This window comes from Miniopterus natalensis, chromosome 14 (genome assembly GCF_054644295.1).
Source record: "Miniopterus natalensis isolate mMinNat1 chromosome 14, mMinNat1.hap1, whole genome shotgun sequence".
Classification (NCBI taxonomy): Eukaryota; Metazoa; Chordata; class Mammalia; order Chiroptera; family Miniopteridae; genus Miniopterus; species Miniopterus natalensis.
This window is the reverse complement of record NC_142094.1, coordinates 37,426,305-37,714,662: the sequence shown is the minus strand read 5'-3', so window position 1 is coordinate 37,714,662 and position 288,358 is coordinate 37,426,305. Positions and strand designations below refer to the sequence as shown.

Here is a 288,358-nt window from a genome sequence, read left to right as displayed (position 1 = left end):
TGTTCTAATTGGGTATTTTCTGCTTCCTCGTCTTCCAAATTGCTGATTTGATTCTCGGCTTCATCTACTCAACTCTTGATTCCCTGTCACTTACTCTTCATTTCAGTTAGTGTGTCCTGCATTTCTGACTGGTTCTTTTTGATTGTTTCCAGTCCTCTTTCATGCTCTTGAAGTTCTCTGTACATTCAATGGTTCTTTCCCTAAGTTCACGGAGCATCCTTATAAATAGTGTTTTGAACTTTGCATCTAATGGATTGCTTTTCTCCATTTTGGTTGGTTCTCTTTCTGGAGTTTTGTTCTGTTCTTTCATTTGGGGCATATTTGTTTCTTCATTTTGGCTGCCTCCCTCTGTTTGTTTCTATGTATCAGGTAGAGCTGCTACGTCTCCTGGGCTTAGTAAAGTGGCCTAATGTAGTAGGTGTCCTGTAGTGGCACAACCTCTCTGATCACCCAAGCTGGGCACTCCAGGTGTGCGCCACCCGTGTGGGCTGTGTACACCCTCCTGTTATAGTTGAGCTTTAATTGCTGTTGGTTTGTCAATGGGAGAGATTTACCCCCATGCCAATCGACTGCAAGGACAGGCTGTGATCACTGACCAATGTGAAGAATCAGCTGTGTAGGGGCCCACCCCACAGAGCAGGACTCACTTCAGTGGGGCTCCAGTGCCCACTGATCCCACCCCTTGAGTGTGTCACTTGTTGAGGTGGTTAGGTGGTGCTTCAACGTGGTCTGAAGCTGTCTACTGGGGTGCACTGGCTCTGGGGCCTCTTGGGAGGTGCAGGCCAAGGTGAGCCACCTCCTATGTTCTGTCCAGGGCCACCCAGCATGAGCTACAAAGTAATCTGCAGATGGCTGCTACTTGTGCTGGGCTTGGAGGTGTCTAGGCGAGGCCAAGCTGAGGACCAAGGCGAGGTGCTGCTAGTGCTGGGCCTGGGGCCACTTATCGAGAGGTACAGGGCATGCTGAGGCCAGATGCTGCTTCTTTGAGGGATTTTAGGAAAGTCTGAATCATGAGCCAAGACAAGCCATTTCTGTGGAAAAAACACAGGAAACAGCTTGGGTGGGCATACTAGTTGGTGGGGCAGGGTCTCAGGGAATCACCAGGGCAGGGTCAACAGTGTTAGCCAGGGTGACGGAGACTCAGATATGGTGCCCACTTTCTGGCTTTGTAGGGGGAGGGTTCATCAAATGAATAATGGCCTCGGCCAGCATTTTTATCTGGTAGAAAGCTGCCCCCACACCTCCCAGCTCTTTCCCTGACACCAGACAATATAGTTTCTCTCCAGATGTCCCCCATACCTTTTGGGCTGCTATCCCAGCGCTAGAGCTCAGAGGGAGTGGATCTGAGTAAGTCCATGTCGGGGCCCTTTAAGAGGAACTGCCTAGGACTTCAGCCACCCTCTGTTTCCCGCAGCCTCAATCCCTGCTGGTTTTCACAGCCAGAAGTTATGAGCCTCTCTTCCCAACACTGGGACCCTGGGCTTGGGGCCTGCTGTGGAGCTAGCACCCCTCGCTTCTCAGGGGGGACTTCTACAGCCAATATATCCCTCTTGATTTTTATCTGCCACGCATAGGTGTGTAACCTGCCCTTTAGCCTCTCTGCCCCTCCTATCAGGCTCTATGTGGCTTCTTCTTTAAATCCCTAGTTGTACAACTTCTATTCAGCTATATTTTAGGCAATCCTGAATGATGATGCCTCTGCAGTTTAGTTGTCATTTTGATACGGTTTTGGAAGAAATGTGAGTATCATGTTTACTTATGCTGCCGTTTTGACTCGAAGTCCAGACAAGTTTTTTATTGTTTGAGGCAACCAAGGCAAAGGGCGAGCAGATCTGAAATCTCATTAAGCTTGCTGCTTGCAGGGTCACATCCTCCTGGGGCCTTTCCATCAGATCAGAAAGGAAGAAGTAAAACTATCTTTATTCACAGACAGCATGAGCATATATGTAGAGAAGCCTAAGGAATAACCCCCAAATCTAGTAAAACTAACAGCGAGGTCACAGGATACAAAGTCAACAGGCAAAAATCAATTGTATTTCTATATACAAGCAATAAAATATTGGAAAAGAAAATTTTTAATTCCATGTACAATAGCATCCAAAACCATAAAATAACTAGGGATAAATTTAAATCATAGTTGTCCAGGATTCCCTATGGTCAGAAATGGAAGTGAATTCTTCCTTTAGCCTAATAAACATTCAGCTGAGATATCACTATGACTCTTGTGTTTGTCACGAGGGAAGGAATAGGAGAAGGGGGGGAAAAGAGGGGACTGACATTTATTTGAACATTCATTTGGGGGTTATCAAGTTAGAGAAAATTAGAATAGAGCAAGGGAGAGAGGTGAACATCAGCTCAATGACTCTGGAACTCAGCCTTCTATGTCCATAGATTAGTTTTATAAAAATTCAGAGCCTTGATACCCAGAAGATGCCAGTGAGACTCTGAGAGTACAGAAGGTGAGCTTGAGGGGGTCTCTTAGTCTGATTGAAAGGTAATTTTCTAGTGACAAATGTGTAGCTATAGATCAGATTTCTCTGAGACTGCTGACTCACAGAAATAAATAAACATAAGCTGTAACTGTTACCTCCCAATCTCTCTGTGCCCAGTAGGGAGAAGGAGGGATATCCCTACCCCAAAAAGAGTAAAGAAGGTTATAATTTTTCATTGCTTCAGTCAGATCCATCTTGAAAAGTAGGCATTATTATATCCACTCATGGGCCACTAAGAAACCAGTCTCCCTCCTCTCATCTGGGGAGGGCCAGGAAATCTGCAAGCAGATCCCAACTGGCCTGAGAGTGGCTACACAGACCAGATGTGGTCCTACTATCTCTGGCTGCCCAGAGAAGAAAGCCATGGGTTTATCCTGTTTTAGGGAGCTAAGCAGAATATTATGACTTACTGAGTATGGTCAGATATTAAGAGGCTGTACTGTCCATGCTCAAGTCGTACATCGAGCCTTTGAAGATATGTCATTAAAAGCCAAGGACAGGCTTATATTTCAGGTTTAGCACTTGCCCCTAAATTCAGATTGTTGCATTATAATCAAGTTGTTTCAATGAACTCAGAGACAACATGGAGACTAACAGGGAAAATCTCATTGACGTTGGCAGCTGTGTGGGCATCTCAGCCTGGACAAGGACATGTGACCCAATTCTGGACATTGGGCCCTGAGTCGGGGAGATGTCTGCAGCCGAGCTACTAGGAGCCGTTTCCCTCCATGATCGAAAGAGAAGCTTGAGCCTGGCTGGTGTGGCTCAGTGGTTGAGCATCGACCTAGGATCCAGGAGAACGTGGTTCGATTCCCAGTCAGGGCACACGCCCGGGTTGTGGGCTCGATCCCCTTCAGGGGGCGTGCAGGAGGCAGTCAATCAGTGACTCTCTCATCACTGATGTTTCTGTCTCTCTCTCTCCCTCTCCCTTCTTCTCTCTGAAGCCAATAAAAATATATTTTTAAAAAAAAGAGAACTTGAAGATTTGGGCTTGGGGAGCTTTTGGGGGGCTTTGAAGATAGTTGTCTAGAATGTGATGCCTGGAACTATGGCACCATCTTGCAACCACAAGAGGACAGCAGGAAAAGAGTTCATGCCAAGATTCCTAAGCCACTGTCCAACCCTGGAATACCCTGCCTCCAGATTGTATTATAGAATACAATAAATAATAAATGTAAGCCACATTTTACTAAGCAATCTGTAATTATAGCCAAAAACATCCTAACTGATACACAGGTCAGTAAGAAAAAGATAACTCAACAGAAAACTGAATAAAGGATATAAACAGAAAACATATAGAAGGAAATACAGCTAGCCAAAAACAAAAGCCATCTTAAAAGATGCTCAACTTCACTAATAATAAGAAAACACAAATGGGTAAGATTTCTTTTGCCCATTAGATTTATAAAATTTGGTAATACTACAGTTGATAAGTATTTAAGGAAACAGGACTTCTCAGGTCTGGGGTAGATTGCAAACTGGTACAGTGGTAACCAATTTAGTAATGTTTATTAAAATTTTAAATGTGCATATCCTTTAACCCAAAAATTCTAAACAAATTCTCACACATGATCACAAAGATGTTTACAGAAGGATGTTCAGTACTACGCTGTTAAGCCAAAAAACAAAAATAATATAAAATAGTCCAAGGTCCATCAGTAAGGAATTGAGTAAATAAACTATAGTCCACTCTCCTTGGAATAGCCACAGTCATACAAAATAATGGGGTGAGTTTGTACATACTGACATTAGTGTTAAAAGGTAGCGTGCAAGTTTCAGAAGAGTAGTCATGCATTCTATTCCCTTTTGTTTTTTTAAGGAAAATCATTTTATATGCACTGAAACAACTCCAGAATACTATATAACAAAGAATTATCACAAGGAAGTTGCTATGAGGGCCTTCAATTTTAAATTTTATACATTTCCATGTTTAGGAGTATGTGTGTGCACATTTATTGTTTTTGCAATTAGAAAAAAAAAATTTATTTTTAATCTCATCAGTCTACGGAAAGAGCTGGTCTTCCCTTAGCCTTCACAACTCTCCTAAGAGGGTTGTAGCCAAATGTCTTAACTCTCTGCCCAGATAACACGGAGTCCGAGCTGCTGGATCTAGTCTGAGGCCTGTTTCCTGTGTGTGGCTTGAAGGTAAGGTGAGACTGGCCCGTGGCCATTAAGGGGAGTTCTGAGACACAGCATCCAGGGGCAAAAGCTAAAGAGATAGGCAGAGAACTCAACGCAGGGGCTCGGCAGAGGCAAAACTCACTGGGTAGGAGACTCCGACGCCACCCCAAAGCCAGGTGGCACTGGATGGAAGGCGGCGGGTGGCTCTGAAGTGATTCTCTGAACAGCTGAGGCAAAGTGTGGCCCACAGGACACCAGCCACCTCAGAGACTAGAAAGGAGGAAGCAATGAAGACGGGGAACCATCAGTGAATAGCCCGAGTATGAAGAAGCAATAAAGCACTAGGCTTGTTTCAATTTCCTATTTAAGATGGTTTCAGATTTTAAAAAAGAAAAAGAAAAAACATTTACCTTCTTAAAGTGTACAGTTTTTTTAGGTGTAACTTAATTTCTTTCCGGTTATAGGCCTGTGAAAATTTACATAATTCCTTAATGCAAATTTTTTTTTTTTAAAGTGCCTCATTATATTCCATTGGCCCAAAGGGATTTTATACAACCAGGCCCCATCCCTCTTCCTTTGACATCTGATTTTGGTAAATGAGCATCATCTTGGAGAGCTGCTGCAAGGTGGTACCCCAACTCCTGAAGCACTGAGCTAGAAGGAAGTCCCTTCGCCATTTCAATCCCCCGAAAGCTGTTTTTCTGAAGCCTCTGGGGCAGTCAGCCATTTCCCCCGGGGAAGTAGAGCTGGGTGAGAAGTCCTTTTTAGGCAAGGCATTAAAAGGAGTTGGCTGAGCAGATTGAAGAAAAAAAAAAACCTTGGTCAACAGGGAGGAGTCAGGCCTAGGGCAGAAGTATTACTTCACAGTTGCATTGGCTTCCTGTGGCTGCCAATAGAGGCACCATCTGGCTGCCAGCCCACCACAGAGAAGAGGGAACTCCAGGGGGAAGAAAATAGCCAGCCACGAGGCCTGGGAGGTGGAAGTGCCGCCTGAGAAGCTTCAGCCAGGCTAGGACCCTGCCAGCTCATCTGGCCACTGTGCAGAGCGTCGCTACGGTGCCCCTCCAGCTCTGCAGCACTGATCACCTTCCCATGGGGAGCACAGCACGTTCCATAAGCACTTTTCACATATTATTTAATTCACACCATTTATTCCATATCATAAGCCTACAAGGCAAGTGTCATTATTTTCTCTATTTAGCAGATGGGGGAAGTGAAGTCCAGAGAGGTGAAATAACTTGCCCAAGGACACACAACCAGGGAACAGAGGAGTAGGTCAAAACCCCTGCATGGCCAGTTCCAGGCCAGACTATCAACAGCAGCGACTGCGGTTCTCAAGTGAACATCAAGATGATGAGGTGAAGGGCAGGGATGCCTCCGACTGATACCATGGATTAGAGCAATCCTGTCTTTTCCCTTGTAGGTAATATTTGGGGTTTTCCTTCCTTGCACACAACCAGGCAAATGACTGCAATTCTAAAAAGAGATAAATATAAAAACAAGAAGTGAAACACTGCAGACACCTGAAACCGGACCATTTCTGCAAGCTCGAGCTAGCAGAGCTGCCACACAACAGAAATAGTTCTGTCCTGTTTAGATAGGCTTTGTTTTGCTACATGGCTGCATATGCAGTGAAGTGATATCGAGTCCTGAGGGTCCACTCCTTTGATGAGTTAAACACACAAAGGCCTGCATTTTGATGTAATCTGATAGCATGTAGTTAAGTCCTAGACAAACTGCGACTGTGAGGAAGTGATAAACCCAACTTCCTGCATAAAGCTGCCTGAGATAACACTTTCCATGGACTGGAAGAAAAAAAAAAAAGACATGACTGCTATAGAATTGAAAAGGAACTATTCCGTTCTTAATAAATAACCCGTTTTTCATGTGGTCCCAGCAACAGCTAAGCAAATCTGATTGCAGTCAGCTGACTGGGTAGTATCGTAATCCCACACAGGACTTAATTCTGACTTTTTTTCATGGACAAAATCAATCACTTGAGATTCCCTTGATTTTCTCTCTTGAGGACATTTCAGTTCAAACTCAAAATCTCAGGTATCTTATTGGCCAGGAGAACTTTCCAGCAGTTTACCAAGAACTCAGATTGAGAGCATTGAGGTTGCATTAACTGGCTCAATGGTGTTCCCACTGAGTCATTCAAGAGGTCAATTCCGTCTGAATAAACACACATTGGAACAGTTGCCAACTTACAGAAGGACCAACAGCGATCTCCACAGTACCAAAAACAGGGTCAAAGTGACATTTTCACTAAGTGTTCTTATAAGTTGTGTCATAAACCAATAAGAGCTGACTGTGCTGGGAATTTTCTGGGAATGCATTCATTCATTCACTAATTTGGCAAGTATTTATTGAGTGCCTACTATGTGCTAGGAAATACAATAGAGAACAAAGAAAAAGATAGCCCCTGCTTTCTCTTTCCAGTCTAGCTCAAGAGGCAAATATTGAAGAAAATGTGCAAATATATGTAAATCACAAATTATATTGGGTGCTGTGAGGAGAAAAGGAAGGGTGGGCTGACTTCAGTTTAGATGGGGTGCTCAGCAGAGACTTCCCTGATGATGCGATGTATAGACCAGGATGATCCAAGCAGACCAAGAGTAAGGGAAGGGAGCTCCAACAGAGAAAACAGCCTAGATCAAGGTCTTGAGTTGGGAAAGAGCTTGGTGCATTCAAGGAACTAAAGCAAGGCCTGTGTGTCCAGAATAAATTAACTAAGAGAGAGGGCATGATATAAGCCTGGAAAGTACAGAGGAGCCAGATCAGGTGAGACCTTGAGTTTGGATTTATTTGAGTACATTGGGGAATATTCTACTAATCCTGCTGACCTCTAATAGTGTTCTGCTTCCAGGTTGTTTGCTAGAAAGAATCTCAAAGAGAATGTAGCAGCCCTAAGATTCTTTGGGGAAAATGATGAGATAAAATTCTTACAAGTAGTTTGGAGCATAAAGTATTCCCCTATGTTCAGCCAGGTCGGTGAAGCCACGAAATGGGGTGGGAAAAATCAAGGTGATAAAAAATTAACAAGCAATTGAATCACATATTTTATTTTTGTAATATGCTTATAGAGTCACATGGTTCTTACATATAGATAGGTTGACGAATTCTCTTGATTTACAAGAGAAGAAACTAAGGCCCAGAAATGGACTTTGGAAGTTACTTTGCTGCAGTCACTGGGATGGTAAAGTCAATGCCCAGGTGTTGAGAACCTCGCCAGCCTGTCACTGAGAACCGTGGGTCTGGAAACGCGGGCTTCCGAAGTACTAAACCAGTTTCAAGTTTTCCCTCTTTAAGTCTTATTAATGTCTTGGTCTTATTCCAAAATCAAGTGACTTAAAGAGCTTTAAGGCACAGGTTAATAAAGTTCTGTTTCCTTCTCTTGTACTTATGTCCAGGTCCTGACCCCTTGTGTCTTTAACAACCTAGTCTGTATAAGCCCCCCGGCTGCCTGGCCCTCAACTCTAGGGATTTGGTATGATTATAGATTTGCTTTCCATTCTGAGGCTCCTGGCAACGGATCCTGGCCTCCTTCAAGTGAAGCTGGAGAGCTTGCTGGCCTCTGATTGAATTAAGTTATTTAAAAAAGGATGGCACCTCTAGAGCCATTCAGACAATGCCTTTGCTGTTCTCACGGCCTGGCACTTGGAGTTGATTGCGCTCCTGCTATGTGGTAGCCTTCTGACCTGAGTGTAATTTCACTTAGCTGACCGCAGATAAAATCCTCAACTTCCCTGGGCCTCCACTTCCTATGAGATGATGCCTAAGGCCCTTGAATTTTCAACATTCTACATGTCCAAGACAAACCAAAAGAATTTGGGATCTTGGCAGAAAATGGCTTTAACACCTGACTTTCTAGAATAGGAAGGTAGGAAAGGGGAAGAGAATGGGGAGGGGAGGGGAGGGGAGGGGGGGGGAGGGGAGGGGAGGGGAGGGGAGGGGAGGGGAGGGGAGGGGGGAAGGGGGGAGAAGGTGGGGAAGAAGTCATTAGTGAATAAACTAAGGAAGGAAAATAGGGGAAAAGCTATGCTTTTGAAACCCCCCTGCAACCTTAAGAGAAATGTATTGGGATGGAGCTGTGAATAAGTTATTGCTTATTTAACTTTCCAAACACAGCCCAATGGCGCATACCTAGGTGTCCTTTGCAGACTTGACTCTGGAGGTGGAGGACGGCTTGTACGTCAGCAACTTCTGTTTAAGAAAGCAAATAGAAGCTTCAAGAAAAAAAATTGTTAGAGAAGAGTGATGATTTTTTTGTTTTAAATTTGAAATACTTTTTATCGCAAGGATTTTGTGATTCGTTGACGTTTATGAAAAGCACTTAGCCCAGGGCCTAGCACTTAGCAAGGGCTCAGTAAGTGATAATGCTGTAATTCATTCTAAGGAGAAATATTGGCCCAGGCATCGGGAAGCCTGAAATCTAGACCTCTGAATAGCTGTGATTTAAGCAAGTGTCTCTGCCTCTCTGAGTCGATTTTTTAATTTGTAAGAGGAATGGATTGGATTGAATTAGGTGGCATATAGGGCTGTCCCAGCTAGCATTCTCCAATTCCATTTCTAATGTGTTAGTGCCCCCAGGTTTGAACAGAACATTAATATCATTATAATGAAAAGAATTTCTTTCTCACATCATATTATAAAGCACTTACATAACTTCACAGAACACTTCTCTTTCCTTCCATAATTTGATAAATTTTGGAGCATTAAATTTAAAGAGAAGTAAATGGAATTAACAATTACCTAAAGGGTCAATTGTGGGGGCAAATTTTGAGCAAATAATTAAAATGTAAATGCTCTTTGTAAATGTCAAGTTAGGGATTTGGGTCCTAGTACTGCATTGTGATATTTGGAGGACTGTCAGAGTTTGCCCAAGCTTTGCTGGCTCTTAATCCAATCACAAAGTCCACATGATTTCCTAAAACTGGATTTCAAACACCCCTGGGAGACTGTCAGTTCTCTGAGGGCTTCTCTTCAAGTAAAACTGTTTTTACCTTCCCAAACTGAGTCAACACATCTGTTCTTACCTATCTTAAAAGCTTCATCAACTCAACAATTGTCCAAAAGGAAGAGGGGGGAAAAAGCTATTGTGTAATGAAAAATTTTGGCAAATCTTATGAAAACACATTCTTAAAACATCCCTCATTTCTGAGAAACAAAGTAAAATGTATGAATTGTTTTTTGTCTCATGACTAACAAAATGATTCATTTCTACAATGAGGTATTTTGACCATATCTATATAAAACAAGTACAAACATTCAATTGAAAAAATAAAAATAACTCAATTAGAAAAATAAACTTTGAGTACCTTCTCTCTAAGAGGCATTGAACTTCACCTCCAAAAATTAGACAAGCTGTCATGTGCAATTTTAAGCTATTTGGGTGTTAACTGTAGCTTCTATGCGCTGGGAAGTTTCTTTACAAACTGATCTGTGCTGTCCAATACAGTAGCTACTAGTCACATGTAGCAATTGAGAGCTGGAAATGTGGCTACTCAAATTGAGATGTGCTGTGAGTATAAAATACACACTGGATTTAGAAGACTTAGAACAAAAAGAGAATATAAAGTGTCTCAATAATTTTATTTTGATGATACATTGAAATGATACTGTTTCAACTCTATTGAGTTAAAAGATTATTGAATCAAATTTATTTCTTTTTCACTTTCTTAAAGTGACTGTTAGAAAGTCTAAAATTATATATATAGCTTGCATTTGTGGTTCACATTATATTTCTTTGGGGCAGAGCTGACTTAGACTCTTGGCTTATTGTTTATTCTAAGGCTTAGAATCACCTAAGAATTCTTTGTCAGAAACATCTTACTTTTATTTACAAAAGATTCCATTGAGTGTGGTATTATAGGTTTGTAACTAGATATAAACTTCCCAAAAGTACATCTGGAGTGATGAATATTTACTTAAATGAAAAGATGTTCATGTTAAATTCAATGGGGGAAAAAGTTTAAAAGTACAATTAAGACAAAATAGAGCAAATTCTTAAAAGTTTTATAATACTATTGGTGTCATGAGGAGAAACAGCCATTTTTATATTTGTGGGAGTATAAATTGGCACAGGCTCTTTGGAGGGTAACTTAGCAATAGCTATAAAAATATAAAATGTACATACTCTTTGATTCCAGATTTCCATTTCAAGGATTTACCCAAAGCTGTATCACAAAGATTTTGTAATAGCAAAAGATTGCAAGTGATCTAAAGTTTCATAAATAGGGAACTGGCTAAAAGATGTGATACATTCAGATATTGGAATACTATGCTGCCAAGAAAAATGTGATGGTCTCAATAATAGTAGTAGTAGTAGCAGCAGCAGCAGCAGCAATAGTATTAAAATATCAAGAGATTATAAATTAAAAAGCACAGTGCAAGAATTACTTATGTACTCAATTATCTGAGATTATGTTTTCTGCCATCAAATGAAAGTTTCAAATAATCATTAAGTTGAATTATAGGGAGAAAAATTATATTTTTCTTGCTCATCTGAATTTTGGGACTAAATATTTATACCTGCTACATTTGTGTTTATAAAAGCTGTTCTGGAATCAGGATGGATTAAAGAGTGATAAGACTAGAAAGCATCTTATGTAAGGGCCTGGCACACAGTAAGCACTTAATAAATGCTTGTTATTGTCATTATTTATTTATTTATTTTGGATTTTTAATGACTGAGACAAAAACAAACAAAAAAAAGATTTAAAACTGCAGCTTCTAGAAGAACCATTTATTCTTGCTGGTCTTGTACCTCTCTTTGAACTTGACCTTGGCCTCACATCAGGCCCTATATTTCAGAGCAGAATCTCTGAAGGTGCCCTTGTTGATCACGGTTTTGTCCAAGGGGGAATCCACAGAGTACCTTGTGGGCACGAGGTGATTATAGTTATAGACTTTTGCAAAATACTTGATCTTTGGCCTCTGGGCAGTTTTCTTCTTGCCCATGGCCATTTAAGTCACCAGAGTCAATTTAAGTCACCAGAGTGTGGCTGTCGGGGCGGCCTGAGGTGCCATCACCAATATTTTTCATGCTGACCACTTTGTATCAGGAGTAGCATCCAGCCAGGACCAGGAGCATCTTCCTGGGTTTCATAAACTTGTCCATTTCGACGGCAGAAAGGTTATTGTCGTTATTAATCATAGTAATCAAGTTAAAACAAGTGTAGACTAAACCAAGGAGGTGGTAGCGGGAGGGAAAAAGAGAAAACGAGCTATGCAATAGCTAGGGGAGTAGAACTGACAGGGCTTGGTGATTGAAAGGGGGTAGGTGAGGGTAAGCTAGAGCGAGCCTCCGCGATAATTTCCAGGGTGGGCTGGAGGAGCCAGGTGGATGACGGAGCCCGTCTCTGAGACGGGAAACTCAGGAGAAGGAGCAGCTTTGAGGAAGAGATAAATTCAGTTTGGGACACTATACATTTAACAAGACCTGTGAATCTCCAAATATGTCCACTGGGTAACTGGAGCCACCCCTCCAGAATTCAATAGGAGAGGGTTGGATGAGAGCAGTGATTTTCAACCCTTTTCATCTCACAGCACACACAAACTAATTACTAAAATTCAGCAGCACACCAAAAAATATATATTTTGCCCATCTGACAAAAAAAGGTATAATTTTGATTCATTCACACTGGACAGTTATCGTAGAGTTGGCTGTCGTCATTGTTTTTATTTGGCAATCTAAGGGAAAAGGGGTCAGTGCCCCTGACCAAACAGGCAGGTGTCGCATGTTTTAAAAATTCTTGGGGCACACCAGTTGAAAATCACTGGCTTAGAGAAAAGCCTTTGGTATTTATTCCCACTGCAGAGGTGGTGTGGTAAAGTCATGGATTTGGAAGAAACTTCTCAGGGGGAGCTAAGGATGAGACCACGGGAACACAACGCTTAGAGGTGTTATGGGTTGAATTGTTTGCTCCCCCAAATCATATGTTGACTTCCTTACCCTGCCCCTCCCCACAACCTCAGGATACGAATTTATTTGGAACTAGAGTCATTACAGATATAAGTAGTTAAGATGATCTGACTAGTGTCCTTACAGAAAGGGGAAAATTGGATGCAGAGGCATGGACACAGGGAGATGCCGCAAGACAATAAAGGCAGAGATCAAGGTGATGCTTTCACAGGCCAAGGAGCCAACTTTGCCAGCGCCTTGATCTTCAACTTCACGCCCCTGGAACCATGAGACAATGCATTGCTGTTGTGTAGGCCACCCAGTTTGTACTACTTTGCTGTGTAGTACTTTATATGACAGTTTGCAGCACTTTGTTATGACAGCCCCAGAGAACAAATACAGAAGGTAAACACAATAAAAATCTCCAAGGAACACCACTAAGGTGAGGTCCAAGAAAGGAGGAAAAGTCTATGGCATTGGCAGGACAAGAACAGGAAAGAATTTCAAAGGAGGTCATGGTCAACAAAATCAAATGTCCCCATGAGGTCGAGAAGGGGGACAGAGCGGCCTCACAGAGAAAGCTGGTCTGCAGAGAGCGCAGGAGTGCAGAGAGAAGCAAGGGCAAGAGATCCTGTGTCTCCAGGGAGATGCCCAGACAGGCTCTGACTACTTCCATCTCCTGCAAGCCAACTGGACCTCCAGAACTGCATTCCATGAGGCTTTCTTATTTTTTCAATAACTCTCCTTTTCACTTGAGCTAACCAGCTGAGGGGTTCAGTAATTTTATTTAAGTCATCTCTGAGCTTCTCCACTCCAGCCCCTTCCTGGCCTCATGTCATCTGGCTCGTTTACCTCTCAGCCTAAATTTGTGCTAGTCTTTACTCTCACTGTTTCCGACACCGGTGAGGACTTTCGGTTCCTCAAGAGCGCATGCTCTCTACAGCGCTGTGGCCTTCACACAGGCTGCCTCGTCCTCTCACTCCATCTACCCCCTTTGCTAGTAAATTCCTGCTCACCCTTCTAGGCTCAGCTCAGAACTCAGCTCCTCAGAGAAGCCACCCCAGACCAGACCTGGTTTTTTCATCTTTTAGGTTCACATTTCTTTTCATTGTATTTATATTGTTTTATCATGATGTATTTGCATGGTTATTTGAGGGCAGAAATCATGCCTGTTTTGCTCACCATTTTATGGTGTTGGGAAAATTGGACAGGTACATGCAAAAAAATGAAACTGGACCACCCACTTACACCATACACAAAAGTAAATTCAAAATGGACAAAAGACTTAAATGTAAGACATGAAACCATAAAAATGCTAGAGGAAAACACAGGCAGCAAAATCTCAGACATCTCTCATAGCAATTTGTTTGCTGATACATCTCCTAGGGCAAGAGAAACTAAGGAGAAAATAAATAAATGGGACTACATCAAAATAAAAAGCTTCTGCATGGCAAAAGAAACCATCAACAAAACGAAAAGGGAGCCCGCTGTATGGGAGAACATATTTGCCAACAACACATCGGATAAAGGGTTAATATTCAAAATATAAAAGGAACTCATACAACTTAACAAACGAAAGACAAACAATCCAATGAAAAAATGAGCAAAGGACCTAAATAGACACTTCTCCAGAGGACATACAGATGGCTAAGAGACATATGAAAAAATGCTCAATGTGGCTAATCATCAGAGAGATGCAAATTAAAACCACAATGAGGTATCACTTCACACCTGTCAGAATGGCTCCATCAACAAATCAATGAACTACAAGTGCTGGGAGGGTGTGGGGAAAAGGGCACCTAGTGCACTGCTGGTGGGAACGCACTGCTGGTGGTGCAGCCACTATGGAAAACACTATGGAGTTTCCTCAAAAGATTAATAAAAATTGACCTGCCATCTGACTCAGTGATCCCACTTCTAGGAATATATCCTAAGGAACCCCAAATACCAATCACAAAGAGCTTATGCACCCCTATGTTCATAGCAGTGCAATTCACAATAGCTAAGATCTGGGAACAGCCCAAGCGCCCATCAGTAGATGAGTGGATAAAAAGCTGTGGGACATTTACACCGTGGAATACTATGCAGCTGTCAAGAGGAAGGACCTTTTGGCCTTTGGCACAGCATGGAGGGAACTAGAGAGTATTATGCTAAGTGAAATAAGCCAGTCAGAGAAAGACAAGTACCACATGATCTCACTTATCTGTGGAATATAATAAAATAAACTGATGAACAAAATGAATCCAGAGACATAGAAGCATGGAACAGACTGAGGGATCTCAGAGGGAAGGCGGGGAGGGGAGAGTGGGTGGGGAGAGATTAATCACAGAACTTATATGTTTACAAGCATAACCCATGGACACAGACATTGGTAGGGGGAAAGCCTGGGGTGGGATGGATGCGAGGTGGAGATCAGTGGGGATAAAAAGGAGACATCTGTAATATTTTCAACAATAAAGATAAAGAAACTTAAAAAAACAACAACACACAACCTTAAGGACTTTGAGTGATAATGATGTGCTAATGTAGGTTCATCAGTTGTAATGAATGTGCCACTTTCCTGGGATGCTGACAATGGGGGAGGCCACGGGTTTGTGGGGGAAGGGGGTAGACGGGAAATCTCTGTACCATTGAATGCATAAATAAGTGGAACAACAAATCCATGTGGGAGGGGATTCTCTCTCTCTCCCTTCCCCTCTCTCTCTCTCAAAAAATCAATCAATCAATTTTAAAAAATAATGTCTACTAAAACACACACACACACCTTAAGGCAGTTCCAATTCCATCAACCAGAGTCAATGGGAGACGCGAAAAGCACAAATGGTAAATTCACAGCTCCAGCTTGCCGCAGCAGTTTCAACTGTCTGTCCTTCCACTCTTTTTTCAGCGTTAGCAAGAGGGCCACCTCGAGCCTCTATGATGCCTTCATGGGCCTGCAGCGGGGAGCTTGGGGAAGGAAGGGGGCCCCTTCCTCGGGGCCGTGCGGCCTCGGCCAGGCCTCAGCTCGGCAAGTGGGGCCGCAGCTGGACCCAGCTCCTCTGCCTCCTCACGCAGCGGCCCTGCTCAGCTGTCCCAGCGATTTGCAGCCGTGTGTCTTTACCCTTCCTCTGACCAGTCGGAGATGAAAGCAGTATTGCTTCACTGAAGCAGAGGGAAGGGAAAAATTAGAAGAGGGTCTAGGAGAAGAAACCTCTGAACACAGGCATACCTGGAAGATGCTGCGGGCTGGGTTCCACGCCGCCGTAATAAAGCGGCTTTCACAGAGAGTCATCTCTTTGCTGGTGGAGGGTCTTGCCTTCAACCTTAAAAACACACCACCTGTGCACGCAATAAAACGAAGCACAATAAAGCCGGGTCTGCCTGGAGTAGAGTTCACTCTTGAACCCTTAGCAGCAGGTTTTCATCTGACTTCTCTCATTCTAAAGCCTCAGCCTCTGCTAAAAAGCCAGAAGTATATTTACGTAAGATAGATTCAACCAGAAACTATCTGAATTAATGTCGGAGGACCTGACCCCACTCTGCTCCATGACAGCCGGGACAGCATCTAGTTTTTCTCACTGTTGTTTCCTCCTCTCTTAACGCGGAGCTTGGTAGATAAAAAAGGGTTCAATAAATATTTACTGGCCAAATTGGTGTGTTTTTTTATAGGAAATAATAAAGCCAATTGCTGCACTCCTTTCACAGGCATGCAAGAATTTCCCTTAGAGCTTAGGCACCATAGAAATGCTTCAAACATTTGAAAATCACTATGTATGAGGAAGAAGGGCAGGTGGGAGAGAAACGCACTGATGAAGTCTGCAACAAGCAGTTTGGTAGTCGAGAACCTGGGTTTTGGAGTCAGAGAGACCTGGGTTAGGATCCCAGCTTTTCCGTCCGCTGACTTGGGGGCACCACAAAAGGTGACTTAAACTGTCTCAGTTTTCTCATCTCTAAAGTGGGGTAATAATGCCCACCTAGCAGGGTGGTTGAGAGGATTAAATGACAATATATGTAAGAAATGTTTAGCACAGTTACCAGCACATAGTAAATAATAAATAGTAGCTATCAACATGCCTGTGCCTTCAGAAAGCGAGAAAAAAAATAAAAGAGTGGAAAACCATGCAAATACGGCAAAATCTTGACAACTGGTGAATCTAGGTGATGTGTATATAGGGGTTCGATGTATCGTTCTTCCTACTTTTACGTATTGAAATTTTCCATAAAAAATGTCAAGTTATAAAGCAGAAAATACAAAATAACACAATTGCCGTCAAACCAACCAAATATTCCATCAAGACTTCACTAATTCCCTCAATCAATCAAGCACTGTGTGCCATCTCCATATGGGATGCTGGAGTCCCTGCCCTCAGGGAGCTTATAGTCCAGCTGGAGACAGACATTAATTATATAATCACACAAATAAATATATAACCACGGGTTAAGAAAATGCTCCAAGGGGAATGATCTGGCTGTGCCGGGAGGGGAGGGAAGGACTCAGTTTAGAGAAGGGAGCCAGGGAGGCCCCCGTGAGGAACTGGCGTGTGAATGAACACCCGAAGGAGCTTAGCTGGGCAAAGGGAGAGGAGATCGCACCCAGGGGGAGTGGCCAGCGTGGGCAAAGGTCCTGAGGCAGGGTTGGAGGGAGGGCCAGTGCGACTGGAGCACCATGCCGGGAGAAGGCGGCTCAAGAGGAGACTGGAGAGCGGAGCAGGGTTTGGAGGCCCTGTAGAGCTTTGGGTCTTAGTCCTCTGTGCATTGGAAAAACCTCCAAAGGGAGTGACAGGTACAGTTATCCATTAAAAAAGTTTTACTCTGGATGCAAGAAACAGATTGAAGAGGCCATATTTGTGTATGCATGGAATCTATAGGAGAATACACAAAAGGTCAGTAGCAGTAGCTGCCTCCGGGGAAGGCAACTGGAAGATGAAATAAGAGGGGTTGGAGGGAGACTTAATTTTCACTATAGATGCTCTTTTGTATTGTTGGTGGCTTTTCAGTTAAAAAGAAAGCAAACCATCATTTTAAAAGAAAAGCATCCCCTATCCTCAAAGGAAAAAAATATCTAAATCACACACCACGAGCACATGTGTGGATGTGTGCACGTACACATTGGGTTACGTAGCTATAGAGCAGAAGACAGGCCGACAACAGATCTCAGCCCAAACCAAAGCCCCCAGTGACTGACTTCGGTGTCCGTGCCTTGCAGTGGTGCAGCCTTCCAGCGGTGCAGCCCTCCCGAAGGCCCAGCAGGGGTGGTTTCCAGAAAGAGCGCTGGAGTTTTGAGAGACTTTTAAGGCAGTGGCTCTTGGAGCACCACCCAGGACACAGTGCCAGGAGAGCATGTTCAGGTGCACACAGGTGACTAGCTCCTGAAGGGTTCTCTAGGGGGGTGCAGGGCTTTTAAAGGTCCTCTCGAGAAGCCTTGCTCCAGGCATGGGAAGGGCATTTACAGCAAAGTAGAGATGATGCCTCTGGTCAGTGGTGAAGCAGGGGCCTCATCGATGCCCCATCTTTAGGAAGTGACATCTGCTCCCTGCAAAGTGTACACGGCGTCTTACAGCAGGCAGGTGACAGCTGATGCAAAGGGGCCGATTTTGTTAACTCTGGCCTCCACTACGGCCTCTCCCTTCCTCCCTCCTTCCCGTCTTATTCTACCATCATTTGATTACAATTTACTTGAGCACTTTCTTTGTGGCCTGCAGTAAGTAAATAGCGGGTTTTGTTATGTGATAGGACCGTCAGTTATATTTTTATTCTTTCTCGTTTCTAATTCTTCCCCAGGAAACACGTTTATGTTTATGGTATAGAAGGGCATGGGGAAATGTTTCTCAGCGCTTGCATACAATTTTGCCACCAAGAGATTAGAAACTGCAACTACCTCTTTGTGCTTTGCCATCAGAAATGCACTATGAAAAAAAATTAGGGTGTTTTTTGGGGGGAGATAGGTGTTGCCTGAACTTTGACCCTAATGTTCATACTTTTCCCCCCTCTCACATTCTTCAAAGGCCAAAGTTTCGCTTTATGTCTCGATTCTCCACCCCACCTTCAGTGCCCCCGGCCTGTTCCCCCAGCACCTGCTAGCTGGGCACCCTCCTGAACCGTATTGTTCACTTCGGCTGCCTTTATAAATTAACTTTCTAAACTGGGAAAGCAATACTCCACACCGCTAAGCAGAGTCAGTTTCACTAAGACAGATGGAGACAAAGAAGTGGGACCACATTCACTTGAAGATTTGCATAGGCCCAGACACTGAAAGCTGGGGCATCTAGAATTCAGCAAGTTTGTTCTCACAGCTCCTGAAAAGCCACCAGCCTCTTGGTCCCCAGCCTCACTCAGCGAACCTCCACCCCTCAGGACCACAGCTGTATAAATAGGGGCCGAGTGCCTGCCCCAGGGTCACGCTGCTGCCTTCAAATCCACAGGCTGCCAGTCCAGCTCCGGGGACAGGAAGAAAGCGCTTCACTTCACTAAATCTCTGTTTCCTCATCTGTGAAATGGGGATAACACCTGAATTAAATCAGATACTGTGTGTGGTACCTAGTAAGCATTTAATAGATGTGAACTATTTTTACTTTCAGTAATTCTGCCACGTCTTCCTGCCTCCTCTCACCCCATTTAAAGATTTCTTTTTTTTTTTTTTTTTTTTTAATTTCAGAGAGGAAGGGAGAGGGAGAGGGAGAGAAACATCAAGGATGAGAGCAAGTCATTGATCCGCTGCCTCCCACATGTCCCCTGCGGGGGACCAAGCCCACAGCCAGGGCATGTGCCCTGACTGGGAATGGAACCTCCATCTCCTGGATCATAGGTCGATGCTCAACCGCTGAGCCACACCGGCCAGGTGCTGTCACCCCATTTAAATGGCTATCATTTAGATGTCTATTTTGAATTAAAGAATCTTCATTTTATCTCTGGATAACTTGGGGGATTTTTGTCTGGACAGCCTGTGAAGTGTCACAAACCTAAGCAAAAAAGAATTCCCTGGTTAGAAAAATAGATAGATAGATAAATAAGTAGATAAATAAGAATGCAGTGTTATTGAAACCAGCTTAGAACAGGGTTCTGTGCACGGAAAGAGGAGGCGGGAGAGAGGGGGGAGCGGGAGCAGGAGACAGTGCAGACTGAAGGCCGCCGTGGAGAGCAGATGCAGAAGCAGTCCCGGTGGGAAGCTCCCAGAAGAATTAAACGTTTAGATTCGTCTTCAATAATGTTATGGAGCGGGATCAGCAGAGAATCTTAATAAGTTATTTGAGATTTTAGAATATTACATCTAGAAGAATGGTCTCAACTGAGGACAATTTTGTTCCCCAGGGGACATTGGGCAAAGTCTGAAGATCTTTCTGGTTGCCACGAAGGGGTACGGGGAAGGCTATTGGCATCTACTGAGTAGAGGCTAACCATCCTACAAGATACAACAAAGAGCTGTCCGACCAAAAATGCCAATCGTGGCAAGGTTGAGAAACCCTGATCTGAATTTTCACATTTTGAGAGAAATGCATACTTGTCTCCCTTTGCCTTTAAAAGATGAGTGTTCCCTGAAGTTATCGATAGTGTTTTCAAATATGTTCATTCCTGACAATAAGACCGTGTTTTCAGATGCAGCTAATAACAGCATCTCCCTTTTCTTTCACGTTTCTGGGGATCACCCTCCCTTGCCTTATGCCTTCACCCTAAAAACACTTTTTTCATTTCAAGAAAGGAATTAAAATGCAGGAAAGCAGTAGCCACATACGTTAATGATTATGTGCTATCGCAATCAAGTTCCAGGCCCAGTAGCCTTCTCATCAATGCTTCTTTAGATAAGTCAAGACACTTCACTAGAATGGGCTGCTGTCCAAGCAGGTTAAACTGAAAGAGCTGGTAGCGCCCTACAGAAAAAAAACTTATCAACACGATTAATCAGAGTTTCACTGGCTGTTTGTTAATGCATTTCACCAATCAAACAACTAAGGAATGCGACTGCTGGCTGTTGACCTTGTAACCCAACACCACTATGCTGTGTTAAATTGATAAATTAGTTGAAAAGAATGTTTACCTCCCTTTACTGTATGACTCTGCTGGGCTTCCTTTAGAGGCAGATGAGCCTGGCTTCCAAGAGTCCAGGGTGTAAAGCAAAGAAAGACTCAAAGAACCCGAACTCACCATGAATGTATTGCCTATTACTCTGGATGACGCGGCTACTCCAAAGCCCCTTGAGGGCTAAAGGCCATATCCCGTCTTAGAAGCTGCCCCTCTATTCATATCCATTCATATCCACTAAGGGAGAAAATCAAAGGTCTCCCCAGGAAGCTATGAGCCTCTCAGGTGGGAACACTGGGTCGTGCCCTCCAATCACACTCCTTTTCCGAGCTACTTGACTCTGGTGGCTAATTCAGATCTGAGATGTACCATGCAAACACAAATGGCATTCCAGACAATCGCCCATCACTGACCAGGAATTTCAGTAAACCAATTGCCTGTTGGCATTTGCAAGAGCCAATGAATGCATGTGTCAAGGGCTAAGGGGGTGGCTTAAAGGCTAAGTGTTTGAAAGTGGGTGGCCCTGGGGTCAGACTTAATGTCTGAATGGCTAACCTGATTGCTACTGCTTATTGAGCACATATTACAGCCCTTGTGCAAGGCACATTCTCTTCACTGGATCATTTAATCCTTACCACAGTCTGTGAGGCCACTAGGGTTATACTTCCTCAATTTGCAGATGAGAAAATGGAGATTACGAGCGGCGACACTGGCAGCCTTCTTTGGAATTATTTGAAGACAGGGGTTAGGAACACAGCTCCCTGGGCAAAATTTGCCTCTGTGCAGACTGGAATAAGTGGTGGGTGAGGCAAGATACGAAGGCCCAAGAGACTTGTAGAACAGCCCTGGGACTGCTAAGACACTCACAGCTCACAAGGGAGGGGGTGGCTTGGGCACTGGAGTTCAGGCCAGGAAAGAATCAGGAAGTCAGTCAGAAGGCCATCTGCAGGCACCCGGAGCTCCTAGGCGTGGGATGCGACTCCTGTGGGGTACAGGAGTATTGTAGGCGTTCACAGGTGTTCCCTGAAATAAAAGGATATTAGCTTTTCAGTTCAAGACCCCTTGTTTGAATTTAAATCAAGGGGGGGAAATCTGAATATGGTGCTAATATGTTTTTAAAGTTGCTACTTCCTTTTTTTTAACAAAGAGAAACAAGTCTTAGACTGAGATTCTTACTAGGGATTCAGCTAGAATTTAGAAACCTTGTTTCGTTTTCCATTGTATTTATTTTTATAGTTGCTTTCCATTTACTGCGTAACACTGGTTTTCCACTTAGGGTAATAAGTTCAAGTTCTCTTTAAAGATGATTTTATTTTGTAAGTGAGCTGATATAAAGAAAACTGGTTAGCCCTAGCTGGTTTGGCTCAGTGGTTAGAGCATCGGCCCAAGGACTGAAGGGTCCTGGGTTTGATTCCAACCAAGGGCACGGCACGTACCTTGGTTGAAGGCTTGATCCCAGGCCCGGGTTGGGGAGAGTGCTGGAGGCAACCTATCGATGTGTCTCCATCACATCGATGTTTCTCTCTCTCTCTCTCCCTCCCTCTCTCTCTCCTTCCCTTCCACTCTCTCTGAAAAGCAATGGAAAAAATATCAAGAAAGAGAAAGAGAGAGAAAGAAAACTGGTTAAATGATTGGAAAATCTCTTTCAATAAACTAGTGTGTTTACAGAAAGTCAACTCATCATTTTTTTATCCACTGATTAACAGGCCACACACACACACACACACACACACACACACACACACACACACAGATTCCTGAAGTGAGCAGTAGTTTTGGCGTCATTCCGAAACTGCTCTGGGCACGGCAGAACATCATGACGAGGAGACAGGACTGACCTTTTCCCTGCAACAAGGGAGCAGCTTTGTACCTGGGGCAGTTTCAGGAGCAGTGTGTCACCTTCATCTTCCAGTAAAATGCCCTCGCCGGCCTCTGCACGCACAGGCTCGAGTCTGGCACGCATGCCTTTGGTTTATGGGTAGAAGCAGGAATTGAAATTAAGCCACCATCAGCAGTTCACACCTCAGGCCCAACCGGTCTCACGATGAGCTCAGCAGCCCTAGAAAAGGAAGCCCTTGGAGAGAGGACCTGGATGGCTGAAGAACTTGAGAGTGGGGGGCATTGCAAAGGGAAGGGGGGGTGCAGTCACACAGCTGGAAGGCTACCAGAGGCCATTTTGCCTGCTTCCCCATTTCGATCGGGGTCATGCCAGCTGAGATTAGCATACACCGAACAGCTGGCATTAGCTTGTTGCTGTTAAAGATGTCAAAAGTACAGGAAATTGAAGAAATATTCTAACAGCCATTTCTGTGTTTATCGCCCAGACTGAATACGTATTAACATTTTTTTAGCCGAATTCTATGAGCCATCTTTGTAAAAAGTGCTGGAAGTGTGATTCCTCAGGGGGCTGGGGTGAATCATCCAGTGAACAGAGCTTCGGTGTCATCCAGGGCAACCCCGCTCTACGCATGGAGGACAGAAAGCCAAGAGTGGCCAAGTGACTTACCCAAGGTCTGGCACGCACAGAGCCAGCTCTTGCCTGGGCCTCCCTCTGCCTTTTTAGAACCCCCAGGCCCAACCCAAAATCTAGCTGCACTTTCTTTTTTCTTTTCTTTCCTTTTCTAAGTCAGAATGAGATTTCCTGGCCTCCCCGAGAGAGGCTCTGTGGAATAGGGCTAGTTCCTGACACACCAGTCGGAGAGCCTTCAAGCTTCTTCCCAAGTCTTACCACTGATAACAAGAGTGACAGTAGCATTTATTAAATGCTCACTCTATGCCCAGCCCTCTGCCAAGTGCTCCGTGGGCATTGCCTATTTAACCTTCACAGTCACGTTCCAAGGTCGTCCCCATGAGTCCCACTTTGGAGATGAGGTCACTGAGGCTTCAAGATGTTAAGACTCACCCGTGGGCACAACTAGAAGGAGCTGGGATAGCAGGCACTGCCGCCTCCAGTGGAACACGGGGGAGCTGACGTGATTCACCAACCAGGCTCTTCTAACCCCTTCTCTCTCCCCATGACCTAAGCCATCAGGATTCCCACACCCTGCTGTGCACAAGAACCCCCTGGGGAGATGCTCAGGCCCACTGTTCGCCTACCTACTGAGTCAGAGTGTTCTAGTCGACAGCCCACAAATCTGTCTTAAACAAGCTCCCCAAGTGCTGCTGGTTACAATGGGCTTGGGAACCCCTGTTGAAGGCTGTTGACTTTTCTGGCTGGCTGGAGCCAAAGAGTCTCAGCTGCAAGACCTCCTGCCCTTCTTTCCCCTTCGCAGCGGGCTGCTTGTGTGGTTCCATGAGAACCAGGGTGCTGTGTCCGGGCAAGGGTCCCGTCAGGTGCCTGGTCGCCTAAACAAAGTTCACACACCTGGGCTCCCCCGCCACTTGCCTGCTGCCCAGAGGGAGAGCTGTTACATGCAAGCAGAGCCAGGTGGCCAGGAGAGGGGGGGAGACAATGTCACCTTCAGTTGCCCTGCCCTCTCCTTTCTCAGGAGTCACTCAGGAGAAACCCCTGTCACGCAGCTGTCCCCCTGCAGGGAGAGAGACGGTCCTTCCCTGTGTGTCTATCATCTCTTCTAGTCAGTTGGCGTCCCGCAGAGCCTGGGGTCAGGGAGTCCCCAGCAGCTTAGTCAATATTACTGAATGGACTTCACCGAAGCCCAGGCAAGGTGGAGCCACAAAAGGTTGGCCAGCCTGGTCATCGGATAGGTAGGAATCTGAGGCTCACAGAGGGAAACAGAGGAGGGGTGTTTGTATTTTGACCCATATTTTTTGCATGGGAAGACTCAAGCTCAAAGAAAAGTTGAGAGGCTCCCCCTGAGTCAAATAGTGTTGAACAGGTAAGTAGGCTAGTTAGCCATCCAGAACAAGGGCCCCCCTGGTTTACCAAATTAGCTCTCTGCACTCTGTGAACAGCTCTCTCTCTGTGTCTGTTCCTGGTACATATTGATGAGGTACGTTTGGAAAATATGACACCTGTGTCAGTGAGTACAGAATTATTTGGAAATTTAGTCTTAGAAAGCATTACACATATTGCCTGCACTTTTTCCTTTACATAAATCTCATGCCCACATCCAGGACTGGAACTGAAGAGCACTCGGTTTTGTCCAAGCACGTGATGAATCCAGGCCTTGCCAAAACTGGGGCCTTTCACTCACTTCTCCTTCCATAATCTTATCTGATTAGTCATCATTAAATGGTTCTCCAGCTTTGTGAGTTTGGCTATTACTCAATCCAATTTCCCTCTCTTTTATTTATTTTTGTTGTTAACCCTCACCGAGGATACTTTTTTCCATTGATTTTTTTAGAGAGAGTGGAAGGGAGAGAGAAAGAGAGAGAAAGAGAAACATAGATGTGAGAGACCCATTGACTGGTTGCCTCCCACACCGAGCCCCACCAGGGGCCAGGGATGGAATCCACAACCCAGGTATGTGCCCTTGACCAGGAATCGAACCTACGACCCTTCAGTGTGTGGGCCCACGCTCTAACCACTTGAGCCACACCTGCCAGGGTAATCCCCCTTTCTTTTAGATTTTAAAATTGTAGACAAATCAAGCACTACATAGTTTCTTGCCAAGGCTGTAAAATCTCCAGTTTGCAGGAAAACAATAGTCAATGTTTAGTGAGCATTTTCTATGTACCAGGCACTATTCCAAGCACTATACATACCTTGCCTTATTGAACTTTTGCAACACCTTTTTGAAGTCGGAACTATTATTATCCCCATTTTATACAGTAAGGAATTGGAATCTCAGAGAAGCTTGCTAAGGTGGTACAGCTGGGATTCAAACCCAGGTAGACTTACAGCAGGACCTGCCCCTTCACCATAGTGTTCCTCATAATTCTGGAAATAGAGTTTGAGATATTGAGAACCATCTATTTTATCAAGATATCAACCAATATTTAGTATACCTTTGATAGGGAAGGTCCTACAGTGTTTACAAAGGTGATTTAAGAGATAGCCCTTCCTCTCACAGGGAGTCAGATAGGTTTTCAATTAATATAATAAAAAGCAGAATGTCCTAAGGGCTATATTGGAGGCACAGATAAAGTGTGATAAAAACACATAAGAAGGATAGTCAACAAGCAAGAAATCAACAATGACTTCTTGGAGGAGGTGGCTTATGTAATCTCCTTGAGTGACAAATCATGCCCTACTGGTAGAGACGGGGGAGTGAACTCCCTCACTGGCAGTGTGGTGTAATGAGTGGGCTCACCTCCAGGTACCATCACTTGCTAGCTGAGCCCTGGTTTCCTCATCTGGCCAAGTGGACCTCTCAGGGCTGTGACGATTGCTGTGTGAATAATGCATATGAAAATCTAGAATAAGACACAGGAGGGGCTCACTGATGCCCTGTCCCTTTTGGGTTCACTGAGTCACTTCAGAACCCATTGTTCTGGGGCCGCCGTCCAACAAAGCCTAGTCAGTGTTGACAAGAGTGGCTCTGAGAAAGCACTCTTGTCAAGGCTTGACTTGAGTGAAATATTCAAAACCAGGCCACTTCAACTCACAGCAGAGCTCGTAAAGGAAATGAGCAGTGAGGCTTGACTTCAGCGGTGTGGCGAGGAGCTACTGTAAGAGAACAAATGGATTGTTTATCAGCTCTCTATCTGTCCCTAACAAAACCATGTGAAATGAGGCATTAAACTCCTAGTTTTTTAAAAAGATGACAAACACTGACTAATTTACTGGAGTAGAACATATTGAGCCAAATGTTTAGTTTTGCATTAAATCTATATCTAGCATTTTCATTAAAAGGGGCCAAATGTAGACTTTACTGATGCTTCAGTGCCCATTTCAGATTAATGCTTAGCATTTAAAACTGTGCGTGAAATTGCAAATGTATCAGCAAACACAGAAGAAGGACCAGACTAAGTGCTATGTGCTTCTTCATAGCCAGCCATTTCCGAGGCTGCCAGTGTGTTATTGCCGGGTTGTTTGCCCACACTTGCTTAGGCTGTGAGTAGTTAATATCCCTGATTGCTTAGTTAAATATCTCTTTAGACTGAGAGAGAGAGGGGGCATGGGAGAAATAGGGGAATCATATCATTGTTGTGCAATGACCAATTAAATCATGATACTTCTTGATTCCTATTTCCAGGTAATTAAGCTAGTACCTTTCCGAAAGAAAAAAAAAAGCTGCTAACTTCCTTAATGGTCATTCATGGCCACAATTTAGCTGATGTAGGTAAGGAATAAAAAGAAGTAAAGACCTTAGAGTAAAAATAATTATTTTTCAGACAGAACCTAATTTGTGCTACCGCCAAAACTAGCAAGATGAAAATTTTCCTCATTATGAGATGAGAACTTTTATTTATTTTTTAATAATCTCAAACCTCCACTCAGATATGTGGTTATCCAAATGGCTGGGGAGGAACTCTGGAATGTAAGACACAGCAGGTCCTCAAATAGCATCATTTTGTTCAAGGTGATTTCGTTATAGCATGACCGAGGGGAAAATCAATTTCTGGCGGGGGCCACTGTCTGTGTGGAGTTTGCAGGTTCTCCCCAGGTCTGCTTGGGTTTTCTCTGGGGACTCTGGTTCTCCTGCATCCCAAAGACGTGCATGCGAGGTGAACCGGCGTGTCCGCGTTGTCCCAGTCTGAGTGGGTGTGGGTGTGGGTGTGGGTGTGGGTGTGGGTGCGGGTGTGGGTGTGAGTGTGCCCTGCAGTGGAAGGGTGTCCTGTCCAGGGTGCATTCCCACCTTGCAACCTAAGCTGCTGGGACACGCTCCAGCCACTGCCACCCTGAACTGGAATAAGCAGGTTGGAAAATAAAGATGACTTGTTTGTATTCATTCTTCTTAAGTGTCTGGATAGCTCACTTTTATTTCAATGTTTAATATTAGAAGTGTTTGGGGTCTTCATTTAGAAGTTTGGTGATGTTTTTGTGACCAGATAGGAAATAACTCTTGTTTATACCCATTAGCCTATGGTAAAGTGGTTTCCTTACATGCTGTTTCGCTGAAAGTCGAGTTTCCAAGAACCTATCAACACCGTTGGGCAAGGACTCAGAGTAATGAAATGCCATGTAAGTGAAAAGTGATGCAATTCAGAATAGGAAACGGGCTCGCGTCATTTTTACAGAAGCAGGTTTTGGTGTCAGGCTCTTGGGTTCTAACTCCAGCTTTGGTCCTTGCCAGCACTTACCAACTGGCAGATGCACCGAAATATGGACTGGAAAAGAGTTAGTTCTTCAAAGGGACGGAGGTGGTGTTCCAAGAGAGGAAACACAGGGATACAAGGAGATGGAAACAACAGGTGTCCAGGCCACTTCAAAGAATGATAATGTAACTGAAGGGTGGAGGGCAGGGACCAAAGGCCCCTCTCAAACCCACAGCACAGATCAGGGCCCAGAAGCGAAAGAATTTAAAGCCGAGACTGACAATTCATTTCAAACTAGCTTGAGGGCCCACAAAATAGATTCACATCCAGCCTACCATATACAATAGCAGCTCCATATCAGGGTGTGCCCCAAGCACAGCCCAGATGGTGCCCGCGAGCCATCTGAGCAAGCGGTATAAGCATAGCGTCCAGAAGGAAGTTTATGATTGGTTTTCAAGTAAGGAATTGGAATCTCAGAGAATCATCGACTGGCTGTCTCCTGCATGCCCCCACCAGGGATCAAACCCACAACCCGGACATGTGCCCTGATCAGGAGTTGAACCGTGACCGCCTGGTCCATAGGTTGACACTCAGCCGCTGAGCCAACACCAGCAGGGCTAGAATGGCTTTTTAAAAACTAACAAGCCCTAGCTGGTTTGGCTCAGTGGTTAGAGCATCAGTCTGCGGACTGAAGGGTTCCGGTTCGATTCTGGCAGAGGGCACATACCTCTGTTGCAGGCTTGATCCCTGGCTCCAGTCGGGGCTTATGCGGGAGGCAACCAGTCGATGTGTCTCTCTCACATCAGTCTTTCCCTCTCTCTCTCTCTCTGAAAAGCAGTGGAAAAAATATCCTCGGGTAAGGATAAAATAAAAACACCAAAAAAACCTGAAAATAATAAGTGCTGATGAGGATTGGGAGCAATGGAACTCTCTTATACTGCAGGTGGAAATGCAACACGGTGCAGCCACTACGGGGAATTGAAAAGTGTCCTCCAAAAATGCATATCCATTCTGAACCTCAGAATGTGACCTTATTTGGAACTAATGTTTTACAGATATAATTAATTAAGATGAGGTCATAATTTATTAGGGTGGGTCCTAAATCCTATAAATGATGCCCTTAAAAGAAAAGAACACAGAGAAGCACCTGAGAGAAGAAGACCACTGAAGATTGAGACAGAGATTGAAGAGTTGCAGCTGCAAGTCAAGGAGTGCCAAGGAATTCCAGGAGCCATCAAAGCAAGGGGGAGGCAAAGAAGGATTCTCCCCTAGAGCCTTTAGAGTGAGCATGGCCCTGCCAACACCTTGATTTCAGGCATCCAGCCTTGAGAGAACAGATTTATGTTGTTTTAAGACATCAAGTTTGTGGTAATTTGTTACAGCAGTTCTAAGAAACTGAAAAACAGTTTGTCAGTTTCTCATTAAGTTAAATCTGCATTTATCATGTAACTAGGGAATCCCATTCCTAGAAATCTGCCCAAGAGAAATGAAAACTTACATTTACACAAAAACCTTTAAGGTGAGCTGTTTATAGCAGCTTTATTTGTAATCACCAAAAACTGGAAACAATCCAAATGTCTTTCAAGTGGAAAAGGGATGAACAAACATTGATACTATGGTATAAGACTCAACAATAAGAGGAACTGTTACTAAATGTAACAACGTAGATGCATCATCAATGCATTCTGCTAAGTGAAAAAAGCCACACTCAAAAGGCTACGCATTGTATGATTCTATTTGTATGGCAGTCTAGAAAAAGCAAAACTATAGGGACAAAGAACAGTTGAGTGGTTACCAGGGATTGGTGGTGAGAAAAGGGGTTGACTACAAAGGGACAGCAGGAGGAGGAGGGAATTTGGGGGGTGATGGAACTGTTCTCTGTCCTGACTGTGATCGTGATTATACAACTCTTTGCACTTGTCAAAACTCATAGAAGTATACAGCCAAGAGTAACTTTTACTGATTGTAAATTATAAATAACTAGATAGATAATAGACTAATCGATAGAAACTACATCAAAGATATGGAAACAGCTTGACACGGTAATATGCATTGTGTATTTGTTTTTCATGTCATACACATCTATGATAGCAAAATATTCATTGATATATTTGCACTGATACATCTAAGAAGGTTAGCATTTCTTTCTACAACAATTTAGTTCAAAACACATGATTGAGCATCACCCATATTCAGTAGTTTCCTGCCTAGTGAAGGAGACCGGCAGGAGATTACAGTATTGACGGTGTAGATGGGCTTCAACAGGAACCACTTTTGAGCTGTTGTGAAAATAAATCAGATTTGTGTAATTTTCTCAAAATAAAAAATGACTTCAAAGCATCCATCTGAGAAAATAAGAACACAAAAAGAGGAAGGCAGAGAAGGATGCAAAGCTGTCTGAGCAGCCACAAACCTTAGAAAAATTAAGTACTCAATGTGAAAGGAAAAAATGGGTTTCAGTATATCTATTACCAGGTTAGCCTGGTCATGGGTTACCAACTGAGAAATGTTCCCTAGTACAAACAGATTTCTAAACTTTTACCTAAAGAAAGAAATGCTAGTAAGATCCAGTGGTCCCTAATCTTTGACAGAGGCAGTAACATATAATTCTTAAGAAAGTAGTTTCTAGAGTTAGATAACCTTAGTTTGTGGGTTTTTTTATTTTTATTTTTTAATGTATCTTTATTGATTTCAGAGAGAGGAAAGGAGAGGGAGAGAGAGAAACATCAATGATGAGAGAGTCATTGATGGGCTGCCTCCTGCACGCCCCCGACTGGGGATCAAGCCCGCAACCCGGGCATGTGCCCTGACCAGGAATCGAACCCTGATCGCCTGGATCCTAGGTCGACGCTCAACTGCTGAGCCACGCCCGGCCGGGTGATAACTTAGTTTTAATCTTTGATCTGCTACTAGATTTGTAGTCTTGGCCAAATCACCTAACCTGTAAAATGTGGATATTAAAATCTATATTACAGAGTTGCTGCACGAATTATATAACACAATGACTGCTAAAGTTTATAGTAGTATCTGGAATATGATAAACCCTCAGCCAAAACAATCTTGAAAAAGAAAAAAGTCGGAAGACTCACACATCTGAATTTCAAAACATACTACAAAGCTACAGTAACCAAAACATTGCAGTACTAGCATAAATATAGGCATACAGACCACTGGGATAGAATTGGGAGTCCAGAAATGAACGCTCTGGGTATTTGATCTTTGGCACTGGTGCCAGACCATTCAATGGGGAAAGAAAAATCTCTTCAACAAGTGCTGTTGAGACAACTGGATATCTGTCTGCAAAAAGTGGACACAACCCAATATCTATCAACTGACAGATGAATAAACAAACTGCAAATATATACAATGGAATATTATTCAGCTCCAAAAGGACTGACGTATTGATACATCCTACAACATGGATAAACCTCCAAGGCATTGTGCTAATGTTTTAGAAGCTAGACAGAAAAGATCACATATTGTATTATTCCATTTATGTGAAATATCCACAATAGGTTAACCCATAGAGACAGAAAGCAGATTGGTGGTTGCCAGGGGCTGGAGGGAAGAGAGAGGATGGGAAATCCTCCCTCTGAATAAGTACAGGATTTTATTTTGGAGTGGTGGAAATGTTTTGGAACAAAATAAAGGTAGTAATTGCACAATATTGTGAATAGATTCAATGTCATTGAATTGTTTACTTTAAAATGATTAACTTCATGTTATGTGCATTTCACCTCAATAAATTAAAATTTTGTTAATGATTATGAATTATATCTAGGAAATATTTAACTTTACTGAGAACATTAATGAAGGCTTGAAAAAAATAAAATATATATAAGCCTCAGTGTTAGCTTTTTTTTAATCTAAGGCTTTGCCTAATAAGCCCTGAAGTAGTGTAATTTTAAAAATGAATGGACTGCAGAGCAGAGCACCTGCTCCTCAGACAGTGAGACACATAATGCTTCCTAAGTTCTGTGTTTCTCAAGTTCAGTGTTATAATATACTTTTTAAATTTTATTGGGGGTGACATTGGTTAATAAAATTATATAGATTTTATGTGTACAATCTACAATACACCATCTGTATACTGTATTGTATGTTCACCATCCAAAGTCTCTTTCTGTCACCATTTATCCCCCTTAACATAAAAAAACTCATGCCCTGCCGGGCGTGGCTCAGCAGTTGACATTCGACCCAGGATCCAGGAGATGGGAGTTCGATCCCGGGTCAGGACACATGCGAGAGGCGGCCAATTGATGTTTCTCTCTCTCTCTCCCTCCCTTCCTCTCTCTCTAAAAATCAATGGAGGCATATCCTTGGGTGAGAATTAAAGGGAAAAAAGAAAAGAAAGAGAAAAGCCAGAGACAAAAGAGGGCACACTGTAGGATTCTATTTATATAAAGTTCAAAAACAGCAAATGAATCTGTGCTGTTTGGAGTCAGGAGAGTGGTTCCCCTGGGGAAGCAACGGGGACAGTGACCCAGAGGAGGAATAAGGGGGCTTCTAGGGTCCCGTAGTTCTACGTCATTTTATGAATTCCAGTTACATGATGTATACTTATTTTGTGAGTCACACACCTATAATTTGTGAACTCTTTTATAAGTTATACTTAACAAGAAGTTTTCTTAAAAATTAAACTGACATTTTAAAACCAATTTAGTTTGTGTAAAAATACACATTTTGCAACCACAATACTTTGAAAAATTCTTTGAAAAGTAAAACACTGTACAAATGTCAATATATTGTAGTGTCCCATTTTCAGACAAGACAGATAATACTGAATAATGGTAAGATTCAGAACAATATACTCCAGAAATTGCAGGCTTGAATTCCCTGGTTGCCATCAGCATTGTGTTTTTCTTAATGCCTGAAATGACATCTAAACAAGGGGAAGCTGCTTCAGGCAGAATGGTATAAAGGGGATTTTAAAAACCTTAATGAGATCAGGTAATTGCTTGGTGAAGCTAAAAATGGTGCCTTCAATTAACTAATCAACAGCTTCATACATCATCGTAGCCATCTCACTCCCATCCACCTACATACCATCAAGTCGACATATGGGAGGCGAGTGTCTAAGAAACCACTTCCTCTGGACCTCTGAACCTGCACTCAGGAGCCATTTTTTAAACATTTATCGAATGAGTCTGTTCTAACTTACAATTAATGGAAAGTCTGTAGTAATGCAGGTTCCACAAGCCACTAAGGAAAGCTAAAACTCTGAACCAGGGTGTGAAGCAAACACATTTCATGCTCCACCTACATTTGTTTCTTTGCCACTCATGAAATACTTCCAGAAATCATTGAAAAATAATTGGATTTCCTGCTTCCATTTGCTAAGTGGATGATGCTAATAAAAATAGTAATAATAACAGGCTACCCTAAACAGTGTCATTTTTTTCAGTAGACTAGGTATATTTTAAAGAAAACTCTTGACTGAAATTGAGAAGTGTGAATTGGAAATGGAATGAAATTGCCAAATCTGGAGGGAAAGGCGGCCAATATAAACCCACAGAAGCACTTCCTCTTAAAATTCATGTTGGTAAAAAGGGGGGGAGGAACACCTTCTTTTAGTGCCTGCAGGTGTAAGTAGAACTAACCTGCCCTCCCGGCACCTATGCACCGCCCAGCAAAGACTCTCCGCCCGGACTTTGCAACCCCTACTGTGCTTTCTGCTGTGCTCCTAGAGCCACCCAGGGAAGCTGTGTTTCCAGTGGCCACGAAATAGGAACCAGAATGACAGTGCGAGGCTCGGAGAGGGAGAGAAATGTCTCTCCTCTCTGTTGGGGAGGGCACATGGTTTTCACTTTCATTCTGTAGTACAGTATTTATTAAAGGTTTACTGCATGCCAAGCACAGCGCTAGATGCCAGGAACCGAGAGTAAGCCATTGCGTGGCTGAGCGTTCATAGGCCCCGTGGAACATGCATCGATGGGTCAGACGAAGAAGAAATCTACTAAGCGGTTTATATAATAGAAACACCAAATAACATGGACCAGAGACAGACTTTTTTTTAACACTTTGAAAGATATAAAGCATATTATGTAATGCTCATTTCCCCAGAAAACTGGAAATGGTACCCCAGTCAGTTTATTAGTTTCCTAGGGTAGAATAAAGTGCTACATACACAGAAATTGCATATCCCCTATATTATATTGTAATCCCTTCCAGACTTAAAGCTACACTTGAATTCAGGCAACAACAACAACAAAAAAAGACCAAAAAAATGAACAAAAGCCCTGAACTCTCTTCTTGTAGTTAGAATTTGACCTGGCTTGATACCTTCTCAAGGGTACAGATTAAATCAGGAAGTTCACTTTACAACATTGGTTTAGTAATTGAGGTCTTGGGCTTAACTTCTTGGTGACAGTTCCCTTATCTGGAAAACAGGGCTGATAACAGTATCTACTTCAGAGGATTTTTATGAGAATTACATGATATAAAGTATGTGAAGTATTTATATAATATTTAATATGTAGCAAATGCTCAATATATGTTCATTCATTTATTTAACACATATTTATGGAGCACCTAGTATGTGTCAAGCTAGAGATATATAGCAGTAGACAAAACAGACAAAAATCCCTACCTTCATGGCATTAACATGTCAATGTGGAGAGATCAGTAATAAATAGGTGAAAATATATCCAATTGTAATAAGGGGAATGGGGAAAAGTAAATTGTGGGAGGGGAATAAAGAAGACAGGGGACTGCAATATTAAATAGGATGGCTAGGGAAGGCCAAGCCTGAGGGAAGCGAGGGAGCCAGCCAGGAGGCCAGCCAGGGGAAGAAAATTTCAGAGAGGAGAAACAGCAAACGCACAGGCGAAGAGCTCTGTGTGAATAAAGGGTAAGAACAGCAGTCCCTAACCCTTTCCCCAAATTCTGAAACGCAGAAACCTCTGAAGATGCTAATTATATTTATCCCCTGCCCTCTTTCACCTCCAGGTCTGCGAACCCGAGCAGTCCCCTCCCTGGAACAGCATTCGTTCTGTTTCCTTTCTCCTGAAGAAGCCCCTCCGGAGGCTCTGCAGGGCATGCTGGGCCGCACCTCGCTGCAGCAGCTCTCCGCCAGCTCCGCCGCACTGCAGAGCGACCTACTAAGGGCTTCACCCCAAAGCAGACAAATATTATTACTCTTCTGTTGTTATTGTCACTATTATTGCTTATCCTGCTCCGAAGGGGTGGGGGCTAAACTAAAGAACTGCTCTTGGAAATCTGGGGGCAGTGTATCAGGACTCCAACAACATCTCCCTCAAACTTAGACTTTCCACCTGAAAGCTGAAAGTTTCTATGTATTTGAAGAAAATCTTGGCCCTAATTGGTGTATCTGAAAAGTTAAAATTAGTCATTTTCTATTATTATTTTATTTATTATTTATTGATTGATTTTTAGAGAGAGAGGAAGGGAGAGGAAGAGGGAGAGAGAGAGGAGAGAGAGAAACACCAATGTGAGAGTGAAACATCCAATTGGTAGGTTGTCTCCTGCACACCCTGCATGTGCCCTGACTGGGAATCCAAAGGGCAGCCTTTCCATGCAGGGGCCATGTCTCTCCAACCAACTGAGCCACACTGGCCAGGTCCATTTTTTATTCTTAATGGGTAAGTAACCTAAATTTGGAAGAGGAATCCTAAGATGGGGAGAGAAGGGGAATCAATAAAAAGAAGCAGAGCCGGCCAGGCGTGGCTCAGCAGATGAGCACCAACCTCAGATCAAGGAGATCCCGGTTCAATTCCCAGTCAGGGCATATGCCCGGTTGCAGATGCAATGCCTAGTGGGGGGCGTGCAGGAGGCAGCCAATCAATGACTCTCATCATTGATGTTTTTCTCTCTCCCTCTCCCTCTCCCTTCCTCTCTCTGAAATCAATAAAGATATATTTAAAAAAAAAAAAAAAAAAGGCGGAGAGGTGAGGAAGGATGAAGGGCATAATTCAACTACAAAAGAAAAATATAAACAAGATTCATGGAAACTAACTGGATTGGAATTTCTCCTCCAGAAAGTATCTGTGAATGGGGGGATGGGGTTATCTTTAACCCATTCTTATAGTAGTCTTTAGAAAGTGTTGAGATTTTTTAATATTTAAGAATTTGAATGCTACCAAACTCCCCTTCCAAATTAGGAAAGACTCTAATGGTTAGAAAATAGGCTTAATTTTTTTTAAGTGAGAGGTTGTCTTACTGGCTTTCATCTGGAAAATTGCTTGAAATTGGCAGTGACTTTTTTCTATTTTTTAAGTAGCTACACAGGATAGGGTTCATTTTGTGGTGACCGCCGGATGCTCCAAAGTCAAGATCCTCTACAGACAGGAAATGCCTTTGCCAGCTCCAAGGTCTCCTCCCTACAGCCCTGTCTATTGTCTGCAGAGATTTGTGTACATCTGACTGAGGAGGTTTCCCGCCTGCAACTGCAAATCAAAGAGCTGCCTAAAAAGAAGGGAATCAGTGGGGGCTTTCTAGCTTTTCTGGCTCACACTTGGTGCCTACTGTGTGCCAGATATTGATACTTCCTCTCAGTTGAGCTGCCCAAGGAACTGAGGAACTGAGACTGAGAATTCATGTTTCCCAAAGTACCTAACCGGCAAGGGAGGTGTATTCCAGCCCTGAGGTGAAATTCCTGAAGGAGGGTTCCCCACGGCCCCACCCGCAGGGGTAGCTGCTGTTCTGTAGACCTTGGGCCCAGGTATTTTGGTGAGTGGAAGGAATCTCCAAAATGTTTCTCATCTGAATTCAACTACAATACCAAAAACAAAAACAAAAAATGTATCAAGGACCAAAATTATATTAGCCAAGTACGGAGTCCAGCTGGAATATCATGAAACCCAAAGGAATGAAAAGTAAATGTTAAGATACTGAACTCCTAACCATTTAGAAGCATCCTGATGATGGCTTGGTTTTCTATACTCGGTCTCATGTTGTCAGTAGTAGCATAAATATCATCTCCAATCACAGATTTAAAGGATCATTATTAGATTTTAAAGAAAAATAAAAAAGGTGAGCTTTCGGGTTTGTGTCACCTTCCACAAGGCAGTAAAACTAAAATGGAAATTTTGGTAAGTGCGGTCTGTCCCCAGCAATATGCATTTCCTCCTAAATCCAAATACATTTTCTTGAATCCCTGCCCTCCCCCCCCCAACTAAAATGAATATTCACAGCAAGGAAACCACACACACACAGAGGGCTGTCAGAAGTGTTGAAAGAGAGTAGGTACTTTCACTATCAGAGATGGTTTCCTCTTTTCCCACAAGATGTCTTATCAGCTTTCACCCTGAGAAAACCATAAAAACTGAGAAAAAGAAAACTTATGCAATAGTTCTCTAAATAAAATACTACACAACAGGCTAGTCATCCCTAAAAAACGATGTTGTTTAAAGAGTCAAAGTACATCATCCAACAAAATCAATATCCTATTAAGTTAGAAAGGGTTCTGAATATCAAAGACCAAAGAACTGAATAACTTAAAATATAAGTACATGACCCAGGGGATTAATCACACACTGTCATGGTGAAATTAGGGCAATTCTTCCAATCATTAACGTTCTGCTTACAAAAATGTGCTTCTCTGTTTGTCTTTCTGCTAAATGATAACCGTTTTCAAGTTGAATCTCCTGATAAAATGAGTTAAAAACAAGACAGGAGTTGTGCTGTAAAGGTCATACATGCCGCTTCAACATGAAATCGCCAAAAGACAAACAAATGAAAAATGCCTGGATTGTAGGAAGAATTTGTAAATATTCATTGGCAATCTGCAACGGGGCACTTCAGAGAACAGTTAATGCCAACCTGTGTCCTAAGAACACTGTACTTCCTTCAGTTAACATGCTCTTGATTCTTAAGGACATGTTTACATTCAGAATATGAGCAACTTGAAGAGAGTTAGGAATAGCTTTAAATTGGAAAACTGCCTGATTTCAGGGGTTGTCTACTTTAAAGCAAGATTTCACCCCTCAACTTCTCTAGTGTCCATCAATACATAAACCTGCATTTCCCTGCTTGATAGTCATGATACAGTTATTCTCAAGAATAAATATTAACCAGAGGTTATCTCCAGGAGCGACACACACACACTGATTTCAGGATTGCTTTAATTCAATATTAGGCCCACAAGCCTCCCATTCTCTCAGACTCTGATACAGACAGCCCCATTTTCAAAGGAGACTGATTACGACCTTTGAAACCCTGATGTAACCTGTCAGGCAGGGTCAGGGAGCTTGGAGCCTGCAGCTGATGGGAAAGGAGACCCTCCCACTGCATGTCTCCTTTGGGCTCCGGCATGAGGAGGCACAGAGAACAGGAGAAACTAGAAAGAGCTTGAACTAAGCTAGGAATCTGGGGGCTGGAAGGGGTCATGCAGATCGACTAGACCATGTTCATGCTAGAGAGGGAGAATGGGGCCAAGAGCTAAAACTTCCACTCAGACCTATAAACTTCCAGGCCTATGCACACCTCCCTGCCTAAGAACTCAATACCAACCTAAACTCACAGGCAATGCCAGGCAACGCCAGGCAACGCCAAGAAGGCAGGATAGACAGCCCCCTAAGAGCAATGACTTTTTCACTCTGTCTTCACCTGGGGGCCCACGTCTGTGGAGCCACAGCCCTCGTCAGCCCCCTTCACAGAGCCTCTGCCAGGAGGCACCCAGCTGCACAACATCTGGAGGCCTCCATGGAGGCAGAGGCTAGGGAAAGAGATCCTGGGCTTCTCTGCTCACAGGTCTCTGTCATTTTCCTGGACCATCGGGGACCTGATGGCTCAGCCAGGCAAGCAGGTAGATGCAGAACAGCAACACCTGGGCCCATGGGAAGCCTCAGCCCACCTTCTGTCTGGGCCCCACACCCACCCTCAGCACTTTCATCTCACAGCCCCGCTTTCTTGACCCTGCTCCCTCCCTTCAACCATCAAATTCCACAGATGGGGTGGAGAGTGACGGGGAATTCTGGCCCAGGACGCACAGTGGTTCTCAAAGCTTGGTCCCCCCACCCCACCCCCAGCAACTTTGACACCACCTGAGCCCTTGTTAGGAATGCGAATTCCCTGTCCCACCGCAGCCCGACCCAATCAGGACCGCGGCCGGGGCGGGGCGGGGGCGGCCCAGGAGGGCCCCCGAGCGCCGCGGGGGATTCTCAAGATCCCGGAGGCGTGAGAACCGCGATCTTGGCGCGAACTCCCTCCCGGCCCTCCCGCCAGGGTCCCCATCCCGCTGGGCGGACCCCAACCCCGGCGGGGCCCCGGGGGATGGATGACTCGGTGTTGACTCACGCGGGTCAAGGACAGCGGCCGGCCCCGCGCCCGCGAATCGATGGGACTCGGGCGGCCGCGCGCTTCTGTGGAGCCGCCACCGCCAGGCGAGCGCGGCTCCACCCGCCAGGCGCGGGTCCGCGGGCGGGAGCCGCCCCGCAGCCCCAGACACTCACGCCCAGCACACGGCCAACACCTTGGAAAAAGCCCAAACCCACCTTCCAGGTGCCGACCCGCTCGCCCAGGCCCAGAGCCGCGCCCTCGGGCGCCCGGGGCTACAGGGGACCCAGCGAAACGCACCCCCGGAGGCCCCGGGGCTGGCGGGGGGCGCCCCGCCCCACAGCAGACCCCGAGGCAGGTGGAAGAAGGGGTGTGGGCGCGCTCTAACCAAAGAAGTCTGACGGAGCCAGTCGTCCCACCGACAGGTTTATTTTATAGGCAGGTTACTCGTTTAAAAACACATTTTGGCAATGTTTTTTACAGTGAACAATTTTATATATATATATATATATATACACACACACACATTATAAACACTGTTTGATATAAAACACTGTATCTACAATCTACTTACATTTAATTAACCTGCTCCTTCTTCTAGTTCACTGGGCTTAATTTTAGTCCCCAGTGAGTCAGTTTCTCTCCTTGAATTGGAAAGTACTATCTTTAACACCTTAGAAAAGCAGGTGCTAAGGGATAGTGCAAAACAAGCCTTTAAGATTATCGGCTCTGTCTAACAAAAGGCACACCACACACCCCAGAGACAAGAGCTCTGAGCTGCTTTTGGATTTAAGGCAGCGGGGTAAGGATGTCATGTAAGAGGAAAGAATGTTTCCTTTTGAAGGCTGCCTGAAATGTGGGCCCCTTTCCGAGGCACACCTCTGGATTTAAGGTACCCTTTGGTTTTCCATTAAGTGGGATGAAGATAGAAATTACAGAAAAGTTATTCAAGAAGATCCGTTAAAATCTTTAAAGTCATAACTTAAAATTTTAACCAAAAACTTCAAAATTACTTTTCATAAATAGGAGGGGGGAAAATGGTTTCTTAAAAAGGGGGTAAAGGTAATCAGTGAAAAGTCCCCTTATCGTACAATCTAAAATCAATATACAAACTGTTTAAGTAAAAAATTAAGGTTTAAGTGTGAGTCGGTTATTTAGCCAGTGCACCAAATATTTCAGGTTTCCAGAACACCAGAAAACTGGTTCCCTTTCACATAGAGTTTTCCAGTTGTCTTAGAGATTTTCTGTTGCAAACATCATTCCCAAGTCCAGTTTTCAGAATGTGCCAATGTCAGTGAGCATTAAAATAGCCTTTATCACCCTCAATGTCCACTTCCTGATCGGAATCCTCGGAAATCTCTGATTCAAGGTCTTCCTGGGAGGCAGGGGAAGGTGAACACTGAGAGCTATCCAAAGCACCTTTATTCTGTTCAGTGGGCAGGTCTTGCCTCTGATCACAGGGATGGTCCAAACTTTCCACATCGTCTTTTTTACTGCTTTGAGGGTTTTCCTGAATGAGGAGGGTGAAAATGGAGGGTGGCAGATCATGAAATATGGAAGAAGTGGGACATAAATCAAAGCGTCTTTTCACCCTCTATCATTTTTTAACTTTTAGTTCACCAGTTGCTTTCCACTATGCTCTTTACATATATAATACATACTTTTTCTCACTCTGGAAGAAGTTCTTTTCATATCAGAGAAAGATTATACTCTTGCCAAATAAGAGCAACCAATCACAAATATATCTGTAAATGTATTATGTCAAATGAACACTAATTCCAGCCCAAACCCACGATCTGAAGATTCATAGAAGTTTAGAGGGAAAAAGAAATCAGATCATTGCAGATACACATGATCAGCATTCTTCGAATAGTTAAACCCTGCCGATTAACAGGGCCTTCTAGACATTTTTAAAAATGAATGCTAAATAGTGATTAAAGATAAAAGTTTCCAAATTATTAGACTGACTCCTTTTCATCCACTTTCTGGAGCATATTTATAAACATACATAAATATGTGCAACAGGTTACAAAATCATGGCAAATACATAAATGAAGAACTGGAAGAATGTTGCCAACTGAAAAGGGAAACAACTACAACTTAAAATCTGAAGGAAATTTCTGGAAAATATTCCCATATTACACAGGTATCTCTATTTTAAAAGTCCCTGGTAAACTGCAGTCACACTTCTGACCAGGAACTAAATGAGTTAATAAATATTTAATCCTATGTTTGTCTAAAATGGACATAAACACTATATGGAAATATTATAAGGTGGTGGGTTTTTTTTAAAGCAAGATTACAGAATAGTAGATTCACCAGGCTTGCATGTATGTAATAAATATACGCACAAGGTCAGAAATTGAGAGGGAACCTGAAAATATTTACATCATGTTAGAATAATGAAATTATGGGAATTTTATTTCCTGCTTCAAAATGTTCTTTGTGACACTATCTTGCTTTTAATGAAAAAGTTTTATAATCACTGTATTTAAAAATGCACACTGCTTTCAATTTCCCCACTCGTACTATTGTTTCAAAAATATTTTTACAATAAACTATACATATACAGGCACATGAACAATTCATCAATTTTCAGATTATTTTGGAAAAGACATCCAGATTAGGACATCATAAACAAATCTTTAGCCTTAAGTTAACAGAGCTCCTTTAAAAACTGAATTAGTTTTTACTCTTTATCACATATTGCGTAACAAGGTCATTGGAAGAAAGACTGTTAGAAAGTTTAAGCTACTTCCCAAACAGGCTTGGATAGTCTCTTACATGTTTTTATATTCATTTTAAGAGCTGGCATTAGATGGGAAATAATTTTTAAACTCTTTGATATTTAATTCTTCTAAAAAAACAGTGCAAACAAGACTTAAAGGTGTTTATTTCCTTATATTTACCCTTGAGCTCTGCCTGGTTTTATTATGGCTGTGTAAATAAAAGAAACAATTTTCTCCCAAAGATAACTGCTTAAGTCATTTACTGTCAATTACTTTATCTTTCCTGCGTTAATTAGATAAACAACATATGGGGTTTATAAAACAATTAGCCAGGAGTTTTACTAGCCAGTGTGTGAAAACCCAAGCATAATTGATATAGGAACTGCATTAGGTGCTTTTAGCATTACTGCCACCTGAGCAACTCATCCTGAATTTCAGCAAGACTATTTGCCTTTTTAATCAAGGTGAAGAGGTTAAATAGTCTCTCAAATGACTTTTGCATACAACCTATAACAGGCCTCGCATTGAGATAACCTGATAAAAATATTTATTTCCATAGAAACAGAACCATGTCCCTACCTGTTTTAGTCTTCGCCATTTAGCACGTCGATTCTGAAACCAGGTTTTGACCTACAGGAAAAAGAGAAAAAGCTTGCCACCAGCCCAGAATCCCGAGGGGCCGGTGGGGAGGAGGCAGACTGCGGGCTGCAGAGCAGACCAGCGCATCAGAAGTTGGGCAGCAAGGCTGACAAGCAACAGCGCAGGCTGGCCGCGCATCTCTCCACGGCCCCTCCACCCTGGCCCCAGGAAGCCGGGCGCTCACCTGTCTCTCGCTAAGCTGCAACATCTTGGCCAGGCGCTTCCTCTCAGGCGGGGAGAGGTATTTCTGGGTCTCAAACTTCTTCTCCAACTCGATAGTCTGGTCGTTGGAGAACCTCACCTGGCCGCCTTTCCTTTTATGCAGAGGCCTCTGCAAGAAAGGGCTCCAAAGCAGAGGTTTGCCTGGGGGCAGCAAGAGTGGTGATTAGTGACAGCCCTGGAGCAGCTTGGCCACCCCAGACCTACCTGGCCCTGGGGGTGACAAAGGGGGTAAGGGGACTCAGGAGGACACCCAACCAGACACGGACCAAACATACTGCCACCGATACAGGTACATACCCAGAGACACAGAAACAGCTAAAGTCACACGCATACGCTGCATATAAACAGAGACCGCCTTGCACAATCACAGACGCATACACACAAACTTCACACCCGGAGCTAAATACCAACATCCAAATCTTTTGAACCCCCAAAGAATACCCATCATAGGTTGGGCTTAAAATACCATGACCCTCTTTAACCAGTCCCTCTCCAATTTATCTACAACGCTTTGCACCTGTAGGCCCTTTCCCTTGGTGAACCGCACTTTCCAAATACCGAGGGGTCTGCTGGAGAGAAGCGGCGCCGTGACATTACCCGAGGCGTTGGAGCCGAGGCCGACCGCGGGAGCCTCACCAGGGGCCACGCGCCAGGCTGCGCGGGAAGCCCTCGGCCGCGCGTGGCGCTCCCAATCCCGAGCCCAGGGCGCCGCGGCCTCCTCTGATTTCACACCCGGCCCGCGGGGGCGGCCAGTTAAAGCCACCCCGTGGGCTATGGCAACATTTCCGTCAATGTGTTTCCTGTTGGTCTATCTCGAAAACCCTTTGCTTCCTCCTGCTCGGTCCCAGCAGTAACCCAAGGAAACCCAGGGCGCGCTCGGTGAAACGTTCGCCCCCAAACCCTGCCCGGCCGCGCGACCCCTCCCACCCCCAGCACCAAACCCTCGAGGCCGGAATAAAAAACACAATATAACAACTTTTTTAAAAAGAGCGGTAAAATATAATCCTCCACCCCCATCTCTCTAACAATGAGCCGGTGGAGAACTGAGTTACAGGCCGTACCGCCGTAACATTAGAATGTTAATGAACTAAAATGATACTTGTCTCCGGGGTCTCTACAGAAGCTGCCAATAACAAAGAGTAGATTTAAAACCCTGGTGGCCCGAGGCGAGAAGCCCGGGTTCCTTATTTACTCAGGGGCTTCGGACGCCGGAGGCGCCAGGGGCCCCCCGGCGCGCGGACCGCGGGTGCCCGACGTGCCTCAGGCCGCGCTCCGCGGGGACAGGCCCGCAGAGGCCACGCGCCGGCGCGCCCGCAACGCCGCTCCCGTCCCAAGACGTGCCCCGCAGCCCGCCCCCGTGGGCCTGCGCCTCAACGCTTGGGAAGCTGGCATTGTTTTTTCTGCGTGTTATTTTCGAGATTTTGCTTACGTCAGGCTTCTGACTGGTGCAAAACAGCCTCAAAAAAAAAAAAAAAAAAGGAAGCAACTGGTTATTTTAGCTGCCATAAAGTCACATCCCACACAGAGGAAATGAACAATATCAGAAAAACGGATCCCGGCTATCAGAAGTCGAGTGTTTCCTGAATTTGTCTGTATTGAGGATGTCGATAAAATAATCAGCAGCGCGCACTGCTCCGGGGGAAGGGTCTGCTTCGCGCAGCCAGGAAAACACTTAACAGCTTCTGAAACCAGATTTACTCCTATCGAGAGCTCAAGATTTCCTGTATGAACGGAAAGGGTCAGGCTCTTGCTCTGCACAAGCTTGTTGAACCAGGTCCAGCCCCGTCTCCCCCCGCGCCCGGCGACTACCCCTGCCCCGCGCGCCCCGGCGCTCCCCGCCCGGCCCCTCCAACGAAGGGGACCCCTCCCAAGACGACACGCGCGCCCACAACCGCCTCCGCCCACCAGCCCGGGCGGCCGCGCTCCAGGTCTCGCCCGGGCCGGCGCCCCGACGCCCGCGGGGTTCAGGAAAACCAATCTGAGTCCCGCCGCGGCCGCTCCCGCCGCGCGCCGCCGCCCGCGCCTCCCGGCCCCGCGCGCGCCCGGGCGCCGCGTCTCGGGCGCTTCTGCCACAACTTTCTATTGCCTCCCCCGCCGCCCCCGCCGCCTCCTGGGCGCTGCCACCTGCCGGGTGGCGCCTTCCTCGCGCCGCCGCGGCTCGGCCCCGCCATGACCCCGGCCGCCTTACCCAGGGGGTCGTGGCGGAGCAGGGCGTGCGTGTAGTCGTTCACCGTCCGCGAAAAGGGGTACAGAGGGCCCCCGAAACCGCCGGGTCCGTAGGCGGCGGCCAGCGCGGCGGCGGAGTGGTGCGAGAAGGCGGGGTGGATCGGCGTGGGCTCGTACACCGGGGTCCGGTAGGAGGACACGAGGCTGGTGAAGGAGGAGTTGGGGGACGGCAGCGTGGGGGCGGGGGTGGGCGCGGCGGGCCCGCGGCCCAGGATGTCCTCGATGTAGAACGGCGTCGGGTGCGCGGGCTGCAGCAGCGGCGTGGGAGCGTACAGCGGCACCCCCACGGCGCCCGCCGCCGGCCCGGGGTGCGGGTACTGCATGGCTGCGCTGCGCTCCGGCCCCTCGCAGAGCTGGCGGCCCGCGCCGCGGCGCTACATTTATCCGCGCTGCGCGCTCCCGGCGATAGGCTCCGCTGGCCGCGGGGTGGGGCCGCGCTCTCTGGCCCCTTCCTGCCGCCGGGCCCTGCGGCCAATGGCGCGGAGCCCCGGGAGCCACCTCCCGCCCCCACCCTTGGCCCGCCCCCGCCGGCCGAGCTCCCCGCCCCCGGGGCGCGCGAGCTCCCGGGCCCCGAGGACCCTGCGCCCCGGTGCCCTGGCCTGGGACGCCCTCGAAGAAAGCCCAGGGTCGTGTCCGTCGTGGGAGACGAGAGGAAACAGCTGCGGGGGACGCGGACTCGAGCCGTTTTAGCACAGCCGGGGGGGCATCTCTGTCCAAACTCGGGGGCACTGATCCAGGCCCGAGCCCAGGGTGGCGGCACCGGGCCCCTGGCCAGGGGTAACTGGACTCGGGCCCCGCAGCTGGGGGCCACCGGCAGGGCCGCGCCCTCGCAGGTCTGGAAGTGCCCTCCCTGGGCGGCGCGCTCCCCGGAGCAGCGGCGGCGCCGGCGTCCCCGGAGCTCCTGGCGGGGGTGAGCGCCGCGGGGTCCCGGGGCAGCCCCGAGGAGAGGGATCCCCGGCCCTTAGCTGTGTCCCAGTGAAGTGAGGCTCACTGCACTTCAGGCGCGCCGGACCCTTGGCCGCTGCAGCCCGTTTCATTTTGTGGGCCCCCGGACCCGGCCACTTCCCTGGGGGCGCAGGCAGAGAAGCCCCTTCGGGCAGGAATCAAGGGAAAGCCGGGCGATATGGCTCCAGGTGGAAACTACAGTCTTCTCCGCCCCAGTGGGGGGATGCTCCGTGTCCCCTCTCCCCGGGCGCTGGGGGGTCGCAGCTGCGCGCAGCCCCACTTTTGCGTCTGCACGTGTTTTCTATTGAAGCTGTGATGCTGCCCGGTGTGGCCTCGGCTCTGTGCGGCTCCCCTCGCCTGCGGGGCAAGGGGGCATTTTTCTTGATTGACGCCCTCCTGCGGTCGTCACACCTCGCGGTGAGCGGCTTCGGCTAAGGTCCTCCATTAATCGTAGAAATGAAAAGACTTACCAGCCTTTTCTATTGAGATTTTTTTTTATTTCCATCTTGGAACGATTTCTCCAACTGCAGCCGGACCGCAGCAGGAAGAAGCGTGGACTGGAAGCCAGGCGGACCGAGTTCGAGTTTCACTCCTCACATTTTGGTTGAGTAACTACTCTGCACCAGCAGTGAACAAAACAGATGTAGTTTCCTGTCCTCGCCAAGGCAGGAAACAAATTTTAATACAGTGACTTGTGTATGTGCCATGAAGTAGAAGTATGTAATGATCTGAAACGTTATAACAAGGGGACATCAGCTAATTGGGGAAGGGGGCATGTTAAGGAAGAGAAAGCGGTCCCCAAGGAAGTGATGTTTGAAGACCCAGTAATTATCAAAGAGCCTAGAGAGGGAGGAATAGTCCAAGTCCGTGCAACAGCATGTGAGTGTTACCAATGCACCTGGTCAAGTCACCCTCCCTGAGCTTTTCTCATCTGAAACATTTAAGACTTAGCCTAAAGACTTCTAATCTTTTTGAGGTGGGATCATAGACACCTTTCAGAATCTAAGGACAGACAAGAGCTACAAGTATAGACAAACAGAGTGAACGTGAAATGCAACATTGGAGTTAAAACGTTGGGAGAGGGTATGAATATTTATCTGTGCCTTTGCTCTATTACATAAACTATCTCTGGAAGGATATACAAAAAACTAATAACATTGTCTATGAAGAGAGAGGTGAAGTTGGGAACTGTGCCTTATACTTCATGAATATTTGGAGACTTGAACAATGTGGATGTGTGATGTATTCGTAGTAAAAGTAGGTCCTTGCAAAAGTGGCTGATTCTAAGTCTGGGGCAGGAAAAGTAAAAGATGCGCTGGAGGCATCTCCTGCCAGAAACCACAAAGAGAAAAACAAACCTCCTTGATGGGTCTTCATTGGCCGAACTTGGGGTGATTGATGCATCAAAGTCACATTCTGGATTCTAACACATAGACTATAACAATTCATGGTACCTGAGTATCTTGTGATTCTCAGAGAAAGGGATGGTGGATGGTAAAGCTGGAAGAATGCCAGCTAACAAATGTAGAAAGATTGGAAAAAATCAGAAAAATGTAATTCATTCAAGGAAAAATCGTCCTTGATCACCAAAACCATTGAGTGAGACATTGTTGAGGATGAAGGTTTTCACAAGGTATCACCCCAATTGATTGGCTTCTGGATTAAAAAAGAAAAAATCTACAAAGGCCTTTTGGGAGAAAATAGGCAAAAACTGAACATGAATTGTATGTTAGATGACGTTATTAATATTCACTGTGTTCGTAGTAATATTGATATTGTGGGTAAATGTTTTTATTTTGGGAGGTGACAGCATACTATTTAGGGGTGAAAGATTATGATATCTGCAACTTCTTTTCAAATAGTTCAGTATACACACACACATATGCACACAGAAATGTGTATATAAAGAGGGAAATAATGTTAGAAATGAAAGCACTGTCTCATTTTCTTAAGGTAAAAATTATTTGAATTATTTGTTAAGTCTGCTTACAGGTTCAGGTGGTGTATTGCTCCTGGGAACCACCTGTGGAGGGCTGGCTGGATCATTGGTGCCTCCGCGGTCTGATCTGATGTTGTGCCCACTCCACCGGTCATAATTCTCATCACATGGCCTGATGGAGATTTCAGGCAGGTGCTGGGAGATTATGAAAGTAACGTGCACTTCTGTGCACCAAGGACAGACACAGGATTTGGGGACAAAGATAGGACAGTTATCTGAAGCTCAAAGATGCCTTCAAAAGTTATGTTTGAGTCTGTAATGATTTGGACTTCAGTGGCCTAAGCAGATAACTGTGATGATTATTTTCTCACAAAAATGTTTTCCCCTCATCTTTTTTCCTGCCCCTTCCACCTAGCAAGTAATTGAGATGATCACAATTCATTTAATGCCTTTACTAGTCAGCCTTAATTCTCCATCTTGAAAAATAGTACGGATTTATATTGTTCAGTGCATGACTCAGCCACCAAAAAGATAAAACTCTACAAAGCTAACAAAAATAAATAGGAAATGCCAGGGAAATAATCACTAATTAGGAAAAGGAAGCATCATCCCATTTCCTTTAGTTAGCCGCAGACCCTGTGAGGTGAATGGAGATCTTAAAAGGCATTGGTATAACATTCCAACTCAGCTACATAATCCTCACTAGCAAATTGAAGCACTTAATTCTTTTAAACTATATAACACTACCTCTTCTAAATCCAATCGTCAGATCCATGTTCATTTTGCTATAGTTAAAAAAAAATTACAACCACATTTGTGAATGTCACATTTATTGAACTACATAATTTTTAATATCACTTGTGTAGGTTTTATAGTTTGTTTTATTGTTTTAAAAGTCATTTGGGGCTCTAAAAGAACAAGATTTTTCCAAAGTTGTCCTTATAATTTTTTTCACACAGTCAGAACTAATAAAACAAAACTGTTGTAGCTATTTAATTCAAAATCTCTTGGAGTTTCAATATTTTTTCTCTGCTGGATACTAAAACCAATAAAGCTACATGAGATTTTAATTATATTCTGAATTAAACAAGACTCTCTCCAAAAATTTGGCACCATTTATTTTAGTCACTGCTATTGTGCAAGAGACCAAACTTTGTAAGAAGGGAAGGTAAGTCTCACCTCTAGTTTATCTACTAGGAACTTAGGTAAATTATTTGCAACTTATTTTCAATAATTAAATATACATAGAGGAAAAACTTCACATTAGCGATAGTTTGAAAGCATCAATGGATTGAACTGTAACAATTGGTTCTATTTTTACTTACACTAAAAGTTTTATTATTTTCAGCTGTTGAAATGACTAAATCATTTAATCACATATCAAACCATTGTATTATATTTTATTCAATATTTGACAAAATGTAATTAATTGGGCATTTAAGGCTCTAGTAACTTAACAAAATGCTAATATAATCAAAGAAAAATGTCTCGTTCATGTCATGAATGGAATCAGCTCTGGACCACATGGGCAATAGTCACCATGATGTCACTTCAGAGATGTCCACATTTTACTTACTACAATGTACCTTGCATAGTATCATAATGTGGATAAATTGGACCATGGAGCTTTAGGTAGAACTTAGGATATTTGCTCAATTTTAAAAGTGATGAAGAATTAAGTAATAAAAAGACAGAGAATCCAGTTTTTTAACCAGGCAAAAGATCTTCCTTTCTCCAAGGAAGACACACAAAGGACTAATAAGCACATAAAAAAAGATATTCAACAGCATTAGTCATCAGAGAAATGCAAATCAAAACCACAATAATGCACCACCTCATACCCACTAAAATAACTAATAATTTTTTTAAAAAACAGAAACTGCCAAATATTGGTAAGGATATGGAAATTTAGAACCCTCATACATTGCTCGGGCAATGTAAAATGAAGCAGCTGCTTTTGGAAAACAATCTGGCAATTCCTGTAAAGGTTAAACATAAAATTGCCACATGACCCAGTAATTCCACTCCTGGGTATATACCCAGGAAATGAAAATATATGTCCACACAAAAACTTGTACACAAATGTTCATAGCAGAATTATTCATAAAAACCAAAAAGTGGAAACAGCCTAAATGTCCATCAGCTGATGGATGGGAAGTTAAATGTGGTACATCCAAGCAATGGAATATTATTTGGTAATAAGGAATATGCCCTGGCCAGCGTGACTCAGTTGGGCATCATCTTGTGCCCACTCAAGGCACATGCCCAGGTTTTGGGCTCCATCCCTGGTAGGGGGCGTGCAGGAGGCAGCCAATCATTGTTTCCTTCTTACATCCCTGTTTCTCTCTCCCTCTCTCAAAATCAAGTTTTAAAAAAAGGAATAAAGTACCAAGACATGCTACAATATGAACTTTGAAAACATTTTGCTGAGTGAAGGAAGGCAGACACAATAGACCATATCTTTGATGACTGCACTGATCCGAAAGGTCCAGAACAGGCAAATCTATAGAGACAGAAAGTAGATTGGTGGTTGCCTAGAGCTAAGGAAGTTGGGAATAAATGGAGGCATGTACCACGGTGAATTTCCTTCTAAGTACTGTTTATCGCCATCCCATATGTTTTGGTATGTTGTGTATTTGTTTTCATTCGCCTCAAAGTATTTTCTAACTTCTCTTGTGATTTCTTCTTTGATCACTGGTTATTTAGTAGTGTGTTGTCTAATTTCCTCATATTTGTGAATTTCTCAAATGTCCTTCTGTTATTGATTTCTAATTTCATTCCATTGTGGCTGGGGGACGTACTTTGTATAACTTCAGTCCTTTTCAATTGATTGAAACTTGTTTTATGGTCTAACACAGCAATTTTCAGTGTGCCGTAGCACACTGGTGTGCCCCAAGAATTTTTAAAACATGCAACACCTGACTATTTAGTCAGGGGCACTGACCTCTTTTCCCTTAGATTGTCAAGTAAAAACAATGACAGCCTCCAGTGTGAATGAGTCAAAATTATACCTATTTTTTCGGTCAGATCAGCATTGATTTGTTGTTTCACTTAAATGTGCAGCCATCAGTTGATTCTTGTATGTGTCCTGGTGCCCTGACCAGGGAGCAAACCAGCAACCTTGGTGCTTGAGGACTACGCTCCAATCAATTGAGCAACCCAGCCAGGGTGCTCTCTTCTTACATTTATTAACATTTATTTTATGCTGAATTTACTCCTGGGTCATAAGGTTTTGTTTCTTCAGTTTCTTCTGGGATGGCTTTTTCTTCAGTGCAGCCTCTTCTTCTGGTTTAGGAACAATCTGCTCTTTTCAGTAAGAATCATCTCAGTGGAGCTGAGTGTGGGGCAATTCACCCAGGAGCTCGATAACTTTGGTGCCACATCTTGGGAGCTGTGTTCACCTGGATGTGTTCAATGACCAGAGAATCTACCTGTAAACCATTAAGTTCATCATTACTCTGCATTTTTAAGCAAGTGCAGCAAAAATTCTGCACTTTTCCTGGGCCACCAACCCTGTGTCCAGCCCCAGTATTTGGCCTGGGCACACCTACCAACTGCACCATTGTAACAACAGGATGGTGCACATTGCTTCTGTAAAGTGACATCTTTGATACTTGGTGGCTTTTTGGATATGCATACCCTTGATGGCCCGGGCAGTTTCACAAGTGTTCCTAAAGCAAACACAAAGATGTGAACCTCTTCATTTGCATGATATTGTGGTGGTTTCTGAATCAAGTGAATAGCAAACCATTTTCAGAGGTCACCGCAGACAGCTGATAGGAAGAGCTACTAGGTTATTTTTTAAAGCAGTATAAACAGATGTGTTTTATGAACACACGATGTACACATTTTTATTTTTTCCTTTTTTGATATTCTTTTACTTTTGGCATATTTTTTAAAATATATTTTATTGATTTCAGAGAGAGGAAGGGAGAGAGAGAGAGAGAAACATCAATGATGAGAAAGTCATTGATTGGCTGCCTCCTGCATGCCCCCTGCTGGGGACCAAGCCTGGAACCCGGGCATGTGCCCTGACCAGGAATCGACCGTGATCTCTGGGATCATAGGTCAACTGCTGAGCCACGCTGACCAGGCATTTTTAGGATATTTTTAAATTGTAGCATTTTAGAACTATTTTCTCTTTGCTAATTAAGCCTACCTACAATATTGATGCCTCTATGATTCAGTTACCTCTTCTTCGATAGATAGTAGGAATCCCATTTTATTGTGAATGGCTTTTATTTTTAGGTTAAATCAGATAATAGAAAAATGAATCATTTTGCCCGGCCGGGCATGGCTCAGGAGTTGAGCATCGACCTGGGATCCAGGAGATGGTGGTTCAATTCCCAGTCAGGGCACATGCCCGGGTTTCGGGCTCAATCCCCAGTTGGGGGCGTGCAGGAGGCAGCTGATCAATGATTCTCTCATTATTGATGTTTCTCTCTCTCCCTTCTTCTCTCTGAAATCAATAAAGATATATTTTTAAAAATGAATCGTTTTAAGACTTTTGTAATGTATACAAATATTGAATATGCTGTATACCTGAAACTTACATGGTATATGCCAATTATACCTCAAATTTATTTTTGTTTTAATTTATCTTTATTGTTGAAAGTATTACAAATGTCCCCCCTTTTCCCCCATTGATCTCCTCCACCCTGCATCCCCTCCAGGCCTTCATCACACTATTGTCTGTATCCATGGGTTATGCATATATGCATATAAGTTCTTAGGTTACTCTCTCCACACCCACCACCCATCCCTGCATCCCTCTGAGATTCATCAGCCTGTTCCATGCTTCTGTGTCTCTGGATCTATTTTGTTCATTGGTTCATTTTGTTCATTAGATTCCACATATGAGTGCGACCATGTGATACTTGTCTTTCTCTGACTGGCTTATTTTGCTTAGCATAATACTCTCCAGGTCCCACCATGCTGTCTCAAAGAGTAAGGGATACTGTGCCTTTACAGGTGCATAGTATTCCATGATGTAAATGTCTGAGAAGATGCTTGATATGATTTCAATCTTCTTGAACTTCTAGAGACTTGTTTTGTGTCCTAACATGTAGTCTATCTTTGAGAATGTTCACATGAAACTTTGTGCTTTGGCCCTTTAAGAGGGTGCCTGCATTTCCAGCCATCTCTCCCTGGCAGACAGAAAGCCCACTGCTTTTCACAGCCAGATGTTATGTGGGCGCCTTTCTCAGTTCTGATGCTCTGGGCTGGGAAGCCCAGCTTGGGGTTTAGGCCCCAGAGCTCTCAGTGGGAGCCCCCCACAGCCGAGATCTCCCTCCGGACCTTCAGCTGCTGCCTGTGGGAGCCCAGCGAGCCCTCTCGCGCCTCTCCATTTCCTACCAGTCTCTCTGCGGCCTCTGCTTTACATCCTTGGTTATGAGGATGCTCCCCAGCTCGTCTTCAGCTGATTATCCAGGATGGCTTTTCTATATTTTAGTTGTAATTCCAGTTTGGTCCTGGGACAGTGTCAGTGTAGCCTCCACTCCATCCACCACCATCTTGGAATCTCCGGAATCTCAAGACGTTTGCTTGGAATTCCAGAACAAATACCTTTTCTCCTTCCTGCTGGATGTGAATTAGTAAACACACAGGCCAGGGAGCTGCTTACACCCATCTTGGAACCACCAAGGGTGTTAGGCAGAGACTAGACAAAAAGAAACTAGGTACTTAGTGACATTGCTGAGGTGCTGGACCAAACCTCACCTGAAGCTTCTGGACTTTACAGTTATATGAGTCAATATATTCCTTTACTTGTTCAAGTAAAATTGGGTTGCGTTTTCTATCACTTACAACCAAAAGGTTTCTAGCTTTTGGATAGGTCAGAAAGAATCAAGAGTCCAAAGACTGGGTACTAGTGCCTGCTTCATGCCAACTAGCTGTGGGACTTTCCATGAACCCTCTATGCTGTCCTTCATGGGCCTCAGTTTTGTCTCTGAAATACATAGAGGAAGTATCAATTGAAAATTTTTGATGAATCACTTTAAAGTACATAATTCAGTGGCATTTAGTATTTTCACCATGTTGTATAACCACATCTATCTAGTGCCAACATATTTCCAACATCCCCAAAGAAAACACCATACTCATTAAGCAGTCAGTCCCCTTTCCCCCTTCAACCAGCTTTGGCGAACACTGTTCCTGTGAATTTGTCTGTTCTGGATATTCCATTTAAACGGAATCATACAATATACAAACTTTTGCATCTCACTTCTTTAATCTTATTTTCAAGGTTTATCCACATGGTAGTATGTATCTGTACTTCATTTTTTTTTTTTTTAATATATCTTTATTGATTTCAGAGAGAGGAAAGGAGAGGGAGAGAGAAACATCATTGATGAGTCATTGATCAGCTGCCTCCTACACACCCCCGACTGGGGATTGAGCCCGCCACCTGGGCATGTGCCCTGATGGGGAATCAAACCCCAATCACCTGGATCCTAGGTCAATGCTCAATGGCTGAGCCACGCCCGGCAGGGCTGTACTTCATTTTTATGGCTGTGTCAATAACCCATTGTATATATTTACCTTGTTTATCCATTCACATGTTGATGAACACTTAGGTGGTTCATACCACTTGACTATTGTGATAGTGCTGCTATGAACATTTCTGTGTACAATATTTGTGTGGATGAACTCTTTCTTTCCTCTTGGGTTGACACATAGGAGTGGAATTGTTGGGTCATATGGTGATTGTGTTTCATTTTTCAGGAATCACCAAGCTTTTCCACTGTGACTGAACTATTTTACATTCCAACACTGTACAAGGGTTCCTGTTGAACAACTTCACCGACACTTTTTTTTTTCACCATAGCTATCCTTGTGGATGTAAAGTGGTATCTCATTGTGGTTTTGATTTGCATTTTCCTGAAGACTACACTGTTGCTGTTTACAAGATTCTGTCTTCAGCTTCTTCATTTTTAAAAATGTTATTGATTTCAGAGAGAGGGAGGAGAAACATCAATGATGAAAGAGAATCATGGATCGGCTGCCTCCTGCATGCCCCCTACTGGGGGATACAGACCTACACCCAGGCATGTGCCCAGACTGGGAATTGAATTGGCAAACTTTCCGTGCACAGGATGACACCCAACCAACGAGCCACACCAGCCAGGGCTTGTATCGTTTTGTAAAAGTTTATTGATATTCTGTATTTGTTCTCCTGGATTCCTTTAACTCTGAGCATATTTGAGTCAGTTGATTTAAAGTCCAATGTTTGCCCTTCCATATGGATGGTTTATGTAATCTCTTCTTTGAATGGGCCATATTTTGTTTCTTTGCATGCTTATTTTTGGGTTGAAAATAAAACATTTTGAATATTATATAATGTGGTAGGTAACTCTGGAAATCAGTTTTTTCATGCCTTGGTTTGTTTTTTGTTGCTTACTGTGAGCTGTAGCAATTTTAGTGACTTCTGTAAACTACACTGTTAAGTCTCAATTCTTTGACTTACATAGTCTCTGAAGTCTCTTTTGCTTGTTTTCAGCTAATGTGTTAACAGAGATTTTCTTGAATGCCAGTGGCCAAAAAAATAACAAAAACAAGTCTTAAAAATGAAAAGATCCTCCTAGTCTTTGCACATTGGCTGTGAGCACACCTTCAGTGCCTGGGCAGGCCGTTGTAAATCTGCCTTAGTATCACTTCCTGCTGTACGGATCCTAGGTATCATCCAGAAGTAAGAGCTTAGGGTCTTCTCAGAGGTGTCTTCTGAGCATGCAACTTGGCCTGAACATAAAGGGCTTTCTCAATTGCCCAGCATACAGTGGTTTTGGAATGGCCTACTTTCCCTTAAGAAATTCTCTCCCATTTCTTCCTCTCAAGATTTAGGCAGTTTATTTACTTCAACTATAATCCTTTGCCCCAGGTAGCAGCATGTTCACTTGCCTTACAGTACTTTTAAGAAATGCCTGCACTTTCCCCGCCAAGTTCTGAGTTAGTTAGATGAAACAAAGTGCCTTGCTTCAGTCCTTCAGGAGGTGCCAGATAGGTTAGAACAATTTTGGGGGGACTATCATCTGCTTTCTTGGGACCAGGAACCAAGGTGTTGCTCTGAAAATGTGGACTGCTGTGTATCTTCAAGACCACAATAGAGCTGAGAAGGAACGAAACAAAGGCAAGTAAAACACTAAGAAGCTTTCCTGGTTTTTCGCTTGCCTTTTTCTTGATTCAGCATTTATTGGTTGCCGTAAACGTTTCCCAGAATTCTGACAAAGTTGTTTCTGAATTTTATTTTTTACATCTAAGGAGGAATGGGTCCTTGACGCTATCTACTGTTTTGCCAGTGGTTATTTTTTGACATTATACATGTAAACTTGAGAGCTAATTTAAACTCTGAATGTTTAAATTCTCCAGAGATTTATTTTTGCTTCTGTCAGGTAGTTAAACTAGTTGTATTCTTAGATAACTTTAAAATAGGGAATGAGATGACTTGAAGCTGGACTTTAGGCCCTGTGAGGGCCAATCTATTTCTCATTCCTCTTACACCAAGGTGTAGCCCTCTGTGGAACTGAAAGCCTGGTATTTTACCAAGGCCCTTCTTCCCTGGTGGTTCCTGTATATAAGTTTATTTTAGAAATTTTGATACAACTTGCTTAACTGAAAATACTATACCCATTGCCAAGTGAGAAATAATGGGGCAAGCAAGTTAATGTAGAAACCAAATTTATTAGTTATGGATTTACTGAGGACAGTTTATTTTATTAGATATTATGCATAGCTTATGTTGACATCTGATTTAATAAAGAAATAACATTTTTATAAAGATAAAACTTCTGCAAGGTAAATGTATTCCTTGAAGTGGCACATTTTCTAATTCTCCAATAGGTTTGATTTTATAGCTATCAAAGTCACACCTCTCTAAATTTATACTTACTTAACATGGGCACAAAACTTATTCTTTGTGCATACAGTAGTTCCCCCCTTACCTGCAGGGGAAACATTTCCCCCCTCCCCCCAGTGGATGCCTGAAACCAAGCCTAATCCACTGTGCTGGAAACGTGGCAGAGCCTCGGCAGCAGCAGACACAGCCTCTCCAGTAATAGCCTGGTGCGACTCATTTGAGATCCCTTAAAGAGTTCATGTAGGCTCCACGTTTCTGGCACATTTACTGTTCATGTCTTCCACCCACAAATTTCATGCCTTTTCCATCTTAACTAGCATGTATCAAACACTGTGGCCATGACTTTTTTGCAGTTTGAGGTACGACAGCAAAACGGGCACAATACCTTATTCCTTCTTCACAATTTCACAGATAGAAAATTTGTTCTTACCATAGATCTTAGCAACCTCAGAGTATTTTTTTTCTTATTATGTTGAGAACTTTCATCTTTTCACTTAAAGGATGCACTTTTCTCTTTAGCATATCCAAATTGCCAGCACCAGTACGCTTACATCTTGGGGACATTAAATAAAATAAAGGTTACTTGAACACAAGCACGGCTATACTGCAACCATCTGGTAACGGAGGCCACTGCTGGATATGCTGGGCAAAGACGATGCGCACCCCAAGTGGGATGAAGTAGAGCGGCGCAAGATTTCACCATGCTACTCAGAAAGGCGCGCAATTTAAAACTTATGAGTTGTTTATTTCTTAAATTTTCCATTTAATATTTTTGGACCATGGTTAACTATGGATAACTGAAACCACAAAAGCAAAACCGTGGATAAGGAGGGGCCAATTAATTTCTTCTAAGTGTTCTGGTTCTTCATGTTGAAATATCTCAACTTCCAGAAATTTGGATGCCAGATCAAAATTATCAGAGCTCTGCTAAAGATTAATATTTCAATAGAAAAAAATACACATATACATATTTTATTATATACAAAGAACAAGAGTTTTATCAGGTAAACAAAAGAATACAAATTATAGTCATTATTAATAGCTTCAAAAAGTCCTTAAACCACCGTGACTTTCTGCATATGACACAGGCATTACAACGGGGTAACAGCCATTAATCAGAAATCTAGGTAGTTCTCTCATGATAGCAATCTATATTCTAAAGAAGCTGGGTTTTTATAAACTCTGTGGAGGCTAATGTGTTAGGCCTCATAAAGAAATTAAATGCTTTCATGTCTGGGGGGGAACAAATTAAAAATATTGAAAGGACCTTCTAGGACTATGTTTATTGTTGACTGATTTTAGAGATAACCATAAAAAAGTGTTGAAAATAGCAAGGTAACATTCTGGCTGTCTCATAATAATAATAGATACCAATGTGGAGCTCTACAAATGGTTTATTGACAAATAAAAAGGGAGGAAGTGGGCTAAGAAGGCAGAATGGAAAAGTCTAGAGAAGGAGGCAAGCAAATATAAGACATAATTCAATCATAGCAAAAAAAGAAAGGAGATGGCCCTTTCCAAGATCAAACATTGGTGATAGTTACCTATATGTAAGAAGTTCAAGCCTAGAACAATAATACAGCTTCTATATATTTGCTATTTAGTAACAGAACAAGAAAAATATTTTTCATTTGTTATAACAGGACAATTTTATATCCAAAGCTAGAAATATTTACTCAATGCAAATCCCAAATGAAACCCAACTTAATACACAGTGAACTACAGAGGGATGAGAGAAAAAAATGGGAAGACATATTAAATTCAACTAAATTTACAGTATTGCCTTGATATTTTTAATCCATACACAAGGTTCAAGTTCTGGGGTTATGGGTTTTATTTTTCATTTTTCTTAAAAATAAAATTTAAAACCCTCAAGTTAACTAAAGGTTAATCTGGGCTCGTAGAGGTAATCTCTTTGTAACAGACTGTTCAGTAGTTTCTTCTACTTTAGACCTCTCCACTGAATTAATGCCTCTGTTTTCTTTGTCTTTTCCATGTGATTTTTTACGCTGTGGATTTAAGGGGAAAAATTAAGTCAATATAAAGTAAAATTTGATACATATTAGCTATACTCTATTTTCAAAGTTCTCTGAATTACAGGAAATAAATTAAGTGTGGAGAACTTCCAAAAATACTCAGCACAAATTTGAACCAACAATCTGTCTGGCGAGTAGAAATGAATGCCTGCTTCATTTCACCACCAATGGAAGGAGTGGAGTGAAAGAAATATTAATTTTCTGTATGATATTCCAAGGCATACTCACGGATTTTACTGTAGAACAGTGATTCTCAACTGGGAGCAATGTTGCCCCTCCTCCCCCCACCCTAGGGGACATTTCATAATGCCTGAAGACATTTTTGGTTGTTAAAATTAGGGAGTGCTGCTGGCTCCAAGTAGGTAGAAGCCAGGGATACTGCTAAACATTATATAATACATAGCATACAGGACCAGCCACCACAACAAAGAACTATCCAGCTCAAAATGTTAACAGTGCTGCTGTGAAGAAATCCTGTAGGGAAACAAAGGTTTGCTAAAAAAGGGGAATACTATTTAAGTAGAGAATCTGATACATGTGCTACCTCACGACACTTTTTAAAAACTTAATTTTGCTTGGCTGGGAGTGGCTCAGTGGTTGAGCATCGACCTAGGATCCAAGAGATCACGGTTCGATTCTCAGTCAGGGCACATACCGGGGGTTGCAGGCTCCATCTCCAGCCAGGGGCAGGCAGGAGGCAGCCAATCAATGACTCTCTCATCACTGATGTTTCTCTTTCTCTCTCTCCCTCTCCCTTCCTCTCTCTGAAATCAATAAAGATATATATTTTAAATAAAAATAAAAAATTAATTAATTAAAATTAAAAATAAATTAATTTTAAAAAATAAATAAAAACTTAATTTTATCTCTTATGTAAACTTATTTCATATTTTTCATTTGGAAGTGTATTATTTCATTGGAATCCTCATACTTGCTTTAAGAGATGGTTGATAATCATTGTAGACCCAGTCATCAATGCTGAGATAAATCATAAATCTATTTTAAAGAGTTTTAAGCGCAAAAAAGTATTCTCTCCCCTTAAGACTGCTACCAGGGGAAAAATAACTTCCAGACTTTAGCTGGAAGGTCTAAAATCCAATCCCAAATCTTTCCTAGTACGGTAGGGACATCCTTGCCATAGCTGAACCATTAAGCCTGGCCTTCAAAATGCCTTAAATAGTAAAAATGAAGGGATTTCCAAACAGTAATTAACTTATTTTAACTTTCCCCCTTTTCTTAACTTTGAAAGATACAAGAGAGGGTTTAAAACTGGAGAGAAATGCACATAGAGTTCTCTACCAGTCAAGAATAAAGCAAAAGGAAGAATCTGGGGGTGAAACTGCCTTGACGCAGACAGAGAGAAATTTAATATGTAAGCTAGAAGTTTTAACAAATTAGGGATAGAATCTTTAGACCTTGGTGGAAAGACCTGCAAGTCTGTTGGAGACAGGTGTAATAAGCACACACGTCAGCAGCAGCACTTCGACTATAAAATGGAGACATCAATGTCCTATGTATGGAAATCCTTACTTCACAGACTGTCTAGGCTCATGTCTTCAAAACAGAGGGAAAGGTGCTAGGCAGTTTATAGTGCCACAATCCCAAAAGTGTTTAAAAGGGGGTAGGAGATGTCACAGGATTTAACTATACAAGATTGAGGCCTGTGAGTTCAGGAAACATGGGGGAATCATTAACAAGAGCAAAGCCTCAGGCAGAAGAAACCAGTATAACCCGAGGCTTTTGGTCTCTCAATCTTTTAAACCTCATAGCCCTCAAAGTCTGACTATGGGCAGAGACAACTCCAGGACTTCCATGTCAAAGGTGGAGGGAGCAGAAATGGCTGCTCTCAGTATCCATTCTGAGCATGCAGGGAGCAGAAAAGAGAGTTGAAGATTACCAACTGAAGAAGGGTATTCAGTCAAATGTTGTCTTTATTTATCCTACAGAAAACACCTGGTACAATGATCTAATTTGTGTAAATAATTTAAATCACAGACATTAACAAGCCATTCCAAAGGAATGGCTAGAAATGTTTTGCTGTTCGACCTACCAACAATAATGCCTTTATGTTGAATGGCAAATGACTGACTTACACCAAATGTGGAAGGGTTATCTGACAGGATATAATCAGGTACCTGGAAAAATGGAACCCCACTACTTGATGAACAATCCACACTAGCATCTGCAGGTGGCTCCTGGCTTAGAGGTTCTTCACTAGTGTGCTCCAGAACTGCCTTTTCTTCATCGGAGTCCTAAAATAAGAAGCCGGATGGGTGATTAAGTTCAAGGACTTAAAAATCTTCCCAAAAGTAAAGGCAGTTTTCTTCTTCAAAAATAACACAATATCCATCGTATAAAAGTTAAACCTCAACAAAATTAGTAGAATGTCTACAAAATAATGAAAATAATCCCTAATATGTTTTCATATAGAAAAGCACCTAAAATAAAATGTTTAAAGTGGCACTCAGAGTAATGGGATTATAGTTTCTTTTTTATTTTCTTCTTTGTTACTTTCTGATTTCCAGACTATTCTATAATTACTATATTTCAGAGCACAGACTGTGGAGCTTGTCTAGGTTCTAATTCCAACTCCATCCTTCTGACTTGGGACAATATAATTCTTAGTTTCCTCACTTATAAAATGGGGATAGTACCAGCACCCACCTCACAGGGTTACTGAGAGAATTAACTGAGTGAATATATATGTAAAGTGCTTAGAACAGTGCCTGGCACATAAACACAACATAAATAGTAGATATTATTATTATCCATTATTCTAATAATTAAAAAAATGGCCAGATTAAAAGAAACATGCTTAATGGTCAGACAAGTATTATGAATGAGAAACAGGGTAGGATTGAAAGGCAAAGAATAAAATTCTTCACATGAAGTGGATGACATCAAGAGTTTATGGGAGTTCTAAATTTATGATTCTTTAAATTTTACCTGACTGGTGTCTTCTTTGTTGTTTTCTGAACAGCTTAACATCATTAACAGCTCAGGCTGTTTACTTTTCAACTGATCAAAGAGCTGTTCACGTGGTTCAGTTCTCACCAGTGTTGATGGGTATAAATAAGTTTTCCTTGGTGGTGTTGTACCTTTAGTAGACAACATTTAAGTGGGAAAAATTGAAGTGTGGGATATGAATAAGATTTTGTTTAAATGCTAGAACTTATACTAGTCTTGTCACCCACCAAGCAGATTTTGTTTACAACTAATATGTCCTAAGTTGACAACTTATCTTAAACAAACACATTTTGTTCTCAAGACTCAACCTACCCCAAAACATGAAGTTCTTACATCTCTGAGGCTATGCAAAAGATGTGTTATAGGCTCTAAAAGGACTCAGAATGTTCTGAGAAATGGCAGCATTTTTGGAGTAAGCAGTTTTCCCAACATGATCACTTTGATAGGGATAATCACACTTCACTGTAAATTTGGTGGGAGCTAAATATTAACCAGTTAATTTCTTTATAATAAATTCATGCTCTTATAATTTACATGGGCATTTACCTTTTTGCCTAACACTTATATTCCTAATTTTATTGACAAAAATATTACAGGACTCTTGGGGGGAAAACAAATAATATTTAGCATCATATCCTTTTATAATTGCTTTTCCAAAAAGCTTTTAAGTATAATTTATATACCGTAAACTTTACTGAATGATTTTTAGTAAACTCCCAGGGTGTTCGACCATTCCCACAATCCAATGAGTAACTCAATGACTCATCCTGTGCTAAACAGCTCGTTATACCTTCTTCCATGATGGCTTCCCTGAATCATTACAGCCTACACTGCTATTTACAACCTCTGACAGCCCAAAATGGTGATTCATAAATGCCAACTTAACAGCCCATGACAAAATGAAGGGTACAAATAAGAAAATGCAGCACTGGCCAAATAGTTCAGTTGGTTAGAGCATTGTCTCATGTGCGAAATTGCGGGTTCAGTCCTTGGTCGGGGCACATACAAGAATCAACCAATGGATGCATAAGTAAGTGGAACAACAAATCAATGTTTCTCTCTCTTCCTCTCTCTCTAAAATCAATTTTTAAAAAATAATGAAATATAAAAAGAAAATGCATAACGTGGTTAAGCTTTACATTAAAGTAGATTTATTTAATTACATTCCTCTAATTTTTATATGAACAAAAAATAGAGGAATGTAATTAAATTAGTGCTGGATGGTTGATTTTCTTTATTTTTAAAATGTCCTCTCTTAAGACAAAAGCCAATTCCCTGAATGTTTGTAAAATGCTGCTGAACTGTGTTGCCCAAATTTTTAAAAGTATATGTCACCTATATCATTATATCTAATGCCAATTAAAGCTATTTTAGGGTTCCAATTTTTCCACATTTGGGTTGATTAAATTCCTATCCGGCAATGGCAGAACCTAGTTTTTCTGAACATCTGGCGCTGCATAAGGTTGAATTCAACTTCAAAAATTTTAGCAATTCTTTTTCCCTCTTAAAGTACCTGTTGGGATATCCAGTTTCAGATCCTGTTGTAGAAAGCAATTAAGTTTAGTCAAACCAATGTTTATGGTTTCATTAAGTTGTACACTTTGTGCCATTAAGTGTTCTTCATCAATATTTATCTGGTCAAGAAAAACGTTATGCTGGTTCTCATTAGCTTCTTTATGTCCACTTAATTTTTCAGTAATCTCTGAACTTGAAGCTTCACAACCTTGGTTTACAACCTGTAAAGGATGCAAATGAGTTTTTATTATTAAAATCAAAGTTGTCAGTGCTTTATTCTACATGTCATTTCCCCTTACCTTGAAATTTCTATAAAAAGTTTTAAAAACAAATGCTAAAGTAGAGAGAATTAACACCCCTGCATTCACTACGCAGCCTCAACACTTATTGACAAAAGGGGTACAGACCAAACAAGACAGGCCATTTACTCCTCTCTCCCCGGGGTTATTTCGAAGCAAATCCTGCATCATTTCATCCATTTACTTTGGCATACATCTCTAAGAGGTAAGAGCTTTTTAAGACCATTCTCACATCAAGAAATTTAACCGATTTTCTTTATATCAAATGTCTAATCAGTGGTTCAAATTTCACCAATTGTCTCAAGTGTTTTTCGTAACTTGTTTGTTTGAATCAGAATTTATCATTAGATTTGGTTGATATGTCTTAAGTAGGTCCTATATCATTTATCATCCAAACTGGAATATTTTTCAGAATGAAAAGGGCCATTCTTAATAATTTCCATAGTGCAAAACAAGGTCTATCCCAAGCAAACTAGGAGTTAAGGCCCTCTAGCCTAAATAATATTTTGATACAGGTTTATCTTTCCTCATACTTTTCTCCTTTAAAAACATTTGTTGAAGAAACCAGTTCTTTGCTCTACTGAAATCTCAAATTCTGGATTTGGTCAACTGCATCTCTAATGCAATATTTTCATGGTTGTGTGTCCTTTGTATTTTCTACAAACTAGTTAGATCCAAAGGCTTGATCAAAATTAGGTTTAATTTTTGGCAAGAATATTTCATAGGTGGTACTGAAAGCAAATAATACCTGGTTGTATCTCTTATGTTATGAACATTCTCAGTGGGGCACAGTCAGGCCTGGCTCAGTGGTTGAGCATTGACCTAGGATCCAGGAGACTGCAGTTGGGATTCCTGGTCAGGGCACATGCCCGGGTTACGGGTTCAATCCCCAGTAGGGGGCGTGCAGGAGGCAGCCAATCAATGATGACTCTCTCATCACTGATGTTTCAACTCTCTCTCCCTCTCCCTTCCTTTCCCTGAAATCAATAAAGATATATTTAAAAAAAAAAAAGATTAATTAGTGGGTTTAGGTGTGGGCACCCAAATATTTTTCTTCATCCATTACTCTGCTAAGCCAAAATAGAATTCTTTCGAGAAAGACAGATGGATGCTCAGTTGTTTCCCTTTATATACCAGTTTTCAAAATAATGCATTGTTTCCCTAGCATGACCCAAAGGAGACCTATGAAATTTTTATGAATTCACGAGTTTTAATATATTTGATGTATTTTAATCTATTATAGCAATTACTCTTTTTATGCTCAAATTACACCATCTTTAAACAGGGGAGTTTCATGAGGTTAGCTTCTAAGCCTTTTTGACACAACCCCACTAATTTTTAATAGCTTCCTTATTGTTTGGTATGACAAGATCTCTAGGCTCATCTAGTATATTTCATGCTTCAAACCTAAAATCAGCTATTTCTCCATTAGCCCTGGTTCCTTTTAAAAATGGTTTATGTAGCTTAAAATACTTAAATTTTTTTACCTAATTCCTAAAAATATTAGTGAAATTCTGTTATTGCACAGAAAGAAAACCCAAGTCAACAAAGGGTTAAGTTCCCTTAACCCAAGCATTAAGTTCAAACAAATCTACAAACCTATCAAGTATTCTTTGAGCAACCAGAACAGCATCCTAAATACTTAAAGCAATAACAGATTTGAATGTACTCAAGAAAAGTAAAAAGCATATAAAAGTGGAAGGTATTATATATCAAAAGACAGAGTACCCTTAACTGAAAGAACTAACAAGTAAAAAGCCAAGGGTACAGATCAGACAAACATTAAATAATTTTGAGATCTAGGAGACATATACATGAAACGACCATGTATAAGTATACCAACTATTATATACTTAAAAATCTAAGTCATTCATTACATTTTAAAGTGTCATTTGTTTGAAACCATCTTAGCCAAGAATATTTAATTGATTATCACTATTATCCCCAAAGTAAGTTCCAGTTACAAAGTTATTACCTCCAATAAGTTCTGAATTTCCTCTTCCCTTTTATTTAAGCAAGATACCCACTGTTCAGAAAAACAAAGTGCGCTTGTGTTTAGAGCCTCACATCTCTGTTCAATCTCCTGAGATGTTATTTCAAGGTTGCTGTTGAGTTTATCACAGTGTTTTGCACACTCTTCAACCAATTGTGTGCCTTCTTGGTTAAAATGTCTGAGTTCCTGTGATAAGCCATCAGAATCAGCACAAAATTGTGTACTGTGAGAAGTCGTTTTGCTGATTATATCCTTAGATTTCCTATAGGAAAAGAGAACAACACTGTTAAAATGGAAAACTAAGACTCAAAAGATGCATAACTTGCCCAAGATCACGCAGCTCAAAAGTGGCATATTTAAACCCAGGCAGTCTGGCTACAGAGGCCATGTTCTCAATTAGTCTTCCACACTGGGAGAAGGGATGCTTTGGCCAGTGTCTCTTCACAGCAGACTGGCATCACATCTGCCATTAGATGACCTTTGAAAATGTCTTTTCTCATAAAGCCTTTCTCAGCCCGCCTCCAGATATGATGCTTTACTTGTACGTCTTAGAATATTAACTACACAATTATTAAAATCTGTCTACATGTTTTATTCCTCCTACTAGATTATGTTATTTAAGGGCATCTTCAGCCTCTGGTCTAGTCCCTAAACTGTCCACAGTCAGTCATTCTGTTCTTAAGCAGTTTTGCTTTGCTTATGACATAAATCATAAAAATTAGAAATCTTGCCCTGGCTGGTTTGTTCAGTGGTTAGAGCGTCGGCCCGCAGACTGGAGGGTCCCAGGTTCAATTCCAGCCAAAGGAACGTACCTCGGTTGCAGGCTCGATTCCTGGCCCTGGTCAGGGCACATGCTGGAGGCAACCAATCGATGTGTCTCTCTCTGATTGACGTTTCTCTCTCCTCTCTCTCCTCCCTCTCTCCCTTCCCACCTTCCTCCCTTCCACTCTCTCTGAAAAGCAATGGGAAAAATAGCCTCAAGTGAGCATTAAAAAAAAAAATTCTTATAAAACAAAAGTCAACTATAAAGCTTTCTAATAATTAAAAGAAACTATATTGGTGTGAAAAACTATACACAAAGCACACACAGCACAGAGAACCATAACCCTGACAGAACACTAGTGTCAGTTAAAATATACACTTAAAATTCACTGGTGGCTTCCTGTTCTCGTAAGGTTCCCTATAACAGCACTCAAAGTCATCATACAGCACCACGGAATTAAACCTTGAGTAATGAAAGTTACCCTTTATTACCACTAGATGGTTCACCATGTGACTAAACCAAGTGAGTAAGCAAATGTGCTAAAAACCAAAGTTCAACCACAGATTAAGTGAAAATGATTGAAAAAAATTTGAGTGGTAAACTTGGAGACTATCAACACAAGTCTGTTTCCTCAAGGAATCACAAGGAGGGCGGAACGCATTTGAAAGTGACTGCAAACTGACAAACACCAGAGGCAGTGTGTCTCGGACTTCAATATACAGAAACCTCACCTAGACTCCTGGGCCCTACTCCTGGTTAATTCCTTTACATGTAGACAATGCCAGGAAGATCAGAAAAATAACTCGCCTAGGCCTTAAAGAAAGGATACTACTGTTCCCTTCTGTTCCCATTTCAATCTTACTCCTAGTATTCCCTTCAAAGCTATGGAAGAAGCAGAAATCCTTAAGTCTAAACACAAGGAAAACAGAGAGAAACACTTTCTAGATTCAGATTCTAGAAAGAAGAGTTCAAATCAGAACATGATACAATTAACAGCACCAACAAACACGACTGGAACAGAGACAATAGAGTTAGGTAGTAAGATAGGTGATAGCCAGAATCCTAGAGCAGCACTGTTAAACAGAAATATAACATGAGGCATATATGCAATTTAAAAACTTCCAGAAAGCAACAAATCAACAAACAACCTCATTGACACAGACAACAGTATGGTGGTTACCAATGAAAAATATAACCTCAGGTGAGCATTGAAAACACAACTGGCCCAGCCAGGCGTGGCCCAGCGGTTGAGCATCGACCTAGGATCCAGGAGATCACGATTCGGTTCCCGGTCACGACACATGGCCAGGTTTCAGGCTCAATCCCCAGTAGGGGGTGTGCAGGAGGCAGCCGATCAGTGACTCTCTCATCATTGATGTTTCTATCTCTCTCTTTCCCTCTCCCTTCCTCTTTCTGAAATCAATAAAGATCTATTTTAAAAAACAAATACAACAACTGCCCTAGCTGGTTTGCTTAGTGGTTAGAGTGTTGGTCGGCCAGCGGACTGAAGAGTCCCAGGTTCAGTTCCAGCCAAGGGCACATACCCCAGTTGCGGGCTTGATCCCTATGCGGGAGGCAACCAGTCAATGTGTCTCTCTCACATCGACATTTCCCACTCGCTCTCGCTCTCTCTCGCTCTCTCTCATTCTCTCTCTCCCTCTCTCTCTCTCTCTGGAAAGCACTGGAAAAAATATCCTTGGGTGAGGATTAAAAACAGCAACTAAAGACAAAAAAAAAAATCTTAAAAGCAGCTACAGAGAAACTGCCTACAGGGGAACAATTATTTAAATGACAGAAGATTTCTCATGGAGCCAAAAGGAGTTAGAACATATTCCAGATGCTGAAAGAAAAGAACTGTGAACCCTAAATTCTATATCCAGTAAAAGTAACTTCCAGAATGAATGGGAAAATCAAGGCAGTCTCAGACAAAGGAAACAGAATTTGTGGCCAGCAGACCTACCCTCAAAGACTAAAGGAAGTTTTCTAAAAAATAAGGAAGTTTGCAAATTCAAGTAGAAACAATTTAATGGACAAAAATAGGTTAAGAATAATAGAAAATTCTTCTCATGAGTTTAGAATACCCATAGGCAAACACTGAAACTTGACAAACCTCATGCCTTAAACAAAAATTTAAAATGAAGCATGGATTTAAATCCTACATGGGTGCTCACTTCAGCAGCACATATACTGTAACTGGAATGATAAAGAGTTCCAATTAGTATAGCTCCTGTGCAAGGATGACATGCAAATTTGTGAAGCATTCCATATTTTTTATATTTTGGGCATTAAACCTTTATATATATATATATGAAAGGCAAATATTTTCTCCCATTCTGTAGGCTGTCTTTCACATGCTTGATTATGTATGTCCTTTGGTGCACAAATGTCTTCATTTTGATAAAGCCTGATTTATATCTATATTTATTTCTTTGGTGCCATATCTAAGAATCTATTGCCAAGCCTGAATTTGTGAAAATTTACTCCACATTTTCTTCTAAGAGTTTTATAGGTTTAGCTTTCATATTTAAGTTTCTCATCTATTTTGAGTAATATTTTGCATACGGAGTAAAGCAGGATGTCCAACTTCACCCATTTCCATGTGGTTATCCAGTGGTTCCAGCACCATTAGTTGAAGAGACTCTCCTTCTGGATTAAATAGTCTAGGCATTCTTGTTGAAAATACATTGGCCATAGGTGTTGTAGTTTATATCTAGATTTCAATTCTATTCCATTGGTCTTTTTTTTAATCTTTTTGCCAGAAGTTTGTTGTTATGGCAGCTTTGTAGTAAGTTTTCAAATTGGGAAGATAAGTCCTTCCCCTGTACTTCCATATGAATTTAGAGGATGCGCTTTTCCATTTCTGCAAAAAGGCCTTTGGAATTTTTATGGGGTTGAATTGAATCTTCATATTCTTCAGGGAGTATAGCATCTTATCCATATTAAATCTTCCAATACTTGCACATGGGAGGGTTTTTCATTTACTTTGCTCATTTTGTTTAGCAATGGTTTTAGTTTTCAACATCTTCCTATACCAGAATGTGAGAAAATGCTAAAAAATGACAGGTCATATTAAAAGGTCACAGGAGTCAACTTTAAGAGGCCACTAGTCAAAACAGGGATAATTTGAGCAACACAATAAATAACCCAGAGGAAAAAGACTCCATGAGTACATGCTAATATAAAGAAATGAATAAGAACAAGTGGGAGGGGAAGAGGAAAACTCTTCCTCTCAGCAGAATGCCAACTGACAGAAGAAATGAGAGAATCAGAAAAAGATCATTTGACAATTACTATCGTTAGAGTTTCAGACATATGTATCAATAGATGTTAAGAGGAAAGAGATACGTATATAGTTTCAAAGAATCGCCCCTTAAGTTCATTATTAATTGCAAAGAAAAAGAGTAGCTTTACAGTGGAGAAATCTAGAGGACAACACGGAAGCCAAGTTAGCAAAGTGAAATAAAACATCACCAATTATGAGACAAACAGGTATCATGTAACTCTTGGTATCTGTGATGCACTGAGAGCATATCACTTTTGTGGTATTCTTGATAACTGCAACTAAACATGAAGGCCAACTCCTACTGAGGGACATAAATATTGTATAGTCTTGAAAAAAGGAAGGTCATAAAAGAAAGACTAAGGAACTGCTCCAGATTAAAGGAGACTCAGTGATACGACAAATGCAATGCATGATCCGCGGTTAAATCCTGGACCAAGAGGAGATCCTTTTCCTATAAGGAATATCAGTGAGACAACTGACAAACTTTGAATTAGGTGTTTATATTAGGTAATAATAGCTATCAATATTAATTTTCTGATCTAAAATAATTATACTATGGTTATATAAGAAAGTATCTTTATTTTTAGGAAATACATATTGAAGTATTTAAGGGAAAGTGTGCAAATACATCTATAACTTATTCTCAGCTAGTTCAGAAAAAAATATACATATATATTACATATATATACACACGCATATATAGTAGAGGGGAGAAATGAGAACAATGAGAATAAAACAAAGAGTAAAATGTTAAGAGAGAAACTGTGTTGTTTTCATACCATTTGAAGCTTTTTATACTGAAATAATTTCAGGCAGAGAAAAGGTAAATATAGTTTTAAAACAGCTTACTGCTCAGTATTTTTCTGGACATTATGAAGTGGTTTCTGGATGTTTTCACACTTCTGCTCCAAAGCACAGAATCTCTCTCCCCAAAGATTGATTAACTGGAAAAGTTCCTGAAAGAAAGGTGTAGGGAGGGGAAAAGATTGAAATTATGACACAAAGCTTTTTCCTACACTGACATGGAGTATTTTCCCATCGGTGAGATTTACATAAATTCCTTACAAGAGATCTTTAACTCTGCCTCTCTCTCCCAGAGAGGGAAGAAATAGGTTGATAGTAAAAGGATAATATCAGATTTTTTTGTAAAGTAAATAATTAGCAACTTTGTATTTTAACAAATACTTTCAATGTACCTCTTAACTAACCAAACATACCAAAATGTCCCATTATGTTTGAGAACCACTTTGACAGATACAAACAGTTGCTTCTTAACTAATAACATTACTAGAAGGAAAAAGTAATGCTGATAATCTCATGGGTAAAGCAGTCCAAAATTATCATCAATTACTAGAGCTGAAACATTTTACAGAACCTAGTTGGATGATATAAATAAAATGTCAATATAGAGTATTGCTTTTGCATACTTGGCATCTTTAAAAACAAGCTCTTATAGGTATACAATATATATGTATGGGACTTATATTGCAAAATGAAGAAGCTACAGTTAAGACCAAGGGAAGACTTGAAAAGGCACCCAGCATTCTTATTTGCACAGTCCATCTTTGAATAACACATCAGCTGGTAAAACATATCTATCACTTTGATTATGAATAAAGTCTGTCAGTACTTTTACTAGTCTCAGAGTAGAGGGAAATGCAGGTATTATCAGATCAACCTACATGTAAACAGGTGTTCAGAGTTTTACATAATTGTTTTGTTAGTGCTCACTTACTAAACTTGCTTCCTTAAAGCCAGGGAAATCAAACCATCCATGCTAAAATACTTTTCAAGTCATAGGTATTTTGTTTGTTTTTAAATATTTGACTACCTATTTTAAACATCTCAAAACAGCTATTTTAGAAAAAGCTGATCTACCTTAGAATATATACCTAAAACCCGGCCGGGCGTGGCTCAGTGGTTGAGCATCGACCTACGATCCAGGAGATCACAGTTTGATTCCCGGACAGGGCACATACCCGGGTTGCGGGCTCGATCCCCAGTCAGGGGCATGCAGGAAGCAGCCAATCAATGACTCTCATCATTGATGTTTCTATCTCTCTGCCCCCCTCCTCTCCTCTCTCTGAAATCAGTAAAGATATATTTAAAAAAAGAATATATACCTAAAAAGTTCTAGGCAGATTTAAGATAAATGTCCTATATGGAGGTATAAGAAACTGCTGCAGTTTCATATTGCAGGAATATATTAAAGAAATATAACAAAAAACCACTCAAAAATAAATGCCTTTCAGGCAATATAATCACCACCATCACTGTAAGATGATCTCAATACAGTTAGATGCTTGCGAGGCCTCTTTTGTTTCCTCATTAGAAAACTGGGCTAGGAATAAAGTCTATATCTATACTGGTGGGAGAAATTAAACACATAAGTTGCTCAATAAATGTTAACTATGATTTTTACTCATTTCTGATATTAATCCTTTCTCTGATACGTTTCATTAGCATCAATTAGGAAAATGAATAATCTTATTTTAAAGTTGCTTTATTTCTTACCTAAAAATCTTGAATATGTTGTTCTTCTCATTTTTGGTGACATGGATATGAATTCCCCCTCCTCACTTCCTCCCACCGAAAAAGAATCTTTACTACCACTAAATTATGTCAACAGTCTTATTGACCAAAGAGTTCTGTCCTGTAGTATAGCCTCACTTAATAAAACTTTAGACATTCATTACTAAAGCCTTAAGAATACCAGGAATTTTTTTCCATAAGTGCAATATTTATAGATTATGATTTTTTTTAAATCCTCACTCAAGGATATTTTTTCTATTGTTTTTCAGAGAGAGTGGAAGGGAGAGAGAGAGAAACATCAATGTGAGAGAAATACATTGACTGGTTGCCTCCCCCATGAACCCCAACCAGGGCAGGGGATAGAGCCTGCAACCAAGGTATGTGCTCTTGGTTGGAACTGAACCTGAGACCCTTCAGTCAGCGGGCCAGCGCTCTAACCACTGATCCAAACAGGCTAGGGCTAGATTATGACTTTCTTGATTTGAAGGTTTGGTTTTGGTTTAAAGGCTCATATACTAAGGAATAGTTTACATGGAGGAAGATAAGTCATGAATTACATTTATAATCAATTATTAAAAATTAAGAACTGCATTAATTTACTACAATTTAAATGTCTTACATCAATGAGACAGAAATAGTAAGAGGAAAGCAGGAAATAGTATATGAGAGTATCCATGTTACCATAAAAAAGTAATTTATCAAGTTACAATGTAGACACATGTTCATTCAAAGTCCCATAACCATTTTCTCCTAATTGTACCCCCAAAGGTATGTTTTTCCAGCATCACCATTCATTGTGGTGTGAGGAAAGGACTGTCTTGTTTGTCTTATTGTGCTTTAGCATAGGGTTCCACATGTAGCAAATCGTCAAATATTAACTGATCAAGAAAAGTGTTCTCAATTATTTTACATTAATTACTGTTATAAGCAATGGTGGCTTTGGTATTTTCAGGTTTCTAAATTAGTTATATAGCATTCAGATTGTATACCAGGGATTATCAAGTTAAAGATCATAAAATTTTCTTTTTACACTCCCAAAATCACCTAAATAAGATACCTGTGAATGGATTTTCTTCATTGTCTTTAGGTCTTCTGTTAAACTGTCACATAGCTTCTGTGATTCAGCCAAGGAAGAAATCGTATTTTCTTGTAGTTCATGTAGATTGTCACACAATGTACTGAGAAAGTCATCCATTTCCTTTCTCTGGTCTTCTATCTTTGAAGAAAAAAAATTTTTTTTAAATTAAAAAAAAGTATGTTTGTTTTTATTTTTTTTTAACACATACAAAATAGAAAAGGTAAAAAACAGTACGCAAAGTCCCATTTTTCTCTCCAGCGTCTAGAACCCCAGTCCCACTCCCACCTGAAATGATTGCTACCATTTTTAAACACTTCCAGAGCCATTTTATGTAAATTAGGCATATATGTACACACATGTAGGTATATTATCTTCCTCATCCATCATATGATAGCACAGTATATGTAACTCTGCAAACTTAAACATTTATCTTTATCATTCCCTCTCATTTTTCTTAGCCATGATCTGCTAACTACATCAATGGCAGACAGCATCTTATCTCTTCCCTGTTCTACATTCCTTCTCAGAACTCATGGGTTTTGCATGTAGACAAATCTCCAGGTGTGGCTTCAGATAGTTTTTTTCTTAAACAACAATTCGATTTGGAGATAATATTTGTTACCTTATTAGCCACTGTCAGTGAAGTCTTGAAAATATGCTTTAGTTGACTATTGATTTTCAGTATAGCCAACACAGTGGGAGATAAAATTGTTTCCAGTGAACTCAGAAGGTCACTCTTAAGTACATTCTGGTTTTAAAAATAAAAACAAACACATCTTTAAAAATTAGTATTTTCACTTCCATAAACCTGACTGGTTAAATATCTAAAATACTTTGTTAATTAAACACATACATATTAAAAGTTTAAGTATCCATTTTCTATTTTTTACAGCCTATTTGTTACTGGAGTTTATATTCTGCATAAGTCACTGAATCCTGCCTATAGTAATCAAGAAAATGATCACTTACTGTACAACAGATTTCTAACAGTCTAATGCAACAAAAGTCAGAAGAACTCAGAAGAGGGGAAAATGACACTCATTTGATAAAATTTCAGTATTGCAAACAAAGGAAATTTAAAAAAGCCTACAAGTACATTTTAACACAACAAATTTCAAGTAAGTTTAGGTTACTAATCATCAAGGCTGAAATCAAATAGCCTTCAAAAGTAGGCTTTGGGCTGGAGGTATTTAACTTAGAAGACCTCGTGACTTATATCCTACTGTATCAGAAGAATTTGTCAGGTTCTTGTTCTTGTCAAGGTCTATGGGAAGTTGAAAATGTAGTGTGGATTGAGAATTTTTTTTTAAAGAAAAAAGAATTCTGACCTAAGCTCCTTTCACTAGGGCAAGAGTGAGAAACTATAACAGAAATTATTAGTAAATACTTAAGAAAAGACTACCGGTATTCATTGGGAAAGTACTATCATTCCAATTTCAACTCATTCTGTGGGAACAGCAGTCATCTCTGACTCAAGCAATGCTTTTAACTTGGCATATAACTTGGTAGGAAGACTTTTTTTAAAAAAAATCTCTTTAATGATTTCAGAGAAAGGAAAGGAGAGGGAGAGAGAGCGATAGAAACATCAATGATGAGAGAGTCACTGATCGGCTGCCTAGCCTGCAACCCGGCCATGTGCCCTGACCGGGAACCGAACCCTGACAGCCTGGATCCTAGGTCGACGCTCAACCACTGAGCTACGCCCAGCCGGGCAGAAGACATTTTTAATAAGCACAGATTATTGAATGAATCAATTTCTAAAAGGTTAGTACTGACTGCATCTTTTAATTCTATCAAATTTGGGTGATGAAAGAAATCTATCAAATAATGTCATATAAACACTGATTCTAGACAGAGTGCCAGCTAACATTTGTAGTATCTACTTGGAAAATGTTCAACAAATATTAACTCAAAAAAGAGAGGCAGAGAGCGTGCACAAAGAAAACAAAGTGATACGGCCAAAAACTTCCTAAATAAATCATACAATTACAAATAGAGTATATACAAATCAGGTATGGAGGAGGTACTATTAAGTGCAGATGAATGACTTCTATAGAACTATGAAAAAGAACCTTACAGTTATGGCCCAGAAAAGCTTGATCACAGACTTGACCTCACAAACAGTTTTATGTGTTTCTAGAATTCTATAGTCTAAATTATTTTTCTTGCACATGTTGCTATATTACTGTAGTGGGTTTTTTTAATTGTTCAAAATATTACAGTTGTCTCTTTTTCTCCCCATTGACCCATTCCACCTCACCCCAGCCCCCTCCCCAGACCCTCGCTACACTACTGTCTGTTTCCTTGGGTTATGCATATATGCATATAAGTTCTTTGTATTACTGTAGTTTTAAAATTAACCACTTAATAGCTCCTTCTGGTTGAGTCAGTATAACATCAGTAGGACCATTTCAGGACCCTTGGCAAAGAAAGAATCATTTACCTATTTCTGAGCCAGCCGGTAAGTCATGGGTCCCTTGAATTCATCTGGAGATGACCTACCTTTCTTAGTTACTAGAAGGCTTATAACTCCTGCTCTTAATGTTGCAAGATATAAGTGAAAAAAGTTTCAAAGGTTAGTTATATGCATTTGGAAATTAATCTTTCTGGGAAAGAAAAGCAGTGGAGCCTGGCCGGGCGTGGCTCAGCGGTTGAGCGTTGACCTGGAATCTAGGCGCTCGGGGTTTGATTCCCGGTCAGGGCACATGCCCGGTTGCGGGCTTGATCAATGACTCTCTCATCATTGATGTTTCTATCTCTCTCTCCCCCTCTCCCTTCCTCTCTCTGAAATCAATAAAGATATATTAAAGAAAAGAAAAGAAAAGAAAAGAAAAGAAAAGAAAAGAAAAGAAAAGAAAAGAAAAGAAAAGAAGAAAAGAAAAGAAAAGAAAAGAAAAGAAAAGAAAAGAAAAGAAAAGAAAAGAAAAGAAAAGAAAAGAAAAGAAAAGAAAAGAAAAGAGAAAAGGGGAGGGGAGGGGAGGGGAGGGGAGGGGAGGGGAGGGGAGGGGAGGGGAGGGGAGGGGAGGGGAGGGGGAGGGGAGGGGAGGGGAGGGGAGGGGAGGGGAGGGGAGGGGAAAGCAGTGGAGATATTTGTCTTTAAAATATAAACCTACTCTCTTAAAGTGTTATGTTTATCACTGTGTGTAGTAAAGCTAAGATGAAATAACAGTTAACATTGTTTTAAAGACTTAACAAATGTAACCCTTCAAAAATACTTTAAAATATTTACTAACAATCAATGTCTGAAGTACAGTTTTACTTTCTTCTGCTAGTGACTGTTCTTTTAATATCATATTAGAAATCTGAGAAACATGTGTAGACACATTTTCTGGAATAGATGTGAGAGATCCAAGTGCTGTTGTAGAAATGGTATCCAATGCAGAAACACTGGAAGATATCAGGTTACCTATACAAAAAAAAAAGTAAACTTTATAACATAAACATATTTAAATACAGTTAGAACCACCTACAAGAGGTGGCAATATCACATCCCTGTTGTGGAAGTCTGTCATAACAAATAAGCTTAACATAATTGTCTCACTATATAAGCAAGGAAATATTTTAAATATAAATTATATTTGTTCTACAGTATTCTGTAAGCACTTGACATTTCTGTAGGTATATCACGTCCATACCTATAACTCACAGTAAACCAAGAATTCAAATATTCTAAAATTAATCTCTAACTAAAAGTAATATTCAGGATTACAGCAGGTAAAGGGGATTATAGAAGAAAGGAGAAACTAGAAATCAATAAAATTTATAGCAGTTGGCTTAGAATGACTAGACTCTAGGTGATTTAAAACAATTTTTACATTTCTGCTTCTCCCAAATTTTCTATAATGAGAGTAATACTTTCATAATAAACTAATACTTAAGAGGTGTCTTTCTTCCCTAAATGAAGATAACAACAATGGTTTGGTTAAAATAATACATACATTCTGACAATACAACAAACATTAAAGATATACATTCTCAAAAGAAGGAAAAAAAGAAAATGTTTATATACAGAAAATTTCTAGAAGGAAACTCAAGAACTTTAACAGTACTATCTATGGAGAATGGAAAAGGGTGAGGGTTAAAGGGACTTCTAAAGTTTATACACTTAGTTACTGTTCAATAAATGTAAGTTATTTTCTAGAAAACGGAGGGGGGGCGTGGGAAGACCCAGTAAGATTTGTTTTAATTCAAACGCAGTGAAAGCATTAATCCCTAGACTGAACAGATAGTGTATGCACTGGAGGGAACTAGTTTATGATATTAAACTATCAGTTTCAAAATTAGTCTCACACTAAACACACAAAAACTAGAATAATTAGAAAAGCTTGAACTTACCAAACAAGGTCTTGTGAACTTCCAGCATGGTCTTCTGTTTTGAGCTGCCATCTTTTATTAATTTTTTCATACTATTAAACAGACTATTCAGATTTTTGCCAAAAATATCCTGAGCTTCTGCATTGTGCTGATCAACTGCCTTCTTACGATCCAGTTTGGAATGGAGACCAGATACATCTTTTGTAGTTTCTTCAACTGTGTTAAGCAACTATGATTTTAAAAAATAAATGTTGACAAGATGGATATGACAAAAGCTAAGAAAATATCTGTGCTACATAAGTATTTCTCCAATGAGAACTTGCAAGTTTTATATATTGTATCAGAAGAAAATTTTAAACTCATGCTAATTTATCTAGGAATGTTTATTTCCCTCCCCTATCCAGAATCTAGGCAAGGAAAACTGATTTTGCCAATTATAGTAATTACATGCCCCCACAAGTTTTTTGATTACTGTGTGCTCCTATTTCCTCACAAGTACACCTAATAAAAAATTAAATACTTTCAGTATCTTCCATCATTAGAAGATACTAAATTCTTGATGACTGATTACTTTCAATCATTACCACAGGAAAAAGTATTACATCATTATTTTAAATGTCCACAAAGTATATTAAAGTTACGCTCTACTTCCAAAACTTCTGGAAGCTTTTTTTTAAGTTAGCATCTCCAGTGAGGAAAATGTAGGTGAAATAGTAAAATAACATTTTTTAAATCAACAGAAATGTCATTTGAGACAAATAAATAGAATTTTATAACTAATGCTACATACAGCAAAGTAAGTTACTTCTATCCATTCTCTAATTTCTCTAATCCAAGTACAATCAAAACAAAGGACAAACCTTGCTGGCAGCATCATGAAGTTTCTCCTCAGTACTTTCCAAAACTGATGTGACATACTCTTCTTTAACAAGCTGTAATTTAGTTTCTTGTAAATGTTTTTGAGTGGTTTTAAGCTCCTGTGACTTATTTTGCAGGTCAGATTTACACTGGTCAAGTTCATTTTTATTGTCCATGAACAATTCCGTAACCTAAATATAACACATTAAACATCTTTAAGAATTAAAAATGCTGAACTGGTTGGTGAGACACCTGGCTGGTCCATAATATAGTATTAGAAGAGCTAAACAAATTACTTCCATGTAAAACTGTAACAAGTTGTAAGTTACCAGGTAGGTTAGCACATTTTACATGGTATCTGGTTTCTTCCTATAAGTTAACTAAAAACAAACAACAGGTTTAGTGTAGTGGTATTAATTCTTTAGGATTTATCCAACACTGCCAGTGTGAGGGTGGCACAGAAAGATCAGGTCTTTACATTTTAGTTATTCAACATCTGTTTATTCCCAAAGTCACATTCCCTCATCTGATAAACACATTAATGAAAATGTCTCTGTATTCTCCATTTAGCTTAAACAATAAAATTGCATAATTCGGCCCAGCTAAGTGTGGCTCAGTGGTTGAGCATCGACCTAGGATCTAGATCATGGTTCGATTCCCAGTCAGGGCACATGCCCAGGTTGCAAGCTCGATCCCCAGTCAGGGGCGTGCAGGAGGCAGCCGATCAATGACTCTCTCATCATTCATGTTTCTCTCCTTCTCCCTTCCTCTCTCTGAAATCAATATATATATATTTTTAAATTGCATAATTCAGTTAATTTCTTGCAATGTTGCATTAATGTAAGTGTCAAAATAGTTTCTGTTATGGCTGGATAGCTCAGTTGGTTAGATCGTCGTCCTGATACGCCAAGGTTGCAGGTTCGATTCTAGTCAGGGCACATACAGGAAGCAACCAATGAATGCACACATAAGTAGAACAACAAATCAATTTCTCTCTGTCTCTCTCTCCCCTCTTCCTCTCTCGAAAATAAATAAATAAATAAATAAATAAATAAATAAATAAATAAATAAATAAATAAATTTTAAAAATAGTTTCTTCATTACGAATGATGATAAAATTATGGTACAACTTACTTTCAGTATATGGATCAACAAGAAAGAAATCTTAAAGAAAAAATATCAGGTCCCTCACATTCTAAAGTTTTCTTTAAATATTTGCTTTTTACATACCATTCAATATTGTTTGGAATGCTTACCCTACTTAGCTCCTCCTCAAGGGCACCAATTTTTTCAATCAATTCTACAATCTGGTCTTCTTGAACAGTTAGTTTTCCATTCATAGCTCTAAAATAAAGTTTAATATGAATTTAACTATAAGTATTTTTTCCTAATTCCTATACAGTTTATTCTAACACAATTGTGGCAGTTACACATCAGCTTTACCATCTGTCACTATCATGATAAGGATGCCTAGGTATCAATAAGCAATAAATACAAATTACAAAAAGCAAATGTATTCTTTGTCCTTAATAATTGTTTTTCCTGTTATCTCCATTTTGAAACTGAGAATCCCTACCTATAAGGTGAAAAAAATGTGTGTATATAAAATTTGAAAAGCAACAAAGCTAACAGAGGAATATAACTCACATAAAATAAAGGTGAGGGGAATACAACCTAAGTGTCTGTAATCAGGAATATGGAACATAAATAAGACACAGAGCTGGACAACAGAATTAAAGTATGTAGACAGAGCAATTACACCTCTCACCGCCTATCATACCGAAATATACCTCAACACATGTGCCACTATCCCACCACCACAAAAATCCTCAGAGAGCAAAGGATCAGTCTCTAACTCAAGTTCCTCGGCCTCAGCACTCCTGATATTTTGGACCAGATAATTCTGGTCCACTTTAATGGGCCTCTGATTTCTTGAGCACTAGCAAGTGTCAGAAGTGAGTATTGTCTTTTGTATTCTTCTATCTTTCAGATCCTTCATAACTACCATCAATTTCCTATTCCACACTGTGCTAAATGACAGAGATTCTTTTTGTGAGTGCAAATTTCCTCAAATTATTAGCGAGAGATATTGATTAACAGAAAAGCTAGCCTGGCCGGGCGTAACTCAGCAGTTGAGCATCGACCTAGGATCCAGATCACAGTTCGATTCCCAGTCAGGGCACATGCCCAGGTTGCGGGCTCGATCCCCAGTGGGGGATGTGCAGGAGGCAGCCGATCAATGATTCTCTCATCATTGATGTTTCGATCTCTCTCTCTCCCCCTCTTCCTTCCTCTCCCTGAAATTAATAAAGATATATTTAAAACAACAACAAACAAACAGAAAAGCTACAACTGAGGTGTAAGAAGAGAATTAGTTCTAACAGTCTTGATTAACTGTATTAGTTCTTTATTGGAAATGGGTCTTTTATGTAGAATGGGAAGTTTGAAATGCTTTTCTTATATCAAGTCTTTCTCCCTCTCCCTTCCTCTCTCTGAAATCAATTTTAAAAATTCTAAAAAAATAAAGTTATAAAAAAATTTTTAAACTGTTTGATAAGTACCTATTAATGTCAAAAGAGAAAAAAGGCATTTGTAAAAAGAACTACAAATAAAGATTCTATTTACTGTCAAATAAGTAAATTTTACTTCCAACAGCCTGTTATCAGAAAATACTTATTCTTGGAAATTAATTTCCATAGCTAAGGGCTTACCTAAAATTCTCTTCAGAAAGATACACTCCATTTTTTTCACGGGCTGCAGCAAGATCTCGTTTCAGACGCTCTATCTCTTCTGTATATTCCTACACAAGAAGAACGTTGTAGGTGTCAATTTAGAACTTTTTTAAAATTCAGTTTAGAGAGAATATAAAAAATAAAGTTAGCCCTTTTATGTGTTTTAAAACATAAAAATGTTTGATAAAAAGTCATAACCATACTTTTCAATATTAATCTGTACAGAATAAAGTCTTGCAACAGCTTTCAAAGATCCTTTAATGTACTCATTATAAAAATACACGACTTAAAAAAACAAACCCAACCTCCAGTACCCAGGTTGGTCTCCAAATAGCATTTCACACTAAAAAAAACCCAGAATTCATTAGAGAAGTGTCTGACTCTAGGATTGGGGCATGAAACATTCAAGATGAGCCTGTAACATTTTGTCAAACAAAATAGGGAGCTAAAAAAACTTAGGCTAAAGAAAAGGACTCAATAACTCATTTGCAGAGGTCACCACCTATCAAAGGAGTAACAATTTGAATATCAGTCAGGATAAAAACTACAATGGGTTAACACAAATATTTTTAAGTCCATGAGTTTATAATGACATTAAGAAAGGTAGAAAACCACCCTGGCCAGGTGGCTCAATTTGTTGGAGTATCATCCAGGACACCAGAAGGTTGTGGGTTTGATTCCAAAGCACATACCTAGCTTGCTGGTTCAATACCCCCCCCCCCCCCGGTCAGGGCATGTATGAGAGGCAACTGATTGATGTTTCTCTCTCTAAAAATAAAAATCAATAAAAAGCCATCCTTGGGTGAGGACAAAAGAAAAAAGAGCTAGAAAACTAATGCATTTATTCTCAAAACTGTCAAATAGCCCCGGCTGGTGTTGCTCAGTGGTTTGTGTCGACCTGCACACCAAAATGTCTCGTGTTCAATTTCTGGTCAAGGGCACGTACCTGGGTTGCAGGTTTGATCCCTGCCCCGGTCAGGGTGCATGAGGGAGACAACCCATCAATCTGTCTCTCTCACATCAAATGTTTCTCTCTTCCTCTCCCTCCCTCTTTCATTCTCTCTTTCCTTCCCTCCCTTCCACTCTCTCTCTAAAAAAAAAAAAAAAAAAAATCAATGGAGTCTGGCCGGCATGGTTCAGGGGTTGAGCATCAACCTAGGATCCAAAAGATCGAGGTTCGATTCCTAGTCAGGGCACATGCCCAGGTTGCAGGCCCGATCCCCAGTAGGAGGCGTGCAGGAGGCATCAACGGTTCTTTCTCATTGATGTTTCTATCTCTCCCTTCCTCTTCCTCTCTAAAATCAGTAAAAACACATTTTTAAAAAAAGATAAGACTGTTTACAAGCATTGGAGAGGATGTAGAGAAATTGCACTCTCAATACCATCAATAAAAATTTAAAGTGGTACAACCACTGGGGGCAAGAAGAGATTAATCAAAAAAATTATATACATAGATGCATAACCCATGGACACAGACAACAGTGTGGTAAAGGCCTGGGGTGGGGTGGGAGCTGGGTAGAGGGGGGCAGCGGAGGGAAAATGGAGGGCATCTGTTAATACTTTCAACAATTAAGATAAATTTCAAAAAATATATTAAAACTAAATAAAAAGTAGTTACTAAGTGGAAAAATAAAAATTTTAAAAAATAAAAGTGGTACAACCACTTTGAAAAAGTTTCTTAAAGAGCTAAACATAAACTTATTATGCAACCCAGAAATTAAACCAGTAGATATCTACCCAAGAGAAATAAAAACACATCAACACAAAGACTTAGATGAAAATGTTCATAGTAGCATTACTGGAAATAATCCAAATGTCCATCAACCAGAATAGACAAAATGTGATATTAATCATATAATGGAATATTATTTAGCAATATAAACAAATAGTCTGTTGATACATGCTACAACATAGATGAAGCCCAAATGTTATGCCAAGGGAAAGAAGTCAGATGGAAAACACTAAACATTGTATGATTCCATTTATAGGAAATGTCCAGAAAAGAGAAATCTATATATAAACAGAAAGCAGATCAGTGGTTGACTAATAGCAAAGGAAACTTTACAGAGTGATAGGAATTTTCTAAAACTAGATTGTGGTGATGTTGCACAACTCTATAAAGGTACTCAAAATCATTAAATTGTAAACAAGACCAATATATATATGCTGTCTACAAGAGACCCACCGAAGAACAAAAGAAAAACATGAAAAGTAAAGGGATGGAAAAAGACATTTTATGCAAATATAAAGGGGAAAAAAGCTGGGGTAGCAATACTTATATCTGACAAAATAGATTTTAAAACAAAGGCTATAGTAAGAGACAAAGGACACTATGTATTGATAAAAGAGGCAATGCAAAAAGAGGATAGAATCCTTGTAAACATTTATGTACCCAACATAGGAGCATCTAAATATGTAAAGCAAATCTTGATGGACATAAAGGCAGAGATTGACAGTAACACAGTCATAGTAGGGGATTTTAACACCCCACTGACATCAATGGATAGATCTTCCAAACAGAAAATCAACAAGGAAACAGTGGCATTAAATGACATACTAAATCAGATGGATTTAATTGATACCTTCAGAGCATTTCACCCCAAAGCAGCAGAATATACATTCTTTCCAAGTGCACATGGAATACTTTCTAGGATAGACCAAATGTTAGGACACAAAAGAAGTCTCAATAAACTTCAGAAGATTGAAATTATATCAAGCATCTTTCCTAACTGAAAAACACACAAACACATTGAGGCTAAATAGCAGGTTACTAAACAATGAATGGGTTAACAATGAGATCAAGGAAGAAATCAAAAGATACTGTGAAACCAATGAAAATGAGAAAATAACCCAAAATCCATAAGACACAGCAAAAGCAGTCCTGAGGGAAATTCATAGCATTACATGCCTATTACAAGAAACAAGAAAAATCTCAAATAAACAATCTTATTTTACACTTAAAGGAACCAGAAAAAGAACAACAAAGCCCAAAGTTAATATAAGGAAGGAAATGATAAAGATCAGAACAGAAATCAATGAAATAGAGGCTTAAAAAACAATATAACAGATCAATGAAACCAAGAGTTGGTTCTTTGAAAAGATAAACAAGAGTGACAAATCTTTAACCAGACTCATCAAGAAAAAGGGAACTCAAATAAAATCAGAAATGAAAGAAGAAAAGTAACAACTGAAACCAAATACAAAGAAATACAAAGAATTGTAAGAAAATATTATGAACAACTATATGCCAACAAATTGGACAATCTGGAAGAAATGGATAAATTCCTAGAAATATACAATCATCAAAAACTGAATCAGGAAAAATCATAGAATCTGGGCAGATAGATTACAACTAGTGAAATTGAAGCAATAATCAAAAAACAACCAACAAAAGTCCTGGACCAGATGGCTTCAAGGGAAATGTTACCAAACATTCAAAGAATACCTATGCTTCTCAAACTATTCCAAAAAATTTGAGACGAGGGAAGACTCCCAAACTCATCTTATGAGAATAGCATTATCCTAATTCCAAAACCAGATAAAGACAGTACAAAGAAAAAAAATTATAGGCCAATATCCCTGATGAACATAGATGCTAAAACACTCAACAAAATATTAGCAAGCCAGATCCAGCAATACATTAAAAAACTTATACATCATGATCAAGTGTGATTTATTCTGGGAATGCAAAGTTGGTACAGTATCTGCAAATCAATTCATGTGATACACCACATAAACAAAATGAAGGATAAAAACCATACAATCGTATCAGCAAATGCAGAAAAAAGCATTTGATAAAATCCAGCACACATTTATGATAAAAAATTCTCAGCAAAGTGGGAATAGAGGGAACATACTTCAACATAACAAAAGCCATATATGACAAACCCACAGTCAGCATAATATTCAATGGGCAAAAACTACATGTGTTTCCCTTAAGATTAGAAACAAATAGGGATGTCTGCTTTCACCATAGGACTGGATGCCCTAGCCACAAGCAATTAGACAAGAAGAAGAAATAAAAGGCATCCAAATTGGAAAACAAGTAAAACTGTCATTATTTGTAGATGGATGATACTATATATAGAGAACCCTAAAGATTCCAACAAAAATCAATCAGAACTGAAAAATGAATTCAGTAAAGTAGCAGGGTACAAAATAAATATCCAGAAGTCAGTTGCATTTTCATATACCAATAATGAACTATGTAAAAGGGAAACTAAAAAAACAATCCCATTCACAATTATTTAAAAAAATACCTAAAAATAAATGTAACCAAAGAGTTAAAAGACCTGTATTCAAAAAATTATAAGACACTGAAGAATGAAAATGAAGATACAAATAAGTGGAAGCATATACTGTGCTCATGGATAAGAAGGATTAATACCATTAAAACAAAACATTCAACACAATTTCTATCAAGATACCAATGGTAGCCCGACTGGACATGGCTCAGAGGTTGAGCATCAACCTAGGATCCAGGTGATTGGGGTTCAATTCCCAGTCAGGGCACATGCCTGGGTTGTGGGCTCGATCCCTAGTCAGGGGCGTGCAGGAGGCAGCCGATCAATGACTCTCTCATCACTGATATTTCTCTCTCTCTCCTTCTCCTTTCCTCTCTCTGAAATCAATAAAGACATATTAAAAAAAAAAAAAAAGAAGAAGATGCCCGGCCAGGCGTGGCTCAGCGGTTGAGCGTCAACCTAGGATCCAGGCTATCGGGGTTCGATTCCCGGTCAGGGCACATGCCCGGATTGTGGGCTCAATCAATGACTCTCTCATCATTGATGTTTCTATCTCTCTCTCCCTCTCCTTTCCTCCCTCTGAAATCAATAAAGATATATTTAAAAAAAAAAAAAAAAATACCAATGGTAAATTTCACAGAATTAGAACAATATTCTAAAAATGCATATGGAACCACAAAAGATCCCGAATAGCCTCAGCAAATTTAAGAAGAACAAAATTGGAGGAATCATGCTACCTGATATCAAACTATACTACAAGGCCACAGTAATCAAAACAGCATGGTAGTGGCATAAAAACAGACATATAGATCAATGGAACGAAACAGAGAGCCCAGAAATAAACTCATGCCTTTATGGTCAACTAATATTTGACAAAGGAGGCAAAAACATACAATGGAGTAGTCTATTCAATAATGGTTTGGGGAAAATTAGACAGGTACATACAAAAAAATGAAACTAGACAATCTTCTTACCCCATACACAAGAATAAATTCAAAATGGATTAAAGACTTAATGTTAAGACTTGAAACTATGAAAGTCCTAGAAGAAAACATAGGCAGTAAAATCTAAGACATTTCTGGTAGCAATATTTTTTCTAATATATCTTCTTAGGCAAGGGAAACAAAAGAAAAAAATAAACAAATGGGACTACATCAAACTAAAAAGTTTTTGCACAGCAAAGGAAACTATCAACAAAATGAAAATACAACCCACTGAATGGGAGAACATATTCACCAATGATACATCTGATAAGGGGTTAACATCCAAAATTTATTGATAACTTATAAAACTCAACACCAAACAAACAAATAATACAATTAGAAAATGAGCAAAGGATGTGAATAGACACTTCTCCAAAGAGGACATGCAAATGGCCAATATAAGGTATCACCTCACACCTGTCAGAATGGCTATTATCAATAAATCAACAAACAAGTATTGGCAAGAATGTGGAAAAAAGAGAACCCTCATGCACTGTTGGTGGGAATGCAGATTGGTGCAGCCACTGTGGAAAGCCATATGGAGTTACCTCAAAAATTTAAAAATGGAACTGTCTTATGACCCAGTGATTCCACTTCTGGGAGTTTATCTGAAGAAACCCAAAACACTAATTTGAAAAAACATATGCACCCCTATGTTCTTTGCAGTGTTATTTACAATAGTCAAAATTTGGAAGAAGCCCATGTGTCCCATCAGTAGACGAGTGGATAAAAAAAGCTGTGGTCTGCCCAGCCAGGTGTGGCTCAGAGGTTGAGCACTGACCTAGGATCCAGAAGATCATGGTTTGATTCCCAGTCAGGATCCCATGCCCGGATTGCAGGCTCAATCCCCAGTCGGAGGCATGCAGGACGCAGCTGTTCAATGACGACTCTCATCATTGATGTTTCTCTCTCTCTCTCTCCCCCCCCCCTCTTCCTTCCTCTCACTGAAATCAGTAAAGATATATTTAAAAAAAAAAAGCTGTGGTGCATTTACACAATGGAATACTACTCTGCCGTAAAAAGGAAAGAAATCTTACCCTTTTTGACAGCATGGGTGGACCTGGAGAGCATTATGCTAAGTGAAATAAATTAGAGACAGACAAACACTATATGATTGCACTAATACATGGAATCTTAATGAACCAAAATCATTAAATTGTAGGCTTACAATGGGTGAATGTTACAGTAATTATACCCTAATGTACGGTAACTATACATAATGGTAATTGTAACCTCAAGCTGTAATAAATAAATTTTGTAAATGTAAATATTTTCAAATTTTGCTGATTTAATAGAGCTTGGAAATAAACATTAACATTTGAAAAAATATTTTAACATACAAGGTATTCAGTTTATATCATTAGATGAGAAGCCTTACCACAGGCAATTTAACAAATCTTTTAACAAAAAAGATTACATTACTCCAAAAAAATTCACAATTACCTTAATAAGGGCTTTTTTGGTTAGTTTCTGGTTGACTTCAGGCTTATTCAGTATGTTCTTTGCTCTGTGAGCATATTCCAATGTACTCAGAGTTTCCTGTGATGAAAAGGCCAATTACTAAAGATAATATGATAATATAGTTCTGTTATCTAAAATATACTATATAACAACTCATAAGTAATAATTTACGGTTATAACTAATCTGGTGATGGTTGCACAGCTCTGTGGTATGTGAATTATATCTCAAGAAAAATATTTTTGGGATACAGACCTTATAACTTTTCTAATTCCATTTAAAGTAGATGATTATTACAATAAAATAAGAGTCAATTGTACCATCTTTGCTGCCTCTTTTGGTTTTCCCACTTGTTTCCACACACCCAAATCCATCTTCACTGCTCTCTAACCAGTTTCTAGAACACTAACATTCCCTTAACTCACTCCTGACCTCAATTAAATCTCTATACTCCATGTAACCATATAATGCTAATGTCCTCAGCAATTTTCTTTGAAGACTATGTGGGGGGAAAAGCCAATAAGCAACTGGCTTTTTAAGATTAAAAACTCTACCAGGAAGGAGAAAGACATCTTTTTCAGTGGTATCCTCCTAAATGTGTCCATATGCAATGTCCAGATTCTTTTTATTATAGTACAGAATTAAGCCAATTAAAGAACTTTTAAAATAATGTGATAGCACCCCAGCCAGGTGGCTCAGTTGGTTGGAGTATCGTCCCGAACACCAAAAAGGTTGTGGGTTTGATTCCCCAGTCAGGGCAGATACCTAGGTTGTAGGTTCGACATCCAGTCAGGGTGTGTATGGGAAGCAACTGATCAATGTTTCTCCATCACATTGATGTTTCTTTCTCTCCCTCCCCAGCCCCCTCTCCCTCTCTGTCTCTCAAATAAATAGAAAGAGAGAGAGAGAAGAAAGAGAAAGAAAGAGAGAAAGAAAGAGAGAAAGAGAGAGAAAGGGAGAGAAAGGGAGAGAAAGAAAGAGAGAGAAAGAGAGAGAGAAGAGAGAGAAAGAGAGGGGAGGGGAGGGGAGGGGAGGGGAGGGGAGGGGAGGGGAGGGGAGGGGAGGGGAGGGGAGGGGAGGGGAGGGGAGGGGAGGGGAGGGGAGGGGAGGGGAGGGGAGGGGAGGGGAGGAGGGGAGGGGAGGGGAGGGGGGAGGGAGGGAGGGAGGGAGGGAGGGAGGGAGGGAGGGAGGGAGGGAAGGAAGGGAGAGAGAGAGAGAGAAAGAGAGAGAGAAAGGAGAGAGAAAGAAGAGAGAGAGAAAGAAGAGAGAGAAAGAAGAGAGAGAGGGAGAAAGGTGATAGCTCACTAAGAATTACAGCTACTACGCTTTCAGATCCTTTTCACAGGGTTTACCTCAAGATTGAGAGATGCAGGAGAAATTGTTGCAATTATAGATGTTCTTGTACGTCCTCCAAGAGAATCCTGGAGGATTCTGGTTAGTTTAGATTCTCGGTAAGGAACATGGGGTGTTCTTTCTACAAGAGCAGTAATAACCCTTCCCAAAGTCAACAGGGATTGGTTGATATTTCCAGCTTCCCGAGCTCTCTTGTCAACTGCTCCAGAACGGCCAATGTTTTCACTTCCTGCAAGATCAACCTTGAATTTAAAAAAAAACAGGTTGTCAGTCTATTGGATTTAGACTCAAAGACTTTCATTCTCATATAATGTATAATATACTAAATAGCCAGCAAAATAATTTTTCCATAATTAACAACCCACTACAAAGCAAATAACCCAGTGACTACAAAAATATTGTCTAGAAGTACAAAACTTCAGGCTGCTCCACGAGGGGATCAAGAATAAAATAGAATAGAACTATGAATCCCACTTCTGGATATATATCTGAAGCAAATGAAATTAGTATCTCAGATATCTGCACTCTCCTGTCCATTGCATTATTCAAAAAGCCTAGCGTGGAAACAACCTAAGTGTCTGTCAATGGATGAATAGATAAAGATGTGATATATACACAACAATGAAATATAATTCAGCTATGAGAAAGAAAATTCTACCACTTACAACAACATAGATGAACCTAGAGGACATTATGCTAAGTGAAATAGGCCAGACAGAGAAAGACAAAAAGACAAATACTGTATGATCTCACTTATATGTGGAATCTGAGGGGGGGGTACGGGGGGTTGAATGCCTAAAAACAGAGAGTAGAATGATGGTTATAAGGAGCAGAGAGATGGGGGAGATAAGGAGATGCTGGCCAAAGGGTAAAAGACTTTGGTAATAAGGCGAGTAAGTTCTGGGGATCTGATATACACTAGTAGTTAATAATACTATACTGAAATTTGCTATGAGAGCGGATCTTAAGTTTTCTCACCAAATAATAGTAATTATGTGAGGTAATAGATGTGTTAATCTGATGGTAGTAATCATTTTACAAAGTATATGTTTATCACCCTGGCTGATGTGAGCACTGTCCCGTACACCAAAAGGTGGTGGGTTCAATTCCGGGTCAGGGCACATACTCAGGTTTCAGGTTCAATCCCCGATAGGAGGCAGCCTAACCATGTTTCTCTCTTCCATTGACGTCTTTCTCCCATCCTCTCTCTAAAATCAATTTTTAAAAAAGTATATGTATATGCCCGGCCGGGCGTGGATCAGCGGTTGAGCATCGACCTAGGTAGGATCCAGGAGATCGCAGTTCGATTCCCGGTCAGGGCACATACACAGGTTATGGGCTTGATCAATGACTCTCATCATTGATGTTTCACCTCTCTCTCCCCCTCTCCCTGCCTCTCTCTGAAATCAATAAAGATATATTTAAAAATAAATAAATGAAATTAAAATTTAAAAAGTATATGTATATCAAATCACCACGTTGTACACTTTAAATATATAATTTTGTCAATTATACCTCAATAAAACTGGGGTAAAAAAACAAAAAGACTGAAACAGTGGTATTAAGGTAGATGCTTACCAAGTTCAACTTTCCAATTTTAACAAGCTCCTCTCCATCAATTGTAGTTTCTTTCATATGTATTGTAACAGAGAAAACTGAGTGGGAACGACTAGAAAATAAGATCAAATTATATTATTTGCTTTCTATAAAGTATAGAAAACAGCCAAGAAAGATCTAAATCCACAAGAGTAAAGACAGTATCTGTTCTAGCCGGTCTGGCTCAGCGGTTAGAGCATCAGCCCAAGGACTGAAAGGTTCCGTGTTTGATTCTGGCCAAGGGCACAATCCTCAGTTGCAGGCTGGATCCTCGGCCCCAGTCACGTGGTCAGAGAGCGTGCAGGAGGCAACCAATCGATGTGTCTCTCTCACATTGATGTTTCTGCCCCCTCTCTCTCTCCCTCTTTCACTCTCTCTGAAAAACAATGAAAAAATATACTCGGGTGAGGATTAAAAAAAAAAAGATAGCATCTGTCCTGGCTGAGTAGCTCAGTTGATCAGAGCACTGTCCCGAAACATCTAGGTTGGAGGTTTGATCCCTGTCAGGGCACATACAAGAATCAACCAATAAATGCATAAATAAGTGAAACAACAAACTGATGTTTCTCTCTCTAAAAATCAATAAACAAAAATTTTTAAAAAGATCTAACAGGAATGCCCGGGTTGCGGGCTGCAGTGGATCAATGACTCGCTCATCATTGATGTTTCTATCTCTCTCTCTCCCTCTCCTTTCCTCTCTCTGAAATCAATAAAGATATATTTAAAAAAAAAAAAAAAAGATCTGACAGGAAATATCAATAAGATTTTGGAAGACAGAAGGTAGATAAAACAATTAGGTTTTTGCTTTCTTGTACCTACTACCTGTAGAATACAATAAGAAGCTACCTAAAAACACCCTAAAAGACTTAGGAACTAGAATCCTCAGACACCTCTAAAAGCTGGATATAGGGTAGGGTTGGGACAGTTGCCTGGTGTACCAGAGGGGAAGGCTTACAAATCAATCTTCCTATTCATGAGAACCATCTAAAATGTCAATAACAAATCCAAACAGCACCAGGCAAGTCATCAGATTACTCCCACATACTGTCAACTGTTACACTGCTCTGCTTTGAAAATGTCATCAGAAATAGGTAACTCCTGCCTGGCCAATGTGGCTCAGCAGTTGAGCATTGACCTAGGATCCAGGAGATCGAGGTTCAATTCCTGGTCAGGGCACATGCCCCGGTCGCGGGATCAATCCCCAGTGGAGGGCGTGCAGGAGGCAGCCAATCAATGACTCTCTCACCATTGATGTTTCTCTCTTTAGCCTTTCCTCTCTGAAATCAATAAAAGACACATTAAAAAAAAAAAAATAGGTAACTCCTTTCCTGAACAGCAGAAATAGTAAATACCAATGATTACCAAAACACTACAAGATAATCACTGTCAGATTATAAAGTGTTCCAAAGTGTATTTATGCTACATAGTGACATTTGGCTTTTATCTGAGGGATATAAAAATTATAGTTATGCACAGCCTAAGACAGGGATATGTTCTGAGAAACCCATCATTAAGCAATTCATTGTTATTTGAACATCACAGAGTGTACTTACACAAACCTAAATGGTATAGTCTACTACCATAATTGCATGTGCTAATACTTTTATGCAACTGGAAACACAGTAGGTTTGTTTACACCAGCATTACCAGAAACAGGCAAGTAATGCTTTCACTCTACATTTTTGACAGCTGTGACATCACTAGGTAACAGCAATTTTTCAGCTCACTATAATTTTATGGGACCACTGTCATATATATGGTACGTCAACAACCATTGTTATGTGGCTCATGACTGTATAAGACACCCAAAGACATCTTTCCTTTCTGTATCAATGACATTTGGTAAACATCGTTGCTTGTTAATATCATTGATAGTGGGGAATATGGTAATTTTCTTATTTGTGCCTTTCATATTACTTGAAAAATTTTATAATAAAAACCATTTTTACAAAACTTATTTACAAATACCAAAAAGGGCATAAGCACAAGGGAAAATATAAAAATAAACAATAAATCTATATCATAATATACATTTCATGTTTTTCTACCATTATGTACCCATTCCTAATCTAAGATTGTGCAATTATTGCAATTAAGCATAGATGTCAACTCTGGTATTGAAAATTTTAATTATGTCTTTCTTCTTATCCCATACATGCATAAAAAGAGATCTTTACTCCAGTCTACGTTTTAAAAAAGGAGACCTAAATTATACAAATTTACAAAATAATAGGAATTTTAAAATGTTTTTATTGATTCCTTCCTTTTTAAGGGGAAGGAGAGTGGGAGGGGAGGGGGGAGAGAGAGATTGGCCAACTTCCGCACGTGCCCCTACCGGGGATCAAACTTGAAAACTAGGTATGTGCCCTACCAGGAATCAAACCAGCCACCTTACCATGCACGGGATGAGACTCAACCAACTGAGCCACAGTGGCCAGGGACAAAAATCATAGGAATTTTATATTTCAGAGAAAAGTTTTTTGAGAAAAGAAATTGTACTTAAATTCATTCCTCCAAATTCTATATAAAATTAATCTACAAGCCTGCAGAATGGAGATAGGCCTCTGAGAATTCCATCACCAAATCAAGTATAGGAGCCATATTTTAATCTGGGCTCTCATGTACAATTTCATTTGGGGAAAAAAGATATCTACTTAAAAATAGTTTAATACTTCTGCTCTAGTTCAACTTGTCCTTGCTCTCCTTTCATCATTCCTCCAATAGTGGTGCTTCCCTATAAATCTCAAACCATTACTAAGGTATGCAATCTAGCATAAAATCTAGGTATGTGATTCACATAGTTGGACCCACCCCAAACTGACTTCCCGCAAGTTCGTAATTCTTCTTAAAAAGAAAATGGAGCATGAGGGAGACAATGGCTTTCTTACCTAGAGTATGCATTCATTAATGTTGCTGCAGTTGTCCTTTTTGCTGCTCCCTTCTCCAAAATTTGATAAACTTCATCCTTGTTGTGTACTGTAATTTCTTCTAAACCTTTGATTATCACTCCTCTCTAACCAAGTATCAAAAAAAAGCACCCATTAGATTGGTACACACACACACACACACACAACCTCAAAACATCACACATTAAAATTTGCAGGTACTTCCTTCTCAAAGACTCAGTTACCTTGTTACGGGGATCATCAAACATCTGTAGTCTCTCAGAAACATCAGAAGACGGATTAAGGAGATCAAAAAGTTCTTCATTATAGATTTCCAACAGAGACACTTTGACTGAAAACTCAGTACCATTAGCAGTAAGTTTCTCAAAAATTTGATGAAGAGTACGTGGAATTATACCAGCCAAAGGATCCTGAAATAATATTAATAAGGATTAAAATAAAGAATGGCATTTACTATGGCAATTAAAACATACAACAAGAGCCTCCATTATAGTATATTTAAATGTAATTGTGTCAATACAAATTTAAAAAAAACAAAAAACTAACCTAATGTTAGAAAAACCAAGTCATTTACAAGTAATTATTCTTCATAGCTTCCACTATTCTGCCATGCCTGGCATACGCTTTATGCCTGAGCATTACACAAAAACCAAGTGAACCAATCTTATAAAGTCAAGTTCAATAATTCTTTCCAACTTTTCTCATGAGTACCTAGCACCACCATTTTAATCAGAAAAACGGCCCATTAAAAGTATATTCCCTAACTCTGACATAAACAGGATTGTTTCTCAAATGTGTAAGTATCCTTAATATAATTGTTGTGAATCCCTAAATTTTCAAACTGTGCCTTAAGCCTATTCCATAACTCCTACAGTTAAAATTCCATAACTTTATTATCCATGAATAAAGTTAATGCCTCAGCTATGTAACCTCTAGAAAAAAAGGATTTCCCTAAAGGTTAATAATTTGAAAACTGACTTAGTGATTAAATTCATTGAAACATTTGGTGGAAATCTCTGTGAAATGTACTATTTGTCTTCTGTAATATTCAACAATGAAGTGACCTTAATTTCTTGAACACTCAAGGTGACCATTAATAAGGTACCATACTGGCCCCTTGCTATGCTAACTTTATGAGATTCATTCCCCTGTTGCAAAGCTTTCACCTTCAAGCCCTCCCATTCCACTTATCCACAATATTCTGCCTCAAACAGATCCCTCTTTTATCACTTAACTGTACCATATGTCTTGGCCCAGACTCTCCCTATGAGACTATATGTTTCTTGAACAGAAGCCATACCATATACCTTAATTTTACTATAGTAGTAGTTAATCCTAAATTCCTGTTTAACATGGGTGTTCTTCTCTATTTCAAGACAAAGTCCTTCAACCAAATCTTATTCAGTTATATTTTAGCCACTGTAGAGACAGAAGTCGGTTATAAGCAACAAATACCTCCTCCCAAGTATACTCTTCATTTGGTGACCTTTCACCTTCCATTGTGAAGGTTTTTCCAGTGCCAGTTTGGCCATATCTGTCAAGATTAACAAAAATGTTAAATAAAAAACAAACACATGCACCTCAACCTTTACATCAATTTGAAAAATAATGTTTCACTTACGCAAAAATAGTGCAATTATAGCCCATAATAACTTCATCCAGAATTGGACAAACGACACTTCGATAAACATCTATTTGTTTAGTAGATGCTCCAAAAACCTATCAAAATAATAAATAAATAAATAAAGCTAGAGGTGGGCGAGGGGCCATCTGTAAGTGTCAACAATCAAAGTTAAAAAAAAAATCAAAGCATTTCTTCAAGAACAAAATTTTAAATTACCCACTTAAATTTTATTTTTAATATATTAATTCATTCAGCCCACTAGAAACCATTGACAACTCAAAGTCAACAAAAATTTGTCATTGTACACTAGAACCTAGAGAAAATATGTACACTAGGATAACTTTACATTAGTGCCTAACAGAGAAGTAGCAGCATTTTAAGAAGTACCATATCAAAAGTGTATGTTTTCCTTGAGCTCTTGTCGGCCAATCCTCCAGTTCGTACACTAACTTCTTTTCGTACATGATCACATTCTACTACAGAATGGGCGCTAGCTTTCCGCTCTGCCAAATTAAATGGTCTATAAAAAGAAATGCATAATGTTATTCAAGAACTCTTAGTTATCATGTTACTGATGACATTTTCATTAATACCTTAGACAAGAACAATGTGACATTTTGACTACACTGTTGGTGACAGGGACTAAATGATACTGCTAAAGCAGACAGAATTTTAAGGGTTTCAATTCCCAGAAATAAAATTAGTTATTTTAATTTTCAAAGATACGTAAAACATTACAATTCTGACAGTTTCGTGGAGTAGATGCTAAGAGAATTAATTTCTAAAAGATGCCAAACTTAGTTTTCAGAATTCTATTTCCACTATTCTTGGAATCTGATGAAGTTAGGTTATGATGTAGTAGAAGGAACATGCCAAATTTGTTTTCAAAATACGAACCTGCCAGTGGATATGGGAACAAAATAAAAAATAGATACAAAAATGACTAATACGCAGAGTCCTTACTATGTGCCAGGTACTCACTGTTCCAGGCGCTTTACACGAGATAACTGTTTGTCCTCACAGCACTGTGAGGTCAGGTGGAGAACACTGACATAAAACAAACGGTTATAAGAGAGGTGATATTTAGAAAGGGTATGTAAAGGGTACTGGTAGGAACATACAGCAAAGATTTAACGTGGTCCTGACTGGGACAGGGCAGGGTGGAGGAGGCATGGGTGATGATGGCAAAGAATTCCTGAGGAAGTAATCTTCTAAGCTAAGTTCCTCCTTAGGCATTTCAGTACAGTGAGAACTGGGATGTGTGGGCAAGGTAGCACTTTGTGATTGTTTTCTCATTTGAAAAGGGGGGGCTAGTAATTTTGCCAACCATTATAGTACCAACCAACCAGCAATGTAGAGAAAGAAATTCTGTTTAGTTTACTATTTTCCCAGTGCCTGCTACTATGCTTAGCACCCAGTACGCACTCAGATATGTTAAACTACACTGCTTAATAAATGTCACCCTAAGGGGAATAATGGAAAAGCTAAAAACAAACAAAAAGAAAAAACTCATAGTCCACAGAGTAGAATCCATAAGATATTTATATATAATACTTAACACACATCTGGTCCAAAGGGAGAGATGTACTCTTGGCCTGAGTTCATTTTTCCCAATGAGTATCATATTATTGAAGTACATGCCAAATAGGAAATTATCTTTCGCCTCATCACTAGACACACCAAGTTACTAATTTTTTTAAAATATGTTTTTACTGATTTTTAGAGAGGGATAGAGAGATAGAAACATCCATGTGAGAGAAACATCATCGATTGCTGTCTCCTGCACGCCCCCTACTGGGGATGGAACTGCAATCCGGGCATGTGCCCTGACCTGGACTAGAGCCTCTTGGTTGCTGGGGTGATGCTACCACTGAGCAACACCAGCACCGCCAAGTTGCTATTTATTTTAAGAAGGATACCTCAGTATACTGACATGCCCCACTCCATATTTTAAGAAGGATACCTTAATATACTGATATGCCCCACCAGTGTATTTTTGACTGAAGACCAAATTTGTGATCCCGGTAAATTTAACTCAGCAACTCCCAGATAATATTTGGTAATGCTATCATTTGCCAGATGTACTGAAACCTAAACAACACACATAATGCACAGCATGCATTATTAGAACTTCAACAAAACTAAGTCAAAACCAACTTATACTGAAGCAGGCCAAGAGTATGAAGTAGAATGAACTCTCATGTGCTTAAAGCTTTTCCAATTAGTCTCCTATTCTTAGCAATCCTAAACTAATCACTTGCCTGGATGTGTGATTAAGTTACCAAATGAATACCATTCAGGTTGTCAGGGCAGAGTAGTAGAAATTTACACAGATCACACATTCCTAAAAGTTATCAAAACTCCCAGAGAGGAGCTTTAGGGACTATTTGTATTACAGAAAAAGAGTACTGCCAAGCCACTATTTTCCTATTCTGATTAGAAATTGCAAGGTTTCTGCAGGTGACACTAACAAACCTATCAATTTCTTGGCCTCACTAGTGTTATATTAAAATTCAAACAACCACCCTGGCTAGGTGGCATCCAATCAGTGTTTCTCTCTCACATTGATGTTTCTCTCTCTCCTCTCTAAAAATCAATGAACATATCCTCAGGTGAAGATATGTTCAAATAGGCAGTTATTATATAGTCATAAGAATGTAGAGTTTAGAATAGAGAACACAGTCAGTAATATTGTAATAACTACGTATGGGTACTAGACTTATGAGGGGGATACTTCATAAGTTATATAAACGTCTAATCACTGTGTTGGCCTGCGGACTGAAGGGTCCTGGGTTCTATTCGGGCCAAGGGCACCTACCTCGGTTGTAGGCTGCATCCCCGGCCCAGGCTGTAGGGGCATGTACAGGAGGCAACCAATAGATGTGTCTCTCTCACATGGATGTCTCTCTCTCTCTCTCTCTCTCTCTTCCATTCTACTCTCTCTGAAAAAAGCAATGGAAAAAATATCCTCGAGTAAGGAATGGAAATAATTAAATAAATGTCTAACCACTATGCTGTACACCTAAAACTGGTATTAAATCAACTGTAATTGAACTTTTTTATTATTATTATTTTTAATACGTATCTTTATTGATTTCAGAAAGAGGAAGAGAGAGGAGGGGAGAGAGAGAGAAACACCAATGATGAGAGAGTCAATGATCGGCTGCCTCCTGCAGGCCCTCTGCTGGGGATTGAGCCCACAAGCTGGGCATGTGCCCTGACTGGGAATCGAACCGTGATCTCCTGGATCATAGGTTGATGCTCAGCCTCTGAGCAACGCTGGTGGGGCAAAAATTTTTTTAAAAAAGGGGAAAAAAAAGTCATGTCCTGTGAAATGCTAAATTTATTAATTCATCCCATAAGCATTCATCAAGTACTTATGTGATACTTTTCTAGGCACTTGGGACATACCAGTGATCATAACCAAGTTTCAGAAAAGAAAAAAAAGAAAACCCCCAAACATCCAAGTTCCTATTCTCAGGGAGCTTTTATCCTAGTGTGTGTTGGGGGATCAGGAAAAGATGACAATCAAGTAAATATATTAGGTGCTGACAAATCTGAAATGAAAATAAATGAAGCAGTCCAGGAGATAGAAAGTGATGAATGGGGAAAATAAGTGGTTGCTATTGTTATTTTAGAGTGGTCAGGGAAGGTTTCTCTGATAAAGGTTATATTTAAGCAAAATATAAAAAGCAAGAGTGTTAGCAATGTAACTATTTTGGTGGGAAAAGCTTTCTAGCCCTGGCTGGTGTGGCTCAGTTGGTTGGACATCCTCCCATGCACTGAAAGGCTGCTGGTTTGATCCCCGGTAGGGGGCAGCTGATGGATGTTCCTCCTCTCCCAGGGATTCTCACATCAGTGTGTTTTTTCTCTCTCTCCCTTCCTCTCTAACAACAAAAAAACCTTAAAAACAAAAACAAAAAAAAAACTCCAGGCAGAGAGAAATTGCAAAGGCACCAAGGTAGAGCACGGTAGATGTATTTTTAAAACTTGGGGGGGGGGGGGGGGTTAGGGAATCAGCTAGATCATGCAGGGGTTTATAATAACCTTCAACCCATGGGCCAAATCTGTCCCCTGACTTGCCAAAGAATAAGTTTTACAATTTTAAAGGGTTGTTTAAAAAAAAAAAATCAGATACTGGGTGTTCAATGGTGGCGGTGCCAGCAACAGTATACTGGCGGATTCATTCCACTACTTAAAACCTCAAACATCTGGCCACACAATGTCTTCCTGATTTGGGGTAAAAGATGTCCAGCAAAACAACAGCAAGCAACCACAATACAGCCCAGGCAAGAATTGTGCAGCAGTTATGACTAAAAGCCTCCGACAAAAGAATCAAGGTTTCAGCAGCACCAGGGACCTCATGTCCTACTGTGAGGAGCATGACAGGAGTGCCGCTTTGTTGATAGACTACAACTACAAAAAAACCTTTCAAGGATTTAAAAAACCCTTGCATCATAATATAGAATAGTGGAACAGTCTCTTCTCAATAAAATAAAGTATAAGCAGCTCCTCAAAGAGATTTACCTTCAGCTTATTTGTAACCACTGCTTGTAACTAAAATGTTCTTAACTTGGAATAATGAACTCTGAAGTGTTTATTTTCCAAGTTGTCCTTTCTCTAAAGTATCCTTTACTGACTTAATACAGAATCACAACATTTTTTTTCCATTTGGTAACTGGTGCCATACTGGGTTACTGTTTAAGGAAAGTTGATCTGGACCTTTTTAAAACTACAATTATATACTTTAAAATATATGAATAATTCAGATATGTTAAGACCTAAATTGCCTAAGCAATTGTTTAGATTAAAATGCCAAAAATAACTTAAATCCTAAAACCTTTATATTATGTTCTTAATAGGGTGGATCTGTGCCAACCTGTAGAGTATACAAATGGGAGAGGGTGTTTTATATATGTGTGTATCTTTGTATTACACACATTTCCTTATTAAAATTTCTCTCCAGCCCAGCTGGGCGTGGCTCAGTGGTTGAGCATCAACCTAGAATCCAGGAGATCACAGTTGGATTCCTGGTTAGGGCACATAACTGGTGTGCAAGCTCGATCCCCAGTCGGCGGCATGCAGGAGGCAGCTGACCAATGACAACTCCGTCACCGTTGATGTTTCTCTCTCTCTCTCCCTCTCTCTGAAATCAATAAAGATATATTTAAAAAAAAAAAATTTCTCTCCATACCATCAGTTCCTCAACTCCAGAAGTTATACCTTTATCTTGAATTATCTATAGGTAGAATAAAAACTTCATTTCATATAGTTATTGTACAAGTAAAGAACATCTTAAAGGGTATATTCAATGTAATCAAGTAATGAAGTCATCTCTCCTCTCTTGAAATCTTGCTGACCTCTTAGGCTACAATAAACTGAATTAAAAATTTAAAACTGAAAAAAAAATTATAGAGAATATGTGACAAAGACGATATGTGGCCTAAAAAGCCTAAAATATTTACTATCTGGGCCCTTTACAGAAAAGGTTTGACCATCCTGAGGGCCATTTGTTTATTTACTAAAGATAGAGGACACATTTGCACTAGGAAGGCTACTTGGAAAAAAGCAAAAACAGAAAAGCCAGGCTAATCTGAGAAAACATCTCTTTATACTACACAACCTAAGCACTTTTCATTAGTGATGAAGTAAAAGAAATCCCCTCTAAGCTAAAGCTTGAAATTTATGGGGATAATAAATTTGAAGTTCAGGGTAATGTTTAACTCTTGGGGTAGAGGAAGAAGGCTGGGAATTGGGGAGGAATACATTGGGGCTCCGGCTGTATTCAGATGTCTGTTACATTGTTTCTTATAACTTTTTTCCCCATTTCTTTTCAGAGAGAGTGGGTGGGAGAAAGAGAGAGAGAAACATCAATGTGAGAGAGACACATTGCCTCCCTCAGGAGCCCCGACAAAGCCTACAACCGAGATATGTGCCCTTGGCTGGAATAGAACCTGGGACCCTTCAGTCTGCGGGACACTCTAACCACTGAGCAAAACTGGCTAGGGCTGTTTTTTTTATAACTTTTTATAGGCTTGACATATTTTGTAACAGAAAATAAAGAAAATAAAACCACACAGAAATGTAATATTGCCTGTCTTTATTAACCAATCAAAATAACCTAAAAATTTGCATTTGTAAAACAGGCTGTTAATTTTTTAAAAACCTTTAAAACAAGCAACTATTAACAGAAGCCCTAGAATGCAACTGGTAATTAGCTAGATATAAGGTTACCACTAAATTTCCTCTGGCACCTAGTTTAAAAAGCTAGCTATTGCCTTTGATAGCTACAATTAAGTCACCAAAACTGACTGAACAATAACCTAAGAAAGCTCACTGACACGTTTTTAAAATAACATTTTAATTTTAGAATACTTTTGGATTTACAGAAATTTGCTGCAAGTTTTTAAAACAACAGTAACTGAGACATGCAAAACACACATTCATCAATAAACTGTGGAGGGCCTCTAAAAAGCTATTTGAATAAATCACACTCTAATTTGTACAAAGAGTTTGTACAACTCTGTACAAGTATGTTCTTCCTACACTAGCTAATTTTAAAACTGGGAAGTTATTTGGAAATCAATCGGGGGAGAGTTGAACACCTCCATCCACCCACCTGGAGAACTCTGTGTCCTTTGTTCTAGGAGAAACCAAGATGCAGCACAACCAGACAGATGGCTATCCTGGCTTAAATAGTCTCCTTGATCTTTTACAAACAAACTCACTCTGTAACTTGATTTTTAAAAAATATATTTGTAACAATTTTGAAAATTTAAATACAGTGATTTACTTGTTTAGTAGCATTAAGAAAATAATTGCATCGAGAATAAACAGGTGATTGGTTACGATTCTAGAAGTGATGGACAGGATGGTAATCCCAATCTAGGTGCTGAAACAAACTGCAAGGAGTGGCGTATGAAAGTAACACCTAAACTTTGTCATTACTTTTTTTAAAAAAGCACGCACTTTTCACTAAAGAACAGCGATCGAATTCTTCTTCTGAATCCATCAGTTTAAATTATAACCTCTGACACAACTATCAGAGGGGGAACAAAGTTTGCAACCCCAAAATCCGCATTTCGGGATTTTGACTTTAGGCTGGTTATTCAGAAATAAATGACTCAGGAAAAACCTTTGAGTGTCCCCCTTACCTACCTAAAGGAATTCAGATACAAAAACCTGCTTAAAGGAAGGGAGCATCGCCTTAGCGCCGAAATATAACAACTAAATATAGCGGGCAGAAATCTAGCAAAGCCTTTTTGTTGAACTTCCTTCTGTGTACCACTGTTTCTGGGAGGTCCAGCAAGAATACGCTTTTCCCTCTACCTGTAAATTGCCTCTTTCCCTTTGAAACCCCAGACTGCTGCCTCCTTCTCCTTTGTCCCAAATGGCTTGTTAAACCTAAATGCCCAATGCACCCTGGGGTCTCCCACTCTCAGGGCGCCCCTGCATGCACTTCCAGAATAAATCGAGGACGTTCTCTCCTGCTCATCAGTCTCACGTTAACTTATTAGCCTACTTCGGTGGAAGGAAAAAAATTTTTGCGCTCCCATATATCCTTTCTTCTGAAAAAGACACTAATTTACTTCTCACAGCAACGTGGTGTCATTTTCTTCAACGGAATGAGTGAGACTGTGAGACGGAAAGGTTTGGTTCCCCAAGAAATTACAAACAAAATTCCTCTCCTCCCACCGCGTAGGAGGGAGCCGAGCGGCAAAGCCGGCGCCCCGAACCCCACCAGGCTCGCCCTACCTGCATCTCACCACCACCTGGATGTTCTTCCCCTTATCCTCTTTTTTCTTCGTGGAGGAATTCGGCTGGGACGCCATGACGGAACCCTCCGAAAAAGCAAGGCCTGGTCCTGGCGCGGGCTGGGACGCCCACCTCCCCAGCCGGGTCCCGGCTCGGCGGGGTGAACCGACGGAAGCAGCTCCGCGTCCCCGCTGTCCACTACGGCCTCCGACCGGCCCCGGCGTCAGGCCCGCACCAGCCGGAACCGTCGAATCGGCAGCCTCGCCTCCGCCGGACGCCCAGAAAACGGAACAACGACTGGGCGCCTCAATTTGAAAAAGGAGCCCAGTCGCCCGGCCAATTGCAGCGCCGGCGCGCAAGGCGCCATGGGACGCGGTGTCGTCACCGGAGCCCCGCCCTCGGGGTGTAGCCCGCGGGAAAGCAAAAAGCTGGTACGTCCGCGCCGGGCTGGAACTCGTGGTCCAATGGGAGACGCACGGGAGTAAACAGTGTGATACTTCAACGCGACCTTACTCAAGTTACATAACGTCTCTAAAACAAAATTTCCTCCGCTGTAAAACGAAAATAATGGCAACCGTTTCCGAGGGCTATGTGAGGATTCATGAGCTAACACGGGGAAAATAACTTAGATTAGAACATGTAGTCGTAAGTGCTCAGAAAGACTGGCCATGATTATAATTATTGGTAAAGAATTGTAAGAGAGTACTATGGAAGCACAGAGGAGAGGTCCAAAGCGAGCCCCTGTGTCGGAGGCAGCGTCCAGTATAGTATTGAAAAATAGTTAAGAAGTGTTAAGAGAAAAGGCTACCACGGGTACCAACTCGTGATGAAAGTCATTTTTGAATACCATTTTTAGGACTCTGAATTTATCCTTTAACTGATGAGAAGTCATCGCCATTGCTAAATGATTCCGAGCGTGAGAGGAAGGTCAGACGCGCGCTTTCAGGTAACGGTTTTGCAGCGCCTGATGCAGGACCAGGGAGCGCTCCCGTCCGCGCACCCGGCGCGGCGCGCAGTGAGCGTCTCCGGGAGGCTGCGCGAACCTCGGCCGCAGTCAGCCTACAAATCCCAGCAGGCCGCGCTCGCTGGGCGGCGCCCGCGCCCGTGACCTCTGGCTTTCCGCATGCGTACGAGGGGTGCCTTGGCGAGTTTGGGGCGATTCACGTCTTTAGGTGTGGGTCCCAGTCCTGGAAATACAGAATTGTGGGTCTTCGCCATAGTCCGCTCTGGAAGCTGCTCTTCTGGGCCACCCTTAGCACACAGGAACCTAGATATCATTTTAGTTTCTTAAGTTAACGGCCAGATGGAGTGGAAAGCTCTCAGGGCCTCACGTTCCCCCAAGATTCATCTACATCTAAAGCCTTGATCGCTGGTCAATGAGATTCTGCAGAGTCAGATGTCTACGAATAGCTCCTCTTAGAAGGCTCACTGGCATCTCAAAAACACAACTATCCAAAGCGGAATTCTTTATTCTCCTTACCTCCGCCCTCACCTTTCCCATCTCGACAACTGGCGCTAACCAGACCTTTGTCCTACATATCCAGTGCAATCCTGTTGATTTTATTACATCTGCCCACCACTCTAGTTCAAATCTTTTATCGCTTTCCTGAACGACTGCTCTTAACCTCCTTAATAGGTCTCCCTCTCTGTGCTCTTTTCCCCTCTCCCCACTGCATTCACTCAGCAAAGGGAAGGATCTTTTAAAAACAAACAAACAAACAAACAAACAAACAAAAACATCATGCTCTTCATCTACTTTTTAACAGTAGCTTCTCATTGTGCTTAAAATACAATCCAAACTCCTGCCCCAGTGGTTGAGCTTTGACCCAGAACCAGGTCAGGGTTGGATTCCTGGTACCGGCACATGCCCAAGTTGGGTTCCATCCCCAGTAGGGGGCGTGCAGGAGGCAGCCGATTGGTGGTGTTTCTCTGGCATTGATGTTTCTACCTCTCTATCCCTCTCCCTTCTCTCTCTAAAAAATCAACAGACATATTTTTTAAAAATCCAAACTGCTAACCATGTCCTGTAAGGCCCTCATTAGCCTTTGCCTATACTAATGTCAACTCTGGCGGCTATCCACATAGCTCACGACCATGCTCCAGAGCTTCTAAGCTCTTTCCTGCAGCGAGACCTTTATATTTGCTGTGCCCTTTGCCTAAAACTCTCTAGTTCGCCTCTTCGCATGGCTTACCCGCCCATTCCCATCCTTCAGATCTCAGCTCTTTAAAAAAGTACTTTCTTTGCCTGGCCTGGCGTGGCTAAGCGGTTGAGCATCGACCTGGGATCCAGGCGATCGGGTTTGATTCCCGGTCGGGGCACATGCCCAGGTTGCGGGCTCCATCAGTGACTCATCATTGACGTTTCTCTCTGTCTCCCTCTCCTTTCCTCTCTCTGAAATTAATAAAGATATATTTAAAAAAATAAAAAGGTATTTTCTTTAACAAGGTCTTTTTCTCTTTAAAAAGGTCTTTTCTAACCACCCTATCTAAAACATATTTCTTCTATAATTTTGCCTCATGACCTGTTTATTTTCCTTATAACACTACAATATGTAATTACATTGTCTACCTTGCTAGAAAGTAAATTTTTTCAGGGACCTGACTATCTTGTTCAGTGTTGTTTTCCTGGTGCCTTGAACAGAGCCTTACACAAAGTAGTCACTAAATAAATATATGAGAACCCGAAAGAAATTACTAAACCTCTCTCAACATTGGTTTCCTTATCTGTAAAATGGGAAATAATGATTACTATTATTGTGAGGATTAAAATAACATGTATAAAGTAACTGGCACATAGTAGTCCAAAAATATTAATTTCTTCTCCTTTTCTTTCTCATTAATAACTATCCGAACAGCCCTGGCCAGTATGGCTCAGTTGGATGAGCATCGTCCTGTGCACCGAAAGGCCGCTGGTTTGATTCCCGGTCAAGACACATGCTCAGGTTTTGGGTTCAATCCCCTGTCAGAGTGCATACAGGACACAACCAATCCATGTATCTCTCTCACATTGATGTTTTGTTTTTCTCTCTCTCCCTCTCTCTTCCTCTCTCTCTAAAATCAATAAAAACATTTTAAAAATAACTAAACAATATTTACATTAACAGCCATTAGGGTTGATGAAAGAAATTCAAGAGTCTTCATTTGGTAATAGTTATAGCTACATTTATCTAGGGCTACATAGTCAGACTCTATGAAAGGCTCTCTGTGCATCATCTCATTTAATCCAGGACAACTCTCTAAAGTAGGAACTATTATTTCCCACTATTTTATCAATAAACAGGCCAAGTAAGTATATAGTCTGTAGTGATACAGCTAATAAGTGACTGAAAGAAACTCAAAATTCTAATTTCAAACCCCAGGGTGTTAACTGCTATCTCCCTTACCTAATTTTTTCATGTTCTCAGTGCACCTGTGCCCACTTTATCTTACCCTTATTGAGTGTGTACTATGGGCCAGCCAGTGAAGAGTCAGGCAAAATTACAGTCACTGGCTTCAAGACTAAATTTAATGGAGATGACCAGGGTCTTATGGACATTTGTAAAAATGTTGTTAACTAGGCAGGTAGCTGTCTCTGACATGTTATTTTACACTGCCCCTATAGAGCTCAAACTAATCAAGCTCATCAACACTTCTCTCTCAAAAGTCTGTCCATGATTAGAAATTATTTTTAATACTCTAAGAATGGCTAATCTGGATTCTACCAATGCAACATCATTGACTGTGTCATCTAGCATTTTCCTCTCTCCTTTCAAATTTTACTTACTGATTTGAGAAAGGAGAGGAGAAAGGGAAAAAAACATCGATTTGTTGTTGCACTTATTTATGCAATCATTGGTTTATTCTTATACGTACCCTGACCAGAGATCAAACCCACTACCTTGGTATATCAGGACAATGCTCTAAACAACTGAGCTACCCTGCCAGGGCTATATGATATTTTTAATAATTGAAATCATTATTAAATATGTAGTTTTACATCCTGAATTTTCATTTAACATAATTTAAACATTCTCTAATGACCTAAAAAATTCTTCATAAACATTTTTATTTGTAGGATCTTTTAAGGCTCTTGAACAACATCTATGCAATTCTTTAGTTAATAGTTGAGTACTCAGCTTTACCTATCTATGTTCATAGTTGCCAGATCATGTTATGTTCTCTGTCTGTCTGTCTGCAGGTATGAATGCCAAAGACAACAAACAATAAGCATGTCTGCATGTGCTTATAAACTGAGGAAAAACACAGTTCATGAACTATTCATAAACCTGTAAAAAAAAAAAAAACCACCAAAATGCTTAAGAATACAAATCTGGTTGCTCTTTTCTCTGGTATAGCCTCAAATACAAATTTTGGTTATTGTTTTTACTGTGTTAATAGTAGAGTCTCTGTAGCAAAGATTAGTTGGAAGAGAAAAGGAAAGATGTTCTCTAGCCTTCTGTCAGATCCCAGATCATGCCAGAATCTCTCCTGTCCCAGACCTTGGTGATGGATGTTTCCACTGTCTGTGGAGTCTTTCCCTCACCTGCTCTAACTGGTTCCCTCTTAATTTTCAAGTCACAGCTCAAATGTCACTTCCTCAGAGAGACTTTCCCCAACCACTCTATCTGAAGTAGCCCCCAAACACTCTCACAAAATCCCACTTATTTATTTTTTCCACACAGCAAAAGAAGAGGTTGAAATTTTACTCCCCATGTTTTTCTTTCTTTTCCACACCTCAAGACCTTTCCTAGAGACCAAAGGCGTCCAGGGGGGCTATATTCTTACAGCAGGGATGCAAAGAGAAAAAAATATTCAGCATCTGTACTTTTCAAACCAAACTCTTAAGGGAAGGCCCTGAGAAGAGCCCAGAGCAAGATAGTGACACAAGGAGAAGCAGATGACGGGGCCTCCACAACTTTTGAACTTTAGTTGAGAAACTCCTGGCTGGGACACTGGATGAAGAGAAAGTCATGTAGAAGAAAGAAGGTGATGGAGGTCGGAGACCATTTGAAGAAAAGAAAAAAAAAAGGTTGAGGGAGGGGAATCTTAGGAGTTAGCCCATGAGACGGGCTCTCCATTAATAACTGCCTATGTAGCTCAAATATTCAACCCTATGCTCTGAGCTTCCACCTAAACTGTCCAATATACACACTCCTGTTGTCAACAGCTCAGGACATACATAAGCCCCCTTAATAGAAATTGTGAGATCTTTGCCACCTTCTCCTACCCAGAGGAGCAGTAGTAATGACGCAGGGAAACCCACTCTGGTTACCCTAATATTATTTTAATCACATTATGTAATTACTCTATATAAGTATTAATTTACTTTCTCTCTCTCTCTCTCCCTCTGTAGTGTAAACCCCACAAATATACAAGGCTGGTTGTTCTTTTCTTTGGTGTAGCCTCAACATCTAAAACAAGGCCTGGGCCCATATTTGTTGAATGGACACATCAAGAGTAGCCTTAACTGTGGAAAATATTAATTATAGACTTTTACATTAATATTTAAAATACTGTTCATAAAGTACCTCAAACTAACTTTTAAGGACTGGCAAGTATGAGTCATAAAGGAAAACTTTAAACAATTTATAATTAATAAATCACTTATCTATAAACATTCTTAAAAATTCATGTTGCTTTTAGGCATTTTATTACCATAGTGCTATGAAATCAATAAAAACATTTTTTTTTTAAAAAAGATGCAAAACAATAAAAGATAGAGACATATTAACCAAATTAAATGTTTGATTCTTGCCTGAATCCTGACTTGAACAAACCCATTGTGGAAAAGAAACATGAGGCAATCAGAAAAGTAACAGCACTGGCTAGGTATTTGATGATAGACAGAGAGATAGAAATATCAATGATGAGAGAGTCATTGATCAGCTGCCTCCTGCATGCCCCCTACTGGTGATTGAGCCCAATGTGCCCTCACTGGGAATCAAACTGTGACCTCCTGGTTTATGGGTTGACATTCAGCCACTGAACCACACTGGCCAGGCTGATCTCCTGTTTCTCAAAAGTATGGAAGGTTAAGATCCAAAAAGTGCCTTCTGAGTGGCAAACTACTCTGGCAGCTCTGATTATTCAGAGTGGTTACTTCTAATGGGGTATGTGAGAAATGGAAATAAGGAAAACTTTTGTAAAGGCAATGCCATTTCAACAGGGCTTAAAAGTTGCTAGATCACTGACAAGTTAGGATTTACTTGTTATACTCATCAATTAATTGTGACAGCTGTGTGAACTGGAGTTATAGAGGGAGGAAGTAGAGGCTGGAAAGGTGGGGTAGTGGATTCAATGGTGGCCCTCCCAAAAGATATGTCCACACCCTAATCCCAAGAGCCTGTGTTGCATTATTTGGAAAACAGTTCTTTGCATATATAATTAAGGATGAGATGAGATCATTCTGGATTACCTGGTTGTGACCTAAATCCAACAACAAATGTCCTTATAAAAGACAGAAGGAAAAAAAACATGCAGAAGAGAAGGCAATATGAAGATGGAGGCAGGGAGTGATGTGGCCACAAGTGAAGGAAGCTGGCATCTACCAGAAGCTGGAAGAGGCAAAGAAGGGATTCTCTCCTAAGATCCTGTAGGGAGTCTGGCCCTGCCAGCATCTTGATTTGGGCCTTCTGGCCTCGACTGTGAGACAATAAATTTCTGTTTTTTAAGACACTATGCTTGTGGTAATTTGTTATGGCAGCCACAGGAAACTAATACACGTGGGTTGGGGCTAGAATGTACTGTAGTGGAATTTTACCTTGCACTTCACTAGGAGGCTTCCTCATCTCCAGGACCTCGGTTTTCATCCATCCAAGGTTTGCCTTTATCTGAAACCCTTTCATAAAAAAGACTCCCTCTACCTCTTTGATGAAGCATGCACTTGACTAAAGGAATCCTCCTAATTCCCATTTGTAGCAATAGAAGGATTCTGAGCACTGTTCTGGGCTGCAATCTTCCGTCTGTCACATCAGGAACCTAAAAGCACATAAGCTGGGGAGTCACCATCCCCAGTGGCACTCTTCCTTAAAGGCCCTGGTAAAATAATGGAATACAAAGTCAAGTCCATACAGTTATTAATTAGGTTGTTCTTGGATGCGAAATACCATAAAGCCATCAGGGAAAAAAGTATTGTCTTATACATAACGGCTGAAGTACACTGACCATAGTAATAGTACTTGTGGAGGAAAAGGGGAAGGCCTGAATGGCAGGTTTGCAAACTCGGAGACCTAAAGTAAGCACAAAGGATGGTCTGAAATGAAAACTTTTTAAACTAAAAGCAGTTTATGGTGCGTAGTCCAGTCCTAGGCCAGTATCTTCCCTGAGGAAAGGTTGCTCTTTACCTTATCTAAGCCTGTCTATTGTCTTTTGCATTCCTCTGGAAAGTCAAGGTAACTCCTCTTTTCCCAGACCCCTCAGGATACAACCAACAAATCAGGGCGGGGACCATAAATCTCTTTGTTATTGTTATCATATTAATTGTTGAATCGTTATCATGCTGTTGACCGTTAACTACCCTGTACCCACCTATGTAAAATAGTATTTGTATATCATTTTACTTTTTATCTCTTGCCAGAGATGTGTGTCCTTGTGTTCCCCCCCCCTTACTTTCTCCCGCCTCCCTAATCTATCACCAATGGATTTCATGTAGCCCACTGAGGTGTTCTCCTTTGATTGTAATGCATAAAACAAGGTGCAAAACGGCCATTCTCCTGAGCATTATCTCAATCCCTGGAGATTCTGCTTCCCGGAATTTGTCAACAGTGTGCCTCAAATAAACTCACAAAAATTCTTCACAGGTTTGACTGTTTCTTACGCTAACATACTACACGTACATGTGGGTTGTTTTTTTACCTAGTAGGAGTAGAGTAAGTTTCTACGCCAGATTTAAAAGTGCACAGAAGCCTTGTTTGGGCGCGGCCTGTCCCACATCCATCTTGCTCCTTGAAGGGCACCCAGCTTTCCCAGGGTGGAAACTTCCCGCAGGGTCCCCGCGGCCACCCCAGGGTGGAAACTTCCCGCAGAGTCCCCGCGGCCAACCCCGCCACAAAGCCCCTACCCCGGGGCCACCTCCCGAACGCGCTCTAGGGGGAGCCCGCGGGCCTTTCGGAGGCGCGGATTCCACGGCGTGCGGGCAGCCTGCGGGCGGACCGGGTTCCACACCTGCACGGCCGGGTGACAGCCAACGGGACCGCCTGCACCGACCCGCCCCTTGTGCCCTCACCGCGTTTGTGAGCCCCTACCCCGCATGCACACAGCCAGCTACACATCGCTGCCCTCGTGGGCTGCTGCGATTCACCCGGGACCCTCCCCGCTTGCGAAAGCCGGGGAGCCCGGGGCGGACTCCATCCCTCCCGCACTCTCAGACCTGGCACGCTCGCCGTCCCCGCCGTCCCCGCCCAGTCGGGCGCCAGGCAAAACCCGGAGCGGCCGCGGCCCGCTGGCTCCCGAGAGGCGGCGCGGCGCGGCGGACTGAGCATGCGCACTGGGCCAGGCCGGCTCTCGGCGCTAGAAGGAAGCGATCGTTCCTGTGGTCCCGGCGGCTGCGCTGGGGTATGCGGTACCTGCTGGCGTGGCTGCTGCACCCCGCTTCGCCCAGCACCTTCCGCTCGGCCCTCGGCGCCCGCCTGTCGCCCCCGGAGCGCCTCTGTGGGTAAGCGGGGCACAGCGCCGGGCCCTCGGGGCCCGCGGGTCACGGTGGTTTGGAGCTCGGGTTGCAAAGTGGTGATTCAGCACTTAAAGCGCCGCCGTGGTCGCCGCCGCCGCCCCTCACTCTGTGGGTCCCGCGGGCCTGGGGCCCAGACAGCCGCGTTCGGGCCGCTCCAGGGCCCAGAAGGGCGGCTCGCCGGGCGGGAGCGAGGGGCCTTGCTGGGAGACGACGGCGCCCCTCGGGCCGGTGAGGGCCGATGGGGGCCGTGACCCGGGGACACGCGGCGTGTGTCATAAGTGTGGGGGCGCGGGGCGCCGGCAGCGGCGCGGACGGAGTCACCCCGGCCGGCTCCCGGGATCCGCGCCGCGCCACTCTCGGGGGAGTCTGCCTTTGAGGGGCCGGGAACCTGAGCGGACTGCCCCTTGCCTTGGGGTCCAGGGAGACCGCTTGGCGCTCAGCCCTTTTTCCTATGGGGAGTTAGTTTTCACGACTCTGTGGAAAATGCCTGCGTCGGGAACCCTAAAAGTTTGCATGCCTCCGCTTTAGCGGGTAGGCGGGCGAGTGCTGGGTTTCCTGTCCCGGGGAATTTGGGAAAGGATACCTTGGGAGCCATCCCAGCAGAGCCCTTATTTTGCACCTGAGCCCACCGATGTGCAGAAAGATTGTGTGATTTCCCGGCACAGTTGCAGAGATTGTGGCAAAAACCAAGATTGGGACGCAGGCTTTTTGCCCTCCAGCGGCGTGCTCGCTGCGCTTCGTTGCTCTGTGTATACTAGAAATTGTCAGCCTTGTAGCGAACGCCGAGTACCCTTTACTGTGAATTAAGAGGAATTGGGAAAGATGGGCGGTATTGTCTTGCCCTACCTCATTTGAACCTACATCATTTGCACCTTTCCTCTGGTTTTAATAATATCTAGGACCTGCCAAGTGCAGGGCACTGTGATAGACCCTCTGTGTAAGCATGTGGTCTGCCTCCAAGGAACTTTGTCCTGGATGGAGCAGATTGAGCGGCCACGAGAGTATAGCCAGCTAAGAAGGATGTTTGAAGACAGTCAGAAGATGGACAGTGTGTGCTTTAGAAGCACAGTTCGCGGCAGAGATAGAGGAGGGGATCTGGGCTGGCCTTTGAAGGAAAGGCAGAAGGGGTGAAGGGTGGGCAGGGGTGGTTGTAATCCCAGCCCAGGTGTGCAGATTAGTCTGTTTGTTGGGGGGACAGTGAACAGATTAGTCTAGTTGCAGCCTTAGAGAATTTCCCTGGGGGAATTAGGAGGAAACAAGTCCTGTATTATAAAAATTAGGATAGTGCTAGCCTGGGCTTTCTCCAGTGAATAGGAGGTAGGGAGCCATTAAATGTTTTTGAGGTGGGGAGTGATCTAATGAGACTGGTAGTTTAGGAAATTAGTTTGGTGGCCCTATGCTGGAAGGATGTAAGGGAGTGGAGAGACCTGAGGCAGAGAAACCAGTTGGTTCTTAGTCTTTACTGCCTGAACTAGCATGACAGTAGGTTGAATGCAAATCAAGGATCTGTGGAACTTGTTTTTCCTCCTGCAGTATCCGCTACAACACGCTAAAAGATCCCTGAATTTAGAGAATTGGGGGTGATAAACATAGGCAGGGTACGTCCCTGGGCCTCTTTTCAGGTCAGAACAAACTTTTGTTCTTAATTTGTTGCTAATAGGCTATGTTTAGCTTCATATTGTCTCCAGTGTACAGAATTTGTGATTTCAAAGAAAGCATCAATTTTAAGTTTTATACAACTAAAAGGTTTGTATGTTGTGCCTACAATAAGGTTTTTCTCTGTAGTTTTCTCCCGCTGCTCTTTACTTTCATTGGTGAAGTCCAGGGCATCAGCTGAATAACCAGAGCTTCAAGGTAAAATTGTTTTCAGAGAGGGGAATTCAGGAGATTCAAAGCATAATGAATGAGGTTAACCATCTAGAACACTCTACACTAAAAATTAGTGGCTGAGGCTATTAAGGAAAATACAGGTCCAATCAAAAGGATGAGGGTGTAGTTTTAGGAAGGAAAGTACTAACATCTGAAGCTACCATATATTCATATCTTAATGGAAGTAATCAACCTTACATGGTCAAAGGGATGTATTAACAGAGATGGTTATATAGCTGTCTATTGGAAGAGCTGAGATTTAAACCATGTCTGTCTGTTGCTAGAGCCTGAGCTCTGTTATGGCAATCATTTCCTGTTCTTACCTCTTAAGAAAGAGATGATCTCAAAAGCATTTGTATAAGATCAGTTCATCTGAAAAGCAGCCTCATCATCCTCTGTTCAACCAAATAGGATATGTTTGGGCCGTGTGGAATTATCTGAATTATCGGGGAACCTGGAGGTAATAGCTTAGTCCCTGGCAACCACTTGAAACACTTGGGCATCAGTCATCCCACTTTGCAGGCAGCTCTCCTTTGCATTTCTCTCCTCTCCAGGCTTAGGAAACAGTGGTATGCCAGGTGGAACTATCTATTAAGTGTTCGGGCTTTTAAAATACCTTTAACCAAAAAAATGTTTTTTAATAGTCTAAAAGGACAGGATATCTTTAAGTATCTTTAATTAGCATCACTAGTGCAGTCCACACATTATAAAAAGTTATATTCTGTCTGCCTTAAAGGGTTGGGGACAGTCTCACTGTGGAGTAGTGTGGGGAGCAGAAGTTCAGTCTATGTTTTCATAAGAATTGGTTTTCTTGCTGTTTTTCTGTTGGTATTTTAGATCTCCTAAATGGGTGCCCAGAGGGTCAGCCTACCTGTCTGCTGGGATGACAAGGCTAAAGCACTCTCCTTTCATAGGGGTAGGTCCTGCAGGTACTTTGGGATCTGGAGGCTTGGGTAGGGTATTCCTAACCGGCTTGCCTTCAGCCTGTCCCCTCTCATTCTTCTCTGCTGTTCCTTCAGCCATTGTTTGAGTGTGTTCTGTAGTGGTCACTCCCTGCGCTCAGCACTGTGGAGGGTGCAGAAGTAGTCAGGGATACGTTACGTCCCCTAAGAGCTTTCAGTCCAACAGTGAGTAGTCCATTCCTTCGCCTCTGACTTTTCACTGAACATCTCCACTTTCGTGTTGTGTTGCTTCTTCCCATTTATTTTGAAACTTAGTATTTTTATCACACTACTCTTTCTCCTTTTAAAAGTCAGACTTATAGCCTGGCTGGCATGGCTCAACAGTTGAGCATCTACCTAGGATCCAGGAGATTGCAGTTCAATTCCTGGTCAGGACATATGCCCGGGTTGCGGACTTGATCCCCATTCGGGGGCATGCAGGAGGCAGCAGATCAATGACTCTCATCATTGATGTTTCTGTCTCTCTCCCTCTCCTTCCCTCTCTCTGAAATCAATAAAGATATATATTTTTAAATGTTTAAAAAAAAAGTGGGACTTATAAAATTCTCATAGAGTGAAAGCTATAAAAGCTTTTATTCCCCACCAAAGAACTGAATAGTTTCTCTTTTCCTATTAAAAGTATATATTTTAAAAAAAGTGGGACTCATAAGCTGCTCCCTGAGGGGAAGATATCACACTCTGCTGATATGTTTATTGAATGAATGGTCCTCCTTCAAGACCAACTTTCTATTGATTTCTCTAGTTTTGCTTATGCCAGTGTTATCAGTTTCTTAGTTTAGCTTGAAAATTGGTGTAATCTTTGAATCTCTTTTTCCACTCTCTGCCTGTTTTTGAGACCAAGCTCTCTTGATTCTTTCATCCTAGTTTCTTGGGGTAAACGTGATTTTCCATCACCATCCTAGTTCAGACCATGATCATTTTCTCTGACATTTCACATCTACAAGTTTATAACTGATTTTTCCAGCCTTTTGTCTTCCTACTAATTAATCCTAATCATCATATTAATCCTACTAATGTACCACTTTCCCCATACCATTGTCTCGCTTAGACACCACTGATGGTTCTGCACTATTTCTAGATCCAGTCCAAACTCCTTGACCCAGTATTTAAGCACCTCAGGAGCTGACCCTAGCCTAACTTTTCAACCTAACTTTCTTCTTCTCCAGTCAAACTCACTAATTTACTGTCTCTCATACATGACCTGTTCAACCCCAGTTTTAGATGTTCTCTCCTCTTTTCTTTATATGACTAAATCTGTCCTTTTCAGACCTTATACAAGCCAAACAGTTATCTATCCTTTTTCTGAACTTAATGATTTAAAGAGATTTTGAAATATCCATTTGAAATGTAATTTTATACTGCCTCATATATATATGTTATATATAATATTAGTTACTTAATATTATTCATGGAGAGTATATAGAACAAAGGAGAATAACAAAATGAACACCTGTGTACCCACCATCTAGTTTAGGAAATAGAACATTGCCAGTAACTTTGAAGCCCTCTGTGCTCACCGCCCAATTGCGACCTTCTCCCACCCCTGGAGAGGTGATGTTATCCTACATTTGGATAATAATTCCCTTGATTTTCTTTATAGCTTTATCAATCTGAATATATTCTTAAGCAATATATTGCTTAGTTTTGTCTGTGTTTGAAATTTATCATTTTTTTCTCCAAGTTACTTTTTTCATTTAACATTGTTTTTGAGATTCATTCACATAGATGTATGCGTTCACTGCAGATTGGCAGTCTTATGTGTATATGCCACTAACTATTTTTCTGTTCTGTTGTTGCTGGAGATTTGGGTTGTTTCTTTTTTCCTATCACAAATAACCCATGCTGTTGGTGTGCCCTGGTGCCCAATCTTTGAACATCTCTACCAGCACTCACTCATTTAGGGTTCTCATCCAAACATATTGCTTTAAATACTATGCTTTGTTAAACATGTAGTCATGAGCCACATATGCTTATTTAAATGTGAATTAACTAAAATTAACAATTCAGTTTTTCAGTCACCCTAGTTACATTTCAAGTCTTATGTGGCTGGTGGCTACTATATGGAACAGTGCACATATAGAACATGCCCATCATCCCAGAAGTTTTATGAAACTGGCCTGATCTATGTTATGACAATTCCCAAATGTATATTTCTAGCAAGAACCTTTTTCCTGAACTTCAGACTTAGGTAATAATCTTCCTATTCAACATTTTCCCTTTGATGTCCAGTATAGATCTTGAACTCATCATACTCCAAACCTATATCCAGACAGTCTCCCTCAAAACCTGCTCCTCCCACAGTCGTCTTCTCATCCCAGATAATGACATATCTGTTCTTCTGCTTATTTAGGCTAATAATTTGGAGTCATCCTTAACTCCTTTCTTGTTCTCATATCCTTCATCCAGTCAGCATATACATCTAGATCCAGACCACTTCTCACTGCCACCATCCTGGTTCTAATTACACCCTTTTATAATAGTCTCTCAGTTTTCTTGCTTCTGCTCTTGCCTCTCTACATATAGCCTGTTCTTGTCACCTCTGGCAGCATGATCTTTTTGAAATCTAAGTCATAGATCTTTGTTAGGGAATGCTTAAAATTTTGCAGTTGATCCCCAGTTTGCTCAAATTTATTTTAAAAAAATTTTTTTATTGATTGATTTTAGAGAGAGAGGAAGGGAGGGAGAGCACATGTGAGAGAGAAACATCCATTTGTTTCACTCCATTTTGCTCAGATAAAAAGACAAAGTGCTTATAATGGCCAAGAAGGCTCTATGGGATCTGGCCTCTCACCACCTCTCTGATCTTAATTCCAAAATAACTACTCTCATCCCACTCCTGTCACCCTGGTCTCCTTGACCAACTCACTCTTGCTCAGATTATTTGCACTGTTTTCCCTCAGCTCAAAATGCTCTTCTACCAGGGAGTTCAGTGAAAGTTGCACAGAGAACATAGGATTGGAGCAAATGTATTTGAAAAAAATACATATTTGGATGAACAGAAGGGGAAAAGAGAATATTCTAATATTTTTTTTTAATGTTTTTATTGATTTCAGAGGGAGGGAGAGGGAGAGAGAGATAGAACATCAATGATGAGAGTCACTGATCGCCTCCCCACCCTTCCACCGGGGATCAAGCCTGAAACCTGGGCATGTGCCCTGACCGGGAATCCAGCTGTGCCCTGACCGGGAATCCAGCTGTGACCTCCTGGTTCATAGGTCGACGTTCAACCACTGAGCCACGCTGGCTGGGCAGAGAGAGAATATTTTAGATGGAAGGAGAACAGGTTGGTCACATGCAGTGGTGGGACACAGTGGCACAATCTTGTAAGCACTTCAGAACTGGCTGTTAACCATCAGGAAGTTGGATGACTCAGGGCTCCTTAGGGGAGCAGACAAGACTGAGCAGTCCTTAAACACCAGAAAGCAAACCAAAATGATGATCCAATGTAGATTGGTAGCTCAGGGAAGAGTTCAATTAAAAGGTTAGGATCAGGCCCTGGCTGTTGTAGCTGAATTGGTTGGGTGTTGTCCCATGCACTGAAAAGTTGCCGGTTCGATTCCCGGTCAGGGCATACGCCCAGGTTGCGGGCTCGATCCCCAGTGGGGGTGTACAGGAGGCAGCCAGTCAGTGACTCTCTCATCATTGATGTTTCTATCTCTCTCTCCCTTCCTCTCTTTGAAATCAATAAAGATAAATATATATATCTTAAATAAATAAATAAATAAATAAATAAATATATGTGTAGACGGCCCAAGTTAAACCCCGAGGAATGCTGACATTTAGAAATAAAGAGGAAACAGAGTTGGAGAGATTGGAGATTAGAGAGGCAGAAGATGATATCCGAAGCAGGAATTATCAGAAGTGTCCAGCCAAAGAGGTTTTGAGGAGAGTGTGGCCTTGGGAAAAGATCAAAGACTATTTTGTTGGTAACCTGCAAATAAAGGGGAGGAGACAGAAGCTAAATTTCATGGGACCCTACAGAGTGAGTTAGAAAAAATGAGATACTGAATTTGGAACATTTAGATAGCAGCTGGGGAAGAGCGGGCTTGAGCAAAAGCATGGTGGGGATGCCCTGGCCGGTGTGGCTCAGTTGGTTGAGCATCAACCTGCACAGTGAAGGGTCACCGGTTCAATTCCCACTTGAAGAAAGGATCCTTGTAATTCTAAGTTCTGCCATTTTTCTCCATGTAGAAAAGGGTCAGTAGGGAGTACGGGTTCCAACTGAATTAATATGATAATCTTTTGTCCAGCTTTATAGGCTACTTTATTTTAGGGTATGTAGAGTTATATTGGGGGCCAGAAGCTCTGAAGGAGCAAGGGTCCCCTATAGTGGTATTCCTGGAGCCTAGCACAATGTCTGGCACATATAGGAGTTAGGTATTTGTTGGATAAATTTGCCCAGGGACATGGGCTTCTGGAAGTAGGGAGCCCTAGTCATAAACACAATTCAATTTTTGCTCACAATTTGCATTTTCATACTTTAGATGTCAGTGTAGCCAGTAACTAGTATTTATGTGTGTTTCTTATTATAAAGAAATTAGAAGTTGGAGTGTATTTTCCAACATTTTTTGCAGTTCTGAGTTGCTTGTGGAACCACGTTTGTTTGAAAAGGGGTGGGACATAAGAGGTAGGACAGTGGTGGAAAAGAGCTCCGCGTAAAAAGGCTCAATTCAACTGGATTCTAGTCTTGGTTTTACAGTTAGTTTGGCTGTGTGATTGTGGGTGCGGGGCCAGATCAGCTTTAAAGCTGAATAGAAGTGGAGGGTTGACATCCTTTTCTTGTTCTTGATCTGGGGGTAAAAACATTCATTCTTTCACCATTAATTACAATGGTAGCTATGGCTTTTTCATAGCTGTCCTTTATCAGGTCGAAGAAGCTCCCTCATATTTCTAGTTTGTTGAATGTTTTAATCATGAATGGGTATGGAGAGAGGTATTTTTGAAATAGTATGTCTCATACTGAAAACTTGCAGGTACACAGACTTTTTTCTTGAAGCATATGACAGTAAGGTGCCAATTCCATGCCCTGTCACCCTGTATTTCTTTAGTGTGATTTCCTGTAACAAGGACATTCTTCTTTATGTCCATAATACAACTATTAAAATCAGAACGTTAACATTGTGGCATTACTACCGTTTAAACCTCAGACCCCGTTCAGATTTCACTAGTTGCCCAGTTACATCCTTTACTAAAGGGGACTTGAATGAAAGGATTCAGTTCAGAATTAGTGTTGTCTTTAGTTGCTGTCTCTTTATTCTCACGCTAGAGAACAGTCCCATAGTCAAAGCCTTGACTCTTGAAATTTGCAGACCAGTCACTTTGCAGAATGTCCCTAATTTGGGTTTTTCTTATTATTCTCTATTAAATGCTCAGCTTTGGCAGGAATATCACAAAAGTGATGCCGTCTACATTTTCTTTTCTTTTTTCATGTCTACAATTGTATTTTTATTACCTCCACGTTTTGAAGCAGTTCATGACCAGCAGAGTCTTTTGGGAACATTTTTCACAATAACTGAAAGTATTTGTTTAAGAAACAGGCACGTGTTCCTTCAAATAGGTAAGAAAAGCTTCCTACCCCCTCTCTGTCCCCTGTGGGGACCCAAACTGGTACCCTAGAAACATTCAGCAGAGCGAACCTTAGCTTCCCTCCCCCCTCCCCCAACAGCTGGGATGAGGCCAACATCCTCCTCGCAGGTCATTTGATCTTGAGGCCCTTCAAGGCTGATTCCTAGCTCTTCACATCCCAGATGCTCATGCCACGGTGCTTGCCGGTGGTGCAGAACTGCGGGCACTTGCCCTTGGCCCACTGAGCACAGGGATCTGGCTGACGCTGCTCTTGTGCAGCGAGTCTAGACCCGTCCCGCCAACCACGCCGCCCTTGGAGCTCGCCTTCTTGTCGAGGTTCTGGAAGCACTCGTGGGCTGTCAAACTGCACTGCGAGCTTTGCTGGGGCATGTCCAGCCGTCCACCGAAGCTCAGCGTCCCCTCGGCGCCCTCGTAAGTAAAAAGCACCAGGAAGCAATCGTGGCCCACAGCCACCAGACTATTTTCTGTGATGAAGGTCGCGTCCAGCAGTGGCAGGATTTCAGAGGCCAGAATCACGACCATCTTGTCAGCATCCAGCAGCCACACTGTGCTGTCGTGGCTGACCCAGGCCACACAGCTGCCACTGGCTGAAAAGCAGACACCGTGCGCCCAGCTGCAGCTACTGCTAGATTCAAACATCAGCTCCCCGAAGGCCATCTTGGAGCCCCATGGGGTGGGTGCTGGTCACTCCTCCACTTCCTTTATGTAGACTGAGAAGATCTGGCACTTGAAGTTACAGAAGCCTGCGGCCAGGAACACGTTGTTGGGGTGCCAGTCCAGGCTGAGGACAGTGGAGTGAATGGGCTTCTTGATGTGCTTGCACACCCACCAGTCATTTTCCTGCTCAAAATAGCAGGTGGAGCCACTGCCCACAGCGAACTTGTTCTCGTTGGGGGCCCAGCGCACACAGCGAGCAGCCTGGTTGATCCGCAGGATGACGAGTGTTGGATTTCTCGTACGGCCCTCCAGTGTCCACACGTATGCATTGGGGCCTGTGCCGCAGGTCACAATGCGGTTACTCTCAGGGGCCTAGTTAATGCCTGTAACCTCCCCATTGTGCTCCTTGAGCTCTTGCACCTTGACCCACTTGACTCCGCTCTTCTCACAGACTTGCACCTCATGGTTGTTGGGGCAGATGGTGATCTGTGTGCCAGGCTTGGCAGCTGATGGGCTCCACCAGGAAGCTGTGGTAGGCCATGGCTTCTCAGCTCCCAGAGCCCTGGTCTTTCCCACTCTCTTCAGGGTCGCCGTCTACTTTCTCATTGCATCCTACCAGCAGCATGTAGTGTTGACTTGTCCTTTATTGATTACATTTACTTTGATTACTGTAAGATAGGTCCTACCAGCCTTCTCCACTGTAAAATTACTCTTTTCCCTTTGTTATAAGTATTTTCAGGGGAGATACTTTACAACTATGTAAATATAATGTTCTTCATAAAACTTTCAATTTACTCATTTATTTATAACAGTGTGGACTTGTGGTGTACTGTTTTATTTAAAAGGTTTTAATCCATTACTATAATTATTTAATCTGATGTTCAAATGGTTCCAGATATGAGCAGTGGGGGCCCTTTAAGCTGGCTCCTGTATCCATTAGATAGCCATCGTTCTTTTAGTACTTTCTTATTTTTTGGCACAAGATGTTCCAGATTCATTTTGTACTTCCCCTGCCCCAGTCCTGGAACCAACCATGTCTCCAAGGAGCCCTGCTTCCTTTTAGCAGAGACTAAAATTCAGAAATCAAGTTGTTAGTGCTAGGTCTACTCGTTGCTGTTTGGGAGGAGAATTGCTGCTCCCAGAGCTAAAAATACATGTATACAATTAAATAGATATTCTCTATGTGTGTGTAATATGTATATACGTATATATGTGTGAATATTCTGTACACACAGACACACGTTTACATCTCTATATATTTATCTGCCTTCTATATTGGAAACCATGAGTCTAAACCATTAGATTGGAAACCAGTTCCAATCTAAAACTACAAGGTTCATTTTAGTTTTTTCTTTTCCATGTTTGTAATTTCTAGCCCTGATAGTGAAGACCCTGGTTCTCATTATCCTTAATAAATACACATATTTAATCCATGCTCTTATTTGTAACCAATATCTCATCACTGCTGCCATCCCCTTCCCTTTGAGGTACGTAATGAGCACTGTCACTCCATGTCAGGCCCCATGAGAGGTTGGTTTTTTTATTCTGTTTGAGCTTTGACACCCCATTTGGGACTGTTCCCTCAAAAATATGCCTCCTTACCTTGCTTGGGCTTCAACTACTGTGCTGGGCCTCAAAGGGGCAAGACTGCTCTACTCACCCTACTCAGGAATGGGGATATTTTAAAACTTGCATTAGCCTTTATTTTAAATACCCTAAAGTTTGTAAATAAAGCCAAGTACAAGGCTTAACTTTGTTGTCTACAGAAAGTGAAGGAAAAGGAGATAGGTAACCATTAAGAATATGTACATCTTTAGATGGTGGAATTTAGGCAATTTGTACTTCCTTATACTTAAAAAACTACAACTAACAGATCATTTTTTCTTAATTGTATGAATAAATATGAAATAAAAATAAAACAAGTACTTTAAATGCCCAGAACTGAGAACTTTTGCTTGATGGGCCTGGGATGAGGGAAAAAGAAAAACTAAAAAAGCATGTGCCCATATTCTTAGGAAAGCCTTTGATAAATATTTTGGTTTTTTTGGTTTTTGTTTTTACCTTTGACCTTCTAGTAGCATAGAATCCTGGCTCTAACATTTTCTCTAATGTAGTGTGGAAATCCCTCTGCATTAACTGTTTGTTGTTTTTTTTTGGTAGGGCAGAGGGTCAGGGTGCAGGTGTATTTTTAATTTTTTAAGTACTTTTTATTTTGATTAATTTTAGACTTATAGAAAAGTTACAAAAATAATATACTTCCTCTATACATAATCACAATGTAATTATCAAGAACAAGAGATTAGTATCTTTAACTTTGTAATTGATAATATCTTGGGGAGAAACTTTGGAACTATGCAGATCCTTTTGTATGTCAGACATTTTAGCATCTACCAGTAGATCTTGTCTGCAACATTTATCGTTCTGCTTTAGGGTGATTATTTCCCTTTTCCTTCTTTATTTGTTAACTGAAATTTTGTGAGGTAGAACTGTTTTTCTCCTTCATTTATTTACTTACTTATATCACTATGGACTCACAGATACTTATTTTATTCTGTGGTTTAAAATTTCATTTTTTTGTTGCTCTGATTGTTCTAGCTTTGTTCACTGGGAACTCCTTGAATCCTGTGTACTTTCAATAAGCCTCCATTGTTTTTAGAGAATTTCTTTATTCCTGGTGCAATAAGACATTTTAGGCTTACCTTGGTCTCCCCTACCCCCCAGCCTGGAATCAATCACTTGGTTCCTTTTATTGGAAAATGATGTTTAGGGAGCAAGATCTGGACACTAGATCCACTCACTGTTCCTGGGGTGTCATTGCTTCTAGTGGACAATTTAGCTACTCTCACAAATACACATGTTTATATTTCTGTATCTGTATATATATTTAAAATCATGAGTTTGTATTGATACCTCTAATTCCAGTTTAGTATTACAAAGTTTCTTTTAGTTTTTTTCTCTTTCCTTACTTTAACTTCTGTATACTGGATTTGATTACCTTCACTTGATCAATTCTAGTGTACATATAAAGTGGTTTCATACCTCTGTAAGAAATACTTTTAATAACTAGATCATAACATTTATGTACAGTTCTTTTTTTCTTTAGCCTTATTGTATCCTGTCAAAATACAGTTTTCTACACTAGTTCATTTCTTTCCCACCCCTTTCAGTTTATGTTCATTTATAATACAGTTAGGTTCATTTGTTAGTGTTTTTATTCTATTTTGATTCATTTTAATTGTTTATTTTTATTGTAGTGAAATAGACATACATTAAAATTTATCGTTTAAAAAGATCTTATTGATTGATTTTTAGGGGGATACATTGATTTGTTGTTCTGCCCATTGATGCATTTATTGGTTAATACTTGTATGTGCCCTGACCGGGGATCGGACTCACAGCCTTGGTGTATTGGGACGACACTCTAACCAACTGAGCTACTCAGCTAGGACCCATTTTAACCATTTTTAAGTGTACAGTTCAGTGGTACTAAATACATTATATTCTTGTATGAAAAAGTTCTCCAGAACTCTTTCATTTCCCAGACTGAAACTCTGTACCCCTGATAACTACCATTCTAATGTCTGTCTCTGAATTTGACTGCTCTAGATACCACATGTAAGTGGAATGGTACAGTCTTGGCCTTTTATGATTCACTTATTTCACTTAGCATAATGTCTTAAAGGTTCATCCCTTTTGTAGTATATGTCAGAATTTCCTTCCTTTTTTTTTTTTTTTTTTTTTTAAATATGTCTTTATTGATTTCAGAGAGAGGAAGGGAGAGAGATAGAAACACCAATGATGAGAGAGAGTCATTGAGTGGCTGCCTCCTGCATGTCCCCTAATGGAGATGAACCTGCAACCCAGGCATGTACCCTGACTGGAATCGAACCACGATCTCCTGGATCATAGGTCAGTGCTCAACCGCTGAGCCACGCTGGCTGGGCTCTTTTGCACATTTTTAAATCAGGTTGTTTGTTTTTTTGTTGTTGCATTGTAGAAGTTCTTTATATATTCTAGATACTAATACTTAACAGCTATCTGATTTGCAAATATTTCCTTCCATTCCACAGGTTGCCTTTTCATTCTGTTGATTGTCCTTTGATGCACAGAACTTTAAAAGTTTTGATGTAGTCAAATAAATTTTTTCTTTTGTTTCCTGCGCTTTTGGTGTCATATCTGAAAAATCCTCACCAGATTCAGTGTCATTAAACTTTTACTCTATGTTATCTTTTAAGAGTTTTACAGTTTTAGCTCTTAAGTCTTTAGTTTAGATCTGAATCCATACCCCTGGATTTTTAAGGTCAAAGTTAGAAAGCCTTTCCCTCTACAAGGTTAAAGAGGAATTCCACCATATTTTCTCCCAGTACTTGTATAGTTTTATTTTTTTACATTTACAGTCATGTGCCATTTAGCAGCAGGGTTATATTCTGAGAAATGCATCATTAGGCGATTTCGTTGTCATATGAATATCATAGAGTGCACTTACACAAACCTAGATGATATAGCTTACTGCACATGTAGGCTATATGATAGATCCTATTGCTCCGAGGCTACAAGCCTGTACAGCATGTTACTGTACAAAACAATACAAGATTAAATCAAGCACAAGAGAAAATGATGCAATCAAGAGACCAGTAAACACAAGATGCCTGAGGCTGCTGCTGGCAGAACACAACATATTGTTTACAGCAAACTTTTTTTAAAAATAAGTACAAAAATTACACTCTAAAATGATGATATGCTTAAACCAATAACAGTCGTTTATTATTATTGCATATCATGAACTATGTATATTGTATGTGCTATACTTTTATATGATTGGCTGCACGGTAGGTTTGTCTGCACTGGTTGTTCTACGATATTATAATGGAGCCACAATGCCTGGACTCTGCCCTTTATTCCTGTGTGACCTGGTACTCGTTCCTTCCCTCTTTAAGCCTGTTTCCTCATCAACAAAATAGGGACAAAATAGTATCTATCTCACAGGTTGGTAGTGAGTATTAAATGAGGAAATCTATGTAATGTGTATGTCTCCATCATATGGTTCAATGTTCATTAAATGTGGACTAATAGCAATAACAGTACTATCACTGCTATGAAGACGAGAAGAATGTGTTATGTATTTATTTCTGGACGCAAGAGCACAGATATAATTTCAGAGTTGTAGGCAGCCTGCTAGTTGGCTAATTGGGGCTTGAGGGGTGAGTTTTCTTAAATCAAATTCTCTGTCTAAATAAAAGAAACAGAATGACATCCGTGGTTAAGGAGGGGGGGGGAGTCAAAATCTAGGCTACTTTCTAAACAACCTGAAGTTCTTATCCTATGTGTAGAAATGAAATGAAGCCCAAAATTGACAGCAACATTGAACCAAACCACATTAGGTCAGCACATGAGTGAGGAAGTAGGTTCTGGAATTAGGCTATGGGTTTTCTTCTACTGTCTTCTTAAAGCTTTCACCTCACATCACAAACTGTTTAAAAAAATCTTTTGGAAATTGCCCCAGTTGTTGTTTCTTAAGGGAACCAAGTTGTCAGCAACAACAGTGAATGGAAACGAAGTCCAGATTTTTCTTTATTTAATTAGCCCTGTTATATTCTGATGTAGCTGATCCAAGTTAATAACAACAAAATAATAAAAGTAATAAAAGTTCACTTTGGGCTTATAAACTTAGTAAGCAGAGCCTAGTCCATTCAAGTCCATTAAGTTTTTTCTTTTCAAAGATTCTGTACTATTCTGAAAAGTACAAAGAATAAAGATCACCTAATATCTATTATCCATAGGTAATCATACTCAGCATTTCTGTGAGGATCCTTCCAAAGATTTAGTTTCTGTACATAAAATAAACTTTTTAACTTGGTGGAATGATGAAGAGCATGTTGCTTTGGTGTCTGAAGACTTGGATTTAAATCCTAGTTCTCTTATTTAATGCCTATGTGGCCCTAACCAAATAACTTTAAAAAAAATACACACACACACACATATATATATACACATATTGATTTCAAAGAGAGGAAGGAAGAGAGAGAAACATCAATGATTAGAGAGTCATTGATCAGCTGCTTCCTGCATGCCCCACACTGGGGTTTGGGTCTGCAACCCAGGCATGTGCCCTGACCAGGAATGGAACTGAGATCTCCTGGATTATAGGTCAGTGCTCAACCGCTGAGCCATGCTGGTTGGTCCCAAATTACTTTTATGAGGTTTAATTTCCCCATGCAGGAAAAATGGGGATAATGGGATCTATTTAAGGGGTGCATTGAAGGTATAATTCCCATAAAGAGTTTGTGCTATGCAAGATACTGACTGCGATCAATAAGGATCTGTCCCAGTGACCTGGCTGTGCTCCTTTCTGAGGCAGCTCCCTTTACTAGTGCACTAGATTTCTCACTCAAGGACAGGGTTTTTGCACATCTCTCTCTTTCCCCTTCATTATCAGTTTTAACCTTAATTTCATTTAAGCCTTTTTTAGTTTAGATTTTGATAGGTGATAGATAGACAGCTAGACAGCTAGCTAGCTAGACAGACAGACAGACAGACAGATGATAGATAGATGGGATTTTAATGCAGATAGCTTTGTGTATTTTGATGAAGGTATCTCATGGTGTTATTTTAAGGGGATTGAGTTGGTTGTAGTGATTCTAATTCATTATTTTTGGATAATAAAGTCAGAACTATAAACTAGGGTCTTTCATTCTTGGCACTATTGACATTTTGGGCTGTATAATTCTTTGTGGTAGGGGCTAGTCTGTGCAATGCAGGATGCTGAGTAGCATACCTATTCTCTGCTCACTAGCTGCCAGTTGCACCCTTTAGTTTTGACAGTTCAGTTGTGACACATTGCCACATGTCCCTTTGGGGAGCAAAACTGTCACCTATTGAGAACCACAGACTGTAAAACAGTAGCTCACCTATAGCAGTTACAAAGGGATAATTATTTACCTGGTTTTCTGGTAATCTTATAAAGTGCCATCCTATTACTAGCCTGTCCAGTGAATGTTTTTAACCTCTGGAGATGACATTATGCAATTGGAATTTGCATGAGTATATGTTAAGCATGCTAGTAATAATATGGTGGTTATTAAGGTTATCTATTTGCATCTCACCCCCCTAGGACTATAATTATGATGATGGTTATAATATAAGGTTACCTTACCATTTATGGTTGCCTACTCTGTACCAGGAGAAATGCTATAAAGGCTGCCCAAGTCTAATGCAACTTTAGGTGCCTCTGTCAATTTAATGAACCAATATGAACACTTCATATGACTCTTGATTGGCAAAATTAGGTGAGGCCCAAAAGCCCAGTTTGACCAGAAGAGTCCAATAGTATCTAGGATCTAAGCAGCAAAGAGGTAATTTGGTAAAGGTGGAGGTATATAATTACTGAACACTGGCTAGAAGGGTCAGTGGATCAGTACTGGCATGGAGAAGCATATTAAGGCAAAGTGCAGGTCAAGCTTCCTGAACCAGGAGCATTAGCTGAAGAGGGCATAATTCTTCTGTCAGAACCAGAGTGTACATATGGATGGCACTGAGCCCTCAAGTGGATACACACAGAATACAGAATATGGGTGTTTGTGGTTTGCTTTCCTTGGCTGTCTTGAGAGAATTAGTTACAGGTTGGTAACTCTTCCTACCCTGTGATTTAAATTAATCTTTAGAGACCATGACAGGGATCTTTGAGCTATCCTGCTGTTCTGGGATCATGGAGCTTCTATGAAGGAGCTAAGATAACCCATATGTAAAATTAATTCAGAGTTTGAAGAAATGTTTGCTTTATATATTATTATTATTATTGTTTTGTTTTAAAATAAAGAACCTATCTAATTCAAATCCTGGATTAATTGTTGTTTGATATTAATGTAGAAAAATTGTTGAGGAGAGAATTTATTTAAAGTTTAATCATTTTGCTTTTATTTGGATTACATTTATTGCTTGTCACTTTTAATTGGTTGCTGGGAATATCAAGTTTTATTTTTAAATCTTAACTGGAGCCTAAGTAAGTAATTACTAACTAAAAGCTAGTTTTCAAATCTTAACATAATGAGTAAAAGCTTTATTAAAATATTTAACATACTTTATTATTGACTAAGTTAAGTTGACTCATGCTGTACTTAAATGGGCTTCCTAATTCTTGTAGCCAGGGTGACATCAATAGAAGTAATTGTCTCAGGACACACCTGAGACGGTTTAGATAATTATCATGTTAATTGGACTATTATTTCTTAGTGAGCCTTCTGTTTAGCACCTGTTTGATATGGATAGGTACTTTTCATTATCCAAGTGGTACTGTTTCTAGGATGACTTTTGGTGGATGATATTTATAGTCTTGAGTAATTCATGTACCTCTCCCCTTTTATTTTACTATGTTTTATGATATTTTTAAAACTTTTAATTAAAATATATCAGTAAGTGTTCAGCTTGATGAATTTCCACAAACGGAACATACCTGTATAGCCAGCATATGACCAGTATCCCAGAAGCCTCCCTCATGCTTCCTTCTAGTCTAGTCACTATCCCCCTACCCTCAAAGGTAACCACTATCCTGACATAAAGGCATAGCTTGATTTTACTTGTCCTTGCACTTTATATCTATGGAAGGATACCGCATTTATTCTTTTTTATCTAGCTTCTTTCATTCAACCTTTTTAGTGAGAGGCATCCTTATTTTTGTGCTTTGTTCTAGATTATTTTCATTGTTGTATACTATTCCATTGTGTGACTATGTCACAGTTTCTTTTCACAGTTGATGGATATTTGATTATTTCCAGTTTTAGCTATTAGGAATGGTATTACTGTAAACATCCATTTATTTTGGGTGTATATCTAATACATGAATTGTTAGGTCATATTGTCAGTTTCATATATACTTTAGTATGTACTGCCAGTTTTTGATGATTGTACTAATTTGTAATCCCTCCAGCAGTGTATGAGAGTTTGAGTTTTCCCGAAACTTCTCTATCACCTAGTATTTTCCAACTTTTTCATTTTAGCCATTCTGGTAGGTATGTAGTGGTATCTCAGACAAACTCCTGTGGTAAAAATAAGCTGTGAATTTGGGGCATCTTGGGGCTTTAATCTCTCACACCACACTCTTGCACCTACGTAAGCCTTGCTTGTTTCTCTTCTCTTGTCTGTGTGGGCCAAGCAAGATCTTCAGGCCACACCCAGAATTGCCCAATACACCCAGAGAAGAAAACATGTGATGGTCATCAGCTTATCTCAAGGCTCACCCCCTCTGGAATTCCAGTTCCTCCAGTCCTTATTGCTTCTACAACTCTGCAACATCTTTAAAAATGTGATTTTTGTAATTTATTGTGGCCTTTTCTAGTTATTAAACCTGAATCAGGTTGCCATGACCTATAATATACTACTCTGAAATGGAAGTTGTCAGTAGATTCTTGGGATTTTTTATGTACACAATCATGTCACCCATGAATAATGTTAGTTCCCCCACCCCCTTTCCTGTCTCATCTATATGTGTTTTCTTTTTCTTGCATTATTGGACTGGTCAGAATTGCCAATACAGTGTTGAATAGAAGAGATGATAGTGGCATCCTGTATGTGAGGATGAAGGAATATTCTCCCTTTTATTTTTAGTTTGCTGACTTTTTTAAAAGACATGAATAATTGTTGAATTTAGTTAAGTACTTTTTCTGCATCTACCAAGATTATTACATGATTTCTTTTTCCTTTTTCTGTTCCTATGGTTTAGTGTATGCATCTAAAAAATAAATTACCCATAACCCTACCATATCTATTGTAGTAATTATTTTCATATTCCTTTTTATGCAAGACACAATTCTATACACTCTTCTCTCTCTTTAAACCTGCTGTACATTTAATCCTCCTATACATTTTCCTTTTTATTTTTTATTAGCAAAGTATAGTGAGATAATATGGCTCTCAGCCCAGGGACCCCTTTGGCAGATTAGAAGAATTCTTTCAGGCTCCTACTACCCATCTCTGTTTTATATGGGCAAAAGAAGAGGAAAACAGAAAACTTTCCTTGCAGCAGTTATTTTGACCTGTTTAAAATTATATTTCCTTGTTTTTGTTATTTGGGATTGTTAGGGAGGAGAATAGGTTCAGAGAAGGGCTGTGGGGGTGGCAACTGGGAGCTGAGGAAGAAAACCATTTACGATTTCCTTAAGCACCACCTTCTGCTCTTCCCCTTCCCATGCTTCCTCTTTCCGCTATAGGTCTCTCTGGCTTTGCCACAAATCAAGTATATGAATGCCCTTGGGCAAATCACTTAATCACTGAGCTTTTGTTTCCTCATCTGGAGTTAAGGAAAATGGAAAGATCAAATTAGCAGTTCATAAAGCCTATGACACTTTAAAAATGGAGTGATTGTTAGGATTAGTTTTGTACAGTGGCATCTTTCTCACATTTTCTAACAGCCCAAAGCCTACCTGTGGAGGAAGGATACTTGTGAAATACCCTTGGTTCTCAAATAAGCTATAAGAAACCTTCTGTGATTAATTGTGTTTAAACCTTCATAAAGCCTTAGGACAGTCCTGCCAAGATGTGCTACTTTAGAATGTGGATTATTTTGAGCTGAAGGCAATTGAGAGTGGTGTGGGCTCAAGAGAAATTTTTACCTCTCCCTTAAAGAATTTCTGTTGGGCCTTGCCCATAACAAGAGTTATCACCAAAAATAACTTTATGACCTATCTATAGGGCACACTTGTAATAACTGAACATTTGCTCTTATTCTGCAAATGACCTTCCCCTCGCAGCCCCAAGGCACCGTACCTTTATCCTTAGCTCGGAATGCCATGCATACCATTTTTACCTTTCTGTCTCTGAACCTTTTATGTATACGGGGTCTCTGACTCTCATGTATGTGGGGTTCCCGTAGATAGATACATATGTAATTAAATTTAGTTATTTTCTATTGTTAATCTGCCTCATGTTGATTTAATTATTTGACCACCCAAAAGAACCTAGAAGGGTAGAGTAAAATATCTTCTTTCCCCACATAAGCTTATCATTATTGGATAAACAGCCATTGATATAAAGGTGTCCCAAAAAAATGTATACACACTTTGAATAATTATAAAGGCAGTGTTCATTAAAATACATTTCATTTTCAAAATGTAATAGAATCAGCTGTTAAAGTGTGTACATATATTTTGGGACAGCTTATATGTGCACTAAGACGAGAATAAAATTTACAAAAGCACGTATCTCTAAAATGATACTGCTGTAGACTTCCTTTAAATTGCAACAGTCCTTATTCGTTTAAAGGCTTATTTATTTATTCATTCTTTGTAAATACCCTTCCAGAAGGCACAGAGTTAGAACAGCTGACATTATTTTTTCTTTTTAAGAAAGTATTTTTTTTTAAACATATCTTTATTGATTTCAGAGAGAAGAAGGGGGAGAGAGAAGTATCAATGATGAGAGAGTCTGATCTACTGCCTCCTGCACGCCCCTGACTGGGGATCGAGCCTGCAACCCGGGCATGTGCCCTGACCGGGAATCGAACTGCACCGTTGAGCCATGCTGGGCCCGGGCACAGCTGGCATTTTGACTGAAACAAAGGCAAAGCATCTCATTGTGGGAAAATAGGATTTAATTGCCAGGATTGTAGTTTATACCCACCTTTATGATCTAACTTGTGTATGAGGTGACGTGTACTGGTCCCTGTAACTGAAGAGCCGTAGGTAGGTGGTTCCCTGAGACATATTATTTTTTAAGCCAAGTGATGTAAATAGTATTTGGGAATATGTAGCCTTATAGTGAGGCATCCTCGGGCTCATACCACCACTGCCTTCAGAGTCTCTTCCCGCTGCTTCCTGTGGGGAAGGATTGTTTGTGGTGTGCTTCTGAGCCCAGGCATTTCTCCGGGAGCCTCCTCCTGGTTCTGGAGTGCCACAGGGCAGGCTCAGTTTCCGCCTGTGGCTGGGAGCAGGTGGGTGGATTCCACAGCAGGGAGGCTGATACATAGTTGACTATTACGTGATCATTCATATACCTGTTTGGGTTTATAGGTCATTCATTTAGAAATTATAAATGGATCAGGTCTAACTTTAATATATGCCTTGGGACTATGGGGGTAGGTAGGGAACAAAAGGCAAAGTAAGGTTCCTCAGTCTTTTCAATACACTGAAATATTTAAAGAGCTAGGAGGGGAAAAAAGACTGTAAAAGGTCATCCCACCTTGGCCAGTTTGGCTCAGTGGTTAGAGCATCGGCCCTCGTACTGAAGGGCCCCGGGTTCAGTTCCAGCCCAAGGGCGTGTGCCTTGGTTGCAGGCTCAATCCCAGCCCTGATCCGGGCGGGTTCGGGAGGCAGCCAATCGACACGTCTCCCTTCTGCTCTCTGAAAAGCAATGGAAAAAACATCCTCTGGCGAGGATAAAATAACAAATAAATAAATGTAATCTGAATGAAAGATTATTTGCAGAAAAATTTCTTCTTGGTATGCAAATTTGGAAATGACCTATTTGGGAATTTGAATTTGGAAATGACCTATTTGGGAATTTGTTTTTTGCAAACCTGCAGTTTAGGCCTTTATATGTCCAGATAAAAGTCTATGACCTCTCAGTGGATGATCTGATTGTAGTTCTGTTTACACCAAGCTCTTGTATTTCCGCTTTATGCCTCATGTCTTTTTCTCACCACCAGTCCTTTGCTCAGCTCTCCCTTCCTTTTATTTGGCATGCTTCTATTCACCTACCCTCTCTCCTTTCTCCCCTTCTGCAAAGTTGTTGCCCCCTTTCATTACTCCCATAGTACCCTGGGGACACCTGTGTCACACAGTTAAAAGATGACTTGTTTTCATATCTTGTCATTAGCCTGGGTTTCTTCAGAGCTAGGGCTCTGGCATACTTATCTTTGAAGCTAGCATGCATGGTGTGGTGTCTGAATTTTCATAGGCCTCCTTAGTTTGTTTGGATATGGGGGCGCTGGGGTGGGCGCAGTTAAGAACTGAGTTCTAATTGTAGCATTTTGCTGTATGATCTTGGACAAGTGATTTAAGGTCCCTGAGTGTCAGTTTCCTTATAAATTGGATAGGGGGCTAGCCTATCTGGGGATCTTGTTAAAATGCAGATTCTGGCTCAGTTGGTCTCTGGTGGTTTCGGATATTTTACATTTTTAACAAGCTGTGGGGAGCTGCTAGTCCATGAACTGCAAAGAACTAGATAACATCTAATGGCTCTTCCAGCTTCTACCTTCTGTGTTTTAAATTCTAAGCAAAATTACAAAATATGCTGTAATTACTAAATATCTCTCCCAGTTTATCAGAATGCTGAACACTGACAATTCTGTGCCTTATGATGAAGTTTCCAATGTGTGATAATGTCCCTGAAATTGAAAGTAATTTTATTGCTTCTAAGATTTTGACTTTGACAAGTTAAAAATATCAAATAAATGCCTGGGAAAGCATTTGATTTAGCACTAGCTTGTCATTTAAAAGTCAGAATACTTGCTTGCTCACTCTTTGTTGGGTGCATATTGGAGAACATTTGCAATAAATAAAATTAGTTTTGAAGGCTCTATGCTAATGAGCTGAGATGGATAGACATGTGATCTCATGAGTATAAATACAGAGACAGGCAAGCTGTTGATGAATTCATCAACAGGAGGAGTTCCAGATCACTTCCTTCAGTTCTGCAGAAGGTGAGAATCATTGTTGCAGGGTGTGTTGATAGATATGCTATAGGTAAGCCAGCCCGCGCCTGTTGAATATGGATTGCTGGGCAGGATCTTGTTTGAAAATGTTGCTATTATTCCTTTTGGCTTTTGCTTTCTCAAGAATTCATATTTGATTTGGGAGCATTGCCAGCTTAGAAATTTATAGTTGTCCCTGATCTCATATACAAATGTTTAAAAATAGTTGGACTAATTTTTATGTTTGACTTATAGAATAATTCTATCTCTTTATTCTTAGCCACACTAAATATTAATAAGCCATAGCTTCAGTGTCCAAAATGAGTTATATAATGCCTCTGATCATATTTTTTCCTATAAGAAAATGAAAATCTGGACAAAAGAGATTGAACCCTGAAAAAAGTACCGAATGCAGCCTATAGTTGAGGGTGATTATCTTAATTATAATGAATTTTTCACCTCCCACAGAATAAGACAATTTGCCCTACCTAAGTGATCTGTAGTTGCTCTCCTTGCTGCAGATGGGGGTTGGATAGAAGTTTTAGAGCCCCACCATTTTGGTTCCCCTAAGTCAAACTAGCTGAGCATGCACAGTAGAGGGCTTTGGGTGTAAACAATGGCAGTGGAACCAAAATACCTTTAGTTTTTACTCCCACTTAGTGGAATTCATCACTAGCACCCCAGCCCTCTCCCTTCCCCTGATAGTCTTGCAGGGGACTTAGGCATCTCTGGTGCACAGAGTTTTCTTATTGTCGCCTTGCAGTGCTGCCCTTCTGGCTAGAGGATCTTAATGGAGGCTGCCTCGTGGCTTATTTAATCTTAATGTTGCTGCTAGGTTGGAACTCACTTTTTTAAAATAGTAATTTATATTGAACCCAAGTTAAGGTTTTTGAAAACAGCTATTAACAAGGCATTTGCTGCAGTCCAAACACATTGCCCTTGGGGAAATACCTTAACCAGCATTATTATTATTGCGCCTGTCTTTGGAGGCTTAGATAGACCATTTTCTGTTACCCTGAGATTTTTTTTTTCAACTACAAAACACCATTTTCTAAGACTTTGCACTCAGATATTTTCATCTGTCTTTGACATTGGTCTTAAAGTGGTCTATGGCTAATGAAGTAGAAGGGAGTTGTTACTAATGTCTTTTCACTTCCAAATTGCTTTTGAATGTTCCAACAGTGGCCTTATATCCCAAAAATGTTAGTATTATATTGTTTTTCAATAAATTTTTACTATAAATATGGCAGAACTATTAGCACTATCTCTATAAAGTACTATGTGGTTTTTAAAAACCAGTATTAATATATTTAGTATGACCTATACTACTGATCTTTAATTTTCCAAATATTCTCTTCAAAAGAAGATATCAGGGACAATCTTAATAGGAGCAAACCTCTTTGGTTGATCAATTCTTACTTAGAAGACTAGTTACAGATTATTTTAGAGAGGAAGCTTTTCTGATAAAAGCAAACTGGAAGTTTCCCTCCATTAATCTCTAGAGATTTAACACAAAAAATAAAGCTTTTATCTGATATAATCATATGTCTATCTAAGTTCCCTCTGATTTACTTTTAAATCTGGATGTCTGTCAGATTTAAGGAGCAGTCAGATCCACTTCTTTTGTCTTCCAGGTAAGAAACAAATGTGGTAGCACAGGGTCGTTTTTCCTCTATAGTTTCGGATATGTTTTTGGCTTTACTTGATTAGTATATTCACCTACTAATAGTAGCAGGCTCAGTTTTTATCTCTTAAGCAGTTCCCAACATAGACAAAAATAGCATATACTCTTAGTCTCAAAAACATACATACCTCATGCTCTGGAAAATCCCTTTGCTGCACTAATAATCCCTGCATAGCTTTCAATAGTACTTCAGGACTCTGTGCTGATAGTTCTTTCCATCACCGCAACTCTAGCTTTCTTAGAGAAGAAAGGAGAGGACTATCAGAGGAAGGGAAGGAAGTCCTTTGTAAGACAATTTAACATTTCTCTTAAGATCACTGGACTTGTTCTTGCTCTGGCATTCACCTTTGAACCAGACTACAAAAATTACTTGGGGTCCTTCCAACTTTGTTTTCATGTTCCTACTTTTGCTGCCATGACTCATAAGACAGCCCAAGTCTCTTATTTTGTGTTAGGACTTCACAGGATTTTTCCTCATTGGATGCTGTTCCCTATGTTCTGAGCATGTGCATACCAGACTGATGAGTTCTAGATCTGCCCTGTCTTTGAATGTCATCAGATTGAGCAATGTTTTCGATGACCTTGCAATAATTCTTGTACCTCTCAGCACACTTACTCTAGCAGATGCCTCTGAAATATGTGGGAAAGCAGTTATTGGTAATTGAAAACTATTCTAGGTCAGCACATTGACCAACTCATGGCCCAACCTATCCAGTCTCAAATCCCCATCATGTGCTGTCCCAAATATGGCTCTACAGAAGCAATACTGTTAACATTTCTCTAAAAGAATGATGGGTAAGAGGGAGGAGTGGAATGATTATATCCTGTAGATAAGCTGTAAAAAGTTTCCTCCAGCCTGGCTGGGTTTGCTCAGTGGTTGAACATCGACCCATGAACCAGGAGGTCACTGTTCCATTCCCTGTCACGGCACATGCCTGGGTTGCAGGCTGATCCCTAGTAGGGCAGGAGGCAGCCAATCAGTGACTCTCTCATTATAGATGTTTCTCTCTCTCTCCCTTCCTCTCTCTGAAATCAATAAAAACATATTTTAAAAAAAGTTTCCTCCAGATATATATTTTTTAATCTGGTGGTGCACTATCTGGTTTGTTTGGTGCTACTTTTCGTTCTTAAAAAAAAAATAAACAGCCACAATCTAACAATTAATTTTTTTCTTTTAAGTTTCCACAGAACGACCTACAGCAAAATGAATAATCCAGCTATCAAGCAACTAGGAAATCATATTATCAAATCTCCCGAAGACAAGCGAGAATACCGTGGGCTAGAGCTGGCCAATGGCATCAAAGTACTTCTCATCAGTGATCCCACCACGGATAAGTCATCAGCAGCACTTGATGTACACATAGGTACAATTTAAAATGGTGAATTAAGCTTTGTTCAGTTTTGTTGACCTAATGCTGACATTTATTTGAACTTTCCATATTTGTGCAAATAAAGACCTAACAGGTGCCAGTTTAATGTATCTTACTTTGTACAGTAGCCCTGTACAGCCCTTGGTAATCTACAGTTAATCTAAGTCAATAATTTTACATTTACCAAGAGCATCTTGTTAGGTACCTTGCTGAGGTGGCCTAGTAGCAAGGAAATTCATTCCCATCCTTTACTGTAACAGTTCTAATGCTTTCACTTTTGTACACTTTGGGTACACTAGAAAATAGATTTCCTAGATTCTTGTGTGCACATTTCTTCCACATTTAATGCTGCTTTACTCAAGTTGCTTCTTATCTATATGTACATTTAGCAAGGCATATTTTCTTTTTATTCCTCTCTGAAAAACTTTTGTTTAACTCAGTGGCATTTTAAAATTGAGGAAATAAAGTAATAACCATCCTATGTTGAACAAATAATTATTGCCGAGCGCAACGCAATGTGCTTTGCAAATATCTAATTTTTATTCACACAACTTTCTTAAGTTAGGTATATGTAGAAAAGTGACTGAGGCAAGATGGGTAAAGTATTGTGCCCAGAGTTTCACAGCTAGTAGAGCTGCTGACCCCCAAACCAGTGCTCTTAGCACTCTGCTATGTTGTCTCCTGCAAAAAAACCCCACAAAACAATAGTGAATTCAACTCCTTCCTTCCAGTGTGATGTGTGAGGAAACTAATGTCTAGAGAGGTTACAATCTGCCCAAGGTCACCAACTGATTAATGTCAAAAGATGGATCTAGAACTAAACAATATTATTTTAGAGCAGCCTATGCTTAAATTTCTCTGATTGTATGATTGGAGTTTTCATGCTAACAGAAGTTTCAAATCATTTGTAACTTATCTGTACTTGATATCGTTCAACATAAAAAATGATTTATAATATATATGTTTTCTCTACTCTTTCAGGTTCATTGTCAGATCCTCCAAATATTGCTGGCTTAAGTCATTTTTGTGAGCATATGCTATTTTTGGGAACAAAGAAATACCCTAAAGAAAATGAATACAGCCAGTTTCTCAGCGAGCATGCAGGAAGTTCGAATGCTTTTACTAGTGGAGAACATACCAATTACTATTTTGATGTTTCCCATGAACACCTAGAAGGTGCCCTAGACAGGTAATGCTGAATGCTCTATGAATTATCCAACTTTGTGCATTTACCACATTAATTCTAGTAATAGTAACAATTATTTTTATAAAGATATCCTCACAGCTTTATAGCTTAACAAAAGGTATTTTAATCAGTATCGCCGTCCCCCCAACCTCGGGTTTTGTAAAAAAAGAAAAATAATAAGTGATCTTATATATTTACTTATGGTAGAGGAAAAATAATGGTATGACTTTAAACCAGCCTTCAGGCCTACAAAATGCTTTATTGACTTATAAAATTCTCACAGTCCTTCCCATTCTAACAGGTATTATTGTGAAGCAGGTGATGAAAACGAAACTGTAGGAGTGCCCTGGATGTCTTTTCAAACATATTCCTATTCCAGAATGCTAGAGCTTAAATACTCGATTCTCCTTTAGTTCCTCTGCTCTCAAGAATACTTAGTAGATACAGACTGATTTTACCTACAGTTTCAGCTGTGGGGACATTTTGTGAAAGTATTTTCTATAGCAAACTCCCTTAGGCCGATTTAAATTCTTGGTCAAGTTTCTATACAGCTAACAATTTAAAATTTTTTGTTATATCAGTGATTCGATTCATTATTCAAAGTGTAATTTTTTTCTTGGCAAGTTTTTATAGTTTTCTGTATTATCAAGTTGTAATCTGAAGCTTTTCAGTGGGTCTGTAATGAGTTTGACTTTGCAGTTATAGTAATTGTCAACTTTGTTGACTTATATTAATAATAGTTCTATTTTTTTAAGCAACCTAATAGTTTGAGTTTATTCCTTAGCACAAGGAATATCAACAAGGTAAAGGCATGGGTTCAGGATACATGGCTGGGTCAAAGTAGCCTGTTCCTTATTCTAGCTTGTGTTTCAATCTTTAGGCAGCAGCTTTGAGGTATAATCATCTTTTATATGTATTCCCAGAACACTAACATTAAAATGAGTTCCCTGGGATCATACACTGAATTTAATCCCCTGCTTTACAAATGCTACTGCAGATGTTCATATAATAGATCTCTGTATGATGGAGATGTCTGTCACTTAGCTCAGAGTGAAAAAAACATTTGTATAAGAGCATCTTTTTTTAAAAAAAAAGGCTTATACTGTGTCACAATCATGACCCTTTATGTGGGCCTATCCAGCTATGGTATGTAGCTATTAGACACTTTTTCCAGCCTGAATATATTGAGGTAGGTAAAAGAGGTTGCATGTCCAGAAATAGCTCTGTCTCAATATATCTTTGATTATAGACTACAGATAGATGGATTTTTCTTTGGATTAGTATGTGTAAAGTACTTATCATAGTATTATATTCACTATGTGCTTAAAATAAATATCAAATGATAACAGCCTCCTTAACAGCTGGACTGTGTGAGGTAAAATTGCTGAGATGTTACAGCTCAGGAGTCTCTTAGGTCCACTGAATAGTAGCTTCATTCAGACATACCTTCTACTCTTGGCTTCATCTGAATCCTGGATCTTGTTTTTATAAGATGGAGGCTGAAGTTTCTTAAGAATTACTATATGAAATCATGATTTAAATTGCAACCTGATATAGGAGAGTTAATTTCTTAACTAAAGATATCTTAGTTAAACTTGGTACTACTATTAAAGAATAGCCTCAAGAAAAGCATATTAGTTACTTATGTTAGGGTTACATGCCATGTTATTTGTGGAATCACTGCTTATTAAAAATTTAAAATACTCAAAATTTCATAGAAGCCCATAGTTACATCTTAGTCAAACTAGGTCATAGGTTTTTCACTCCATTGCCCCCCCCAATTAAAGTAGGTTTGTTTGTTTGTTTGTTTCCATAAGGAGAAAAATTCAAATAGAGCCTTTTAAAACTAGGTCACATAGATTGTCCTAAAATGTCTGAGTCTTAGTGAAATTGCACCTAAAACTGTAAATTTAAGATTTACTTGCCTAAGAACTGTCACCTCCCTTTTCTTTTTTTGGGAATTGGCCATTCATAACAAGGATCTTCATAGATAGGCCAAATTGCCAATCTGAAATAGATTGTTGCTGTCTCTGTAAATGTGCTTTGACTTTTTGGTGTTGTGACGTTGTGATTTATAATAAGAAATATATATTTGGTCTTTTTTTTCTGGTCCTGACTCATAACTCCTAAAACCCTTGCATTTTCCTAAGCGATGAGAGAAATAAAGGTGTCATTTGTTATATTAATGAGTACTTTGGGGAAGCCCCTATGTAACCTGAGGATGGGAGCCACGTGATTAGAGAGTTGGAACATTTAGTCTTACCCCTAGATCTCCAAGGAGGGGAATGGGGCTGGAGATTAAGTTCAGCCACCAGTGGTCAATGATTTAATCATTCTTGCCTATGTAATGGAGCCTCCCTAAAAACCCCAAAGGACAGAATTTGGAGAGCTCCTAGGTTTGACCACATGGAGATTTGGTGAGAGAGGCATGCTCATAGGGACGGAAGCTCCTCACCATTTCCCACATACTTTGCCCTATGCATCTCTTATCTGGCTGTTCCTGAATTATATCCTTTTATAATAAACCAGTAATCTACTAAGTAAAATGTTTCTGTGAGTCCTGTGAGCTGCTCCGGTAAATTAATTGTATCCAAGGAGGAAGTTGTGGAATCCCTCCAATGTGTTGTTCAGAGGGTTGGTCAGAAGCCTAGGTGACAATGTGGACTTGTGATTGGTGACTGGTAGGCAGTCTTGTAGGACTGAGCATCTGAGCTGTAGGCAGATAGTGTCATAATTGAGCTGAATTGTGGGATACCTAGCTGGTGTCGGAGAACTGCTTGGTGGTGTGGGAAAAAGACATGGGAATCTGTGTCATTACTGGAGGTAATCATTTTATATTTTCACTGATTATTTAACACCTCTGGGGTAGATCGACTTCTGAATTTACATAGGTTCAATATTATATTTTTCTTATGTTACTTAGAACATATTTTATATTCCTTAGTAGCAATGGTAGTTTTTTCTGATTCTGTAGGATTAATATTTCCTATCTGTTAAGTTTCAAGCATTTTTTTTAAAGGCCACTTAAAAAAAGTGACAGCTTTCAAATTATATTTCACACCCTTAGGTTTGCACAGTTTTTTCTGTGCCCCTTGTTTGACGAGAGTTGCAAAGACAGAGAGGTGAATGCAGTTGATTCAGAACATGAGAAGAATGTGATGAACGATGCTTGGAGACTCTTTCAGCTGGAAAAAGCTACAGGGAATCCCAAACACCCCTTCAGCAAATTTGGGACAGGTTTGTCAACAGCAGATTTCATGCATAAGTTCTCCTTGACCTCATTTAAACCCATGGCCTCTTTGTGTAGTATTGTATTTTACAGTTTAGGAGAGATTTCATAACTCATTTTTACCTATATTGTTTTTATAAACTTACAGCCTGGAGCTTAGAAGTGGTTGTTATATCATTGTTACTTCCTTTTATTTCTTTTTTTTAATACATCTTTATTGATTTCAAAGAAGAAGGGGGAGGGAGAGAGAGAGAGAGAGAGAAATATCAATGATGAGAGAGTCATCATTGATTGACTGCCTCCTGCACGCCCCTGACTGGGGATCAAGCTTGCAACCCGGGCATATGCCGTGGCCAGGAATTGAACCGTGATCTCCTGGATCCTAGATCCATGCTCAACTGTTGAGCCATGCCTGGCCGGGCCTTCCTTTTATTTCTTAAACCATATACCCACTCTTAAGGTATCTTCCTGGTCCCAGTATAAGCACCTATATTTGTGACTCATGACCTAAGATGAGGCTGAAGCTTACATATAAGGGCTTCATGAAATTGATAGGCTGTTGAGAACAGTGACCAAATATGAAGTGAGTTTGTTGGGTAGCAAGGTATAGCATTGAATTCAGAGATTAGAAACAACAAGGAAAAAGTAGTTATAATCTCTTTAACAGATGACTATCATTTTCGCTAGTAGTTCCAAAAGAAGAACGTCAAACAGGAGTCAGGTTCTTGGCATTGGACTTTGTACGTAATACTCAGGACGATATTCTCAGAATTGTAGTAACAGTGACCTAAGTGATTATTTGCCCTGTAGAGGGTTACTCTGGCCATCCCATTCAAATAGGGCTCTAATGTTAAGCAGAGCAGTTAGAGTTGTGAATAGACATTAACCAGAATTTCAAAGGGAGAAGATAATGGATCTTTTTATTCTAAAGTCTACTTTCTAAATAATACTTTTCTTCCCATCTTTTAAGTTCTTCTAGCTGGGCTAATAATCAAATTAACAGATATTAACAGGAGAAAATAAAATTTTAATACATGCGCATGGGGAATTCATGTAAGCATGAAAATTTCAAAAACAGTGAGACAACTTTGGATATATATGACATTTTGTACAGAGGAGTAAAGGGGGTTGGGGGAATGGGGTCTTAGATTTGAGAAGTGAGAATGGGTGATTTATAGGTAGTTGAGAAAGAGGGGAACACATGCCAGGCAAATTCTTGCTAGGCAGGCAAATTCTTGCTAGGCAATGCAAAAACAGTGGGACACAGGGTATCTAGCTAACAGGTTTCTGCCTGGAGTCCTCCTTTTTACCACACTTAATTCAAATTAGGCTAAAATGAATATCCTAAAATTCCCTTCCTGGAGTAGGTCTTTCCATCTAAATCTCTTAGGCAGGAAGGGGAAAGGTCAAAGGTTCTTTCTGAGCCTTGTTTCTTAATAAACAGCTTAAAATCAATATCCCAACAGGCAACATCAGGGTGGCAAAACTTTGATCCCCTTCACTTGTCAATAGAAGTGCTATTTTTAATGCTCACCTCAAGGCTTGTTGAATCCTCCTGCTCCCAGCACCCTCACTTCTACTCATCTAGAGCATAGCATCTGCTATGGGGATGGCCCTGTGCCAGAGAGAATGCTCTAGAAGACACACAAGCCTCTGCGCTCAGAGTGCTACAGTGAAAGGTTAGAGGTGGGGATGATAGGGTGTAGAAGAAACTTAATGTGGAGAGTCTTGATTTTATAATTGTACTCTTTTTAAATTCAGTTTTTTACTAAAAAGTGTTTAAATATTTATTCAGTACTAAAGTATTTAAAGTAAAAACCAAAAAGTCTCCCTTTTCCTCATCTACTCTTGCCATTCCCACTTAACAGATGTAATTATTGTAATAGGTTGCTATGATTTTAAAAATACTGCTTTGGGGATTATAAAATTACATATAACTAATAGATTGTTTAGTGCACTTTCAAATTTATGCTTATTATGTAATTTAACTTGGGGGACTTTTTAAAAAGACTATAGAGAAAGCTTTCTTTCAGCTTGGATACCATAATATTATACCCAGCAGCAGCCAATTAGCATACCTTTACAGAATTAGAAGTTGTTTTTAAAATCACAGTTAGAACCAGTGATATTGTATTCTTTATATTTATATACTTGGCACCGAATCAGTATCAGTATCATTGCTAAGGTGAATGCTGTGGTCCTTAAAATGTCTGTGTAAAACTAATTTGTTTGAAAAGTGCCTTTAGTAGAGAACATCGACTGACATATGTGGGATATCAAGAAGGGAATGTGAGTTAAAATTTTTTTCAAAATTATTACATGTTCTTTAAGTAGTCTCTTTGGTAGGTTGGATACTTATACCAACAATGCTGCTATTGTGCAGAACAAGTTGAGGCTCCTTTTTGGGAGTTGCCTTATTTTAAATAGCCTTACTGGTGACAAATCACAATCAGTGTAATCAGGAAGCAGCCATAAATTGTCCAGAAATAAATCCAGTGAGTAATATTACTTCACAAGCAAAGATAAAAGGTCCTAAAGGAAAGTTTCAGGAGTGATTGGCAAAGAAAACATTGAATGACCATATGTATATGGGTGGGGTTTGAGGGCATAGTGGTTGGTTTTTATAACCACTGACAAGGCTAAGCAGTTAGTCAGCAAAGGATGAAGTAATATAAACAGCCAAGAGTTGTGTAAGCCAGACTCAACTCAACAGGACAGAAACTTGATGGAAGTAGTGCAGATGCTAAGTTACCTTCTGATTTTAGAAATATAAACCAACATTGAACTTTTTGGAGTAGAGGTTCTGTCATTTCTAAAGTCAGATACATTTGAAAATATGATGAAAGATCTAGCTAGCCCTAGAAGTTACACATACAGGAAATTTTGTAAAAGTGATCCTCAAAGAAGAGTCCTTATCAGAAATTTATGCTTAATTTATTTATTTTACTTTTGAGTGACTTCAGATGTGTCTGTGAATGTGGGCCATTTTGCCCATCAAGGGATTATGATTTATTGTTATTTATTTTTAAGAAAATTCTTGCACTGTTCATCCTTTACAGTGTTTTTTCATGCTTCAAGAATAATATAGATCAGTGGCTTTCAAACTTTTTTTAAACAACCCATGGTAAGAAGGATATTTTTACTTAGCAACTCAGACATGTGTGTTTGTGTAAGTGGCTAAAACAAAAATTTTACCAAACAATATCTATCTCACATCTTGGGATGAAGTCTGGTACCCTCTGTTAAATCATTTCTTTTTAAAAAATTCTGGTCTGCCAATACGTTAAACTTATTTCATTAAGATCAAATGGGTTTCAGTCCACAGTTTAAGTAAATCAAAGTCATAGGCAGTCATTTCAGTAGACTTAGAAAAAATATTTGGTAAAACTCAGCACTCATTCATGAATAAAAACAACCAAAAACTCTTGCACTGATAGAAACCTGTGGCAAACATCATGATTAATGGTGAAGTTTCAAAAGAATTTCCACTGTAAGTAAAAAACAAAACAAGAATACCTTCTAATCACTTTTTTGTTCAGTTGTACTATAGGTACTAATTATTGCAGTAAGTAAAGGGGGAAATGTGATATGTAAAAGGTAGAAAGGAAGCAAAAGAAAACTTTATTTCCTTATGATATACTTGTCTGCATACTCAAGAAAATCTTCAGATCACCCGTTAAACACAAGATAATTTACCAGAGTTGCCAAAAGAAAAGAAGCATACTAAAACTGTGTTCTTCATAGATGCCAAAATTCTCAACAAAATACTAGCAAACAAAATTCAAGAGTAAAATAAAGGATTATACACCACGAGCAAGTGGATTTATACGAGGGATGCACCGGTGGTTCAACATCCACAAAACAATGTGATTTATCACATCAACAGATACAAGGATCAAAATCATATGATTATTCCAATTGATGCAGAAAAAGCATTTGACAAAATTCTATTTATGATAAAAACTCATCAAAGTGAGTATAGAAGGAGCTCACCTCAACTTGATAAAGGCTATATATGACAAGTCCACAGCTAACATCATACTTAATGGTGAAAAGCTGAAACCTTTTCATTTAAGATCAGGAGCAGGAGCAAGACAAGAATGCCCACTCTCACCACTGTTACTCAACATAGTACTGGAAGTCCTAGCCACAGCCGTCTAACAGAAAAAGAAATAAAAGGCATCCAAAGCTATCACTATTTGCAGATTACATATTACATATAGAAAACCCTAAAGAATCCACACACACACACAAACATAAACTTAAAAGAATTCAGTAAAGTAGCAGGATACAGAATTAATATACAGAAGTCTGTCGCATTTCTATATACTAGTAATGAACAATCAGAAGGAGAAATGAAGGAAACAGTCCTGTTTACAGTTGCATCAAAATGAATGGAGTACCTAGGAATAAACTTAAGCAAGGAGGTAAAAGACTTTTCCTCTGAAAACTATGACATTCACGAAAGAAATTGAAGAGGATACAAATAAATGGAAGGATATATCATGCTCATGGATTGGAAGGATTAATATTGTGAAAGTGATGATACTACACAAATTTACAGATTCAAAGCAATTCCTTTCAAAATATCAGTGTTCTTCTTAGAACTAGAACAAATAATTCTAAAATTTATACGGAATCACAAAACCTCAAATAGCCAAAGCAATCTTGAGGAAGCAAAACAAAGTTGGAGATGTCACACTTCCTCATCTCAAACTATGCTACAAAACTATAATATTCAAAATAGTATGATACCGGCACCAAACCAGACACATAGATCAATGGAACAGAATAGAGTCCAGAAATAAACCCTTGCTTATGTGGTCAACTAATTTATGACAGAGGAGGTAAAAATGTACACTGGAGTAACAATAGTGTCTTCAACAAGTGGTACTGGGAAAAATGGACAGATACATGCAAAAAAATGTAACTGGACTGCTCTTTTAAGCGTATAGAAAAATAAATTTAAAATGCGTTTACAGACTTAAATGTAAGGCCTGAAACCATAAAACTCCTAGAAGAAAACAAAGGAATTAAACTATTTGACATAAGTCTGAGTAATAGCTTTTTGGATACATCTCCTTCAGCAAGGGAAGCAAAAGCAAAAATAAACAAATGGGACTGTATCAGACTAAAAGTGGACCTAAAGAGGAGGAATAGAGATTAGAATGGTAAGATGTTCAGGGACATTGAAACCAAAGCAGAGTGAGCTAGAGCTGGTTAACCTGAAAGAATGGTGAGTTCTAGGTGGAGGCCATGATCTTGATCTTTGTAAACTTTGAGTTGAGATTTTTTTTTTTTTAACCAGAGTTTTGGCTAGATTGTGAATAGGCAAATCGGATCACGTTTAGACTAAAAATCTGATTTCTGTCCAATATCACATATATAGTCTGTTAAAACAAATCTTAATTTCTCCAGATTCGGGTATCCCAGTGTGTTGGTCTTTGTCCAAATATTGTAGGAATCTGAGTTTGGTGGTGTAAATGACTAAGGAAGCTCTAAGCCTAGTCCCTCGGGACAGAGGCTTTTAGAATTTTTCATTTAGTGAAAAAGGGAAGTACCATCAATTCTCAAGTTTCACTGTAAAATGAGAGAACTTCAAGCCATTACATCAAGAATGTGTTCTGGCATAGTTTTCTGTCTGCAGATGAAAGACAGGAGCCCATTTAAGCAGGAACAATAATAAAAGATATACTAGGTAGGCTGGCCTACATGGCTCAGCGGTTGAGCATCGACCTAGGATCCAGGAGATCGCAGTTCGATTCCCGGTCAGGGCACATGCCTGGGTTGCGGGCTCGATCCCCAGTCGGGCCTGCCCAGCAGGAGGCAGCCAATCGATGACTATGTTTCTGTCTTTCTCTCTCCCTCTCCCTTCATCTCTCTCTAAAATCAATAAAACCAAATATATATAGATATATATTTATATATCTATATATAGATATAGATATAGATATATAAAGATATACTAGGTAGGATCTTAGGATAGTTCTAGTTAAGACGCCATTTTTAGAGAGAGACCAATCGTTGAAATTCCATCTCAGTCTCTAAATTGCAAGATATTTATTAGAAAGGTGGTAATTAGTTTGGCTACTTGTTTTGATATGCATATTTCATCCTAATTTGATTAGTTATTTGATATCATAAGAGATCTCCTACTGGTACATCACTTGAGACTCATAAAAATAGCATCGCATCCTATTTTTACCAGTCTAGATCAAATTCATGAGAATTTACATCACAGATTTAATGCTTCAGCCAAGAATAGTACATTTATCTCCACAAGTAACTTGGCAAATTCCAAAAAGATCCCTTAGTGACTATGGTAAATTAATTACGGAGCATGTAGGGAATTAAAGTAAGTGTGAATGAAGGCCATGTGGATCTCATTTTGTCTTCTAAGTGCTCATAGTACCTACTATTTCATAGGGGTTTTAAGAAGTATAATTTTTATAAAGCATTTTAAGTTCCTGAGGGAAAATTCTCTATAGTTCAAAATGTTTCTAGTTTGTACTATACTGTCTGTCTTCTTTATCCAGCTTACATTCAGACATATTTGACTAATCATTATGTGTGTACGCTTGAACTCTGTTTTTTAAGTTCACCTTATAGCAGTGTTGTAATAATTACAAAATTTTAAGCACACATAGTTTGCCTTCTCTGAGAAATGTTTTTCCTCCCTTCCAGGTAACAAATATACTCTAGAGACCAGACCAAACCAAGAAGGCATTGATGTAAGACAAGAGCTACTGAAATTCCATTCTACTTACTATTCATCCAACTTAATGGCTATTTGTGTTTTAGGTCGAGGTAAGAATCCTTAAAATTTTTTCACTGAATTGGATAATAAAAGTTTTCCATTTTGGCTTTTTCAAAGTATTTGGAAGAAGGGTATCCAACATTACCTTTTATCTGCTCAGAGGCTTTTGAAAATGATTTCCTTTTAGGAAAAAAACCTTAGGTGACTTTAAATGGAAACCTGAAGAAAATATAAATTAATCATAGGTGCTTTAATCATATAAAATGAGGAAAGGAAGTATAAAGGAAAAGATTGAGAGATTTGACCTGATAACTCAAAATATTAGGAACAATATTAAAAGACAGATGATGATGAACTGGGAAAACTTCGGAATATAAACCACAAAGGTTTGATTTTTTTAAAAAAAATGCAAATTAACTAATGTAATATGTTGTTTCCCCCTATTAAATTATCATAATTTTGTTTTTGTTTTAAGTAATACTCATCATGGAAAAGAGGTACTCTTGTATTGGTGGCAGTGTCTACAACTTATACAATTATGCCACACTTTCTGGAGAACAGTTTAACAAGATGCGTTATCTTTAAAAAGTATATTTTGGCCTCCTGGTGCTTACCACAGGCTGTGTTCTTACACTGACTGTATAGAGGAGGAAGCAGAGTAAACCCACCCCATATATACCTCAGCCCCAGCCCTTTGCCTGGTCTGTGTTAATGCGGGGACATGGGGAGGGAAAAATACCTTTTTACTTTTAGAAGCACAATCCGAGGAAATAATCAGAGTTGCTCTAACAGGTGATGTACAACGATTTTTTTGTCAATATTGCAAAACTATCTAAATGTTTAAAATAGGAGATTGGCTAAAATAGTGATGTTATAGCAATATAATAGAGCATTTTGTAGAAAATGGTATTCCTCCTCCCATCTTCTGTCCTACCTGCTTTGTTTTTCTTTATAACACTTATTACCACCTGAAATACTAAATATTTGTTCATTGTTGCTGACCATACCAGAATCTTGTTCACTGTTTGTCCCCAGTGCATGGGATGGTGCTTGGGGACAAAATAGAAAACAAAAGCACTCTATAAAAACGTCACGTGCTATGTGATCCCATGTGTGTATGTAAAAAGATTCTAATAAACATAAATAGGAGACATAAGAGAAAGTAGAAAAACACATAATGTGGGATAGTGGTTAAGAACTCATTCTTTAGAGTCTGAAAGCCTGGGTTTGAATTCCAAATATACCAACTGTTCAGTTGTATGTCTGTGAGCTAAGAAAGCTACTTCAATTCTTTGACCTTCAGTTTTGCATTTGTAAAATGGAGGTGGTACCTCATACTTGTGAGGCTTAATGGTGATAACGCAGAAAAAGCGTTCAGTACAGTGCTGGACACATAGCAAATGGTTCATAAATGGTGGCTACACTTAGCATCCCATAACCATGGGATTATGGATGACTTTTGTTCTCTTTGCTTTTGTTTTTCTAAGTTGTCTGCTATTGGCAGATGTTACTTTTGTAGTTAGAAAATAAGCAATAGGAACCAGGATATAAAATGAGTCCAAGAAGTGAGGGCTGATTTAAAAATGTATAGTTTATAATTCTGTGTGTTTTCTAAATGTAGGTAGGTCTAGAGTGTTAGATATCATTGATATTTAGAGCCTGGTCCTGGGAATAGATGCTTCAGCTGTATTTTTGTCTATGTCCTATTGAGATAAAACACATGATTTCAATAAGCACTTATTGGGCAGGTTAATGACAGCAGGTGAATCAGACATGAGCGTTGCCCTGTGTTCTTGGTGTAGTGGAGGTGACAGAATACTGTCTAAAAGAAGCGAGATGTTTCAGTTCCCTCTCCCAGTGTGACTGACCTCCTGTGCTAAGCTCAGTAGGCCTGATGAGGGGCCTGGGACAGGTGTCCTTACAGTGCAGAAGTGTTAAGAGGAAGCAGGATCTTAGAGGATTAATGGATAATCCGTTCCTCCTTCTAGGAGGAGGGAAGAAAGAGTTACTGTATGGAAGGATCTTTGTCACAAAGGGACAAAACAAGTTTTTCTTTGTTCTCCCTCGGCGCCATCCCCCTAGCTGTGGCCACACTAATTACCTGGACACTTGGCAAATAGGTACCTATCAGGTATAGACACTGGGAGACCGACTCCTAATGATGTACAGATGAATGAGACTCGGTTCCCTGATCCCTGGCAGCTCACAGCTTAGTGGTGAAGAGAGGCTGCAGTGTTGTTACAGCTGCCTCACCTTAAAAGGGCTATATTGTGAATTTATGCTTTTAGACTAAGACTCGAAAGGCACACATGGTAGAATCTTCCTCTAAAGGGCTTGGCCGTCATCAGCACTTCACCGTCCACCTTGTTCCATGTTCCATGTCCCATCTGTGTCTCTTTATATCAGAGATGTCACTGACATCTCTTGCTCCAAATATACCTGCTTCATTCCTGAATTCACTTGTCATAGAACAGGCAGCCACTGGTTTGCCTTTTATTTGGCTCTGGACATTTTGGGGGTCCTTCGTACATGTCAAAGCGAAGTAAAAATAATGTGTGTTTTGTAAATAAAGTGCAAGTGCCCACATTTATAGGCCTAGAAGAGAATTTCAGACTATATAAGGGCAGTTCTCAAATAGTGATTAAGTGCTCTCTAGAGGTTTCATGAAAAAGTTCAAAATGGGTCATAGAACATCAAGGGAAATTTCTCATTTGATCCAAATGCTTCCTGACAGTAACAAGTGATAGATGTTTATACCATTTATAAGTAACCTATTTTTGAGGAGACAGAATCAAGGTGAGTGGTTATCTTGTATATAAAATGATAGCTTTTTTCACTATTTCCTTTTTAGAATAATAGTAATGTCTATATATAGAAAAAATTTCACCTGACACTGAAAGGCATAAAATGGAAATTAAGTTCTTCCTTACCCCGTCCTCTGACTACTATACCCTCTCTCAAAAATAGTCACCTTAATTTACAAAAAAAAAAAAGATAGTCACCTTAAGTCATTTCTTATTATACTTCCAAAAGTAGAATTTTGTTAATATACTTACGTATATGTATGTATGTTAAAAAATGAAACAAGATTATATCGTATGGCATTGTTTTATAGCCTGCAATTTTCACTTAATAGAGCTTTGAGATATTTTTATGTTAGCATATGCACATCTCTTCCTCATTAACGGCTGCATAAAATTCTAATGTAGAGTCATTTCATAACATTCACAGATTTATAAATGTTTAGGTCATCTTCAGTTTTTGTTGTTATAAACAGTATGCAGTGAACATCTTATAACTTTATAAATTTTTGCAAGTATAGCTCTTTATAAAAAAATATAGGTAGGCAATAACATAAGAGAACTTTAAGTGGCCACATAATTTTATCAATGATTAAAAGTGTTTGAGTGAGTTTGGAATATTATAATAAAGAATTATTTAATGTTAGACCTTAGAAGAGACTTGTGATCATCCCACCCAACTTTCTTGTTTTACAGAACCTGGAGTGGTTAACCAGTTTGTTCAAGTAGTCAGTAGACATGGTTGCTTGGTAAAGCCGGGGTTAGAATTCAAGTCCCCTGATTCCCCCACTCAGAATTCTTTTCACCATTTCAAACTATTTCTGCACAAAATTGATCACTTGCAAACTCTAACATTTGACTTTTAACAATGAGTGTAGGCTGTGTCTATTTTATTTTATTTTTTAAATACATTTTTATTGATTTTAGAGAGAGGAAGGGAGAAAAGAGAGAGAGAGAGACATCAATGATGAGAGAGAACCATTGATTGGCTGCCTCCTGCACGCCCCCTACTGGGGATCCAGCCCGAAGCCCAGGCGTGTGCCCTGCCTGGGAATTGAATGGTGACTTCCAGGTTCTTGGGTGGGTGCTCAACCACTGAGCCATGCTGACCGAGCTGTGTTTATTTTTAAAGTGAATATCACAATCTGTTAGCTGATGGTTTAGTATGGGAATCATAGATAAAACAGTTTCCAAATGCACCTAATTATTGTTTCTAAATTTATTGCAAGAGAACATTTGTGTTAACAGTTTCTTAAAACTATAAAAAGGCAGACGTGAGGTATAATCATTATCAATATTGCTGAACAGCTTTAGAAGTTATATAGGCACTGATAGGACTTAACTAAGTGCTTCAATTTTATCCAAAGCAGTTTTTTAAAAATTCTGGGTTTTTCTTTTAACCGTCCTGAGGTTTATCAGGAAATCCTAAGGTTTTTTCCTTAGCTTTATTGAGATATAACTGATATACAACATTGTGTAAGTTTAAAGTGTACCACATGATTTTATATATGTGTATGTGATCCTAAGGTCTTAAACACTACTTGTCATATATCATGATTAGATTAAGTTCTGTTTTCCTTATCTGTTTTCTTATAGAATCTTTAGATGACTTGACTGATCTGGTGGTAAGGTTATTTTCTGAAGTAGAGAACAAAAATGTCCCACTGCCAGAATTCCCTGAACACCCTTTCCAAGAAGAACATCTTAAAGTAAGTGCATGTATTTCTGGTTTTGTTTTATTTTTTAAACTTATGGACTTATATATGTCTCGATTACCAAAAATTAGAAAGAAAATTTTGGTTTTATTATTTATATAGTTTTTAATATTTGTCTAGATAATCAAATCAAATTAATTTCACATTTTTAGGGACATGTATCACCAAAAAGATACCCATATAATCTGATCTTTGCATGATAAAAGTAGTTTTGGTAGCTATAACCTTGGCAGACTGTAAAAGCTATAATCCAGTGCCAGAAGGCAAACACCTGGAAGTGTTTAGCTGCATGGTCCACGGGACAAAACCTGGACTTTATACCAACTGTAATGACATCCCACTAAAAAAGAGGCTGGGTCATTATTTCTCTGTGGTCAGTGTGATTTTTCTTTGGCAATTGATTCTCTCTTGAATTGGAATTCTATGAAAATCAGTATTCTTCATAGTTTATAGATATTTTATTCAGTGGGAGTTGTATGTAGCTAATCTTTTGTGATTTGTTTTTTTTCCCCCAGCAAATGTACAAAATAGTACCTATTAAGGATATTAGGAATCTTTATGTGACATTTCCCATACCTGACCTTCAGAAATACTACAAATCAAATCCTGGTCATTATCTTGGTCATCTCATTGGGCATGAAGGTCCTGGAAGTCTGTTATCAGAACTGAAATCAAAAGGTAAGTGTCAGCTTCTGAGCATGTTACGCCACCGTATCTTTCTACTCTGGCTCTCATTTTCTCATAAATATTTTCCCATGAAAGAACATTTTTGAATGAGAGACTGTTTTGGGTTTATGGGAGAGAGCGAAGGTTGTTGTTAAGTGTGCTTAGGTTTTTTTTTGTTTGTTTTTTTCTTTTTCATAATTTGATTTACCCTTCAGCATTGAGCAGTAAAGGTTAGGTATTTCATAAGATGTTGTGGTGCATGTTTTAAATTAAAAAAGAGGTTAAAAAGTATAAACTCACATTGGATATTTTTTAATATTTCTGTAAAGCATCAGTACCTGTTATTTGTCTACTCTTATCCTTCAAACCAGAGGGTATACTAGGATCTAGTCCATAAACGATTTCCAAGGCCCTCTCAACTCAGGCTTCACTTTTATATACATTACATAGTAGTCTACTCTTGATTTGGGAACTGACTTGAGGAGTCCTGAAGAAAGCTTCCAACCCCCCAGAAATCCCTTGAGTCTTCTGCAGTATCTGAAACTGCTCTTCTGAACTTTTTTCTGATTTTTCCCCCCCTGGTCTTTTCTGCAAGACGTCCATTTTAATTGTTTGGTAACATATAATATGACTTTTTTAAAAAATCCCTTGTCCTAAAAGAGGCTGCACATGTAATCATGTTATTTCTGTTGAATGTTACAGGCTGGGTAAATACTCTTGTTGGTGGGCAGAAGGAAGGAGCCCGAGGTTTTATGTTTTTTATCATTAATGTGGATTTGACTGAAGAAGGATTATGTAAGTATTGACTTTTTTGTCTTTGAATGAAAACTGACTTTGTATGATTTATTTTTTTAAATTTCTTTATGCTGTGGATCTGTTTTTATGTTGTGAAGTTATAAACACTTTTAATTCATACACTTCATCCATTGTACTTTTTATGTGTATTGTGCCCTTCATTTCATGGATAATTTTCCCACCTTAACATCTGATCATTATGTTGCACTTGTAAAATGTGTACTTGGGCTTTTCTATTGCTCATTTACTACCCCAGAGTCCATTCTCTCACATATCCCAGAGCCTGGAGGGCCTTGTGTGTGGGACCCTAAAACCCGTCTCAGGGAGGTGAGAACTCCATTTCGTAGAGGGACCATCTTCTGCTTACCTGACTTTACCTTAGGAGCGAGCTCACTGCTTTAAAGGATTTGAGGACTGAATGATTTTTAAGTGTGCCCCTTTTTTCCAGTACATGTTGAAGATATAATTTTGCACATGTTTCAATACATTCAGAAGTTACGTGCAGAAGGACCTCAAGAATGGGTTTTCCAAGAGTGCAAGGTACTTTTGTTTCACCAAAATTCTTCTTAAGGAAAATTTTCAGAAAACATATATGTGAATTAATTTAAATTTAAGGCCCAGTGAACCTTTCTAAGTATTTTTTTCCTAATCTAAATAAAACTTTGCAATGCATAGTAGCTTTAGTTAAGGCTTAATTGTACTAATCGGACTGGCTGCCTGGGGCACAATTAAGGGTTAAGGCATCATACAGCCTTTTTCACGAGGGAAAAGGGAAGAAATTGGTTTGATTTCTATCCCTCAGAGGAATGCCAGGAGTTTCTTGAGCCTGTATCAGGGCTTATTTGACTCTTATCTGAAGCTGCATGAGCTCCGTCATTTTCAGATTTGGTAATAAAAATCTGTAGCATACTTCAAAGAAATAGTGAATTGTCTTATAAATGATTGTGGTCTTAAGAGTGATTTTATTGTATATTTGGAAAAGCCTGGCTCTCTTTTTTTTTCCTTTTTCTTTTACATGAAACAAAAAGTATTTGTCTTCCAAAATTTTAAAGGCTTCTTTTTAAAGGGCTTAACAAATATGTACTTTATATTTAAGGCCTATCAAAATTCTGAAATGCTGGTGGGAGGAGGGAGATAAGGGGGATATCTGGCATACTTTCAACAATAAAAATAAATTTTTAAAAATTCAGAAATGGATTTTTGGATTAGAGACATCTTTTTTACCTAGGTAAAAGCTTCAAGGTATAATCTCTGTGAAATTTACAATAGTTCTAATCCTAGTGCAGTTTTCTGAATGAGTCAACAGAATTATCGTCTGTGCAACTAACTGTTGGATCTCACAAGGTTCTTTCACACAGTTTTCCTAATTATTTGTTATTTTCATTCATGTTTTACACATATCTAAATCAAGCATAGTCAATTTTTCAGAAAGGGTAACGAAGTATGGAGTAGAAAATTTATAGTGCAAACTAAATACAAAAAAAAGGTATTTTAAATAATAGTGACTTGTGTCTAATTGGTTAACTTTCCATTTTAGGACTTGAATGCTGTTGCTTTTAGGTTTAAAGATAAAGAGAGGCCACGGGGTTATACCTCTAAGATTGCAGGAATATTGCACGTAAGTTTGCTATTATTTTACTGTACATATTGGTGTGTAGAATATTTCAGTGATACTGCATATATTACTTTCAATACTACACGAATTATAAAAGTTGAAATTGCAGTGTAAAAGTTTAGACTTTGTAACAACCTGGCAAACTTTGATGTCCAGACATGCTTAAAATCTTACTTTTCATTGTCTTAAAAATTGTCATCTGTAATATTTTTCATTACATTGGCGTTTTGCTTTTTGGCTTTAAATACTTTTCAATTCTACAGTGTGTCAGTTGCTAATTATATGAAGGCTATAGGTCACTTATTCACTTTCTCCATTTCCATTGCTGCCCCCTCCCTCCCCCCCCCCCGGGTCTGAGTTACCATTATTTCTTGCCTGGACTACCATTATAGTCTTTTACCTGGGTTCTCTGGGTTCCTCCTTGTCCCCACTATAGTTTCTTTTCCAGCTTCAGTGATCTTTTGAAAACCGACATTAGATTGTTTTGCTTCTCTGTGTCAAGTCCTTCAGTGGTTTCTCATCAGAGTTGGAATAAAATCTGCAGTTTTACCTTTGCCTTCAAGGTGATCTGGCCCCAGCCTGTATCTCTCTGACCATAGTCTGTACTCCCTCCCCAACCTACCTCTCCCGTTCCCGTTCCCTGCCAGTGATAGTGTCTGCCTAATCTTCATACATTAAGTTTATTCCTCCGCCTTATAGTTGGTGTTTTCCCTACTTGCAACACTCTGACCTTTGTATATATTCTCCTTATCCTTTGGGCCTCCACTCAGATGTCTCCTCCTCAGAGAGACCTCTGGCATCCCAGTCATGCCCCTACCTCCTTTAAATTTTCTTCATAGCACCTTTAAATATAATGCCAGTATTTTTTTTATTATTGTCTGCCTCCTTCCCAATTACTATATAAACTCCTTTGAGAACAGGGTCATCATCTATCTTACCTACCATTGTATGCACAGCAGCACCTAGAACAGTTCCTGGTATAGAGCAGGTGTTCACTAAACACTTGTCAAAAAAAATGGATCAATCGGCCTGTCTCAGTATATTGGAAGTTGCTCTTACTGAAAAGCACATTCTACCTTATTTTTCTTCACTAGCCAAAAATACAAGCGATTTTCCCCCCACAACAACTTTATAAGTGTTTGATTTCATTCATAGAAATTTGAGAGGAAATTTTCTTCATAAAAATGTGCTTACTTTATACTAAGAATCCTATAGATGTCAGCATTTAACCATCAAATTTTCTTCATTAACAAGTACTCAGGTTTTAGGCAGAAATATTACATTTTTTTCTGGAAAAAAATGTGATTTTGCTCTCTATAATATAAATGTATTTGGTCATTAACTACAAAATCATGCCATGATATGATATCAAACTGCTTAAAGTGTGGTAGGAAAGAGAAAAGATTGAGAAATTTTTCTAGTGGAGTAAAATTTAATGGAAGGAAAGAGAGGGGTATAAAATAATTGATTTCATGCATTTAGATATCTGACTGCTTTTTAATAAGTTAGCCTTGTACTTTATTTATTTACGTATTTATTTTATTTATTTGTTTTAAAGTATTATCCCCTAGAAGAAGTGCTCACAGCTGAATATTTACTGGAAGAATTTAGACCTGATTTAATAGAGATGGTTCTCGATAAACTCAGACCAGAAAATGTCCGGTGAGTCACTCTACAGGTTTTACTGTTACATACTATATTTTCAATAATGATCAGAATCTGAAAATTTGAAATTGTGAATAAAATGCTTTAGAACTTTTTATCAAGCATGATTACAAAGTAGAGAGAATATAATATACCAATACCAAACTTCAACAGCCAGTACATGGCCTCTCTTTTTATCTTAACCCACTCCTCTTTACTTATCCCCCCTCCACTCTAAACCATGAAGATTCTGTCATGAATAAAATATAATAATAGATCATCCTAACCTGGCTTTATCCTAACTCAAATGCCCAAGGTGTCAGCTCACCTGTCTGGTTTTATAAGCAAGTGAGGACACCCTCTTCTTTTTTTCTTTTTCCTATTTTCTTTACATGGAGATAAGGATTGCAGTCTCAGAATTCTTCTCACCAACCAGTTGTCAACCAGGAGATCAAAAGTTGGAGGAGCTCCTACAGTAACAGAGATATTACTTACTCTTACAGGAGAGTCAACCCTAAAGAGATTATGAGCTACCACAGGGTGTTTCTGCCTTAAAATTGAATTTTATCTATATCTTTCTAACGTCAAATAATAGAAGGAATATACTTGATGGGCACATATTTTGTATTTTTATTTTTTCTCTGTCAAGGACATATTTCCAAAATTCTCCTGGAAACTTGGCGATTGGGTAAATTTGCTTTTGATACAATCATTTTATGAATAAAATCAATCGTGTGTCCTAATATTTTTTTGTAGAAAAAAATATTTCTAACAGAACTATCAAAGTTTTTCCTAGTTACCTTTATTTGAACTTTTCCAGACATACACTAACAACAAACAATGGCAAAATTAAATTAAAATGAATATTATTTGTGTGTATACAAATCTATACATGTGACAAAGTGACATAGAATATATACACACACTGTACCAATACCAATTTCCTAGTTTTGATACTGTACTATGATTATGAAGATGTAACCATTGAGGGAAACTGGGTGAAGAGTACACAGGACCTCCCTGTACTATTTTTGTAACATCCTATAAATTTATAATTATTTCAAAATAAAAATATTTTTTAAATTAAAAAAATTGATAATTAGCAACAAAACTTTAAAATACTGAGGAATGAATTTAACAAATTAGGCAAGACCTGTGATACAGAAAAAGTTCAAAACAGTGCCAAGAGGAATTAAAATCCTTATATAGAGATTAGGAGGCTCGATATTAAGATGTCAGTTCTCTCCAATCTGATTCACAGACTCAATGTAATGACAATCAAAATCCTAGGAGGCTTTTTTCCGCTCTTATAAATTGGTAAAGTGATTCCAGAATTCATGTGGATGTACAAAGGACCTAGATTAGCCAGAATACTCTTGCATAATAAAACAAAAGTTGAAAGATTTAAACTGCTGAATTTGAAGTCTTACTATAATGCTACAGTAATTAAGACATTGTAGTATTGGCATAAGGATAGACAAATCATTAGAATAGAGCAGAAAGTCCAGGAATAGGCCCGCACACATATGGTCAATTGATTTCTTTTTATTTTGGTAAAAAACACACAAGATGAAATGTACCGTCTTAACCATTTTTAAGTGTATGATTCAGTAATGTTAAATACATTTATATTGTTACAAAACAGATCTCCAGAACTTTTTCATCCTGCAAAACTAAAACTGCACCCATTAAACAACTCCTTTTCCCCTCCCACCATCCCCGTTATCACCATTCTACTTTCTGTTTCTATGGATGCGACCTCTTAGATAACTAATATAAGTGGAATAATACAACATGTCTTAATTTCACTTAACATACATTTTCTTCCTTTTTAATGCCGCATAATATTCCATTGTATGTATATACCACATTTTCTTTAATCATTCGTCATTGGCCAATTCTTTGACAACATAATTAAATTGGGAAAGGAAAGTTTTTTCAACAAATGTTGCTCTTCCGTTACCCATCATCCATATGGGAAAAGATGAAACTTGACCTCTACCTTATACCATTCACAGAAACTAATTTGAAATAGGTTATAGACCTAAGTCTAAAAGCTAAAACTATAACACTTCTAGAAGACAAAGGAAAATATCTTTAAAATCTTGAAATAGGCAAAGATTTTTTTTAGAACATAAGCAGTAACCGTTAAAGAAAAAACATTGATAAATTCGACTTCATAGAGATAAAAACTTCTGCTCATAGGGTGATTTATGAATTTGCAGACATGATTAAAATATATTGAAGAAAAATACTCAGAACACATACTAAATCATTTAAGGCAAGTAAAAGAGTTTAAATACAGGGTGTCCCCCCAAAAATGTATACACACTTTGAATAATTATTAATTCCAATGGGTTAAATCTGATAAGAAAGAAACATCAATTGAGCTATCAGCTGTTAATGTGTATATATGTTTTTTTGGGGGACACCCTGTATTTGTATTTTCCACAGTGTAGCTATAGAGTCTTAAAAAAAGTCACCCTAAGTCCTGCTGAATTTTATTACATACCTTCTAAAAGCAAAATCTATCAGCACAAGGAGAAAGAGCTTTAAACTTAATAGAACTTACCAGACAGTTGTTGAGGTTCCTTTTAGTGACTAGTTATGTGTGGTTTTGTCACCTACTGGTCATGAGATTTTGGTTAGATCAGTTTTTATATAATATTATGAACACTGGCTTTCATTTAATTTCCTTGAAATTTGCCCATCTGCAAAATGGCAATAGTACTTTATCTTTCTATCTGATGCAGAACGATTTAGCTTGTACAAATACAAGTAACAGTTAAGATTATATGATAAGAATGTGCTGTTTTTGCAGGGAAAAAAAAATGATTTAAATTATGTTCATTTAATTCTTGCTGTTCTGCAGCCAGTAATTTGACCTAGCAGTGCTTTGTAGGAGCGAATTTGCAGGAGCGTGCATTTTACTTTGTTTAAATTGCCTCTTTCTAAATTTGATATCATATGCAATTAGAGGTGAGAACCTTCCTTTCTCTCTACCCTCACCTTTGAAGAAAAAGTGCTTTTTCTACATAGGATTGGTCTCTGTTATAATTGTAACTGCAGCAGGTCAGTGATAGAGCACAGGGCAGCCTGGATAATAGTGCCAGCTGTCAGGCCAGACTGGGATTGCTGGAGGGTAAGATTTCTTTCTTTAAATAAGAACTGAGGCAAGTTTAACATTGTAACCAACTAGGAAAATAAACAGCATTGAATTCTTTGTGGACAGAATTAAAGGCAAGAATAGCATTGCCATGCACATATGTGTGCATACTCACACAGCAACATTTCAGAAAAATCTCATCAAGACTGGTTTTTAGCATAGAGTTCCAGCAAATAGTCTGAGATGCTCCAATGTCCAGGCCACTTTTTCTCAGCTGTCGGCGGTTAATATACTGCAGCTGTGTGCGATGTGCTTTGATTGTTGTGACTTCTGTCTTCTCCTAACTCAAGTGCTCTTGTGCTTCCACACCCCGGCTCATAGATTGCCATAGGGGCCTGAGGTGGTGCATGCCATCTCTATAGTTCTTCCCCTCCCCTGCCCTTTATAGTTTATTTTTTAATACATACATCTCCATTGTATATTTCAGTTTTGAATTCCTCAGTGGTACATGACTAACTCTTGGTCTGCAAAGGCATCTCTTGTAATATGCACATACTTGATATTTGCCTAGTTTGAGGAACTGTGTTTAAGTAATTCATATTTACTTCCTTATGATAACATTTTAAATGTTACCCACACACCTTACTTTGGTATATAACTATCTAAATCTCTTAGGATTATACCCTTCTTCCCTTACTGTTTAACCTGAGCGTTACTGGGCAGCCTCCAGTGTCTGCTCTATTCTGTGTCATAGAGTCGTCCCCCCAGAGCATTTAGCAGCTTTCCCAGAGCTTTTTCATTTTCTCTCTCAGAACTGAGTTTAAAGTTTTCTTGTTTGAGAGGGCAAGTCCACTGCCAAATGAATGCTTCAGTCTTCACAAGTTATAATCGGTCCCTTGCCCATTATTCTGATACATGGGCTGTCATTTGGGGAAACCAAAGGGTCTGTGTAATAAACTTTTCCAAAGTCAAGTGTCTCATGGAAGAGACAGAGGGAGAGAATATCACCTCCCTATCGGGGCATTCCATTTCTTAACACGTTTTCAGAGGTCTTGCGAATCAGTGCATTCATTCTTTGAGAAATCAGCAGGAGTGGAAGCAGTTTCTAGGGCTGAGCGTTAGCAGGCTCTGTCACATATTGAATGAATGCCCTTAAGAAGTATCGTGTACCCTTTGTGTGGCATGTGAGTTCTGTACACACTCTACACATATCCCTCCGAAGGGATTCTCAAACTGCCAGCACACATCACTTCTTCTGGGCATGATAGCAGAACTCTTTCATTTGTTAAACCCTGTGAGTCCTCTCTGAGTTTCTGTGGAACATATTCTTACTTAGCATGTTTTCTAGAACTGGTAGTGTCTGTGGCAGCAAGGTCAGATCAGGAACACCTTGACCAGGAAGATTAGTCAGTCATACTAACACATAGGTAAATTAGATTGCTCATGATATCTACCCTTAAGCAGGTGAGAAGGCCAAGTCCAGTTAACTGGGTAGAGTATTTTGCCTAGAAAAAGAAAGAAATGGTGGTTCAGACAGACACTGAAGTTGGGGAGTTCCAACGAGGGGCAGGTGTTTGGAACAGAGATGAGGATTCTGAAAATGGAGGGGTATTCAGTAGAGGGGAGTTTTGACTGCAACTCCTGGGCTTTCAGCCCTGCAGCCGACATTCAGAGGCTAGAACTAAACCTCTGGGTGGATGGGTGAGAGCCAGCAGGAAGAGACATTGACCTAGTTCTTTGAATTGGGACATAAGAGAAGTGGAACCTATAACAGACCAACTTCATGACAAGCCACCCAGGCTATTGGACTAGAATTCCTGTGTTCACAAGATTCTGAATGGGATTGATCCCAGCATGGGCTTGAGTCTGCTGGCAGGAGCATAATGATTTCAACTTTGATAATTAGAAGGCAGCAGGGGCAGAAATGTCCCTGATAATCCTCCACAGGGACAGGAGCTCCACTGGTACAGACCTTCTTTGCTCCTCTACTTGTAATCTTTTGTTCATTTACCTCTTGACATCATTTTACCTCTAACTTCCCTCTCTGAACTTTATTTCCTTCTGACTTCTAGGCTGTTTCTACTATCCCGTTAAAGGAAACTTTTAATAAGCCAGAAGATAGAGAGGTGCTTATTGGTCTTGGCCCCATCTCCCCTAGCAGCAGGAAGGCTCGTGTACATGCAGTGGACATATTGGATGATGGTCTCTGGCTGTGGGAAAAACAAGAGTACAAATTTAGCAAGTAATAATAAAAGTGTGTTTTTGGCTTTTTGGATCTCTGGATGAGCCAGTAGGCTTATTTAGCCATTTTTGTTAACCCCAGGCCTGAGCTGTTCCTGGGATGAAGTAATTTGTTTTGCTTTTTTTAAGGACTATTTTTCAGCTGGCCTTGTTTCATTTTTTCCCCAGCTACTTCTCTTTTAAAATTTTAGTCAATAGCATACCCACAAGAACCTTTCCTGCAAATACTTTTTCCCACTAAAAATGATGGGCTATAACTAAGGGATACAGAGACTGTGATCAGAAACAACATAGTTTATAGGGGTTTTTTTCTCTCCTTTTCCCCCATCTATCTTTAGGGTTGCAATAGTTTCCAAATCTTTTGAAGGAAAAACTGATCGCACAGAAGAATGGTATGGAACTCACTACAAACAAGAAGCTATACCAGATGAGGTCATTAAGGTATGGTTAACTCATCTGTGAATAAGTCTGATGTGTGCGGGACATGCAAGAACAAGAGCCCCCTCGGCCACCCAGCTCACAGCCCAGGGTGTGGAGACTGATGGCCCAGTGCCGCCTGTACCTTCCTGAGAGGAGTAAGCAGGGAGATGGAGAACTGCCCCTTAGGTTTTGACAAAGAAATGGCACCTTCTTATGTGTGTGTCAGACCAGCAGGGCTGTCAGGCAGACTTCCAGCCTCATGCCGTCAAAGGTCATTGAAGTCCAAAGTACACAGAGAAGCAAAGATACCAAGACAGGCAGGAAGAGATGGGAGTAGGGAGCTTGAAAGACAGATGCAAGGGCTCCAGAGGGCTCACAATCTTTCTGGGAACAGAGGCGGGAGCGGTCTCTGGGATTCATCCTGCCTTCACTGGAGGAGGTGCTGTATTTCCTGCCTCATGTTGCACACTGCTCTTTTTGTCAACATAGGGGAATCGGGATTGGTTTTAAAACAGGTATGTTGAGGTGGTATGTTACCCCCTTCATCAGTAGTCAAGATTCTGCTCTGAGTCCTATCTGCTCATCTAGTACTTTTTCTTTTTCGGTTCTCATTGGCTGTGTAGCTTTGAGATTGTGCCCTTTATTCATGGGAAGACACCAGAAAGCCTTGCTCAGGTCAGATTGTAGTTAAACTCAAGTAATGGTCACTTCTTAAGTGTGCCTGTGCGATAATGATACAGAAAAGAGAAAAAAACAGTTTAAGAAAGAAAATCATTACTGGTACTTCATTACTGGTGCTTCTGACATATTCACAGCACAGAAGGAGATCACTGGAGCCCCGTCTTGCTAAACTGTGAGGATAGCTAATCACCCATGAATTAGTGCTGGGTGTGAACTAATCCTAAAACAAGAGAGAATCCCTATTCACCAAATTCTGACCATGACAATCTGCCCTGAATGGGAATTTTTTTAAAAACAATTTTATCTGGGAGCTCAGTGGTGAGATTGCTTGCTAAGTGTTTACCAGGTCCTATCAGTCAGCCACTCTGGAGCCTTAAGTTGCTACTTATAAATAATACAGCCAACATCCCTACTATCCCAGTGCCAAAAGACACAAACGCAAGGACAAAAATAGAATTGCAAAAGCCACGAGGCTGTGCCACATCATCTGGAGACCAAATTATTGAACCCAGAATTATTGGCAGTCGCTTTTTCTTTCTTTTTTTAAATAATGAAAAATCTTACAGAGTTCAGCAGTCAATGGCCTGTGATCTGTCCCACTTAGCTTTTGGCACTAGCCCATGGAACAGATCCAGCCTGCAGGTTGTGTCAGCCCTGCCCTACAATCCAGACTTAAGTCTCAACTTTGTCCGTAACCTTGTGCTTGAATTACTGCCTCACTGGCAAGGTCACATGGTCATCTGGGAGAGGCGTGGGCCTGGTATAGAAGTACTGAAGTGAGACAAGCCCGTTGAGACTAGTTTTCAGACCACACGCACAAGTAACTTAGTGTAGCTGAAATTTTAACTCTTACATAAATGACCTGTTACCTAGCAGTTGTGGGAAATATCCCTGTACAGATTGTTCTTCGTTCTTTAAAGAGCTGAAACAAACATGATCTTCATACAGACCAATTAGCCTCTCAGTGTTCCTCAATATCAGATTATTCCTTAACCTTATTTGGTCATTTTGGAGATGTGTAAAGAGGAAAGATAAGTATAAAACCTTGATTAGTACCAGGGACTCCAACTCAAGTTCCATAAAAGCCATCAATAGATCTTGAGAGTTGCCTCTTTATGATGGAGAAGATTGCTGTGTGACATTTACCCCATTAATATCTGCCTGGATATGAAGCAGAGCAACTGTTTTAAACTCTTGTGTTTTTCATTATTCATCCAGAAATGGCAAAATGCTGACCTGAATGGGAAATTTAAACTTCCGACGAAGAATGAATTTATTCCTACAAATTTTGAGATTTTGTCATTAGAAAAAGAAGCAACACCATACCCTTCTCTTATTAAGGTAACATGTTAGACTCGTGATTTTTTTCAGTTCAGGGGACGGACCTGTTACATGGAAGGGATTAGAGAGATGATTCTTGGGTTTGGTACTATGTTGACTTTGGTGGCTCACATCCAAAGAGGTGACAGAAAAGTTGCAGAGAGAACAATACAAGAAACATTAAAAGACCACAGATGTTAAAGCAAACAAACAAAACTACTAAACAACATAGAATCTAAAGACTTGTTTTCTATGCAAGAAAATAAAGGTAAGTCTGGACTGTAACTGTAAGTCCATTGAGAGATAGGGGCTTCTTTTTCATATTCACTGAAGACCCAGGAAGGAAGTAGACTTATGCTGCATCATGAAAGTTAGAGACAAGAAAGAATCTCTACAGCGTGGAAGAGAGCGTATGCGCCGGAGCTGCTGGATTTCCTACCTTTGAAAACAGCCCTTTTTGACAGAGTGGTATATGAAGGTCATGGAGCCAGGTGGGAGGGTGACTGAGCCATGGGTTTCCCTTTTCTTTGCCAGAATGTTCTTTTCATGTTACTTACTGATTCACACTTTGGATAAAAATTGTATAGCAAAAGGATTAAATTATTACAGCACATTCTCTTTTCTAAACTGGAAAACTAACTTTTTCTAAACGCACCGCCATAGACATATATCTTTCTTTCTGTCTTCTTTAAGTGACCTGACATTTGTTTAACCCGGCGAGATAAGAATTAGTGTTTAGGAATATGAAATTTAATTTATCTGAAGCAATTCTATTATTATTAAGACAATCATTTTTCTTTAAAAATGACATTTTATCCCTAGCCAGTTTAGCCCTCAGTGGTTAGAGCGTCAGCCTGCGGACTGAAGGGTTCTGGGTTCGATTCCAGCCAAGGGCACATACCTCAGTTGCAGGCTTGATCTTGGGCCCATGTCGGGGCGCATGGGGGAGGCAACCAATCGATGTGTCTCTTACACATTGATGTTTCTCTGACTCTCTCTTTCCCTTCTACTCTCTCTGAAAAGCAATGGAAAAAATATCCTCGAGTGAGGATTAAAAAAAAAAAAAAGACATTTTAATGAGTTATAGGTCAGGTATTGGAAGACAAAACTTGTTTACCTCTCAAGTTTTAATTGTTTTTTAAATAGGCCTTTTCAGAGCAAACTAAGGAGAACATTAAACCATTTATATCTCATCAGAGTTTCGATTGAACATGGAAGGCTATTTTTAATATAGAATGAGTGAAGTGGAGAGTCAAGATAGTGGCTTATTTGTTCATCCCTGGCTGTGTGATTAATTGCTGGGTAACAAGTTACTCCAAAATTTAGCAGCGCAAAACCACAAGTACTTATGTCACGCAGTATCTGGGGTCAGGAATCTGGAAGTGGCTTAGTTGGGTGGTTCTGGCTCCGGGTCTCTCATGAGGTTATAGTCAAGCTGTTGGCTGGGGCTTCAGCCATCTGAAGACTCACCAGGAATTCAAGGACTCAACCGGAGCTGAAGTTCAGTGTGTTCTGGCAGATCTCAGTTCTCTACCACATGGGCGTGTACATAAAAGTGCTTGATAAGGCAGCTGTCTTCCCCCAAAATGAGTGATCAAGATGGAAGCCACAATGTCTTATATAATCTAATCTCAGAGGTGTCACACCATCACTTCTGTCATACTCTCATGGACAGACAGACCAACTCTGGTTCAGTATGGCAGAGAGGACAACACCAGGGCGTAGATTCCAGTAGGCATGATCTGTGTGGCCCACCTTGGAGGCCAGCTGCCACACACTCCTCAGGACTCCACATCTGCCTCCCAGGGTCTAGAAAGACAGGGACAGGACAGTTGCTGGTTTCTCCAATCTGACTCTTCCTCCGCTGTGCCCTCGTCTCTTTAACCCGGGGGAGAGAAAGGGTGATTTCTCTCTGCTACTGGAATCACTGGTCCTCTCTCTCCACTTCCCACCTGCTGACTCTGAATATACTTCAAGGCCAGGAGACAGCAGCCTCTGCAGAACAGAACTCTCAACTGTTACTGCCTTTGTCTTCCTTTCTTTTTTTTCTTTTTTTAAAAATATATCTTTATTGATTTCAGAGAGACGAAAGGAGAGGGAGAGAGAGAGATAGAAACATCAATGATGAGAGAGTCATTGATTAAGCCCACAACCGGGGCATGCGCCCTGACCGGGAGTCGAACCCTGATCGCCTGGATCCTAGGTTGATGCTCAACTGCTGAGCCACGCCCAGCTGGGCTGTCTTCCTTTCTTGAAGGGTGATTTGACTGAACAGTTTTGCTAAGTGTGCCCATATTTCCATAACCAATTTTTTTCTCCATCACAGGATACAGCTATGAGCAAACTCTGGTTCAAACAAGACGATAAGTTTTTCTTGCCAAAGGCTTGTCTCAACTTTGAATTTTTCAGGTATGTTAATATGAATCTAGCTACAAGCTTCTTATAAAAACCGACAATTACTTTCTAAAAGTTTTCTTTGGTTCCTTGAGGACAACCCATGTCTAAAAGTAAAAGGAATTAAGGTTATTTAGCCTAGACAAGAGAAGGCTGCTGCTGTTAACGGCACATTGTAAGAACCAAGTTGTTGTTGATTCTTTCTTTCCATTGATGAGTACACCCTTTAATGAATGATCTGTGTCAGTTATTAGCAGGACCTTCCTAACCTTTAGGATTTCAGAATCTGGGGAGGCTTATAGATTCACCCGAAAGTGTCATTAAAGAAAGATTAAGTATTTGGGGCAGTTTAGTTTTCCCGGAACTTGCCCTGAAGAAGAGAGAGTAGTTACTAAGTGATCTGGAGTCTCTTCCACGCCATTAATTGTCTGGAGCCCTCAGATATTGCTTTCTCTGTTCCTGGCTTGGTTAGAAGCATACCTCAGAGATATTGCAGGTTTGGTTCCAGACCACCGCAGTAAAACAAGTATAATAAAATGAGTGGTAGTCTTTTTGTTGGTGGAGGGTCTTGCCTTCAATTTGTGAAAAAAACTCAACATCTATGAAGTACAATAAAGTGAGGTCTGCCTGTGCTTTCCCATTTGGCTTCAGAATACCTTTTGAGAGATTGTTTGATATTTTTGTGTATTCTAAACTGTGCAGCATAGTTCTTAGAATTAAAAATGTCTGCTTCCTACCAGTCCTCTCTGTGTCCTGGCCTCCCTAGAGTTACACACTATTAAGTAGAAATTTTCTATGTGTATATTCTTTCCATCTTTTCACTAAAAGGGTTGTATTATGTATACTTACAGTTTTTAAAACTCTGTGATCCACATTTAAGCATATAGCATCAGATCATAAAATAATGTTTTTCAGATTGACAAGTGAATCAGAATTTAGGCATTTCAGCTGAGTCGTGTTCTCTTTTAAAAGTTAGTTTAGGACCCTCTCCAATTCCCCAGCACGGCGGCTGTGGGTGCAGTGTTTAGACACTTCCTGGGAATCGCATTCTCAGCTCGCACCATAGGGCTTTGAGCTCCCAGACTTGGCTTTTTCTGGCTTTTCACTTCCGCCTAAGAAAGGTGCAGAGGTGCCTGTGGGGCTGAGCCCTTTCATGGACTCCCTTTTGTTTTGATGATTTTGCTTTTATGAATTGTGCCCTAAGTTTCTGAGCTGCTGTTTGCGTAAAAATTGTCATGAATAACACTAAAAAATTAAGTAACATGACATTTACTTAGATTTTCCAGGTGGACTATGTTTATATAGCTATAGAGTTTTTTCTTTGATTTTAATTCTCTAAGTGGCTAAGCGTTTTACCCGTTTTTGCTTCATTATCAGTTTTTGGTAAAATTGTTGGCTTTGCTATCCGAGCATTAGTTATATTTCCTGTGCTATAGAGAGAGTGAAACTTTCAATTTGCTGCCAAATAAGCCAAGTGGGCACCTGCCTCAGGGCCTTTGCATTAGCTATTTCCTCAGCCTGGAACATTCTCCACCGTACCCAGATATCCCCAGGGCTTGCTTCTTTGCTTCCTTCAGGTCTGGGCTCCGATGTCACCTTATAACCGTCTTAGCAATCTTCCTGTCCCACCACCATCACCCATCACTCTCCCATTCCCCCTCCCTGTTTAATTTTCCTCCATAGCACTATCACCGACCTGATATGTATCATATTTAAATTTATTATTTGTCTCCTCCATCTGGACTATAAACTCTGCCAGGGACTTTGCCTGATTTGTTCCTTTTTTGTTGTTATTTGAGAGAGAAAGGGAGGGAGAGAGGGAGAGAGAAACATCAATGTGAGAAACATTGATTGGTTGCCTCCCGTATACTCTCCAACTGGGGCTCGAACCTGCGGCCTGGATATGTGCCCTGACCGGGAACTGAATCTGCAACCTTTTGTGTACAGCAGACTGAGCCACCCAGCCAGGGTCTGATTTGTTTCTTCTTTATTCCCAGAAGATAGAGAAGAGCCTAGCATTGTAGGAAGCATCTAATAAATACAGGGTGTCCCCCCAAAATATATACACACTTTGAATGATTACAAAGTCAGTGTTTACTAACATACAGTTCATTTTCAAAATTTAAAAGAATCTACAGAAATGAATAATTTTTTTGTCAGTGCCTATTTTCAAACTGGTGACCATTCTGGTCCAGGCACTGCTGATAATGTGAAGCAATGGAATCACAAACAGCAAGAATCATTTCATTTGGTATTTGTGTGCCCTCAATTCATCAACTGTTGCCAGGTTTTGTACTGTAAACTTTATCTTTTATGTATCCCCATAAAAAAAAATCTAGTGGCACGTTAGGATAAATTTTCTTTGTTCAAAGCTTAGTCTGGCTTTATCCATTATTTCAAATCAGTTAAACCTGAAAAAGAGTGAAAATTAAGTGAGTTATCAGCTATTAAAGTGTGTATACATTTTTTGGGACACCCTATATTTGTCGAATGAAGGAATCTTTTACTTCTCACGAAGGTAAGCAGTACCTTATAGTCACATGTGTAGGTCATTTGACTTAAATTTGAATCCTAACTGTGCTGCTACCAGCCCAGATGACATGAGGAAGATTATGTTTCTTAATTGGGAAATGAAGTTTTAAAATAGGTAATCTTTGTCGTCCTATTTAATAGCTCTTACACTCTAAAATTGTTTTTTTTTGTTGCTCTTTCTCACTTAAATATTTTTCTATTTTAATATTTTTTACTAGTTCTGGCTGTAGTTATGGTAGAAATCATTATTTTACTCTAGCTTTATTGGTTTGTGGGAAACTCAGAGATGAGTGAACATTTTCACAGGTCTCAATTTTTCTCTCTTTTTTAAAGAATATGTTTTTATTGATTATTTTTTAGAGAGAAAGGAAAGGAGAGAGAGAGAAACATCAATGAGGGAGAAACAACAGTCGGCTGCCTCCTGCATGCCCCCTAATGGGGATCAAGCCTGCACCCTGACATGTCCCCTGACCAGGAATGAAACCGGGGACCTCTTGGTGCATGGGACGAAACTCAACCAACTGAGCCACACCAGCAGGGCACAAGTTTTCTCTTTTAAGTTCATAGAATTGTAGCACACAAACCTCTCAGTCTCATGGTCCTGTCCACCAAGGTATGGCTTGCTTAGAAGGAGAAAGGGGGCATGCCATGCTGAATCAGATCTTTCCACCATAGCTCCTGTCAGCCTGAACGTAGGTATGCGTTTTGGCTAGTTCCACTCCTAGCTTGTCACTTCTGTCACACCATCTGGGATAAGCAGTCCCTCTTCCTCTTCACCTCCACCAGTACACGTGGCATGTTTCAGACTTCTTTTTTTTTTAGACATCTTGTGTTTTTCCTCATGAGAAGAAGAGACAGACTCAAGAATTCAAACCATATCTTCAGGAAATTATATAAATCGGTGTTCATTTTTTTGTTCCATCTCGAAAGGCCACATGTCACATTGGGAAGTAATAAATCAGCTATTTTACTGTCAACATTTTCTTCCAGCCCATTTGCTTATGTGGACCCCTTGCACTGTAACATGGCCTATTTGTACCTTGAGCTCCTCAAAGACTCACTCAACGAGTATGCATATGCAGCAGAGCTAGCAGGCTTGAGCTATGACCTCCAAAATACCATCTATGGGATGTATGTAAGTACCCACGTCTTAGAGCCTTCCACTCATCAACATTTTTTACATTGATTTGTTGGAAGCATTTTTGATTGAGGGTATGAGTTTAATTTCTTTTTTTTAAAAATCTTTATGGCTAATCATATTTTGTCATCATTTAATTTTTAAGTTAGCTCTTATTTTAAGTATTCAGCAATATACCATTCATATTATGCCACTTTTCCTTGATTTCTTTTTTTTTTTTTTAACATCTTTCATCAGATTGTCATATTTTTCTCCTCAAACAAAATTGGACCCTGATTTAGGTTTAGGTCTTACCCATTCTGTATCTGAAGTCTTGGTCTTTGACAGCAGAGACTGTCATCTTGCTGCCCTTGTAAAACATAAGGTTGGCCTATCCTATTTCCCGAGCCATTCAGATCACGAGGCTGCATATCCATACTCTTCCGTCATGTTTCTCCATTACCATGCCACTGCTTGAGGTATCAAAGCATTTCTTTTGTTTTTCTTTTTGTTAGTCGCTACATTTATGCTGATCCTCTCCATTGCAACATGACATACCTGTTTATCAGGTTATTGAAGGATGATTTAAAAGAGTATACATATGCAGCACGCCTCTCAGGTTTGAGCTATGGCATTGCATCAGGAATGAATGCAATACTTGTAAGTAAAATGAAAACCAAAGAAAAGGCACCACAGCGTTTAAGCATTATGTTGAGCTTGGGAAAACTATTAACTTCTGCATTTTTAAATAAGAAGATTGATGGTTTTTTCCTTGCACCTTTTTTAATGATTTAAAGAACTCAAATTAGTATTAGCTACACTAATGAATGAGTTAGTTTAGTGCACCTTGTGAACATGTATGTGTGCTACGTTTGCATGTTCCTCTGCTTGAAATGCTTAACACGTCAACCCTGAAAGCATGTTGTTCTGTTCATGTATTTAAAGTATATTAACATCTGTAAGTGAAAGATGTCCATGGTTATTGCTGTGGTGCTTGAATTTTATATATAAGCTTCCTTTGTTTCTGCTGACAATAGTAAAAGTCCCTGTGTTCATATACTTATGACATTTTTATTTAATTTTTTTTTGTAGCATGCATCATTAACTACTTTTAATTGTGTTTTAAAATAAGCATTATTATATGCACTCTGAGAAATAACTAGATCTTTTCTCTTGACACTGTTTGTGATGTTTCCAAACTTATATCTCATTTCCAAATTAACATCCCTTATGGCACACATTCATCTTCACTTTTCTTGAGAATAAATGTTTTAGTAACAACTAAAATGAGAGCATGTGCTGTGTACTTCTCCTTATATAAATTCTTATACAAAAGGTTTGAGGGTTTTAAAATTTTATGTATTTTGCAGTGACTTTTTTTTCTTCACACAAGTATATTTTCTGGTAGCTTTCATTTAAATGTGTAAGAATGTATACAACCTAATCATTCTCAGAGTCCAGGGAAATTTGAAACTCAGAGATCAAAATAAACTCTAAATAGAAAAGTAATAATCCAGTTTATTTTTCACTGTTGAGTTTTAGTGCCATATTACCAATAATATAATTTGTTATTTGTAACAAAATGGGCTTTCAGCTAATTGTCAGTCTAGTTCCCACAGTATGGGACGTGCTTTCCATGGCCTAAAACTTTCACTTTTGCTGAGGTTCTTGCCTGTCATTTTTCATAAGGTAGAGGCTTGCATAGGTATTCTGGTTGCATTGTATCCTCTACTGCAGTGGGTGCCACCATGTGCAAATATAATAGGAAATATGATAATAGGCATCTCCCACTCTTCAAAGTGTTATGCTTTCAGAGACTATTAAATTGTCCTAAGGCAAAATCCAGTGTATCCTCACTATACATCTGTTTTGCCATTAGCTTTTGGCACATCAGCAGAATTCACCCAACAAGCAAGTTATGGGACATATGGGTCCTTATTAGATGACACTGAATGAGAAAAGTGGCAAAATGCCACATAATAAAAATTGGGACTGCCTGATTTCTCCAAATATGTTTTTAAAAATATTTAATTATAAACAAGTAGGGAAATGCCCAGTAGTTTGTAGATAACACTCCCCTGTGATTTTTCTTACCACACCTGTAAAAACCTTAAGTCAGCCATTCCGCAGAAATTTTTTGAAGATTAAACTTAAAATACAGTCTATAATTAATTTTGACTTTTTGAGATCTTGAATTTTGATGATATAGTGTATGCTGCCACAGTTGGGCATCAGGTGAGTTTTCCTACTCTTGATTTTGTATAGGAAAAGCAAAATTATGCTTTTAGGTATTAGTATATACCAGTAGTTAATGGTATCTTCCTAAGTGTTAAGTTATATTTATGAGAAGTTAAATTAATTGAGTTTCTTGTTTCACTTTTATTTTAAAGCACTTGGTTTGGGGATTTTTTGAATGTTTACAAATCATGCTTAAGGTGTTTCATGACATTTTTAGATTTTTGACATCCTGAACTCTTTCTGTAGCTCTCGGTCAAAGGTTACAATGACAAGCAGCCAATTTTGCTAAAGAAGATTATTGAGAAAATGGCTACCTTTGAGATTGATGAAAAAAGATTTGAAATTATCAAAGAGGCAGTAAGTTTTCTAAACTTATTCTTATAGTTTATTATTTTTATGTTCATAAAGTAGTATGAAGTGATTTTTAAAGGACTTATAAAATTAATGAACCCATGTCTCCATTCACTAGTATATGCGATCTCTTAACAATTTCCGAGCGGAACAGCCTCACCAGCACGCCATGTACTACCTCCGCTTGCTGATGACCGAGGTGGCCTGGACTAAGGATGAACTAAAAGAAGCCCTGGATGGTGAGTCTCTGTTTCTACTTATAGCCTAATACTTTACTTTTTTCTAAAATCACTTTATTTTAGCCTGACATCTAGTGTTTACGCTTTCTAATAACTTATAGTTTTCTTAAAGTAGATTTGCATACTTTTTTATAAAAACAGTGGTGACCTTTGAAGTAGCCTTGGTACGTGGGCAGTTTTCCTACATTTGCTGTTTTGAACCTGGACCAGCAGCAGTTGATTAGTACTGTTCATAGATTTCTGCAGATGATGAGATGTTTTGACCAAAACACTTACCTTGTTAATGATGTTTTCAGAAAAGGAGAAAGGGCTAGGTTAGAAAGTCTTACCCCACAGAAAGTGCTCAGGCATCTGTAGATCTGTTTAGTTCAATAAAAACTAGGAACTGTGGCCCAGCCAGGTGTGGCTCAGCAGTTGAGCATCGACCTAGGATCCAGGAGATCCCGGTTCGATTCCCAGTCAGGGCACATGCCCAGGTTGCAGCCTTGATCTCCAGTCGGGGGCGTGCAGGAGGCAGCCGATCAGTGACTCTCTTATCACTGATGTTTCTATTTCTCTCTCTCCCTTCTTCTCTCTGAAATCAATAAAGACCTATTAAAAAACAAAAACTAGGAACTGTGGGAAGACTGAAGGGTCATCGTTTGTTTCTTTTTTCCTAAACTTTTGAACCCAGTTTTCAGGAGTTTTGCTTGAAAGTCATAAATCCTTGAGGGCGGTGGACGCACCTCCGTTTATCCGCTTAGCACCTAGTGTAGCCTGTGTCTGCCGTGCCTGCTGAGTGCCTGTTGCGGGGTGAGGTTGCTGTTAGGGTGCTCCAGCGGAAAGAATGTAGCCTGACACACCCTTTATTGTTGTTTCATCTGTTTCATTGTTCCGTGCTACACCAATTCATCTTTCTACATGCTCAGCAGTAAGGAAAAAGAACGCTGTTGAAATTTCAACCATCTTTTATGCTAGGTCCTTACTTACACTTATGTAACACTATGCTTTCTTTTTTTTTTTTTTTAAATTTTCACCCAAGGATATTTTTTCCATTGCTTTTCAGAGAGAGTGGGGGGGGGGGGGGAGAGAAACAACAGTGTGAGACACATCGATTGGTTTCCTCCATCTCACGTACCAACGGGGGCTGGGGATCGAGCCTGCAACCGAGGTATGTGCCCTTGGCTGGAATTGAACCCCGGAGCCTTCAGTCCCTGGGCTGACACTCTAACCACTGAGCCAAACCAGCTAGAGCTTTAACACTATGCTTTCAGTGTTTTCAGTCACAAATCAAAAGCACAAAGTATTAAAAAATCATTATTTTATTGGTTGCCTCAGGCATTGGGTAGGTGTATAGATTATAAAATTTATTAACTAGAATACTTTTAAAAATATGTATATATTTTTTAATTGGAAAAGATACATTTTTAATCTGGATAGTTAATATACCTTTCTTTACAAAATGGTATGAGCCACATTTGGTTAATAGCTAGAATTTTGTCTTTAAAAAAAAACAAAACCATATAATTGATTTTAAATACATTTTTCAAGAAACTGAACCTACCTTCAGCATGATCAACAAAGCAGAGGTTTTTGGATCCCTCCCCCCCCCCTTTTTTTCAGTTTCTGGGTCAGATGTTATGTGAATTTTAAGCAGAATAAGCTCTAAAGTGTCTCATAGGCATCTGAAACCTTCCTAAAATGTATTTTATAAAGAGGTCAGCACTTTTTTAGTTGAAATTTTTTGCTCTAATTCTTTGTTATATGTGTTTATGCAATAATCCAATAATGCCATTGTGGCTTAGTCTGGAGACAGCTGCTTGTGAGAGGCTGGCTCCCTCATGACTCTAAGGCAGCCATCCAGGTGCTGGGTAGCCAGAACCTCAGAGTTCGGTGTGACCCAACAGCATTTACTGACTGCCTGCTATGTACCAAGCCCTAGACTCTAGTTGCTTGAGATTTAAAAAAAAAAATCATTTAGTTGGTGTTTCTTTGATCAGGAAGCTCCAGTCTAGTGGCAAAGCATGAATGTAAACAAATCATTTCAGTAGAGGCACAGAGTAGGTCTGCAGAGACTGCTAAGGAGGTATAGGGGCCCTAAGGCAGTGTCCTGGAGAGGAACGAACATGCACTTTGGAATTAGACCCAGGATCAGATGCCAGCTCTGCAACTTACTAGCTTGATGATTTTGGTCAACAAACTTGCATTTTCTGAACTTCAGTTTTCTCACCTTTAAAATGGGGATAATAGCTCACACTTTACAGTTTATAACATCTGTAAGATGCTGGCCAATAGTAAGCACTTGTTAAATTCCCTTTCCATGTCTCTCTTTAAATTTCAGTCCCTAATTTTAGCATTCATTGTAGCAGTTATTAGTATGGTCCTAATGGAGAAGGAACGACTCTTATTGAAGAACCCGTAAAAGGACAGTGGGGAGTAGAAAACTCGCTATTAGGATGTCATGATAATTGGTACAGGCAGTTATACACCAATGGATGCTAACATTAGTGGATAAAAGCTAAGGAAAAACAGGGTATTTGTATAGTTCCAAAGTATTTTCCCCAAAATAAATATTTATTAATTACAATAGGGAAAGTAAGCACTGATGAGCAGGTGGCTTTCCCTAATTGCTTGTAGAGCATGCATGAGTTAATTATAAGCAAAAAAAGAATAAAACAGTGCACTCACAGTAAAGACATCTTGTAGGTACCATCCCAACCAAGCAATCAGTGTTAGCATCACCAGTACTACAGTGTATTGACATCATGAACCCCCGATGTGATGCACTGAGAAAGGCATGTTACCTCTGTGGTATTCTTTCTAGTGAGACATAAGCTCAATTTAATCATGAGAAAACCCAAATAAAGGGCATCTATAAAATAACTGAACAGTACTCTTCAGAAGTCTTAAGGTCATCAAAGATGAGGAAACACCAAGGAACTGTCACATACTGGAGGAAGCTAAGGACACGTGACAGCTAAATGCAAGGTGGGATTGTGGATTAGATCCTAGAACAGAAAAGAGATATTATTGGAAAAACTGAAATCCAAATAAAGTCTGTATTTTAGTTAATAGTATTGTACTAGTGTTAATTTCTTAGTTTTGATCAGTGTGCTATGGTTATGAAAGATGTCATCTTTAGGAAAAACTGGGTGAAGGATATACAGGAGCTCTCTACTATTTTTGAATTCTGAACCCTTCTGTAAGTCTCAAGTTGACTCAAAGTTTTTTTTAAAAACTTCTTAAGTAGAGCTCTCCATTTCTTACACCTCTACAGATGTCACCCTTCCTCGCCTTAAGGCCTTCATACCTCAGCTTCTGTCACGGCTGCACATTGAAGCACTTCTCCATGGAAACATAACAAAGCAGGTGAGTGGGTGAGGTTTTAGCAATCCTTTTTTTTTTTAACTGTTTGAGGTGTTTTTTTGGTATATTTTTACTGATTTCAGAGAGAGGAAGGGAGAGGGAGAGAGAGAAAAAGAAACATCAGTGATGATTCATTAATTGGCTGCCTCCTGCATGCCCCCTACTGGGGGTCGAGCCCCACAACCCTGGGCATGTGATTTCCTAGTTCGTAGGTCGACGCTCAGCCACTGAGCCATTCGGCTGGGCGGTTTTAGCAATCTTTTATGAATCAGTGCAAGAGATGTTTTTACCCTAGTCTGTCTAAAACTGTTCATCACCACCATGTGATTATAAGCACATCACTGTTCACTCAACCTTCTCTGCTCTGTGGAGGGAGGAAGGAGGAGGCAGAGGGGAGCAGAATGATGATAGTTAACTGTGGACGGGCCTGCTGTCATGGCTGCTGCTTCTGCTGTTGCTTGCCTTGTGCAATCACAGAAGGAAGTGAGAAAAATTATCCCTGCTCTATATAGGACAGCAGGACTGTGTAGTGGATAAGAGCACATGGTGTGGAATCAGACAGCCTGGATTCAAATCCTAACTGTGCAACCTACTAGATATGTAATCTTCTGAAAAAGTCTTGCCCTCTCTATGCTCTTTTCCTATTTGTAAAATTAGAGTTATCAGAATTAAATTAAATGGTAAAGGCCAAGTGTTTAGCACATGGATGGCACTTTGGAATTCCCAGGGCAATCTGTCTCAAGAGCCCACACTCTTTACCACTCTGCTATACTGCCTCCAAAACAGTACCCACAGTGGCAGAGACAGGGTTCTTAGCAAGGTTGGTTTTATTAAAAATAAAGCTTCTGCTCCTCTCCTTTGCTTTGCTGTAACCCCAGCTGTCATTCACTTGGGGCTAACTTTCCATCACCAGCACCTCTCCAGCATTAGCAATGCCTTTTCCCAGCATCAAGATGGTCTGGGTCTCTATTTCTCTTCACTGCTACCATACTGACTATATTGCAAACTGACAAATTCAATTTTTATCCATTTGAATAGAATCAAATGTACTTAACTAAGATTTAAAAAATCCATTTTTATGATAAACTAGGCTGGTTTATTTCACAAGCATGTTGTTTCCATATTGCATGGGCTATCATTCAGTATACTGTTTTTATTTTCACAGACAAGATCCATTTGTGTTCTTATAATTACCGTGACCTGTCTTTTCCACAGGCTGCATTAGGAATTATGCAGATGGTTGAGGACACTCTTATTGAACATGCTCATACGAAACCTCTCCTTCCAAGTCAGCTGGTTCGGTATAGAGAAGTTCAGCTCCCTGACAGTAAGTTGAAATGTTATAACTGTGGTAATGGACAACTTGGACATAATATTGTGGGTGATTACAGGTAGATTGATTCACTTGGATGATAATGTATTGTTTTATGATAACTACAGGATCCTCAACTGTTTATAAAGGTTAAAGATAGATCATTGTGCCAGGAAATTCTCAGTAGGTGGGCCAAAGAGGTGAAATTGGATGTAGGCCGTTATTTTTAAGAGAATGACACTGAAATTAACTGGTAATTGAGTGTAGAGTTAGGAAGTAAAAATATCACAAAACTAAAGAAATGTTGATCATGAGTCATGAAATAAAATTTATTTATAAAAAATGAAAATTAGAATTATAACATATAATTAGAAGCCCATAGGTATCTTTGGCAGAAATAGTTTTAGGAAAGCTACAGGTGCAGAAAACAACATGTATTTATTACATGGATATTTTATGAGGAATTCTAACATAATGGATAATAATTAATATATTAGAGTTTGCAATGTTGGATTACTTTTGCATTAATAATGGTTTCTGTTGATATAAAAGCTCATTAACATTATGGTCAATATTGTTTAAAATTGTATAGTGGGAAGTTTATAGAGCAGGGGTGAGAAGCATTGATTTTTTTTTAGCCAGACTCGATTGTTGGCTGTTCGCCTTGCATGCATGGTCTGTGCTTTTTCCCCCCAGTTATCCTCCTGAAATATGCTCTCACCCACCCCATCCCTCCTTTTCCTCAGGGACCTATGTCTACACCTGATTCATCCTTCCAAACCCATGTTGTAAGCCCCCTATTGCACTAAACTTTTTCTGAAACTCCCGGCTAGAAGTAGTCTCTTCCTCTTCTGACCTCCCAGCACAGGTTTCCGAGCCTCTCCTAACTTAAGCTACTCGGCACTTCTCTCACTTTGGGGTTGAAGTGCATCTTCATACCCCTCGTTAGCTTATACATTTCTTAGGACCAGGGCCTGTGCCTGGCTCACCTGAGCTGCTACTAAAGCAGCTCAAATACAGTATTGGCTCAGGATGTCATCGTTGAATGTGCAAGGACACCTTGAGCACAGCTCTGCAGTTCTGCATCCCCAGGCGTCACAGACCTGCAGTGGCTCGTTTCAGACTAATGCTACTGTGTTCCTCAGTCACTGCAAAGTGAGGCCAATCTAGAAACAGAATTTCAAAGCGAACTCTAGCTTTCACACCTCTTTTTACACTACCTTCCTTCTCTCGCATCTCTTAGGGCCTGTCTCTTTTGTCTCTCAAATGCCTTCGCAGATATCCTTATGCTCAAAAATAACTCAGTTCACATCTCATTCTTAAAATGCTAGGTGTTAGGGAACATTCTCATTTAGCCAGCTGATCAGTTGTGAATGTGTTAAATAGTCCTTTAATTAGCTCTCCATGGGACAGCATTTACAGTTTAAAAAGAAAAATGTCAGGCATTGTGAAGAAGGAGACATTGGGGATGATACAAAAAGGCTGGAAGCGTGTGTGTGGGGAGATGGACTTACAGCCCGTGTTCTCCTTCCTCTTCTGACAAGAGGGAACTTAGTGCTGCCAGCACAGGATCAGAACGTTTGACTGTTAGTCCACCTTGGGCCCGGTCAGAAAAGTGAAATAGGTGAACTACAACCCCAGGCTTCTGTGCCTGCCTTTACTGTTGATGTAAATTAGCTTCTACGAGAGTGAGCAAACATCGTTACCACTGCACCTGAGAAATCGTAAATTTGTGTCATACGATACACTAAGCACGATATAGTTGCTTCTTCAAATGTATTGCTAATGAAATAAAGTTATCAGATCATAAAGTGTGATCGCCTGTTCATAACTTTGATGAAATACTTGATTATCGTGTCTGAGTTTTAGTCCTAGCTGTCCACCATTGGACTTTGTGTCCTTGGACAAGTTGCCCCCCTTCTCAGGGCCTTAGTTTCCTCCTCACTAAAGTGAGATGTTAGGCTAAGTTATCTCTAGGTATAGTACACATTTGTGTAAACCTGTGAAATGACCTTTAGTGTGGGTGTGAATAAATAATATTGGGAATAGGAAGTTAAATGGAAATGCAAGGTAATAAAGGCACAACTAGTAATTTAAAAATATTTTTGTATGGTTATTAAAACAGGCATTATTTCTATTTAATATCTTATGGACATTAAAGCAATTCTTGAGCAATTACATATATTAGCTAGCTCTAATCTAGTACATGCACTACATTGCACATTTTATTAACTATGGGTCTTATTTAACATTAATATTTAGTCATAAAATGGGTCTTTTATAAGTTGTTTGCCCTTTAAATTCAGTGTGTGTTTATTGAGGGCGCACCACATACAAATCACTATAATAGGATTCCCTGAAGTAAGTTGAGTTTCACATTTTAATAAATTAATTGCAGTTTGGAACTACCAAAAAACACTAATCAAACTGAACAACTTTTCAAAGCCAAACAAAACATTTAACTTTGCTGAACCCTAAACAAGTGTTTGAATATGTTTCTCTCTTTTTTAAACTTCCTAGAGGGATGGTTTGTTTATCAGCAGAGGAATGAAGTTCACAATAACTGCGGCATTGAAATCTACTACCAGACTGACATGCAGAGCACCTCGGAGAATATGTTCCTGGAGCTCTTCTGTCAGATCATCTCCGAGCCCTGCTTCAACACCCTGCGCACCAAGGAGCAGCTGGGTGAGAGGGGGTGGGGGCAGCAGGGCACCATAGACCTTGAGGAACAATCACCGTCCTCAGAGAAAATTCTCCACACTCAGGCCCCTAGCGTGTTGCTTCAGGCATGCTCTGTTCAGAAAGACTTGTGAAAACCTGTTTATGGGGGATTCACTTCTAAAAGATAAGCAATTAATATCCTGTGGACATTAAAGCAATTCTTGAGGAGGTGACACTGTGTTTGCATTATATACGTGTCAACAAAGAGGACATTGTGGTAGAGGGGAGAGGATGCTAAGGGCAGGCTCCTGTGGGTGGCAAGGGGGCAAGCAAGCGTCCAGAGAAGCTTAGCTTCACTAGACTTTGAGTTCCCTGAGTGTGCAGATGTTTTCTCTTATTTATCTTTGGGACACGTAGAACGTAATCAGTAAGTGTTTGTTGAGGAAATGTTTCAGGCAATGTTTTAGGCAGTATTAACAGTCTTGGAGATCCTAGCAGGTTTGATTAATGAGAGAGAAAAAAAGGAGCCCCAGTAATGACTGGGAAGAACCGGTGAAAAGGATTCGGGTGAGTCTCTCCAAGTACCAACCGTTTTTTAAACAACCACCATGGTGGATGCTGGACCACGAATGTAGCTGTTATGGCTGGCCCTTCCCTTCAAAGAGCTCACCATCTAATCAGGAAGGCGGGCCTGTAAAGGAATAATTAGAATTATAGTACAGTGTGATTTAAACTCTGAAGGCTGGACTGAAGAGAGTTTCTCAGAAGTGGGACCCGGAGACACCACAGCTGTCAGAGGTGTGGCCCAGGGCAGAGCAGCCGAAGGAGGCAGGGCGCGAGCTTGGTTTAGAAAAGATGTTGACAGGAGGTAGTGCATGAGCTCACAAGATGTCAGTGGAGATACGACCTCAATTACTCAGTCTCTGGAGACTTACAGCCTGCATAGAGTTGCTCCAGGAGTGGATTATCTCTAGGAAGTGCAGTAGGGGCAGTTCGCATAAGGAACTTGGGTGTGAAAGGAAACAGTGCTGGGACAATGGTGAGGGGTGGAAACGAGGCCAGCATTTCACAGGGATGGGACTAACTTCAACAGAGATTAGAGGGGATTAACTAGCAGGTCATTAGGAGTTCTGGGATGTTGAGTTTGAATGATGAAGAGGGTTGTTGGTTGTTTTTTAAGAAGGAGTTATCTCCAGCTTTCTGTTTAGAGAGCTCTTCTGCTCTGTCCTAGAACCTAAGGACATCCTAATTGCTCATATTTCTTCAGAGGTTAATAATATAAAACCCACAAGTAGATTGTATTTGCTCTGACAGGATAACTTTTGAAAGATTAAAAGTTACCAAAGTCTTGGATGCCAGGGTCCTGACTGGCTGTTTATGTTTTAGGCTATATCGTCTTCAGCGGCCCGCGTCGAGCCAACGGCATACAGGGCTTACGATTCATCATCCAGTCGGAAAAGCCTCCTCACTACCTAGAAAGCAGAGTGGAAGCTTTCTTAATCACCATGGAAAAGTCCATCGAGGACATGACGGAAGAGGCCTTCCAAAAACACATCCAGGCCTTAGCAATTCGTCGACTAGACAAACCAAAGAAACTGTCTGCAGAGTGTGCTAAATACTGGGGGGAAATCATCTCCCAGCAATACAATTTTGACAGAGGTAAGGCAACATTAGGGCCCCAGCATTCATGGCATGTAAGTGTAACATTTAAGGACACTGGGGCCATTCTGTAGGTGATGGTCTAGTACGGACTTGCGAGGTGTTGAGGGCACAGCACTTCTAGAGAACCATTTTTTAACATAACTATTTCCAATTAGAAACTATCTTTTTTTCTTCTACCATATCTCATAATAATGAACTAATTATAAATCTTACGGCACTTTTTGTGTTCAGTCACTGTGCTCCTGAGGCTCTCAGCGTGGATATGTAGGTATCTATATCCTATAACACTGAAAAAAAAGAAAAATTTGTAGATTCAACTCTCTTGATGCAGTGCTGCCCTGGAGGCATCAGGGTTCAAACATTTGTCTTTAGGGAGCTCCAAAAATGTGTCAGTGCTTTTAGATTTGGGAAAGCTGTGCTCCCCAGAGCCTCCTGCTTATCAGCTTCCTTTTACTTTTCTTCTGGAGCAGAGGTTAACAGTGGGGTGCTCTAGGCTACACTGCAAGTCAGGAGAGTTGGATGTGTTCTCATTCTGACATTGATAAGCTAAAGATCTTGGCCAGCTCACCTCTTTTGGGCCTCTGTTTCCTTGCCTGTAACATTTCTGGCAGTTGTATTCACTGTTAATATAGTACTGACCACGTACTGAGCATTCGCCATGTGCCCCAGCTATGTGTTGCTGTTATTTATCATTTTTCCTAGTTCTCACTACAGCCCCATTAAGTCGTTATTAGCCCCAATTTCCAGATGAGGAAACTGAGGCTCAGAAAAGTGGAAGCGACTAGCCCAAGATCCAGTAGCTCAAATGTAGAAAGCCAGGATATCCTCCTAACTTTTTATTTGAAATTTATTCCCTTGCTACTTGTAGGAGCAGATGATCACTTACACATGCAGGTACTTAGGAGTGCCGAAGTGAAGTATATTGTCATTTCGTGTAGAATCTGAGCTACTTAACGTGGGATTTTTAGTAAATTACTGTATGATTACTTTTTCAGATAATACAGAAGTTGCATATTTAAAGACACTTACCAAGGAAGATATCATCAAATTCTACAAGGTAAATTCAGTTTGTATATTAAGATTCTGACTGGTAAGGAAATACCGTATGTGCTGTGTTATGTGCTTATTGCTGCTTTGAGCCCATTCAGGCAGGATTTATGAAAGTGTTTTTATGGATGGAAGTGTTTTTGAGATAGTTCGTATTGAACCCAGTATTCTCTTCTTTGGACCGGGGACTGTGAGGGCTTCTGGATCCATCTCCTTCAGCTGCACTTTTGTTTGTTCTTTCTGTTCCCCAGCCCACAGAAAAATATTGCTGAGTTTGTTTGGTGGACAGGAAGAGCAAAGAAAACAATAGAATTTGAGAATTAGATTAGTCTCCAGTCTTAGATTGTCTTCACCCATTTAGGTGCCACTGTGGCTGCTGCTTTAGAGAAATGATTAACTCACCTTTGAATACCTAGAAGTATCTGCTGGGACTCGTGATCCTTAGAGTACATTTTGCAAGAAGATGCAGTTGGTTGGTTGGTTGGTCGGTTGGTTGGTTTTTGGAGAAATGGGGATTGTCCACAGTTGGTCAGGAAGTTGAGAACAGTCTGAAACTGAAGAGGGCATTCTGCTGTCTACTGCAGTAGGTTGATAAGAAGGCTGTGAAGGTTTGGGTGAAAAGTGATCAAGGATAGATCTTTGGAAGCAGACTTCTTACTCCAGCTAGTAAGGTGCTCTCGGGTGAGGTGCTCCATGTTCCTGGAGGCACACCTGGGCTGAACTCCTGGAAGAAGCTGGAGAGGCCGGAGCACACCTGTGGGACAATCGGGGCTGTTCTTGCAGCTGGAGGAAGCTGTGGTCAGGTTTGCTGCGCAGCATCAGCAGGGCTTCCAGTCAGCTGCATGGGACCAGGCTTATAACTACTGCTCCATAAATAACTGTGCTGTGGATTTGGCTTCACTGATGATCTCTTCCTCTGAGGGTACAAAACATTGCTTCTGGCTGAGGCATCAGGGGAGGCTTTGCCACACTTGTTTTCCTCTTGGAAAAGACAGATAAAGACCCAGCATTAAGGAAAAGGGGTGAAGAGACACAGGATGTGGCTGCCAGCCGCCCACTCCGGGAGTTCATGGCAGGGACCAAGGGGAATCCCTCAGAGCAGCGTGGTGGGATGCAGAGAGCGAGCAGACCTCACTTCCAACGCCATCCCTTACCAGCTGTGACACCAGCAAGTCATTCTGCCTCTGCGTTTTAGAGGTTGTGTCTCTAAAATAGGAATCAACATGATGCTTAGCTTACAGAGACTCAAGTGAGTGAACATAGGAGAGTGCCTGGTACAAGGCAGAACTCAGTACATGGTAGTCTCCTTCTCTCCTGGTAGATGAGGAGCCACAGCAGTGACCTGGTGCAAAACCTGAGGAGGTACTTAGAGGAGCAGGCTTTGTGGTCCCCTGACTAAGCTCCGGCCATTGTCTCAGCATCACACCCCAGTGAGCACGAGGCCAGGTTTTTAATCCCAGCCCAGGTGCTTGGCAGTCGAACGGGTTTGGCCCAACAGGTCCATCTCCTCGGACTCGTTTTTCTCATTTGTAAAATGGGGTTAAGAATAATTCTTGCCTAATCTTTGTAGCATTTAAATGAAATACTTTAGTGAGGAGAAAGAAAAGGAAGCTGATTCTTCATAGTTGCAAGAACACCTTTTTGTTCCTTCCTGGGCAAAGGGGTGACTTTGCGATTCTTTCTGCCTAGGAAATGTTGGCAGTAGACGCCCCGAGGAGACATAAGGTATCCGTCCATGTTCTTGCCAGAGAAATGGATTCTTGTAAGTACTGAATATTGACTTTTTAAAAAATGCATATTTTTAAGCACATGACAGCTGTCCCTTGCCATAGCCACATCCCTTGTGGAGCACCAGGAAGTAAAGGAGCACAGAAGAGGAACTAACTGGAGACTGGGTCTGCTCTGGCAAAGCAGAAATAAGGGGAAAGGGGAATGAGGCAGCGGAGAGAGCCAGGCGGCACCAGGTGGCGCAGTGCCCGGCAGGCCCGGCTCAGCGAGGAAACACAGCTAGTGGCTAGTGGGACACCTGCAGAGAAGCTGTGTGGAACACTGCGTGTGCGGGAGCGGGGAGGAATGTATCTGCTCAGTCCTGCCTGTCTCCTGTCTGACTGGCCAAGGTTTGCCCCACAGTCATTAACTCCCTCGGCCTTCTCGGTTGTTCTATGGCCAGAGCTTCAGGGTTCAGTGGGGTCAGACCTGGTCACTAAAATGCTGCTTTAATAACCATGGTTACATCATGAGCCGTCACTGGAGACACTCCAGGTAGGAGGCAGGACAGCAGTCAGGGCTTGGGGAGCAGGCAGCCTGAGAGGATCTGGGAAGTACATGAACCAGGTCTGGTACAGCTTTCTAATGAGCTGAGTCTAGTTTCGATTTTTTTAAAAGTTGCTCTTGTGTGCTAGTATCAATAAATGCAAAGCATTAAACCCTTTGTTTTCTTATAGGTCCTGTGGTTGGAGAGTTCCCGTGTCAAAATGATATAAATTTGTCACAAGCACCAGCCTTGCCACACGTAAGAAATGTAAATGTTTTGTTAGGTTGCTCTGTTAGAGGACTTACTACCTAGAAGGAGCTTGTTTATCAGGATACGTAAGACCTAGAGGCTTCAGGTCACCAGGTGTTCGAGCCTCTACTTTAGGTCTCCCTTAAAGGCCAGGCCCCCCTTCTTCCTGATAGCTCCCAGTGGTCAGGCCTTTCTATTTTCAGCTGCACAGAAACTCAGCCTCTGCCCTTGTCTGCCTTTGCCTCTTGCTTGAACAGCTGTGTTACTCTGCTGAACCTTCTCCAGCCACTTTTGTCCCCAGCTCCTTCCACAGTGCCTGCATATTTTAATCATCTGGAAAGGTTGGCATTTAATTGCAGGAGAAGAGAAACTGGCCGTGTAGCCAGCCCCTTGCTGGGTGGGCACACCCACCTCTGGCACTCACTGAAACCTTGGTGCTGAGCCCTTAGTGTGCAGCCCTGTGTACCTGGAGGAAAGCCAGGAGTCTTCCTTCTGGCCGAGTCCCACTGGGGACATTCCCATAGGTTTGGCAGACCCTCTAGCCTGCTGATTGAGGAGGAAAGGTCAGCAGATCATAATATATGGGGTAGAAACTAGTGTGCATGAAAAAGAAAAAAAATGTCTGTCCTATTCAGTCCGCTTTTTGGGCTAAATACACTGAGAGACCTTTTTTCCTTTGCAGCCTGAAGTGATTCAGAACATGACTGAGTTCAAGCGTGGTCTGCCACTGTTTCCCCTTGTGAAGCCACATATCAACTTCATGGCTGCAAAACTCTGAAGATCCCCCACGGGTGGCGAAGTGCACGTGGATGCATTCCCAAGTCTTCCAGGGCTAGGAAACGACCTGGGCCACTTCAATAGCTTCTGGTTCACTATTAGAGACCCAGAAAAAGAGATGGTGTCAGATGTCATTATGTAGAAATATTAAAAATCCAAAGTAATTCAATTACAAAATCTTACAGATGTAGAGTATTTTTAAAATACATGCCTCTTAAATATTTAAAATTTTTTTCATTACTAAGAGAAATTTCCCTTATATAACAATACTTAAAATGATGAATGATATTCCTATAGAATCTTTCTGCCCTGTTCTGTAAAATAGTTACTTATTAGAAGAAAATATTACCTTTTTTCTAAAAGCCTCCTAGGTTGACAGAAAAGACCCCCAAACACGTAGAAAAGTAATACCTTTTAAAAAACTGATCCTCAAACTTGCTTTCTACCTGAGGGTTTCATGTAAATCAGTGGAGAAATTACATTTGGCAGATAACGAACAAAGCAATGTAATCTTTTATTAGTGAAGTTGCTGAATATAAGGCATGGTTTTAATCTTTTTATAAAATTTGAACATGTTTTTTATTCAAACTAGTCAAATGCTGGAAAACCCTCGAACACCCTACCTATTTATAGTGCTAGAAATACACACTCACCTTACATCAGTGTTGTCCCAAACTGAATTTCTCAGGATTACTGTGATTCGTTTCTTTCTGATTGAATTATATCGACATTCTTATTGTTCATAGTTGGTTTGCTGTGTTCCATCGGTTTTACTTTTCCCCATCAACATGTTACTGTATTTAACAAATACAGATAGGGTGGATTCAGATCCCACTGAGTGTGTGACATGCTTTTCCAACATCAGCTCTTGTAGACACTACCGTGAATGGCAGTGAGTATATGAACCAAAATATTTGCCCCATTATGAATCAGAAAGGCAACAAGTACAAAGCCACCTTTTTGGAGGTATTAAAAAAACAAAGTCTTGGGTTCTCAAATAGTGTGATCTCCATAAGAATCTAAAGTCCATTTTTACTACCAGTCTAATATTGCCATAAGCATTAAGTTATTTTTTTGAATATATAAATATACACATACAAATACACAAATGATGAGTAGAGTGGACTTTTAAAAAATATTTTTCTTGTGAAATACTATTTTAGATTAAATTGTTACTATAGATTTAACAGCTGTTTTGAAATATTTACTGTTATTAAAACTTCAAGAGACATTGTGACCATACTTCCACATACAGGCAGCAGTAACAGTAGTGGCCCTGTTGTCCACTCTCAGGCAGAGTAAGGAATGGATTTCCCGGTGACATTTTACCTCCGCGAGTCGGTTTGCCAGGATTTCTTTCTGTAGAATCATGTCTTTTCATATCTTCAGTTTTCACATTTGCCATTTTCTGAATAATCTAAATTTGGGGCAAGAATGGTATAATCACAGCTGCGGAGGCTGCTCGGGACGGGGGCTCCGTTTCCGTCGCATAAACGTGGTGCTCTAACCGCCTCCCTATCCCTACCTTCACGGGCCTCCTGTGCGAAGCTCGTCTTTGTCCGTCGGAAGGTGCGTGAGTCATCACTTCCTTCTGGTTTTATGCATTTGTAGACTATGCAGCTCTTCATCAAACTGCAAATAGATACAAGAGGGATCGACAATTAGCCATGAGTGTTTAAGTCCACCACTGTAAGAGCGAATAATCGAGGGACTTTCAAGCTCTTGTTTAAAAAAAGAGGGGGGGTGAAATTGAACAGTTATTTTTATGAGCAAGTCACATGAGGGCACCTGAAAGGAATGGCGTGTGGTCTTCCAGGGACGAGGACTGTTGGGTGTGCCCAGCACTGGCTGGTTTCCAGACTGGATCAAGAGCTGCCGTTGGATCACTCAGGCATCCTAATGGATTCATCTAAATGGGTCCAAGCTGCAGGCCACGAACAATATCACACTCCCCCGATTTAGTGCTTAGTAAAGGAGATTTGTGAAACAAACTGAGTTATTAGTTACCTGCGACATTTTAGAAGTCTTCTCTTTGGCTAGTTGACTTGGAAGAGAGCATGTGACACAGCCAGTGTGGTGGAGTGCTAGGGTAATCCTGTTTACAATAAATTGCCTGAATTGAACCTTTGCAGTTTGCATTTGTATTATTTTTATGGTTTCAGTGGCCAGTCCCCAGCCTACCTCTCAACATCCTGATTTCAGTGTTTCTTGCTTTCTTTGCTCCTAATGCAGGAAGCAGTGAATTTTTAGTTTTAAGTGTATCTGGGTAGCAGTGATTTAGTCAATTAAATGGGTCCGTTTCACACTCCTAAGAGTAGATCGTTTTTATAAAATAGGAATCTCAGCATCAGAGGCTGAACTCCTTGCTGCGAGTGTTATCACTGAGCCCAAACCCAGAAAGATTTGTCCCTGCATTACAGGGAAGAAGATAAAATGGGTAGAAGAACAAAAATTTCTCCTCAATGGCAAGCCCTTGCATCTTCTTACCACACCTCCAGCAGCAGGCTAGGCGGAGGTCTTGTCCAGTCCCTGGCCTCTGGCTCCCTGTCAAGTTCATCTTTCTACGCCCCTGATTGCTGACTGGCTCAGACAGGCATTTCAGGGGGAAATCTGCTCATCCCTCAGTTTCCAGGCGCAGACAGTGCAGCCACGCAGCATGCTGCTCCGGGATGCTGCAGAGGCCAGAACCACGCAGGGTTTAGGGCCCGGGGCAGGGTCCCCTCTCACAGTGCACGGTGGGAATCAGCTGGTCCCCTTCTCGAACTCTTTAGTACAGCTCAGAATATTTATATTTGCAGTGATGAAAACCAAAGACTCACACGTACTTATCTCCCTTTCCTCCCTTTCGTAAGGGTGGCTCCTGCCCTTCGAATGCCCCCTGGCACGGCCTCTGCCCGGTTGGCTCCTGGATCCCTATCCTGTGCTGCCTGTCAGATGAAGTTCATTTATTGTCCTTGCCAACCTGAGCACTGTACGTGCCATCATTTCTTGTGGCAAAACTTATCGGTTCTATCGCATTGCTACTTTTCTTATCCAAGCCAACTCTTTAGAGATATTACAGCATTTTGGACAGCTCATACCCTAACTTAAAATTATAAATATAAAGCATTTTGTGCCCAGTCAGAGTGGCTCAATTGGTTGAGCATCATCCTGTCAAAATTGCAGAAGCCTTTTTGGGTAAATTTTATAGGCTGGTTTTTTAATTTACATAGACCTGCAAATCTTGAGTAGCTAAAACAATTCTGAAAAAGAAGAACAAAGTTATCCTTCCTGATAGCAAGGCTTATATGAAACTATAGTAATCGGGAGAGGGTGGTATTGGCCCAAAGATAGACATAAATCAATGGAGGAGAATATTCCAGAAATAGATCCCCCATTTGATTCCAACTGATTTTTCACAAAAGTACCGTGGAAATTTGATGGGGCAAAAAGTAGCCTTTTCAAGAACACCTGGATATCTTTATGGAAAAAGAAAAATTGAACCCTTACCTCAAGGTATATACAAAATTAACTCAAAAAAGACTACAGATTTAAACAAAAATCTATTTTTTTAAGTACATATTGATTTCAGAGAGAGGAAAGGAGAGGGAGAGAGAGAGAGAGACAGAAACATCAATGAGTCATTGATCAGCTGCCTCCTACATGCCCCGGACAGGGGATCAAGCCCACAACCCGAACATCTACCCTGACCGGGAACTGAACCCCAATCGCCTGGATCCTAGGTCGGCGCTCAACCGCTGAGCCACGCCTGGCCTGGCAAACATGAAAATCTATATAACCATAGGAAAACAATCTTTTCAAAGGTTGGTAGGCAAAAACTTCTTAGGATGCAAATGTCACTAATCAACAAAGAAAAAAATGGGCAAATTAAAGTTTTTCAAGTTTAAAAATTTTTTTTCTTGCTGGGCCAGTGTGGCTCAGAGGTTGAGCATCGACCTACGATCCAGGAGATCGTGGTTTGATTCCCAGAGCACATGCCTGGGTTTCGGACTCATCCCCAGTGGGGGTCGTGCAGGAGGCAGCCGATCAATGACTCATCATTGATGTTTCTATCTCATTCCTCTGTCTGAAATTAAAAAGAAAAAAAAATTATTAAATTCTGCCAGGACCAGGAACCCATAAATTTAATGTTCTGGTATAAATATAATGACCAGATTGTACTTCATCTCTGGGCTGCCTGGCTTCCCTAATCTTGCTCTTCCTGCCATCACTACTTTGGAGCAAGATGAAAGCACTGTAGCTATCTGAACTCTGTTTACAGCCATCACTGCAGCTATAATTGCTGTGTTTGCAGTTTGATCAAAATGGGCATTTTCCTCTCCTTCCGTAGATTTTGTAAAGCGTAGTCTGTCAATATACCTGCTGTGGCAAAATCCCACATGGTGATCAGACTGAGCACTAGATTGGAGTTTTACTGACTAATTAGATTCTTCAAAGCCCTGCATTTATTGCAGGTGATTAGCATCTTTGAGCCAATATCTGACTGCCTCAGAGTTTCTCAGACAATAAAGTCCCTAGTTTCCCAAAACATGGACCACATTAGGAAGATTTAGGCTTTGCTTAGAACTGTTTCATGGCCACGTAAGCTAAACTTCCATAAATGTGAACTTTCCTTTTGGCTTTCTGAGCCCTAGACTTGAGTTAGCATAGCCTCGTCTAATTAATAGCTAAAAGTTTGGTCCGTTTGATCTTTTGGTTCTAGAACACTTTATTTCTGGTTTTACCTCCCATGAGTCCCAAGAACACAGAACTATGTATAACAACAAATGGGCCTTGAGAATGGCACTGTCAAAGAATTTGCTGTGTGTTCTTGCAGGTCTGGTATCTGACCACAGGCCCCTGACCTCCCTTTCTTTGGGAATTTGCTGAAAAGGGCTTACAATCGCGAATCCTTTCTTGGCCCCTTTCAGATGTGTATGCATCTCCCACAGCTGAGGAGTGTCCTTTTCAGGGACCTGAAGCCTTTCCCTGGAAATGTCACTATCAGGAAGGAAATCGGGAAGGACAGGGCCTCTGTCTCTGGTCTCTTGAGAGATCAAATCTAGACTTGGATAGCTGCCAGCCGGCGGACACCGCTGGCCCCAGGACATTGATACAGACCAACTCTTTGTAATTTTTCTCCTGAGTCCCGAGTAGCTCCTCCTCCCTAAGCCCCCACTCTCCCTTTGAAATGCCCAGTCACCACTTTACAAATTGAAATGCAGCTCAGCTCTTCCCTCACGATCAGAAGTTACTGAACAAAATGTTTTTATCATTTTACTTAATGTCCCGCTTTGTTCATCTTTGACAGCCTCAGCATAGGGACTCCGCATGATTAGGTGCTATTGAATCTCAGTTCAGACACGTTATTTCTGCGCAGTGTGGACACCAACTTAGTGATATGATGAGTGACAGTTATTATTAATCCTGAGAAACTAGTGTAGTTAGGCCTGTGGCCTAGCAAGTGTGTGGTTACATCCCATCAATTAAAACTCTCCCACTTAGGTGAAGAGGAAGGCTAGATTTTTACAAAACTATTTTTGAATATCCTGTTTTGTTTTTTAACTTTTTAAAAATTCAAGTGCACAAAATGTTTACAGCTCATTTAATTATCACAAACTGAACGCATCTATATAATGGCAACTCAGGGCAGGAAATACATCATTCCCCCATTCCCCCATTCCCCGTGCAGTCACTAAGCCCTCCTGTTACCCCAAGGTAACCACTACCTTGTCTTCTAACAGCACGGGTTACTTTTGCCTGCTTTAACCTTTATATAAGTGAAATTTTAAAAATATACATTGTTTGTCTCTGACTTTGTGAAAAGTTACATGTCAGATTTACCCATTTATTGTGTGTGTGGCTATAGTTTCTTCCCTTTTATTGTTAAATTACTCCATTGCATGAGTAGATCACAATGTATCCATTCTGCTATTGAAAAACATCTAGATTTCCAGTTTTGGGTTATTTGTAAATAATACTGCTATAAACATTCTTAAACATGCCTGGGTACACACTTACATGCATTTCTTGGTATTTCTTGGTACCATCCCTTGGTATTATTGGTCTTTTCAATTGTGGCCATTCTGGTGGGTGTGATTTCAATTTGTATTTCTTTGTATACTAATGAGATTGAGAGCCTTTCATATGTTTATTGGGTATTTTAATATTCCCTTTTTTCTTGGTCTTTAAAAAATTGTGTTGTCAGTCTTTTTCTTAGCGAGTTGTATAGATTCTATATCAAGTGCTTTTGCTAGTTACAGGCGTTGCAAATATTAGTTCTCACTCTCTGGCTTGCCTTTTCACTCTTTTAATGGCATGTATTTTGTGCAACTTTTTTACTTGTTTTCAGTGCGAGCGTTCAGGACCATCGAGGCGACCATTGCCAGGCGCAGGACTTAGCCTCCGTTTTGATCAGCACAGTTGATGCCAGTAATGAATGGATTGTGATGAAGACTGAGCCATCGTCAGTGGGCGTTAGTTTGAAAAGTTTTTTAAAAGACAGCAAGCTGGGGAGGAAGCTGATTCTGGCAGTGTAAGATTTAATGAGCAAAAACACTAGGGGAAAAGCATGGTCTGAGTGGGCACCTAAGGTACTCTAGGGCTGTTCTTAGGTGTTAGCACTCATGAGGAGGAGGAAACTCATCCAACCAGTTCTTGGGAGACTTACATGAGAAAATGTGTAAGAAAGTTTTTGATATATACCTAAAATATTAAAATCAGATTGAAATTACTTAATGGTTTTGCCCAGGGACTAGTCTGATTGTGTGTGTGTGTGTGTTAGCAATTCTACCTTATCACAGGGAGAGTCACACAGGAAGTAATTTAGAGTTAGATTTAAATTTCTTATATTCTTAGTAGCGCCTTGATGATTTCTCCCTCTTGAAGTTGTAAAAGGGCCTCGTAAGATGATAGAATTTACCTGTATAGATAGCCCTTTCCTTTCTGGTAGTCTTACAGGAGGAATGATTGTCCAGGGTTCATCACTGACTTGGAGCTTCTTCCAACTCAGTGGTTCTTGACCCTAATTGCACATTAAAGTTAGCTACAGATCTTTAAGAAAAAAATTGCTGGCTCCTGGTGCTATCCCAGGCCTGGGTACTGGGGGTCTTTACAAGCCCCACCGGTGATTCTCAAGGGCAGCCAGGTGGAACCGCGGCTGAGGCTGCAGAGACAAGGCTGTCCACCAGATGGCGACAGAGCACTTCTCCCCGGAAAGGCTCCGCACAGCCCACCCCGGGACTTCACAGCTGCGGCAGCTCCAACTTATGTAATGGACCGAGCAGGGCAGACGCGGGAAGGTAGGGAAAATGATCTTCAGCACTGCTGCTTGCCAGCCACAGGTATTCTTGCCACCCCTGGGGAAAATTCTACAAACTAACTTAAAAAATAATGTGTGGGTAAAAATATGTCTTCATCCAATGAACTGAACCAGCACCTAGAAATATTTTCAACCCTTTTCCTAGCTCACTTTGATAAAATAGACCATATAAAAAAGGATGGCATTATTGTTCATATAGAATGGAAGATTTTGACATAAGATTGCTCCAAGAATCGTGCAAATAGAAAGCAACATCAGCATGAGTGAATTAGCTAAAGATATGCTCACAGATATTTTAGGAAATACACAGATTGCAAGGTATGTACCCAAAATAAGATCCAGTCCTCTTCCTGAAAATCTGAAGGGTTTCTGATGGAACACTTCATCCAACAATACCAGGACACACATGCTTCTCAAGTGCAAAGGGAACATTCTCCAGGACAGACCGTATGTTTGTCCACAAACCAAATCGTAATAAATTTTAAAAGCTTGATAGTATACAAACTATCTTTTCTGATCACAGTGGAGCAAAACCAGATATAAATAACAGAAGGTAAAGTGGAAAAATAACAAGTATGTGAAAATTAAACAACATACACTTAACCAATGAGTCAAGAGAGAAATCACAGGGGAAATTAGAATATATCATGAGACAAATAAAAATAAAAATACAACATACCAAAAATTATGGTATGCAGCAAAAGCAGTGCCAAGAGGGAATTTTATAGCTGTATATACATATATTAACAAACAAGAAATGTCTCAAATCAGTAACCTAACCATATACCTTAAATAAAAAGGAGAGCAAACCAACCCAAAAGGTAACAGAAGAAAATAATGTAGATTAGAGAGGAAATAAAAATACAGAATAGAAAAACAGTAGGGAAAAATCAACAAACCCAAAATCTGGTTCTTTAAAAAAAAAGTCCGCAAAATTTGTGGGCACAGACTTACTCATAATATCCCTCTGTTACCCTTTTGATGCCTTGTGGGGTCAGTGTATCAATTTTATTGATCTTTTCCAAGAACCAGCTTTTGGTTTTCTTGATTTCCTCTGTTGATTTTCTGTCTTCAATATCATTGATTTTGTGCTCTAATTTTATTATTTCTTTTCTTCTAGTTACTTTGTGTTTAATTTGCTGTTCCTTTCTAGCTCACTAAGGTGGAAGCTTTTCATTGTAGGTCTGTCTGCTCTTCTAATCTACACCTCCAATGCTATACATTTCCCTCTAGCACTGCTTTTGCTGTGCCCTACAAATTTTGATAAGTTGTACTTTTACTTTCATTTAATTAAAAAAAAAAAATTAAAATTCCTCTTGAGATTTCTTCTCTGACCCATGTGTTATTTGGAAGTACGGTGATTAAGCTGCTGCTATTTGGGGGGATCTTCCAGGCCCCTTTTTGTTGTGGATTTCAAGTTTCATCCCACCGCAGCCCGAGAGCATGCTCTGCAGGATATCGCTGTGCTTTTAAACTTGTTGAGCTGAGTTTTTTGCTCCAGAACGTTCCCTGTGAGCTTGGGGGGGAAATGTGTACTCGGTAGGGGTTGGAGCAAGTACTGCCCGAGGCCGGCCGACCAGCGATGGGGGCGCTGTCCCGGGGGCCGCAGCGCCCTCGCTTTCTGCCCGCGGGCCGCCCGCGCCTGACCGGAGGGCGCTCGAGCCCCCCGGCCCCAGCCCTGCGGATCCCGCCTCCCTCCGCGGGGCGGGTAGCTCCCCGCGCCCCGAGCCCCGCCGGGTCCTGCGGCGCCGACCCTGCCTCGTTACGGGCCGTGCCTCGTCGCTGGTACCGCGCCCCGGGACCCCGCGGCCGGCGCCCGCCTCTCCCCCGGGGCCCGCGTCTCCCCCGGCGCCCGCGTCTCCCCCGGCGCCCGCGTCTCCCCCGGCGCCCGCGTCTCCCCCGGGGCCCGCGCCTCTGCAGCGCCCGGCCCCCGGAAGGCCGCGGACGGGCCCGCGCGCCACCCGCAGAGGGACAGCCGGGAGCCGGTCCCGCACCCGCTCCCTCCCCTGGTGGCCTTTCGTCTGAGCCCGTCCGCGTCTGAAAGGCCCTGGGCTCGGCCGCGGGCCTGAGACGCGCCCACCTCCGGGCCGCCCGCGGACGGGCTTCTCCCCGCGCGCGGAGCCGCCTCGGGCGCGTCCCCGCCCCCCGCAGTTGCACCAACCGCCGCTGAGCGAGCCCCTGGGGCGCGGCCCCGAGGGCCCCAAGGACCCCGAGGGCCCCGAGGGTCCCCGCGCGAGGCCCGCGGGCGGGCCACCCCCGGCCCCTCCGCTGACCCTCGGTTAACCCGCCGCTCGCGCCTCGGGGCCGTTGCAGACACTGATCCGTCGCCAAACCGCCGTCTAGGAAGCCAGCCCGCGCTCGGACGTCCACCAGAAACCAGCAGACTTTGCGGGGGAAAAAGGTTGGGTCTTATTTTGGGAACCTACCTTGCAATCTGTTTACGATTTGGGAGAGGGCGAATTTTTTTTTTTTAATGTATTTTCTTTTTTTTACTTAAAAAGTGAGATTCCTGGTCATGAATGTGCAGGTCCAGACGTGGGGGCATCTGGACGTGGTTACGGTCGCTGCGCTTCCGCGGGGGGGGCTGGGGGGGCATGCGCTGAGACCGTGGAGCCGGAGGGGTGTGGGTTCAGCCCTTTATTAGTTGTGCGATCGTAACCCCAGTCTCTCCCTCTTGAAAGGCTTGTTCAGCGACGTCTGTGCAAAGGGCAGATGGGTCGCGGTGATCGCGGCGGATCGCGCTGGGCAGTCGGAGGCTCGGGGTTGGCAGCTGTTCCAGACGCCGTTGCAGCGTCGGAGCGAATGGACACATTCTTTGGTGCCTGGTGTATCCAAGCTGGAAGTAATTTACCTCCGCATTTCTGTTGGTTTATATGCATAAATAATACATGTCACTGTAAAGAATTCAAAACATTAGAACTGAAGGAAAGGTAGCCTGAAAGCTGCACCCTAAATTCACCACCAATCTCCCGGGAGCCCAGTGGGCAAGGGGGCCAGAAGGTCTCGCCATGTGGTGTGCAGACTCCCACGTGTTCCCCGGCTTTCAGCACAGCCTTGCTGCCTACAGGGGAGATGGGGCCCCAAAGTCCGGAGCTTTGTTGAATTAAGATCTCCAGAAAGTAAACCTCCAGTCTCCTGCCGGTGGGGAGGGGATATGAGCTGCCAGCCATTCTGTGTTCAGACTTCCAGTGACTCCCCAGAGTTTTCACCCACTTGTCCCTGACCCTCCAGTTCAGAGCTTCTGAGGGAGCTGCAGCAGGAAGGAGCTGCTTACATTTCTGCCCCTCCCTGCTGGCTGAGGTTTCCACTTTCTCATGTTTGCTAAAAAGTTACTAAGCCTGACCTGGCTGCTGTGACTCAGTTGGTTGAGCTTCATCTTGTGCACCCAAAGGTCACCGGTTCATGTTTCTCTCTCCCTCTCCCTTCCTGTCTCTCTAAAATCAATTTTAAAAAACAACATAGCATTAAAAAACACAAAAACAAAACAAAACAAAAACAAGTTACTAGTCCTACATCTGAATTCTTACTTTCAGAAATGTCATTGCTGTTGTCTCGTTGCCATTTCTATTTGTCTATTGTTTCACACATTGACCTTAAATCTATGTCCAATGCTGTTCCTTTCTAGGAACAAATAGAAGCTACCTTGCCTGGAACCTAACAATTTTTCAAAACACAGTAGGGCCGCTCTTTCTTTTTTTAAAAGTGCTTTTGTTCCACTTAAACATATTAAGAAAAACTAAACCTTTAAAAGTAAAAAAAAAAAAAAGAGTAAGAAAATAAAATTTATCAAAGCTCTCACAGATGGAAAGTTATAAAAATAAATCTACAATCATTTCCATTTTTTAATTAAATATACCTTCTATGGATTTCAGAGAGAGGAAGGGAGAGGGAGAGAGAGAGATAAACATCAATGATGAGAGAGTCAATGATCAGCTGCCTCCTGCATGCCCCCCACTGGGGATCGAGCCCACAACCCGGGCATGTGCCCCGACTGGAAATCGAACTGTGATCTCCTGGATTTTAGGTCGATGCTCAGCGGCTGAGCCACGCCCGGCTGGGCAATCACTTCCATTTTTATTCTCCATTTCCTTTTGATGTGACTTAAAAGCACTCTTATATTAAGTTCATCTACATCTGTAGTCCAAACAAACAGAATCAACAATGTTGTGCCAATTTTATTCAAATGTTTGTTTATATATTCCAGATTCTCTTGGCTACTAGTGACAGAAACTCGCCTCAAACTAACTGGAATTGAAAAGGTAATTTGTTTGCAACAAATCGATATTTCCCTGTCTCTCCCTTCCTCTGTTTCTAAAATCAATTTTTAAAAAAATAAAAGATAATTTGTTAGAATACCTGAGAATTCCAAGGGTTTATTCAGCTCTTGTGACAGCTAAGTCGGGGGGGGGGGGGGGGGGGGGCGGGGGAGTATTCAATGATATTGTCAGGCTGTGAGTGTTCCATCTACTACATTGTTTTATAAAAATTTTATCATGCTGTTGACAATAATATTCAAACAGATTTCCAAACAAGTGTTTTCATTGAAGCTGGTTTCCTTAGGAGAGTAGTTTTTCTCTTGGCATTTCCTTGTGTAGATTAGAACCACCCAAAGAAATCAGTCTGGTAATTTTACAAACATAGGACAGTAAGTGATGATCTGATAAACTTTTCCTTATGGACACTTGTGATTTTTCTTGGCCTGCTTAGCACCTGCAGCCCCTCATATGTTTGGTGTTTCCCCTACTTTATTAACCATAGTGGGATGCATATCCAGTCTCCCCTGCCCCGGTAGAGCAGGGCGGAAAGGTGGCCGCTGGCCAGCAGCATGGTGGAGCCTTCCCTTTTCACTCGAAAGCTCTCCCATGGCCCTGCCTGCCTGGCGCCTGCCCAGCGTAGGAGGTGGTGGCCAACTCCGCCCAGCAAGCTCTGAATAGAAAACCTCTGCTGTTCTCACTGGATTTGTCTGTTTGTCTTACAAAACCAGGTCCCTTGCATATAAGGCAGAGAAGATGGGGAGGAGATACTGGGCGGGGCTGCAGGTGGCCTCTCCTCATGTCCCGCTGGTTGGGGGTTTTCTCGGAGGTGAGGCTTGTGAAGGCCGCGGAGGTGCGGGATCCGAGTGTAAATTGACCACGTTGGGAGGCCGCGTGCAGGGTGCACTTGACCGTCAGCCCCTGTGAGCCCTGCCCGGCCGCACAGCAGCTGCTCCCGGTGGGCAGTGTTCTCCATGGGGCTCCATGGAGCATGTGACCTTCATCGTCCACACAGGGTGCCGAAATCCGTGGGCCCTAGAAATCCTTTCTTTTTCTTTTTCTTTTTCTTTTTTCTTTTTTTAAAAATCAGTGCCTCCGCTGCCCACCACGTGAGGGTGGAGTGACTTCCCTCTATCTTTGCTTTCAGGTTCCTTCAGGTTCCTGGTGTGAACTTCGACCAAACATTTCTTCTTGTATATTTGAACTTGAACTTCCTGAAGAAGCTCCCAATGGCCCCTGCAGTGTGGTTGGTGCCACAGAGAGAAGCCGGGGTCTCACCTCAGGGCAAAGTCTCTGGGTCTAGCAGGGTTCCCTATGGTCACCCCTGGGGGCTCCACCACCACTGCTGACGTTGCAGGTTGACTGGAAGCCACAGAGACACGCTGAGAGTTTGTGCTGGCTGGTGGCCCCTCACAGAGCCTCTCCGTGGGGCACAGCCCAGAGGCTCACTTGGGGTCCAGGAGGGAGACTGCGGCAGGAGCAGACTCCGTGGGGCCCAGGCCCTGGCTCAGTTAGGCTGTCTTTGCGGTTCTGCATGGAAGCCAGGCCCAGGCTGACTCCCCTCCCAAGTGGGGAATTCCTGCTCTGATTTGCGCCCTTGGCAGTGGGGGGAGGAGGGACAGGGAAAGGATGGGGGCTGGCAGGTGCATTGGCTGTGCTATGGCCTCTGCCCTGTCCCCTGACCCTCCTCAGGGTCTGCATTGCTCCTCTGAGTATCAGAGTAGCGATTAGAGGTGGAATTAAATGGCAAGGTGCTGAAACAGTGCTGCTTGCGGTTGGCTGAGACCCTGAGACACTGTGGGCTGGGGAAGGAGTGCTGCTGTTGGTTGGATCTGCTGAAAACTGTGGCTTCAGAGTGCTGGGTAACCATGAAGCCTGGGATCTCTTATCACTCAGGAGCAAAGATGTGGCCATTACCTCACTGCCTCTCTGGCTTAGTGGTGAGTCCCAGATCTATCTTTCCATGTGCAACTCATGGACACCATGAATTCAGTTGGCCCCGGGTCCTTACAGTTAGGGGGTGGCTCCATGTAGGGCTTTAGTTCCTCATATTTATGACCCACAATAATCTATGGGTCCTTCATGAGGCGCTCTGATTTCTCATTGAGAATCAGAAATGTCTTAGATTTTCATATTCCGTGAACATATAGAAGGGTATATGATATATTCTGCTCTAGTAATCTTCTGGCAGCTTCATGAAGGTCTGTGAATCTGTAGACCAGTGTGTACAGACTAACCCCCAGACTCCATATACCCACTGGGTCCTACTTTGTTTGACCCCAGGAGAGCTCCGGGGCAGCATCGGGGGCTGCCACAGAAGGGATCTGGCTTGTCGGAAAAGGTGAATTTGTTGCTGATGCCAGTGTGGTGTTCACGCCAGCATCCAAGAGCAGGTTTTCTGCCTTTAAGTCTCTACGTATGATATTCTTGTGACAGTTTGCACAGCAGACACTAACTGGCGGAGTTTGTCCTGAGCCTTTCCCGCTGCCCTGAGTCACCAGGTAGGCAAACGCCTCTCCCCCAGCAGAGTCCTTCCTCTGTCACTTAGATGATTCACTGCGGGGCTGATCCCAGGCTTCGCGGTTCCCGATTTGCGGGATAGTCTGGAGGCTGCAGGAGTCCTGCGGGGTCCCCCCAGTGATCTTCACGGCTGCGCTTTTCCCAGCCAGGACGTGCCACCGGTGCCGATGGTCTCGAGCAGACTGTTGCCAACATGAGCCTCCCCCCGCAGAGGTGGCCCGGAGGCCCCGCAGCACAGGCTCCCTGCCGTGCTCGGAGTCAGGGTGGGCGGAGGTCAGTTTACATCTGGGAAAAGCTGGTGAGGAGCTTGGTCCGAATCACCTCCAAAGAAAACCGGGTCAAAGCTCACCTGATGGGCTGCTCTTTATAATGGAATCAAAACATGATGGCAGACAAAAATAAAGATAAAGGCAAATACCAACAAACTCAATTTTTTAAATTGAGGAAAAATAAAAAATTTTTAAAAATGAGAAAAAGAAAAAAGAGGGGGAAAACCCCCAGCAACCAAAATAGACCAAAATGCCAAGGAGGAAACAAGCTAATTTTGGTCCAAGTCCCTCAGGTCACTACAAAACAGCTTCCTGAGCTAGAAGGATCAATAATCTGCGCCCAACAGGGAGTTATTTGATGCTTGGACGAATAGTTATGTAAGAGGCCATAGGAAGAAACCCATCAATAAGTTTGGGGATAATCCTCAATGGTTATCTCATTTTTGGGTCTCAAGTAAGACCCTTTATTTAAAAAATATATATATTTACATAATATATATATGACTCCAAAGAACTTTTTGTTTATATGGGTTATGGCTATCACTTACTAGAAATTAAAATTTGCAGGCTGCTTCAGTGCCTTTTCACTTCTAGTTTGTAAAACTATCATTTTTGGCTTTTAAAGAGCTTTATAATGTTTATACTTAAAATATTCAAATCCTTTTTCTTTACACTCTTAAGTGATGGGTCTCAAAATGATGCAACTTAAGTGACATTATGATACTGTGTGAAAATGTTTTGTTGCATAAGACACAATAAGGTACATTGCTGACATCTATAAAGCTGAAGGGAGGATAGTGCTCATATTATTTATGGTTTTGCCCAGTTCTTTGGAGTAGATTCCTTCCTTCCGCCAGCCAGAGAGCTCACTGTGTCAGTTCCAGTCCCTTTAAATGCAGGGGCTGCCGCTGGGAGTTGAGAAAGCGTGTCTTCCGCTCCTTGTTTTCTAAGCCAACAGTCCCTGCTCTGTGTCCCTCTCATTCAGCTCGGGATGGGGGGGGGGTGTCTGGGGGTTGGACATGTCACTGGTACCTCAGAGGAGGGAAGCAAGATTCCCCTACACGGTTTTTTAGAAACGCTTTATGGAAGTATAATATAGATACAGAAAAGCGCCCAGATCATCCGTGTGCAGCTTGGTGCCTGCTCACGAACTGAGCTCCTTTACTTAACTAGCATCGGGATCTTTCCAGTCCCTTCTCCACAGGGAAACCACTGTTCTCACCACCGCTCCCTCTTCCAGCAGCACAGGTTAGTTGTGCTTGTTTTTGAACTTTACATAAGTGGAATCTCACAGTATTGCATTTCACACAGTACCCTTGGAGTCTGCTTCCTTGGCTCACTATTTTTGTGAGATCCACTGTATTGCTTACTTTGTTGTTCTAAATGGTGTATAGTAGCCCATTGTTCATCCATTTTGCAGTTACTGGGCATTTGGATAGGTCTCAGTTTTTGGATATTAAGAATAATGCTGCTCTAAATATTCTTGTTCCAATATTTGGGTGAACATGTACATGGTTTTCTGTTGGATATATAGGTAGAAATAGAATTGATTGCTTAAAAGGTATGCATATTTTGGTCTCAGTAGACACTGTGCCAGTTGGCATACCTACCAGCCGTGCCTGAGGGTTCTCTTCCCTCTCTATCAACTAGTATTGCCTGCTTTTTAACGTTGACCTTCCTGTGGGCGTGTGGTGGTGTAGCATTGTGGCTCTAATTGGCATTTCCCTGATGCCTAATGAAGTAGAACACATTTTCATATGAATATTAACCATTTTCTTTTCAAGTTTTTTGCCTACTTTTCTGTGGGGTTGCCTGTATTTTTCTGATTGGTTTGCAGGTATTTATGCATATGTATTGGGCATGGATCTGCATGCATATTTATCCCCATTGGCTCTCTGCTGCCACCTCCTGCTATTTTGCCCATTGATCACCCCTTTCCAGCCATTGGCTTCTTCCTTAAACGGCTCTGCCCGGCACAGTCCCATCTCAGGGCTCGTCACTGGCTCCCATTTCTGCTTGAAATGTTTTTACTCAGAGATACATTAGATCTCTTCCCCACCTCCTCAAGTCATTGCTCCACTCTCACCTTCTTAGAAGGCTTCCCTGACCTATCTATTTGGTCTTACATCATCCCTTGCACATCCTGTCTGCCACCCCTACCCATCACTTAAAAATGAAACAAAACTTTGTATTAATGAAATTTTCAAACATATACAAAATTAGAAAGAACAGTATAAAGGCCTTTCCTTGTATTTCTATCACCCAGCATCAATAATTAGCAAAGTTTTACAATCTTATTTTACTTATAAATACTTCGGTCTGAATCTTTAATAGATAAGGACTTTTTTTGAAACAGTTACTATGCCATCATCAGATCTAACAAAATAAATAGCTTCATATGCTAGTCCAGATTCAAATTTCCCAGTTGTCTCAAAGATGTCTTGTTATAATTGATATGTTTGAATAAAGGTCCAAACAAGTTACACACATTGCTTTGTTGGCAGCGAAACAGCACCTGGTTCTTAAACCGGTGGGGTTGGACCGGACCTGGGTTCCACAACCTCGGTACTTGAGTTCTGGCTAGGAAAGAATTCAGAGCCAAGACTCAAACTATAAGAGAAACTTTATTTAGAATGTCACAGAGGTAGAAGTGAGCTGTAGAATAAATGGGCTCAGGAAACAAGTTACAGAGGCAAAAGAAGGGCCCTTGGAGCTTGGGAGAAAGAGACAAGCAAGGAAAATGCACCTGGGGGAGAGGGGTGGGGAAAGGCATGGGGCGTGCTCCATAGAAGTGCACTGGGTCCTCCTCTGTCTTGAGGGTCTTTATCTGGGGGTCTCAGGGACGGATCGTAATGGAGTATTCATCAGCTTTGCAGGTATGCCCTTTAAGGGTCATGGCCTCTACTGATCGGTCAGCGCAAGGGCAGGGGGTCATTAGTCAGTGCAGCTGGTCCTGAGGTCAGCCATGGAATCACTTGTCTGGTTTCGCTGCTTTTCTGGGCCTGGAGCTGAAACACAGCTGAGGCCTAGATGCATTTGATGGGGGTCGGGAGCTCCTTGTCCTGAGGGCTTAATGCTTAAGGGCTATTCTCCGGCCCCCTTGTTCATTCTAAGGGGATCTGACCCGAATGACTAGCAACATGTCAGGGGAGGAAAGGTCAGGGGAGGGTCTGAACCGCACGACGGGCGATATGAAAGGTCAGAGGGGTGTAAACCGCAGAACCCAAGATATGCTAGAGGAGGAAAGGTCACCCTGGGGCGAAGTCCTTGTTTTCCCAGTTTTGCCCATTGCTAGGCACCCAGACATTCCCCCTGGTGACCTCTCCTGTACCTGGCCGATAGTCCTTGCTCTGCTCGTCTAACTGCCGACCACAGCTTTATTTCCACAGCAATATCATCATTCAAAATACTACATATTTTATATATTTGCTTATTTTCTCTCCTAATTGAGTATCAATTCTGTAAGAGTAGGATTTTTGTCTTTTGTCCTTTGCTGTATCGCCGGCACCTGGAATGATGACTGTCACGTAGTAGGCTTATATATGTTTGTAGGATGAGTGAATAAAGTTGTCAACAAGGATCTCATGGCTCAGGGCGTTATGCCGAGTCAGCATGGTGAAATCTGTTACTTTCCAGCTCTGAACTTCGGGCAACTTTCTGAGCTTCAGTCTTCTTATCTGTATATAGCACAAACATTGCAGGGTTTTTGTGAGAATTAGACAAAATATGTGTACAGTGTCTGGTACCTGGTGTAATTTCAGTGTAGTTATTTTTGTTTTTAATTGTAACTGCCTTTACGAGGCATAACAAAAGAAAGGTGTATAGTAAAGAATTTGGCCTTGCCCAAAGAGGTGTGGCCTTTGTCCCCGGTTCCTGGAGGATAACCTTTAAACCCTTGCGATTTCCCAAGAGATAGGAGTGTCTTTGTTAATCGTGGTGGGCTCCTTAGCTCACACCTGATAGTTCATGCTAAGGAGGTGACTCACGGTAGGCTGTCTGGCCAGGTGATATCAGCCTGACCCCCAGGGAGTGGGGTGGGGCTTGAGGTTGAGGCTATCGCATGGACAGTAATCACTCCCAATAAAAACTCTCGACACTGGGCTTCTTTGGTGGACCATACCCCCTCGTCCTGTCGTATGTGGATATCGATACCAGGAGGGTAATGCGAGGCCAATGGAAGCTTTGCATTGGGAGCCCTCCCAGACTCTACCCCATGTGTCTCTTCTTTAGGGTAATTTTTAACTGTATCCTTTCCCTGAAATAAACTGGAAATGTGAGTATAATAGTTTTCAATGACTTCTGTGATTTCTTTTACCAAATTATTCAACCTGAGGGTGGTTTTGGAAACCTGAACTTAGAGCTGGTGTCAAGGGAAGCACCAGGAAGCCTGCCTGGAGTCTAGTCCAGGCTCACCAACTGGCTGTGTGAACTGGGACAAGCCATTTGGCCTCACTGGCCTCAGTTTGCTCATCTGTGAAATGAGGGTAAACCAAATGCTCTCTCGGTTCCTTTTAGCTTTGTGGTTAAATGAAGATCTTTTCTTCTCAGGAAGCACAGTAGTTACCCCTTATCGATTGTTTCACTTTCTACGGTTTCAGTTACCCACGGTCAACTGTGATCCGAAGATATTAAATGAAAAGTTCCAGAAGTAAACCATGCATAGGTTTTAAATTGCCACTGTTCTAAACAGCATGATGAAACCTCGTGCCACCCGGTTCTGTCCTGTCCAGGGTGCGAGTCATCCCTTTGTCCAGCGTATCCACTGTGTATCCACTACCTGCCCATTGGCCACTTAGTAGCTGTCTTGATGATCAGATCAACTGTCTTGGTATCACAGTGCCTGTGTTCAAATAACTCTTTATTTTACTTATTAATGGCCCCAAAGCACAAGAGTAGTGATGCTGGCAGTGTGGATCTGCTGAAGAGAAGCTGTCAGGTGCCACCTGTAAGTGAAAAGGTGGAAGTTCTTAATAAGGAAAGAAAGAAGATGCAAGTGCTGAGGTTGCTAAGATCCAGAGTAAGAACAAATCTTCTGTCTGCGAAATTGTGAAAAGAAATCTGTGCTAGTTTGATGAGAGAAAAAGGCCACACTGACATAACCTTTATTACAGTACGTTGTTATAATTGTTTTATTATTAGTTATCATTGTTAATCTCTTACTGCGCCTAATTTATAAATTAAACTTAGCGGTTGGTACTATCTGTGGTTTCAGGCACCCACTGGGGGTCCTGGGCTGTACCCCAGCAGATAAGGGGAGACTGCTGCCCGGGTCTCTGCGTCGGTCTCTCACGTGCAAACCCCCAGGTGCGCGCAGAAGCCAGTGAGGCGAGAAGCCGCTACCCTTTGTTAGGGGACAGCGGTCCGAGACCCCTTCCTGGAGCAGATGAGCTGACCGGAGGGATTAGTGAGTCTCTTGCTCTTTCTTCCCTGTTCCTTCGAGAGTCAGTGCGTCTGCTGCTTTGGTTGACGGGTGCCTGCAGGGTCTGGGACGGCAGGGCTGCTGTGACTGGCGGAAGGCCACTCGGCCTGCTTCTAGTCCCTCCCGAGGCCTGGAGGAAGGAGGGGCACCTAGGCCTCCCCTGGGCCTCCCCCACTACTCCAGAGCGGGGCTTTAACCCTGGAGTATTAGGACACCTGCTACCAACCTGGGGCACTTGTTAGGTGCCGGGCAGAGTCTTCTCACCATTCACATTATTTCATCGGCACAGCCCCAGGGGACAGAGGTTATCGCCCTCGTAGTCATTCTGCAGACGAGGGACCTGAGTGCAGGGTGGCTGAGTAATTTGCCCAAACACAGACAAGGACATAGATTTGATTCCAAGCCTGACAGGTCCCAAAGTCTTAATCATTCTGTTGTTCTCTGGGCCCCTCTGATGGGGGGGGGGGCTGGTGGCAGGTTTGAAATTGGGGTTGGTATGGGAGATTGATTATGACCCCTCCCCGCATCCAGACGGTTGGCAGTGCCCTCCCATACCGACTCTGAGTTTGGCTTAGGGGGTGTGGCGGAAACGACAAGGTATGTCGATTTCAAGCCCAGACCCCCAGAGGCCTTGCATGCTTGTATGCTCTCCCCCGCGGTCCTCTACCACCACCGGCCAGAGGATAGCAGAGCACATGGGAGGCAGCCCAGTAGGCCCAGTCCGGGCTGCCCTAGACCAGCCTGCCAACCTGCCCAAACACGAGAGCTACCTTGGCCACATAAGCAGATCCCACATCTGATAACTGTTGCATAAATGAGCCTGGCCAAGATCAAAAGAACCACTGGAATGACCTATAGGCGTGCGGGCAATACTGAATTCTTACTGTGCGAAGCTACTGAGCTTTGGGGTGATCTGGTCTGCTGCAGTAACTGAAACATAAGGAAAGCCCAGTCATGAGTCTCATCGATTCCTTACAGCAATGAGAACCTGGATGTCCTTAGTCCCTCTAATTCCTTCCCTGGGCCCTTAATACTCTCCTTCCCCACATCCCTTCACACCCTCTCTCCCCAGCCCCAAAGTAGCCCAGCCTCCGCTGGCCACTGAGACGAATGTTCTAGTCTCTCTCTGCCCTGTTTCTCAGCCTGCATTTTCTTATGCTGCGTGGGCACCCTGCCCTCCTCCGGAAGCCCATGGTATCTACCTCTCTTTGAGGATGAATAATATTCTGCTGTGTGTTTGTACCAGATTTTCTTTACTCATCCGTGGATGGACATTTAGGTGGTTTCTCTAACTCAGCTGTTAGGAATAATGCTTCAGTGAACACGGGAGTGCAGGTGACTCTGAGATTCCACAGGCAAACCTGTGGGCATGATGCCGAGTGAAACACGCCAGTCACGGAAGAACAAACAGTGCGTGGCTCCGCTGTATACGAAGCACCTAAAACTGTCAAACTCATAAAAGCAGGAGACGAGCAATGGTTACCGGGGGCGGGGGTGGGGAGTTGTTCAGTTGGTATAAAGTTTCACTTACACAAGATGAACTGGCTGTAGAGATCTGCTCTACAGCATAGTGTCCATAGTCAACAATACTGTATCACGCACTTAAAAAATTTGTTAGGGGGGTAGATCTCATGTTAAGTGTTCTTACCACAAAAACAAAACAAAGAAGGACACAAGGAAACTTTTAGAGATGATGGGTGTGTCTCTTACCTTGATTATGGTGATGGTTTTGCAGGTGCATACATTTGTTCCAAACTCATCAAATTGTGTTCATTCAATACGTGCAATTTTTTGTATGTATCAAATATACCTCAATAAATCTGTTTTTAAAAAGTAGCAGCAGCAGCTCTTGTACAGGTGGAGACAATCCTTTCAACAAAACCGTATGCTGTGGGCTTTGATTAAATTGGTTTGTAGGAAATTGGCGAAGCCAGTTCCCCACCTCTATCCGTTAGCGTGCGGGGCAAGGGCGGCTGTCGGGGAGAACGCTGGAGCTCAGGGCCCCGGGAGCAGAAGGGAGGGAAGAAAGGTCAGGAGGGAAGAAGGGTCAGGCCTGCTTCTTGAGCCCGCCCTGTGGTTCCGCATCCGGCTTCTGGACACTTGCTGAAGGTAAGCGCTGCTCCAAGGGCCCCGAAAGGAGCTGGTGGCTGTGGCCTCTGGCTGCTCAAATCCCAAATTCAACTTCCTCTTTGTACTTTCAGTCTCTCCTATCCTTCCTGGGTCCGACCACCACTGCCTCAGGATGCACCCTGGTCATGGGTTCAGGAACTGCCAACCAGTCTACAGAGGGCTTTGGGGAGGGAGCAAAGGCAGAAGCAAGGCCGGTCAGGAGGTGACAGATGGTGTGGCCTCCACTGTGCCTTGGGCCAGCTGGGAGCCAGCAGTAGGGGAGATGTGGTTGGATGCTGGATGTATTTTGAGGGTAGAGCCAGTAGGGTTTGCTGATGGGTTCGATGTGGGGAGTAAAAGAAAAAGGCTTCAAGATTTGGGGAGCAACTGGAAAGGGCGGAGACTAGCGGAGGTGGGGAGGAATGGGAGAGCAGGTTGGGGTGGGGGAGGGTGAAGAGCTCAGAATGTTGCATGGGGGACCAGAAACCACAGCCCTGACGCCAGTTCTGGGGCACACTGATCGCAGCTCTTACTCATCGCTTCACGTGCCAGGCCTCTTCTGAGCACTGACGCACCTCACTGCGTTCTCACTGAGCCCTGGAAGGAGATTTCCTCCTTACTTTGCAGATTGAGAAGAAATGGGCTCAGAGAGGAGGTCAAGTGATTTGCTGCCCAGGGGAACGCACAAGCAGAAAAGCCAGGACTGGCGCCCAGTGTGTCTGCTCCGTGGGTCATGATCCTGAGACTGCCTCCGATGCCCACATCCACTCTGACGTGCTGGGCCCAGCCAAGGGCTCGGGGGAAGATCAGCACGTCCTGGGCCTGTAAATGTGCCTAGTGCGGGCCTTGCCTCCCTCTCCGACCGAGGACGTTCAGTGCCAACACTCGGTGCGCTGGCTGTGAGAAAGAGCTGCAGCCATAAGCAGGACCAAAAACCCGCTACGATGACCCACATTCTCGGTGTGAGACCATTGTGATGTATTATGAATGGGTCCTTCTGATGTATGGTTTGAACACCTAATGAAATAGTAATTCTTTCTCTGATATAAGACATTTTGAATGACAGGCTCTAATAGAATAATATTATTACTTGTGAATTGGAACATTCCATTAAAAATGACATTACAGAATGTTCCAATAATTCTTTTCTGTCATCTTTAGCTTTCTCCTTGGAGGGGGGAAAAAACCCAACCCTGAATTTCTATGGAGAGCAGAGAGAAGTTCCTGAGCCCCTCATATGGGTTTTCTTGTGTCATTAAGAAGCCAGTCTCACTGAGAACAGGAGAAACAGAATCTTGTGGCAGGATTTTTACTCGCGTGTTAGGGCCTGACCCTCAGTAGAGAAGTCAGCGTTCAGGGCTCTGGTCTCTAGGCTGAGACCCTGTGTGAGTCCTGGGTTAACTGCTGATTAGCCAGGGGGCCCTTTACACATCCTGTGACCCCTTTAGAAAATGTTTCCCTTGCGATTTCCTCCCTGACCTGTGAATTATTTTAAAGTGTGCTGTTAAATTTCCAAATAGTCGTGGAATTCCTAAATTTCCTACTGTTTTTGATTTCTAATTTAATTCCATTGGGGGTCAGTCAGAAGGCATACTTCATATGATTTCAGTCCTTTCATTTTTACTGAGACTTGCTTTTTGCATCGTTTTTATCCTGAAGAACATTCTGTGTGTGCTTGAAAAGCATGTATATGCCACTGTGACTGGGTGGAGTCTGCTGTGATTGTCAGATCCAGTTGGAAGGTGCTGTATATCCTTACTGATGTCCTTTCTCTATTTATTGAATTATTGTCATGATTTGTGTTTTGTTGTTTTTAATCTTTAAATGGTTTCCTTTAATTCTTTGAGCATATTTAAAATAGTTGCTTTGAAATCTTTATCTGCTAAAATCAAAATCTGGGCTCATTGAGTCAGTTTCTCTTGAGCTTTCTTCTCTGTGTGGACCACATTGTTCCTATTTCTTTGTATAAGAAGTCTCATAACTTTTTGTTAGAAGTTGAAGAACATCTGATATAATAGAGCACCTAGAGATTCTGATTTTCTTTTTCTTGAGGGCTTCTCTTAGTTTGCTTCTCTGTTATAGTCTGGTTTGGTTTACTTTGGTTTTTATAACTTGCCTGGACTTAATAGGCAGAATCTGTCTTCCTCACAGCGTACAGGAGCCGGTGCCTTGGCTCAGCTTTTATTTTTTGATTTTTATTCTTTTATTTTCTTCTGATTTTTAGTCTGACTTCCTAAGGGAACCCGGTGTAAACATAGCTTAGCAGTCAGCCACTGGTTCGGCCAGAGGCTGTGTTTAAACTCCTCGAGCCCGTAACGCTTCGCCGACCTTCTCCGTGGGCCTGTGCGCGGGGTGCGGATGGCACTCGAGGTTCAGGCAGGTCTCAGGCCCGCCTTGGCTTTGACGTTTCCCGGGGCCCTCTCGTGCTTCCCTGAGTGTGAGTACAGGTTCCCGTCAGCAGAGACACGTGGGGAGCTTATTTACACCCCCTCCTATTGCTCGGTGCATTTGCAGAGGCTTCCTATTAAATCTCCGGCTCATCCACCGCTCACCCCAATTAGGACAACAGCCTCAGGCCAGCAGAGCTTCAGGTTTCCTAGCGCACTTTCTGCCGAATCTGCCGCTTTGCCTGCCAGTGCTGTCGAGCAGGGACTTCTCACTCTCCTCTCCGAATCAAGTCTGGCCCTCCTTTCAGCCAAGGTGCCCAATCCCTGTCCTGCTCTGATCAAACGACTGCACCTCCCCAGCTGTTGTTCTTACCCTAAGTTCCATCTCGTGGCCTGGCCGGGTGGCTCAGTTGGTTGGAGCACCATCCTGTGCACCAAAAGGTTGTGGGTTCAATTCCCAGTCAGGGAACATACCTAGGTTGTGGGTTTGATCGTTGGTTGGGGCACATAAAGGAGCCAACCGATCAATGTTTCTCTCTCACATTGATGTTTCTCTTGCTCTCTCTCCCTTCCTTTGTCTAAAATCAATTTTAAAAAATCCTCAGATGAGGATTTAAAAAAATAAAAGAACATCTCACAATTTGTTTGCTTTTGGTTTATCTCTACAGCCTTGAAAGGGTTTGATTTGGATAATTTAGTCCAGTTTTTACTCTTGTGTTTTGGGAGAGAATATTTGCTGACCTCTTCATAATGTCATAGCTGGAAGTCTCATTTTTGCATATTTTAAAGTTTTTAATACCTGTGGTCAAACTTCTCTCCACCAGCAAGACTTAAAAGCACACGAAGACAGACTTTTACATTTTACATTGGTCCTAGTTATCCAGACCTTGCCTAACACTAGCGGGGTGTCTCAGGTGGTTTCAGTAGTAAAACTCTTGCTCTTTAATGGCAGAATTTAACTGGGAATCTAACTGGCAATCTTTTGGTTCATGGGACAATACTCAACTGAGCCACGAGCGCCAGGGCTAGTTTTAAAGATTTGATAGGTCCAAAATATTACTGGCAATCTGGCCAGAGAAATGCTTTCATTCCTTGTATTGCTTGCCAAAGCTTGTCTCCTCAAGTAGGATCAAAGTGAATGGAATTTGCTCCCTGCCAGCCAGCCGTGATGCGACAGGGAGCTGGCTGGGCAGGCTGCAGTGAGGTACATCTTAATGTCCCAGGGTGTGGCATGAGCCCCAATTCACCCCTCCCAACTTCCCCCTTAGGATTAAGCAACACCATTACAAAACAAAAAGATGACAGCAGCAAGCCATGGTCCCAAGGGGGTTCTGAACCCTTCACAATGATCTCCAACCTCATTCATACTAAGAAAAAAGTTCAGACTGTAAAAATCTTCTTGATCTTGGGCTGGAGTGGACCTAATAAATCAGAATTTCCTAAACCATGCCGGCAGGCTAGGGAGGTTTTTTTTTAGGCTAGGAAGATTTTAAAATAAACTGTCTGTACATTTTGCCCAGGACCTATTTCTCAAACAGCATTATTACAAGATCCCCAGAGAGGTTAAGCAATTTGTCCAAGGAACCCAACCAGTAAGTGGGAGAGCTGGGATTGGACATTGCAAGCCTTAAACGTGCTCTTAACCATTACATTGTAATTACTGTACCAGAATCAGCCAGTGACCCACAAAGCAACCTCCCTTCATTGTAGGGAGAGGGGTAAGCAGTGTGGTGATAGCATTTTTCTTTCCAACCCTTGTCCTGTACATATACATTATAGTTTTTATTGGTATCATTGTACATACATATAGGTAGCCTACTAATTCACTTAGCACCATATCATTAACATTTTCCCATATAACTTTTCATAGACATGTCTTTTTAAAAAAAATTATCTTTATTGTTGAAAGTATTACATCATAGACATTCCTAATGGCTACATAACCCCCTAGAGGATGCCCCCTCCTCCCGGATTCCCATCCACTTTCAATGACTCAGAATATTGTTCTGAGCGCTTGGATAACTTTTTTACTGTTTTATTGTGAAATATATAAACAAGTCCAAATAACACCAATGTATAACTTAACAAATAATCATAGCTGAGCTCTCTTACAACCACTTCCCAAGCAAACAGATAAATAAGCCAGCGCCCAGAACCCACTGTTTCCTCCCTCCTCCAAACTTTCACTACATTTTAAAAGGTCAGTGTGTTATGATTTCATCATCTAATGGCCTTGCACCATACTAGAGGAGCAACCTTTGTCCAAGAGGGACAGTTCTTTTTCCTGGGCTTTTGCACATAGCTCAGAGGCATCTGACCCCCCCCCCCCCCCCAATTTGTTAAAAATCACACATCTCTTGACAGTCATTTAAATGCCAGTAACTCTGCCCAAACACTCTTTCCCTCAGGCTCACTGGCTTTCAAGCCGTTTCTAATGACCATTCCCAATGCCCGGATCCCCATGTCCTGCAATCTGATCTTGCATCTCTAAAAATAGCTTCCTTTTATGTTTTACCCTGGATTTTCAGAAGTCCCCAGAGGTCCCTCATCTGGGCTTCGCCTCCTAATTACCTGTCCCAGAATCTCTGCCAGGCAAGTCTCCCTTCTCCTGTAATGCAAACGTTAACCCACTTCAACCTCCACTAATTAGAACTTTTTCCTACCTGACCTAGACAGGGATACTCTCAAAACCACAGGGAGAGGGTACAGGCATTTGTCATGCTTCCTTACCCCCACCTGTATCTCCTACTTGAAGAAATCATGTTCTGAAATTATCACTGTGGGTTATTCCCTGAGGTCCTGAGACCTTTTGATCTTTCAGTATTTTTTGTTACGGGTTCAGTCCTCCTGGGAGTGTAATATACATGTCTGCCCACAGTGCGGAGGGCGAGAGCAGTGAGCCCAGCATGCTGAAGACGATCGTGCTGCCCCGCTCCTCAGAGGACATTGTAAATGTCAGACACAAAGCCAGCACTGAGATCAACCACAGAAACCGTGTAGCATAAATCAAAGATATCAGACAGCGTCAAAGTAACTTTTCATTGAGATAGAAAACAAAAGCGAAGTCTGAGAACATTTTGGTGAGTCAACATAAGATACCATTGGCCCCCTGGGCACCCTATGCTTTGGACTCTCCTTCAGTCTAGTCATCTTTGGGCCATGGTTGGTTGAGGTTTCATCCTTGGTAACTGATTGTTTGAAGTGTCCAAACGGGTCATTCTGGTTTCTCCTTGGTAACCTCAGCTTCTTTTACTTAACTCCCTGGCCCCAGCTCTTCTCCATGCTGCTGCTTCTCTCACATGGTTCAGAGTTCATAGAATTCTTAGGACAGAAAGCATGAGTCATCAGTGTCCCAGAACATAATAGTCCTATCTGGTTGCAAATGACAAATCGACCTGAACTGGTTTAAGCAAGGGACATACTAGCTTTTATCTGAAAAGTCCTGGGGAACTGCTGACTTCTAGGCCACTTGATTCAGAGGCTCAAACAAGGTCCTCTGGACTTGGCATCTCTCCATCATCCGCTCTACCTGCTTCTGGGTTGGGTCTACTATAACGAAAGGCCTTATCTCACACCTCCCAACTCCATCCTTGGCTCACATTGGGTCACCGCAGAGCCAGTCACTGTGGTCAGGAAGTTGAGATAAGTTGAACAGTGAATGGCCTGGAGCTGGGCCAGCCTTGCCCATACCTGAGGGTGGAAAGGAGTGACTAGCCTAATAAGAACCAAGGTGCATTTTCAGACGACTTGGAAGTAGATGCCAACTGGAAAAAAAGCAAGAGGTGTCCACTGCATAGGCTTAGGAGTGGTCTCAGTAGAGTTATTTCCAACTGTAAACCATGGGCTACTAGATTCATACAGGGTCTTTAAAAAAAAAAATGCAGAGACCTACTGAATCAGCATATCTGGGGGACAGGGCTTTGCAACTAGTATATTTATTAAGCTCCCCCATTGACTCAGATTTGCAGCCAGCTGTGAATTACTGCTGCTCCTCACAAGGACTGTTCAGGACCAAGGATAGCAGTCAGTCATGGACCTGCTAATGCTCATGCAGGCCTGGGTAGCAAGAACGGCAGGGCCCCAAATGGGGGAGAAAGTCTCTAAAGAGGGGCTCCCCTGTAAAAGTCCTGTCAAGGCAGTACCATCTTAAGGAATGGGAAGCTGCCATTTTTTAATTTTTTTGCCATTTCAGTGCTCACATCTTTTTTCTGCTCCAGAACCCTTGTGGTGGCAAAGCCAGCTGCTTGCTTTGTCCTCCGGCATCTGGATTCAAGGCCTTACAAAACTTTAATCTTCATCATTCCCTTAATGTAGTGATAAATCTATAGCTGGTCCCTGAAATCAATAAAGACATATTTAAAAAAAAATTAGAACATACTTAAAATTTAAGCTAATTACAAAATTAAGAAATTCCTCTAATTAAAAAAAATCAATTATTTTGACTAAAAAAAAATCTAACTATTGTCTCAATAACTATGATTTAAAAAAGAATTACATAGGTACAGAATTAATGTTTTGGCAGTTGTTCAACAGACAAAGTACACCTAGAGAACATGACAATTCTTTATTTATCCTAATCCAGCCAATATTGAGATAGTCTGCTATATTAAAAACAAGACATTAAAAAAAATTACAGCACAGTTAGCTAGGCAGTGACTAAGTCACCAAGTTTAATTATATATTCTTCACAGTCATTTGATAATCATGTAATGATGAATAATATTTTCAGCCATTTTGGAGATGTTAACTTCTGCAGAGAGAATTCTATCAGTTGTCACTGAATTTCATATAAGAGGTTTAAAACATTACTTTATAGAAATAACACAGTAAAGCAATGTGAAATAAACTGAAAAACACAAAATATACCCACCCATCCCAAAAATCTACAGCATCCCTTTTAATCTGTCCCCTAGTGCCTTTCTTTTACTTCTTTATTCCCTTTTCCTAGTGTGAACAGACTATTTAGCAATTAAGAAACAACTACTACTCTGTAGGGGCTATTTTGAGCCTAAAGTGCCTCAGTTCCTTTAATTTCTCACTTAATCCTAGAAATATCTTCTGAGGTTGAATACTACTTGCATTTCAGAGATGAAGAAAACTATAGCTGAGAGAAAGTTAAGCCACTTGGCCAAGGTCAGGTTATTAAAAGCAGAATTAGCATTTGAACCCAGGTCTACCCAACATGAGTCAGCTCATGCTCATTGCTTCATGGTGGTGCAGGCCACCTTTCTAAAGAGACTGGGACATGGTACTTCTTGAGCTAATAAGGCTCTTTAGATTTAAGAGTGGCTAGAGGCCATTCTTGGTCCCCAGGCACTTGCAATTCCCTCCCCTGCCCCAAAGGGTTACTCAGTTCTCTGGCCCTCACAAGCCTTGATGCCAATAAATCCAAGCAGCTACTTCCCCATCTTGGACATTAAAGTAGTAAAAGGGGAACTGTGTGCTTATATAACTTTACTAAAGGCTGCCTAAAAGCTGTTCTATATAACACAATTATGCAGAAAATATTGTCATTTCTTCTCAAAAATTAATAAAAGCCAATATATTTTATAATTACAGCTATATAACCTAAGCTACTTTTATATATAATCATAGATTTTTATTTCCCTTCAGAACTATAGCAGTGTTCTGAATAAGGCTACTGTCAAATATTCCCTTCCTCCCCAAATAATTACAACTTTGAATGTTCAACAGCCATTCACATCAACTTCAAGTTATAACTCAAAATTAAAACATTTGTACTATAAAAAGATACCAGTCTTAAATTACTCAAGTTAACATACTTTATTGCAATCTCAAAGCTCAATCTATATTTGCTACATCTCTAAAGAGAAGTGGCCACTTATCAGTAAGGGGAAATGTTTATTATTGTCATGCATTAGGTATTGTAAGCAAGAAAATAAATAGGGTTTTTGGAACTAACTTCTAAAAATTTAACTTCAATTAAAGAAAGTAACTGCAAGACCATTTAGATTGCTGAACAACATTAAAAGGGCCAATATTAAAAATGGCTTAAAAATAAATAATTGTTTTTTAAAAATGAATATAAAACTAGTTAACAGTGATTAAGGTACTTACTCTTATCAATATGACAAGCAATTAAAATCTATAAACATTAGTATTGGGTTTTTTAATAGTAAACTGTCTTAAGCCAAAAACAATGACCTCAATATTTACTCAAGACTTAAAGGAGGTGATCAGCATATACCTGAATAACTGACTCAATGAAAGAGAAGAGTAAAATAACTTTATTGATGTTTTTATTTTTGCAAATCGTTCTCTGTGCTCAAACTACTATAATCTGGCAGCTTTAATTTCTAGAAATACGGATTTAAAAACCTTATTCCAATGATGGAAGGACCTGACGGGTCTCGGTCTCGGTCTCGGTCTCGGTCTCGGTCTCTCTCTCTCTCTCTCTCTCTCTCTCACACACACACACACACACACACACACACACACACACATAATTAAGACTGCACAAGTCAAAATTACATTATGAACTGAGATGTCAACATTATATAAATAATATTTAATAGTGAAAAAGTGATCTGGAAGCCCTGTGAATTTTTACCCTACATGTTTTGGAGAACATCACATGGGTTAAGAAAAACAACAAAATCGCATTTGTTCAGATAATCATTTGAATGTTTACATACATTTTTGGTTTGCTATTTATTTATAACTAATTTAATTTACATTTTCTCATATTAACATTTACTCCTGTTTAACATGTAATCAAATTATGCCAGTGAGAAAAATCCTCATAGTACCTTCATTGAGTTGCTGATTCTAGGAAAACACTGAACATGAACATGTACAAAAGGCATTTGAATAAAACATGTGCATTTTTCAATATTTGCACAGGCTGATCCTTACATTTCTGTCTGAAGAAAATATGAACAAAGCCCAGGTTCACCATGCTAATATAACGGTTCAGATGACTGCCATAGAAGACGTACATACAGAATAATGAGGACAGATCACATCCTTAGGCTCCGCGATTACTGAGAGGATTTCCTCGGGCCCTAAGTGCTTTCTTTATTATATTTCTTAAAAATACGAGAGCATCAGCTTATCACAAGTCTCCACTACTGTGCATTAATGATGGAATCAAAACAACACAACAGACTCATAAGGATGAGGACTGCAGAACGTCTGGAAGTCACAGTTTTATGCTTCTTCTTGCTCTGGATAATTTAGAATTTTGCGGTGTGCCTGACGTAAATATTGCTGCTGTTTGAAGTAAACCTTGAATGCTCCTTTAATGGCAACAAAAGCAATTCCACCCTAAAATAAAAAGGAAAATTAGCTTTTTGTAATGTGGATTTAGAGAAACATAATAAGTTTTCTGAGGTAGCTACCATTACTATCTTCATTTTACAGGCACAGACGTCAAGAAATTTAAGTTTCTCAGCAAGGCAGTATCTGTGATAGGGTCTGAACCAGGCAGTCTGACCCTAGAGCAGAAGCTCTTCACTATAACCTTGCTGGGAAGAGGATGGGTGTGATAATTCATGCATATTCCAAGAGAGAAATCACCCACAGGCCAGAGCTACTGCAGTGGACCCTTCCCTTTTTGCTATTGGATGACAGTGAGGATCAAATGGAGGAGCCACAGAATATTGATACAGTCCCATTGGTTTTTTGCATTTTTTTGAAACAAATATACAATTCATTCTCTTTTGTACAGTCACTTGAAAAAAATAATATTAAAGCCATCTTACCAAGATTGTCCTTTGTAAATTAGAGTTGACACTACTAAACATCAGTTTACCAACTATAGTCGCAATAGTAGGAAAGACAAGGGCTCCACATAAAATTCGGGTGGCAGAGACGTGATCTGCCAAAGGATTAGCCTCAGCTGGAATTCGAGGAACAGGACAACCAATCCCTATAGGGGAAAAAATGCAGGGTATTAGTGCTAATAAAGTAGCACTGCTAAAGTATCTCTTTATGCAAGGATTCTTCCACAGGATTAATTTGGCATGCTTGTTACAACCACAATTCAGGGCCTTACCTGGAAATATACTGTTCAAAATTTGTAGTTTATTTGAGTATTTGCGCCATAGTCTAAGCACATAATCCTCCCAGCGAATCATCTTGCCTAATATCAGCATGACAGGAATAGTAGGAAGTCCAATTAAAAGGAATAAAGGATCAGCTCTCTCCATAACATCCAGACCTTCTTTATGGCCTACAACCTGTGGAACAGACAGCATTTGCTAGAATCATTTCCTTATCTAATGAAGGGATGTGGCATGCTCGAGCTCAATTCATTTTAGAGGAAATGCTAAATATCTAAAGAATACAGAAATAAAAAGTATAAAAAATAAGCTGGAAAGCCATCAGTCCTGATTTATTTATAAGTGCCTCTCAAAGGGGAGGAGGGGACCTCCCAAGTGATACCATATTACATTAGAACATAAGCTTTAAAAACGGTGACCCACATTGATTACATTTGAATAGGAGGAGACTTCTGGTTCTTGCTTCCATTCCTTCTAATTGATTTGGTTCGCCTGGGCTATTTTAGGTCTTATCTGTCTTCTAGCAGAGCATGTTTTCCTGTTATTCCTATAGGAGGTAAGCATAACCAGCCAAGGGGCAGGACCTGCCTTCAGGAGATGGCCTGAAAACTCACGTCCCTTTGGCTCTTTCTCTTCACTCAGTAGTGTCTGGGATAGTGAGATCACTCTGGTTGGATGAAGGTCTGCTTTCCACACCTAACTTCCTAAATGCAATTCCAAGGTCTATATTTGGGGGACTGCTCTAAGGAGTTTTGGCTACAGGTTCCAGTCATTTTTTCCAATCTAGGAACCCTCCAGTGTCCTGTCTCTGGTGTAATGAATCTAAAACAATCCCGCCCCTCTCATCTGGGTCTTAGGGCTATTTCTCAATTGGTTTAGATCCCAGAGGGCAAGAAGTACACGATTAATTCGTATTTGTGAATCTCTATATTTCCCCTCCCAGCAGAATCCTTTCCACTTAATCTCAGCCTTACACTTCTCTCAACACCACCACTTTGTTGGTGAGCTCCTTATTTTTAACTAGACGATTTCCCTGAAAATTCTTCTTCAAAGGTCTCAAATGATCTCCCTTTTAGCCAAAAGTTTCAATTGCTCACAAATTAAACATATTTCTCTGAGGGATTATTCTTGGCAGTTAAAAGGGGAGGAAACTAGTTCGGAAGCCCACCCAAGGTATCACACAATGAGGCAACAGCCTGGTAGCAGGACACTACTGTAAAGGACTCACTATGTAAGTTTTTCTGATCACACTTGAGAAATAAGCCAGGAAGAAAGGATTACAAAGGACACTGTCTACATTTTTTATAGGCAGGAGGGAAAAAGAAGGGCAGGCAAGCAGGGAAAGGAAAGAACGTAGAGAGGACTAGAAGTTGTCAGGGTTAATATATACTCAGAAAAGCAAGCTCACCCAGGTTTTTTTCACAAATGAGATGCCCTTTATGTCAGCTATTATAGCATTTTTTTTTAGGTGGACTACAAGATGTGAAATAAGGTCAAGCTGAGAATGATCAAGGCAAGTTGAAATTATAGAAAACACACTCGATCTAGGTAAAAGTATTTTATAAAAGTATGTGGAAAGAACCAAAATGGGTGCTTTTAAAATTTCAGTCAGGGATACAGCCCAGACTTGCACTGTTAACTTATCTAACCAAGATGTAATATTAAAGGGCAGGAGGAGAGCGTCTTCCAAATGGTCAAAAACCATGGCATCAGTACCTGATACTCTTCAGTGTCTCCAGGTAGAAACTTAACAACTTCACATCCTGCATGTGAAGGGTGATCATCTGGAGTTGCCCTAAAGTGAAATAGCCTGGCTCACAGTATTTCATAAACCCTAATCCCACACTGGCAGCAAAGTAGATTAGGCAAGAGACCGTCTTTACCTATAATGCTTTTCTGGACATCCCATTTTTTATATCTTTTATTATTTTCAATATAATGATCACTTTAAACTTATAACTAAATGTAATTTAAAATACTCTCAGAAAGTGTTGGCAAACAAATTTGAAATTTCCTTTACTGGGTTATGTATTGTTTAGAATTTAGAGTTCAAAAATACAAAGCAGAGTGAATATTCAGGTATGTTTATTCCTTGTGGGTAGCAGTTAAAATCTTACAGCCAGGTGTCTAAGAATGAGGAAACAAAAAAGGAAATAGGGCAAACAGTGAGCAAAGGCCCGCCATCCCACTTGTTACATACAGCTAAAGAGAAGAGAGATGCTTTGTGCTCAAGCTAAGGCTCACCATGCATGAACACTTGCATCCGTTCATTTAACTGAACTCTGATTATGTGCCAGACACAGGCCTCAGTGCTAGGGGTTAAATAGTGAGCTAAATGATGTCTTCTGGAGGTGAGAGACAACCAAGTCAAACAAGTGGGCAAGTATAAATGCTGTAAAGAAAACAGAATAGTGTAATGCCTGTAGAACACTACCTGCTACTGTCAGACCCAAGGGCAATAAATGAAAGGTGAATTAAGCAATGGGGCTCATTTAACTTGGTTAATACAAAACCAGCAAAGTTTGTGTAGATCATGTACACTCTGGTTTTATGCCGGAAGATCTAAAAACAGATTATTTTTTTGAAACAGACTCACAGATACAGTACTGACTGATGACTGCCAGAGGGGAGGGGGGAAGGAAGATTGGGTGAAAAGGGTGAAGGGATTAAGAGGTACAAATTTGATAGTTACAAAACAGTCATGGGGATGTAAAGTACAGCACAGGAAATATAGTCAATAATATTGTAATAACCATGAATGGTGCCGGGCGGGTACTGAAAATATTGGGGGTGTGGGGGGGTACTCTGTAAAGTATGACTGTCTAACCACTATGCTGTACACCTGAAACTAATAAAAATAACAACGTAAATTGAATTAAAAAATAAAATTAAAAAATAAAAAGATTATTATTATTTTTAAAAATCCTTACCAGAGGATATGTTTTTACTGATTTTAGAGGGAGAGGAAGGGGTGAGGGCAGGAGAGAGAGAAACAAACACCAATCAGTTACCTCCCATGCCTACCCCAACTGGGATCCAACCTGCAACCTAGGTATGTGCCCTGACCGTGGAATTGAACCTGAGACTCTTCAGTGCACAGGATGATGTTCCAACCAACTGAGCCACACTCGCCAGGGCAAAACCAGAATATTTTTAAGACTTCAATTTTGGGGTGAGATTCAGAATGATTTCTATAAGAGTTTATCCACATATAAAATAAAGGCCTATGGAATTGCAAGTTTAGAGAAAGGTTTGTTTATTTTTCTGCTTAAGAGCTAAAAGCTAGATCTTCATATCCAGCTAGGCCTACAGTTCACCAATGCCGAAAGCCTACAAATTTTAATTAAGGCCTGATCTTTTAAAGCACTGACTACTAGAACCCTACTTTTAAGTGGGAGGATGGAACAGTGATGAATTAATTGGTTTTCTTAGTTAGAATTTAGGATAATTAAGTGTAGTGTAATTAAGAATGGACAATACTTATGGGGGTTGTCTTGAGATGCATAAGGGGAAATAGGCTGGATATTAAGGTTCCACTGTTCCAGAATAAAATGTTCCTGCTGCCTCTGGGGCCAGGTTTCACCTAAGGAGCCCAAGATTAGGGACAGGAGTCTTAATGCTTCTTCCTTGCTGTGTGGTACTGGACATGTAAACTCTTTGAACTTTTAAATAACTGATAGTATCTATGCCACAAGATTGTAGCAAGGATTAAATGCATCAGTTCTTGAAAGGTCTTCAGCTCAGCACTGGAGAAAAAAGAGTGAACCATCGTGTTGTCTTTTCAATAAAAATGTAAGCAGAAGTTCCTCACAATTAACAGAGACTGAACCTAAGACTGGTTCATGAAAAAATAAATGGGAACAAATGAGAAGAGAATAGTCTGATTCCTTAACCTGATTTACTTCAGAGTAATAAGAGAACAAAAGGAAAGAACCAGTAAAGTGTTCCCTAACAAATATGCTCAAGCTCTGAATACTCTTAAATCCCGCATAGAACTACCTATGTCCACAGCTAATCTCTCTCACTTCTAAGCTACAAAAAATCTTTTCACGTGAGACAGCACATGTAAAGGTTATTTTTAAATGGTAACACCTAATATATATGTATTACCATAATTTTAGGTTTTTTCTTTACTGCCACCATTAACCATCATGTTCATTTTTATCTCCCTGCTTGTATCATTTCTTCCCTCTACCAATCCAAATTATTTCCTTCAAAGGTCAGCTCAAGACTTACCTTTTTCCTAACTTCAAATGATTTTTCACTTTTAATGAATTAAAATATTGCTTATGTAGTCTACACTCTCTTCACATTTATTTATACAGCCTTATAACCGTTCTCCAGTTATTCATTTATGTACACTCCGTCTTACTCTACATTCCTAGAGGCTGGGAATCAGGGCTTTCAATGTGTTTTATATTTTAGGCAGCTCTCAGCTCAGTGTTAACTTTTTGAATGAATCCTACCAATATGGTTCAAAATGCCAAGATACAACTGGTATCCCTTTCTAGAGGATATCATTTCTAACAGGCTCCTGTGTTGTTGAAGTGTCCCATTAATTATCAAAATTCTTTAAAAATTGAGTTAAAGTCTTTTCCTCAAAAAGAGCCATCCCATTTCTTATAGTCTAATTAGGTTTTAAGAGAAATCAGTCTGAGGGCCTAGTTTCCTCATCTGCAACAAATATACACCTGTAATGTATCTGTACATTAAGTAATGTATATAATCTGCTCTAAGTTTTCATGTCTTTGTGAGTCCTAGTGAATCGTCCTGAACTTCCTTGATCTAATGATGTACTGACACTCATTATTACAGTGAAACAAATTATTGCTTAGAAAATAATCAACCAGCCCGGCCGGGCGTGGCTCAGCAGTTGAGTGTCGACCTAGGATCCAGGCGATCGGGGTTCGATTCCCAGTCAGGGCACATGCCCGGATTGTGGGTTCAATCAATGACTCTCTCATCATTGATGTTTCTCTCTCTCTCTCTCCCTCTCCTGTCCTCTCTCTGAAACCAATAAAGATATATTTAAAAAAAAAAAGAAAAAAGAAAATAATCAACCGGCCCTAGACAGTGTGGGTCGGTGGTCGGTGGTTAGAGCACTGGCCCATGTACTGAAGGGTCACAGGTACGATTCCTGGTCAAGGGGACGTACCTATGTTGCAGGTTCTGGTTGGGGTGCATGGGGGAGGGCAACCAACTGATGTGCCTCTTTCACACTGATGTTTCTCTCTCTCTCTCTCCCCCCACTCCTCCCTTCCACTCTCTCTAAAAAAAATCAATGAAAAAAATTACCTCTGGTGAGGATTAACAAAAAATGAAACAAAACAAACAAATTAACCAAACAAACCTGTTACACTTGATAGAAATGATCATATTAAAAAAAAATAATAAAATCAGTATTTATGAAAGCTTTTTAAGTGTTAGTCTCTATGTATACGCTGTACAGGAATGCATAGATATAAGATAGTCTCTACTTTTTTTTTTTTAACAAGTTCTATTAAGCCTTTCCTTTTTTTTTTTTTAAAATATATCTTTATTGATTTCAGAGAGAGGAAAGGACAGGGAGAGAGAGAGATAGAAACATCAATGATGAGAGAGTGATTGATCAAGCCCGCAACCGGGCATGTGCCCTGACCGGGAATCGAACCCTGATTGCCTGGATCCCAGGTCAACGCTCAACCGCTGAGCCATGCCCGGCTGGGCGATAGTCTCTACTTTCAAGCAGATTACCTTCTAATAGGAAAAGTAAGGCCTGAATACAGGAACAGTTAAATAACTTAGGTAATCTATATAAGAAATATATACATTATATGTAGGTCAGCACAAAATTAGCTGACATTTGAGGAATAAAAATGCCATCAATGCAGAGGAAGAAGAAATTACAGAGGGCAGTTGTCTGGTAAGTTTCACGCAAGAAAAAGTGGCTGAACTGAGCCTGAAAGGAGGGTTTAGATTTGGATTAGTAGAGAGGGAACTGGAAGCACAGGTATTAGGCAGGGAGGTGACAAAAGCCAAAGGCCAGAGGTAAAAAAACTAAACAATATAAAGAGGGGTTGGAGGAGACAGTCCAACAGGCTCTCAAAGCAGAACTAAGTAAGATGGTGGAGGACCCTGCATAACAAAGCAGATTAAGGAAATGGGATCTTTTTCAAGTCAGTAGTTCACAACCTTTATCCACTACACTTACGACAAGTGATAGTTTACTATTTGTGATTCACTCTAGTGACTATATCCAGATTTTTGGGTGTCATCCACATTTTATGAAGAAGCTTTATATAAACTATCTCACCATAACTATCAACAGAGCAACCAGAAAGGCTGCTTACTATGCACCCTGGCATAAAGAGGTTATATGCAATTTGGAATGTTACATTTATAGTAAGTCCTCACTTTAATGGTGTCAACAGGTTCTATGATTCTAATTGAAATGATGAATAATGAAACTAATTTCACCATAGGCTAATTGATATAAACAAGAATTAAATTCCTACAGTATTTCACCAACGTAACAAAATGATGCTGAATGAAACATTACTTGAGAACCTGCTTTTTAACTCCCTTTTTCTTCCATGCACTAATTTATATTAAAGAAAAGCAAGTTATATCATTTATAAACCTAACTGTGTTTATTGAGTTACTTATGAAATGCTTAACCAATCTAGGTGCTGCTTTTGAGAAGAACTACTTAAGGCACAGGAGATGGTAAGCTTGAAGTAAGATGTTGGAGGCATTATTTAGGAAGATTCATTTGAAAGGATAGATAAACTGATAGAAGAGAATGGAGTTAGCAAAATCAATCAAGAGGCCCTGTTAGCCATCCAGGTTATGATGGGGAGTAACAAGAAATCATGAGGTAAAGACTGTGGAAAGGAATCCATAGATCCAAGACATATCAAAATGAAAAATGGTTGGACTTGGTTGGTGGACTGCATATAGGGCTATGTAGTAGAAAGTTACAGGTAATCCTAAGAATGTAGGCTGTAAATTGAGGAGGTGAAAAAACAAAAGTATAGGTAAATTATAATGAATAAATTTAGGTTTCAAATTGAGAAAAAGATAAGTTTGATTTCAATAATATTGAGTACGAAGTCACAAGAAGTCATTTAAGGAGCAGGGTCAAGCTGCTACTGTAGAACTGGATTTGAGGAAAGATTAGGGCAAAAGACATAGATCGGAACACAAAAAGCAGAGATGATAGCTGAAAATCTTTAAGGAAGAGGTATATAAAGAGAGAAGAGTCAAGGGCGGGGGACTGATTTTAAAATTAAGTCTCTAACCTTCATCAACAGTTACTGATTATATACTGGAAGTAACAAATTTTCTAACCAACAAGAGACTGGCTATAAACTGCTGCAAATTCTGTACATAGAATGTCAAGCAGATTTCTGTACACTTATATGAAAAGATCTCCAAAATTGACTGTGAAGAGAGGGATGCAGCTTCAATATGCTTCTTTAGGGTAAAAAAGTGTATGTGTGTGTGTGAGAGAACATATTTATTTTTTCTTGCATACGCACAAAGAAAGTTTGGAAGAATATATATGAAATTAATAATAGTGGCTACCCAGGGAGGTGAGGAGAACCTGGGCAAATAAAGGACAGGACTAAGGACACTTTTCACTGAATAACTCTTAAAATTTTTTTTCTTTGAATTAATTTTAGAGAGAGGAAGGGAGAGAGAGAGGAAGGGGGGAGGGAGAGAGGAGGAGAGAGAGAAAAACATCGATCAATTGTCTCCCGTACTCACCCCAACTGGGGATCGAACCTATAACCCAGGTATGCACCTTGAAAGGAAATCGAACCCGCCACCTGCTGGTGTGCAGGACGGTGGTCCAACCAACTGAGCCACACTGGCCAGGGCACTATATAGCTTTTTATATATTTTCTTATTTTTAGGTCATGAGAAAGTTATTACTTGTTAAAGCTCCTTGCCCTCAGCCCTCACATCGATGTTTCTCTCTCTCCCTTCTTCTCTCTAAAATGAAAAATAAACATATCCTTGGGTGAGGATTGAAAAAATATATATTAAAAATAAAAAACCCTCGTAATAAAATCTATTCAACAGATCTTCACATCAAAAGTAATATTATTGAATAAAGTAAAATAGTGAACCTGCATTACTGTCACTGCTCCGTAAGTCACAGCTGTCCAATAGATAGAGCCAACCATTATTCCCGCTGCAGCAAATGGACAGGCTTTTGAGATCAGTCTATCTGCCAGATCCAAGACGTACACAACTGGACCTGATACAAAGAAAACAAGCAACATTTCAACACAAGAGAGATTTTAAAAAATGACTGTTCAATATTTTTTATAGATCTTAAATATTTTAATGAGGTTGGTTGTTCTGATGCTTTAGAAATAACTGTTATGTGATGGAAACCTAGATTTGTATAGGGCTAGAATCTCTCAGTCATTTGCATGAATAGCTAAGTTTTACCTCCTAAATTAAAATAGTCTAAATTTTGTTCATTATCAGTAAATCTATGATTAAAGCCTCAAACACAGTTGCTTATAAAAGTAGTTTTCTCACTTCTCTTAATCACATTGGCTACTGTTTCAGCTTGCCCTTCCCAAACAACTTCTGGCCACTACTAGATTCTCTAGTACTTGGTGAGAATATCACTTCTTTGACTTCACTCATTACTTCCTTGGTACAGTGTGTGAAAGTAACCAAGGCTATTTTCTTATAGTTACACCAAGCCAATCTATCTTACTTTGATTTTCAATATGCTATAATTAGTTGAGTATTATTCTCTAATAGCTTCTTTTAATGATCATAACACCAGTTTTTATGGCATTCCAACAGCTGTGTGTGCCAATTATGCTTCTATTATTATGTGCTTAACTGTGAAATCTGGCTACTACCTCCCTCTGGAATTTATTTGGAATAGCTACATTTGGAAGTATTCTAATTAACTGCCATTTAGTCCAATAATATAATTTAGCTTCAGAATTTTCCAGAATAGTGCAAGGGTCTTAGGCCTAAATTAGAGCATGGCCTAAAGAACTGAATAGCTAAGTTTAATCAAAGGATCATGAAACCGTGGTTTAGTATTCACAATAGTTGTTGAATACCCTCTACAAAGAATCTATTACTTGAGACATTTTCTTAGAAATGTACAAGTGTTATTACCTACCCCTGGGGACTTACAATCTACAGGAGGATACTATACACAAAAACAATTTATTTTCATTGTACAAAGAAATTAACATGGTAATATGATAAAATAATTAAAACTATAACAACAAGCATTTATCTTCAGAGTCTCTGAATAATACTTCCCCTTGATCGCGGGAGCCAATAATATCACTACGTCACTGTATAAAGAGAGACCACATTGTGAAGTAGAAAGAGCATCTGGAGAGACACCAAAGGACCTATGATTTGAATTTAGCATATTTACTTACTATTGTCAAATTCTAACTTAGATAACATTTAAAACTATGACAAGGTATGTTTTGGGACCAAATAGATAAAGCAAGCCTAGTTCAGTGCATTCAGTGGACACTGACTCTACCTCCTCTATTAATAGTTATTATTTCTTGAGTGTGCACGATTCCAGGTGCTGTGCCACAGGCATTATATGTATCATTATTTAATCTCATAACGTAGGGTTTAATCCTTTAAATATGCAAATTTGCTGGGTTAAGTTTATAACTCCTCAGAAGGCACGATATAAGTCATTTTAGCCCTGGCTGGTGTGGCTCAGTTGGTTGAGCACCGTCCCATGCACCAAAAGGTTGCTGGTTTGATTCCCAGTCAGGGCACAAGCCCAGGTTGTGGGCTCAACTCCCGGTAGGGGGTATGAAGGAGGCAGCAGCTAGATGTTCCACTTTCACACTGATGTTTCTCTTTCTCTCTCCCTCTCCTTCCTCTCTCTCTAAAAATCAATAAAATATATATGCATTTTAAGTCATTTCAGTGAGTCACCAAAGATCCCTCAAATGCTGGTACCAAAAATTAAAGAGAACACTTCAACTTTCATATTCTCTGATAATTTTTAAATCAGAAAACTGAAGCCACATAAGAACTATAGACTCTACAGCACATGTACTCATCCACCAGATCCCATCCCCTCTCCAATGCAAAGCCACAACTCCAGCAATTCTCTCCTACTCTCTCACATCCTTTCCCCCTACTCGTGGCTGGATGATTTCCATACAAACATGCCATTATTTCTTCTACCTTAAAGAAACTCTTTACTTGATCCTTCTTCCCCCATTGCTCCATTTCTTTGCTCCTTTTACAACAAAATTCCTCAAAAGACGTGTGTTTTCACTCTTATTCAATTCTCTCTTGAACCCACTCCACCAAAACTACTCATCAAGGTCACTAACAACCTATGCATAGCTAAATCCAATCTTAGCTTTCTTATTTTGGCAACAGCTGACACAGATATTCCCTCCTTCTTCCTGCTATATGGTTCTTCATTCCATTTCCAGGGCCTCATCATCTCTTGGTTTTCTTTCCATCTCACTAGCCACTAACTTTTCAGTCTCCTTTGCTGGTTCCTCTTCTTCTTGATCTCAGAGAGTCCCACCATGCCAACTTACACCTCACTATACTTCCTATTTGATTACTCTGCTCTAGTTTTCTTTTTCCCAAAGCACTTACCACCTGACATACTCTAATGTACTTATTGTTTCCACATACTAGAATAGGGGTTGGAAACTATGGCCCATAGGCCAAATCCAGCTGGCCGCCTGTTTTTGTAAATAAAGTTGTATTGGAGCATGGATAGATATATAAAAGTTCACTGACTCCAGAACTAGAACAAAAGCTCCAAAAAGAAAATGTCTAGGTATTCCTTTTTCATTATTCTGTACAGAGCCCAAGTTACAAGACTATTTCCTACCCAGTGAGAACCAGAATTTATATGGAAAGCAGCATTTTACATGCTTCCAATGTAACTTCTTTCCTTCCTCTTTTTAACAGGGTACTTGGAACTATCTATTGGCAGAATAAAGCAATTTAATTCCTAAAAAAACTTATCAACCTTTGTACAAAAAACTTAATTCCTAGGAAGTAATCCATCACTATCACCTTTATCTATCACAAACACACACAATCTAGAGATGTTTGAATTATCTTTCCTTTAAAGATCTCAGAGGATTCTAACAAAATTAGCTCAATTTCCAATTTTCTTCCTGAATCATTGCGTGCAAACTCTTTCTGTATAAGCAAAAACAAATAAACAAAACCCTCACTCTTCATTTTCTACTCACCCTTTGGGTCATATGCAAAAGATACGCTGGATTAAAGGAAGACACTGGGTATGTTTTATGGTCCCTAATTCCAGTTTTTCTGACAAAATTGTTAAGGCTTTTGTCTTAAGCTTATTTTGTCTAAAGCTCTCAAGGCTCTTCCAGATAGAGTAATCCAAGATTAGTTCAATAATTAAAAGAGGTTAAATGTCTAGTGGTAAATATACCATTAGAATTATAAGCTGCCACCCATAGGAGGTATTTCTGAGAACTCAAGATTACCTAGGCAAGTTATTTAGTGAGTAAGAACAATCACTGAAGTCCTCTGGATGACAGTCACTAAACGAAACCCTTCCTGTCAGGAAGCTTATCATGTGCTGCTACCCCATGACTTGGGGGTTATAAAAGGAAAATACTAATAGCCACTAGGTTCTTATTGTCAGATTATAGCACAAAGAGTTATGGGAAGCGAAGAAATGCAAGACTCCAGCCCTTGAAAACATCAATTCTAATGGGGAGAAGTATGAAAAAATGCACTTTACAAGTTAAATATGTAAGGGCATAAAAAGGTTTCAATATTTTAAAACGGCATTATTGAATTTTTAATGCCTCAGTGGGCTTCACCACTTATGTTTTCAACAGTATTGTATTTACATATGGATGACAAAAGGAAATCTATTGTGAATTCTTTCATAAAATAAAAAAGCTTTTGGCCCTGGCTGGGTTGCTCAGTTGGTTGGAGCATTGTTCCATGCACCAACAGGTTGTGGGTGCGATCCCTGGTGGGGGAGCATACGGGAGGCAACCAATTGATGCTTCTCTGTCACATCAATGTTTCTCTTTCCCTTCCTTTCACTCTAAAATCAATAAAAAAAAAATCCTTGGGTGAGGATTAAAAAAAACCCAAAAACTTTTGTAAAAAAAATAACTACACCCTAATATTTTGGGTAAATTCAAATTTTGCTGCAGCTGTGATTTAAATTCAAGTCTAGCCCGGCCGGGCATGGCTCAGCGGTTAAGCATCGACCTGGGATCCAGGCGATTGGGGTTCGATTCCCGGTCAGGGCACTTGCCCGGGTTGTGGTCTTGGTCCCCCGTTGAGGGCGTGCAGGAGGCAGCCCATCAATGACTCTCTCATCATTGATGTTTCTATCTCTCTCTCTCCCTCTCCTTTCCTCTCTCTGAAATCAACAGATATATTTAAAATATATATATATTAAATTCAAGTCTATATGTATGAATGGTGTTCAAGGCATATCTCCAAAGATAAGTTAATGAATGAGGGGCAGGCAATACTTAGCATTCAACATCTACTGGCACTGCTTACAATAATACCTGGAATTCCTAAGACCTTTCTCAAGGATAGAAAGGTATTCTCAAAAATACCCTGACCGATTCTTGAAAAATAATTTCTGTGTTACTGAGTGCTATAGTTTCTAACACAAAACATAATTTAATGAGCATTTTTAGGTAATTCATAAGATAACTAAGATGACTGTAGCTCCCATGAACTGCAAGGTTTCTGTTAAGCGGCCAATACTTTATAAAAAGAGAATTAACAAGCAAATAGATTGCTTGCAGAAACTACTCAAGTTTCTAAGTTTGTTTTTTCTTTGCAGTGAACTATTTTGCCCTAGACCCAATTTAAACGGCAACTTGTTAAGTCAAAACATCAACTCCACTTTCAGATTCTGAACTACCCAGAACTGCAAGTTTTGGAGGTCACCAAGAGTCCAATAATATAGTTTTAAAGTTCTCTTCTTGCTCCAAGTCTTCTTTTTGTTGCACTGTTTCTGGAATGTCCTGTCTCTATTTTTATTGAGTCTGTATGAAAACCCAACTACCCAATGAAAACTAACCTAACCTGACAGAAGTTGACTTAATTGCTCTACCCACCCTGCTCATGTCCCAAGAGGCTTCCTTTATACACTATCCCACAAAATGCACTTACCCCTTTGCTTGTGCATAATGTTAGTGCTTTATGTTCTTGTTCAATGTTTGTTCAGTTGTCTCAATATCCTTTATGTCTGTCCATGTCAGCATCATCTTAGATTGAAAACTCCCAGGGGGCAGGGGTCATGTCTGTTTAACTCGTTTTGTACAGTGCCTAGGATAGAACCATGTACAGATAGGTGCTTAAAAAAATGCTTTTTGATGATGATTGGCATCACTCTCAGGGACTCTCTAGGCCACAGCTATCTCAGCACATGGTACTTGGCAGTACACCAAAGCACTTTGGCCTGTTTCATAGGGCACCAGAATATAATGGCACAGGAACTAGCTGTAGCACTCTGGCAAGTATCTGACTCAATCCATTGTTAAAAAAGAATTTTTTAAAAAAATTATTAATTATATGGTCCCAAGTCAACAAATGTAGATTTTATTGAGGACATGAAATAATATCACAACAATCAATTCAGGAGTTAAAAGTATGTGGGAATCCTCACGGGACAGTAAAGAGTTTTAACTCTCTTTCTAGTATTCAGCACTGTTTTCAAACACTAGACTTTGGAAGAGAGGTCTAAAGGCCTCAGGCAAGCTTATCTAAGTTTAATCTTTGATTGCTCTACTTGTAGGTTGAGAGTTTACCATTATTTATGTAAGGACAAACATCCTGCAAACTCAGGCTGTAAGTTACATTGCTTAATAAAAAGCTAGTCATTAAACTGTAAACAGAGAAGAAAGGATATGCTCTTGGATACTTTTTTAATCAAAGTAATAACTGACCAAAAAACTCCCTGAACAAAACAAAACCCAAACAACCTAGAATAAAAGATCCAGAGTCAAATGAGTACTATTCCTCCATACATAGCATATCACCAAGAAAAGTAACTAAAGATCATCATAGTAGTTCTTTATAATTACACAGTTTGTGCCAAGGGAAAACTTAAATTTATCCTAAGAATAGAATAACCCATAGCATATTTGTGGGTTATAAGGTAAACTATTAAGTACTTATTAAGCACCTATTGTACAGATAACATTTTACTGTGCATTAAAATAAAGGTAAATAAAATTTATCACACTAGCCTCTGCCTCCGAGGAGCCTACAATCTAGTTAGGGACAAAAAATACACACACATTAAACAACTGAAAAATTTTAAGGCAAAATTAATAAATGTATGATAGTATGATACAAACTATATAGATACATGTTAATGAAATTTTAAGTAAAGATTAAAGAGCCATTTTCTAAACGTCTTTATTGATTTCAGAGAGAGGGGAGAGCAAGAGAGAGAGAAACATCAATGATGAGAGGCTGCCTCCCACAAGCCCCCTTCTGAGGATTAAGCCCGCAACCCGGGCATGTGCCCTGGCTGCAAATCGAACCGTGATCTCCTGGACCCTAGGTCAATGCTCAGCTGCTGAGCCATACCAGCCAGGCTAAAGCTTTTTTAATTGCTGTATGTATTTACTAATTAACGGAAGTGAATCTTAACCTCGACTTCAAGTTGATAATCTGAAAAGGGAGAATGCTAAAAGACCTTTTAACTAGATAAAAGACTTTATTCAAAAGGTTTATATATATTTTTAAAGCTGATATACCAGTGAGGTGGGGTTTATTTGACAGAAATCTTGATCAGATTTTTTAAGAACATGGCACAATATGAAAAGGATATTTAGGGAAAACTAATCTTAAAGTCAGAATAATCTAGAATAGAATCCACAAGATTTTGTATCCAAAGAGAGTACAAAGAAAGAGATAGTAGTATCAATCTAGAGAAGCTTAATACAGGAGTGAAGTTAGGAAAGGATCAAGAAACATTAAAACTTATTAGGGAAAAGACAAGTTTTGTCTGCTTTTTGTAGAAGACCATACTTAAGATATCAAATTCTTTGATTTTCAAAATAAAAAGATGAGAAAGTTTAAGGTGTGATGAAACATCAAGTTCAATTATCATTAATTAATACATACAAAAGAGATGGCAGTATTATGAACATACTGCATATATACTAAAAAACTGTTAAGACATTTTCTTTAAACATACCTATATTTTTCAAATTTTCCATTACAAGAATATAATTACTTTTTTTAATAAGAAAAACTACTTTTTAGAGAATAACAAAGGGTTATAAAATCCAGGTAACCATAACCCCAAGGAAAGTCAACCTGGCATTACTGTTTCATTTTCTTTCCCCCCTTTTATGAACTTATAATAGGTTCCTTAGAAGGCAACATAATAAGGTGGGTAGGATTGTGCAGGGTCTGCTGTGTGAATCTGGACAAACTGCTATCTCTGGACCTCAATTTCTGCATCTGTTCAACGAAGATACCTACCTCAATTTTTGTGAAAATTAACATAAAGTATATGAAGCTCTTAATATAGTATTTAGTGTTATGCAGTAACAATCAACATCAGCCGTTCTTTCAAAAACGATTAAGTAAAACATGACAGAGATCTGGGATAGGAGGTATAATCTAACAGGTATGTTTGAGGGAAAATCTACAGTATAAGGCTCTGGTATAAAAACAAGACTTTCAGGAAATTCTCACATAAGAAATAAAAGATAGATCCATTTTGCTTAAAGTTCTGGGACAAGAAAGAGGAGGAAAATTCCTAGAGCCAGGAAATCTAGGACTAAAGAGGGAGAAGAAAGACACCAGACTTAAGAATTTAGACCTGTAATTAGCAACTGCTTTTTAAAATAGTCTGCAATTAATTATGTTTTGGACCTATAATTCAGCTATCTGTATTTACATATAGTGTGCACCCAGAAAGTCTCACACTATTGAAGAAACTTCTTAAAATCAATCTACTTTTAAATCTTAGTGAACAAGACTGGAAGTGATCCAGCAATAAACACAAGAATCCTTATTTTGTAAGTATCCTAGTCTGTCGTTTGCCTCACTAGAAGGTGTATAAATGAGGGCCAAAGAAGACCTAATGAGATATCTAACTACAAACTTCGATAACAGAAGGGTATTTAAAGATGGAATCACTATGGAATAGGATTTTGGTTTTTAAATTTATCTTGATCACCCCTAGATATAAAGCAAAGTAAAAATAAATACTTCTGATGGCTCAGTATAAACTGTAGAAAGCACTTGAATTTTTTTAAATCCTCATCCAACGGTATGCTTTTTTACTGACAGAACCTGTGACACTGACCATGGCAGCACTTGAATTCTTAAGGCTATACTCGTCTTTAAGCAGTTATATAAGCCAACAATATATTTTATGAGAGCAGTCAGAAAAGTAACAGGTTGAATTTCTTAAGTAATAAGAGGGCCATGTAGTTAGAGGAACACAATGCAGATTATTTTTAGATGATAGCTGATAGCTTAGAAAATATAAAAAATGTAAAAATCCCATAAAAATTTCATGAAGCCATGAAAGAAGTATTTTTTAAATTTGGGAAAAATATATTTAATACTTTATAATATCCTTTTCCAATCTACAACACTGTTACTTGCTTTATAACAGTTTAACAACCTCACTCATAAATTAAAACAATGGGCTATCTTTTCTTACCTAACAGATTGGCTAAAATTTTAGTTTGCCAAATTCTATTGGCAAAGTTGCGACAAACAGGCACACTCATCCATTGAAGCTGGATATACACAAGGTATAGTGCCTATAAAGGCGAATTTGGCAATATCCAGCAAAAGTATATGTACAATTCACCCTGACCCAGAAATCCCTTTTCAGTTCATCTTTACATAAATATTAGAAGCTAATAAATGCAGAAAGAATGAAAGAGTTACAATTTATTTCTTCTATACTACTTAATAAAATAATAGACCTAGAAGCAATGAAGGAAAATGATCAATTTCTGCTAAAAACCAGTAGGAGGAAACTGACAGGGAACTTTATTGGATGCACCAGGCTGGTGATACCTATATCCACTGGTCATTCTTATCATAAAAAAAAAAACTACACATTTTCCCCAACTTTACTGAGATACTGACATAAAACACATGTACGTTTAAGGTGTACAATATGATTCAATATACACATATACTGAGAAATGATTACCACAAGCTTAGTTCACACCTCAATCCTCCCACATTATTACCACTTTTTGTGGTAACACGTAAGATCTACTCTCTTAATTTTCATGTATATAATACAGTATTGTTAATTATAGTCACCATTAGATTCCCAGAACTTATTTTATTTTTTTATTATTTTTAAAATATATCTTTATTGATTTCAGAGAGAGGAAGGGAGAGGGGAAGAGAAATAGAAACATCAATGATGAGAGTCATTGATTAGCTGCCTCCTGCATGCCTCCTACTGAGGATCGAGATCTTCTGGATCCTAAGTCAATGCTCAACTGCTGAGCGACCCATGCCTGGCTGGGCCTTATCCATCTTTTAGATGGAAGTTTGTATCCTTTGACTAACATCTCCTAATATCACCCTCTCCCTGGCAATCGCCATACTATTTCTTTGAGTTTGGCTATTTTAGATTCTACATATAAGTGAGAACATACATTTGTCTTTCTCTGTGACTTAGCATAATGTTCTTAAGATCCACCCATGTTGCAAAAAGCAGGATTTCCTTATGTCTAAAAAAATATTTAATATTATAATAAATTTTCCACTGTGTGTGTGTTGTGTGTGTCACATTTCATTTACCCATTCATCCATCAATGGACACATAAGTTGTTTTCATGTCTTGGCTATTGTGAATGATGCTGTAGTGAATATGGGGGTGCAGGTATCTCTTCAAGACAGTCCCTCCCTCCGTCCCTCCCTCCCTCCCTCCCTCCGTCCGTCCCTCCCTCCCTCCCTCCCTCTCCCCCTCTCCCCCTCCCCCCCCCCCCCCCCCTCTCTCTCTCTCTCTCTCTCTCTCTCTTTCTTTCTTTCTTTCTTTCTTTCGGACATCTACCCAGAAGTGGGATTGCTGGATCATATAGTAGTTCTATTTTTAATTTTTTGAGGAATCTCCATACTGTTTTCCGTAGTGGTAATACCAATTTACATACCCACAAAAAACACTGCACAAGAGTTTCCTTTTCTCCACGGCCTTGCCAATGCTTGTCTCGTCTTTTTGATAACAGCCATTCTAACAGGTGTGAGGTCGTATCTCATTGTGGTTTTGATCTGCATTTTCCTGATGATTAGTATAAGCATCTTTTCATGCATTTGTTGGCCATTTGCATGTCTTCTTTGGAAAAAATGTCCATTCAAATCCTTTGTCCATTTTTAAAAAATATATACGGGAACTGAACCACAATCTCCTGGATCCTAGGTTGATGCTCAACTGCTGAGCCATGCCCAGCTGGGCTATTTTTTCATCGGATTTTTTTTTTTGCTATTGAGTTATAGAACTTGTTTAGATGGTTTGCAAGTATCTTTTCCTATTCCATAGGTTGCTTTTTCATTTTGCTGGTTGTTTCTTTTGCTGTACAGAAGCTTTTTAGTTTGATGTAGTCCCATTTGTTTATTTTTGCTTGTACTTTTGGTGTATATCCAAGCACTCATTACTAAGACCAGTGTCAAGGAGCTTTTCCCTATGGTTTTTCCTAGAAGTTTTATAGTTTCAGGTCTTAGACTGAAATCTCTAATCCATTCTGAGTTAATGTTTATGAATGGTTTAAGATAGGGGTCCAATTTCATTCATTTGTATGTGAATATCCAGTTTGCCTAACACCATTTATTGAAGAGACTATTCTTTCCTTACTGAGTATTCCTGGCTCCCTTGTCAAATATTAGCTGAACGCATATTCGTGGGTTTATTTCTGGGTTCTTGATACTGCTCCATTGGCCTATGTGTCTGTTTTTATGCCAGTACCATACTGTTTTGATTACCAGAGCTTTGTAGTATTGTTTTATAGTTTGAAATCAGAAAGTGTTGTGCCTCCAGCTTTGTTCTTTCTCAAGATTGGTTGGGCTAGTAGGGGTCTTTTGTGGTTCCATATAAATTTTAGGATTATTTTTACTATTTCTGTGAAAAATACCATTGGAATTTTGATAGGGGTTGCATTGAATCTATAGATGACTTTCGGTAGAGTGAACATTTTAATATTAATTTTTCTAATCCATGAATGGGATATCTTTCATTTGTGTCTTCTTCAATTTCTTGCATCAATGTCTCATAAATTTTAGTTTTATTCCTAGCATTTTACTATTTTTGATATTATAAATGAGCTTGTTTTATTTTTCAGTTTGTTGTTAGTGTACAGAAACACAAGTTATTTGTGTATGTTGATTTTTTTATCTTGCAACTTTACTAAATTAGTTTATTATCTCTGACTTTTTTTTTTAGTGTAGTCTAGGATTTTCTATATATGAGATCATATCATCTGCAAACAAAGACAATTTTACTTCTTTCTTTCCGATCTGGATGCCTTTCATATCCTTTTCTTGCCAAGTTGCTCTGGCTAGGACTTCCAGTACTATAGGAGTGGTAAAAATGGATGCCCTTGTCTTGTTGATCTTCATGGGGAAGCTTTTGACCATTCACTGCCAAGTATGATATTAGCCATGGGTTTGTCATATATGGCCATCATCATGTTGAAGTATTCCTTTCGTACCCAATTTGTTGCTTTTTCTGCATCTAATATGACGATCATATAATTGTCATCTTTTGTTCTATTAATGTGTATCCATTGATTTGCAGGTGTTAAACCATCCTTGCCTCTTGACCACGATGTATGATTCTTTTAATGTGTTGCTGAATTTGGTTTGCTAGTATTTTGTTGAGAATTTTCTATCTATATTCATCAAGGATATTGGCATGTAGTTTTCTTGTAGTGTCCTTTATCTGGCTTTCTGGTTATCAGGGTAATGCTGAACTTATAAGTTTGGCAGTATTCTTTCCTCTTCGATTTTTAAAAGAGTTTGAGAAAGATTGGCATTTATTCTTACCATCTGGTCCTGGACTTTTCATTGTTGGGAGGTTTATGATATTCTTATTTGCTATTGGTCTGTTCACATTTTTAATTTCTTCATGTAATGTAATAAGAAGTACACAGAACCATCTATGAAATATTCTTGCAAAAAACCCCCACCAATTCATAACCTCACCAATGAGATCTAACCAGCAGTTTATAAGATACGCTAGGGACAGAGATAGAGCAACATACTACCTAAGTATTCTTGCAGTGTGAGTAATAATAAAATCCAGAAAATGGGATATTCTATGATGACAAATGATCTTTCTCTCCAATCAAAAAATTATAAGGATAAAGGCTAAAATACTGTTTGTTTGTTTGTTTGATACTGTCTTGGGTCCATACAAAGCAGACCCTTAAAAGGGTTATATGAACCCTGAAAGGGTAAACTAGAAAAAAAACACACCAAATGACAATAAAGTGAGGCAAAAAAGAAAACTGTCTTATTGTCAAGAAGAAAAGAATGACCAGGATGATAGTTTCCTCTAATAATTAGTAACTATAGAGTAAACTAGCATGCTGACTTCATGGCAAAATCTGAGCTATGGGAGAAATCTCAAGCCCAGAGATTATAGCAATTATAGCCTAGTAGCAACCTTGCAAATCCTTTTTGGAGTCCCTTCACTTTAAGGATATCCACAGCCTACAAATACGAACACAATCCCCACACTCAAGGGAAATAAAGCACCATGAGATGAGCAAGAGGCAGAAGCAAAACAAGACATTTAGGCTACCAAAGACTTCAGATAATGAGGTTGCCAATCTGATCATACAAATTATGGAATGAAATACAAGATAATTTATAAATAAACAAGAAGCAAGAGAGTATAAAAAATGACCAGGCACATTTAAGAAACAATTAGAGCTTACAGAAAAACAAAAAGCAAAAGACAAGAAAAACTCCAAAACTGCACATTGACACTGATGAAGAGAATTTGCGAACTGGGTAACAGTTAAGAAGAAATTATAATGCTGTAGCACAGAGTGACCAAATGATGAAAAACATAAAAGTGAAGAGACATGAAAGATAAACTTAAAATATCTAACATAACTCTAATCAAAGTTACAGAAGATAAGAATGGAGAAAATGGGGGAAAAGCAATATCTGAAGAGATAAAAGCTAAGACTTTTCAAGAATATACACTTAAATAGGAAAATAAAGTATAAAAATTTAAAAAGTAGGACAAATAGAATGCACAAAATTTGACAGTAAAAACCCAACTATATCATTATCACAATGAATGTAAAAGTGAACTCAGAAGAACTGAAAATAAAAGGATGAGAAAAGCTGAACAGGGCAAATGCAACAATAACATTAAAACTGGTATACAAGGGGGGAAAAAGAGTAACTTTACAGTAGAGAAACTTGACACTACCTTAGCCAGATGATCAAGGTGACTATCACCAGTAATAAGTAATATGCCCTTGATGTGATATGAAAATGGTACTCTACCTCGGTGGTCTTGCTCTCCCCCAACTCCTGACCCCAAGAGATAATGGGAAAAACATCAGACAAATCCCAATTGAGGGACATTCTACAAAACATCTGACCTGTACTCCTTAAAAATGTCAAGGTCATCAAAAACAAGGAAAGTCTGAGAAACTGTTACAGCCAAGAGGAGCCTAAGGAAACATGACTAAATATATTCTGGAAAAGAATAAAGACATTAGGCAAAAATTTTTAAAAATATGAATAATGTATGAATTTTAGTTAATAATAATTATCAATATTTATTCATTAATTATAACAAATGTACCATACTAAAATAAGATGTTAATAAAAGAGGAAACTGGATATAGAATATATGGGAACACTCTGTACTAGCTTTATAATTTTTCTATAAGTCAAAAATTGTCGCAAGATAAAAAGCTGATCTTTCAAAAAGCTGGTGTAGCTATATTATTATATCTATTCTATATTACCATATATTATTACAAGTTTAACACAAAAAAGCATTATTATAGATGAAAGTCATTATTTAGTGATAAAAAACTGAACTCACCAGGATACTTTATTTCTAAAACTGAGGGATAAGTAAATGGGTGACAGTTTATTAGTCCTTATTCCTCATATGCAGTTATATATTCTATTTCAACCAATGAAATACTTCATAATAAAAGAAAAATAAAATACCTGAGCGAACATTCTGCTGAGCTTTGATCAATGCTAAGGCAGCAGATAGGCAATGGAAAAGCAGGCACTCCAATATACTGTTGGGAAGATTAAATAGGTATAATCTCTACAAAAGCCAACTTGACGATATCTATTAGTGTTATAAATGCATACACCCTTTGACCCAGCAATTCCACTCTAGTCATTTATCTTACAGATATATTTGCAAACCTGCATACAATTATTTTACAGAGTGGTTTATGACAGGACTGTTTATACTAGTAAAGGTTAGAAGCAGCCTAAATGTCTGTCAACAGGAAAGTGGTTATATAAATAACCATACATCTATGTAACTAAAGAAAAAAAAAAGCCCTCTTTTTATATAATATAAATGGTATTTACCATATAGTGCTAAGAAAAAAGCAAGTATAGAACAGGATGTCTAGTATACTAGTCTAGGATATATTAACATATAACCTAATTGTGCTCAATATTCTGTTTGCCTCTCCAGGTTTACTCCTCGTTTTTCTCCAACCTGCCTCAATCACTGGGAGGCTGAACAAACAAATAGCATCTTCAGGCAACCTTTCCCTCCTCTAGTTTCTGATTTCCTTGTACTTTCAGGCCTAGGAGTAGAAATGGTTTCCCCATAATTGCTGATCCCTGGTATTTCCCCCTCCCTTGTTTGTTCTTTTAACTCTATCCTAATGTTTGCAGATTGTGTGTATGTGTTGAGGGGGAAAGAGGGAGAAAGAGAGAGAGAAGAGAAACACCCCAGAATGAAACACCAGAGCTTTGTAACAAGAAAAGTATTTGGCACCATGGTTGGCAGGCATGGTAAAAAGAATTTTCATTGAATTTTGTATTTTTGAATTTTGGCCCATGTGAATATATTATCTGGAGGGAAAATACATAAAGTAAACTCAAACATTTAAAAGAGTCACAGGAAATATTGCCCATGAGATATTGCAGTTGCTGCATCTTTTCTTTCACATAATTTGTTATTCCTTTCTATTTCCACCAGGGCAAATATCAAGATAAAGAAAAAGGAGAATAGACCCATACGTGTTATTCATTAATACTATCTCAAATATATTCAAGTTAACACTTCCTACTTCCCTACTTTTATGGTACATAAAACTACTTCTTATCCATATGTGGCCTGGTAGCTGTTTCACTGAGTAACGGTAACAAGAAATTTAGCAATTTAAAACCCTGCCTCCTTCACTTACTTGCTAGAAGCCCATGGGCTTCCATTAAATAAATAAATTTGGTGACTCTGTTTTCTTATCTGTAAAATAAGAACAATATCTACTATGCTTTTGAGAGGCTTAAATAAAATAATACAGGCAAAGTGACCAGCATAGTTCCTGGCAAATATCAGTGGACTGTTAGCAAATAACAGCTATTAATACCACTGTTAATGTTGTCATTATTTTTTATTGGTTTTAGAGTGGAAGGGGGAGAGAGAGAGAGAGAAGCATTGATGTGAGAGAGAAACATCAATCGAATGTCTCCTGCATGAGCCCCAACTGAGGATGGAACCCGCAACCTGGATATGTGTCCTGACCAGAAATTGAACCAGGAACCCCTTGGTCCACAGGACAACGATCCAACCAACTATTATTTTTATTTGCTAAATTCTCTCAGATAAAGGTTTCTCCTAGGAATCATCCCTCATTATCCCTAGTAAATCTTTTTCCTTTCTAAGCTTTACACTCCACGTAACATTTTACAACCATTTTTTGAGGGTGATTTTTAGTTATTTTCAACTCTATACATAAGTTCAAATTGATGTTCTGTTGAGAACAGTAAAATAAATAAGAACAAAACTGTAATAAAAATTTGACTTGAAAGTAACCTATGAATTTACTACTAACTTATTAAGGCATGAGAGAGGGAAGGGAGTGCCTATACTTTAAAGTCGACTTTATAGTTAAAATGGACTTTAAGACAAAAATTGTTAGTAGAAACAAAGGACATTTTATAATGGTAAAATGGACAATCAATCAAGAAGATAGAACAATTAGGAACACATATGCACCTAACAACAGAGCCCAAAGTAAACGAAGTAAAAATAGAAAGACCTGGAGAAATAGATAATTAACAATAGTGGAAGACCTCACTATCACTCTTTCAATGAAGGACTGGTAAAAAAGCCACACAGAAATAGAGGACTTGAAAATACTATAAACCAACTAGCTATTTAGCTAAGATCTGGAAACAGCCAAAATGCCCATCAGTAGATGAGTGGATAAAAAAGCTGTGGTACATTTACACCATGGAATACTATACAGCTGTAAGAAAGGATTTCTTATCCTTTGGGACAGCATGGATGGAACTGGAGAGTATTATGCTAAGCGAAATAAGCCAGTCAGAGAAAGACAAGTATCACATGATCTCACTGGAATATAATGCACAAAATAAACTGATGAACAAAACAGATCCAGAGAAACAGAAGCATGGAACAGACTGAGGAATCTGAGGAAAGGCAGTGGTGGGAGAGTGGGTGGGGAGAGATTAATCAAAGAACTTATATACATAAATGTATAACCCATGGACACAGACAATAGTATGGGGAAGGCCTGGCGGTGGGGCTGATGTGGGGTTGAGGGGATCAATGTGAGAAAAAAAGGGGACATCTGTAATACTTTCAACAATAAAAAGAAAGTACTATGAACCAACTAGATATTTATAAAACACTCCAAACAACAACAGCAGAATACACTTTCTTCTCAAGAGCACATGGAACATTCACCAAGATAAATCATGTTGGACCATAAAACAAGCCGTAATACACATAAAAGGACAGAAGCCAAGTATGTTCTTTGATCACAATGGAATGAAATTAGAAATCCATAACAGACATTTGGGAAATTTACAAATATGTGAAAATCAAGCAACACACTCCTAAATAATCAACAGGTCAAAAAAGATTTAAGCAGTCCTTAGAAATTCAGAACTGTAAATGACTACATTAAAAAAGAAGGGCCCTGGCCAGTTTTGCTCAATGGTTAGAGCATAGGCCCACGGACATTAAGGGTCTCAGTTTGATTCCGGTCAAGGGCACATACCTCGGTTGCAGGCTCAATCCTCGGCCCTAGTTGGGGCACGTGCAGGAGGCAGCCAATCGATGTGTCTCTCTTACATTGATATTTCTCTCCCTCCCCCACCTTCCACTCTCTTTGAAAAAAGATCAAGAAAATGAGAGAAGCTACAGACTGAGAGAAAATAATTGCAGAAGACATACCTAAAAAAGACTTATACAAAATACACAAAGAATACTTAAACCTCAACAAGAAAATAATCTGATTTTAAAATTAATCAAAAGACTTAACAGACACCTCTCCAAAGAAGACAGAAGACAAATACCACTAAACATGTAAAACCCAAAACACTGACACCACCAAATGCTGACAAAAATATATAAAGCAACAGGAATCATTTGCTGATGGGAATGCAAAATATATAGCCACTTTGAAAAACAGCTTGGCAGTTTCTTACAAAACTAAACATACTCTTACCATATGATCCAGCAATCATGCTCCTTGGTATTTACCTAAATAAGTTGAAAACTATGTCCACACAAAAACCTGCACATAGATGTTTACTGCAGCTTTATTTGCAACTGTCAAAATTTGTAAGCAACCAAGCTGTCCTTCAGTAGGTAAATAGATAAACTGTGGTACATCAAGATAATAGAATATTTTCAATGTTAAAAAGAAATGAACCATCAAGACATGGAGAAACTTTAAATATGTATTACTTATGGAAAGAAGCCAATCTGAAAGGCTATATATACTGTATGAGTCCAACTATATGACATTCTGAAAAAGGTAAAAAATATGAAGACAGTGAAAACACTATGTATTATACTTTAAAAGTAGATACATAACATTACACATGTGTCCAAACCCATAGAATGTAAACCAAGAATGAACCCTAATATAAACCATGGACTTTGGGTAATAATGATATATCAATATAGGTTTATCAGCTGTAACAAATATAGCACTCTGGTGATGGAGGAGACTATGCATGTGAGGAGGAAGCAGGGAGTATATGAGTTCTCTCTGTATCTTCCTCTCAATTACTGTGAACCTAAAATTGCTCTAAAATTAAAATCTATTAAAAAAATTAAATAATCTAAACTTCCAACTTTAAAAAAACTAGAAAAAGAAAAGCAAACTAAACCCAAACCAAGCAGAAGGAAGGAAATAATAAAGACTAGAGTGGAAATAAATAAAATAGAAAATAATAAAAAGAGAAACATCAATGAAACCAAAGTTGAGTCTTTGAAAAGACCAACAAAACTGATAAAACTAACTAGATTGACCAAGAAAAACGAGAAGATTCAAATTCCTAAAACCACGAATCGAAGAGGGGACATTAATACAGTACCAACCTTACAGGAATAAAAAGGATTATAAAAGAATACTATGAACAATTATATTCCAACAGATCAGATAATCTAAATGAAATGGACAAATTCTTAGAAAGACACAAACTACCAAAACTGACTCAAGAAGACATAGAAAATCTAAATAGACCTATAAATAAAAAGATTAAACTAGTAATAAAAAACTTCCTATAAAGAATGCCCTGGATCAGACAGCTTCACTGTCGCCAAACATGTAAAGAATTAACACCAATCCTTCACAAACTCTTCACAAAAAATTTAAGAGATCACTTCCCAACTTGTTCTGAGGCCAGTATTACTCCAATACCAAAACAGTTAAAGATATCTAATTTAGTAGAAATAAGAGAAAGAAACATTTAAATACGAAATCTTAACTTTGACTTTAGTGAGCCAGATATCAATGTAGTTAAAGATTGCAGCAGTAATGGTTTCCCCATTAAATTATTTAAAATACTGCTTTGAGCCCGGCTGGACATGGCTCAGAGGTTGAGCATTGACCTAGGATTCAGGAGATCGAGGTTTGATTCCCGGTCAGGGCACATGCCCGGGGTTGTGGACTCGATCCCTGGCCAGGGGCATGCAGGAGGCAGCCAATCAATGACAACTCTCTCATCATTGATGTTTCTCTCTCTCTCTCTCCCTTCCTCTCTCTGAAATCAATAAAGATATATTTAAAAAAGGAATAAATAAATAAAATACTGCTTTGATATTATGATAAAAAATTTTGGATCACTCTTTTGTGTTTACTTTCTCTAAAATCAGTAGTGTGCATGAAGACCCACCTAAATGTTTGAGAAACACTACTTTCTCTACTATGCTACTTTCCTTTCATATAGGAACCTAGCCTTTCTTCATATGCATTAAGCTAGAGAAATACAGACAACCATGGTAATTTTGTTTGCCATTATTAATCTTCTCACATTACAAAAGCACTTCATTACCTACATTTATGTTGCCTCATTTAAAAACATGGGCCTTACTTCAATAAGTATGGCACCTAGAAAAAGCAGCATATCTAATAATTATTTCCAATTTCTCCTTGAACCTACTCGCCCCAAAAGTCATTCCTTCCTTCTCAGAACCCAAATTGTCTTCACATACCTCTTGATTACAGCCAAGAATATTAAAGATGTTTACAACTGGCTTGGCATAAACATCAAACAAAGAGAAAGACACCAGTTCATAAACACATGGCCTGTAATGGAACATGCTAAGTAAGTATCAGTGTTAGTTACGGCTTCCTTTCAAGTCTGCTATACTTTTTTTTCAATGCTAGAAAGACCTTTGGTTGTTCCTGGCTCACCAATTCGCAGAAAAAGGAAAGCAGTTTGCTTGCAAGATAACCACATAAATTGGATTCCAAAGATGAGTTTAACGTTGTTAAATCTTTTACTAAATCTTTAATTTCCCTACTTTTATTCCTTAATATTGAATTAAGGATAAGTATTAGAAGGAACACACTATTGTTTTCTTTTTCCTACAGCAATGGTCTCCAGAGAATGAGGCTCTTTAGTCAGCTTTTTATTATAGCTTTGTTATTTGATTTTATACACAAGGTTAGAGGTTCAAGTTCTCTATCCACGCAACCAAATGAAAACATTTAATGCACAGACAAATGATGGATCTGGGGATATATTAATGATAAGGTAAACTGTTAGCAAAACAAATAAATGCCTGATATTTAGAGGAAACAACAGAAAGGGAGTAAGAAATTCACGAAAAAGCAGAGATGGCTCACTTTAAAATAAACCTGAGATTACAGAGTTATGGATAATAACATCACATATATCTTTGTTGCTTTTAAGGATCTTCTTACCCAACTTTGGAAAAACTATTAAGTATTCAGCATTGCACTGAGGACATGCCACTCTGGCTGTACTGTTTCCTCTTTGTTTTTCATCCACCCAGCGCTGCAGACAAGCCTGGTGCACCCATTTTGTAGATCCTCTGCACCTGCATGGTCTCACCCATTCAGCAGTTCTATCATCTTCATCAGTGGCAAAGCATACCCAGCAACTTCTGTAAATTAAGAGAGAAAGTAATGACATTATTTTTAAGACCCCATCCTTCTCTCCACTGCAGCTCTCATTTAATGGAATGAGCCTACTATAGTATATTACAGAACCTCTATTCTACACTAAAAGACTAAGGAGACAAAACCAATACACTTCCAGTAGAATAGTTCTTCTTGTTTTTCTTTGTAGTCATCTGCAAAATCTTTTTTTTCTGAATTTTGTTTTTATGTAATTTCCTCCATCTTTCTAGTAATTTACTTTTTATAATGAACCAGAGGGAAGCAATGCCTCAGGCTGCTTTTGTTTTTTAAGACTTAATAATTCTTTGAGGAGTGGTAAGCAAAGAAATATGTGAAATTCAGTGTTTCTCCCATTTTAACACTAACCTTTTAACCTCTTGAACTTGGAAAACTAAAGTATTGCACAAGTGATTTCACACATGGTCTCATTCAATTTTCAACTGAGGGAAAACCCCCGCCCATTTCTCTTTCTGGTAAAGCATAACTATAAGAAAAGAGAAAGATTATTAAATTAAAAAAAAAAAAAAAGCAAAAGGGAAGAAGAGATGAAGACATCAGGATAAATTGTTTTAGGATAATGACAATGATCAATTTGGGCCTATATGATTCCATTATAGGTATGACCGGTTTTCCTTTTTTTTTTCCTTTTAAAATCTTCACTTGAGGATATTTTTTCCATTGCTTTTCAGAGAAGAAGGAAGGGAGGGAGGGAGGAGGCGAGAGAGAAACAGAAACATTGATTGGTTGCCTCCTGCACAAGCCCCAAGGGGGGGGCAGTACTGAGCCTGTTACCAAGGTTTGTGCCCTTGGCCAGAATCGAGCCCGGGACCCTTCAGTCCAAGAGCCGATGCTCTAACCACTGAGCTCCTTTTTTGGGGAGTTAATATTTATTACATTTGAAGTCTCAAAGTCTTAAGTCTGGGATGCTTCTTATATTAAGAAAAAATTCTACTGAGATGGTTAAATTTAAAGCATTTTTCCATTTTACTTTTATAGGTACTTCAGGAGGTCTAATTTGTTCTTGTGGAATTAGGTTGCAATTCCTTATTTTTCTCCCAATAAACACACAAGTTTTTACACCAAGTTCCATTAGGGAAAATACAATTTAACTCAGTGACTCCATTCACACCCTCCACCCCTCCCTCCACCAATAGAGTATGAATGTACAATTGGAAACAACCGCTAATTAAAGCTTCTTACCTACTGTGCATTTTTCACTTAATTAGGTAAGTGACTTCTGTCAGAATAATTAGCTTAACTATGCTCAACAGGAAAGATTATATAGTCAGGTACTATAGATGGGTGAGGTCTCCAGTTACTGTAGAACATGAATTTTAATTGTGTGCTCCAGTTAAAACGGGGGGAAAAAAGGAACTGAATTCATATAACATATATCCAAAATTATGATTTTTTACTCAGTTTTCAAATTCAGTCAAGTTTCATACGAACTAGGTAATGGGAGGTAGGCAGCACTGTTTAGCATGCTGGCTCTCTAACCCACCTCAGCCAAACTGTCTGGACCCTCACACTATCTTATTATGGTATCCCCAAAATGCCGCCACCTTTTTCTTTTTAAAAATTGTATTGTGGTAAAATATACATAACAAAATGTATTACTTTAACCATTTTGAACAATATGATTAAGTAGAATTAAGTACACTGACATTGTGCAACTATCACCACTATCCATGGTTTGAGTTTTAACCTACAATTTTTGCATAAAATTTCAACTGACAAGTATAAATAGGCCAGTTAATTAAGGTGTTATTATATATTTCCCCCACAACTGAGGTGATTTTGTAAATATATTTGTATACATCTGGGAAACGAGATATATCATTTTGGTAACAAAATATAGGAAGACTATGTAGAAAGCAGGAAAAAGTGTGAGACTAAATGAGGGTGTGAGGCTACTGCTGCCAGGAGAGCCACCATGTAGAGCCTAAAGAACCCAGAGGAAACTGAAAGATGGAAACTAATCGCTTTGTTTGAGACACGAATCAAGCTGTGCTTAAAACTAAATATACTTCTGCACTGCTCACATACATAAACCCACAGTTTGTTTGTTTTTAGATTAACCAGTTTGGGGCAGATTTCCCATCATGTTTAACCCAAACAATTTTGATAGAGTGTGAGAAACTGGATATAAGAGATGGCCCTAGAATAATCATATAAATAGACCTTATATTTTAATGTTTTAAAGCTCATATTACTATGTCAGATTTTTAATATTTTAATAGCTGTATTTCAACATACTTGGTTTCATTTCTGATCCTATATATTTTGTTTTATTCTTTCAAAACATTCGGGCCCGGCCGGGCGTGGCTTAGCATCAACCTAGGATCCAGATCGCAGTTCCATTCCTGGTCAGGGCACTTGCCTGGGTTGCGGGCTCGATCCCCAGTTGGGGGCGTGCAGGAGGCAGCTGATCAATGACTCTCTCATCATTGATGTTTCTATCTCTCTCTCCCCCCCTTCCTCTCTCTGAAATCAATAAAGATATATAAAGAAAATAAAAACAAAAAAACAAAACATTCTGAGAAGGATTCCACAGGTTTAACCAGGCTGCCAATGGTGTCCTTAGCATAACAAAAGATTCTGTTAAGATTCTCTATTAAATTATAAAGGATTAAACAAGTGATCACGAATGTGCTTAAGAATTGCCTGGCACATATATAACCACCAAACACGCACTAGCATTGATAAAGATAAAAAGGTGGTGTCAACTTTACATGTACGCCTAGATTTTATGAATGTACTTCCTCACCTAAATTAACACATATAGCATATTCTGCTTGGCACCCTGGTATTCAGTAGAGAAGTCCTGGTTTCCTACCTCCCCAGCTCCCCATTTTTTCAACAGGCCACCACTGCTTAAGATATTCATTCAAACCCTCTCAATTCATTTTCTTCCATCTTCCCTGTCCTTCCACTAGCTTTCCTAAATGACTCCTTCTTGCTGATGTACACGCTATTTACACATCTTCCTACCAGCCAAGTTGGGGCACATTAGTTTACAATGTAAAGGGAGATCTGGAAATTACTATGGTTGGCTCAGTGATCAAAGAACAAAATACTATTATATTGTGAAGACAGGAGAACAGAACTAAACTAGACAAATCTAAAGAATATTACTTATTCCTTAAAATAAATATGCCGTATTACTGGTATTGGTCACATCACTAAACTGCATGTATAACAAGCTACTCTATATAAGATCAGTCACTTGATTCTACATGATTTAAATATAACCTTTTTCCAGTTAAATATCTTTCCTAATAGTAAAATTTATAAACAGTTCAAAGAATTGCTAGTCTGCCTTAAATCTAAGATTACCCAAGATCTCCTAAATCAGTTTGAGTACCTATAAGTACATTCATTATCTGATGCCACAAAGAACCAATATACGCATACATTAAAAACCACCACATAAAACATTAAGTACCAAGAAAAAATGTTAGAGACTATATTTTATTTTTAAAAATTTTTTTAAGCCCGGTCGGGCGTGGCTCAGCGGTTCAGCGTTGACCTGGGATCCAGGCGATCAGGGTTCGATTCCCGGTCAGGGCACATGCCCAGTTGTGGGCTTGATCAATGACTCTCTCATCATTGATGTTTCTGTCTCTCTCTCTCCCTCTCCTTTCCTCACTCTGAAATCAATAAAGATATATATTTTAAAAAATATATATCTTTATTGTTGAAAGTATTACAGATGTCCCCTTTCCCCCCATTGATCCCTTCCACCCCGCACCCACCCCACTCCCAGGCCTTCCCCACAACGTCTGTGTCCATGGGTTATGCTTACAGACATATAAATCCTTTGATTAATCTCTCCCCACCCATTCCCCCACCCCCACCTTCCCCCTGAGATCCCTCAGTCTGTTCCATGCTTCTATGTCTCTGGATCTATTCTGCTCATCAGTTTATTTTATTACATTCCACATATGAGTGAATCATGTGGTACTTGTCTTTCTCTGATTGGCTTATTTCACCAAGCACAGTACTCTACAGTTCCCTCCATGCTATCCCAAAGGATAAGTGATCCTTCTTTTTTACAGCTGCATAGTATTCTATGCTGTAAGTGTACCACTGCTTTTTTATGCATTCATCTACTGATGTGCACTTGAGAACAATGTACATTCTGCAGCTTTGGGGTGGAATGTTCTGTAAATGTCAATTAAATCCATCTAATCTAATGTGTCATTTAGGGTCACTGTTTCCTTGTTGAATTTTTGTCTGGAAGACCTATCCAGTGAAATCAGTGGGGTGTTGAAAACCCCTAGTATGAATGTCTTGTTGTCAATCTCTCCCTTAAAGTCCTCTAGACTTTTTTTTTTTTTAAATTTAGGTCCTCCTATATTGGGTGCATATATGTTTAGCAGGTTTATATCCTCTTGTCGTATCAATCCCTTTGGTATTATGTAGTGACTTTTCTTGTCTCTAGTTATGGTCTTCATTTTGAAGTCTATTTTGTCCAATATGAGTATTGCTACCTCAGCTTTTTTTTTTCATTTTCATGGAAATTTTTTTTTCCATCCCTTCACCCTCACCCTGTGTGTCTTTTGTTTTGAGGTGGGTCTCTTGTAGAAAGCATATATTTAGGTCATGTTTTCTTATCCATTCAGCCACCTTATGTCTCTTTATTGGAGCATTTAATCCATTTACATTTAAGGTTATTATTGATACAGATACTTATCTATTGCCATGTTACTTTATGCCTATGTTTCTCTTTCTATTTCTACTTCTAATTACAGCAGTTTCTTTAACATTTCCTGCAATGCTGCTTTGGTGGTGATAAACTCCTTTAGCTTTTTTTTTTTGTCTGGGAAGCTCTTTATTTCACCATCTATCGTGAATGTAAATCTTGCTGGATAGAGTAGTTCTTGGTTTCAGATCCATGTTTTGTATTACCCTGAATACTTCATGCCATTCCCTTCTGGCCTGTAGAGTTTCTGATGAGAAGTCATCTGACAGCCTTATGGGATCTCCTTTGTAGGTAACAGATTGCTTTTCTCTTGCTGCCTTTAATATTCTTTCTTTGTCTTGAATTCTGTGTCTGGACATGGGTCTCTTTGGATTCTTCTTGCTTGGGACTGTGTGTGCTTCCTGAACTTGTGTGACTTTCTTAGGGAAGTTTTCTGCCACTATTTCTTCAAACAGGTTCTCTAACCCTTGCTTACTTTCAACTTCTTCTGGCACTCCTATAATGCGAATATTGTTACGTTTCACGTTGTCCCACAGCTCCTTTAAAATGTCCTCCTGTTTTTAATTTTATTTTATTTTTTTTTGGATCTCTTTTTTTCTACCCTGTCTTCTAATTCACTGATCTGATCCTCTGCTTCCTCTAATCTGCTGTTTATTCCTTCCAATGTTTCCGTATCTTTTTTCATGCTGTTGAGCATCCTTACAATCAGTATCCTGAACTCTGTATCTGACAGCTTATCTCCATTTTATTTAGCTCTTTTTCTGGAGATTTCTCTTGTTCTTTCATTTGGGGCTTGTTTTTTTGTTTCCTCATTTTGGCTCACTGGGTTTGTTTCTATGTATTAGGTAGACCTGCTAGGACTCTCAGTCTTTTTGGAGGGTCTCCGGTGCAGGCCAATGTCAGATGCAGTTTGTGACTGGCCCTGAGTACCCTATTTGAAGCTATCAATAACCCTCGACTTGAGGTCTCTTCTGCTGGGTCTAGGGGTTGGACAAGACCAAGATGCAGGATAAAGTCTGTTTTTCCAAGGCCTGGGTCGAGAAGCAGATCAGGTAAAGACTCAAAGCACTCTGAGGTCTGCCTCTGCCTTCAGGCTGATTAATCAGATTCTCTCAATGAGCCTCAGGCTGTAAAAACTCCACAGGGTGGGGCAGCTGATTGTTATCAGTCTCTTAATGAGCCTCAGGCTGTAGACACTCCTCTGGGTAGGGCAAGAGGTTTTCCAGCAGGATGGGACAATTGCTTCCTCCTCAGGCAAAAGCTGCTTGGAAGGCAGATATCTGCCTCTGCAGTATGGGGGTATGTCTTGGCACAGGAACCCAGAGGGGTGCCCTCTGAGCTCCATCTCCAGAGCCCACAACCCTAGATTCTCCTCACACAGCTCCAGTCCACTCTGCCCTCCCTCTGCTGTAGCCCAAGGTGAGTGGCTGCACACGAAACTCTGTGTGTTGGCTCTTTAAGAGGGTGCCTACATTTCCAGCCGTCTCTCCCTGACAGAAACCCGGCTGCTTTTCACAGCCAGATTTTATGTGAGCACCTTTCTCAGTTCTGGTGCTCTTGTCTGGGAAGCCCAGCCTGGGGTTTAGGCCCCAGAGTCTTCAGTGGGAATCCCCCACAGCTGAGATAATCCTTCTGGACCTTCAGATGCTGCCTGTGGGAGCCCAGCCAGCCCTCTTGTGCCTCCGCACTTCCTACCAGTCTCTATGCGATTTCCACTTTTCCTCCTTGGTTATGAGGATGCCCTCCAGCTCATACTCAGTTGCAGTTGATTATTCAGGGTGGTTTTTCTCTATTTTAGTTGTAATTCCACTTTGGTGCCGGGAGAGTATCAGTGTAGCTTCTACTCAGTCCACTACCATCTTTAATCCTAGAGACTATCTTTAATATAGAAATGTGATGATGACAGTAAGAAACAGTATGAAATCGCTGAGGTTTCATCAAAAGGAATTACAGATGAGAATTGAAGTTGGATTGGGGAATAAAGAATAAGGGTAACTGAAGTAAGAAATGCAGCATAAACAAGTTTAGAGATGGAAATGAACATATGGTCATGGACAATGAGACCAAACTGGTTGAAGTAGAGAGGTTTTAAGACATAGATATAACAAGATAACCTCACTTCAAAGGGTTCATTTGTGTCATCCACTCTTTATATGATTAATGAAGTTAATTATTTAAAAAGTATGTGGGGGGGGAAGGGGGGGAAACGTATCGATAAAATAGTTTCTCACTGGAACATAAATTAAGCAAGATAGGGAACCTAATAAAACAGATGGCAGTAAAGCCTATCTTTGCAGACCCAAATGACAGGTGTTTACCTTGGATTAGAAAAATCTGAGAAATCAGACTCCTGCCCTAGAAATCACTGATGAAAACTGGAGTGTAACAGAACTGAAAAATTCAAAGATATAGGAAAGAGAGCAATGTAACAAGCTTTAAATTGCTGATGTTGTATTATATATGGTTCCTTAATGTATATGCACGGCTGTCTTACGGAAGAGAACAAGCACTCTTTAATTCAGAATAAGCTTAGAGATCCATACTCTGGTTAATGCAAGGAAGGCCCCATTCGACAATGGAAAAAACTGCAGACTGCTTGCTTTGTGTCAGGATTAAAAGCAACATATTCCACCCAGCTGGTGTGGCTCAGTGGTTGAGCATCATCCCATGCACCAGGTCACCGGTTTGAGTCCTGGTTGGGGCACATGCCCAGGTTCTGGGCTCGATCCCCAGCAGGGGGCATGCATGAGGCAGCTGATAGCTCGCTGTTGATGTTTCTCTTTTATCAATGTTTCTATCTCCTTTCCTCTCCCTCCTCTTCCTCTAAAAATCAATAGAAATCGATAAAAAATATATGTGTTTAAAAAAGCATCATATCCCATGTATTCTGGAGTAGAAACTATACCAACAAGACTAAAAATCTCTATGTCTGTCACTCAAGTGGGATGGAATTTAAAGTATCTGGACCCATCAAAGAGATATAACCACAATCATGACACGTTACCAAAGGGCAAAGCTGAAGAGAAATACATCACAATGAAAGCAGTCACTTACTGAGCATATATTCATGCCCATGCCCTTTGTCTCTGATCTTCATAAACTTAGCAAGCATAATTATTTCCATCTTAAATAAGGAAACAAAAGCCGAGAAAGGTAATCTGCCCAAGGCTTCAGTTAAGCAGAGGGGCACTAATGCAACCTAGGCCCTGACTCACTGGGTGTTTTTAAATGCACCATGCTGCCATATGTTTAGTGTACTCTGATAAAAATTTCCATTTCTCATTTCTTAGGAAACTATAGCCAGTACAAGAAATGCTGTATTTCATTTTTGCTAGGGTACTTTTAAGCAGTTATAAGAAACTTTCACCAGAGATCTAAATCCCTTCTAATGTACTCCAATAGGCCATATAAATATTATCATCTCTCATCATCTTATAAATTATGGCATGTAAAGAGTTGGGAGGCATGTATGGCAAATAAAGAATTGCTACATGAGTCTGGATAAGAAGTAAAAAATATTTCTGGCTAAAATGGCCAGAAAAGTTTTATAAATGAGGCAGAATCTAAACTGGGTCTTGAAGAATAGATAGAACTTTGAAAGACAAAGTGCTGAAAAGAAAAACTTGTGTTCTTAGGACAATGAACAAATCATTTTGGCTTGGGCAAAAGACATGTACTTATGTACTCATTTTTTTCTTATGTACTCATTCTTAAAGAGAAGCAACACTTCAAAAAGGTAGCTGGTGCCCAGCCGGGCGTGGCTCAGCAGCTGAGCATCAACCTAGGATCCAGGAGATCAGGGTTCGATTCCCGGTCAGGCACATGCCCGGGTTGCGGGCTGCAGCCAATCAATGACTCTCTCATCACTGATGTTTCTATCTCTCTCTCTCTCCCTCTCCGAAATCAAAAAAGATATATTTAAAAAAAAAAAAAAAAGGTAGCTGGTGCCAGCCATATACGCAGTGTCTTAAACATAATAGCAAACACAATAAATGTGATTACAGAGGGTTCTGAAGGCCAGGATCGAGAATTTGAACTTCAGCTTAATAAGCAACAAGAAAACAGACAGTTCTGAGCAAATGAGACGATGGTTCAAACGGTGTCTGTAAGATTATTCTGAGAAAGATATGGCCTAAATAATGAGAAAAAGACATTGTGATTCAACAATGTTTCCAATGTACTAGGTCCTTGTGGAAAAATGGGACAGGGAATAATTTGTTTTCGATGAACTTCCACTTGAATGTGCATGGTGGTGGTGGTGGTGGTGGTGGTGGTGGTAAAGGGTGAGTGTACAAGGGTCTGAGACACAGAGTAGGTGCACTCAAAAATTTATAATACAATGTGATATACTAGAATGAATGCATAAAAGGTTGTGTGGAAACACAGGAAGGAGTAACTCACTCTGCCTGAAGGAGTTGTGCAATGGTTCATGATGACATATGAGCTTAATTATAAAGATGGGTAAGAGTTAGCCAGGTGTTAAAAGGGAAGAAGTAATCTAAAGCAAAAATAAGGAGATAAAAGAGCAGAATATATTCAAAGGACAATGAGGTGTAATGCAGAAGAGGAGGTTGGGGCTGGATTATTAGTAGATCTAAACCCCTTCACTGGAGTCCTGAAAGTTTAGATTTTATCCTACAGTGAATGTAAAGACTGGCAATTTTTAAAGTATGGAAATTACATGATTATAACTGTGCCGTGGCTTATTCTGGTACCACTCTGTAAGTCAAAGTAGAAGAGAAAAACTAGAGTCAGAGAAAGTAGAATCCATAATATTTGATAAGCAAGTGGATTTGAAGGGAAAGATGCAAAAAAGAAAAAAGACTTAGGTTTCATGGCTGGTGGACTAGAAGAATGGTCTTATCAAAGACCAAACATTGGGAAGTCAAGATAAGTAAAAAGGCAGGGAAATATCAGTAGATTAGATAGGTTAAAGTGCTAGTAATACCAAGTATACACAAGTGGAAACGTCTACAAAGCAGCTAGAAATGAGACACTAAAATGTTGAGAGATCAGGAATAAACGCAGACATCTGAAAGTCACTCAAATAGAGGTGAAAATGAGATAGTAAGTGGTAGACTTTTCAAAGATAAGTGCTGAGGATTGAACCACACTTAAGTGATTGAAGGGAGTAAAAAGATGATATATAAGGAACAAAAAAGCAAAAGATAAGTAATATAGTATAACAGAACACAGTTTAAAGAAGTTAGGGGGTAGTGGATCAGTTTCATCTTCATTACATATATGTCAAGGACATGAGGATCAAGAAAAAAAGTCATTAGGTTTACTGATTAAGAAATTATTGTTGACCTTTAGTATACTTTTAGTAGAGTTAAGGACAAGAAAGGGGAATGAAAGTCAAATTATAAAGAGATAATAAAGAGAAAATAAAAACCTAAATGTCATAAACAGGAATGAATTAAAAAGAAAGAGCGGTATGTTAAGATGAATATTATATATATATATATATATATACACACACACACATATATATTCTCTTTAATTGCTGTATGACACAGGGTTCAAAACAAGATTTAAAAAGCAAGCGTAGATTTATTTAAATTTTAGAAACAAAAACAAAACTATTTATTACATATGGTATATAAGCAAACAAAGAAGACTGGAAGACTATAAACCTGTTTCTGACAGTGCAGTGGGGATGGGAGATGATGTGGGACTGGGGCTAATGATCAAAGGGGACTTTGTAAAGTTTCTACTTTTTATATACAGATGGAAGCAAATATAACTAAATGATTTAATTCCAGGTATTGCTCTATAATTGTCAAATAGGATAGAGGTGACTGAGGAAAAGACGTAAACTGACAAAGAAAGTGAGAAATTGTTTTAATGGAAACTAAGATGGTTATATAAATCAAGACAATATAGGCACACGATCCTACCAGAATATTCTCCAAAGGAATGTACATCTGTGGTTGATAACACGTTCACAGAGTGGACTCTAATTCACTTTGTACTGCAGGAGGCAGGTAAGGAGCAGATTATTCTCCTGGCTTTTCCTTCATCTGACTGTTCTGGGGACACTGGCCACACACCCTGCTTACTCACCAGGTGCAAGTCAGTGATGCAAAACAACAGCAACACATTCCTGAGTGTTTACTGTGAGACAGGGGACACCAAAGTCAAGTTTCCAGAAGCATTTCTAAGCAGGCCCAGACCTCCAACCTGAGGTCCATCCCTGCAGTTTGCTACCATATTCTTTGTATTCTCTTTACATTTAATTCTAATTTTGAGAAATATAAAACAAAGCAGATGGTGATAGAGTAACATATGACAGATGCCTCCTTCAAAAAGTGTGGCAATGAAGGAAAGAAAAACTGACCAAGGTTCAGAGAGCTTAATATAAAGGGTCTGAGTTTATAAATGTTTTTTCAGGGCAATGATTTGTAACTCCAAATCATTCACGACACTAAAAATCACCCCTTTTCACACTATCCTCAATTTAAAAGGCTCAGATAAGCTTACATAAACAGTTGCTTTTTGTTTATAAAAATGAAAGGCAAAAAAAAATGAAAAGCAAAATATCTACACACACACACACACACACTCTACCTACAAATACTGCAATTGCTAAACTAAATTTAGTTGTCACAAAAAACATGGCAATTCAACTTCAGATATAAGTTGCCATTAGTTTAAAACCCCTGAAAGACTAAGTGGTATAAAATAAACCTACCATTCATGTTACAACTAAACACCACCTTCATTTTATTTGACAGTTTATGGAACACAAACCTCATTAGAATTTAAGCTCCACAGGAGCATTTTTTGGTCATGTTCACTACCACATACCAAGGGCCTAGAATACTAAGCATATGTAGGCACTCAAAATTTATTAAGTAAATTCAAATGTTTAATTCACTATAAACACCTAACTTTTAACCTAGAGGCAAAAGAACAATATGAGGCAAAAGTTATATATATTTCCTTAGTTTTCTCAAGAATAAAACCTGCATTGAAGAAGTCAACATATGGACATGTTTAGAAACTGCCATCCGAAGACCAAGCTGGGGGGAAGCCAAAGTCATAGCAAGAATTATGGGCCCCAACAGGCTGACATTTTAATCTGTTGGGCCTGTCAGTATTCCTCAAATGAACCCCATCAAGTATCTTTGTGTTTAACTTGCATATTGGGCCAGCCCAGATTAATATAGTAACTATGAGAAATGGGGAGAAAATTGCCACACTGGTTTGTTACATTAGAATCTTAAGTAACTTCTGTGTGTCTAATATATGAATAACATTTTATTGTTTTATAAAGTGCTTATACCTGTTCTCATTTGATATAATCCTATGAGAAAGTACATTCCCATTTTATGAGGATGTATAGCCTCAGACCTTAACTCCAAAGTCTCATAGCTATTACGTGGAAAAATGAGAATTTCAAGATTTCCGTCTCTATATTAGCCCAAGCTTTTCTTACTAAACTGTACTACCTCTTATCATGAAATAATCCTTTAGGGTTTAAGGTAGTGTTTTTCAACCACATCAGAAACATCTGGAAAGCTTTTGAAAATATAAATGCTCAGGACCCATCCTCCAGAAATTTATGATCTAATTGGTCTTGAGCCATCCATCCATCCTTTAAAATGCTCCCCAGATGATTCTCATTTGGAGGCAGGTTGCTAACTACTCATTAATAACAGATAATAAAGGCCTTTGAATGCCATCTTAAGAATCTACTTTGAGGTATGTCAAAAAGGTAAAGATGAGGGTAAGCCAGTATTACATTCACCTGCTTTATAAATGCAGCCAGAATTTCCAAGTTTCTGTTGAGAATTTTAAATGCCTCACTAGCATCCCTTGGCTTTTTACTTTTATGGAAATCTCCAAAGGGCATATGAAAACCAGGTCAGCTTTTGGACACACAAACTTTTCTAAAAGTCACCCACAGAAAAGTGAAAGTAGCAGGCCCTCGGTGGAAAAAAATATTTAATTACAAAATACCCTGCACCAGAATGGTGTATCATCTGATTGGAATCGGCTGTGGTCTCCTCTGGGCATATTTTAGTAGTCCTATGCAATTTGCCATTTTCTAAATTGTAAAACAAACAAAACCTGGTAAATTATCAGACCCCCTGGACAGCTGGGGGAAAAGATTAAAAAAGTCATGCACTTGTTTATGAAACAAATATTTATTGATGACCTGCAGAGTACAATAAGGCTGTTCTAGGATCCAAAATAAATCATGACGACTAAGTTTCTGCCTTCCTGGAACTTGTGGATTACTCACTTACAGAAAAAAAAGTTGTCAATACCACTTGACCTGAATACTGACCTCATTCATGGGCAGCTGGATGAATCACTGGGTCATCCCAACCGAAAAAAGTTGGCAACATGGTTTCTACTAATTTAGATGTCTCAAAAATCTAAGCTCCAAAGGAAATGTCTCGCTCTGGGAGGAGATGCACTCTTGGGCGATTTGTGTTCTGTATGTAGCAGATCCAAACAGGGCTTACCTGGGGTATAATCTCAGCTAAGGGAGGCCTCTCACTTAACACCTTACACAACTGGACCTCTGCTCAGCACAGAGAGCAGTACTACTTGCTGAACTCGGCGGCAAGTGGTCCACCGAGAGTTCTAAGCAACCAGAACATTATGCATTAGCCTGTACCACTGGCCATGCCAGGAAGTTAAGACCCGGCTAGTGGGAAATTGCGGATTAAGGCTCTAAAAACTCTAGGTAGAACGCAAGGACTAGAATTTGAACAGCAGAGGGCGATGCATCCGATTTCACTAAAAGTTTTACGGACTGGAGCCCCCCCAGAGACGGGCAAGTGGCCCCAACATCAAGATGAAACTTCCTCGTGAACTCAGCGAACCGTAAAATACCGTAAGTGTTCCGTGTTGGGCTCACGTGGCTGTTTTCCATAACCTCTCCTTCAGTCTGACCGTTAAAGCTCCCTTGCGGATACTCTTGACCTTACAGTGTGGGGGTGGGGATGGGTTGAGGGGAAAGGAGCGATGAAGTCAGCCTATCAGGCTTTCCAAAAGACTGCTTATCCTTGGGTTTTGGAAAGAGTCTTAAAGTTAATGGTAGGAAGATCCTTCCCTTGAAAGGCAGTCTGGTTCTTCTTGCCAGTGACATCGCTGACAAACACGTTACAACACAGTTTGGGGGGAGGGGAGGAGGAGAGTAAAAAAGCAGAAAAAGAAACTAATTCTGTGGGTAAAAGCGAGTCCCTCCCATTTCAAAAACAGCGTTCCAACAATACTAGACGCCACTCCTTCACTAAGTTTCGCTTTAGGTCCACGCACCCAGGCCGCCGGCTCCGGCCTCCCCTAAGTGCCGACTCCAAACTTTCTGCCCCTCACCCGGCCCCCGGCCGTGGAACTCCTCCCCGCCCGCCCGGCTCCGCCGACGAGGAGCCTCGAGGCCGGCGCGGGCAGGGCCGGGCGACTAGCCGCGGCTCGCGCGCCCCCCAAAGCTGCCCATACCTGTCCAGCATCTGCTGTAGCGCTTGGTCCGGCATCTTCCGCGGAGCCGGAGCACTCGCCTCTCCGGTGGACGCGGTCAGGGCCGGGCAGAGGGACAATAGCACTGAGAGGCGGCGGAGTAGGCCTCAGTCCCGCGGCAGCCGCGAACCCGCCACCCAGCCTCTCGGGGCAGCTCCAGGAGCCCGGCAGCGGCGGTGCGCGGCCTGCGGGCGTCCGGAGGAGGCGGCGGGAAGCGAGGAGGAGGAGCCTGGGGCGGGGAGGCGACGATCGCGGCCCGGGTTCCTGCCCGTGGGCCCGAGGTTCCGGTCCATGGACCGCGGGCGCCGAGTTGCTGCCGGCGGAGGAGCTACCTCTGTGAGGTAAGAGTCACCGCCTCCGTGCGCACCGGGGTCACGACGCGGGGCGGCCCAGAGCAGCCTGGGAGATGTAGTCCTCGGACCGTCCCCTCCAAAGGCTGCACAGCCCGCGCGGACCACCGCCGCCGCGCCCGTCGCCGCCCGGGCGGCGCCCTCCCGTTTCCTTCCTCCCGGGGGGAAAAATGTGCCTTGGGCCGCTTTCCAGGAAGCAGCAGGATGTGCCGCTCCGCTGTCAGTAGCAACAAGGTCAGCCCTCCCAGCCCGTTTCTTTCCTCCTCAGCTCTTGCCCTCAGGTGGGACCGAGCCAGGTGAGGGGAGGGGACTCAAGGGCCGTTTCTCGGGTCTCCAGCCCCGGCCGCTGCGTCGGTCATCGTGGCAGGGGTTGGGGTGGCACAAGTGACTTCTGAAGCCCTCGGCGCTGGGGCCAGCCCTTGCCGCGTCTGAGCTCATTTGGGGGAGTTACACAACCCCCGCAAGGGGTCGGATGCTCTAGTGCTGATGTTATTCGTGTGGGGCGGGTGGGCAGCCGCTGCCCGGACCCGCCGGTTCCCACCCGAGCGAGCGTGTGCTTGGGTGTGGGTGTGGGGAGAGAAGATGATCTCTCCCTCCCTGCGAACCTCCTCAGATGTGCCCGGGCTTTCAGGGGCTGGCCGACAGCCTCCAAAGGGAACACGCTCGTGAATAAACAGCTCTTGCTTACTCAGCTGTGGGTTGTCAGGGGCGTTTGTTTCCCTCGCCGCTGCTGGGCACTGTTAACCATTTCCAGTCGCCTTGACACCTCCACGCAGGTGGATGTGTGTGCGTGTCGGGTGGGGGTGACCAAAAGGGGGAACTCGTAAGTCCCCGATTGGGTTATTACCTGACGCTCTGGGGACAGCTTTGGCGGGAGGAGAGGGCTGCTGGCTAAAACGAAGGCGTCCTTTGGACGACGTGTGGCGTTCCTGCTGCCGCGATTGGTGGACGCCTGGTAGTTTTCCCCTGATTACGCCTAATTTCTGCTGCAAGATACTGCATTTTTCTTTAAATTAAAAAGTGTGTTTTAAGCCTCCTTTTGTGTAGAATTTTACAATCGGCTTTTAATTCTGTTTTTAAAGTTTCCCTTCCTGAATATGTTTTGAACTAGAGTGTACATTGCGGGGGGGGGGGGGGGGATGTAATTTGTGACCAGAAGTTTATGAGGCCTCCAATTTCTGAAAGGTGCTTTTATCAAAGGCTTTGGGAATTTACATGACTTACAATTAGTGCTTCGCCTTTTTCTTTTTTAAACTGCAGATCTGCACTTGCCATATTTTATTTTAAAAAATATATCTTTATTGATTTAAGAGAGAGGAAAGGAGAGGGAGAGAGAAAAACGTAAATGATGAGTCATTGATCGCCTGCCTCCTGCACGCCCCCTGCTGGGGATCGAGCCCCCAACCGGGCATGTGCCCTGACGGGGAATCCAACCGCGATCTCCTGGATCCTAGGTCGATGCTCCACCACTGCCCACGCTGGCCAGGTTTCACCTTTTTTTTATGAACTGAGACACAGTCCCGGGACTAAGTATGTAATTTAATCAGGGTGTTTGATATTTTAAATTCCTATTTCTTGCGTCGCCTACGGTGTACGCCTTCCCTCACTGTGTATTTTTCTCTTAAGCAGTTGTCAGCCACAGGAGACGGATATATGCATTCCGCTCAAAAAATAGAATTTGATCCTAGCTTACCAATTAAATAGGCCAGCGCACACTTCATTTAGTTTTATGATTTATACTAAATGTAAAGGAATTCTCACCTCATCTTAGAATTCCTATGTGAATCCCAATTTGGAAAGTAATATGACACAGTTCTTTTGATAGCAAAGCTGTGTGCAGATTAACTTTTTTTTTTTTTTTTTAAAAAAGGATTTGATATTAGCATCTGCATGAAAATCCTGTTTCCTGGCTGTGTCATAAGTCCTTTGAAATAGGAAAAAAAAAAGGCAACGCTGTTTTTTAATCTTAGGAGTGATTAGCACCAGACCTAGTAATTTCACTCCTTGGCGTCTTACCCATGAGAAATAAAAACATACAACTACACAAAGACTTGTGTGCAGATGTTCATAGCAGCGTTATTCCCGACAGCCAAAAAGCAGAAACCACCCAAATACCCATCAACTGATGAATGACTAGACCAAATGTGGTCTAGCCATACAACAGAATATTATTAGGTGATAACAAGGAAGGACGTTCTGACAGGTGCGACAACATGGATGTATTTTGAAAACGTTATGCTAAGTGAAAGGAGCCTGTCACAAAAAACACATATCATACAATTCCACTTACATTAAATGTTGAGAATAAACAACTTCAGAGACAGAAATTAGATTAGTGGTTGCCTAGGGCTGTAAGGGCTGGAAAGAAATGGGGAGAGATTGCCAGATACGAGGTTTTGTATTGGGGTGATGAAACTGTTCCAGACATAAAGTAGGGATGGTAATACAACTTTGTAAATTATATTTCTGTTTTAAAAATAAAACAAAATGAGGTTCTGGTGATGATGGCACAGCTCTGTAAGTATACTAAAAGAAATTGAATTGTGTGCATTTGAGTGAATTTTATGGTATGTGAATTACATCTCAATGAAACTGTTAACAAATGTAATTAGCTATGTATAAAATGTTCATAGGACATCTAAAAAGAAACAGAGAACTGATAATTCCTTATCATCAAACTTTAATACTTTTAAATTAGTACGGGCAAAAATCATGATTAATAAAACTCACAAAATAAATTAATTCCTTGCATTTAAAATGAGTAACACATATACCCTGAATTTCAATATTGTCTGTCAATATTGTCTCAGTTCTTGCATTTTCAAATAATACTCAGAATAATAGGAATTATAATTTACTCTGTGATTTTGAAGGAAAAAAGTCTTAATTGCTTAATTGCAAAAAAAAAAAAAAAAGTTCAAATGCACTCCTGCATTTTACATGGGGTTAAGGTGTATGGTAAACAATCATTCAGCCAAGAGAGTAACAACATAACTACAGCCAAAAAAATATTTTCCTCAGTGATATATTTTGAAATAGAAATTAATTTACTGAAAATATTTAAAGATTCTCCTAACTTCAAAGGACATGCACAAGGATTGACAATGTAGAGTTATCCTAAAGAGTTATGGAATACAGTATTAATAGTTTGGTAATGGATTTAGAAATACCTGAGTATTACATATGTCAGGAAATTTAAGATAGTATGTTACTTTAATCTTCTCCTGTCGCACTTGTTTTGAACTGTCTTCCAAAAGAGGCCCTGGAGGTATTCCATAAAGATAACATAAAATATCCAGGTGCCCTCCAAGGAGAATTGTCAATTACCAAATTTGGAGATAAACTGCAGTCTGAGTCCACGTTGCTGGCCACAAAAAGTTCTTCATTAATTCATTGAGCAGATGTTTCCAGAGGACTTACAATGTGCCTGGGTACTCCTGTAGCAAATTAAACTATAACTACCTTGCAAGAGCATACGAACTACCTAATGACACTTAAATTTTTAAAAAAGTAAAACAAAGCATTTACATATGAAATATTTCATAATGATACATGGCAGCAGATGATGAAGCATCAAGTGAATGGCATAGAGAGATACAAAGTGACGTGGAAGTTTAGAGGAGGCTGTTCTGGGCTGGTGTGTGAAACAAGGGGAATTTAGGCTCTACCTTGTAGCAATAGGAGGAATTATTTAGGTGAAGAGGTGGAGAAGGATCCTAGGTTTGGATAAAGATGACAAGATGTAGACAGAGGAGTTACCCTTTGTCACTGTAGGTCTCTTGAGTAAGAGTGAACCATATGGCTGGCGGGTTAAGTAGGGAATAGTTAAAAGGCATTAAATTTATGACTTCTTTTAACAAATATTTATTGAACCATTTATATGACGGGCAGTAAGCTGGACTGGGGATACAATAATAAGCAAAAACAAGCACAGTCCCCACCTTTGTGGAGTTTACAGTTTATAGTGGGGGAGAGATAATCACATAAATACATTTTAAAAATTACAAATGTGGTACATAGTGTTATGTGAGAGTAGAGTTAGGGATTTGATCTCGGCACAGAGGTCAGGAAAGGCTCTCTCAGCAAATGTCCATTATGTTGAGGCCTGAAGAAGAGCAGAGATGAACTAGATTAAGGAAGGGGAGAGGAGCTTCATGGACTAAAGAACAGTACGTGCAAATACCCTGTGGAGGAAACCTCTATGACAAATAGGGGAAATCAAAACTGAGAGGGGATTTGGGGCAAGATGGGACCAAAAAGGTCAATCACTTAAGTGATAGACTATGAAGAGCTTTGTAGGCCAATTTTAGGAATTTTGCCCTTATCTTAGAACCTGCTAAAAGGAGTTTAGATATAAGAAATCAACTTCATTCTGTGGGAAATAGGAAGTTAACTTGTAGGGGTTCCTAAACCTGCTATGATTCGGAGAATTGCCCTAGAAATTCTGATCCATGTGCTTTGTAGTTGTGCCCAATAAACTGTTGTTTTAAGCAAGTGTCCTAAGTGATTATTAGACCAATGGGATCTCTGCAGAGATATTGCAGTGGGTTGAGAGCTTCAACTCAAGCCTAGATTTGAAATCTTAGCATTGCCACTCAGAAGCTCAGCAACTTTGGGTAGACTATTAAATCTCTTTCAGCCAAAGGTTCCTCATCTCCAGGGAGAACTATAGGAACTACCTCATTGGTTACTGGGAGGATTAAATAAGAAATTTCATTTAAATGTTCAGTATAATGTTGAGCACTTGGTTAAGAGCTCCACTGATATTAGCTCTTACTTATTAGTAAAATTTCTTAAGCAAAGTGAGAATGATTTAGGGGAATTAATCTTGGCAGTGATATGCATGTGTGGGTTGGAAACAAAGACAAGTTGGGACTGGGCTAGGTTTCAATAACTTGCCCATGGTCTGTAACTGTTTTCAAGCTTGCTTTAACACAGCTATAAGTTTTTGAAGATCCTTAGTTAGGCTAAGTAATTCTCAAGTATATAATGTCCAAGGGCCTCTCTGAAGTACTTTTATGGGGAGACTTTGGTTTCCAGGATACATTTTACTGGATTAGCATTTATAGGATTACTTTGAATTGACTTTTAATTCTGGACAGAGGCTTCACTGGCCACTTATAGAGGATGGTCTAAAACCTGTCTTACTTGCTACTCCCATAATAGAATCCTAACAGTTTGTATATACTCTAAAGCAGGGGTGGGGAATGTCTGACCATGCCCCGCAAAATCATTTGGCCTGGCCCTACCAAGACAACCACAGGCAGGACTCAAAATTTAATAAATCTAGGACCTTTCTTCATAGCTAATTGTTAAGTTGATAGTTTTATATGGTCTGTGAATGATATTATAAATATCCAAATGGCCCTTGGCAGAGAAAAGGTTCCCCACCCCTGCTAAAGGACTAGATATTTACTAAGGGTAAATAATTTTTACAAAAACCCATCATTTACTAATTTGCCTTTTCTGTCTCCTCATACATATGTTAGAAGACCCATTTTTTACACTATCCTTGCTTAAATTCCTCCCTTTGGTTGTTTCCCTGGGATATGCAGTGGCGTGTCAAGGGTAGAAAAGAAAATCAGAGGATAACATGCCACATCTTCCTTCTGTATCTTGTTCCAGGAGTATTAATTTTATGAGAAAATGAATATGAAAGGAATTATTGAAAATAATGTAAAATAATATTGAATATCAACTGTAATTAAAAAATAAAATTTTAATCTATGTTTATTTTTATTTATTGAATTTATTGGGGTGACATTGGTTAATAAAATTATATAGGTTTCAGGTGTACAGTTCTATAATATAGCATCTGTATATTGTATTGTGTGTTCACCCCAAGTTAAGTCTCCTTTGAAAAATAAAATAAAAAAGAATTATTTTCCTTTTTAAACAAACATGGATGTCATAGAGCAGCAGTTCTCAAAATGTAGTCTAGCAGACCCCGAAGCCTCCTTGAGAACATTTCCAAGGGGGGTATGTGAGATCAAGACTATTTTCATAATACTACTAAAGCATTATTTGATTTTTAAACTGTATTGGCATTTACACTGATGGTGGAAGAAAGTGCTTGTTAGTACTATTAAAGGCATTGGCACCAAGTGAAGCTAATGGTTATATATCCTTCACCACTATGCACATGCAGTCAGAACAAAACAAAAGTTCACTTAAGAATCCTTGATTAGGCAATAAAAATTTTCTATTTTATTAAATCTTGACCCTTGAATACAGATGTTTTTAATATTCCCTGTGATGAAACAGAAAATATGCACACTTTTGCTGCATCCAAATTATAATAGTTGTCTTAGAGAAAAACACATGATTAAGATGCAGGCTAAACTGGCTGCTCATGGCACACTATTTTTACCCAAAGGACTGACAATCAAAATTCTAAACTTTTGTGCTGCAAAGAATACTGTTAAGAAAGTGAAAAGACACCCCACAGAATGGGAGAAAAATTTTGGAAATCACATATTTGAAAAGGGACTGGTATCTAGAATATATAAAGATTTGTTACAACTCAATAATAGAAAAGCAAATACCTAATAAAAAAACGGACAAAGGATATGGAATAGCCATTTTCCAAAGACATACAAATGACCAGTAAGCACCTCCAACATTAGCCATCAGGGAAATGCAAATCAAAACCTCAGTGAGATCCACTTCACTCTCACTAGGATGGCCATAATAAAAAAATGAATAATAACAAATGGTGAGTCTGAAGAAATTGGAGCTCTAGTACATTGCTGTTAGGAAGGTGAAATGGCGTAGCCCCTTTGGAGATGGTCTGGCACTTCCTCAAATGTTAAGCATAAAGTTTTCATATAACCCAGCAGTTCTACCTCCAGGTATATTCCCAAGAGAAATGAAAACATATGTCTCCACAAAACTTGTACATGAATGTTCATAGCTGCATTATTCATAATAGCCAAAAAGTGGAGCAAACTAAATGTTCACCAACTGATGAATGGATAGATAAAATGTGGTATGTTCATACAATGGAATATTATTCAACAATAAAAAGTAATGAAGTACTGATATATGCTACAACATGAATGAACCTTGAAAACATTGTGCTAAGTGAAATAAGCCAACACAAAAGAGCATGCATACTATGATTTCATTTATATGAAATGTTCAGAATAGGTAAATCTACAGAGAGAGAAAGTAGATTAGTGATTTCCTAGGCTGGGGAGATGGAGTTTGATTGGTGACAACTAGGGTGTGCAGGGTTTCTTTTTGCAATGGTGACTATATTCTAAAATTGATTAGACTGATGATTGCACAACTCTATGAATATACTAAAAGCCACTGAATTGTACCCTTTAAATGAGTGAAGTTTGTTGTGTTTGAATTATATCTCCATAAAGTTATTTAAAATAACACCAGATAAAACCTTACAATCCATTATTAGTAGACTGACCCAATAACTAATGACATATCCATATAACGTAATATTTTGTAGCTGAGCTATTGAAACAAATGAGATATTTCTGTGTAGGTCATAATGAAAAGTTGCCAAAGATACAGTAGCCATCAGTTAGGATATTTTTTGTTTCACAGAAATCAACTCTAGCTAATTCAACCTCTTTAGGGGGCATTCACTAATGTCTGGAGGTGTTTTTGATTGTTACACTAGGGGATACTGCTGGCATCTGGTGGATAGAGACCAGGGATGCTGCTAAATATATTATAATGCACAGAGTACCTCCTTACAGTAAAGAATTATATAGTCCAAATGTCCATTGAACTGAGGTTGAGAAACCTGGAGTTAACTTAGGCAAAAGGAAATTCATTGGAAGATATGTGTGTGCTCACATAATTGAAAGTAAGGCAGGAGAACCGGCTGGAAACAGTTACGTGGCAGCCACCGTGGAGAATCTTGGTAGCAGGAACATTCCATGCTCTCAAATGAGTTCAGGACCGAAATGAATAAACTCTAGTGTCTTTATTCTTCTCACAGTTCAAAATCAAAGGAGGGAGCATCTAATCAATCTTCATTGCCACTTGACTAAAGCAGGGCAGTCTATCTTGACTGAAGGCAATTCCTCAAAAGGAGGAACATTCATTAGCAAACACCTACTGACCATATGCTTATGTTCCAGGCACTTTTTAGTAAAAGGTGAAAGATTTATATGCTCTGAAGAAGAACAATAGAGTATTCCAGGTAGTTTTTAGATGCTGGGGGTAGAATAGGGCGACAGAGACAAATATAACCTCATGGAGCTTATATGTATATGATGCTACATTAGGTCAAATCTTTAAGGAATAACTTAAAGCAGTTAGAATAGTTGCCAAATACCAAAACCGACACGGGAATACATGTTAAGGGAAAAAAGCAGGGAGTAGATTGTATCTATAGTATTACCCCATTTACTTTATTTTTTAAAATTTAGCATGTACATGTGAGGAGATTGCTAGGATACATAGGAAATTGTGTTGTTGTTTTTTAAGGTAAGCGGAGAGGCAGGGTGTCAACCTTTACTGAATACCTGCTTGAGGCTAGAAATATCTCACCTAATCTCCATAGCCCCATTTGAGAGGTAAGGAAAAAGGACTCCTCTTATTCCCAACCCCTACCAGGGATAGCCAATTAACAGGCATTAATTTTTGGTGACCTGAAAAGTGAAAAGTGAAATTTTATTGTTATAGTCCAGTGATTTTCAACCGGTGTGCCGCAAGAATTTTTAGTACATGCAATACCTGACTGTTTAGTCAGGGGCACTGACCTCTTTTTCCTTAGATTGTCAAATAAAAAAATGACAACAGCCCTGGCTGGTGTGGCTCAGTGGTTGGAGCATCAGCCCCATGCACTAAAGCATCTTGGGTTCGATTCCCAGTCAAGGGTTGCAGGTTCAATCCCCACCCCAGTTGGGGTGTGTGCAGGAGGCAACCAATCAGTGGGTCTCTCTCACATGGATGTTTCTCTCTCTGCACCCCCCTCCCTTCCACTCTCTAAAAATCAATAGAAAAAATATCCTCAGGGAGGATTAACAACAACAAAAAGACAACAGCCCACACAGCAATAGCCATCTGGTGTGAATAAATAAAAATTATAACTATTTTTTTAGTCAGATTGGCAAAAAATATTTTTTTTGGTGTGCTGCAGAATCTTAGTAATTAGTTAATGTGTGCCATGAGATGGAAAAGGTTGAAAATCCCTGTTAGAGTCAAATGTTTACCTCTGTTTTATATCTTCTGCGTTTTATGTCTTGGGTAAGATGAATTAATGGTAGAAGAGAAAGTGTACATTATAAACTAATAGACTAGGACACTGTCTTTTGGAAGTATAGATATTCAGCATAAATAGTTTTCCTCTACTTAGGGAGTTTTAGACCTTTATGGGGCATTATATCTAACTTGACACCCTACAGCTGAAATTGCAACTTGGTAAGTCTGAGGAAGATCGCCCTTTCATTCATTTATTCAACACCATTTCTTGAGCTCCAACTATGTAACTCCAACTGTAGGAGATACTGAGGATACAAAGATATGAATAGTACATTGCTATACTGTTCTTTTCATCATGCTGTTTACAATTTAATGGAAGAGACATGTAGTCATATATTTACAATATATGGAAATCTGAGCCAATATATGCACATACTCCCCAAAACCTAGGAGTCCTCCTTGAGTCATCCTGCTCCCTTACCTCAGACCCCTACCCTTCAGTCAGTCACCAGGTATGGTCCATTTATCTCCTAAAAATCTCTCAGCTCCACTTATCTGTTTCCATTCCCCTGCCTTCACCCCTGTCCTGATGACTGTCATCTCTTACCTTGGACTACTAACCAGTCTCATAATTGGTCTCCCCACATTCACTTTCATGCCCTTCAACTGATTTGACAATTGGCCTCTCCAGGCTACTCTTTATTTCTTTGATTCATTTTAGTAGAATGACCTTTTAAGAGATGTAGAACTGATCATGTTATCTGCTTAAAATTCTTCTGTGGCCTGTCTAAATCCTAGTGAGAAGGAGCCAGTAGAAAACAGAAATTTAGCAATTTGGAGAAAAGGGGAATAATCCATAAGTTGTGACTTTTATAATTTAGGCTTCATGAGGGTGGGGATGGGACCATACCTGTTTTGTTCACTATTATATACCCCATGCAAAGCACAGTGCCTAGCCCATGGCAGGTGTTCAGTAAATATTTAGTAAATTTTAAAAGGAGAGATGCTTCTAAGGCTAGAACGAACCCTGTGATGTTTGATTGGAATTGGAGGTATCAATACAAACTTAAGATTTACAGGTATATAAACACACACACATGTGTACCTATATATACTTTCTAGCTCTATCTGCTGAGACGGCCTTAGGCCCTGACTCTCCAGAATCAATGAGTGTACCGACTGCTATCTCAGGTAAAAGGAACCAGGGCCCTTTGGAGAAATTGCTAATTCCAGGTTGGGCAGGAAAAGTACATAGAACTGGAACATCTGCTGTGCCAGAAAGTAGGGATGTGCTCAAAAAGTGATGGGGCCATATCAAAAGAACCTAGAAGTCAACTTGTAGAAACCCCGGCGACCAAAGTAGGAAGTAACATACTATATTATAATAGTAATGAATTATAACCCATAGAAATAAAATATGAATTTATGAGTCTATACTGATAAAAAAGAAATCAGGGAGAAGAAAAAACTCTTCCTTTTAGTAACATTCCAGTTAATGTTAAAATAGCAGATTACAGCTTGCAAACCTCACAGAAATAACTGATGGAGGCAAGAATCATTAAATCAGTGGGCAAAAGTATGTTGAGAAACAGGATACTCACATGGAAAGTACTTCCCAAAGGTCTTTGAGTAAAAAGGTAAAAATAGTAACTTTGCAGTGGAGTAATCTGGCAGATACTACCTTAACCCAGTGACCAAGGTTAACATCACCACAACAGGACAAACCCACATTACGTTCTTTCTAAAATGATGCACTACGGAGGCACAATGTCACTTCTGTGCTATGATTGCCAAATAAGTATGTCCTGAATTTATACATCAGATACACCAAAACTGAGGGATGTTCTACCAAGTAACTGGCCAGTGCTCTTCAAAAGTGACAAGTCCCATGTTACTGGAGATCAAGGACACATGACAACTAAGTGCAGTTAATGATCCTGGATTGGATTCTGGGAAGGGCCAATTGGCAAAATAGGGTCTTTAAATCACGTAATAGTATTGAATCATTGCTAATTTTTTTTTATTTTGATAATACTGTGATCGTCTAAGATGCTAATATTTGGAGAATGTGGGTGAAAAGTGTAGGGAAATTATTTTTTGTAATTTTTTTTCTAATTCTGAAATGATTTCAAAATGAAAAGTTAAAAAAAAAAGGTAAAATAAATCCCACTTCAAATGGCTTTATATTACCCTTCTTACCTTACCCAGGCCCCCTCTCTTCAATTCCCCGGCTGTATCCTGAGCTCTGGCTACCGGCTTTCTCTTTAGATTCTTGAATAAACCATGCTTCTCCTCTTCAGAATAGGAAGGTAGGAAGAAGCATGGTATTCTCTTTGCATGGAACATACTTCCTTTGAACTTTGTCTTTTTCTTTAAGGCTTAGCTTACTGGCTTTAGAAAACTCCACCATGACCCCCTCTAATCCAGGACCCAACATCAGATGGTTTCATAACATCTGGTGCTTTTTCACAGAATTTTTATCACAATTGCCAAGAAATTATTTATCATAGAATTGGCTGTTTAAAGTCCCTCTCACTAGAAATTAATGTTTATAAGAGATGGAGGCACTGTGTCTTCTTGCTTAATGTTATTTCCCCAAGTGCCTTTGCATAGACTCTCAATGACTATTTGAACAATTAGTGCAAGTCATGCAATGGAGCATTCTCTGCCCACCCCAAACCCCAACAACTTGGATGAAATTGGATACAGGAGATGGTTTAAATTTGAGGAGATGGGGACCAGAATTGGGGACAGTGACAGAAAAGGATAGATGGAGAAGTCTTATCACAGAAGGAGCCATAGGATTTGATAAGGAAGATGGAAGTCAAAAATGACTCAGGTTTAATCATCAGCTGCATGAAGGCACACAGTCGAAGAGGCAGTTGAGCCACTTTTCCAGCAGTATTTTTTTAAAGTATGTTTCTAAAAATATTTGTACATGAAGTCTGTTTATTTTTAATAAAAATGCTATATGCCCATGGTAACATACTATATTCTGTGGTAAAAACTAGTATTTTACTGAAAATACTAATTGGCATGCTAATTGGTATATTTGGCATACTAAAAATTACTAGAGAATTTTAATAAAAATACTATATACCCATGGTAAAATACTATGTACCATGACAAACGTTAAACAATAAAAAGTGACTATGAGACTACCAGAGTGTCTCTCTATAGTGGATACCATGGTACTCCAACCCGGATCCTCTCTTCATTGCTAATGTGCTCATCCCTTAGCTGCTGGAAATTGTAGTTCCTGATGGTGGAAAGCTTTGTTTTTTGCTGAGCATTGCCTTAGGCTGCATGGTTCTGCATCCTAAGGTTATGTATGCTCCCAGGAGCCCACAGGCAGTAACTGGCTGATTTATGATGCAAAGACTCAGGTTCCTTGCCTCATTTAAGAAAAGGTCTGGGGGACCACCCCAGCTCCAGAGCTCATCACAGGATGGGCTGCGTATTCAACTGCAACCACTTTGGGGATCAGCATTTTCCTCTGACTGCCTGCCTTTCTCATTTCATTGCAGTTGTACTGCCCCAATAAATCATTTGCATGCAAAACTTGGTCTCAGAATTTGTCTAAGGAACTTAAATTTTGACACTGTCTAATCTGCCTATTCTCTAAAGGTTGCCATCATGGGACTTCTGTGTATGTGTTTTTGTTTGCTTGTTTGTTTTTGTTCCCCCCCCCCCAAACTTAAGAAAAATCTTAACAAATATACAAAAATGTGCCCAAATTAAATGTACAGCTTGATGAATTTTCAAAAGCTCTCAGCAGCATTTTGTTTTGTTTTGTTAATCCTCACCTGAGGATATTTTTTCCATTGATTTTTAGAGAGAGTGGAAGGGAGGGGAGAAACACTGATGTGAGAGATACATTGATTGGTTCCACACTCAAACCCCGAAGGGGGCTGGGGACCCAACCTGCAACCCAGGTACATGCCTGTGACTGGGAATCGAACCCAGTGTGCAGGCCAACGCTCTAACTACTGAGCCCGGCCAGGGCAGTTCTCAGCAGTATTTTTATAGAGACAGAACAAGAAAATGAGTTTGGATACTGCATGAACCGCCTACGTTTACAACTGCCTCATGGTGAAAACTTGGAGAGGGGGGTGTTGCAAAGGAACGTTGGAAGTTTCTCAGATTTTGAAAGAGCAGTCATCTTTTGGTTGACTGCAGTGCACGCCAAAATGAGAGGAACATTCTAAGTATACTTTATAATACATTTAGGTGAAAGGGGGAAAATAATGTGTATCAAGAGCCAGAGGAAAAACTTCCTTCACTAGGAAGCAAGAGGAAAAGATAATCTTCCTGAAAATCAACTATCAATAAGTCAAATATGTAAAACTATTGCTAAAAATGTGAGTAACCAGATTTTCCTGTGAATCAAACTTAAGGCTATACTACTCTTTGGATTTTAAAGTAAAATTTCAAGAGTCCTTCCATGACTTTGTGCCTCAGTGATAAAGGTAGCGCTCACTGAGGGTGTTCACTTTACTTTCTGTTGAATTCCCTGGGCATCTGCCACCACCATCCTTGTCCTGTCCTGTCTGGATGATACCATAGCTGACCTCTGATCAGCCGTTTCTCTGTTTCCCCCTGACGCCCACCATGGTCTGCTATTCACATACAACCCTGATGGCCTTTTTAAAGCATAAATCAAATCACGTCACTGCCGTGCTTAAAACTCTCCCGGGGATTCCATCACACTTAGAACAAAAACCAAAATCTTAATTTAGCTCAGAAGGCTCTACTTGATGTGGCGTTTGCCTCCCTTTCATGCCTTACTTTATACCACTTTCCTCCTCGTTTACTTGATTAGATGTTCTTCCAACGCTGGGGTTGAACTGTGTGCCCTTTTACAGAAAAAGTTTGCCAACATGGGATCTGACAGCTTATTCCTGCATTAGGATCCTCACAGTAGCTGTTTCTTCCCATCCTCCACCACCAGCCATCACATGAATGGGTTCCTTTAATTCAGGTGGGAGCTTAATTCAGGTATCACTTCATCGTTGAGGCCTTTAATGACCTTCTCATCTAAATACCTTTTTCTTTCAATCACATGACTCTTTTGTTCTTTATAGCACTTATGTTTACCTGACATTTTCTTATATTTTTTTCAACAGCCATGTTTTTTCTTATTTACTACTTTGAGTATTCTTGATCATTTAGATGGAAGGGAGGAATAACGAATGTTGAGCCTACTGCATAGTAGGTGCTCAATAAATGTGTTGAATGTGTGAATCTTGCACATTATTTCTGCATATGAAGTTTTGGGCTGTGTGTCTTTTTTGGTCTTATCTGGGAGGATCTATACTGCCAAAGGCAATGAAGAGTCACTTTAGAAAGGAGGGGCAAAACCATGCCTTTCCTTCTAGAGAACAGAAGACAGATTGTTCAAAGGGATATCTTAAGAACTTATTTTAAAAAGGAAAACAAGAAAGGAAAGAAAACCTTTCTTTCATCTTCTTTTGAAAGTGGAATTTTTCAGAATGGCAATTGAGGTCTCATTCTCTCAGAGGCTCTGAGGCTTTTGGGTGAAGAGTTTAAGTAGAGGCAGCTCTCTCTCTAGCATGCCCACATCTTTCCCCACCCCTGTCTTTCCCCAGCCTGTATTCTCTTTGGAGCATGCCCAGCCTTTTCCCCCTTTCCTTCATGCAGATGTGCATATCCTTGCTTTTTTTTCTACTAACTTCCAAGGGACCTTCTTTTGCCTCTGTGACTTGTTTCCTGAGCCCATGCAGCCCAGCTGGCTCACTTCTTTCTCTGTGACTTTCTAAATAAACTTTTGCTTGTATTTGGGGGGAGGGAAGAGTTTAAGTAGAGAGGCCTCTGCTTGGGAGATGGATTTAACACTAAGAGGAGCCAGGCCTGGGCTCAAAAGAGAACAATCTGAATAGGTGTGTTCTAGGTGATCAGGTGTGGGGGAGAAAGGTAAAAGCCCAGAAACCACAGGTTCTGGATTTTTCTGAAGTTTAATTGCTTCAGATTGTCAGACCACATGTTTTGACTTTTGGTTTAGAAAAAATATGGTCACTAAAGGAAGAAGCAACAAGAAGCAGGAGCTTGATTGCAGAGAAAATGTAGGCATTGATGTCTTCTGGGCTGTGCCTGGGTGTGGCATGAGGTGAGGGCTGAGGCTAAGCTTTAGAGCTTAAGTTTTTGAGTCAAAATAGACCTGAGTTTATTCGCCCACTAGTTATGTCACCTTGGGCAAATTATTTAGCATTTCTAAGCCCAGGTTTCCTTATCTGAAAAATGAGAAGAATGATAGGTTCTATTCTGTCTTTTAAGGTTATTATGAGGAATAACTGATAAGGCTTGTAAAATGTTTAGCTAGATCCCTACATAGACTAAGTGATTTTAGTGTAAACATCATCATAATTGTCGTCACCAGATGATGAAGAAATTCAATCCACAGATTTTAAAACTAATAATAAAATCTATGTCCTGTGGCAGTTGAAAGATATGTCCCACTATATTCTGCCCAGGAACGCAGGATATGGAAAGAGGTAGGATAAGAAATGTTGTTAGAAGTATGGGCTTAACACAACTCATTTTGACTCCCAATATTAAGTGAAAAAGTGGCAAGTAACTCTGTACTTGAGTGTAGACCGTCCAGATAAACCCATCTATCAGCCTGTCAGTATTAGCTTTGGATTTCATACATTGACCTTTAATATTTTGCAGTCTATTTAAGAAGCCCTCATACACACTCGTACTGTTTCTATAAGTAGGATGGCTGTTATGATCTCTATTTTATTCTAGAGGAAACAGACTGAGAAATTGAGAACATGGGTTTTAGAGGCATACTGTATTGCCGGGATTTGAATCCTAGCTCCTCTACTTCCCAACAGTATAGCCTGGGGTAAGTTATGTGAACTTCCCAGAGCCTCAGTATCTTCATCAGTGAAATGGGGATTATGAAGGCACATACTTCTTAGGGTTGTGTGAAATTATTCATCATGTAAACAAAGTACATGGCATATCAAATAGGATGTTCAATAAATATCTGTTACTGTTATCTTCCAGGGCCAGCCAGCTAATAAAGCAGTAATGCTAGTGTCAAATTTAGATCATTGGATTTCATATCCTATGTCCTTTTCACACACCACCTCCCATAATATAAATACCGTTGACTTCCTGCTACTGTGGTGATGCTATGAACCATTAACATCAGGGTGGGTGGTCTGATTTGTTTTTCCAAAAGTGGTAAGAGATCCATCTAAAGTATCCCTCTTGGTACAGTTGGCACACATATCTATTTCTCAGCTTCCTCAGTGAGAGAACAGCTATGACTTCAGGACAGAGCTACTGGTTCAGCTGGTTAGAGCAAGTGCTAAGGATACCAATCTGCCACATGGTATAGCCTATATTAAACTCAGCCAATGGGAGCCTTGTAGTGTAGTTGAAAAAGCACACTCACTAACTAGTGAGTTGAAAGACTTGAATTCTAATCTGGGATCCACCACGTATTAATTATATCTTGCAACATGTCCGAGCCTGGGTTTCTACATCTTTATTTTATTTTTCCAGTTTTATTGAGGTATAATTGACATTCAGATCTTTAAAGTAGGGATCCCAATAGTCATCCTCAGTGCTGTCACCTGTTTACATAATCCCTTTGTGGAAATTAGGGAAAGGTGTCTCTTTTTCCAGGCAGATGCAGCTCTAAGGTTCATGAGCTTGGTGAGCAGAGCATGTACTAGATTTCAGTCTTTACTAGTCTCCTGGGCCAGCCTTTGGGTATATTGTACAGTGTGCAAAAGTGAACACAAGGGCTCTGTCTATGTTGTCTACCCACTGCACAGGACTGTGAATATCAAATGAGAGAACAAAGGTGAAGGAGTTTAGTAAAGTCTAATCCTTTCTGTGAATGTAAGGTACTGATATTACACAAACATTACTTGGTTTCAAATAGTAGGATCCAAGAGCTTCCTGAGTGGAAACATTGACCATTGATTGCCCTTCCATTTGTTCTGATGATCCCTGTGATTCAACATGTACAGCACCTATTAATTACTGGCCGTTAAAGCAGAGATTGTGGCAAAAGAAAGTTTTTTTCCATCACTCACAGGCCTGGGCCAGCCTTGCTTTCTAGAATCCTGCAGACTAAAATCATTTCTTTTGGTGATTCATCATTTTTATGACAATCATGCTGTTTTTAGAATGTCCTGGAATGGGACAGGGTCTTGCCCACTGGTGGAATTTGGAACCCTTTGGTTAGAGCTTATCTCTGGTTTTCAGGCAAAGGTCACTGTATAAAAGCTTCGGGTCAATGGGAGAAAGAAAAGTTGCTGAACCATAATTTCACACCTTTGAAGCTCAAGCTGTCTCCTGGGCTGTATGGATCAAACAGGAAAGGAGGGCCTCCTTTTATGAGTCACTAACCAAAAGACAGCTTTAGAGTCAAACAAACCTGAAATTAGGTCCTAGTTCTGACACTACCTTGGGTAGGTAAGTCACCTTTCTAAATTTTCATTTTGTCATGTGGTTTTAGGGACAATAATAGTATTTACCTCATAAGTTTATTAGATGGATTAAATGAATATTTGGAAAGCACTTAGCATTGTAAATGCTCCATAAATGTTAGCTCTCATTACTAAGCTCTATGCACAATATTCTATCAGACTTTGAGGAAGAACAAAAGCATAAGTTGCAATACCTTCCCCAAGAAGCTTAAGGTTGTAGTTGGGGAGTTAACATAATCATACCAGAAAAGCTAAATAGAAATGGAAAGCAATAAATGTGTGGTACAGATAGATGCTACTATTAGGAACGGGTGTTTGAACTAGGATCTGAAGAAAGGCGAGGCTAGGGTAATAGAGTGGATGAGGAAGGCATTTCATTTGGGATCGGTCACATCAGCAAGGTGCAGGACTGTTAGATCAGTTTGCCTGGAGCAGTGGGCATAAAGCTGTCTGGGAAGGTAGATTGGGATTAGGAGGGGAGAGCCCTGAATACTAAATACTAGGGTAAGTATTTGACTTTTGCCCCATAGATAATGATGGTCATGATGACACTTGAACTTGGAAATGCCCAGTAGACAGTGGGAAGGCTGTTGGGAAAATGCTCAAAACTGTAGCTAAAACTTTGGGGATAGAAGTTGAAACTGAAAGCTGGTGATACCTCTGAGGCCAGTTCCTTGAGAGGTGCTCTTTGATTCCAATATAATGAGGATATTTTTTGAACAGCATTTAAGGTGAAATGGTGAAACTCTTGGGAGAGCAGAAGAACAATTTAAAACATTAACTGGGTAGGGTTTGCTTATCTGAAGTTTTAAGAAAGAACACCTGGTCTTTCAGAATAATTTAAAAATGAATTTAAAATATAAATGGCAGTTATTATAGGAGGAGAAGAAATGACCCATGTAAAGCTTAACTGTATTTTCTGAAATCATTCCACAATCTTTGACGTCTCCAGAGGGTTCTTGTTACTGGGTTACCATAATGAGAGTAGGAAAATGAATACCCTATCGTTGACTAAAGGGACGTACATTGTATCAAAAACAATTTGTAAAGGAGAGGACATTGTGAGCAGGGACTCAATTTGCAATTGGATAAAAACTAACAATAGTATGGGATGCTATTTTAAAAAATATATCTTTATTGATTTCAGATAGAGGAAGGGTGAGGGAGAGAGAGTTGAGACATCAGTGATGAGAGAGTTGTCATTGATCGGCTGCCTCCTGCATGCCTCCTACTGGGGAGCAAGCCCCCAACCTGGGCATGTGCCTTGCCTGGGAATCAAACTGCGATCTCCTGGATCCTAGGTCGATGCTCAACTGCTGAGCCACGCCCAGCCAGGCTGGGATGCTTTTTTAAAGAGTTAAATTTAGTTTCTCTATAAGTTCACAAATTTTTGATGCATAGAACTTGTTATGTAAAAGTATATGACCTGAGCTTATTCAGACCTAAGATGAATTCAGATATAGGATATATATATGAATATTAATTTTTCTTTTTAAAAATTTAAATATAATGGACATAAACATTGTATTGCAAAATGGTCACCACAATAAGTCTAGTTAACATCAATCACCATACATAGTTACAATTTTTTTTTCTTGTGATGAGAACTTTTAAGATCTACCCTCATAGCAACTTTCAAATATACAACACAGTATTATTAACTATAGACACCATTTTGTACATTACATCTTCATGACTTACTTATTTTGTAACTGGAAGTTTGTACATTTTTATCACCTTTGTGAACTTAGGTTTTAAAATAAAATTAATTACAATCGATGAAAGCTATCTTTTTTCTCAAATGCAATACATACATGTACACATTTATATGTCATAATTTGAAATGGAATCTCCAGCTAATAAAGATAGGCTATACGTATTTAAGTTTACCTTCACTGTTTTATTATCACAGGAAGGTATGACAAAGTACTAAATATATTAGGATGCCAAAAGGGACTTAACCTTATTTGGCATATCCAAAGGGGAGAGATGTTTCTGCATTAGGTCATCAGAATAGTAAATATGTTATTCTTCACTGTATATACTATTTATACATTGTTTTCATGTTAGAAGTTCAGTTCTCAAGGAAGTATATAGTGTGCATTCTTTCTTTAACAATTTGTTAATGTGTATCTAAAGCCTTAATGTTATGCCTTTAAAAAAATGTTTTTCTTGATTTTAGGGAGAGTGGAAGGGAGAGAGAGGGAGAGAAACATTGATGAGAGAGCATAGCATCAATTGGGTGCCTCCTGCACACTCCCTACCAGGGATTGAGCACTTAACCCTGGCATGTGCCCTGACCTGGAATGGAACTGGCAACCTTTGGCCAACTGAGTCATACTGGCCAGGGGAGATTTATTTTTGCCGCCAAGATTGCCTTTGCATATAAATGTCATTTTAATTCAACAAATATTTATTGAATACCTATTTATTATGTGCTAGGCACAGTGACAGATGTTGGGAATATAGCTGTCAACAGATAGGTGGTCCTTTCCTTATAATTGGGAAAGTCACATAGGGTGAGATGAGAAGAGAGCCTAGGGTAGAGCCCTGAAGAACTCCTATTTAAAGTCAATTAGCAAAGAAGACGGGGGGGGGGGTGGAGAAATGTAAGAAAGTCAAGAAAGGACAGCATGAAGGAAGCCATGGGAAGAAGGGAAGAAGGTATATCCAGAAAGCATGGTCAGTTATGTCAGTGTTGCTGCAAGGTCAAGCAAGACAAAGCCCGACAAAACATCCATTGGACTTAGCTCTTAGTGGCTACTGAGAACTGTGTCTTTATTAGATTGTAAATTCTTAGATGGGAACAAAGTTCCCTGTTTAATTAGCGCTTAGTGTATGTTATTTCATGATGATAAGCAAATGATCTTCATATTGCTGAACATCAAAAGGGCCAAGATGGTTTTCTATTTTATACCACCCTCCATATTTATTCTTGCAGCTGATGAAAAATTGCTCTTCTAAATGGAAAATAATTTAATACCTGCTAAAACCTTGGCTGCTAGATAATCAGAAACTTTATATCATCCATTCGTTCATTCATTCATTCACCCATCCATTTATTTATTCATTAAACAAGGATATATAGAGCAACCACCAACTATCCAGGACTTACAAGCATTGTGCTAGAGATGCAAGGAGAGAAGGAAAGGAAGGAAGGAATATTAGAAAGATGTATTTGACCCATGTATATTTCAGTGAGTTAAGTCTGCAATCTCCGTTTTCATATTTTGTAAAGGGGGTATGTGGTTAATCTCTGTGACCTGAACACAAAATTTCAGAAAGTGCTTCCTTTCTGGTTAAATAAAAAACAGGATTTTAGTAGAGAAGTTCTTTGTCCTTTTTGGTGGGCCCTCCTATAATTTATTGTTTGCTTGGTATTTATTTACACCTTGGTATTTATGTTTTCAGTCATTTTCTTTTTAGATTTGAGTGCTCATTTTAGGGAACAGAAATTCATTTTCAAATACAATAAAATTACACTATGTATATTCAGTGCTAATTTTTATTGCCGTTTATCAAGGTTTAGGAAACAAAGCTTATTTTTCTCCATTGTGCGAATTATTAGTAGACCTGTACTTAGGGTCAAATGGATTAATAAATGGCCAAGTAAACCATTTTCAAGCACAGCTGAGTAACTTAAGAATTTCTACTTAACCGATAAAATATTGACATTAATTTCAAATTATTTTTAGAAATCAAGTCTTTTTAAGGATATTATGAAAGAATTTTTTTTTTAACTTCCAATACTTGAAAATGTAATAGAAGTTTAGTAGATTAGGAAGTCTTCAGGAGTAAGATTAACCTAGAGTTGATCCTCACTGGCTCTGGAATGCACCGCGGCAGAAGTGAGGCTTTTTTAGTAAGGTAGAGGAAGAGAGAAAAACAAAACAATATAAACTAAGCTTATAGGAGGAATAAGAAGATCATTTCGTTCTTTTAAAAACAGATTTTGGCAGCTTAATTCAAGATAATTTTTTACTCTTAAATTGTTAGTTTTTTCCTTAGAAATAACTAGAAACAAAGACTACTAACTGCTGCAAATTGGTGGTCTCTGGCAATACTTTAGTTCTAATTGGTGAATAAGGGAAATAGAAAATGAAGACAATTTTAAAGGATGCTTAACATTTTTAGTTCCAAGTGCAGTCAGCATAGTCATCAACTGACGTTTACTCTGAACCCGTTTGGGTGAACGTCACTGAGCCAAATCCCACAAGAAATAATATCTTCTGCCTACGTAAGCAAGCTGGTAGTTGAACTATCAATTTCAGAACCTATAGATAACAACAGCTAATGTTAATATGTTGTGAGATTCCAGCCTTGGAGTCATGATATTAAAATAGGAAAAATGTACACTAAAACATTTTTTAAAATATAGAAACTATACGTACTTTCTGTCTTGAAATAAAGAAGTCGTTCTCTTAGGCAGTAAATATCCCACCAAATATTGCTTTAGCTTAAAAGAGCTGAATTTTATTTAATTGAACAGTATATGAGTAATGCGAGGTAAACTTTCATTTTGACAAGTAAAATAAGGAGGTGAGTTGATTCAGAGAATATCAGCTAAAATATTAAAATAAGTGATTTGTGCCTTCACTGAAAACTCAGATACAAAGAAATCTTGGTGGATAAGATGTCATAAATTTGTGACTGAAACTTACTTTTTTCCTGACCTCCAAGGTTAATACCACATTTAACACTAAGGCATTTTTCATTCTATACTATTAAAATTGTTTCTCTTATATATAGTCAGATTTTAAGTGTTTCTCCCTATTAGTCTCCATTCCAGTCTCTTGTGCTCTGGTAGGGTTCCTATTGCTGGCTCTCTAAGTCATTACCATTCTAATACCATTTAAGGTAGCTCTGCTGGGTTTATTTATTCTGAGCCCTACGATCCAGTTTCTCTTTTAACCTGGCTTCCTAAATCAAGTTGACAAACCATTTTATTTTTTCTCTTTTTCATTTCCACAACTCCTGATGTGGACTGGTTAGGAGGATGTAATGTAAACCGGGTACAACCTCTTCCCCCTGGAATCGGTATTCGTGAGGCTTCCTCCTTTCCTGGCTGAACGTGCTTAAGTCGGGCAGAGTCCCTGGTGAAGGACTTCAGCCCCCACAGTTCCCTGTGTGCGCATGCCCTTTCTTCTTACAGTTGTCAAAGTGCTTTTGCCAGAGCGGTCACATAATCAACCTGAAAGAAGAAAATAAATACTGTACACTTTTAAATTTTATCGACCCTTAAAAACTGGACACTCAAAGGTAACTGCTACTAAGAATTTGTTACTTGAGATTGGGTGATTGCATGTAAAGGAAGATCTATTGTGTGTGTGGTGGGGGGAGGGGAAGGAGGTATCTATTTCTCGGACTTTGCTGTAAATAAGAAAAAAGAAAAAAAGAAAACAAACAAACAAAAAAACCCCCGACCCAAACAAACAAACCGTACAAGCAGTCACTGAAAGACAGTGCATATTAACTTTATAAATGTTATCTTAACCTATTGCTTACCTTTTGTTTAAAGGGTCTTATTTATTAAAGATGGGTCTTGACCTTGACAGAGTGAATTTATGCAGAAAGTGAAATTTATATCTTTAAGGAGGGTTGAGAAGAGAAATGGATGCTCATGGTATGATAAAAAATTTTAAATTCAATAAATATATTAATATTAACTACAGCCTTGATAAAATATTCTGAGTCCAGCTTACTTTTTTGGCTTTCTAAAATTTTTGCTATAGTACAGCATTATTTTTTCCACCAAGAGCGTGTGGTTTACACTGAGGCATTAACAAAAAGCCTTTATACAAGCATCGGAAAAGCTAAGTGATATTGAAATTAGAATCAAATGCATATTTCAGCCATGATGATATGGCTATTGTAAAGACAATTCTAGCTCACTGGAAGTATCTCAGATCCCAGATTATAATGGTTTACTGCAGCACTGCTTAAACCAAGTATGAAAATGTCTCTCTATCACCATTTCCTTTGGCAGCAATAGAACTTTGTGTTGTGAATCCCAGCTTTGCTTGCCTCTTTGTGTCATATTTTTCAATGCTGATCAAAGCATTGTTTTAGACCAGGGGAACCGAGGAATGTAAAATCAATCTTAAGTAGATTTTATTGGTAGTAGCTGGCAGTTTGTGATGTATGTCATATTGGGTTGGGTTCTTTTTAGGGGGGTAGATAGAGGAGAAAGGAGTAGAAAAGAGAGTAGGGTGGCTGTGAAGAATTTCTTTGAGCCCAGTATTTTGTCTATGTATGGAACTTTAAAATGAAAGATTAACCATGTCTTCTTTTTCACTTTTAAATTACAATTGACATACAATATTATATTAGTTTCAAGTATACAACCCCTTGATTAGACATAACCATTTTAAAGATAGTCTTTAATAAAATAGAACTACTTTTAACCCTATTTCTTGGTCTGACATAATTTTAATAGTTAAGAGCAGTAACACCTCTGTTTTCCAATATATTTATTTTACAACAGTTATTATGAGGATGTCCAAAGGCAGAGCTTCTGCGTGTATTTGAATGCCCTTTCACAAGTGTCCTGAGATACTTCTCTGTATCTGAATTAGCTGCATTGAATAGATTAATAACTTTGTTACAATTATACTGAATTCTCATCTAAAAATAATTATATGTTTGGTCATATGCTTCTTTAACATTTCAAAATACTTGTTTGCAGGGTCTCAGCAGTGTAATATTAACATATTTAATACAATGAACATGTTTTAAGGGATAACTCAGTGATAAGTATGTGTATGGAAATCTGGTTTTGAGTGATTACTATTTTCATTCGTGAATGAGAAAACAGGCAGCAGGCAGAGGTGAATATAGTCCTTCTATGCGAAATGGAAAATACCATACGCTCCTTATATGGCTAAATGAAGCAGTGATGGCAATGCACTATAATTACAATGTATGAGAATTTGAGACTTTGTGCTCTGCTATTTTTAACACTTTTGCTAGCATATGGTAATTCAGGGTCTTCAAACCATAATCTTTCACTGCTAATACCAGTGATAAGAGAGTGTATTCTAAATTTGCCTAAGTCTTGTGACCAAGGCAGCAGCAGGAGGGTTCAAAAATGAAAATCTGGCAACTCCAGAATTATCTTGACTTTCTACTTAAATCTCAGAAGGATTTTTTACTTTTCTTTTTTTTTCCTCATTTTTCCCCGCATAAGGATTTTTTTTTAAAAACCCCACCCCATCTCACACTCAGTGTTTGTCAGTCTCTCCCTCCCCCCCTCCCTGACCTCAAATCCAACCAGTCGCTCTTTCTCTCCCTCCCTCCCTCTGTCTGTCTCTCTGACCTCAAATCCAACCAGAGCATTTCTCCACTCTGCAGAGAAATTCTCAGGCTCCTCTTTAGACCTGAACCACTGAGATGCCAAAAATCTCTTGTGCAGCAGCAGAACTGGAGATAAGAAATTTGGAGAATAAGCAGAAAAATCCCTAACCCTTAGAGAGGAACAAGCAGCAGGCACTTCCAAACGTTTCAGTAGATTTTTACCTCTTTAAAAGCGGTGGGGTTTTTTTCTGTCTCCTAACAAAATGGAGTAGCTGCAGCTACTGGGAGGCCAGAGAATGATTGTGCAGCTGAGTCCTCCTCCTAACAAATGCCAAGGATTTCCTCCCTCGTGGTTCGCTGCAGCTAAATGAAACAATTATCAGCGTTCGAAGGCAGTTTGCTAATCAAGAGGGATAAGACTGCTGTTTCTTTAAAGTGCCAGAACCGAGCCGGGGGAAGGAAGGGTCGTGCGCGGTGTCTTTTTAACCTTGCTGAAGGACGCAGCAGTATTTATTGACGTATGCAAATAACCAGGGGAGGGTGG

General features: G+C 40.2%; 4 protein-coding genes, 1 long non-coding RNA gene, 2 other non-coding genes and 3 pseudogenes across 10 annotated transcripts; 5 read left to right on the top strand and 5 right to left on the bottom strand.

The window, feature by feature from the left end:
• Positions 1 to 11,333: 11,333 nt before the first annotated feature.
• On the bottom strand, positions 11,334 to 11,736 carry LOC107543289 (large ribosomal subunit protein eL27 pseudogene; annotated as a pseudogene).
• A 27,527-nt stretch (positions 11,737 to 39,263) lies between these two features.
• Positions 39,264 to 44,989, bottom strand: HHEX (hematopoietically expressed homeobox). The gene is made up of 4 exons (XM_087824146.1): positions 44,629 to 44,989; positions 42,403 to 42,581; positions 42,159 to 42,209; positions 39,264 to 40,360 (listed from the first exon to the last, which is right to left on the bottom strand). The coding sequence occupies exons 1-4, from the start codon at positions 44,987 to 44,989 to the stop codon at positions 40,142 to 40,144; spliced, it is 810 nt and encodes a 269-aa protein (XP_087680272.1). The 3' UTR covers positions 39,264 to 40,141.
• A 12,132-nt stretch (positions 44,990 to 57,121) lies between these two features.
• KIF11 (kinesin family member 11) lies at positions 57,122 to 102,922 on the bottom strand. The gene is made up of 22 exons (XM_087824452.1): positions 102,692 to 102,922; positions 95,324 to 95,456; positions 94,934 to 95,031; positions 94,768 to 94,846; positions 93,537 to 93,722; positions 93,295 to 93,419; positions 90,389 to 90,479; positions 88,810 to 89,052; positions 87,442 to 87,537; positions 80,751 to 80,839; positions 79,296 to 79,383; positions 78,042 to 78,230; positions 77,203 to 77,410; positions 76,101 to 76,273; positions 73,490 to 73,615; positions 72,847 to 73,005; positions 70,107 to 70,213; positions 65,194 to 65,473; positions 62,918 to 63,140; positions 61,384 to 61,535; positions 60,573 to 60,689; positions 57,122 to 58,410 (listed from the first exon to the last, which is right to left on the bottom strand). Exons 1-22 carry the CDS (start codon positions 102,766 to 102,768, stop codon positions 58,282 to 58,284), a joined length of 3,168 nt encoding a protein of 1,055 aa, XP_087680578.1. The 5' UTR covers positions 102,769 to 102,922; the 3' UTR covers positions 57,122 to 58,281.
• Positions 68,138 to 68,246, top strand: LOC148091549 (U6 spliceosomal RNA). The gene has a single exon (XR_015715653.1). It is a non-coding gene; the product is annotated as a U6 spliceosomal RNA (small nuclear RNA).
• On the top strand, positions 99,143 to 99,402 carry LOC107543319 (guanine nucleotide-binding protein G(I)/G(S)/G(O) subunit gamma-12 pseudogene; annotated as a pseudogene).
• An 8,255-nt stretch (positions 102,923 to 111,177) lies between the features above and the next one.
• IDE (insulin degrading enzyme) lies at positions 111,178 to 189,572 on the top strand. 4 transcript variants are annotated; one of them, XM_087824451.1, is made up of 25 exons: positions 111,178 to 111,323; positions 136,897 to 137,081; positions 138,069 to 138,276; positions 141,341 to 141,510; positions 148,187 to 148,309; positions 152,657 to 152,769; positions 153,291 to 153,453; positions 154,144 to 154,236; positions 154,685 to 154,776; positions 155,774 to 155,854; positions 157,410 to 157,513; positions 163,181 to 163,283; positions 165,162 to 165,284; positions 167,590 to 167,672; positions 171,822 to 171,966; positions 173,791 to 173,901; positions 174,014 to 174,134; positions 177,391 to 177,482; positions 178,695 to 178,806; positions 181,312 to 181,479; positions 182,842 to 183,114; positions 184,113 to 184,174; positions 185,854 to 185,926; positions 186,609 to 186,676; positions 187,350 to 189,572. In XM_087824451.1, the coding sequence occupies exons 1-25, from the start codon at positions 111,226 to 111,228 to the stop codon at positions 187,443 to 187,445; spliced, it is 3,060 nt and encodes a 1,019-aa protein (XP_087680577.1). In that variant the 5' UTR covers positions 111,178 to 111,225; the 3' UTR covers positions 187,446 to 189,572. The 4 variants fall into 4 exon arrangements, with proteins under 4 accessions (XP_087680577.1, XP_087680576.1, XP_016076278.2 ...); XM_087824450.1 differs by having other exon boundaries at positions 186,609 to 186,685; XM_016220792.2 differs by lacking the exon at positions 171,822 to 171,966 and adding an exon at positions 171,180 to 171,324 and having other exon boundaries at positions 111,182 to 111,323.
• LOC107543321 (actin-related protein 2/3 complex subunit 1B pseudogene) lies at positions 119,865 to 120,953 on the bottom strand (annotated as a pseudogene).
• LOC148091548 (small nucleolar RNA SNORA51) lies at positions 148,857 to 148,984 on the top strand. Its single transcript, XR_015715674.1, has one exon. It is a non-coding gene; the product is annotated as a small nucleolar RNA SNORA51 (small nucleolar RNA).
• A 7,453-nt stretch (positions 189,573 to 197,025) lies between the features above and the next one.
• Positions 197,026 to 200,384, top strand: LOC107543281 (uncharacterized). The gene is made up of 4 exons (XR_001603797.2): positions 197,026 to 197,145; positions 197,426 to 197,586; positions 198,949 to 199,003; positions 200,145 to 200,384. It is a non-coding gene; the product is annotated as an uncharacterized LOC107543281 (long non-coding RNA).
• Positions 200,385 to 218,215: 17,831 nt separating this feature from the next.
• On the bottom strand, positions 218,216 to 262,911 carry MARCHF5 (membrane associated ring-CH-type finger 5). The gene is given in 9 exon segments (XM_087824448.1): positions 218,216 to 218,988; positions 219,426 to 219,592; positions 219,719 to 219,902; positions 227,840 to 227,970; positions 241,914 to 241,990; positions 243,125 to 243,159; positions 243,161 to 243,183; positions 248,129 to 248,331; positions 262,509 to 262,911. Coding segments are annotated over 9 exon segments (972 nt in total). The 5' UTR covers positions 262,544 to 262,911; the 3' UTR covers positions 218,216 to 218,871.
• Between the last annotated feature and the right edge of the window lie 25,447 nt (positions 262,912 to 288,358).

Coding starts and splice junctions, on each gene's coding strand:
- IDE (XM_087824450.1), top strand. CDS start 111,226: ATGCGGTACCTGCTGGCGTGGCTGCTGCACCCCGCTTCGCCCAGCACC. Junction 155,855..157,409: donor AGATTGCAGGAATATTGCAC/GTAAGTTTGCTA, acceptor TTTGTTTTAAAG/TATTATCCCCTAGAAGAAGT. Junction 183,115..184,112: donor GCAATACAATTTTGACAGAG/GTAAGGCAACAT, acceptor TTACTTTTTCAG/ATAATACAGAAGTTGCATAT.
- HHEX (XM_087824146.1), bottom strand. CDS start 44,989: ATGCAGTACCCGCACCCCGGGCCGGCGGCGGGCGCCGTGGGGGTGCCG. Junction 42,210..42,402: donor TGCAGCTTAGCGAGAGACAG/GTGAGCGCCCGG, acceptor TTTTTCCTGTAG/GTCAAAACCTGGTTTCAGAA. Junction 40,361..42,158: donor AATGGCGAAGACTAAAACAG/GTAGGGACATGG, acceptor CTCCTCATTCAG/GAAAACCCTCAAAGCAGTAA.
- KIF11 (XM_087824452.1), bottom strand. CDS start 102,768: ATGGCGTCCCAGCCGAATTCCTCCACGAAGAAAAAAGAGGATAAGGGG. Junction 95,457..102,691: donor CAGGTGGTGGTGAGATGCAG/GTAGGGCGAGCC, acceptor TTCTTTTTATAG/ACCATTTAATTTGGCAGAGC. Junction 58,411..60,572: donor GTGGGGTTCCATTTTTCCAG/GTACCTGATTAT, acceptor TTAAATCCACAG/CGTAAAAAATCACATGGAAA.